Consider the following 288,358-nt stretch of genomic DNA (forward strand, 5'->3'; position numbering starts at 1 on the left):
AGGGCTAACTTGTCTTTTCCTTCAAAGAAATAGAATTATATACTAAACCCAGGTAAGTCCACTTTAAAGCAGTAGCCTGTTACGCTTGCTTAACTTGAGGCTTCCTGGAATGTTAAATGTTAACCTTGCCCTTTCCCAGGTAAATGCACTTTAAAACAGACCTCATCCATGGCCAACTGAGAAAGAACGGGAGAAAGGGGTAGTGTTGTGTCAGGGATAAAAAGGCTAGTGGAGTTTCCTCTCTCTGCACTTGCTTATCAGACCGATGTCAGTGGCACATCCTTTTGTAGAAGTAAAACTTTTTTTTTTTTTTGCCTTGATGACTGACTCCTGAGTCTTATTTCTAACATACCACCTGATTGTTGACAAACTTGCCAAAAAATATGTTGGAGAAAAGATACCCTTTTTTGCAAAAATGAAGTGGATATAAATGCTGACAAGGAACATGCTCTTGAAATACTTCCCCTAATAAAGTATGTATTTGTCAGGTTCTGTCTTTATTAGGAGAAATGGAGTAGGGATTTGGAAATTATGTTCACTTTTTGCAAACAATATATCCCAAACAAGTAGGCCAGAAAGTGTTTGGAATGCTTCAAGTCAACTGGGTGTAAAACTTTTTCCTAGCATGGTGGAGTGGTGCATGCCTATAGTCCTAGCACTTGGGAGGCAGAGGCAGTAAGAACACAAGCTGAAGGCCAGCTTGGGCAAGTTTGAGACAAGCATGGGATACAGAGTGAGATCCTGTCAACAAAAACAAACAAACAAACAAACAAAAAGCCTAGAGCAGTTAATAAACAAATACATTCTGAGGCTGGTGGATGAAGATACCATTAGGTGGGACTGCATAAAAGTCCGTTTGTCTTTAAAATGAGAACACTGGGTAGGGGTGGAGCTGGGCATGTGTAAGGACATGGGTTCATTCCCCAGTACCACAAAAGTGAATTATGAATGAACAAATGAATGAATGAATAAAATGAGAATGTTAACTTCCTGCTTCTACATGTGGAGAATTCTCTGCAGTTAGATTTGAAAAACTGGAAGCAACAAAAACAATGTGAACATTAGATAGACTACATAACCACAAATAAGGGGTAGGTGTTCTTTTTAATATAACATAACAGTTAGAAGCTTGGTATGGTAGTTCATACCTATAATCCCAACACTCGGGAGGCTTAGGCAGAATTCTGTCAGTTCAAGGTTAGCCTCCAGAATCAAACCCTTCTGAGTTTGATTTTGATGCTTGCTTTTCCTCTTCAATTGTGGCTTTTCTTGCCTTTTAGCATATCTTGTAATAATGCATTGGATAACAGGACGTGAAGTAAATAGATCTTATTTGTGAGGTTTTCTATTAATCTGGCTAGGAGTTTGGCAGTGTTTAATGTTTCCTATAGCTTTTGGTGCCAGAGGCTCAAATTGATCTAGTGACCTTGTTTCTGTCTTCCAGGTTATCCTTGGCCTTCCCCAATTGTGCTTTCTTAGCTAGAGCTGTAGCCTGTGCCTCCTCCAGTGGCCACTTACTGTTGTATTGGAGCACTGTAAAGTGTGAGAAGGCAGGAGGACTGCACAATTTTATGACCAAATCTATCTTTTAGATGACTTGTCTCCATGGAGTGTGACCTTCACAAGTATTTTTTAGTCATTCCCTTCCTTTCAGGGGATACTGGTTCCCCAAAACACCAATATATTTTCTCATTTCCTCTGTCCTAAGATACATACGAACATATGAAAGAATACTGAAGTAAAATAAAACCAAATATGAACATTTTTTATACTTCTTTTGGTCCTTAGACTATACTGCTGTGAACAGTAGGAATACTGTGATAAAAATTATTGAGTTATTTGTATATGTGGACTTATATATTTTTTGTATATTTAATTTTGGTGTTTGCTGATTTTTCATTCTTTTTATTGTTTTTGATTTGTAAACTGTTCATATTGAGTTAAAAGCTGTAAAAAAACATAGAGATCTTTCTTCCACCTCTACCCACTCCCTTGTTCCCATCCATATATTATAAAAACAACCCAATATCTTACCTTTTTTTCTTGTAGAAATATGTTACACTTAGCTTTTTGAGAGGCTGAGATCAGCTAGGCAAATAGTTCCCAAGACCCCATCTCTAAAATAGCCAAAGGAAAACAGACTGGAGGTGTGGCTCAAGTGGCAGAGCATCTGTTTTGCAAGCGCAAAGCACTGAGTTTAAGCCCCAGTCCCCGCAACATAATAAAACAATAAACCGGTATGTTTTGAAAAATCACACTATGACATTTCATAGAGATTTCCTTATTCTAGTTTTATTGTTGCATGGTATACATGATACAGATATTCCACTAGTTTTTCAACCATTCTTTTATGGATAGGCATATCAGTGATTGCTTTTTGTGGCACTGGAATTTGAACTCGGTACCTCATGCTTGCTAGGCAGGTGCTCTACCACTTGAACTATTCTGCCAGTGTCAGTGATTTTTAATACTATACTGTCATAAATTATATCTCAATGAATAACCTTGTACAGAGATTAGTTCACATTAAGATCAGAATCCCTCTTTTCCCCTTGTCTATATTTTCTTTGTATACTTTTGGTTATTCTTTATTTTTAGCCACTCAGACTGTGTTTTAGGTATGTCTCATATTAATCATAGATAATGGTCTTGTGTGTGCGTGTGTGCGTGTGTGCGCGTGTGCGTGCGTGTGTGCGCGTGTGCGTGCGCGTGTGCGTGTGTGAGGCAACATGAACAGTGTTTTCTTTTAATAAGTGACATAAGGCATTTGTACTAATTGATATGACAGATATGTTTGGTCTCTGTCACATTATTCTTGTGCATTGTATATAGTCTGTAATATTTACTATGCATACCGTGTTTCTTTCTGTTTTCTTTGCTCTTTTAAAATATTGAACAAAATTTTTATGAAGATTTACACTTTTGTTTTAGTGGTTTTCTTTATGCAAATGTCAGACTCTTGCTTTCCTTAAGCTTTTACCATTTAATTCATCAATTAAAAAATTTTTTTAGATCCTACATGTAACAATTTTAGATTTAGGAATAATGAAATGTAAGAACCAATAACAAAATATAGCTTCAGTAACTCTGTAAATGCCTCTATGAAGAGAGTAGGTATACTTCCAAGTGTAGGTCCAACATAAAAAATTTGTGTCGTATTCTCTCATCAGCCAGGTCATGTTAGAAAGCATAAACCAAGCTATAGTTGTTAATCTCACCTTCTCATGAGAGCACATCCCACTGTGCTCCTTTACCAAGGAGTCATCAACTGGGATGGTAAGAGATTCAGATTTTTCAAGAATGTCTCTGTGTACTTATCTTGAAGCTTCCTTGTTATAAATCTGAAATGCTTCACGAATGTCGTGTTTGCATGAATAATCTCCCAGTTGTTTCTGGATTGTATCTATTAATGCTTTCAGTTCCTGCATGCCTGGATTTTTTTTTTTTTTTTTTTTGGTACCGGGGCTTAAACTCAGGGCCTATACCTTGAGACACTCCACCAGCCCTTTTTTGTGATAGGTTTTTTCGAGATAGGGTCTCGTTTACTACTTGCCCAGGCTGGCTTCGAACTGTGATGCTCTTGATTTCTGCTTCCTGAGTTGCTAGGATTACAGGAATGAGCCACCGGTTGCCTGGCTTCTGGATCTTCTTTAGCAAGACGGTTTTCCAGTTCTGGTGCAGGATCTCCTTGATTTCGGACATGGTTCTGAATTGATGAGAGTGCTTCTGGTGAGCACTGGGCAGCGTTGCTCTCCATGTATTTTAAAACAGATTCATCTGTATCAAGGGTGGTGAACTGGTGGCCAAACACATTAACTGCAGCACCAATAAATAAGTCAATAGGAGGGCTAGAGGCTGGCTTAAGTGCTAGGTAGGCCTTGAGTTCAAATGTCAGTACCGCAAAAATGAAAAAAGTTACCAGTGCCATAGGAGATGGGGTTATCCACTGTAAAGAGAGTTAACAACTTTAATATTGCCAAGAAGTATACTCGCCACCCATGATACCAGAATTTTAAACAGGAGGCTCTGAGATACTAATCATATCAGTGTTTAGCAAATAAACATAAATTGGTGGTCTTTGTCTTCTGGAATAGGAACTGCGTGCAGCCAGATAATGAAGCTATTTCTTTTCATTAATCAGCATTTTAATAATATCTTTTTTGGAGCTTTTAGAATGAGAGCAAAGCATTTCTGAGCAGAATCTTTCAACCAGTCCATTGCAACCAGTGGCTCATTCCTGTAATCCTAGCAACTCAGGAAGCAGAAATCAAGAGCATTACAGTTCGAAGCCCGCCTGGGCAAGTAGTAAACGAGACCCTATCTCGAAAAAAACCTATCACAAAAAAGGGCTGGTGGAGTGGCTCAAGGTGTAGGCCCTGAGTTTAAGCCCTGGTACCAAAAAAAAAAAAAAAAAAAAATCCAAGCATGCAGGAACTGCTTTGAACCATGATCCTCCTGATCTCTGCCTCCCGATTAACTAGAATTGAAGACATGAGCCACCAGTGCCCAGAGTAGATGACATTTTAAGAAACTCAGTATTTGTTTGTACCAGTTATTAAAAAAACAATTTTGAAACACCTAAAAGCCATCCATAGGACTGAATGTGATGACCCGTGTCCTGTAATCTGGGCTACCTGAGAGGCATAGATAGAAGGATTGTGATCTGAGGCTGGCCCCCAAGCAAAGAAAAGGAAGGAAGGAAGGAAGAAAGGAAGGAAGGAAGGGAAAAGAAGAGGAGGAAGAGAGAGAGGGAGAGAGGAAGAGAGAGAGGAAGAGAAAGAAAGGAGAGAAAGAAGAAAAAGAAAGAGGAAGAAGAAAGAGAAAGATGAGGAAAGAAAGAGAAAAGAGAAGAGAAAAGAAAGAAAACAAGCATGAAGAGGCTGAGGGGTGGGGTGGGTGGTAGAGCCAAAGTAGGCTGGGAGTGGGAAGATGGCAGCAACTACAGAAGAACTCAAGCCCAAAAAAGTGGAAAGCAGAAAGGTTGCAAGTGCTGAGTGAAAGCATGTCTGCTGTAGTGGATGAAGATGTCCTTTTAAGTAGTCTCTGAAACCAAATGACCAAATCTTGACTGAAGATAAGCACAGTAGCTGTCTGATGAAATTGTCACGAAATTCTATGTTCAGTGTCATGCTAGAGTCTCCTCCCAGAATTCAATGAAGGTGGCTAGGCGGATGATTCCTCATACAAAGCAGCAGTGATGTTTGGATGCACTGGGATGGCTGAATCTGGGTGGATGCTGAGGGGAGTGCTGCTGCTCACGTGGAGGCTCACACCTGTGTGCAGAATGAGCGGCCAGCAGGAAGTTCGCGCTGCATCATCACTGGGGGCAACAGCTTCCTTATAGCTGATCTTGCTGCTGCCAATTGTTACAAAAAGGAAAAACAGCTTTTTTTTTTTTTTTTTGCAGTACTGTGGTTTGAATTCAGGGCCTTTCGCTTGCTAGGTAGGTGCTCCACTACTGGAGCCACTCTGCCAGCTCAAGAAAAATATTTTGATCTGGAAAAAAACTGAATGCTGGTAGAAAAAGTGAGTTTGCTATATAGCTGGTGTTCTCTTAACGTTTCCCCAGCATGTTAAAAGTGGCTCACTGTTCTCCTGAAAACTACAGAATTTGCACTTTGAATCTGCACCAGTTCTCCAAGGAGGAGAGCTATGCCTTATGTTGACGTACTTTTTGAAAACAAGGAAAGGTGCCACTTTTGCTAGAGAGGAAGGCTTTGATGAGACTAAAGACATTAACTAGACAACCAGAAAGACAATCTGTTCCAAAGGTGAATTTGAAGAGGCAGCAATTCCTTTTACCCAAGGGACGATGACACGATAATGGCTACAGAAAAATGAAGTCACTGCTTTTGCTGCCTCAGATCAAGACCAGAAAAAAAAAATTATTGACACCAGTGAGTTGGAGATGCATTTGCTGGAGCTTTTCTGTCTGAGCTGGTCTCTGACACACCTCCGAGTGAATGCAACTGTGCTGGGCACTATGCAGCCAGTGTTATATCAGGTGGACTGGTGGCTCCTTTCCCAAGAAGCAAGGCTTGCAGGATTAGAGCAGCAGAAACCCCAGGCCTGAGAATCCCACAATAAAGAAGAAAATCACCTGCTGTCTTTTCCTATACTGTAGTAAGATTGTTCTTAATTTAGAGGATACAGAAATGCTCATAGAATTTTTACACTCTCCACAACTGAAAAAATGCTTATTGGCTGTTTGTTAGTGCTTCTGAAATGTCAGCTGAACAGGAATATGACATTTCAATGGAAAGTTTTACTTGATTTTTCAGTTATTGTGTAAATTTACTTTTTTTTTTTTTTGGCGGCACTGGGGTGAGTTACTGTGTAAATTCATGTGTAGTTAGTGTACTGATCACTACTTTTCTGCTTTGAATGCAGATACATTTTTAATACAATAGACTTTTTAAGGAAATGAATCCTGCTGAGCAAGGGCCTGTAATCTTAACTACGTGGGAGGTTGAGATTAGGAGGATCGTGGTTCAAGGTCAGTCAGGGCAAATAGTTCCAGTGATCCCATCTCTAAAATAACCAGAAGAAAACAGACAGGAGGCATGGCTCAAGTGGTAGAGCACCTGCCTAGCAAGTGTGAGGCCTGAGTTCAACCCCCAGTACCCCCCTAACTATATTCTCAAAAAGAGGAACAACTCTGGGTTTTGAGTTTTTTGGATTTTGGAATATTTGGGACATAATATAGTATTTAGGGGATGGGACGTGATGTTCACTTACGTTTCCTATACACTTTATACACATGGTCAGGGCTGGGGGCATGGCTTCATGTGGTAGGTAGCACGCCTAGCAAGCCTAAGGCCCTGAACTCAAACCAGTAACATACACAGAAGAAAAAATACATATGCATATATATGTATATGAAACTACTTATATGGCCTGATGGTAATTTTACACCCTATTTTTAGTGCACCTGTGTTTTGAATGTGATTGGCTATGTGGTCAGATGTGGAATTCCTTCACTTGTGGGTGATCAAAATGTTTTGAATTTTGGAACATTTGGGATTTTGGAATAGGGTTTTTTTTTTTTTTTTTTTTTTTAGCAGTACTGGGGTTTGAATTCAGGGCCTCATTGCTTGCTATGCAGGTGTTTTACCACTTAGGACCCCAGCCACTTTTTTTTTTTTTCAGACAGGGCCTTGTGTTTTTGCCTTCCTATCTATGGCCTCTCAAGTATCTGGGACCCTGTCATATACTGCCTTGGGGAGCTGAGGACACTTGTGGGCACGTGCCAAGTCCTCCCTGCAACAGATGACCAGGACACTGTGGGGGAGCACCTCTCACACAGTCACTGTTAAGAGTGGCTTCTCGGGCTGGAGGAGTTGCTCAAGTGGTAAAATGCCTGCCTAACAAGTGCAAGGCCCTGAGTTCAAACCCTAGGTACTGAAAAAAAAAAAAAAAAAAAAAACCAACCTAAAAAAAAAGAGTGGCTTCTCTCTTCTATCAGCTATATAGAGATTCCACATGTGATCTATCTTAAGTCTACAGTCATTCACAATAATCAGGTGGTGAGCAGGGTTCTAATCCCTTTTTTACTTTGAGCTTATTTAAAACACTTTAAAAATTATTTTAAAAAAGAACTTAAAAAATAACAAAAGCCATCATCTCAACAAATTTTTCTTTGGTAGGACTGGGGTTTGAACTCAGGGTTTCACATTTACAAAGCAAGCGCTCTACCACTTGAGCCACATCTATAGCCCATTTTGCTCTAGTTTTTAGAGACAGTGTCTCTGGAACCTCAGTCTTCCTGATCTCTGCTTCCCAAGTAGCTAGGATTATAGGCATGAGCCACTGGCACCTGCCTATGACTCTGACTTGCCTTTCCCCAGCTCCTGGCAACCACCTTTCTTTTCTGTCTCTATGACTCTGACTACTCAAGGTAACTCATACAAGTTACAGTACTTGAATGAGTATCAAATTGCTAATACTGGCCACCACCACAAAGGCATTCTTCTGGGTCTACCTTGTCACTGTACTTCTGCTGACCTGGGGTAAACCTCACTGTAAAGCAAAGTCTCTGATCTCTGGATGACCATTTCTTTGAGGGACTCACCTACCATTAAGCTGAAAGTTCAGAATGGACCAGGCCTCAGGAGAAAATGTGTCATGATGGTCTGGGTTGACTGGGAACAAATTACTTGTGTTGGATGTTTGCTATGTACACTCAGATATACTAAAAAACAAGAAAATTTATTCTGAAATCACTCTGGATCATTCATCAAACTGAAAAACACTCAGAACTTTTAGAGTGGCCTTGGCAATTCTATGGCAACTCCTGCTTCAGGGCAGGATTGCTCAATCTGGGGATCACTGACATTTGAGGTGAGTTTTTTTGGGGGGTGCTATACATTTGTAGGAAGTGTAACAGCATCCTTGGCCTATATCCACTAGATGTTAGTAGTACCCTGGCATCCAAGTTGTCACAACCAAAAATGTCTTCAGATAGTCGGATATTCTCTAGCAGACAAAAACCGCTCTCAGTTGAGGATCATTACTTCAGGAGGATGGAGAAAAGGCAGTGCTGGGAGTGGTGAGGCACATCAGTATTCCCAGTAATTAGGAGGGTGGACCAGTTTGAGGCCAGACTGAGATACAAAGCCTAACCCCATCTCAAAAAAAGTATTATTAAATACAATCCATAGAACAGAATCAGAGGGCAGGCTGTGGTGGCTCATGCTTGGAACCCCAGCTATGTGGGAGGTGGAGATAGGAAGATCATGGTTCAAGTCCAGCTCAGGCAAAAAGTCAGTGAGACCCTGTCTCAAAAATAAGCTGAATATGGTGGTGCACACCTGAAATCTCAACTACTCAGGAGGCGAAAATAGCAGGATTGCAGATGGAGGCCAGTCTTGTGAACAAAATGAAACTCTATCTGAAAAATATCTTAAAGCAAAAAGAGCTGGGAAAATGGCTCAAGCAGAAGAGCACTTCCCTAGCAAGTGCAAGGCCCAGAGCTCAAGCCCCAGAGCTCAAGCCCCAGTACCACAAATAAATAAAATTAAAGATACAGAAAACAAAGATTGAAAGGTAATATGAAAAATACCATGTGTATTATGAAGTAATATACTAATACTCAGTTCTATTTAGTATAAATGCTATTCTAAATTAATACTTATGCACTTGCATTTATAAACAGATCTGGCCTGGTAATATTCTAGTCTTTTACTATATGATAAAACATGATGGTAAAAAGTCATTTTGATCTAAGATTTGTAAGAAAAAAATATGAAGGAACACAGCAGATTAACTCCAAATTTGAAACTTACATTCAAACCATCTTACTTGAAATTGTCAGAAGTCTACTGACTTTGAACAGCAGAAGCACCTTTACTCTGGATGTGGTGTGCGAGTATGTCGTTCCTGAGACAGGGTCCCATTACATTGCTCAGGCCAGCCTCTATCTCTTGGGCTTAAGCTATTGCCTCCTACCTCAACCTCCCAAGAGCTGGGGCTGCAGATGCAGGCCACCCTATCTGCCTTTAATAGTCTTTTAATTAGTCCTCAGGAGTGCAATAAGTTAATGACAGTAGTTTGGAGAGAAAAACAGGAGAAAAAAATTTATAAACAGTAGCTTTTTTATGACCATCTTTTAACTTCTAATGACATCTAAATGTGTTTCTGGAATGAACAAATTAAAGGTATACCTCATATGGTGATTTGAATAATCAATAACTTTCTCAGTCTTAGCAACTGAAATCACAATATTTATTCATTTATCTACTTATGTGGTGCTGGAGACCGAACCCAAGGCCTTATGCATGCCAATAAGTGAGTGCTCTACCACTGCACCACATCCCCAGTCCTAATGACAGAATTTTCTTGTTTATATACACATTTGCTCTCATTTAGACAAACTGAACCATACTTCTCTGTTATGCAGATCATTTCTTGAGTGCCTGCTGTCTGATGCCAGGTGTTTGATCTAATTTGTCAGTATTATTCAGCTTGTCACTGTACTTAGTTGTCAACAGTAGTTCAAACAACACCTTAAAACAGAGGTCAAAATTAGGTCAATATTCTGATTCAAAATGGCTATAAAACATACTAAAGGTCATGGTACATAAAATACTACTCAAACAACTTCCATGTTTAAAATGCCTTTTCAATATACACATGCATTAGTAGCTCTGACATTGGACTGGTTGCTACTCCTGATCTTTTTGCCTCATATGCACTTATGGAATTCATGAGAACCCACTGATACAAGACCTTTTAAAATTAAAAACCTATATAAGTGATTCATTACACAGGGAGACAGAAAAAGTTGGTATACATTCTCTTTTTCAAGTAATGTTATGTACAGTTTTATTGCCAGTATATGCACAACAGTAAGCATAGAGCTATAAATACACAATGTAATTAACAGTAGAAAACAAAACTGTTATAGGTAAGGGGGAGAGGACAAAGAAAATGTATTTTCTTGCTGCTAGAACAAAGGAAAGGAAAGCCTATGACAAATCATCCATTCAGTTCTCCTCTTAAATTCTTTACATACATTTCTACATTTTTTTCAATTAAACAAAGATAGTATAGGTAACTCTGAAACAGCAGCAAATTACTGCCTTAACAGCCATTTTCCCTTTCCAGTCAAATTCACTTTATGTTAAGATTAAAAAAGAAAAAAAAGGTCATGATGAGAAATCATTGTATCCTGGTTCCAAATGATCTAACTTGGTCTTTTACCTGGACTGGTGATGTTTGAAAGTTGGCTGCATGAGAAAAGAATAGGTTTAGCAAAAGGTGTTTAAAAACTTGTTAAAAGGTAACACAAAATCACCCTTTAAGCAGTTTTCCAAAAGACACTACAGGCAGCAGCTCAGTTAAAAGGATTAGCCCTGAAGAGGTAGAGAATTTGAGCCCATTATTACAAGACAGCCTTGGTACCATCTTCTCTCTCATCAGGATCAATGTTTTCAAGTAAGACAATTTCATGGTCAAAGGAAACCAGGTTCCACCATTTTTATGAAAAGGTGCTGGTCAACTTCCATGTCTCAGTAATTAGTTTGTTATTAAATGAGAAACAGAAGACAGTCAAGGACACACGTGCACTTGATTTTTTTTGTCTGTTTCCATTATCAAGTTTATTCATAAGTGAATTTGATACTAATAAATACAAAAAAAGCATCATTCACAATAAAATAAACCAAAAAATCCTGCAATGAAACCTTCCATTTTAATAAGTACCAAGAAAAAATAAACACAAAAAAACAGGCAGGTTGATTTGGTGCAGCTTTCTTAAGGGATCACAGAAGGGACATGGTTTTAAATAAAGATGGCAAGATCAGTAACCAACAAACTATCAGTTTTACAGAACTGGCTGATTCTGTAACATTCTCTTTGAGAATCACCCCAAAGTTGTTGCAACTAATGACATATATCACCATCACACCACAGAGTTTGGCTGAAGTTTAAAGTAGTCCTGCTGTGTCTCACATCATTTTCAGTATTTCTAGCTAGGACATGATACGGAACAAAACTCAAAGTAGCAATAAAAATATTATTCTGCAATAAAGGCAAAAAAAAGCTTTAGACTGTTAAAACTTTTAAAGCTTTAAGCATTCCTGTTTAACCAGTATTTAAAAAAAATTTATACAATCGTAACACTGGCAAAGGTTAATAATGGGAAGACGAAGAAGTACAAACAAGTGAAGTGATGAATTAGATTAAAAATTACTTTGTATTGATCAATTGATGTTAATACTGCTTCTTGAATTTGGAATAACTATCATAAAAGTTACATGCACACTGAGGACAGCTCTCTGTTACAGAAAATACAAAATGAAACAAAACAAAAAACTAAAGCTGGGAAACAATGGTTAACTTCAAAGATACATTTGAGAATTTCTTGTCATTGATGAGGGTTGTCTATCCTTTCCTTGAGACCTGGTTCACTTCGCTGAGCATCACTAACTTTGTCCAGTTATGTCAGCAGTGGGATCAGCTCCTCCAGAACCTGTCTGTGCACGTTTGATATAAAGATTCAGTAGCTTCATCTGTGGATCAAGCCAAGCATATATCATGTCATCATCTAAAGTATGATGAGATACTCACTAAAAAATTACACATACACATGTGAACTTTCAAAGACAGACATTAGGCTGGCGGTTATTATTATGCTACACTATTGTTGACAAAAATGTTGCAGTGATAATATAAGAAACATTAAAATAAACTTAGAAGTCACTGTTAAAATAAAAATAATCAATATTTGAGAACTACATTCAACATGACATACTAACTGCTTTACATAATCTTTTTTGTTTTTGTTTTTGGTGGTACTGGACTTTGAACTCAGGGCCTTAGGCTTGTTAGACAGGCACTTGGCCACATGAGCCACACCCCAGCCCTAAATTATCTCTTTATTTATTTTTTTTATGTTTCATTTTATTTTCATTTATTTACATGTGCATACACTGTTTGGGTCATTTCTCTACCCTGCCCCCCTCTTCCACCCTTTCCCTACTCCCCCATTTCTTTTTTTTTTTTTTTTTAATTTATTTTTTTTTTTTCATTTTTCTTTTATTATTCATATGTGCATACAAGGCTTGGTTTATTTCTCCCCCCTGCCCCCACCCCCTCCCTTACCACCCACTCCACCCCCTCCCGCTCCCCCCCTCAATACCCAGCAGAAACTATTTTGCCCTTATCTCTAATTTTGTTGTAGAGAGAGTATAAGCAATAATAGGAAGGAACAAGGGGTTTTGCTGGTTGAGATAAAGATAGCTATACAGGGCATTGACTCACATTGATTTCCTGTGCGTGGGTGTTACCTTCTAGGTTAATTCTTTTTGATCTAACCTTTTCTCTAGTACCTGGTCCCCTTTACCTATTGGCCTCAATTGCTTTAAGGTATCTGCTTTAGTTTCTCTGCATTAAGGGCAACAAATGCTAGCTAGTTTTTTAGGTGTCTTACCTATCCTCACCCCTCCCTTGTGTGCTCTCGCTTTTATCATGTGCTCATAGTCCAATCCCCTTGTTGTGTCTGCCCTTGATCTAATGTCCACATATGAGGGAGAACATACGATTTTTGGTTTTTTGAGCCAGGCTAACCTCACTCAGAATGATGTTCTCCAATTCCATCCATTTACCAGCGAATGATAACATTTCGTTCTTCTTCATGGCTGCATAAAATTCCATTGTGTATAGATAGCACATTTTCTTAATCCATTCGTCAGTGGTGGGGCATCTTGGCTGTTTCCATAACTTGGCTATTGTGAATAGTGCCGCAATAAACATGGATGTGCAGGTGCCTCTGGAGTAACAGTCTTTTGGGTATATCCCCAAGAGTGGTATTGCTGGATCAAATGGTAGATCGATGTCCAGCTTTTTAAGTAGCCTCCAAATTTTTTTCCAGAGTGGTTGTACTAGTCTATATTCCCACCAACAGTGTAAGAGGGTTCCTTTTTCCCCGCATCCTCCCCAACACCTGTTGTTGGTGGTGTTGCTGATGATGGCTATTCTAACAGGGGTGAGGTGGAATCTTAGTGTGGTTTTAATTTGCATTTCCTTTATTGCTAGAGATGGTGAGCATTTTTTCATGTGTTTTCTGGCCATTTGAATTTCTTCTTTTGAGAAAGTTCTGTTTAGTTCACATGCCCATTTCTTTATTGGTTCATTAGTTTTGGGAGAATTTAGTTTTTTGAGTTCCCTGTATATTCTGGTTATCAGTCCTTTGTCTGATGTATAATTGGCAAATATTTTCTCCCACTCTGTGGGTGTTCTCTTCAGTTTAGAGATCATTTCTTTTGATGAACAGAAGCTTTTTAGTTTTATGAGGTCCCATTTATCTATGCTATCTCTTAGTTGCTGTGCTGCTGGGGTTTCATTGAGAAAGTTCTTACCTATACCTACTAACTCCAGAGTATTTCCTACTCTTTCTTGTATCAACTTAAGAGTTTGGGGTCTGATATTAAGATCCTTGATCCATTTTGAGTTAATCTTGGTATAGGGTGATATACATGGATCTAGTTTCAGTTTTTTGCAGACTGCTAACCAGTTTTCCCAGCAGTTTTTGTTGAAGAAGCTGCTATTTCTCCATCGTATATTTTTAGCTCCTTTGTCAAAAATAAGTTGCTCATAGTTGTGTGGCTTCATATCTGGATCCTCTATTCTGTTCCACTGGTCTTCATGTCTGTTTTTGTGCCAGTACCATGCTGTTTTTATTGTTATTGCTTTGTAATATAGTTTGAAGTCAGGTATTGTAATACCTCCTGCATTGTTCTTTTGACTGAGTATTGCCTTGGCTATTCGTGGCCTCTTGTTTTTCCATATAAATTTAACAGTAGATTTTTCAATCTCTTTGATGAATGTCATTGGAATTTTGATGGGAATTGCATTAAACACCTACTCCCCCATTTCTTTATTTTCATGTGACACAATTGACAGAGTGGTTGGGTCACTGCCTAAGGTCACAGGGGTGGGTGAGAAGACCCAGGACAGGAACAGGAACTCAGGTGCTTGGTTCCAGGATCCAAGATCATAGGCCACTATGCCACTAACATCCTAACCAGAACATCTTCTGGTTTTCTGTCATTTTGTAGGCTTGACCTGTATGAGATCACGTTTTATAAAGTTTGTAATCAATGCATGCATATTCAATTCTAAATTCTACCTTTTCCATCTACTGTTATTTGAAAATGTTTTCTACCTACCTACTCTCTTCACATGTAACATTACTGACTACCTAGTATCCAGATAAAGTGCTGAATTCTAATTGTTCAAAGTTTGCTTTTTTAATGTTAACTCTTTAATTTTAAAATTTGCTTGCAGTGTTAGGGATTGAACCCAGGGCTTGGTGCATGTTAGGCATGCACTCTCCACTAAATTACATCTACAGCCCAATGATAATCCTTTCATCCAAGAGTTTTTAACTTGGTGCCTATGGGATTCAGGGGATCACTGAACTCTCTGAAACTATATGCACAATTATTTTTTTCCTTGGGATGAAATTCTACCTAAATCTCTAAATGGTTTGTTCTTAAAAGGGGTAAGCATCATTGCCTTAATCTATAACTTATAGAAGTACTTAATATGAAATGTGTACCTCAGCTAATTCACCTTAACATGTATTTTTTTTTAATCTTATCTTGTTCCTTTTTAAAAAATAAATTTGACCACAGTAATGACAATTGTTATGATTTTGGCAAAATCCTTTTTTTTTTTTTTGGCAGTACTGGGGTTTGAACTCAGGGCCTCATGCTTGCTAGGAAGGTGCCCTACTGCTTGAGCCAGTCTGCCAGCCCCGAGACTTGGTATCTTAAAATAAAAATTTCTAAGACTTAAAAAAAAAATAATAAAGTGCAGTCTGGCAGACTGACTTAAGCAGTAGGGCACGTTCCTAACAAGCATGAGGCTCTGAGTTTGAACTCCAGTACTGCTAAGACCCCCCCCCCCCAAAACCTAAAACAAACAAAAAAGTACCAAGTCAAAGTTATATAATAATCTGGGTTATCATAATAGAAAGGAGAACAAATATTTGGTTATCATAGTTCCACATTTTGGGAGATATAATTATGATATATAACCACACACTTTTTTTTTTTTTGATACTAGGGTTTGAACTCAGGGTCTTGTGCTTGCTAGGCTATTGTATTACTTATTTATTGGTGGTACTGGGGTTTGAACTCAGGGCCTCATTCTTGGTAGACAAGAATTCTACCACTTGAGCCATGCCTCTGTGCTGTGTTGGTTATCTTTGAAATAGGGTCTTGCTTTATGCCAGGCTAGCATGGACTGTGATCCTTCTATTTGTGCTTCTGTGCATGGCTGGAATGACATGCACGCACTACTCCACCCAGCCACTGGTAGAGATGGGGGTCTGGAGAACTTTTTGCCTAGGGTGGCCTTGAATCATGACTCTCTTAAACCCTACTTCCCAAGTACCCAGAATTACAGGCTTAGCCACTGTGCCTTGCCTTTTTGGTTTTTTTTTGTACTGGGACTTGAACTCAGGGCCTTGCACTTGCTAGGCAGGTGCTCTACCACTTGAGCCATGCCTCTAACCCCAGAACTAAGTTTTAAAGTACCATGACTACTATCTCTATAACCATGCAGCATTACTTACTTTACTGCCAGTGAGTTGACTGAGATGGGGTTTTAGTTCATCACCAATTACTGCATGAACAGCTACCAGACAGAAGACACAAGCTTTTCGAACGCTGCTCTCTGAATTATCATAACCCTAGGGAGAAAAACACAGATATAAAAAGTCATAAATGAAATACTGTAGATGTACAAAGATATGAATGATTCATTCTCTTTAGGAGGGGTACTAATGTGTACACTATGAAATATTGACCAGTCATTAAAATTATATTGTAGAATATCACTTATTAGATGGAAAAAGTTCGCAATATATGATTAAGTTAAAGTATGTTACAAAATGTAATACTACCGTTGCTAAAATAGCTATATGCATGGGTTTATGTGGCTAGACAAAAACATGACATCTATCGACTATAAATTACTACACTGTGAATGTATTTAATTCAACTAAATTGTGTACTTACAAGTTGTTAAGTAGTAGCTTTTATGCTACATATACTATACTACAGTACCCGCCCCTGTGCGCACACCAAGTCAGCTCCCAATGTATCACAGTTTATTTCTCTCAGCTTTGCTGCTTACCTGTATTAGGCCTGGCATAATCTCTGGCAAAAGCAGGTTAAGGGTTTCCTTGGATACTCTCTCTATCACTTTTGTTTGCATTTTGATTGCAGCCAGATTAATTGGGTAGTCTGCAGTCTGTATGATAGGGCAAAGCACTTTGATGCACTGCTCTGGACTAATTGAAGTGGCCAGCACTGACGCAGCTTCCTCAGCAGACCTGACCACCTACAACAAGCAGGAAAGTAAGCCAGGAAGACTGTAAAATTGCACATTCTGTCTCAGAAGCATGAAGCATTTAATATGATATTTGGGATTTCTTTTGAAAATACTGCAGTAAATAGATAACAAAAGTGAGGGTAAAGATAAAACACATTTGCAAATGTCAGGTACCACTGAAGCCAGAAGATGAACTATGGACCTTTAACTACATATTATGAATACTGAATAAATGTTTGCTGGATGAATAACTTAGAGTAAGAACATACTAACAAAGAGCCCTTGTTTTAAGTGCCTATAAATTTCTTATTTCCTTTGATTAGCTTGGTGCAAAATATTACTGTATACATGATTATTAGAAATCTGTCAGAAAAGTGCAAGAACTCTGAGGAATTTGAATTTTGGTTTTGTTTTTATCTTGCTGTAAACTGTTAAAATTAGGGTAAATAGGAACAAGAGAAGGCAACACAACAGCAATATATTAGATATATCTCTAAACTTTTTCACCAAAAAAGTCACTCACTGAGCACCTAGGATTGCATCCAAAAAGCATGAAAAAAGTCTTTAGCAAAATTAGGGAATGATATCCCAGTTAACCCCAAAATATGGGCAGGTAGGGCCAAACCAACTCTAGTAGCAAACCAACTCTGTAGTTCTCAGTGGTTTAGAGAAGTATGAAAGAAAGCCAAAAGTTAATTTTTAAGAACTTGGAGCCAGAGAATCACATAGTGCTCGCCCCTAAAAATAATTAAAAAGCAGGGAGCTCTCATTGCATGGTAGACAGAAGTAGTGCAGGGCCAGATAACTGGGGTGGCCTGAGTCCACAGGACTCTCAAGCATAATTCCACAAGATCTCTGTGGAAAGAATTCCTTTTGTCCTTCCACAGAGCATCATGGCAGTGCTGTGACAGAAGTAACTACATAGAAAAGCCATTCTCTTTTCTTTTGTGTTTACTATTGGCTAAAGTAGTTTTTAGATTTTTACTTTTTTGAGACATGTTGTCCAGTGCCAGTGATCCAGTTCAGGGCCTCTTCCATCTGATGCAGGTGCTCTTCCACTGAGCTACACCCCTAGCTCCTAAAGTAGTTTTTTTTTTTTTGGTGGTACTGGGGTTTGAACTCAGCCCCTTTCTTTGTTGTTGGGTATTTTTTGAGATAAGGTCTCACGAACTATTTGCCTGGGCTGGCTTTGAACTGCGAACCTCCAGACTCTGCCTGAGCAGCTAGGATTATAGGCATGGGCCACCGGTGCCCGGTCTAAAAGCTTTTAAATCAAACTGTGGTCTAGTTGTGCTGGAGTGTGGAGGCTCAATTCACCTGGAATGCAATGTGAATGGAGTCCATGCATTAGGCTATTAGTACCTCAACTGCAGGAGGGCTTGTACCACCTTAATATGAAATAAAATAAAGATCTCACTACTGTGTTATCCAAACTTAACCTGCCATTCCCCTCTCCTTTCACAATGACTTTCTTTCCTTGGCATTGAAAAGAAATGGCTGCCTATTAGAATGTGTACCCTCTAAAGATGGTCTTAAAAGCAAACGCTGTAGGGTGCTGGTGGCTCACGCCTATAATTGTAGCTACTTGGGAGGATAGAGGTTTGAAGCCAGCCTGAGGAAATAGTTTGTGTTGGAAATACCCAACACAAAACTGGGCTGGCAGAATGGCTCAAGTGGCAGAGCACTTGCCTAGCAAGTGTAAGACTCTGAGTTCAAAACCCAGTACTGCAAATACAGACAAAAAACTGCCGTTGGTGATTCTTTGGTAGTGCCTTATAATTTCAATCAGTAGAAGGTGCTTAGAAAGGTACAGTATAAAATACACTAAAAATCAGAAACCAGGGCTCATTTCAGCTGCAACACCTTTAGAATGTCAATTTTATATTTTGTAAAAAATAGGGATATTACAGGTGTATTTTGGGTCAGAATGTGGATAACCACAAATACCAGATACTATTTTTTATTCTTTCAGAGAAATGCTATTGATATAGTAAAAATGGTATATAAGTGCAGATAGATTTAAAAGTTATAATCCACTCTCCTAAAACATTCACCAACTAAAACCTGAGGGTTTCAATTTCTCCACATCCTCCTCAACATTTCTTATTGCTTATCTTCCTTGTAAGTATTAATTGGCATCTCATGGGTTAGCTGCATTATCCTACTGACTAATGAGATATGTGACCCTAGTCAGGTTGGTGACCCATGCCTAAAATTCCAGGGAGGTGGAGGTGGAGGCAGAAGGATCATGAGTTTGAGGCCAGTCTGGGCAAAGGCAGCATTAAGATTCTGTCTCAAAACAACAACAAAAAAAACCCCAAAAGGGCTGGGGACACAGCTCAAGTGGCAGAGCACTCTGTGCCTAGCATGCACAAAGCCCTGGGTCCAATTCCTAGCATCCATGACCCACCATTCCTCCCCAAAAAAGATACGTATTCTGTAAAAATTTCTCCAGTGAATTGTTGGTATGGAGTTTGAACTCAGGGCCTCACCCTTGCTTGGCAGGCACTCAACCACTTGAGCCACTCCACCACTCCCTCATGGTATTTTATGAAGTACAAAAGTTTTTAATTTTGATAAAGCCCAATTTATGTTTTTTTCAGTGGTTGCTTCTGCTTTTGGAATTATATTAAAAAACTAGGACTGAGCTGGGCACCAGTGGCTCACACCTAGCTATCTGGGAGGCTTAGACTGGGAGGATACAGGTTTGAGGCCAGCTTGGGCAAACAGTTCTAGAGACCACATCTCCAAAATAACTAGAGCAAAATGGACTGGAAGTGTGACTCAAGCAGTAGTGTGCCTGGTTTGCAAGTGCAAAGTCCTGAGTTCAAATCCCAGTTCTACCAAAAAAAAATGCTGCATAAATCCAATGTAACAAAAATTTACACCTCTGCTTTCTCAGAGTTTTATAGTTTTAGCTTTTTACAATTGGGTTTGATCCATTTTGCCTTTTTTTTTTTTTTGTGGTACTGGGATTTGAACTCAGGGTCTACACCTTGAGCCACTCCACCAGCCTTTTTTTGTGAAAATTTTTTTTTTGAGACAGAGTCTTGAGAACTATTTGCCAGGGCTGGGTTTGAACTGTGATCCTCCTGATCTCTGCCTCCTGAGTAGCTAGGATTACAGGTGTGAGTCACTGTATAAATGGCACCTGGCCATTTTAGATTTTTTGACTGTTTCGGTTCTTCCAAGGATACCTAATGCCATCAGGCAAGTGTTTTCTCTTAGAAATGTAGTTCCTGTTTGAAGTTTTCTAATTATTTCTGAGACCACGGTAAAAAGCCTATTGGTAATCTAATCAGTGTTACCAATGGGAAGTAACATGACTATAAATTGAGAAAAATGATTTACGGAGCTCTTCTATGAAAGCTGTTTTCACTACTTTATTGAATAAGCTTGTAATGTATATATGATATAGATATACATATATAAACTTAAATATATATGTGTATATATGTATAGTTTTTGTAATTTATCACTGAAAAGTAACAATGATCTTACTTTCATTTGTTACATTAAAAAAAATAGTTCTTACTGCCAAATAGAAAGTAAGATTGGTGAACTCTAACTAGAAAACTAAAAACAAAATGAAATTAGATTGGTATGGTTTGAATATGAAATGTCTTCCACAGTGTCATGTTGTAGCTTTGGTCCCAGTTGGTGACACTATTTTGGTAGGTTGTGGAAACTTTAGGAGATGGGGCCAACCTGCAAGAAAGAGGTCAATGGAGGTGGATCCTTGGGGTATCTTCTTCCTGGTCCCTTTCTGAATCTGCTTCCTGCCTATCACAATGTGAACAGTTTTTTTCTGCCACATACCCTTGCTACCATGATCTTTTGCCCAAGGCCACGGGGGCAAATGTCCATGAACTGAATCTTTGGAACCATAAACCAAAATAAATTTCCCCCTTTAAGATGTTTTTCTCAGGTATTTTTGTCACAGTGAAGAAAAGCTAACTAATTCATACATAAAACATTTTAGGTCAAAGTTACAGCATCACCATGGCTCATGTAAAATTATTAGTAAGTGTACTTTACACAATGTTTCCATGGTTCATATAATGAAATAATGAGAATAATATAGTAGTATAACTGTCAGGAAACTTACCTCCTTATGAGGGTCTTTATGTGCTTCCAGTGTTTTCATCACAGTCAGTTCTGCATAGTTTTTAAACCTTGCTGGTTGATGCCTTAGGATTTCTTTTAAAACCTTTAATGCCAAAGCCCTGATTGTAGGCTAAAAAGAAATATTTAAATGTTTTAGTATTTTGGGTGGTACATAATTTTTAACATTTTCAATTTCTTTATTGGGAGGAGGGAAACATAATGCAGTTGCATTAAGTATGTAGTATATTATATAATTTTAACATTTTAGCTTGAAAACTTTTACATTTAAAATTTGCAACAAATCAAGAAACATTTTGACTATAAGAGGAAGTTTTAGTCCTAAATAACTAATTTAAATATGCAAAAAACCCCTGACCTTTCTTATAAGAATCAGCATACAACCTTTCATTTTTACTGTTGTCAAGTGTTCAAAATTGTTGAGCGACTTGGTTTGGAAGAAAAAGTACTTTATTATGAAAATTTCATGCAGAGAACTGCAGCACAGTAGATTCTTCTTCCCAGTATCCAAATACGTGTAGTACCTGATTGATAGGCAATCTAAGAAGACAGGCAGGGGCTAAAAGTAAAGATCAGTAACGAAGTGCTTGTCTAGCACCTGGGAGTCCTGGGTTTAATTTCAAGAACCACAAAGTAAATAAATGACTAAACAAACAAAATAAGTAAAATGAAACAGGCAGGACTATGGTTTACATATTCTGCCGTTTACCTCTTTATCCCCAAGGGTCTCAAGCAATAAAAGCAATATTGTTTTGAAGTGTTCATCCCAAACACTGAAAGATTCTTCCTGTGTCAGTTTCATGAGTTCATAGAGGGCGATTTTTCTTTCTTCTACACGTTCATTATGGTTAGACAGCTCCTTCAACAACTCTGCAACTAGGTCAGAATGGTCTAGGGAAAGATCTGTCAAAGGGACATAATATTTAATTTTATAATTTTACAGATCGAGTCTCACAGTATGGGGAAGACAACTTTATAACATTATGAAATAGACAAACTGATTTTGGTTGTAGAAAAGATAAAACATGAATTTATTTTCAGTTTGTTCATCCTTACAATTCCAATTTGATTTAAAATTTTTCTATAATAAAAATACACAAAAGAGAGAACAGTATAATGAACCCCCAGATATCCATCACCCTGATCTAAAACTATCAAGACTTTACCACTGTTATCTCATCTCATGCCCTCCCTTTTTTATGATATATCTTTAGCAAGTCCCAAGTCTGTTTTCCCTCTGTTCATATTCATGCACACACTGCTGTGGTGTCATGCCAGGAGCCTCAGAGTTTGCCTATTATACTTTTAGTGATGGTAATAACAACCACTGAATCCCACTACTGCCAAATTGCCATCAACCTTTTAATCAATTATTTTAAGAGTTAAAAAATGTTGATTATCTAATCATACCATTTTTTACATGTACTAGAATTCTTCTGTAGAGAATAACTTTATCAATTAGAGCTATCTGATTACCATGAAATACAGTTGATAAAAAGGCAGAATAAATGCCTAATGTATTTCTCTAAGTTTCAGAGTCAAGAGTTGAGCCCAGTGGTTACCAAGGAGAGCTTCCCACTTGCAAAGCAGGTACTCCTACCCACTTGAGCCACACCTCCAGTCCATTTTGCTATACTTATTTTGGAGATGGGTGTCTCTCAAAGTATTTGCCTGGATTGGTCTTGAGCTTCTATCCTCCTGATCTCAGCCTCCAAGTAGCTAGGATTATAGGTGTGAGCCACCAGCGCCTGGCTTGTTTTTGCTTTCTTTTTAAATACTTATTTTTGAGACAGGGTCATGCTATGTAGCCAAGAGTGGCCTAGAACTCTTGATCCTCCTGCTTCAGCCTCTCAAGTGCTGGGATTAATTACAAGTGTTAAAGGACACGTATTGCTTATTTCTCAACAATTCATAAGAATAGTTCTTTGAATCATTTTTGCAGGAATAGTAGTTACATGTAAAAGGTCATAATAAATCATTAAAAAATACCATGGTTCCTTCTAAATTCTTTGGATAGTCAAGGCCTTTAGAAAATAAGGCAGGGTGACCTAAGCTTGTGCCTAACTCATTTCCTTACTAACTCTAGTGGGAATAAAAGAACCACAGAGCATATTGCAGACAAATGTTAAAACAACATTACTGACTAAAGACTTTGTGTGTCCAGAGGCACCTGCACACCCATGTTTATTGTGGCACTATTCACAATAGCCAAGTTATGGAAACAGTCAAGATGCCCCACCACTGACGAATGGATTAAGAAAATGTGGTATCTATACACAATGGAATTTTATGCAGCCATGAAGAAGAACGAAATGTTATCATTCTCTGGTAAATGGATGGAATTGGAGAACATCATTCTGAGTGAGGTTAGCCTGGCCCAAAAGACCAAAAATCGTATGTTCCCCCAACAAGGGGGGATTGGACTTTGAGCACATGATAAAAGCGAGAGCACACAAAGGAGGGGTGAGGATAGGTAAGACACCTAAAAAATTAGCTAGCATTTGTTGCCCTTAAAGCAGAGAAACTAAAGCAGATACCTTAAAAGCAACTGAGGCCAATAGGAAAAGGGACCAGGATCTAGAGAAAAGGTGAGATCAAAAAGAATTAACCTAGAAGGCAACACACACGTACAGGAAATTAATGTGAGTCAACTCCCTGTATAGCTATCCTTATCTTAACCAGCAAAAACCCTTGTTCCTTCCTATTATTGCTTATACTCTCTCTTCAACAAAATTAGAGATAAGGACAAAATAGTTTATGCTGGGTATTGAGGGGGTAAGGGGGAGAGGGAGGGGGTGGGGGCAGGGGGGGAGAAATGACCCAAGCCTTGTATGCACATATGAATAATAAAACAATAAAAAAAAAAGTTTTCTTAAACAGGAAAAAAAAAAAAAAAGACTTTGTGTGTGTGTGTGTGTATACACATATATTCCCTAGATCTTGACCACCAAGAGGTTTGAGGAGTACTGCTGTTCCACTAGCAGTGAGTACAGTTAGTATCCAGACCTTAGCTCTTAAAAAAATATTTTTTCATTAAAAGGAACAATGGGTTCTTGGAGAATTGATTGACTCCAGGTATGAAGCAAGGAAAACACATTTTGTTATGCAAGAATACTAGAATGGAGATACCTCAAAAGGACACCAAAGCCAGCTTGAATGGGATCCTTGCTGATCACATCAAAATAATGATAGATACAAATTATAACCCAGCGAACAACACAGAAAAACATGAATGCACATAATAATCATTATATACAAGTTTTTTATATTTTTTATTGTACAAACTTTTTGGTGGGACTGGGGTTTGAACTCATAGCTTCATGCTTGTAAAATAGGTGCTCTACTGTCTCTAGTCCATTTTGCTTTGATTATTTTGGAGATGGGGTCTTGCAAACTATTTGCCCATTTTTTCTTTTTTTTTTTGTTAATGAATTAAAAAAACATAGGCCAGGTGTAGTGGTATAGGCAAAAATTGGAGGATTGTGATGTGAGGCCAACCCAATAAAAAAAAAGTTAGCGAGATCCTTTATCAAAAAATAAGCTGGGCCAGACACTGGTGGCCCACACCTATAATCCTAGCTACCTGGGAGGGCTTTGGTTTGTGGCCAGCTCGGGCAAATAATTCAAGAGACTCCATCTCCAAAATAAGCATACCAAAATGGACTGGAGGTGTGACTAAGCAGTAGAGCACCTGCTTTACAAGCCCTGAAGCCCTGAGTTCAATCCCATCTCCTCACCACCCCAAAAAAAGAACAAATACCAAAAAAACAAGCTGGGTATGGTGTTGAATAGCTGTAATTCCAGTTATATGGGAATGGAGGAAGGAAGATCACAGTCTGAGGCTGATCCCAAACAAAAGTGTGAGATCCTATCTGAAAAATAACTAAAGTAGAAAAGGCATGGTTCAAGTGGCAAGTGCATGGTCCTGAGTTCAAAACCCAGTACTGCCAAAAAAAAAAAAAAAAAGGAGACTGGAATCTGCAAGGTGATAGTTCAAGGCAGGAGACTGAGATTAGAAGAATCACAGTTCAAGGTAAAAGTTTGCTAGGCCCTATTTGAAGAGAAAAAAGCTGGGTGTGGTGGAGCATGCCTATGTATGATAGTGTGAATCTTAATATAGAAGGCTTCAGATCCAGGCTGGCCTAAGCAAAAAAGGGAGACCCTAGCTCCAAAATAACCAGAGCAAAAAGGACTGGACATGTGTAGCTCAAGGGATACAACACCTGCCTTGTAAGCGTGAAGTTCAAACCCTAGTACTGCCAAAAAAAAAAAAAAAAATAAGTTTAATGAGGTACAGGATATTTACACTGCTTTAAAATATCTCCTGATAAAACACTTCTTAATTATAAAGAGAAAAATTTCACAGTGAAGAAGCCTGGTAAGCACATTATAATCAAGTGATCAAAGCTATCATTATTGGTCATGGGGCAAAGTGAAATTATGTGTTACTTGATAGCATGTAATGAAAAGAATGCACAATTGCTTCTATGATACTGATGCAAAGAATGTATAAGCTGACCCTTTCATGAGAAAACATCAGACAAATCAAATTGAAGGTAAAGCTACAAAATAATGGGTCTCTGACCTTCAAATGTGCATGGTCATAAGAGCCAAGGAAAGACTGAACACTGAAAGAGAATAAAGAGATATGATGACTGAATGCAAACTTTTTTCTCTACTGGGGATCAAATGCAGGGCCTTATGCATACTAGCAAGCCCTCTACCACTGAGCTGTACCTCCACAATGTATGATTTTGAAATTTAGCTATAAGGTACTATTGGGGCAGACAGCTGTGCCTATGTTCCAGGAGCAGCTTGCAGCAGCCAGGATATACACAAAGGACCTTATCCTCCAAATACTGAGGATCTGTGTTCTGGTCACTACTGCTTCTCATCACAGAGGTGCAAAGAGGTGGGCGGCTGCTATTTTATCTACCCCCACTGTTGCAAGCTCCTACTGAAATAACTGAAGTAACTTCCAAGGAGTTTAAAGGACTAACACCCCTTTCCTTCTTTTTTTCTCTTTTTACCTTTTTTAGGAGACAGACACTAAAGACAAGAACATTAAAAAACAAATGAATATACAGGGAAAATTAGAAAGTGACCAGGGAGAGGTACATGCTCAGAAAAGATCTGTGAAGACCTTAGCTTTATAACTGAGGCTGATTCTTGGCACAGAGACAGCCTACAGCAATCAATAAAACCCAAAACAATTAAAAAACAAAACAAGAAAGGACTGGGGAGGGCCCAAGTGGTAGAGTTTTTGTCTAGCAAGCAAAATGCCCTGAGTTAAAGTCCCAGTACCATAAAAAAACACACCAAACCAAGCCAGCAATTCTAGGGTAGGGGAAGAAACTGATTTACAGAATTACCACATTATTAGATACAAATGTCATTTTTGACATAAAAAACGTCACACAAAATACAAATAAGCAGAAAGTATGGCACACTAAAGAAACACATCAACAGAAACTGCCACTGACAAAAACCTGATGGCAGATCGCTTAGACAAAGACTTTGAAACACTGAACTGAGTGAGGGGGAAGCCTATGGAATGTGAGAAAACCACTGCCAGTTATTCATCAAGTGGAATTAATATATAATATGTAATATAGAATCAAAAGAAACAACAAAGGAACAAATAATCCAGTTAATCAATGGTCAATGAACTGAACTGACACTTCAAAAGAAAAAGTACAAATGGCCAATAATACATGAAAAAATGCTCAACTTCCTTAGCCATCAGGGAAATGCAAATCAAAACTAACATTGAGATTCCACCTCAGCCCAATCAGAAGGACTTTCAACAGGGGCTGAGGACGTGACTCAGCAAGTACAAGGCCCTAAGTTCAAATCTCAGTACTGCCAAAAAGCCAAACTAAGCCAAAAAAAACAAAAACCAAAAAAACAAATGTGAAGAAGGGGAGGAGCAAAACTTTTTTTCACTGCTAGTGGGCACGTAATTAGTCCAGCCACTATGGAAGTCAGTATGGAGGCTCCTTAAAAAATTAAAACTAGAACTCCTATTATGATTCAACTATACTACTTCTAGATATATATCCCAAAGAATCAAAGTCAGCTTACTAGAGAGATATCTGTACGGCCGTGTTTATTTTGGCACTATTCACAATAACTAAATTACAGAATCAGCTTAGGGTGCTCATTGATGATAAAACCTAGTGCTCACTCGATGGATAAAGAAAATATAGAAATATACACAATAGAGTTTTACTCAGCCAGTAAGAATAATAATATTATGTTGTTTAATGGAAAATGGATAGAACTGGAGATCAAGACGTTAAAGTGAAATAATTCAGTGTTACAAAGACAAGTATCACGTTTTCTCTCATTTGTTGAAGGTAGGGGAAACAAAGCAAAAAAAAAATCAAAGTCAGCCTTTTATTCTATATCTGAAGGTACTCAGGACATGATATTATAAGTTTTTATTCAAAAGTGGAAAAAGTTCCATGGTCATGGGCTTGGGGAGTGGCTCAAGCACTAAGAGTGCCCGTCTAGCAAAAATTCCATGGCCTGTGGCTTATTTTTCAAAAAATTTAGATGTTGTCACATCCATGGACATGCTCCTTGGATTCATATTTCAAGAATGAGGGCTGGGATGTAGCTCAGTGGTACAGTGCTTGCCTAGCACGTGCAAGGCCCTGGGTTCGATCCCAGCACCAAAAAAGAAAAGACAAAAAAAAAAAAGAATGAAACCTATTTCTCTCAAATTCTTACAGTAAATGCAGAAATAGCCAGATTCATCAAACACCAAAGAATTTTATTCCTGTGAGTCACTGAAAGATTTAAAGTCAACTTTCTCCCTCCAAAAGGTACTTGTAAAAGAATCACCAAGCTACTCCTGGTGTCTTCTAGCATTGAGCTTGGCAACCTGCTAACTGAATTGTCAGTGTTACCTCTTAGCTAAGTCAGAGAAATGGCTTTAGTTTTCCTTATGGCAGGGTGGGGGGGGAATAATTCACTCTCAGCTCAGAAAGTCATAGAAGACACCTTTCAAGATTAAAAGGGACCAAAGTTGTACATGGGGAAAAAGAGGCAGGATAGATAGATGAGGTGACAAGGAAATTAAAAACAAAGATTTAAAAAAATCCCAACTCAGGAATTAAAGCGGAACCAGGAAGTAAAATAAAGCTGAAGAGTCAGAGCAGCAGGCCCGTCACTCTGCCTTCTACTTTTAGATGTTAAGTTACAAGAACAGGGAGACTGTAAAGGGCCTACTTGTATCTTCTTTCTCCTTTTAGATGTTGGGAAACAACTCACTTTGAGTTGTTAGAGGGACAGAAAATTAAAGAGCATATATGGCAAATGGAAGTACTGGGATTCACATCTACTGTCCCCTTGTTTTGTTTAAAGCCCAGACCACATCTCTATGTTTTTGAATAATAAAGAAGATTGGTTTTAGCCATGTCTTGTATAATATGTCCACACTACACCCATTGTCTCAATGCCTGAAAACTCTGCAAAATGATTAGAGGTCAGTTGGGAATTCAACATGAAATCCCCCAGACTATTATCAGGGGGCAAGAATCGCCATTTTGAGTTTTCACTTCCATCTCCTGTGTGGTAAGCAGACATTTCTCTTCTTTCCTATTTCTCTCTACACAATCCTGTTTTGCTAAAATAAATGTGCACTAAACTTCCAAAGCAAGCAAGCAAGCAAGCAAACAATCCCTGCTCCAAACCTAAGGTTATCTGAAAACCAGCAAGAGAGACTGACTTGTCACTAAAGGATGTTCAATAAGATTATCAAATTTCTAGTGGTTCATGCCTATAATCTTAGCTACTCAGAATTTTTTTTGGGGGGTGGTACTGAAGGATGGACTGAAGGAGGTCCCAAAAGGAAGGAGACACCTCTCCTTCCCAGGAAACTTCTCTCTGCACCTGAGCAACATCTTTGCCCTCAGGCAATACTAAAAAAGTTATAAAACCCAATCCCCAACCTGACCCACGGGACTACGGGGACCATGGGTTTCCGGGTCCCCCTGCATTTCCCACCATGCAGTCGTTCTCGTCTCTTCTCTACAAATAAAAGCTTTGTGACCTCTGTTGCTGCAGTCCACCTGTGCTTTCATTCTCAGAGCGGGCTCAAGAACCCTGAGCACCTGAAATTCCTGTTCATGTCATCTGTGCATCATATTTGGCAACGCACGAAGGGACAAGCTGTCACCTGAGGTTGGTATAGGTTGTGCCAAACTGGGAAAGGCTGCCTAGGAATGTGACCATGACCGTCCAGCACTCTGATGTAGTATGTTCTCCAGGACAGCTCCCCCCTCCCCAATGGCCTAGTTACAGTGGACCTCTCAGGCTGACCTTTCTCTCTCTGTCTCTCTCTCTCTCTCTCTCTCTCTTGTTGAGGGTTTCTCCCTTGGGAACCTGAAGAAAAGCTCTGAGTCCATTACAGGTGTAAGGCAGGCAACCTGAGAGAACTCAGATGCCGGCCGTGGGCTTATACCAGACTGCCAATGCTACATGGGCAGAGCTACACTTCAGTGCACCGAGGCCTTTTTTCCTCTCCTTAAACTCTGACTCTTTTTCAAGATCTGACCCACTTAAGAGGAGGTCAGAAAACAGCCAGTGGAATGGAAAGTTTGTCTTCAAGCTATAAAAGGTGCCTGGCTGGGGCACTCCCTGGTGTCACCCAAGGCTGGAGATGCAAGTTCCTGACCTGCCCTGAGGCTCCAAAGGCAGCTAAGTCTAAGACCCCCAACAGCAATGTCTGTGGCAAACAATCAGATCTCTTACGCTTCCTTCATGGTTTCTATGGCCCAAGAGTGGAGGTCACCCCTTGCTTCCAGTGCTCCAGTACTGCCCTTGAGCAGGATTGACCTGGACAGCAGGGATGACCAATAATCCCTCAGGTGTTGAGCCTGGAAATTCTCTTTTCCCCCAACCCTCAGCCTCTCCTTCCCCTTTCAGGATGAGTGTCTCCCTCCCCCCTTTTGCTCTAAACAGCAGTGAGCATCTCTCTTCAGGAAGTTTGGGAAAAATCCCTGCAGGCACCAGAAAGTGCTTGTCTCTAATTTAGGCTTAACTGTCTTTGTCAAGTATCAGGTCAACTGGTTAAACAGGTTCTTCTCCTGCCCTTAGGGAAAGGAAAAAACAAAAAACAAAAAAAACCCCAAAATCAAGGTATTCTCCATTTTTGCCCCTTACTGGAGCAAAAGTCTTCAGATGCTCCCTCTCTTTTCACAGAAAATATATGCCTCATTGGAGATATAGGGAGATAAAAGTCTACTTCATCAGGGGTCCCCATCCACGTCTCTGCAGGGGTCCTGCCTCTGGCCATGCAAGCCCTCTTGGTTACTTTGGTAGTTATTTTTAAATTACAAGGTTTCAGGTGGTAGAGGAGAACCAGGTACTGGGTCGCAGGGCAAACAGGCAAGTCAAAATAGGTAAGAAGTTGATCAAAGGTCATTTGGTGAGGGGGGGAGCTACACCCGAAATACCTGGAAATCCTCCACGACCTTAGCCACAGGTGGCAGTGGCAGGAGCAAGGGAGAGCGGGACATCCTCTCCCACTAGAGTTTCTCCTCACCTAGGGACGCCTAGATAAAAGGAGAAACCTCTGTTAAGGTGACCAATTTTCCCTTGTTTCCCCCTTTTTAGATGGGGAATCAAGCCTCAAGGATCCAGGAAGGATCCTCCCTTGCCTGCTTATTAAAACACTGGACAGATCTTAATCCAGAAAGTCTTCAGCAAAAGCAACTCAAATTTTACTGTACCCAGGCTTGGCCACAGTATCCTTTGGGAGATGAGGAAAGATGGCCAGAAGGAGGGAGCATTAATTATAATACCATTCTTCAATTAGATATGCTCTGTAAAAAGGAGGGAAAGTGGACCAAAGTTCCGTATGTTCAACTATTCTTTTTCCTAAGAGACCACCTAGAATGGCTGAACAAATGCAGGCTAGATACCCAGAACATGGTAACCCTTTGCAAAAAGCCCCCAAACTCCCTTTAACCAAAAAAACCCATCTGATCTTCCATCAGCTCCCCCTCTTCCCCCTTTCCCAGCTACCTCACACAATAGACAGTCATCTCACAGGACTCTACCCCTTCTAGTTAATTCCTGGAGGGGATAGGGCTCACGTTTCTTTTAGAGTGAGTGAACTTGAAGAAATAAAAAAGGATTTAGGAAATTACACAGAAAACCCAGATCAGTACATCTAAGCATTTAGAGAAGTCAGCCAAAACTTTGAACTGAGCTGAAAAGATGTAATGCTACTGTTAGCTCAGACCCTCACTTCTCTGGAGAAACAGTGGGTTCTAGATCAGGCAGTCAAAGCTGGAGACAATTATCACTTAGATAAATGTGACTCAACAGGCCTGTCTCAGACTGCGCCCTCACAGGAGGAGGAGGGGGTGGGAGAAGAAAGACAAAGACACTGGATACCTAAAAGGGAACCTTGAGTCCCAATTCCAACAGGAGATCAGGCAGTGCCTAGGTATGACCCTAAGTGGGACCCAGGAAATGACAAGGAGCTGTGATGATTTCATTCATTGCATTCTTGAGGGTCTAAGGAGAGCCAAGGTAAAACTTCTTAATTACTCCCAAGTCATGGCTGTATAGCAAGGACCCTTAGAAACGCCAGTAGCTTTCCTTCAGAAACTTAAGGATGCTTTATAAAAGCATACCAACATTGTACTGGAGTCACAGGAAGAGGAAATCATTCTAAAAGATAAATTTCTAACACAGTCAGCACCAGATATTCGTAAAAAGTTTCAAAAACTGGTAGCTGAGGGGAGCAGAGATCTAGACCAATTGGTCCGTGTAGCCATGTCTGTATACTATAACAGGGACTTAGAAAAAGAAAAGAAGGACCTGGAGAAGGAAAAGAGAAAGGATAAACAGCAGGAGGCTCTGATCGCAGTGCTCAGAGAAACTTCCCCAGGGCAAAGTCCAAACCAGAGGACATGCTTTCAATGTGGACAGACAGGCCATTTTAGGAGGTAGTGCCCCCAGAGAAAGCTACGTCTGGGACCCTGTCCCATTTGTTGGGGAAAACACTGGAAGGCACACTGTCCTTGGTTCCCTTGGGAACCACTGTAAACGCAGAGGAGCCCCGAGTTCAGCAAAAGGTCAGCCTCATTATCGATACTGGACCCAGCATCTTAGTTATTCTTTTCTCTCCTGGACCCAGGTCCTCCAAGAAAATTACTGTTCAGGGCATATCAGGCCAGCCTCTACAGCATTATTTCACTCAGCCTTTAGCCTGCTCCTGGGGAGATTTCCATTTCTGTCACTCCTTTTTAATTGTCCCAGAAACCCCTACTCCTCTGCTAGGGCAAGACCTTCTACCTAAATTGGGGGTACAGCTCCTTTTGCCCCAGGAGAGTACTTTCGCTTGCCCCTAATAGAGGAACAAGTAGACCCCATGTTGTGGACAGATGGACATATCATGGGATGGGCACAAACAACTGCCCCAGTCCTAATTCATCTCAAGGACCCCTCCTGGTTTCCCCATAAAAAACAGTATCCTTTAAAGCCAGAAGTTAAGGAGGGGCTAATTCCCATAATCAAAGACTTAAAGAGACAGGGACTGCTAATAGAATGCTCCAGCCCATATAATACTCCTATTCTCGGTGTCAGGAAGGGACCTAACAAATGGAGGCTAGTCCAGGATCTCCGCCTGATCAATGAAGCAGTAGTGCCTCTCTATCCTGTAGTTCCAAATCCCTATATGCTTTTAGCCCAAATACCTCCAGGTACTGCTTATTACTCTGTCCTGGACTTAAAGGATGTCTTCTTTTGCATTCCCTTACAACCTAAAAGTCTAACCCAAGACTTGGCAGAGTGGCAGTATTCACAAGCTACTCTGCTACAATATGTAGATGACCTCCTGCTCTGTGGACCAACTGAGCCTGTAATTTCATGAGCCACTGAACTCTTACTAAACTTCCTAGAAGTTTAGTTTCTTTAGTTTTCTCTAAAGAAAAAACCCAATTGTGTCAGTCTAGGGTTACATATTTAGGTCTTGTCCTGGAGAAAGAAATGAGGGCTCTAGGAGAAAATAGAATCCGTCCAATCCTGATGTTTCCTCTACCTAAAACTCTAAAGCAATTGAGGGCCTTTTTGGGGGGTCACAGGATACTATAGAATTTGGATCCTGGGATATGCAGACCTATCCAGACCATTATATCAAATCCTTAAGGAAGCACAGAAGGATACCCAGCCCTTTACTGAATGGGATGACAAGTCAGAAAATGCATTCCACAGGTTAAAAAAGGCCCTTATAACAGCTCCAGCCCTGGGTCTCCCAGTTCAGGACAAGTTTCAATTATGTGTCTATGAAAAGGGAGGACTGGCCCTGGGAGTGGTGACTCAGCTCCAGGGCATCACTCCCCAGCCAGTAGGCTACTTAAGCAAAAAATCAGATCAGGTAGCCAAGGGATGGCCAGGATGCCTTAGAGCAGTGGCTACAGTAAGCCTTCTAATGCCCGAAGCTCAAAAACTTATCCTAAACCGCCCCCTAATGGTTTATACTCCACATGACCTAGGGGGAGTTTTAAACTCAAAAGGAGAACTTTGGCTATCTGACAGCCATCTACTTAAATACCAGGCCCAGCTTCTGGGAGGGACAGAAATAACTTTAAGGACCTGTCAGAGCCTAAATCCTGCATCCCTTCTACCAGAGGCATAGGGAAATCCTGAACACTCATGTGAGGAGGTACTTATGGAAAATTATGCTGCCCAACCTGACTTAACTGACAGGACCTTAAAAAAACCCAGATCTAGAATTATACACTGATGGCAGTTCCTTTGTCAAGAATGGTGTCAGACATGCAGGGTTTGCAGTTGTGACAGAATTTGGCATCCTCAAATCAGGTCATCTTCCTCCTAATGCAAGTGCTCAATTGGCAGAATTAGTGGCCCTAACAGAAGCCCTAAGACTGTCAAAAGAACAGAGAGTAAACATCTATACAGATTCTAAGTATGCCTTCCTGATCCTGCATGCTCATGCAGCCATCTGGAAGGAAAGGGGAATGCTAACTACAACAGGAACAGCTTCCCATAGAGATAAAAGAGAGGTTACTTTAATAGTTTTAGGGACAAGAGCATTAGTTACAGCCCTAGCTGGAATTAGCTATGGGGTAATTGGTTTTTTTTTGCCAATTATGTAACTGCAAAAAACCTAACCAAAGTAGTAGAGGACACCTTAGACCAGGCAGGCCTTGCCATTAAGGACATGCGAAGGTCGTTGTCGTCCCTTGCCTGTATGGTCATGGACCACCGCCTGGTCCTAGATTTTCTTTTGGCTAAACAAGGAGGGGTATGTGCCATGGCCAATACTTCCTGTTGCATATATATAAACACTTCAGGTATTGTAGAGGAATGTGCAGACTACATTCTCCAACAGGCTAAGAGGCTCTGGGAGCACTCTCTTGAAACTCAGGTTTCTACTCAGGTATGGGAACAAGTAAAATCCTGGCTCCCCTCCAGGACTTGGTTCCTAACCTTTCTTGGATCTACAGTTGCTATTATTCTCTTGCTTGTCTTGAGCCTGGCATTTTGAACTTACATGTCTCAAGTTTGTTTCTTCTTGCCTAGAATCCATCAAACTACAAATGCCTCTGATGGAGATGAAAATGATCTACTACTATGGTCCCGACAACCCCTCTTGTGGTCAGCCCTGATGTTGCAGGCCCCTTCAGCACCCCCGTGAGCAGGAAGCAGTTACTGAATAGACTTCATCCCTATCCCTAACAGCAGTTAGGGCGACCATGCAGAGGGGGGGATAAGGACGGACTGCAAGAGGTCCCAAAAGGTGGTTAAGTGGTCAAGGAGACACCTCTCCTTCCCAGGAAACTTCTGTCTGCAACTGAGAGACATCTCTGCCCTCAGGCAATACTCAAAAAGGCTATACAACAAAATCCCCAACCTGACCCACAGGACCACTGGTTTCCGGGTTCCCCTGCATTCCCCACTATGCAGTCTTTCTCTTCTCTTCTCTACAAATAAAATCTTTCTGACCTCTGTTGCTGGAGTCTGCCTGTGCTTTCATTCTCAGAGCGGGCTCAAGAACCCTGAGCACCTGAAATTCCTGCACGTGTCATCAGTGCATCAGTACTGGGGTTTGAACTCAGGGCTTTGCACTTACAAAGCAGGCACTCTACCGCTTGAGCCGCACCTCCAGTCCAATCTTAGCTACTTGGGAGGCTGAGGTCAGGAGGATAGAGGTCCAAGGCTAGTCGAGACCAATTGTTCTCTAGTGCCCATATCCAAAATAACCAGAGCAAAATGGAATGGAAGCATGGCTCAAGCAGTAGAGCAACTGCTCTGTAAGCTTGAAGCCGTGAGTTCAAACCCCAGTCATACCCCCCACCCACCACCAAAATTATCAAATTTCTCATGAGAAATTTTGGAGACCAGAAGAGAATGGGCAAAAGTAGAGGCAGGAGGACTAAAACTTTGAGGCCAGCCTGTTATGAGACCCTATCTCAAAAAAGCAAGGGTTGGGGATGTAATGTTAAACACTTGCCTAGCATGTGCAAAGCCCTGGGATTTGATATCCAGCACTACAAAAAACAAAACCCAATGAAGGACAAATTGCAAGGAAACTAGTAACTTGAAACTGTATGAACAAATAGGAATCTCAATAAAGGTAAATATATAGGCAACTATAAAAGGCAGTATTATTGTAACAATGGTTTGTAACTATATTTTGTTTTATATTTAACTTAAGAGACTAATGATATAAAAGACTTAGTAGTTTATGTTTTGGGGCACAATTGTATAATGATGTAATTTTGTAATATTGACAACTGGAAAAGGGTCAGGTCAGAGCTGGAAAAGAGCAAAATTTTTACATGTTATCAAAAATAATCTAGTATACATTCAAATGAGAGAATAAAAATTTAAGATGTGAAATGAAAACGCCAAGGTAACCACAGAGAAAGAAGCTATAGGATGCACAGAAGGAAATGAGAAAGGAATTTAAGATTTTGCTATGAAAATCAACTAAATACAAAAGAATGTAGAAAACGAGTGATAAGATATAAGGTATGCAAAAAACAAATAGTAAAATGGCAAGAAAGTCCTTCCTTATCAGTAATTCCTTTAAATGGAAATAAACTGTTCTATCAAAAGACATTCTACTAAGAATGGATAAAAATGCATGATTCAACTCTATACTCTGAACAGAAGACTCACATTAGATCCAAAGACATAAAGAGGTTGAATGTAAAATGATAAAGAAAATCCATGAAAATAATAATAATAAAAAAAGAGAAGGGTAGCAAAACAGACTTTAAATTTTAAAAAAAGTTACAAAGAAGGACATTATATATTAACAAAACATTCCAGTGGGGTGTGATGGCACACGCACTTAGCTATTTAGGAGGCAGAGACAGGAGGATCTCCAATTTGAGACCAGCCCAGGCAAAAAGGTAGTAAGACTATATTTCAAAAACAAAATAAAAAAATGAAATAAAAACTGATAGAATTAATAGGGGAAATGGAGAGTTTTACAGTAATAGTTGAACTTTCATAGGATTCTTTTCTCAATAATGGACAGAACAATCAGATGGAAGATAATTAAATAATATAGGAATATAATTCCTTGAACTTATCCTTAGATTTTTCATTGTTTGAAAATATAAATATAATTGACTTTTGTACATTTATTTCATATCCAGTGTCTTGCTGTACTTCTTCATAAGTACTAATAATTTTATGGGAATTTAGGATTTTATACATATAGAATTACATCATTTTCAAGTAAAGACAGTTTATTTCTTCCTTTCCAAAGAGCAAACAAAATGACAAAACCAACAAAGATCTCAAAACCAACAATCTAACCTTACAACTTGAAGAACTAGAAAAAGAACAAACTAAACCTGAAGTTACTAGAATGAAGGAAATAATAAACATTAGAGATAAACAAAAGACAGAAAAACAAAAGAAAAAAATCAATGAAACCAAAAGCTGGTTCTCTGAAAATACCAACAACAGATGAACTAAGAATTAAAGAGAGAAGACTTTCAAATTTCTGAAATCAGAAATAAAAGTAGGGACATCGCTGCTGATTCTACAGAAATCAAAAGGATTTCTGTAAGAGAACACTATGGAACTACCGTATGCTAGCAGATTGGATAACCTAGATGAAACGGACAAATTCCTAGAAACATAAAACATACTCAGTCTAAATCACAAAGAAAATCAGAATAAACTTATTTAAGTCATAAAGAGATAAAATCAGTAATCAAAATCTGCTGACAAGGGCAAATCCTAAACCTAAGGGCTTCACTGCTGAATTCTACCAAATATTTAAAGAAGAATTAATCAAATCCTTCTCAAATTTTTCCAAAAATCTGAAGAGAAGAGAACATTTTTATACTCATTCTATGAGGCCAGCATTTATCCTGATAAGCAAGTCAGACAAAGCCACTTTATAGGGAAAGGAAACTGCAGACCAATATCCTTTATGAATTATCCTTGTAAAAAGCTTCAGCAAGCCAGGCACAGGGGCTTACGCCTATAATCCTAGCTCCTTGGGAAGCGGAGATAGGGGATCATGGGTTGAGAAAGTGGAGATGGGGGATCACGGGTTGAGGCCAGCCTGAGACTCCCCCATCTCATTAAAAGCTGAGCTTGGTAGTACGCACATGGGCTAACATAGTACTCAATGTGCAGCAAATTCATATTTTGCTTTTTTGGAACTTTGTGGAATTTTCCCCAAAATATTTTAAATCAGTGGTTGACTGAATCTACAAACATGGAAATGGTAAATATGGAATGGTAAAGATGACTGTATTTTAAAATAAATGGAAACACATTTCATATTTGTGGATTCAAAGACAGTATTGCTAAAATGTCAGTATCATCCAAAGTAATCTATAGATTCAATGCAATCACTACAGAATCCCAATGACATTTAGGCAGAAACAGAAAAATCTATCCTAAAATTCATGTGCAACTGCAAGTGATCCTGATAGCCCAAACAATCTTGAAAAAGAACAAAGCTACAAGAGTCAAACATTCTGATTTCAAAACTTTCTATAAAGCTACAATAATCAGAACAGTGTATTATTGGCATAAATACAGACAGACAGACCAAGAGGATACATGAGAGAGCACAAAAACAAATGCTTGCATATATGGTCAAAGGATTTATGACAATGGTGCCAAGGCCATCAAATAAGCAAAGGACAGTCTTTCCAACAAATGATGTAGGTAAAACTGGACATCCACGTGGAAAAGTATAAGGTCGAACATCATACCTCACACCATACATAAAGAATTTACTCAAAATGGATCAAAGACCTAAATTTAAGACAAAAAACTTAAAAATCTTAGAAAAAAAACAGGGTAAAGACTTTACAACATTGGATTTAGCAATGGTTTCTGGGATATGACACCAAATGCATAGGTGATAAAGAAAAATAAGTAAAATTGGACTTCATAGAAATTTTGTGTATAAAGAGACAACCCCAACAGAGTAAAAAGGCAACCCATAGAATGGGGGAAAATAAACAAATCATATATCTGATAAAGAATTATTCATCAAGAATATATAGACAACTCCTACAATTCAACAAAAACAAACAACCCAATTCCAAAAATGGGTAGAAGACTTGAACAGATTTTTCTCCAAAGAGGATAAGCAAAAGTGTATGAAAAGATGCTCAATATTGCTAATCATTAGGAAACACAATTAAAAAGTACAATAAGATAACACCTTATACTCATTAGAATGGTGCTATTAAAACAACAACAAAGGACTTGGGGCATGGCTCAAGTGGTACAACACCTGCCCAGCAAGATTAAGGTTAAAACCCCAGTAGTACTCCCCCTACGCCCCACAAAAAACAAAACCTCAAGTATTGGCAAGGACATGGAGAAACTGGAGTCCTGTATACTACTGGTAGGAATGTAAAATGGTATACTTTTTGTGGAAAACAGTATAGTGGTATCTTAAAAAGTTAAAAAATAGAATTATCATATGATCCAGGGATTCTATTTTTGGGTATATACCTGAAAGAACTAAAAACAAGCTGGGCACACTGATACATGCCTGTAATTCCAGCGCTCATGAGATGGAGGCAGGAGAATTGTGAGTTCAAGGCCAGCCTGGGCTACATAGTGGACAGTCTCAAAAACGTAAAACAGATTATTTGAACACCTATATACACAGCAGAATTATTCACAATAGCCAACATGTGGAAGTGACCCAAGCATCCATGAAAGGAGTAAAATGTGGTAAACATACAATGGAGTAGTATTTACTCTAAAAGAAGAAGGAAATTCTGACATATGTATAACACAAATAAATCTTGAGGACATCCTACCAAATGAAATGAGTTAGTCCCAAAAAGAGTACCACTGTATGAGTGCATTTATATGAGGTGACTGGAGTAGTCAAAATCATAAAGACAGACGGTAAACATGCTGCTGTCAGGGGCTAAAGACAGAAAGGAATGGGAAGTTATTATCATTTTTTGTGGTATTGGGGTTTGAACTCAGGGCTTGAATGTTGCAAGGCAGGTGCTCTACCACTTGATGCCCCCACAAGCCCTGTTTTTTGCTGGGTATTTTCAAGACAGGATCTTGGGAACTATTTCCCCAGGCTGGTTTCGAGCCATGATCCTCTTATCTCTGCCTCCCAATGCCAGTCAGGATTACAGGTGAGAGCTACCAGTGCCGTGGGTAGTTATTACTTAATGGGTGTAGAGTTTAAGTATTACCCTGGGTGCCAGTGGCTCACACCTGTAACTCTAGCTACTTGTGAGGCTGAGATCAATCGGGAGGATCATGGTTTGAGGTAATCTAGTTTGTGAGACACTATTTCCAAAATAATGAAAGAAAAATGGACTGGCTCAAGTGGTAGAGTGTATGCTTTGCAAGCTTGAAGCCCTGAGTTCAAACTCCAGTCCCATCAAAAAAAAAAAAAAAGAAAGGAATTTCAGTTTTGCAAGTTATGGAGATGGATGGTTGTACAAGAATATGAATGTTCAGTACCGCTAATCTATATACTTAAAATGGCTAAGAAAGTAATTTTATGTTATGTGTATTTTAACACAATCAAAAAAATGGGAAAAATTTATTATTGGGACAAGTGGTAAAACTCTAGTGGGGTTTAAGTAGTAAGTGGTTATTAATGAAAATGATCATTTTCATAATGATGAAAATTTCCTGATTTTGATGAGCATGTAAAAAGTATATAATATGTAAAAGTCTGTCTCTGCAGAAAATGGATCCTTATTAATTAGGATGATGAAGCATTAGGTTAGCAAATTACTTTCAAATGATTCAGGAAAAGTTCTTTGTACTGAATGCAAACTTTCAAGCTTTTATAATTATTTTAAATTAAAAAATGTATATATATGTAGATATATATACATATACATTTATAGTCACTTGAGTCACTGCCAGTTTGTAACTCTTGTGCATAAATAGATCAAACATACCATAATTCATAATTCTGGCAATGTTATAGATTCTTATGTAATTTAGATTTAGTTTGGTAACTTGTCTTATCTTTGGCTTTATGGTATTTGTGATATATTAAGTCTCTTAACACAACAGGTTAGTTAAAACATAAGCATTTAGCCTCATATGTAATCTGAAAAATACAAATGAAGATAATCTTTCATTCATCAAAAAAAATAAAAATTGAGGGTTGGAGATGTATAGAACTTGCCCAGCACTTCAAAACAAAACAATATTAAAAAATCCCCCCCAAAACCAAGATCTCTAACTTCTTAATCTCTCTAAAGAATCTGAGAATTAGGATGACCTATTTTGAACCCATTACAATCAGAAAAATGAAAAACATATAAACACTTTGTATTGGTAAGGAAATCAGCACTACTTAAATTGGCCAAGTGTTTTGAGGTATCATTGGGTAGTAATTCCTAAGCTTTAAATAGCCTTTTTTTTATACCCCTCTCCCCCCAGCAGTGGTTTAAAGCACTAAACCACCACTTGAGTCAAACCCCCACCTCCCATATCCCTTAATTGAGCAATTACATCTCTATAAATCTCTTAAGAGTGAATTACTTATACATATGCATAAAAGTTTATGCAGAAATATATTTGCTGATAGCAGTATTATGGGAAAAAAGAAAAACCAGTCTGGTGTGATGGCTTGCATGGATAATTCCAGCTATGTGGAAAGTGTAGGTAGGTAGATTTTGGTCCCAGGCAAAAAAGAAAGTGAGACCCTATCTAAAGAAAAAAAAAAAGAATCAGCAAAAAATGCAAGTGGTCTGGTTCAAGTGGCAGAGTGCTTGCTTAGCAAGGACAAGGTGTGTGTTCAAACCTCAGTCCCACCACAAAACAAAACAAAACAAAAAAACACACATACACACAAAAACCCCAACCAAATCCAGAATTATAAAACAAATGAAAGGGAAATTTTCAAGTTTATTTACATTTAATTATATATTTTTGAAATTTTTTTAAAGAAACAGATCATGGTAGGGAGCAGACAGCTTATGCTTACAAACCTAGCTACTCAGGAGGCAGAGATCAGGAGAATTGTAGTTCAAAGCCATCCTGGGTAAATAGTTCTAAAGATCCTATCTCAAAAATACCCAACACAAAAAAAGGTTGGTGGGGTGGCTTAAGTGATAGAGCGCCTGCCTAGCAAGCTTGAGGCTGAGTTCAAACCCTAGTACAGACAAAAAAAAAAAAAAAAAATAAATAAAGGTTCATGTAGTTCCTAGAAGAAAAAATATAATTTCTTACCATTAGGAACAAAATAGTTGTAGTGGGCTGTACTTTATCATCACTTTTCATGTATCTTATCTGGCCTTACTGCATACTGTGATGAGAAGGGCAGATAGTACAATCACCACTATTATGTTTTAGAGGTGACAATTAGGGAGAACAACCATCTTACTGGGCTAAGCAGCTTAGTAATGGTTAGAACTAAGTTCACTGCACCTGACCTCATGTGAAGAATAGCTAATGAAAGCTTTTCCTATAACTGGTCTTTGAATGTATCTTACTAATAAAGGGTTATTTTCCCAATAATATTTGAATTATTTTCTCAATAATAAATAATAAAGTATATTTCCTGAAAAGGTTTTGCCATTTAGTATAAAAATTAGTGACTGAATAAGATGTGTCTAGAGATAAACTAAATTTACAAGCTACAACTGGGTTGTGTTATTTCTGGGAGGATACTACAGTTTTCTTGATTTTGAGGATGAACTCAAAATGACCACCTTTCTTCTCATTCTGGGTAAGAAAACTACCAAACCACTCAAAATATGCTCATACAAGATGACAGAAGACATTCCAAGGACCTTACATTTCAGGGAGTTACATTAACAGAGCAAAAACATTCTGTTTGCTTTGTTGATTACCAGTCCTCCAAAAGATAGGTACTAGTAGCATGACCCAGAACATACCATCAGGAAACTGGTCAGCATCATCATCAAACATGGCTTCCTTAAGGGCCGACTTGTTGAAGGGACTGATGTTATCTGAATAGTTGTATGGATTATAGTCTCGAGATCTTGGAGAGGAGTGAGGAGGCATTGAATGCAGCAGTGACGCTTTATTATCCAGAGCTGTTTGGCTTGAGTCAGTCGCATCACCTCCTGCTCTTAGGTCTGATATCCCAGGACCACCACATGTCTATTGATGGAAAGGGGAAAACACAAGAAATAACTCATTTAAATACTGCCTTAATATTCTAAAAAGATGCTTCCCTACTGTTTAAAAGGCTATTTAAGAAATTTCATGGTTGGTGGAGTGGCTCAAGTGATGGAGTGCTTGATTAGCAAGTGCCAGGCCCTAAGTTCAAGTCCCAGTACTGAAAAAATATTTTAAAAATTAATATTCAACATAGTTAAAATTTATATTAGAAATGAAAACGCTTATAGTAAGGAGGTAAAGAAGGTAAAGCTATATGGTACTGGCACAAAAACAGACATGAAGACCAGTGGAACAGAATAGAGGACTCAGATATGAAGCCACTCAACTATAAGCAACTTATCTTTGACAAAGGAGCTAAAAATATACGATGGAGAAATAGCAGCCTCTTCAACAAAAACTGCTGGGAAAACTGGTTAGCAGTCTGCAAAAAACTGAAACTAGATCCATGTATATCACCCTATACCAAGATTAACTCAAAATCGATCAAGGATCTTAATATCAGACCCCAAACTCTTAAGTTGATACAGGAAAGAGTAGGAAATACTCTGGAGTTAGTAGGTATAGGTAAGAACTTTCTCAATGAAACCCCAGCAGCACAGCAACTAAGAGATAGCATAGATAAATGGGACCTCATAAAACTAAAAAGCTTCTGTTCATCAAAAGAAATGGTCTCTAAACTTAAGAGAACACCCACAGAGTGGGAGAAAATATTTGCCAGCTATATATCAGACAAAGGACTGATAACCAGAATATATAGGGAACTTAAAAAACTAAATTCTCCCAAAACTAATGAACCAATAAGGAAATGGGCAAGTGAACTAAACAGAACTTTCTCAAAAGAAGAAATTCAAATGGCCAGAAAACACATGAAAAAATGCTCACCATCTCTAGCAATAAAGGAAATGCAAATTAAAATCACACTAAGATTCCACCTCACCCCTGTTAGAATAGCCATCATCAGCAACACCACCAACAACAAGTGTTGGCGAGGACGCGGGGAAAAAGGAACCCTCTTACACTGTTGGTGGGAATGTAGACTAGTATAACCACTCTGGAAAAAAATTTGGAGGCTACTTAAAAAGCTAGACATGGATATACCATTTGATGCAGTAATACCACTCTTGGGGATATACCCAAAAGACTTTGACACAGGTTACTCCAGAGGCACCTGCACACCCATGTTTATTGCGGCACTATTCACAATAGCCAAGTTATGGAAACAGCCAAGATGCCCCAGCACTGACGAATGGATTAAGAAAATGTGGTATCTATACACAATGGAATTCTATGCAGCCATGAAGAATGAAATGTTATCATTCGCTGGTAAATGGATGGAATTGGAGAACATCATTCTGAGTGAGGTTAGCCTGGCCCAAAAGACCAAAAATCGTATGTTCTCCCTCATATGTGGACATTAGATCAAGGGCAAACACAACAAGGGGACTGGACTATGAGCACATGATAAAAGCGAGAGCACACAAGGAAGGGGTGAGGATAGGTAAGACACCTAAAAATCTAGCTAGCATTTGTTGCCCTTAACGCAGAGAAACTAAAGCAGATACCTTAAAGCAACTGAGACCAATAGGAAAAGGGGAACAGGTACTAGCAAAAGGTTAGATCAAAAAGAATTAACCTAGAAGGTAACACCCACACACAGGAAATCAATGTGAGTCAATGCCCTGTATAGCTATCCTTATCTCAACCAGCAAAAACCCTTGTTCCTTCCTATTATTGCTTATACTCTCTCTTCAACAAAATTAGAGATAAGGGCAAAATAGTTTCTGCTGGGTATTGGGGGGGGGGAGAGGGAGTGGGCGGAGTGGGTGGTAAGGGAGGGGGTGGGGGCAGGGGGGAGAAATGAACCAAGCCTTGTATGCACATATGAATAATAAAAGAAAAATGAAAAAAAAAAAAAGAAGGTAAAGCCATGAGGACAAATAAGAAACTATAAAAGAATGCTGCTTCCAAAGGTGTTAGTTTTCTTATGAATGGCTCAATCAGATAAAATATAGGCAGTATGATAACAATAGCTTCTCCATGCCAGGTAGAGATACAAAAGAGGCTGGGCACTGGTGGCTCACACATGTAATCCTAGCCAACTCAGGAGGCAGAGATCAGGAGGATTGAGATTTGAACTCATCCCCAAGCAAATAGTTCTCAAGACCCTATCTTGAAAAAGTCCATCACAAATAAGGGCTGGTAGAGTGGCTAAAGCAGTAAGGATACCTGCCTAGCAAGCAAGTATGAGGTCCTGAGTTCAAACTCCACTGCTGCCAAGAATTTTCATTAGCAACACAGAAGTAAAAACTTCCAGGTTCTATTATTAAGGCAGTAAATTATACAATGATAATGTCAACGAAGTTTAAGAAAGTCAATTTTTAAAAAAAAAGGACTTAAAAAAAAAAAAACCCGGAAAGGTTCAAAAGGCCTGAATAACTTTTGGAAGGATGCCAATAGAGTTGGGGCACATTAACATACTTGCTGAAATATCAGTACTAACACTGAATCATGAATACTATTATCAAAACGGTTACCACCACAAGTATGTGCAACTATGTGCTAAGTCATTTGCTAAGCATTTTAAATATTTTCCAAACATTTAATGTACACCTATTACATGCCAGGCATTGTTCTCAGCATTAGATTATTGAACAAAAGAGAATATGCTGTCTGTACTCATGGAGTTTACATTCCAGTGGAGGGTCAGAGATAATAATGAATGAGTAGAGTATCTGGTAGGTGATTAGTTTGTGGGGAAAAAAAAAAAAGAGTAAGTAGTACAGAATTAAAAGCTCATGAGGATTGGGGTGTGTGTGCAGAAGGGGGCTCACAGATTTAGAGTAAGCAGGTTCACTGAGAAGCCTGTAGAGTGAAGACTACAGAGATATGAAGGAATTAGCCATAGAACTATCTGGAAAGGAGTACCCAATACAATGACCCTGAAAAGCAGGAGCAAGCCCAGCAAATTCAAGGAACAGCAAAGAGGCCAGTGTGGCAGGAAGAGGAAAAACAAGGAGATGAAACCACAGGGGAACAGGAAAAGAGTCTATTGTTAAACTTTGGCTTTTACTAAGAGACAGGGACCTTGTATAAAGGTGTAAGTAGAGGAATTAAGAAGACACTATGGGAGGCCAAGGGCAGAATTAAAGAGGCCAATCATATGACTATTTTAATAATCTAGGTAAGGGACATGGTGGATGATGATGGCTTGAACCAGACAGGCAGTGGTGAGAAGTGTTTAGAATTCTGGATATATTCTGGAAGTAGAGCCAACAGATTTCCAGACAGGCTGGGTATGGAGGGTGAGAAAGAGAGCAATCAAGGAGACTTAGGGACAACTCTTCTGTCCAGGATGTTGCTGATTGTTGTCATAAGCAAACACAGGGAAGAGCAGTTACAGGGGAGAAGCTCAGGAGCTGACATAAACTGAAGTATGACGTGGATGATGTATCCCACTCATAACAACTGCACCCTTATCTGCAGTTCTGCAAACACTGAAAAATGGCAGAGTAGCTTGGTGTAATAAAAGTCTAACTTGACAGAGAAAAGTCAAAGCAAACCAAAGTAAAAACCAACTACTTTTGTATACTAGCAGAGACAGGAAATTAAACAATATGGGGGGGCACACGCAGAGGTGGCCCAAATAATACATACACATGTAAGTATATGTAAAAATGATAAAATAAAATTAAAAAAAACAATAATATTCATGTCAGAAAGTTAGTTCGTAATATTCTGAATCGGAGCCATGTAAACTGATAATGAAAATCACTATCATTACAATTAATAGAGGGAAAAAAACCTAAGTTCTTTACAGGATTCATGTCACCTGGCAGTGAACCTCAGTGATACAGCACTTGCCTAGTATTCTCAAGGCCCTGGGTCCCATCCCTAGCACCACGAGGAAAAAAAAGACTCAACTCGTGCTGTGGCCCATGTCCTACTCCTCTTTTTTTTCATAATGCTCTAATTACACTGGCTTTCTTCCAGGTTCTCAACTATAAAAAATGGTTCCAATATACCTTGATATTTGTTAATTCGTTCATGGAATTCTCTCCTACATTTTATGTTGCTTTATTTAAGTCTCAGTGCAAACATCACTTCATGAGAGAGGTCTTCCTTCCCCTACCACATAGTCTAAAACAGATTCATCTTCCCTTAAGGCACATTCTGCTAGGCCTTTTATTTGTTTTTGTGGGTGTTGGGGCTTGTGTTAGGCAAGTGCTCTATCACTGTATTACAGTACTGCTCCCTTCCCAGGCACATTCTAAGCTAAAACTCCACAGTGTTCATCTGTACATGAAAATCCAAAAGGAACTTGAGGGCAATGACTTCGTCTTATAAATCTAAAATCTAAAAAGTGGCTGACATGTGTCTGATACTTAGTGTTTACAGAGTGACTGACTTGTAGAAAATTTCATGTGAAAATATGAGAAGGCATAGTAAAAATAAAAATCAAAACCTTAACGGAAACTCAAGCAGTCAGCAATTTAAGAACATTCAAACATGCACAACATAAGAACATTCAAATACTCACTGAGTCACCATCGTCTTTTCTAGGGTCCCTTTTCAGTGGCTCACTCATGTCTTCTTGACTGCGGAAGCTAAAACTCTGGATCGCCTCAGTCACACCTCTAAGAGAGCTGTAAATGTCATCGGAGTTCATGTTTTCTGTGTCGTAGTCAAATGCACTGTGAAAAACGTAAGAACAGTTTTTATTCATGTATAGTTTAAAAATGCGGTACATCTGAGGAAATGACATAGGGCATTTATAAACTGGATTAGAAAATGTATATTCCCCAAAATAAAACATGGGAGCTATAAATGGTTAATGTTCACATTCCCTTGTCCTCCACCAAGAATTACTTACAATGAATCTAGAATGCACAACTTTTTTTTATTATTATATTATTGTTGTACTGGGGGTACACTGTGATATTTAGAAAAGTTCTTACAATATATCATAGTTGAATTCACCCTCTCCATCATTCTCCTTTATCCCTCCTCCTCCCCATTCCTGGAATAGTTTCTAACAGGTCTCATTTGCACAAATGAGTACATAGTATTTCCACCATATTCACCCTTCTATACCTTTTTCCATATATCCACCACGCCTCCCACTGGTACCAACCCCCAGACAGGACCTTTTTGACCTTTGAGTCCATTTTTAAAAAAAGACACTTTTGTTTAAAATAGCTATACAGGAAGCTTCCCTGTGACATTTCCATATATATATGTATTATAATCTGAGTTGGTCCATCCCTTCTATTTTTCTCCTTTCTACCTTAGTCCTCTTATTAGAATGCATAGTTCTTAACAACCAGTTTATCTTTCTACCTTCAAAAATGTTCTGATTAACCAGGAGTCAGTAAACTATGGGAGGTGTGAAAGCTAAGAATGTTTGTTTACATTTTTAAATGGGTGAAAAAAATCAAAGGAGTATTTTATGACACATGAAAATTATATGAAATTCAAGTTTCAGTGTATATAGTAGGATTTCATTGGAACACACACACATATGCTTAGTTATTTAGGGATTCCCTGTGACTGTTTTCACACTATAGTATGAAAACAGTAGAGTTAAGTAATGGCCACAAAGACCATATGACTCAAATATTTTTCACTCACTTTTACAGAAAGTTTGATAATCCTTGGGATTAACTCAATGATGGCACTCCTTGAAAAGAAATATTTAAACAAGTTTATATGAAGGAGGAGAATTTGTAACACTGATCATAAATGTTAATGAAATTAATTCTATAATCAAATTCTAAAATCAAAGAAGGCTGGAATTTATATACCCAAATTGTCACATATGTATAAACAGACAGGTTAGACAATGAGTTTTGAATGTATTATTCTTTCTTAGACACTCATGTGGCATCCTGTAATTTCAATGAATAATCTGATGAAGCAAGCTGTGGTGTATGACTAATAACAAAAATCAAATAATAACTATTAATAAATCAAGAACTTAATACGAAATACAGCCCATGCTTAAAATGTCCAAGTGTGTGAAAATTATATCTCTCATATTTTGTATTAAGGACCAATCTCTCTGTCACATTTTTCCTCAGAAGTATGAATAACACCATTATATATTCATTATATATTTAATCCTGTCCTAGTCTTACCTATCTTTTATATATGTATATATATATATATATATATATATATATATATTTTTTTTTTTTTTTTTTTTTTTTTTTTTGTGGCTCTGGGGTTTAAACTCAGGGCTTCCAGTTTGCAAAGCAGGTGCTCTACTGTGTAAGCCACACCTTCAGACCTCCTCTCTATTTTTATGTTTTGCCTCTAAGCTTAATTTTTACCCCCACTTCACTAAGTGTTTGGTTAATAGCAGATCTAAATATTCGATCATAATTGACCTCACCATTTATACTGAGTAGTGTAATAGAACTGAAAGATAAAATTTATAATTATTGAATTTACATAACATCTCAGATATATAACTATGCTATTTAAGAAAAAAACAAAAGCTGTGTCAGTAGGTTTCTTGTCTCTTCATTTAAAGTGTTAGCCCTTTTTTTTCCCTTGGTATTGGGACTTGAACTCAGGGCCTATACCTTGAGCCACTCCATCAGCCTTTTTTTGTGTTGGGTTTTTTTTGAGATAGGGTCTCATGAACTATCTGCCTGGGGGCTGGCTTTGAACCTCCATCCTGCTGATCTCTGCCTCCTGAGTAGCTAGAGTATAGGCGTGAGCCACCGGGTAAGCTACATGTTAGCCTCTGAATATACTAAAAATTGTTTGAATTTGCTAAGTTCTTTTTCTAAGACTTCTCAAGTCAAGTGGAAATCGACTTATATTAACATCTGCTTTTCAAAGCATGAAACATGATAAAATACTGTATTTTTATTACCTCGGAGATAAAGTATTCTGTGATGTATTGGTAGGAGAAGTAAGAGGACTGGACCAGTTGGCTGGTGATCTTGGTGTTGGTCTTGTCAAAGGACTCCCCATGGAACTCTGTTGGAAGGAGTCAAACAAATATTAACACATGACAGGCAAGTTCAACCAAAAGGCTCTTAGGGAAGCTATGTAGTTATGAGATAGAACCATATGAGAGAGCCAATATTTATAAGCCAATATTTCAAATATTCATATACTTATGACTGGTTTCTGGGGGAGAGTATTTCTCCCCCTTCAGAAATCTAACCATTTGGTCTTTTTCTTTTCTCTTTACATCTGTGTCCTTCTCTCAAATATTATTAACACCCTTTCCCTCAAAGATTCAATAGGATCCTAAACTAAACATTTTAAATTACCTTCTTGTTCATAACCAATTACCTTCCTCCAACCATTACTAATAATCAAATTTTATTCCTCTTGAGTCTGCTTTACAAATGATTGTCACAAAGACATTAAGAGAGTAAAATTTGGTCAAATTATTAATTTGTCTATCTCTTAAGATATAATGAATCAACTCTTCTTTTTATTCATTTTTTTTTTATTGAACTCAGGGCCTTGCTCATGCTTTCTCTTTTTAAAAAGGTAAGTGATTTGGCTTACAAGAAATTATTTTTAGATTATTTTTTAAAAAACCCTCAGATTATACCCTAAGCCTGCCACAAAGTACATTTCCACTCTTTTTTCTGTTATTAAAGGTCTCTCTCTTTTTAAAACTTTAGTGCAGGGTTGAAGGTGTGGCTCAAGTGGTAGAGTACCTGCCTAGCAAGTTTGAGGCCCTAAGTTCAAACCCCACTAGCACAAAACAAAAAAACTTTAGCCTAATTCTTTAGGCATATTATGTAAATTACAGATAGATCTATGTATCTTACTGCAATGCTTCATTTTACTCAGACCTTAACTTCTTCACAACAAAATCCTGTATATCCATGTGCACAAGGACTGACAAGTCTTTATTCACTAAGCACTACCCTCTTAGAACTTTGTTAACCCTGGAATAAGTCACTGTTGCTAATGCTCAAATAAGGACCGCTTCATCTGAAGGGCATGTCCTAATATTCTAATGGCTTTCAAAGCTGGTACACTCATCTACATTTTGCTCACATGTGGCTTTTCTTATTCATGCCTTGGATACTGTTCATCACTACCCTTATGAACACAAATCATAATACAAACATTAAAGTCCTGAAGGACTCTATTCTTTTCAGGACAGTATTTAATTCTGCTCAGGAAATGCTGCTAAATTCAGATGCACAATCACATAGACTAGAATCAAGTTTACATTATGTAAAATAAAGCAATTACTGTTAAACTATCATTATCATACAATAGCCAAAAAAGCAAGTGAGGAATACCTGGGTTCCATTGCCAGTGTTTCGAAGGTGATTATGAAGAAGTTTGGTAGCACCATCTTGAAAAGTTTTTGGTAAAGCTCCTAGTAACATTGTAAACTCTGGGGTATTAAGTTCAAATAAAGAAATCAGCACTGACTGTGCTGCCTAAAAAACAAAGACATACAGAAAGTAGATGAACATGATTTGGTTACTCAAAGGTGGCAATTTTGTTGTTTCACATTTCTGTTTAATAGCCTTAAGGCATGGCCACTTTCCCATGGAGAAGGAAGATGTTCTTACTTGCTTGCTTTCACACTTGTTTGTTTAGAAGAATAAGAAAATAAATATGACCAACCACTTGTTTTTTGAAATATGAAAAATGAAACAAGCAATGGCAAAAGCTAACCAGACATTTTTCAGGGTTTTCCTGTCAATGTATACTACTAATTCTGTTTTCCTAACAAATGATTACAAGGAGAAAGGCTGGCTATACAAAGCCCATCCAGAACAATTTAATACTTTAATTTCGACATTCTCAATATGTGATTCTTAAAATTAACTAGCAATATCTAGTCTTCTCTCAAGCAGCTGACCTAACAAGTAAACAATATAAAGCTAGAATAATTCTAATATTTTGTGGAAATGGGAACAAAATAAAGCTTATTCAGACCAATTAAGAAAACTTACAATTTTTTCTTCCTCTAAAGTAACCTGAATTATTAAATCCAAACAGTGAATTACAAATATATAACAACTTAATTTAGAGGAGAAAGACAAATGGTGCATGACCACATGACTTGTATCCAAATGGGCACACCTTGCTCTGGACCTTTCCTGACTTCATTCCATGAAAACCTAAGTGTTGTATGTTTATAGCACCTGAATATACAACACCTGGAAGATAATGTAGCTCTCTTTAAGCAGAAATAGCCTATTATGTACTATTAGGGGAGAAATATATAAAATCATAACATGAACTCATTTTATTAAAAACAACAAAGCATACATTGTGAGAGGGTATGTTAATTGTGAATTTTAAAAACAAAAACTTATGATCCTGTATCTTTTTAGAATCACAACATTCAAGGGACCAAGTTAACTTAAGCAAATCAACTAATGATTGCTGAAACAGAACTGGTGAAGTGGCTAAAGGACTAGAGCATCAGCTTGTCAAGTGTGAGGCCCCGAGTTCAAACTCCAATACTGTAAACAAACAAACATAAAACCCAGAAATCAATAGCAACAATATCCCATACTTCATCTAAAGTTTATTTTGACTTAGAGATTAAGCTTTTGTCACCCTCCCCACCCATGGACAAAAAACCATTTATCAATGAATATATCATTTCCTCATGGCTTTGATATCCTTATCATGAATTAATCTCCCATATAAACCTTTATTTCTGCATGTATACTGTATGATTTAAATTACTAAAGCTTTAAAATATTTTGATCAAGTGCTTTGTTTCTATGTGAAGGACTGGAGGACAGACTGCAGGAGGTCCCAAAAGGGTGATAAGTGGTCAAGGAGACACTTCTCCTCTCTAGGAAATGCCTGTTTGCATTTGAAAGACATCTCCACCCTCAGGCAATGCAAACTAGGCTATAAAACCCACTCCCCACCCTGACCCAAGGGATCACTGGTTTCTGGGTCCCCCTGCATTCTCCAATAAGCAGTCTTTCTCTTCTCTTTTCTCCAACTAAATTCTCTGCAAATAAAATCTTTCCGACCTCTGCTGTTGGAGTCTGCCTGTGCTTTCATTCTCAGAGCAAGCTCAAGAACCCTGAGCATCTGAAATTCCTGCGCATGTCATCTGTGCATCATATTTGGCGACCATGAAGGGACCAGCCTTCACCTGAGGTCGGTATAGGTTGTGCCAAACTGGGAAAGACTGCCTAGGAATGTGACCATGAGCGTCCGGCACTCCAGTGGAGTCTGTTTTCCAGGAGAGACCCCCCCACCACGGCCTAGCTATGGTGGAACTCTCAGGTCGACCTTCTCTCTCTCTGTCTTGTTAAGGAGGGTTTCTTCCTTGGGAAACTGAGGAAAAGGTCCGAGCCCACTACAGCTATACTGTAGGCAATCTGAGGAAACTCAGAGGCCGGGCAGGGGTTTGTACTGCACTGCCAATGCTACGTGGGCAGAACTTGACTTCAGCGCACCAAGGCTTTTTCTTTTTTCCTCTCCTTAAATGCTAACACTCTCTTTCAAGATCTGACCAGCTTAAGGGGAGGTCCAAGAACAGCTGGTGGAAAGGAAAGTTTGTCTTCAAGTCACAAAAGGTGTTCTGGCTGGGGCACTCCCCGGTGTCACCCAAAGGCTGGAGATGCAACTTCCTGACCCGCCCTGAGGTCCCAAAGGTGGTTAAGTCTTGGACCTCTCCAGCCATGTCCGCAGCAAACAGACAATCAGATCTCTCCTACAGGCATCAGAAAGTGCTAATCTCCAATTTAGGCTTAACTGTCTTTGTCAAGCATCAGATTAACTGGTTAAACAGGTTTAACTGGTTAAACAGGTTCCGCAGCCTGCCCTCAGGGAAAAAAAAAAAACAGTTAAAAGGCAAAAACCTCAGGTCTCTGTTTTTTGCCTCTTACCAGAGCAAAAGCTTCCAGATACTCTCTCTCCTTTCATAGAAAACATATATGCCTCACAGGATATATAGGGGAACAAAAGTCTACTTCATCAAGAATCCCCATCCATGCCTCTAAAGGGGTCCTCCTTCTGGCCATGCAAGCCCTCTTGGTTACTTTGACAGAGTTACTTTTTAATTACAAGCATTCAGCTGATAGAGGAGAACTAGGCCTACCTGGGTCGCAGGGCAAACAGACAAGTCAAAATAGATGAGAGATTGGTCAAAGATCATCTCAGGGGGGTGGGTGCAACTGAGATATCTATCTGTAAATCCTCCACGACTCTACTCACGAGTGGCAATGGAAGGAGCAAGGGAGAGCGGGACATCCTCTCCCACTAGAGTTTCTCCTTTTCTGGGGATGCTTAGATAAAAGGAGAAACCTCTGTTAAGGTGACCAATTTTCCCTTGTTTCCCTTTTAAGATGGGAAATCAAGCCTCAAGGATCCAGGAAGGATCCCCCCTTGCCTGCTTATTAAAACATTAGAAAGATCTTGATCCAGAAAGTCTTCAACAAAAGCGACTCAAGTTTTACTGCACCCAGGCTTGCCCACAGTATCCTCTGGGAGACGAGGAAAGAAGGAGGGAGCATTAATTATAATACCACTCTTTAATTTGATATGTTCTGTAAAAAGGAGGGAAAGTGGACCAAAGTTCCGTACGTTCAATTGTTCTTTTTCCTAAGAGACCACTCAGAATGGCTAAACAAATGCAGGCTAGATACCCAGACCATGGTAACCCTTTGCAAAAAGCCCCCAAACTCCTTTGAGCAAAAAAAAACCCATCTAATGCTCCATCAGCTCCCCCTCTTCCCCCTTACCCAGCTACCTCACACACTAGACGCTGTCCCACAGGACTCTACCCCTTCCAGTTAATTCCTAGAGGGGACAGAGTTCATGTTCCTTTTAGAGTGAGTGAATTTAAAGAAATAAAAAAAGGATTTAGGAAATTACACAGAAAATCCAGATCAGTACAACCAGGCATTTAGAGAAGTCAGCCAAAACTTTGAACTGAGCTGGAAAGATATAATGCTATTGCTATCTCAGACCCTCACTTCTCTGGAGAAACAGTGGGTGCTAGATCAGGCAGTCACAGCTGGAGACAATTATCACTTAGATAAAAGCAGGCCCTACAGGCCTGTCTCATACTGGACCCTCACAGAAGGAGGAGGGGGAGGGAGAAGAAAGACAAAGACATTGGATACCTAGAAGGGAGCCTCGATTCCCAATTCCAACAGGAGATCAGGCAATGCCTAGGTATGACCCTAAGTGGGACCCTGAAAATGACAAGGATGAATGGAGCCATAACCATTTCATCCACTGCATTCTTAAAGGACTAAGAAGAGCCAAGGTAAAACCTCTTAATTATTCCCAAGTCACAGCTGTACAGCAAGGACCCTTAGAAACTCCAGTAAATTTCCTACAGAGACTTAAGGATGCTTTACAAAAGCATACCAACATTATACCAGAGTCACAGGAAGAGGAAATCATCCTAAAAGATAAATTTCTAACATAGTCAGCACCAGATATCCGTAAAAAGCTTCAAAAATTGGTGGCTGAAGGGAGCAGAGATCTGGACCAATTGGTCCGTGTAGCCACATAACAGGGACTTAGAAAAAGAAAGGAAGGACCTGGAAAGGGAAAAAAGAAAGGATAAGTGGCAGGAGGCTCTGATCTCAGCGCTCAGAGAGGCTCCTCCTGGACAAAGTCCAAACCCAAGGACATGCTTTCAATGTGGACAGGCCGGCCATTTTAGGAGGGAGTGCCCCGGAGAAAGCTACCTTCGGGACCCTGTCCCATTTGTTGGGGAAAACATTGGAAGGCACACTGTCCCCGGTTCTCAGGGGAACCGAGGTCAGAGCCTCCCACCCAATGACGGGTCCTGGGACCTCCCATACAGGCTTCTGTAACCACTGTAAAAGCAGAAGAGCCCCAAATTAAGCACAAGGTCAGTCTCCTTATCAATACTGGACCCAGCATCTCAGCTATTCCTTTCTCTCCCGGACCCAGGTCCTCCAAGAAAATTACTGTTCGAAGCATATCAGGCCAGCCTCTAGAACGTTATTTCACTCAGCCTTTAGCCTGCTCCTGGGGAGATTTCCATTTCTGTCACTCCTTTTTAATTGTCCCAGAAACCCCTACTCCTCTGCTAGGGCAAAACCTTCTACCCAAATTGGGGGTTACAGCTACTTTTACCCCCAGGAGAGTACTTTTGCTTGCCCCTAATAGAGGAACAAGTAGACCCTACAGTGTGGATGGATGGACACACTGTGGGATGGGCACAAACAGCTGCCCCAGTCCTAATTCATCTCGAGGACCCCTCCTGGTTTCCCCATCAAAAACAGTATCCTTTAAAGCCAGAAGTTAAGGAGGGGCTAATTCCCATAATCAAAGACTTAAAGAGACAGGGACTGCTAATAGAATGCTCCAGCCCATATAATACTCCTATTCTCGGTATCAGGAAGGGACCTAACAAATGGAGGCTAGTCCAGGATCTCCGCCTGATCAATGAAGCAGTAGTGCCTCTCTATCCTGTAGTTTCAAATCCCTATATGCTTTTAGCCCAAATACCTCCAGGTACTACTTACTACTCTGTCCTGGATTTAAAAGATGCCTTCTTTTTCATTCCCTTACACCCTAAAAGTCAACCTATCTTTGCCTTTGAGGACCCCACAAGAAAGTCTGGGCAGGTCACCTGGGGACTGTCCTCCCCCAGGGATTCAGAGACAGCCCCCACCTCTTTGGGTTAGCTCTAACCCAAGACTTGGCAGAATGGCAATACCCACAAGCTACCCTGCTACAATATGTAGATGACCTCCTGCTCTATGGACCAAATGAGCCTGTCATTTCACGAGCCACTGAGTCCTTACTAAACTTCTTAGCAGATAGAGGTTATAAGATCTCTAAAGAAAAAGCCCAGTTGTGTCAGTCTAGGGTTACATATTTAGGTCTTGTCCTGGAGAAAGAAATGAGATCTCAAGGAGAAGACAGAATCCATCCAATCCTGACGTTTCCTCTACCTAAAACTCTAAAACAATTGAGGGCCTTTTTGGGGGTCACAGGATACTGTAGAATTTGGATCCTGGGATACACAGACCTAGCCAGGCCTTTATACTACCCAGCCCTTTATTGAATGTGACGACAAGTCAGAAAACCCATTCCACAGGTTAAAAAAGGCTCTTAAGACAGCTCCTGCCCTGGGTCTCCCAATATAAGACAAGTTTCAATTATATGTCTATGAAAAGGGAGGACTGGCCTTGGGGGTGGTGACTCAGCTCTGGGGCATCACTCCCCAGCCAGTAGGCTACTTAAAAAAGAGTTAGATCAGGTAGCCAAGGGATGGCCAGGATGCCTCAGAGCAATGCTACAGTAAGCCTTCTAGTGCTTGAAGCTCAGAAACTTATCCTAAACCTCCCCCTAATGGTTTATACCCCAAATGACCTGGGGGAATTTTAAACTCAAAAGGAGAACTTTGGCTATCTGACAGCTGTCTACTTAAATATCAGGCCAGCTTTTGGGAGGGACAGAAATAACTTTAAGGACCTGTCAGAGCCTAAATCCTGCATCCCTTCTACCAGAGGCAGAGGGAAATCCTGAGCACTTGTTTGAGGAGGTACTTATGGAAAATTATGCTGCCCAACCTGACTTAACTGATCAGCCCTTAAAAACCCAGATCTAGAATTATACACTGATGGCAGTTCCTTTGTCAAGAATGGTGTCAGACATACAGAGCTTACAGTTGTGACAGAATTTGGCATCCTCAAATCAGGTCCTCTTCCTCCTAATACAAGTGCTCAACTGGCAGAATTATTGGCCCTAACAGAAGCCCTAAGACTGTCAAGAAAACAGAGAGTCAACATCTATACAGATTCTAAGTACGCCTTCCTGATCCTGCAGGCTCATGCAGCCATTTGGAAGAAAAGAGAAATGCTAACTACAATAGGAGCAGCTTCCCATAGAAATAAGAGAGGTTACTCTAATAGTTTTAGGGATAACAGCATTAGTTGCAGCCCTTGCTGGAATCAGCTATGGGGTAATTGCCAATCATGTAACTGCAAAAAACCTAACCAAAGTGGTAGAGGACACCTCAGACCAGGTAGGCCTTGCCATTAAGGACATGCAAAGGTCTTTGTCGTCTCTTGCCTGTATGGTAATGGACCACTGCCTGGCCCTAGATTTTCTTTTGGCCAAGTAAGGGGGGGTATGTGCCATTGCCAATACCTCCTGTTGCACATATATAAACACTTCAGGCATTGTAGAGGAACGTGCAGATTACATTCTCCAACAGACTAAATGGCTCCAGGAGCAATCTCTTGAAACTCAGATTTCTACACAGGTATGGGAACAAATAAAATCCTGGCTCCCCTCCAGGACTTGGTTCCTACCCTTTCTGGGGCCTATAGTTGCCCTTGTCCTCTTGCTTGTGTTTGGGCCTTGCATTTTAAACTTACTTGTCAAGTTTGTTTCTTCTTGCCTAGAATCCATCAAACTACAAATGCCTCTGGTGGAGATAAAAACAACCTACTACCGCGGTCCCCTTGACAATCCCTCTTGTGGTCAGCCCTGACGCTGTGGGCCCCTTCATTGCCCCCTGTCAGCAGGAAGCAGTTACTAAACAGACTTCGTCGTCCCAATCCCTAACAGCAGTTAGGGCTACCATTGAGAGGGGGAATGAAGGACTGAAGGACAGACTGCAGGAGGTCCCAAAAGGGCCATAAGTGGTCAAGGAGACACTTCTCCTCCCTAGGAAATTCCTGTTTGCATTTGAAAGGCATCTCCACCCTCAGGCAATGCAAACTAGGCTATAAAACCCACTCCCCACCCTGACCCAAGGGATCACTGGTTTCTGGGTCCCCCTGCATTCTCCAATATGCAGTCTTTCTCTTCTCTTTTCTCCAACTAAATTCTCTGCAAATAAAATCTTTCCGACCTCTGCTGTTGGAGTCTGCCTGTGCTTTCATTCTCAGAGCAAGCTCAAGAACCCTGAGCATCTGAAATTCCTGTGCGTGTCATCCATGCATCATATGGTCTTTTAAGTTTTCTGTCACATTTGTTTATTACATGCATTTTATTTATTTATGTTATTTTATTGTGGTACTAGGGCTTGAACTAAGGGCCTATACCCTCAGCCACTTACATCAGCCCTTTTTTGTGATGTTTTTTTTCGAGATGTGGTCTTGAAAACTATTTGCCTGGGCTGGCTTCAAACCTCAATCCTCCTGATCTCTGCCTTCTCAGTAGAAAGGATTACAGGCATAAGTCACTGGTGCCCAGCTACTACATGCATTTATGTTCAAAATAATATTTCATGTCTTTAAATGAAAGTAGTATATACATATGAATTAAAAAATCCAAAGATTTTTATAGAAAAGGTTTTGTATTTCTCAGTTCCCCTGTTTAGCTCTCTAGAGTTACTCTACATAATGCTTGTTTCTCACTGATGGTTAGGCACCTACTGGTTTACACACAATTCATTTATCAGCTTGAGACATTTTCCTACTACAGAATGTGAGAACTTAGGTTCTTTTAAATATCAATGCTGCCCTTTTGAAGGGGGACTGCAGGAGATCCACGTATTCCCAAAAGTTGTTGGTTAGCCAGGGGTAAAAGGCCCCTTCTCCTTTCCAAGAAACATCTGTTTGCACCAAGGAGACATTGATTTCTTATTTGACATCTGTCTGTCAAAATCTCCGCCCTTGAGCAATAAAGAAAGCTTTAAAACCCAATTTCCAACATGACCCAGGGGACCACTGGTTTCTGGGTCCCACTGCATGACCCCATACAGCCTTTCCTTTCTCTTCTCTGCAAATAAAACACTTCTGACCTTTGCTGCTCCAGTCTGCCTTTGATTTCCATCTAAGAGCAGATCAAGGGCCCTCACTGCCTGAAAGTTATTGCATATCATCTGAGTATCATTTTCATCCTATTCTCCTTTATACAAAACATCAGCAGTCCATTTTTGTCACATAACCCAGTATTTAAAAACATTAATCAGATCATAACACTCTTTTACTTAAAAACGTGACTGATTTTACACTGTTTTTCTCTATCCAGCAAAAAGTTTGCCAATTTTCTAAAGAACCAGCTATTGATGTCATTGGTTTTCTCTGGAGTTTCCTATTTTCTATTTTATCAACTTTTGTTTTAATTCTAACTTTCCCTCTATATGCTTTAGGTTTGCTTTGCTCCTCCATTTCCACTGTCTTAAGGTGGTGGATTAGATTATTGGCTTAAGATCTTTCTTCTTTTTATTCATTTGTTTTTATGGTGGCACTGGGGTTTGAACTCAGAACGTAATGCTTGCTAGGGAGATGCTCTACCATTTCAGTTACACCTTCAGCCCTTTTTGTTCTAGTTATTTTGGAGATAGGGTTTCCATTTTTTTCCCATGCCAGCCTGGACCACAATCCTCCATTTTAGGGTTCCTGCAATAACTAGTATGAAAAGTACACACTGTTATGATCAGCTTTTTTCCTATTGAGATGGGGTTTCATTGACTTTTTTTGCCTGTGCTAGCCTCAAACTGATCCTCTCATCTCAGCTCCTAAGTAGCTAGGATTATAGGAATGAGCAACTAGTGCCAGGCTTCTTTTTATTATAAGCATCATATAGCTGTAAAGTTACCTCCACCTACTGCTTTAGCTGCATCTCTTAAATTTTTGCCAAATCATGTGTTCATTCTGATTCATCTCAATGCATTTTTTTTTGGTGGGGCTATGGTTTGAACTCTGGGCTTTGTGCTTGCAAAGCAGATTACAGGAGTGAGCCACCAGCTTCTGGCTCTAATTCTTCTTTGATCACTACTGGTTATTCAGAGTGAGTGGTTTAATTTCATATATTTGTGAGTTGAAGAGAAATATATGTGAGTTCATATATTTGAGATGTTGAAGAGAAGGTCCAGGAAAATACCTGTGCAAGCAGGCTTAGGGAAAAACGTGTCTAAATCAGAGAAGAAAAGAAGGGATCTAGGAAGGAGCTTTCCAGAATATAATAAATAACCTATGTTTTGAGCATATGGAAAGTATTAGTCATAGGCATATGGCAGAGATACTGAATATATTAACATGTACTTTAAAACATTTTCAAAAGCTCAGGAAAATAAAAATGAGAAATTATTAACTCCATGACAAATGAAGCTTCTACAAGAACAGAGGCAGTACCAAACTGCTTGATATAGGAATACCTGTAGAGCCAAATGTAAATATTTTCTGTTAATTCCCAATAACTGATTAATAAGTATTTAAAGATTATGGGGAAGGACATAGGAAAATGTGGGGAATGGGATGGGAAAACTAAGGCCTCACCAACATAAACATAATACTTATATTTATCAATAGATCAGTAAATAATAGCTAAAAAATGATAAGTCAAGAAATAATAGTATCCCTTATTTGGGGCTATATTGGTCAGTGTAACAGAAACAATTTGGGTTTTTTTTTTTTCCAGTACTGGAGTCTCAATTTAGGGCCTCACATTTGCTAGGCAGATACTCTACCACTTGAGCCATTCCACCAGCCCTAGAATATTTTGAATGGTTATAAAATTAGAGGTTGGGAGGATAGTGGCAAGGGTAGCTATTTTTGATTCTAGGTTTGAAAATTAGAGTATTAATTGGATAAAATTTAAAATAAATTAAAAAGGACAAATGAAAGCTCTTCATAACTCACTGCTAACTGGTTGCTTCCTTTATTGGTAATCCAAAACTACTGACTTGCCGTTAATTTATCTTTTAAATCTCATATTAAAACATACCTTCCGAACATCAGAGCTCTTGGGTTCTGTAGTCCAAGTAATGACCCGAGACACTGCCAGACGAGTCTCACTGGAATTTATAAAATCTCCTGGATCCATCTGTTTGGCCAGAGTTTCTATGTATTTAAGGATTGCAACTTTTACCTGCAGTGGTAAGCACAATGAAAGAAGACAATAAGATGGTTATGATGAGACCCTGGAGAATGTTTAAGAAATAATCATGATTTTTTTTTGGCAAGTAGAAAATGAACAATATTAACAAAAAAAGGAAGTATATATTTACCTACCTGACATACAACTATGCAATAAGGTGATGACTTTTGTTTTCACATGTATAAGAACTTTTAGGTTCCAGGTATTTCATTCCTCAAATATGAACAACTGCTGAGGATTTTCTCAACAAGGTTACAAACTTCTTGAATCTGCCTTCAGAGTGTACAGCTGACTCTTGGCTAGCCTTACAGGGAGCCAATCTTAATCAACTTAGTTTCATTTTTTGGGAAAATAAACCAAAGTATGTGAAAATAAGGTATAGTAAGTTAAGCCTGTAATCATGGTGGGCAATAGAAAGTGTATTTTTTTTTTTTTTCTCAAACATTGGGTAAAACTCACAGCATGAGATTAGGTTCTTTGATAAGTCATTAACTGTTAGAACTGCTTCTAAAATAAGTGTCAACTGGGCTGGTGGAGTGGCTGAAGTGACAACACCTGACTAGCAAGTGTGTGGCCTTGAGTTTACGTCCCAGTACTGCCAAAAAAAATCAACTAAAATAAATGCCACAAAAATGTTTATATGAGTACCACTAGAGGAAAGACAACACTTATTTGGATAAAGTTACCACATATGGGTATAAAAAGTCTAATTATTTTCCTAATTACTCTTGATGTATGGGTGCATGGAAGGCAGCTGTGTGGTAGAATGCAGGTTTCAAAACCAGCAGGAGATGGAGGTATTTCCAAAGCACACGTGTTTCTTTCTAGACTTAGTCATTTTTATCCTTTAGTAAGTCACTATTAAGTTATATCCCTTCTTTCTGCCATGCTAGGGCAGATAAAAAGGTTAAGAATCACCTTGTTTGGTCACACATTCTAACATTCTAGTTTCTAGACAGTGGTTCTCTCAAGCTTTACTTACGTACTTTATTTTTGGAAAGTTTTTTTTTTTTTTTCAGTGGTGGGGATTGAACCCAGAGCTTTGCATATGCGAGGCAAGCATTCTGCCACTGAGCTACATCCCCAGCCAATCAATCCTTTAAGTTGACAAGAACTGTACACATATAGGGTATACAATATGTTTTGAAATATGTATAAATTGTAGAATGGCTAATTGACATATGCATTACTGAACATATTTATTTATTTACTTATGGTAAGCACACTTAAAACCTACACTCTTTTAAGATTTTTTTTTTTTTTTGGTGGTACTGGGGATCAAACCCAGGGCCTTGTACATGCTAGGTAAACACTAAACCACTGAGCTACATACATCCCCAGCCCTAGAAGATTTTTATTGTACATTTAAAGTGTACAATATGATGTTGTTTTGATATATATATATATATGTATATATATTGAAATGGTTACTATAGTTAAGCAATGAACAAATCCATCATCTCACAGGTCTAACCCTTTTCTGTGTACATGTGTGTGGCAAGAACACTTAAAACTGACTGCTGAATACAACAGTATTAACAGTAGTCGTCATGTTGTACATTAGATCTTTTATATGTGCAACTTTGTATTCCTTGGCCTACATCTCCCCATCTCCCTGTAACCCATTAACAATTCCCAGGCACTATAGATATACACCATATTGTTATTACATATAGTCAGTAGGCTGGACCTGTGCACATCAGAAATGGTACCTGAAACACTGCAGAGTCTTTGGATTCAGCAGATGCTATATACATATTAAGTGCTGATTTGCTGACTTAAAAAAAGGAAGGTTTAAACTGGAACTTGAAAAAACATTGCCAAAGACTAATGTAATTAGTTTTTCTATGCTCTTCCTTTTCTCATTCATTGTACTGTCATTTCTATCATTTAGGCCAGGTAAGGTCTCTGGGAATGGCATGTCAAACTGACATGTAGGAAGTGAAATATTAAAATAAGGTTCTAACTCTTCTATGTTTTTTCCTTTCTGTTCCTAGTAACGATAAGAAAACTGGAGGCATCAAATTTCATAGTGAATGAATTTTAAGAAGTATTTTAAATTTTATACAGGCAACAAAGTAAAAATAGATCAACAGGATTACATCAAATTAAAATTATCATGTTGTAACACGTTTCAGCATGAATGTATGTATCATATATTGAGAGTAAGGAGACAACCTATAGAATGGAAGAATATATTTGTAAACCATATAAACAACAAAAAACAAATAACCTGCCAGGTGCAGGTGGCTCATGCCTATAATCCTAGCTACTTAGGAGGCAGAGAACAGGAGGATCGAAGTTCGAAGCCAGCCTGGGCAAACAGTTCATGAGATTCATAAGACCCTATCTCGAAAAAAAAAAAAAAAATCACAAAAAAGGGCTGGTGGAGTGGTTCAAGTGGTAGAGCACCTGCCTACCAAGTGTGAGAAAAAAAAAGGAAATCAAATAACCTTTTTAAAAACTGATTAAAGGACATGAACAGACATTTCTCAAGGGAAGACATATAAATGGCCAACAAGTATAATGAAAAAATGTTCCAACACTATTAATCATAATGAAAATGCAAATTAAAACAACAATAAAATATCACTTCATCCCTGTTAGAAATGTCTATTACACACGAAATGAAATTTAAGTAACGATATGAAGAATTTGTACATTGAATGTACATCACTATAGCCATTATGGACAACAGTATGGAGGTTCCTTAAAAAATTAAAATAAAATTCTGTATGACCCACCAATTCCACCATTGAGTGTATATCCAAAAGATATGAAATCTGTATGCTGAAGATTTAACTGCATTCCCATGTTCATGTCAACATTATTATAACAGACAAGATATGGAATCACATTAGTAATTGAAAGGATAAAGAAAATGTGATATACACACAATGGAATTCTACTGAGCCTTAAAAAAAAGAAAATTCTGTCATTTGTGACAATATATATAGATGACCCCGGGGGCACAATATGTCAGTGAAATAAGCTAGGTAAAGTCAAATACTGCACCATCTCTCTTACATGTGGAGTTTGACAGACTCGAACTCATAGAAAAACAGAGAGTAAGCTGGGTGTGGTGGTGCACACTTGCAATTCCAGCATTTGGGAGGCAGACACAAGAGAATTGTGACTTTTAGGCCATCCTGGGCTACATTCCAGGAAACCTGTTGTAAGGAAAGATGAGAGAGAGGGACGGAAGAAAGGAGGGAGAGAGGAAAGAAAGAATTAAAGAAAGAAGGAAGGAAAGAGGAGAAAAGAAAAGAAAGAAAAAAGAAAATGAAAGAAAGAAAAACTAGTGGTTATCAGAGGCAGGTTAATTGAGGAGATACTGCTTAAGGACACAAAATCTCTGTGTAGACATAAAAAAACTTCAAGAGACCTATTGTACATCAAAGTGTCTACACTTATATATACACTTTGCATATTTGAAAATTACTAACAGTGAATATTAAGTGTTTTCAGCATAAAATATAAACATGTGAGAATTAAAATGTTAAATAGCTTGACTTTGCCATTCCTCAATGTATACACATATCAAAACAGCATGTTGTATACCCTATATAGTTTTTACCTGTTAAATAAAAAACCAGAATTATAAATTTATAGAAATTTATTGTAAACATGAGTTATGAGCCATCAGAAATCTGTAGTACACAAGGAAAGAGACACCTGGTTAGTTTTGCAGTAGCAGGTCCAACTAAATTATAGGAGTACATAATATTCTGAGTTCTTGAAGTCATGTTACCTTCTATCAGTATAAACAGCTGAAAGGTGGTTATGCTAAACCAATAAATAAACTCTCTCTCTCTCTCTCTCTGAGACAGGGTCTCACTATGTAGCCCAAGCTGGCCTGGAACTCATGATCCTCCTGCCTGCTTCCCAAGTGCTGGGATTATAGGAATGCACCACTATGTCCAACCAGCAGTGTATGTTTTTAATGTGCCAGCAACAATATTTGAGGGTATTTATTTGCACTCTGTGAAACTCAACTAGCGCAGTGTGTTGGTAATTTAGAGAATCATAAAAAATTTTCTTTCTTTTGGGTTGGTACTAAGCTTTGAACTCATGGCTTTGTGCTTACTAAGCAAGCACTCAACCACTTGAGTCATGCCCCATGAAAAGGGTCTCACATTTATGACCAGGCCAGCCTGGACAATGATTCTCTGTTTTATGCATTTCTGCATAGCCAGGATAACAGGCATTATTATGCCTATTATCTTTTATTGGTTGAGACGGAGGTCTTGCTAACTTTTTGCCAGGGCTGGCCTCAAACCATGATCCTCTCAATCTCTGCCTCCCTAGTAGCTAGGATTACAGAAACATTCAGCTATTTTTCATTCTTTCTTTTTTATTAAGCCAGTGTTTCATTATGTGGCCAAAGCTGGGCACAAAATCATGATCCTCCTACCTCAGCTTCCCAAGGGCTGTGATTACAGGTGTGCACCAGCATACCTAGCTTGAGTCATGGAAAGTTTTAAAAGGGTTTCACAGGATAGATGTGTTTACTATACTATGCACAATATCCACAGCATCATTTGAACATTTATATTTTGGTAGGGGATTTTACAAGATTATAGGCAAGCATCACCCTACCTGGCTTCTTTTTGACATTTAAACATGTGACAATCTATGAAAGATGTAAAATTTTATATAAATATCAATTTTTTTTAAAACTCAGGGCCTTAGCAAACACCCTGCCACTTGATCCATGCCCCCAGCTCTTTTTCCATTTGTTTTCAAATAGGGTCTTGCTTTTATCACAAGCTGGCCTGAGCTACAATTTTCCTCTTATTTACACTTTCAATGTAGCTGGGATGACAGAGCACGCTCCTGTGACTAGCTTTTTATTGGCTGAGATGGCGTCTCATGGGCATTCTGCCAAGGCTGGCCTCAATCTTCCATCATCACGATCTTCACTCTCCGGAGTAGCTAGGAAGGATTATAGATGTGAGCCACCGCATCTGGCTCAAACATGAATTTTTATCTGAAAGATCAATACTTTTTTTAAAAGATGATTTTTTTGGTACTTATATTCAAGTTATTTGTGTTTTTCTGTAACCCGTTATTATGCTTAATCCTATTATCCACCTGAAAGCTTTTACTTTTGCAAGAGGAATGGCTCCAATATAACTTAACATTGCTGTCCTAAAACATCAGTTATCAGTTAAAGAGTTGATGTGTGATTTTTCCCTATGGTGTTGCTATTGTATCTACATGTTTTACATATGAAAAAAATTAGGCTTTTAGAGAAATAGTCTGTGATTCCAGTACAATGTTTTCCAACAGAGTGAAGTAACTTTAATCTGTCTGTTCACATCACTATTCCCCTTGGTTGTCTTTCTCTTTAGGTCTTTGGCAGCATTATTTTCTCTGTCAAGTCACTTCTTGCTCTTGAATCTGAAGCTGGTTCAGACTTTCATTTGCATTGGCCCATGAAACATCTCTACACACACTTTCAACAGTAGTTGAATATCCACTGGAGGTACTTACATCATATCCTTTATCGCAATTTAGTTTATCATGTTATCAGATAATAATGATAAAAAATGTTAAGTTTATATTCCAGGAATGCCTAGCACAATGACTGGACATAAAAATATATTTATCAGTGATATAAAGTAAATTATTTTTCTGCAGATCATGTTTCCTTTTTTTTTTTTTCCTTTTTGGTGGTACTAGGGTTTGAACTTCGGGTTTCACACTTACTAGGCAGGTGCTCTACCACTTGAGCCACCCCCCCCCTCCCCCGCAGATCAATTTTCAAAATAAACACAAGTGGAACCCCTTTCACAAAGTAGCTCTGAGAAAACGTTATTTTGAGTGTAAGCCAACACTGGTAAGGAACATAATTCATAACTGTGATGGAGGCACAATCACATTCAGGAACTTTAGAGAAAAAATCAATCATAAACAGTAAATGCTTGTGGAAATACATTACGTGCAGAATAGAGCAGAAAATATAAGATTTATCTAAGCACATATGCTTGTTATTTCCCTGACTTTAATCTCATTTGATATAGCTCATGAAAAACATTTTGTAGTTAAGAATTCAGGGACTCTTCTTTAAATTAAGTTTTTTTTTCCTGTTAAATTTATTTATTTTAAGTCACAAATTAGAATTCACTGAGTTTTCAGATAACTGGAAAATGTGTGTAAATAAAAATTGAGAAAGTTAATCCTGATTACAAACATGTCAGAAGTATCAGATTACAGAAAAAGCTACTATTTCAGCTATGGAGAATTGAGAATGGAATTGAGATTAAACTTAAAAATTTTGTTTACTAAAATAAGTACTTAGGCAAAAACTGGTATTTTGCCCAAAATACCTAATAAAACTCTTCACATTACAGCTAAGAAAAAAAGTGTTGGGAAATCACAAACATAAAATTAGGTAAGACTTTATAAAGCGAGTCTGCATTACCAGCTCAGGGTTAGATGGCCATATTGTGATGACTTCTACATGTGTATCCCCAGAAAGCTTCTCCAAAGGATAATGGGGCATTTGAGTAATATCTGAAGTCAGATATGTGCATGCATGAGAGGCTTACAAAGATTAGTAGTAGAATATGGATGCATACAAACATTATCTGAAACACTCCAGAGAGAGTTAAGAAAAGAAATAATGCAGCTTAAAACAAAACATAAAAAACCTTGGAGCTCCAAAAAGAGTGAAGCTGGTCCCGAAGTGCTGGCTTGACTGTCTGAAAGTTTATAAAAACAAAACCCACTGATTGAACAGTTTCTCATGTGACAGAAATACAAAAATTGTCATAACTTTATTAATAAAATACTTCCATTTCTTACATTGTCTTTTAAGACTTCAAATTTTTACCTTCAAACTTGGTGTTTGGGTCTGATCAACTGTAAATCTCATTAGAATATTAAATTGAAGATCATTTGGAAAAGATTCTCTGAAATAAGAACAAAGCAAAACAAAATAAATAAAATTTAGTTGGCAAGTATGCATTTAACAAACTTCTCAGCAAAACACTAGGCTTAATATGAAAACATATTCAAAAAGCATGCATGAAATAATATTCATGTGATGTTGTCTAGTCTATGTGCTATGGTATACAATAAAAGCACTCTCAGAAGAATACAAACATTTGAATTTATATCCAGAAGCAGTATTTAGTAAATAATAGTCTCTCTAGCCTCAACTGTACATTTAATCAGAAAAATGTACTCAGTCAAAAGTTCAGTATTCTCAGACATGTTTCCTAAAATCTGAATTCCAGACTCACAAGTCAACTTAGTAAATGGACATTTGAAATAAGTCACTTCAATAATCTGCTCAAGAAAGTAGAAATATATTAAAGATTCAGTCTTCTGCAAAGAGGTTGTTGAAAAAATAAAAACATTCTTTTAAAACTTAGGATTAAATTAATTTTCAACCCTACATTGCAGATATATCTTCAGTTGATCTTAGCCAAAAAGGCCAAGGTGTGTTTTTTTAAAAATTATTATTTTTTGATATGGGGGTCTCACTATGCTGCCCAAATGGCCTCAATACTCCCAACTAGTTGGGACTACAGGCACATGATACTGTGCCTGTTTTATTTTGGGGACAGGGATCTATGTAGCCCAGGCTAGCCTTGAACTCACATTCCTCCTGCCTCTGTGCTAGGATTACAGGTATTTGCTATCACCTGTGACCTCTACATATACTTTAAGATAAAATGCCATCTTGAATTATCTAATTTTTTTTGGCAATATTAGAATCTGAACTCAAGCTCTCACACTTGCTATCAGGCTCTCCATTACATATCATCTACCTACTTAATGAAAATTTTACAAAATAACAAGTTTGATCAAAGGATCAATGCTGCATTGTATATATATGACATAAATGGGAAAAATTAACAGTTTTGCAATGGGGTCCATGCTGTCTAAGCTATCTGAAAGAGCCAGGCATGGTGGTTCATACTTGTAACCCTAGCTACTCAGAAGTGGAGGCAGGAGGATCCCAAGTTTGAGGCAGCCTGGGCAAAAGGTAGTGGTGAGACCTTGTCTCAAAAAAAAAAAAAGGAAAAGGCCTTGGAGGCTTAGGTCAAGTGGTAAAGAGCTTGTCTAGCATATGTAAGACCCTGGGTTCAGTCCCCAGTATGGCCAAAACAAACAAACAAACAAAACCTGAAAGGACTCAGAAATCTGAACTTTTAATATAAGGACTAAATATTCCTTATTATTATCTGGTAAATGTGAAATATGTCCAGAAAGCATTACCTTGTAACATCAAGGGCTTTCTGAACTTTTGCCTGAACAGAACCAAGCAAATCAGCACCCATTTTTTTTAGCAGTTGTGTCAGCAGTACAAACAACCAATCTTGAAGGTCATCTTTGTGGACTTGTATGAAATCTACTAGAGTCTCCAAAAACATGCTGAACACCTATAGTTGATAAAGGGGAGAGGTGGGAAGAAAAAGGAGGAAATGTTGACCTATATGCTCAATTCAAAACTGAAATAGAAGGGAAAACAGGAATCAGAGGCACAGCGATTGGCAGCCAAGCGGAAAAAAAAAAATCTCTCTTGCTTTTTACTGGACTCTGTGATACAAGAGTACATTTCAGCCGTTATCCAACTTCTGCAGAAGTTTGACAATTAGCTATTCCATGCAGTATCACTTGTAAAGAAACTTTGGCCATAATGGCTGGCACACCTAATATAATTAAAGATGTCACAGCTTAAAGTAGTTAGGCTGACATACATTATATAAGAAATGTAGGAAAGGAACTAGAGTGGCACTGAGTAAATTAGAGGATGACTATACTAATAGCTACCTTAAAGTAAAAACTTATCTGACATAATGGGCTAATTAGAGAATTCTCAGATGTCTCAAATTGATGATACTTAGCACAAACATTTTGGTATGAGATCTATTATTTATTAATACTGCCTCAAAAGTACTTTTAAATGAGCAGTGATAGCTAAAACTATACCTAAAATAAAATAATCCAGGATAAAAGCATACATTTAAATTTTACTAATCTAAAACAGGTCCTAGATGGCAAGTGATTACTCTCCATTAACACCAGTACAGGTGGAGTTTACCTGGTGCTAACATTAATCTGCCAATTAAAAAAATTTCATAAGGTGAAAAACTTTTTTAAGCGGACAGAAGCTAACATTTATAAATGATATTATCTCATTAAAATATTTGTGAGACCTGACCTATGACAAGACTGTATCTCTTCACAAGAAATCTAACACTATACTGGAAAATTTATATCTAGGTAAAGAGGAAAAAAACATTTAAGAGTCTCAGCCATGCTGTATTGAGGAAAATCATAACCAGAGTAGATGATTAAAAATATCTTAAAAGTACTAGGCAATCTCAAAATAACTATGTGAATGTGAGTATTAAGAGTTTGACTTTCAACATTACATTTCTTTAATTTCTTTCATATAGTTTACATAAACTCTATTTTTAGGATTTCCTATTAGAGTTATAACTAAGCTTTAACATTTGAATCTGAATTAAAGATTAAAAAAATACAACTTAGCTATTTGCTTAAGATGCTCTATATTTGTAAAAGCAGAAACTATGGCTTCAAATTTTCTAGTACTGTCTCAGTCCCCAGGCAGTTCTGCTTCAACATTGTTCATACAATGAAGATTTTGGTTAACTGCCATTCCACCTCTCACTCACATACCCCCTCAAAATTCGGCTTCTCTTGGGTTTCAAACTAGGCTGAATGCTTCACTTAGACTGTCTCGGGCTCTTTTCTCAGGGCCCAGAATATTAAGAAACTACTTTAGACTTAGTGTATGCCAAATCTGGCACTCACTCTTATGGCTGCCTGGAAGATCTGTTCTGGGATATCTGGTATTAGTGTGTACCTGCTTGGAGAGTCATCTGTTACATATTCAGGAGGTGCTGTGAGGTGGTTGGTAGCTTGAAATCAAGCCATATTAGAAGAATTTCCACTTTAGAAATTGGCAAGCACTTCAAACAGGGGCTCTTGCTCCTTTCCTCCAAATCTGTTTTGCCAGCACATAACTCTTTTTTTATTCTTTGAATCACATTTGGTCTTGTTTCAACTCTTCCCCAGTCTTCTGAGAATTCCAACTTTACTTTCCCATACGAAAACTCATTTTGAAAATCCTAAGCCATTAGAATGCCTAAGTCTCCCATTTTACGGACTAGAAAATGAAGTGACTTATCTGTTAGGTCGATGGCTTGCTCAGGATTAGCAAGGATCAACTATGTTCTATATAATCTATTACTAGATGGCTTTATTGTCATTCACAAAAAATTTCACTGCCTTTTTCCTTAGTTTGATTTCTTCTATACTCTACATTCTAATAATCCAATTATGATCCAATTCTTTTTAAGACTAATCTTTCTATTCTGTATCTTTTTTCCCAAGAGTCAAACGTTTTTATTGAACATGTTGCAAAGTTTAGTCAAAAAGATCAAAGCCCATGTCATCACAGATTCCTCTGATTCTTCGTTCTTGGCTTCCACTTTCTTCTCCTCAGTTGGGACAGCAGCCGTGGAGGGAGTAGGACCTCCTGCTGAGGCAGCACCAGCTGCTGGAGCAGGACCCCAGCCCCTACATTACAGATGAGACTCCCGATGTTGACAATGGCCAAGGCCTCTGTAAACAGGCCAGGCTAGAACAATTAAACGTTCACACCAGAGACCTTAATGATCTTATCCTCCATGATGGTGACCTCATTGTGCAGCATGAGGGCAGAGTAGATGTAAGTAAGCTCAGAGACTGAGGCCATGGTGCAGACTGTCAGGCACAGTGCTAGTCACCAGATGAAGTGAGGGCCTCACCCCAATGTGGCCTTAGCCTCCTTGGAAGAACCGAGTACCTTGGCGACAGCTGAGGAAAGAGGCTCTATTCTGTATCTTGCTCTCTTGAATTATGGTTTGCTCTTTTTGACTCCTTTATCTAAACCCTTTGTTTACTTTCAACTTCCATTCTATTGCTTCCACCACTTAGCTTCTAATTGTGATGCATAACAGCTTTTTATTAAGTTCCATATATCTGGTCATTCTGCAGCTTGACACTGCTTTCCTTTTATTTCCCTTCTTGTTGCCAGGAATTCTCCTTTTGTTATCTGTGTGTCTTTATTCTGATTCTTTCTTCATCACAAGTGTGACCTGCTAGACTGGGATTCTCTGCTTTATCCTGATAGGCCCCAGAATCTCTAGAGTAGCTTTCTTTGGCCTTCCCAAAGTCTGTTTATCACACCATTGCTGTAGGTACCTAGCACTTCTGACTTCAGATCTGGATTACTGAAATAGCCTAACTTTTCTCTTTATATTTACAAATAACCAAGGCCATCAGTTATCAAATCATTTCTGCAACAGGTCAGATAGTAAATACTTAAGACTTTACAATCAGTGTGGTCTTGCAACTATTCAGCCCTGTTGTCATTGCAGCACAGTGATAGATAATACATACACAAGCTAGGCTGTGTTCCAATATAACTTTATTTACAGAAAATAGGCCATAAGGCAGATTTACCCTGCAGGCTGTGTTTGTTTGTGCATGCTTCTTTCTTATTATCGGGATTGGGATAACCATCTTTGCAATAAAAACAAAATCCTTTGATGTTCTCTCATTATCTATAGGTTTAAACCCCTTGTGAGGTTGTACCATTCCAAACTGATCTTAGATTATCTGGTAATATAGACAATTTCTCCCTCTTCATCTATATCTCAAAACCCACAATTGCTTACTATTTATCCCTCCTGTGCCCCCCACTCCACATTTATTTACATACAGTATATTATTCTCTACAAAGTGTACCAAGAAGGTTTTTGGACTACTTTAGATAAAAGCTACTCATCTTTCCTACACTGTATTATCATTCTACCTGGAACATATACTATTTGGGAATAAAGAATAAAGATAGTCTGTCTGTCTGTCTCTCTCTCTCTCTCTACACACACACACACACTCTCTCTCTTTTTTTCAGACAGGGTCTCGCTATGTAGCCCAGGGTGGCCTTGAGGCTCAAAATTTTCCTGACTCAACCTCCCTAGTGTTGGGATTATAGGCAGGTGCTAAATTCAAAACCATGTATTTCTACAATCTTGTATCACCAATTAGAACCACATTCTAAATTATTTATAGGCTGAGGAGCCAGTAAAAAGTTGTTCAATGAACATAAGGGTGTTCTACAAGTAAAATTTACCTTATAATTAGTTGTCAATCCTTTTCTCTACCAGAATGAAGACTTTCCCTTCATTCTAGCCAAGATTAACTCCTTTTTCTTTCCTATAAACTCCCTGGCATCTCCCACTTCTTTTTCTGGACTCATTAAGGTCAGTCTTGGGAGGCCCTTTCTCCTATTGCTGACCCAGTCAAAGCTTAAATTTCTGTTAAGATCTTAAATGCTTTCCTTCCAGAAGACTTCAGTGAGTTTCCAAAGTAGAAATTTCTTTTGGTTAGAGATAATGAGAATAGCTGAATAAAAATGTAGATGTGCAATTTATAGCACTCTACACATAGAACTGTACTATTACTTTTGCTTTTTTGCTGTGCTAGAATTTGAACTCAGGGCCTCATACTTGCTAGGTACGTGGCTCTACTACTTGAACCACTCCACCAGCCTACTATTATTTTTTAAAAATACTTATATCCTATCAATGGTACTTACTAAATGATCCTATATGCACATACATGTGTGTGTGTATGTATGTATGTACATATATTTATATATATGAAATTATACACAAAATTTTTTATTGATGGCATAAGGGGTTCCTCTGAGATACTAATATTCTAGGAATGAAAATTTTATTTCACAAGATAAAGCTGAGAATCTGCTCTGGTATGCTTTTACTGAATGACAATGACAGAATTTTAGAAAGTGCATGTGGGGAATTAGGAGCTAATTTTTTTTTCCCGGCACTGGGGTTTGAACTCACTCTTGCAAGGCTTGGGAATTATCTTTAACTGTCAATGGAATCAATGTATAATTTCATTATAGCTCACAAGTATAATTTGTTGAGAAAGAATTAAATATATAAAGTATTACAATTGAGGCAGCCTTTTCTTATACTCTCTTTCTTAGGTGTGCCAGTCATCAAATATAGAAAAGAACATAATCAAATTAGATTAATTAGTAGATTAAAAAGCACATCTCCAAACAGAATGGCAGTTTTCATAACTGCAAATAGCATCTCGTGGATTACGAAGGGTCCAACACTGCATGAACTCTTCAGGAAAGAAAACAGAGAAAAAGGGTTAATGTCACAGTCATGCAGCAAAGTTAGGTTTCTAACAAATATTGAACCAACTTACTCTCTATTGAGAGTTCCAACACAGGGGACAGCATGCAAAAAGAAAAAAAGAAAAAAAAAGAAAAACACACAAATTAGTCGCCATCAATGCAAAGTTCCTGTATGAAAGAAAAACACTTAGAAAATAAAAGTGACAAACGTTCAAAGTTTTATGATAAAATCAAAAATGATCTTAAAACAAGAGTTAAATGAATAGCATGGAAGAAGAACATGATTTTCCTAAGTTTCTCTTTTAACTCTTTGCCAAAGAAATTAAAAAGAAAAGGAAACAAAAGCTTTTTCTTTTATATATTCTATCCTTGAGGCTCAACTTCTGGAAAGAATCCAAGAATAACAGGAGTTCACTCCCATTTTTGAACAGTGTCAACGTTTGGTTCCCAACCACAGTATCAAGAATTTTCTCCCTACTTTCCCCTTACCCCGAAATAATACTTTCACAATTAATTAAATGACTATTTAATTAAATGACTAATTAAATAATCTTGGGACAATTACTATTGTACGGATGCTGGCTTCAAACTTAGCTTCTCTATCTCTCTGTTTCCTAAGCAGTTGGGATTACAAGTGTGACCCTCCATGGCCAGCCCAGCTCACTTATTTTCATACTGTACAGTTGGTCCTCTGTATCCACAGATTCAACATACATTGTTTCAACTAATTGTGAACTGAAAACATTCAGAAAAAGGCTGATCTGTACTGAACATGCACAGATTTTCTTCTTATTACCTTTCTTAAACAATATAGTACAACAACTATTTGTATTAGGTATTATAAGTAATCTAGAGATGATTTAAGGTGTTCAGGAGGATGTGTATTGGTTATATGCAAATATTACACTGTTTTATATTAGGGATTTTACTATGGGCAGATTTTGGCATCTGCAGGGGGTCCTGAAATCAAGCCCTCATGGATTCTGGAAGACAATTATACATAAAGTAAAAAAGTTAGTTTATCAAATTATAGACATCAGATAATTTCAACTTGCAAACTAGCACATTCTTTCTTTCCCAGGAAAAAGCCTGCATCTACTTTGATTATATTCAAAAAGTTCTTTTCCAGGCCTTCCTTTCTGGGATGTCTGCAATGCATATTACAGGATGTCTGGTATTTTGGTTGCACACAGACCCTTTGCCCAAAAAACATCACAAAAACATTCTGGGGGCTGGAGCAGGTTCTCCTAGCTGAAAGGATATGGGCTTGCTGCTCATAACCTTGTTCTCTAAGTGCTCTGTTTATGCTGGGCACAAAGGTGGTTTCAACTATGTAGGAAAAAATGAGACCAATCTTTACTTATCAAAGAAGTCAGATATTATCCAGAACCTGTTAACATAGAGATTGAAAAAAAGGGAGGGGAGCTACTATCTACTTTAGTAATATCATGATATAATGCAAAAACACAAACCAAACCCTGACATTTTAAACTCAACATAATGTGGTCACATGTCTAATTTATTCCCAATGAATTACATTACTGGCAGAGCCACTGATGGATAGTCACCAAACAAAATTAGAAATCTTCCTAAAAATCTCCCCATCACATTTTTCCTAAGCTGACTAAAAAATCTCAAACCCTAAACAACAAAAAACAAAACAAAACAGATGGGTCAATAAAAATTTTATGTTATTGTAAGACCCTAAGAAGGAAAATTAAGAGTCACCTTCTTGATTCAAATCTAAGAAGTATAGCTCGTTCTCTACATCTATTAGGGGAGGCCAAACATTTGTATTCTGTTCAGTTCAGTTCCTTTACCATGTCAAACTCAGCTTTCCTATTTGAAATTTAAAAAGTATTTCTTGTTATCACTGCACAGATCCTGGCATCCCAACTAAATTGCACTGATGTCCTAAAAAGAGTAAAAAATTGTGACCTTAAGAAATAATTCAGCCTCAGTCTTATACTTTTTGGTAGTGACAAATTATATCATTTCTTGAAAGTATATTTTTCAGGGTTGTATATACTATTAAGATGTTATTTAGTTAAAAAAAATCTTCACCCAGAAAACTGTCTCATTCTTTGGCTGACATTGCCATTTAAAATGATTAAAGGTTAATTTGCTTAGAACCTATAGGAATTTTTGCATTAAAATGAGTCCTACATCTGTAATTAGTACAGGAACTATAATGCAAAATAGTAAAATGATCTAGAATTTCAGTTTGAAATTATAAACTTAAAAAAGTTTAGTGGGATTGGGGGATGTAGTTCAAATGATACAGCACCTACCTAGCAAGTGCCAGGTCCTGAGTTCAAACTCCAGTACCACCAAAAAAAATTTTTTTTAGCATATGAATTATTTACTAAATGTAGTTGTTTTTTTAAAAATCTTTTAATGGAACTGTTTATCCTCAGATAAAATACATACACCTCTGATGGAGGAGAATCTTTGAAAAATACTGTTGTAAAGTCTAAGCAATTTACTTAAGTAAGTATATACCCCAAATAAGATTTAACTCTTTAAGCTGGATTTCAATTATGTATAAAGTGAGCTTTTAATACTTATAAAAATAGTTTCATAAGTAGTGAAAATATCAAAAATAGAAAAATGAGGAAATGATGTGTACAAAATAAGTGAAGAAATTAAAAACACAATTGAATCAATTAATATCTTTCTTATACTTTTATTGGCACATCTCCCTTTCACTGAGGTTAGAAATTCTTCTGCAGATATTTGGTATCCTAAAGGAAAATACATTCTAAGGTTTTTCCACTGTAAAACACATTGCTGGAAACAGAAGAACTAAACAGAGATTTATAACAGCATTATTCATCAAGGTAAACCAAAATTTCACAGAGCACCTGCTAATTATGCATAAGTACTTAAAAACATATATATTTGGATGAAAAATAAAAGCTGAACAAAGTTCTAAAAATTTTTTGTTTCTTTTTTGGTGGGGCTGCAGTTTGTACTTAGGGCTTCTACCACTTGAACCACACCTCCAGTCCATTTTGATCTAATTATTTTGGAGATGCAGTCTTGAGAACTATTTGCTCAGGCTGGCCTGGAACTGTGATTCAACAGATCTCAGCCTCCCAAGTAGCTAGGATTACAGATGTGAACCACTGGTGCCCGGCAAGTTCTAAAATTCCTATCTATTATTTCAAGGTATGAAAGAGTTCTTCTTTTACTATGGTTAGAGGTATATTTTGTGCTTTTGTGTTTTTTAATGTAAGTCTATCCTACAAAATTGTTCTTTCAAGATAAGAATATAATTAATGCTGTAGTAATCAAAGAAGAAAACTGAATGAAATGTTAGTAACTTTTTCAACTTACCCCAATTATATCCTTTATAATATAGTCAGAGTCAGTGTACTTTGTATTGCTAAGAATATTTCACAATTTTACCCTTCAGTTTTCATTGTCAGTCTCTCTTTAGAGAAGATTGAACAGTTACCAAACAGCAATTAGTAAATTAAGTATGATATCAAACAATTTAAAATTATATTTGAAAATATCACTATTGTTTTAGGGAAGTAATAAAGCAAAAATGGCTTATACTTTTCTACTATTATTTTACATCTTTTTTGGATACCCTATAGCAGTAAATAATATTAAATATTAAAACATACCTTGCCATGAGGGTCAGCAAACATTCTGGTGAAAATTTCACACAATCTTTTCAGTTCAACTCGACTGCCAAAAATAATAAAATGACAGAAAAGTTATTATCTTGCTATAGGATAACTTACATAAAAATAACCTTATCTAAAATTAAATTTATTAACAATAACAAAAAGTTTAAAGAAATCAACCCCTAAAACTGGGAAATTTTTGGGATTTACCATTTAGGGCTGAACAGAAAGTTATTGAACACAGTAATAATTCCGTTATAACCCATACTATTTTAAAGGTTGGAAGTGAATATCATAATCATGTCCTCTAAAGTCAGGAAGACCAAGGGTGTCCACTCTCTTCACTTTTATTCAACATAGTCTTGGAATTTCTAGCCAGAGCATTAAGATCAGAAGAAGAGATAGAAGGAATTCAAGTGGGAAAGGAAGATATGAAGCTATCTCTATTTGTAGATGACATGATCATATACCTAAAAGACCTGGAAAACGCCACCAAAAAACTCCTAGACATCATGAACACCTTCAGTAAAGTAAGCAGGATACAAAGTAAAGTAGCAGGATACAAAAATCAGTTTACAAAAATCAGTAGCCTTTGTATATACTAACAATGAACAAACTGAGAAAGAATATAAGAAAACAATTCTATTTACAATAGCCTAAAAAAAAAAAAAAACCTAGGAATAATCTTAACAAAGGAAGTGAAAGACCTCTACGGTGAAAACTTTAAACCACTGAAGAAAGAAATCTCAGATGACTTTAGAAGATGGAAAGATCTCCCATGCTCATGGATTGGCAGAATCAATACTGTGAAAATGGCTATATTACCAAAAGCAATTTACATATTCAATACAATCCCCATCAAAATTCCAATGACATTCATCACAGAGATTGAAAAATCAACCCTAACATTCATTTGGAAACACAAAATACCAAGAATAACCAAGGCAATACTCAGCAAAAAAAAAGCAGCACTTGAGGTATCAAAGTATCTGACTTCAAACTATACTACAAAGCCGTAGCAAGAAAAACAGCATGGTACTGGCACAAAAACAGATGTGAACATCAATGGAAAAGAAAATCCAGCTATGAATTCATGCAGCTATGCCCACTTGATTTTTACAAAGAGATCAAAAACATATGATAGAAAAAAAGCCAGCCAACAAATGTTGCTGAGAAAACTAGATGACTGCATGTAGAAAACTAAAACTAGATTCATGTCTTTCACCCTGTACAAATATCAACTGAAAGTGGATTAAGGACCTTAATACAAGACCTGAAACTTATAAACTAGAGCAGAAAAAAGTAGGGAATACAGTGGAATTTATAGGAATGGGCAATAAGTTCCTAAATAGTACTCCAAAGGTTCTGCAACTAAGAGAAGGATTGACAAATAGGACTACATGAAATTAAAAAGGTTCTGTGCAGCAAAAGAAATGGTCACCACATTGAAGAGGCAGCCCACAGAATGGGAGAAAATCTTTGCCAGCTGTATATCTAACAAGAGATTTCAGAATATATAGGAAGCTCAAAAAACTAAACTCCCCCAAAAATCAATGACTAAAAGAAGAAATGAGAACACGAACTGAACAGAGCCTTTTCAAAGGACAAAGTTCAAATGGCCAAAAAAAAAAAAAACCACAAGAAATTCTCAATATCCAAGGCCATAAAGGAAATGCAAATCAAAACCACACTAAGATTCCACCTCACCTGTCAGAATGGCTACCATCAAGAACACAAACAACAAATGTTGGTGAGGATGTGGGAAAAAAGGAATCCTCATACACTGCTGGTGGATATGAAATTAGTACAATCACTATGGAAAACAGTATGGAGGCTACTCAGAAAACTAAAAATAGAACTGCCATGTGATCCAGCAGTATCATTCCTAGGGATATACCAGAAGGAATGTAAGTCAGGTTATAATAAAGGCACCTGAGCACCAATGTTTATTGCAGTATTATTCATAATAGCTAAGCTATGGAAACAGCCAGAAAGAACCAAAACTGATGAATGGATTATGAAAATGTGGTATTTATATATAATGGAATTTTTTTCAGCTACAAAGAAGAATGGAATTTTGTTGTTTGTAGGTAAATGGATGGGACTGGAGAACTATCTTAAGTGAAGTTAGCCAGACTCAGAAAGCCGAAGGCTGCATGTTTTCCCTCATATGTGAAATATAGGCTCAAAACAAATACAACCAATATTATATATACACACAAATATATACAGAACATGTATTCAAAAATGGAACTGACAGAAGAAACTAAGGAAGGAGGAAAAGGAGGAAAGACAGCAAATATGAAATGCATCACATCTCTGTAGGAATGCACAGCAAATAATAATGAAATGCATCACATCTGTGTATGAATGTTCAGCGAAACACATTGAAAACAAGGGCAAGGAAGTGCAGTTGAGGGGGGATTACATGACTTAAGCACAATGCATGAACAGGTACAATAACAAGGCAAAAATCCCACTGAAAAATGAACAGACACCTAAACAATGAAGATAAGAATGAAAAACAGGTTATGCTAATGGGAGGGCAGTAATAGGAGAGGGAGGGTAAAAGAAGGAAAGAAAGTGAATGTGGTTGATGTACTTTCTATACAAGAATGAATATAGTATATTTAAATTTGTTGTAATCACCATAAGAAAGGGACTAAGGCTGAAAGAAGAAAAATGGAGGGGATGAACAAATTTGGGATATAATACATATACACATGGAAATGTCATAATGAAACTCTTTGTATAGCTATCTTAAACAAACAAAAATGTCTTTTTTTTCAAAATGAAGGTCAGGAAGGTAAAAAAAGGTCCTGTCTGGGTTCTGGTACCAGTGAGAGGTGGGAGGATATAAGGAAAAGGTGAAGGAGGACAAATATAGTAGAAATATTATGTACTCATGTATGAAAATGGAATAATGAGACCTGTGGATCTGTTTTAAGAAAGTGGGGAGGGCCAAGAGCTGGTGGCTTATGCTTGTAATCCTAGCTACTAGGAGGCAGAGATCAGGAGGATTATGGTTCAAAGCCAGCCCAAGCAAAGAGTTCATGACACCCTGTCTTGAAAAAACTCATCACAAAAAAGGGCTGGTGGAGTGGCTCAATGTATAATAGGTCATGAGTTCAAATCCCAGTACTGGAAAAAAAAAAAGATAGAGGGGACGGAAAATAAAGGAGAATGATGGAGGGGGTGAATCTAACTAAGATATATTGTAAGCTCTTTTGTAAATGTACCCCCAGTACAATAATATGCCAATTAAAAAAATTAATCCCAACCAAAAAAAAAAAGGGGTATAATATATATTTCACTAATAAATAAATATATATATATATATATATAAATATATATATATTTCACTAATGTAGCAAAGAGAGAAAATTACACAAGTGGCATTCTTAGTATACAAATCCCATTCTTTTAAATATTAGGATGTTTTCTTAAAATTCACCATTTCAAGGCTAAAAACTTTTCTAAATTCTTCCCTATTCCCTTTCTCATTTAAAATGATATACTGAACCTAATAATCTTAGTGGCTCTAGGAACAATATCATAATGATTTACTGTTAACTATAGGTGTCAACTATAAAGGATTAAAACATTACATAGAAAAGGACAATAAGGACACAAAGGAAAAGAAAGCTAAAGCCATCAGAAAAGGGAAGAAAACCCCAAATCCTACAGTCAAAATGAACTTTTGTCCTTCGAATTCCATTACATGAACACCTAGAATATGTACCATAAACATCCGTTCTTTTTGTTGATACCAGTCAGTTTTATTACTACACACACACACACACACACACACACACACACACACACACACACACACACACGTGCGCGCACACATACACAGTTTTCTATGTGTGTGTGGTGCTGGGGATCAAACCCCGGGCCTTGTAAATGTTAGGCAAGCATTCCACCAGAGTTATACCTCCAGCCTTTATTTATTTTAATTTCTAAAATTAACATCTTTCATGAAGAAGAAGGTTTGTTTTAAACTGTGTCCTTAAATACAGGAAGAAAATTAAGACAATTTTAGTAAATTATAATACAGATATCTGGTCCTAAGGGACTCTTACATAACCTCAGAATTCAGGATAACACTGTTTCTATATAAGTCTCTAAGTGTTACAGAACCAAACTAAAGTCAAAAATAATTATTTTAAGACAACACATCTCACCTTAGAGTTCTCTGATTTTTTAATAAGTTCTGCAGACCCAAGAGGCCTTCCTTCCTTTCTGACCAATTAGAACTAGCACATCTATTGAGAACTTCTGCCACATCTTCTGTCTGCCTCATATATGTAGGGATACTACCATTTCGAGAACTGTAAGAGCGTTCGGAACAAGCACTAGAAGCATCACTATTGGCATCATCATCTGAGTGCATTCCATATGATTCATATCTTCTTCGAGCAGGTTTTTTCTGTTACACACAAAAAATTTCATCAGTAGTAGTTAAAAATTGTATTGATATTTCATAAAGTCTACTGATCACAAAAGAAATTATTTTTCTTATTAGCAAACCCAAATACTTAAAAGGATTTGTTTTAAAATCAGTGTAGAACATGCTGCTAATCATTGTAATGACAACATGTCAATATTTAGGTTTTTTTTGCTCAGGAAACATGTTTTAAAAGTTAGTAGAAGGTGAAGTATTATTTAAATATGGGAAGTGGAAGAAGTAGAGTAAGATTATATGGAAGTTCGGATGCACAAAGAAGGAAGCGCTCAGTATGTATTTTTTTCCTTTTCATTGGAAATTGAGAACTACTAAAATGTAATTTAATACAAACTTTACAAGAAATATGAGTTGGTAATAAAAAAATTGTCTTTTTAAAGGAGAACTACAATGAATCAGGAAAATGTCTGCTTTTCCAGACGTAAAGTATCTCATTCTTTCCTGCCTCTTTAATCTCCTTCTTTCCTATTCTTTTACCTCCACTACCACTTCTCTTGCCATTCTTCCTTCCCTTGAATCCAACCCTCATGTCTCCTAAAGAAGTAAAATACAAGCAAAAGATGTAAGAAACTGTTATTACTATTATTTTTAGAAGGTAAGATCCTTAAGGACTTTCCTCCGTTTCTTCATTACTATTATTTTTAGAAGGTAAGATCCTTAAGGACTTTCCTCCATTTCTTCAGTACATATAAAATGGCTCTTTCAATAAATATCAGAAACCATATTCAGATTCCTTTAATTTCTTTATACCTAAGGTTTATACTTTAATGTATGTAACTGTCAACTATATCTTGCATATTAAAAGTGACAAGAGGTAGCGTAAATAGCTCACATGAGACTTCCTTGGAAGAATTGGAAACAAATCTCTATAATCTGATGTTTGGATTTTGGCTGGTGTGCGTGAAGGTACTTCTATAAAACACTGTAAGCACAACAATTTAAAATAGTTCCAAGTATCTATAAGTACTCTGCAGACCAAAATCTAAAAGAAATGTGATCTGATCTGAACTTCAACAGTCCAAATAGTTTTATAATGATGTTTCTGTTACTTACTGCTCTCATTTTTAATTTAGAGTGTTAATACTGTGATGTTTCCTGTGTTGGGCTCCAAATTAGTTTTATTACAGACATAAGTGTAAATGACCTCATCTCATTTGTGAAAAAGTTGGACTGAAAAAAACAGCACCTAAGACACTCTAGTTAAGATAATCACAGTTATAGAAAAGCAGATGTATGTCTAAGAATTTTATTACTTCCATTTTAATTTTTTATAGAAGACCATCATCTGTTAAACTGATGAAGCAAAGAAAAGTTATGGTATCATAAAATGTCAAAAAACAGCAATGTCTATACCTTAGTCCGTATGTCTCCTAAGAGCTGAGAGCAGTAAATTTTTAAAGAGAGAAATTGAAAATAATGAAGAACAACACAGTGAAGTAGGCATTAACAATGCCCATGATTAGAAACATTAAGTTTTTTTTAACATATATACAAAAGAACTGCCTATCATGTTTAATCTTATTAATATCCTTTATTTAGTTCAATTCAAAGAAAAATACCTAAGCTAGAAAAATATTCCTGTAACCAGTTTTCCCAAAGAAACTCAAATACTCTTATCTGTATCCTTTTACCATTACCAAATTTAATTTTATTTCCCCAGGTCAAGATTAGGTTTAACTGTCGGAAGCTTTTTTCCTAAAAATTGATAATTGTAACTGAAATATCTGTGCTATGCAACTAACAGAAGTAGAATATTATTGGGAATTCACTTTTAATCCTTCATAGTTAAATATTCCTATGTAATTCAAACATCATCTTAGTATAATAGCTCAAGAAAAAACCCATCTAATTCATAAAACTTACAGAAGTAGAATTTAATTGGTAAATAATTCAATAAAAAACTAGGGAACATGATTTAAAAAATACACTGATGAACTTAAAACATCTAACTAATTAAGTATCATCCTAAAAAGAAGTTATCAGTATATCCCAGGAAAGCCAGGAGGATCATGGTTTGAGGCCTGCCTACATGACTGTGCGCTCTTGTCATCCCAGCTTGGAGGGAAGTGCAAATAGAATCGTAGTAAAGGCTGGACGGGGCATAAAAGCAAGACCCTATATGAAAAATATAAAAAGGGCTGGGAGCATGGCTTAAGTGGAAGAGCACCTGCCTAGCAAGCACAAGGCCAGAAACCCTCAGTATCACCAAAAAAAAAAGCATTATAATAACACTGGTTAAGATGTAATTTAAATTTTTTTTAGTAGCATAATATATTTTCTAAATTTCAAAACAAGCTGGGTGCTACTGGTTCACGCCTATAATCCTACCTACTTGGGAGGCAGAGATCAGGAGAAGAGAGATTTAAAGCCAGCCTGGGCAAATAGTTCTCAAGACGCCATTTCAAAAATACCCAACACAAAAAAGGGCTGATGGAATGGCTCAAGTGAGAGAGTGCCTGCCTAGCTAGTGAGGTCAAGTTTAAGCCCCAGTACTGCTGCCCCCCAACCAAAAAAAAAAAAAAAAAAAGACAAGGGATGGGGTTGTAGCTCAGTAGCATTTATTCAGAATGCAGGAGTCCTGGTTTCCATCCCAGCAGTGGAAAAAACCAAAACCAAAAACAGTGAACTAAAAACAAAGCTGAGGCCTTTTATAAATTCTGGGTAAGAAATTGAATAAATCTGTATTAGGCCCTGGGTTCAATCCCCAATAACCCTCTCCTCCAAATGAGCAAATGGTTCTTAAACAGGATAAATATTGTAAATTCATAATCTGAGTCACTCTTTTTTTTTCTTTTAATGCTGAGAAATTCAGGGCCTTGGGCATGCTAGGCAAGTGTTCTATAGCCCCAGCCTTAATCTGTAATTTGAAAGAAGAAGTGTCATACTGAATTGATTTGGGAAATTAGCTAAACAAATTATACACATCATTTCAAAAGAGTCATCCTTCATAATTTTCAGTGAGAACAGTGAAAATGTTGTCTACATATCTATGTTGTATACCACTCTTCTGATAAACTACCACGAATCTTTAAAATAGGTTTTTAAACCTCATTGTTTCATGTGTCAGGCATAAAGAACTTGGAAGATATCTTCGTTATAATTTGCCTGAGGCTGTACTTTCAGCTCAGAAAATACAAGTAATTAAAAGACTAAACAAAAGCAGCCCCTCAACTAAAACAACTCCTACACACTCAAGGTTAAGATAGCCTTGAAATACATGCCTGTAAGTGACATATTTCTATAGCAATCTATCTCCTCTTACATTCAGTATAGTACAGAGCAATAAAAATAATACTATATTAAAGATATCAATAATAGTTACGTTCCCAGCACCCCACCAGAGTTACTACTATTCCTGGCTTAACATCCTGAATAATTAGTAAGAATCAGTAATTATACTGCTGTGCTTTTTACATTGCTCACATCTGTCTTAGATTTAATCTAGAATTTTCCCATTCTTTCTCCTATGCAGGTGAAGGCTTACTCATGAACTGTTGTCGTAATTGGAATATTTATAATGACAGAGAAATGGAAAAGAGTACCAAAGCATCAGCTACAGCCTCCTCCACATCGGAGCCTGTGTTCAGGACTCGCATGGCACTGACAGAGGATGACAGCCGGCTTGACTGACTGATCCCATAACCTGGACCTAATACATTAAAAGAAGGAAAACAGCTTTGAGATGGTCATAAATGTTAATAGTATCAGGCTGGGAAACTTTAATACCCTAAGGGAAAGGGGAAAAAAAAAAAAACCAATGGCAAAGCATTTTAAAAGCAGTATCATATTTTCTGGGCACACTGAATTTTTTTTGTCAACTAAAAGGGTAAAGGCAATTAAAATTATTGACAATGTGTAGAAAATAAATTTAAAGAATAGCAACTTATTTATGACTACCAGGTACAAGAAAGAGTGGCTGGAAGACTAAGGGCTTTGACATTGATAGCCCTATAGTTAATCCAGCTCTGTCAGTTCAGGCAAGTCTCTACATGTGGGTGAACCACCAACTAATCCAGAATAACGATCAATCCTCAACCAATAATGGTTAGGGAGATCAATGAAGTCACCAGCAATTCACCAGAAAGAAAAGCTCAATGATAGTATCTCCTTCAAGATAAGTTGATTTTATTCCGTAACTAAGATAGATCATTCAGTAACTATTAAGTGGCTACCTTGTGCCCGGCACAAAGACAAACCAAAAAGATGAATTCTCCCTCTCAACTGCTTTGTACACCATCATTTACAATTAAAACACTTCATCCACCATTTTGGTTTTTTTTTTTAAACACACATATAATGATGAAGAACATAACTGAAAACATGAAACAATTCTATATTTAAAAATGACATAACAGGTTACACAAAACAGAAAAGTCCTTCTGCTAGTGAGAAAAATGCTCAGTAAGGGTGCTGAAGGGGAAAAAGTTACTTGGGAGGGGGGAAAACAAGTGATTATTCTCCAGTAAATTAAAAAAAAAAAAACAAATCAATTTATAAAAGTGAGTATTATTCAATGAAAACTGAAAAGGACAAAATCTGAAATGAATGCATAGATCATAGTGAAAATGTACTCATCCTTCACCTGAGGCCCCATACACATCGGGGGCGTAGAGGGCACCAGTAGATCTGGAATGGTGTCTGGAAGCTGGAATAACAGGACCATACAAACCTCATCTATTACCACAGAAACAAGGAATAGTGGCAGCACTAATGTCAGGCAAGGAGAGTTAGTTAACATTGACGTTACTCTTAATAGTTAATGATCAGAATACTGCCAAATATGGCAATTAAACATTAGCATTTCAAAATTGTCCCTGACACACAAATACAAATTACACCTAAGTGGACATACGAGGCCTATAAGAGACAAAAAAGGCAAATATTCAAATGGAAGAAAATGTCAAAAAATACAAGCATGAAAACAAAAAAAAACAAACACTGTAGTTAAAAAAAAACCACTATGGTAACTAGTAATTAATAATAATCTTATCTCCTTTAATCTTGACACCCAAAGAGAGGTAAATATTATTATTGAATTTTATAGGTTTAATTGTTTGCCTCTCTTATTCATATGTTGAAATCCTAATCCCCAAGAAGAAGGCACTAGGTGGTGGGTGGGCAAAGCTCTCATGTACTTTTTATAAAGGAGACTCCAGAGAGCTAGGTGTAGCTCCTTCTATCACGTAAGGACATAGCCACAGCCATCTGAATATGCTGGTACCTTGATCTTGGACTTACTAGCCTCCAGAACTATGAGAAACAAATTTGTCATTTGTAAGTATTTGTTACAACAGCCCGAACAGACTGAGACAGATGGGGAAATTAGGGCACAAAGAAGTAATTATACAATCAAAGCCTCAAAATCTGTGTTCGTTCAGGGCTCTGCTCTTAAAAAGCACAGACCACTGTTGTATTGTTCAAAAGATAACATACCTTATTTGTGTTAACATACATTTTTCACAATGATATGGAGAATAAAGTTGTTCATTTAGTAGATTACTTAAAAATCAAAGCACATCTAAATATCAAAAAGGAGTATCAAGACAGGTTCCAATGGCTCATGCCTGCAATCCTAGCTACTTTGGGAGGTTGAGATCAGGAGAATCAAAGTTCAGTTCAAGGTCTCCTCAGACAAAGAGTTTGTGAGACCCCCATCTCCAAAATAATCAGAGCAAAATGGATGAAGTACGGCTCAAGCGGTAGAGCACATGCTTTGCAAGCACAAAGCCCTGAGTTCAAACCCCAGCCCCGCCAACCCCCCCAAAACTCCTCTCAAAAAACCCCCCATAATTTAACAAAAAAGCTAAAAATTTGTGACGTGTCCTTATATTGTTCTAGAATCAAAATACATATTTTGCATTATAGATCTTAAAATTTTTGATTTCTATAACAACACAAAGTCAATATTAATATTTGTCCATCATATAAAAATAAACTGCCAGGAAAACGCGTTTTAATATTTAGTGAAATATACTACTTTCACTTTAAAAGTTAGTCTTCTTCAGATGTATTAATCAGAGCCCTTAAAATTTCCTTTGCTACAGGATAATCATAATGAAAAAAAAATGATAAAAAAGATCCAAGGAAAGAGGATTAAACAGAGAGAATGCTGCACAAAATGGTTAATAAGTACTGAAAGGTGACTAAGTTAAGTCAGTAAACTATTTACCTAACAGAAATCATTTATAAAATAGTGAGAAAGATGAGTGAATTTGCAAGTGCCTAGTATCTGAGCTAAATGTCTCAGAGAACCAAAAATTAACCACTTGAAGTTCTATACTAAGTCTATCTGAGGAAGAATTACAACAGACAACTAGAATAACTGTATACTACTTAAGAGTCCCAAACTTTTTTTTTTTGTGATACTAGGGTTTGAACTAAGGGCTTCACGCTTGCAGATCCTCTACCAATTGAGCTATTCCACAAGCCCTTTTGCAAACTACCAACCTAAGCTGGCCACGAATCACAACCCTCCTGATCTCTTTCTCCCAAGTAGCTAGGATTATAGGTGTAAACCACCTGCACCCAGTTCATGCCAAATTCTTGAAGAGCAATTCTCTGAGTATTACAGTAAGCTATATGTTTCAAAGAAAAAAATGTGAAATGGCCACAGGATTGTGCATAGAAGCAAAGTACAAGTTAAAATTCTGAATGGTCATAGAGAAATTCTAGATTCTCAATGTAAAAACTTATGCCTCTCGACTTATCCTAAAAACACTAAAGGTTTAAAAATATATCTAATATTTTTATAATTGAGGTAAGTATACTATTATAATCAAAGTTACAATATAATCTCAATGATCAGGAACAATCAGGTTCATAGCAGTGATAAAACATGAGCTCCTATATGGAAAAGATTGTCAAACTATAAAATACTATAAAAATATTAATCCCTCCCACTGATATTGTAGTTTGTAGAAATTTTTTCTAGAAACCTACATTACTACATTAAGTACTCTAAGTTGAAAAGATAAATTATAGTTTATCAAACTAAACAGCACATATTTCAGACTGAGTACTTTTTTCTTTTCATTGCTGGGGTTTGTACTCAGGGCCTCCATCTTGAGCCTTGAGCCACTCCACAAGCCTTTTTTGTGTTTTTTTTTTTAAAGATAGGGTCTTGTGAACTATATTTGCCTGGGCTGGCTTTGAACTACAATCCTCTTGATCTGCCTCCTGAGTTGCCAGAATTATAGGCGTGAGACACCAGCACCTGGCCAGAGTGAGTAATATCTTTAAATTCTCTACAATGATTTAAATCTTGAATTCAATATTCTTTTGTTTTGTTTGTTGAGACATGGTCTTACCATGTAGTCCAGGTTGGCCTTGAATTTGTAATCCTCCTGCCTTAGCTGTCTGAGGGCAGGGATCAAATTAAGTGTTCTAAAGTTTGCATCTGGCTGGGCACTGTGGCTCTTGCCTGTAATCCTAGCTACTCAGGAGGCAGAAATCAGGAGGACTGTGGTTCGAAGCCAGCCTGAGGAAATAGTTCCGAGACCCTATCTCGAAAAACCCATCACAAAAAAGGGTTGGTGGAGTGGGTTCAAGGTGAAATCCCTGAGTTCAAGCTCCAGTAGTTCAAAAAAGTTTGTACCTATGTGACATTACTTGATTATGAAAGCAATTTGTTTACATGATGACTGACTTTGCTCTTTCAAGACACTTAAATAAGGTCAAAAGCATTTCCCAAACATATAATTTCATAGTCAACAATGAATGCTGGCTTCCAGGTATACAGAGGTTCTCAGATGGCGATATTGCAAGAGGGAAGCAGTGTACCTCACAGCTGTCCAAAAACTCACCGAGGGGCTGAAAAGACCGGACTGGACTTGTGTCCCTGCTGCTTTCCCGACTAGCTTCCCGGCTGCATCCTTGACTCACGCTTGGCCGAGGAATGCGACTACTTCGGGCTGGCAAAACACACAGCAAGGAAGAAAACAGAAGACAAAGTACAGGGTTTTTAAAATTTTGGTTTTATTTGTTCTTTCTTAAAAACTGACTGTTAACTTAGGCTGAAAAATTATTATGTCAGTACTGGGAATTTAAGTCAGGACATGAGCCTGCTAGGCAATGGCACTCCAACATGAACCACGCCTGAGTCCTTTAGTCTTAGGGTTGCTTTTCAGGTAAGTTCTGGCTAAACTTCTGTGCTGGCTGACCTTGAACCTCAATCAAGCGTGTGGCACCACTCTCGCCCAGCTGGGGAGAGAAATGACTCTAGATAAAGAGTCATTTAAAACCAAAAATACAAGTAAGTTTCTTGAATATGGTTTGTTACTTTCTAGGAGGTTAGAGGCGTAAAAGAATGCTTTAGTAAAAGAAAAAGGCCAAAAGTAAAAAAGATTTAAAATATTGTTCAACATATACAGTAAAACTCAAATTTTTTCTTTGTTAAGTGAACTACAGACTTCTTTCACTTTTGGTGTCTTAGGTCAAAATCTTTTTAATAGAAAGAAAAATCTATACATGTCAAATATTAACCAAAGAACAATTCCTGTTCTTTGGTTTTAAAGTTCTAAACAAAGAAGAAAAATGAGCCATGCTTTCAAGTCCCACTCCTGAGAAAACAGAAAGACAGGCTAGAGGTAAGGATCAGTGGTAGAGTGTTTGCTGGGTAAGCATGCTGCCCTGATTTTAAAGCAGTACAGCTTTAAAAAAAAAAAAAGACCATGTTGTGCTTAGTAGCTAGCGCCTGTGCAATCCTAGCTACTTGGGAGGTGAACAAGAGGACTGAAGTTTGAGGCCAACCTAGGCAAGAAAAGTTAGTGGGCATATTAGCTCCTGACTGGCATCTATTCTTTTATAAACTACAAAAGAAATAGAGCTAGCAATTCTTGGAAAAGTTATATAGGAAAGTCACATTCCAAATGCAAAATGAACCAAAATGTAGGATAACTCTAGGTACAGGTAGGTCTATAAGAAAAAAGAATTCATTTCAGTATAATAGGCACATTCTTTCACAAAGTCTTGAACACCCACACACTTTAGGAAGAAATGAGGCCATAACCCACTATGCATCTTTTTTATCATTTTAAAATTTACATGCATGTGTACACATTGTTTGGGCCACCTCACCCCCACTATGTGTCTTTGAAGCAAACCATATTTATTTATTCATAACACAATAAATATTATTTATAGCTTTTTTTCTTTTGGGACAGGGTCTCACCATGTAGCCCAGGCTGGTCTGAAACTTTCAATCCTTCTCCCTCTACCTCTCAAGTTCTAAGATTACAAACATGCACCAATATACCATATATATTTTTAAATTTTAAAAGTACATTAAGACTTGCTTGTGAATGCACAGTGGAATGTATGTGTAAAATGTAATAATGTAAAAATAAAGTCGATAGCTCTAAGAGAGCAGAAGGTGAAAGAAAGGTATGGGAAATGAGATACTGGCTGAAGTTGACAAAACAAAAAGAAATGGCATTTTCATTGGTAATCTACAAAAGACTTTAAAAACAATGAAAAACAGATGATGAAAAAGAACCTGTAATAATTAGAGGATTTTTGCTCTGAGAATGACAGATCAAGTAGCAAGTATCCTAAGGGCAAAATTAGTACTACTATTGATAAAGAAGAAAGGGAGGGAAAAAATAGGTAGGTATATAGAGATGGAAAGACAGATTCTGGATCCATGAAGGCAATGTTAATCAGTCAACTTACTGGCTGCACAACCTCTAAATTTTTCTCCTATAAGAACCAATAAAGGCTGGAGGTGTAGCTCAACTGGTAGAGTACCTGCCTAGCAAGTTCAAAGCCCTGAGTTAAAAAACAAAAAACAAAAAACTGATAAATTTCCTTTTACTGCTTTTTATTTTTTTTCCATTTTCATTAAAAAAAAATTTTTTTTGGCAGTACTGAGAATTTGAACTCAGGGCTTTGCACTAACAAGGCAGGCTCTTTACAGCTTGAGACATGCCTCCAGTCCTTCATTTTACTATTCAAGGTAGCTTCAATTGCAGTTTCCTTAGCTAAAAGTCAAAGTATCCTAGTCAATACAAAATAAATAGAGAGTTGGACTGGAGGCATGGCTCAAGTGGTAGAGATCCTGCATTTGCAAGCACAAGACCCTGTCTTTGTTTAAACCCCAAGTATCCCAAACAAACAAACAAACAAAAAGAAAGAAAATAGAAGCTTATTATCTGACCTACAATTCGATTGTCAAATATATGCAGCTAACATACATGCACATAAATACTTGATAATATGTTGCATGTTTCTCAATAATCTTGAACTTTAAAATAATAGCTGTATTTTCAAAGCTCCTATAAATTGTACTTTTAAGATGTAACTCATAACCTGTATTTCAGTAACTTCTTCAATTCTCCTTGATTTTTTAAAGCTGTTTTCCTCAGACTTCTAAGAGCCTACTGTATTCTAGAGTCTTCAATGCTACAAAAGCCTGAAACACTAGAGAAATAAGTGTCAATTCTCCTAAAGAAAATCTTACCTACGGAAAGCCGAGATGGACTAGCCTCTCTGCTGCAGCCCTGGCTCCGTGGTATCTTGCTTCTTTTTTGTGCTGAGGCTGAATTGACCAGGACTCTTTGAGCACCCGAGCTCACAGTAGAGAGGGCTGTCGTGGTCAGAACTCTTCCTGGAGACCCAGATCGGCTGCCAGCTAAACACCAAACACATATAAAAATACTAAGATGTGAACCCCTAGAGAACTTGCTGAAAAGATAAAAATTCAAGAAACAGTGATAATATGGCAGGTTAAAGAAAATGCAGTGAGAAAGATTTATACATAATTACAACCTGGGGGGAAAAAGGTATCACCTATACTAGCACTGAATGGTAAGTGTTTTGGGGGATATACCATACTATGTTTGATAATGATAACAGTATTATGACTTTTAGAATACAAATTGTAAGAAAGGTTTCCAAAGCAACCATGTGTCTGATAGTACATTTGGTTAAGATGATCTGTGTGAAAAAGCTATAAATTTAAAGGAGAATATAACGCCTTAATTTTCTCACTGCTATTATTTTCATTAATAATAATGATAATTTGCTTACGTTAGAATAGTTTCCCTGAGAGGCTTGTGAATGTGTACAGCAAAGTCATCTACTTAAATACTATATACATTTTTAAATTTTACAAAATTAAAATTTAAATGTTGAGAAAACTCGGTCAGCTAAAGAAGAAATTTATATTCAAATCACAAAGGTCTCTTGGGTGGCCACATTCTGGGATATAGAAGAGAGATTCCATCTGAATAAATAAATTCTTGGCATGGTGGGGCACACCTGTAATTCCTGCACTCAGAAGGCAGAGGCAAGAGGATTTCAAATGTAAGGTCAGCCTACATAATAGACCCTGTCTGTAAATACCTACCTACTTATCTACCTATATACATACAGAACAGTGTGCTTTTTTTTTTTTTAAATCCATGCCCCAATCTCTAACTCCCCTTCTATCCTCTAGAATATATCTCTGACTTCTCTGACATTTGGCTCTTAGTCCTATTCCATATGGTTTTCTATGTATGTTGATGGGTAGGTATGTATTTATAGACAGAGTCTTTTATGTAGGCTGACCTTGAACTCGAGATGCTCTTGCCTCTGCCTCCAGAGTGCTGGGAATATAGAGGTGTCATACCACACCTGGTTCATTCATTCATTCATAATGTTTTTTGGGGTGGTAGTACTGGGGATCAAATCCAGAGCCTCATGCATGCCAGGCAAACATTTAACCACTGAGCTATATTCCCAATCCTCATTCATGATTTTTAAGACAGGCCTCACTGTGTAGGTCAGGCTGGCCTTCAATCTGCATTACCCCAGCCTCTGCCTCCCAGTGCTGGGATTATAGCTATGAATTACTATGCCTGGGATTTATTTATTCAGAGGGAGGTTTTATGTAGCCCAGGATGACTTTGAACTCTTGTTCCTCTTGTCTCTGCCTCCTGAATGCTGGAAATACAGGTGTGTGCCACCACACTAGAAAGAAACATTGTTTTAAAGTAGAAGTATAGAGGTTAACTTTTAAGGAGATGAATTCCCATGTTAATCAAAACATTTTATATCTATGTTCAATAGGAAAATGGACTAGATAATTCCAAGATATAATCTAACCCTAGATTCTAAATGGCAACATTACAGAATTTGCATTTAAATAAATCTCATGAGCCAATCTTTTCCTTTCCTCAGGCACCACCTTCCATGCAGTAGAAGAGTCACTGCTCATGATGTACAATCTTACCCAATAAGAGTTTATTTCCACTGAACAGATTAAAGACTCAAATGTCAGTGGGGACAAGAACAAGATATTGAAAAAAAGAACAGGTTCTTCTTTCTTTGCTTGCCTTTTTTTTGTGGTACTGGAGTTTGAACTTAGGGCCCTGTGCTTGCCAGGCAGGCACTCTACCACTTGAGCCACACCACCAGCCCAGTTCTCCTAAGTATAGAGCAGGGGGAGTGGTCAAGCAGATGGTAATCAAGAGGAGACTGTCTGCCCTTTGCTAAGGGGGAGGTGACCTTTGAGTTCTAACCAGCCTCTGTCTTGAGGTAATACTGACTAGGTTTGTGATATTTTTAAACTGAGAGCTTTGAAATTTCCTGAGGTTTATCACGTTGTGTAGGCTAAACAGTACATGAATAGAGCAGGCTAGATGTGGTCTATGGGCTGTTGATCTGTGATCCCATGTTATTAGTTCTTGGCATAGCTTGCTTAGTACAATTTATACTCCTGCTTAATTCTTAAACTGTATCAGCACATAAAATTGAACTTATCTTTCATCATGGATAGCAAAATTGTACACAAACAGTGTTTCCAGTAAAACTAACAATTTACTATTTGAGCAGAAGGAATTCTAAATTATTGTAGGGAAATTACTCAATTGTATTTTAAAATGACTGCTCAGTAAAACGTTTCATGATAGTTCAGGTGAAGAATCTTCAAATCCAGTTTCTTTCAGTTATAGCCTTCAGGATAGTGGAGGTACCTATTTTTTCCATGCAGGATCTAAACTAAACATACACACTAAAACATCCAAACACCCAACATGCCACAAACTCACAATGCAAGATAGGTAAATGGAATATTTTATGGGAATAAGAGTAACAATATAAAAAGTATAAAGAGAATGAACTAAGCACATACAATATGGTATTCTGTTAAACCAATGTAAATTTGTGGAGGAAGAGTGTTGATAGGAGACTGGAGTATTCCTTGAAATGTGGATCTATTCAGCAGACAGGAAATGTGCAGTTTAGAAGCAGAGTAACTACTTTTTCTACTCTAGATTTAAATTTATTAGAATTATGCAAGCTCACTCTCTAGATATTTAAATTCATTCATGCCCCTCTTAGGAAATAAAATTGGCAGTGTTCAGTTCACTTTAATCTCTCCCTTCCTCTTTTCCAGTACCTCTGGTCACCACACCAAGACTAATAATTCCAGTGTCTACAACTCATTTGGAATGATTTATACTTAGAAGAACATAGTAAGGCTTTTTCTCCAGCAAAGAGCCACCAAGGTTAATTATTTCCTTTAGGAAAACTACAGAGTTGATGAAAAGGGGCATAATGCACCCAGGAAATTGCACGTTAACAGAAAATGCCCTAATTGTAAAACTTGAAACCAGATACCTATTTTCTCTTGTGCTGCCTTTTTTATACTTTTTATGGAATTTCAAAGCATTACTACTGCTCATTTTCTTTGAATGTTTACATATGTTGGGCCAATTCAGATAAATTAAAAAATTCGGTTTTGGCAATATAATAAAGACAAGGCCAAAGGCGGTGGGAACTCAATTGCTAAGTTTTATCCCAACATGATTACAAAATGATGGAATATTATGTAAGAATTTCTGCTGAATAGAACCCATATTTGGTAATGGAAATAGGTGATCATACAGTAGATGCACACATAAAGTCTATAGATTCTTACCACCAATGGTATTAGCAGATTGTGATCCTGAACAAGTGTAAAGGCAGAATTAGGGTAAGGGTTATAATCCAAGAATAGGGAAGGAGCAGTTTTAAAATGAATGGCAGATGGAAATAAGAAAGCTTTAGTCAGTTCTCAGGAAAAAAAGAAGATACAATGCAAAAAAAAAAAAAAAAAAGGCAAACTTTAAAAATCCCAAAAGCACAGATGATATCTGTAACAAAAGCAGTACACTCAATAGTTTTCATAGCTGATAAACAGAAATCAGACACTCATGTACAAAGCAGATGAAATGAAGTCACAAGAGTAAATGTAAATTCTTCAGCTTTTCTATTTAAATTATTTAATTTAAATAATTAAGTGTTTAAGTTTTTTTAACATTTAATTTAAAACTAGATGTAGGAACAACTGTAACATCTTAGAGCTGAAGAAAAATCAGATGAAAAACCACAAGTTTCATCTTTTTTAAGATTCACAGAAAAGCAAAAACAAGAGGTGGGAATAAGGAAAACAAAGTTTCTGACAGGCTGTACAATCTTCTGTACACAACCAGTCACTACCAACGACAAAAAAAAAGGGACACAATTCTTTCATAAATATATATCTAAAGTCTCTCCATTAGGTCTGCTTTCATTTATTTTGGTTAGCCACCAGAACACACCTGCTTTGATCCAAAAGATTTTTTTTTTCTAAATGATGATACAAAAACATGGAAAGACCATGCAAACCCTAATGAATTACATTTTACAACAAAGTGAAGATGGAGATCACCATAATATTTCTGTGCAGATATGTTAGAAAGAAACTTGCATACAAATTACGTATCTTTTTAACAAAATAATTTGGAATAGGACATATAGTCATTCAAATAAGTAAGCAAGCAAACAAACAAAAACTCTCCAAAATGATTAAAATCTAAGTGATTTTATAGTGGGAAAGTCTTCTAATCTTAAAGTCCTACTAGGTCTAAAAAAACAGTGACTGGTTTTTTTAGGGGAGAATTTTGACTATTGTGGATTGGGTTTCAAAGTGAAAATCAAATGCAAAAAGTATTACTCTATTTTCTAGTGAAGTGATCTGAAGTTAAAACCTATGTAAAAAGGATGTCCCTTAAGTAACATATTTAAAAAAACAAAAACAAATACAAACAAAAAAACCCTCTTTTGCCCTGAGTTCAGCCTTAGTATTAAAAGATAACTAATGTCTCACAATTAAGTGGACAGTTTCAGGTTATCTTAATGTTTCTTTATGCTTTAAACATTCTAACTTCACTATTACTTATTTCTCTGTTTCCTGAAGGCAATGAGAATAGCAAGGCATAGAAAAAAAAAAAGCAGTATAAAATTCAGTTGGCATCTGATTAAGAATAATAACAAGGACAATTTTAGCAGTTAACATACATAGTGCTTATTCTGGGCCATGTACTATCTTAAGAGCATTAAATATACTACATCATTTAGTCCTCATGACAATTCTACATGTAGATGCTATTATCCTCTTCATTTTATAGGCAAGTATACAGAAGTGTAGTAACTTTAATCTAGGAAAGCCAGGATTCTAACCTGGGCAGTATGACTCCAAAGACCATAATCTAAACTAGCATTTCTTAGATTTTACTATGACACAAATTTATCTTCTTAAAGTTCAGATTCAGTTGATCTGTGATGTTAATTTCTAATTAGAACCCAAGTGATGCTGATGCTAATCTGTGTAGCACATATGGAGGAGTGATGCTCCCAACTACTGTGCTACACTGCTGAAAACCTAATGTACTTTAAAAATCATTCTAAAATCCACAAAATTGGGGAAAAAGGTGTTATCCACTCTTGATTTGCTTGAGAGAAAAGCCCTTGCCTACAGGACATCTGTCATTCTTCCTATTTGTAAGCAATCTTCAATTTGAAAATGCATTTTACTGAGTATTTCTGCTTATCTTTAGGATTCTTAGTGAGTGCTCCCAACATTACACTTCCTGGACTCTGGGAAGAAGAGAATCTGAGGGAAGACTTGGGTAATCAGCATCCTATTCTCTCCAAGCCTTGCTCTTTCCGCTTGATTCTACGATCCAGGACTCAGGTTAAAATAAACAGATAGGACATCCATATCCTAACAAATGATCTAAATAACGGTGCAAGACAATTAAATCCATTTCTTTCTAAAAGTATAGTCAAGTATACAGAATAATTCCCACAATTATTTCCTAAGGAAAATTTCCTGATTTTTTTAGAGATAAATGCTAATAAAAATTTCTTGGTAAGGAAGGAATGGCAACAAATTGTTTTCAATTAATAATGCCATAAATATATGTGTTACTAGTCTGGTACATATGGATCATTCATTGTACCTAGACATAAAGTAGTGCTTTTTAATAATTCTTCTTACGAAGAACTCAACTTTCAACGAAATACCAAAAACATAAATCTTAAATTTAATAACAAATAAACCAAAATTGTCATTTCAGTTTATTTTTCCTCACTATAAATCAGCATATACTTGTTAAAAATGGTAGCCAAAAATAAGATTTTCTAATAGATTATGGGGAGAGTAAGATATCACTTATCTGCTTTGAAAAGCATTAAGCCAGATGCAACCCGATTTTGATGTTAATATATGGCAATTATTTTTGCCTCTAAAAGGCACAGTTCCACATTTGCAAGTTTCTGAATATAATGTGAAAATCTTAATGCTTAGGATTAAGCATGTGCTATTTAAAATATCTTCATGCAAAAGTTTGTAAAGCAGATGAAGTTTTTCTTTCTAAGTGGCAGATATCAATGATGCAGCCCTAATAACACAAAGACAAGACAACACCCACTCAAAAAATTCCAAAACATGCACGACAACTGACCCAAAACATTGAAAAAAAAAAAAATACCTTCATTTTTGTCAGGTGATGATGAACCTAAAGTACAGAACAAGAACTCAGTATGTGGCTTGCCTTTTTTCAGATTTGCTTTGTCTACCCACTGGTCAACTTCCTAATACGGTACTAAACACGCAACACGCTTATCCTAACAAGATTGACAATCAATGGAGGACTGGTAAGCAGTACGTACGCTGGGACTGAGACACCATTTTTGTTCGGCTTCTTCCTCTAGAATCTGTCTTGGCATTTCCCATACCAGCAAGTGGTGCTGAAAGCTTTGCTCTCATACGGCCTGAGGAGTAAGATAATCACATAATTAAAAAACATTTGTCTATAACAACATTCATTATTAAGGGGGAAATCTAACTATTTTTAAGTATTGTTAAATTCTATAATAAAACCATCACAGGTTATATTTTTCTTAAAATTTAATTCATAGTTTTGCTTTATTTTTCCCTTTTCTTTTCTAAGAGATGGGATTTTGCCTTGGCTGGTCTCAAACTCCTTGGGTCATGCAATCCTCCCACTTAAGCTTCTGAGTAGTCGGGACTACAGGCATGTCCCAGCAGGCCCAGCCAGGATTGTTTTTTATGTGTTGTACTATAAGCTAACATTCCATCAAGGGTAAGAATAATGTAAAACCACAAGATTTTCATTCTTACTTTGACATTATTAGTCTAGTAGTTATAATTAAGATAATTACTATATTCTTTTTTTTTTTCTTTTTTCTTTTTTGTGGTACTGGGGTCTGAACTTTGGGCTTTGTACTTGCTAGGGGAGCGCTCTACAACTTGAATCACAACCCCAGCCCTTTTTGCTTTAGTTATTTTTTTTTCTATAAGAGTCTCAAGTTTATGCCCTGGTTGGCCGGGACCACAATTCTCTTATTTAGACTTCTTGCTGTAGCTGGGATGGCAGGCACACTTTACCACACCAGGCTTTTACTGCTTTCTTTTCCTAAGCAATTAATTTCATTTAGAAAATGACTTGAGGAAATACGTATCCCATGAGTTGGCACTTTTCTCAATGTATTTTTCTCCCTCCTGGCTGCATTCCTTTCTGCTCTACTACTTCCTCATCTCCCTCTATAAAACTAGGCTACAAGTATCCTCATCCCACTGCTAGAGCTCTTGAACCCAAGGAAATAAGTGCATCCAAGGGTTAAGTAAGCTGTCATTATTAGTAAAAACAAGTGATGATAAAATACATTACTATCAGGTACTTTGGTATTCTCAATCAATGTACAACCAATACCAAACATAGTCAAAAAGAAGAACTCAATCTTTTTAAATTAAAAGGCACAATTTGTAGGGAATACACAAAATTCTGGCTAATTCAATATGGGCATATTAACTAGGAAAAATATACTTAAGAGTAGGTATAAATTTAAAAACTAAGGAATGAGTGAGGGAAGAAAAGAGAGTGGAAAGAAGTAGGAATTAAACAGAGGTAAAACAAGAAGCATAACTGGCAGAATCTTAGTTTTCTATTCACTTCAAGGTCCCCAATGAGTCCATAGTTTAGGCCTCTGAGGATTTTAAAGTCTATTTTGAAGAGTAAGATATAATGTGTTCATGATTAAGAAGTAAAACAAAGAGACCAAATTATCAGTTTTGAAATGGAGAATTTATCCACATTCTACACAACAAAGAAGTTAGGATATGTTAAGTATGTTGTTAGAGTGACAGTAAACTTTATTAGGAAAGGAATACACTTTCTTTTTTTGTTTTTGTTTTTTTGTTGGGACTAGGGTTTGAACTCAGGGTTTCACACTTGCAAAGCAGGCACTGAACTGCTTGAGCCACACCTCCAATTATGTTAAGTATTTTGATACTAACATTTTAAATTACAAAGTGACAAGGAAGATGCCATTATTTCCTATAGGGTCAGAAATCATACTTTAAAACAATTTTAAATATGAGACCATAAAAGGTTAAACTGATTTGGTTTTATACATAAGAAAATGTCACCAATGTAAAACTTAAGAGGAAACCGATGTATTTCAAACCAAAGGCTTTAATAAAACAGCTTTAAGGCAGGCTAAATATACAAAGTGAATTCTTTTCCTTTGTACAAACTCAAATGGAATAAACAATTCCTTTTAAATGGAATCAGTGACCAATTTCTAAGTCACTGATTCAAAAATAAAAGACAATTTGAACAAAAAGCATTTAAATTCCAATGATAAAACAAGGATGCATGCTCCTACAAAGTAGAAATAAATTGGCTTTAACTAAAAAAGAAAAGCATCAAATATCATTAATGGAAAATATGAAATTATGTATTAATTTTATACTAGATATTACTAAACATGTCAAGCAATTATGATTTTCCAGCAAGAGATGATTCCACAATACAAGGCAAAAAACTTCAGGATGAAGAATTAAAAAAAAAAAAAGCCACACATAAAACTAACATAATCAGAGAATGTAGAAGCTACTATAACTAGCAAATTATAAAGATTTGCAAATAAATTAGCCTGTTTTAGTTTTAATATTTAATTCCAACCAATGAAAATAGTAATGTAGGGATTCTGTATTACTAACAAATGTGTATTTCTTACCATCTTCAGATGCTGTTCCTAAATAAGAGAAATAAAAGAATATTTCAACAAATTCTGCCAATGCAGCTACCTCAACCACCACCCAAGACTAAAATGAAAAGGTGAAAACAAAACATAACTTTTAGTCTGAAAGACTTAACCTGGAAAAGTTTTGGAAAAATATAATTTGAGATAATCTTATTTGCAGTACACATAAAAAAGCTGAAACCAGAGAACTGAAAATGGCAGAATTCTATAATGAACACTTCTTTTATATCTCATTCCTAATTTTGAAATGGTAAAAGAAGCTGTAGAAATTAATTACAAGAAAGATGCAACTCTTACTACTTCTATACTATAGACTTTGCTAGAGTAGGAATATTTTCTGGGCATCTTCAAAAGGTAACCCATAAAAGAACTAGAGAAAACTAACAAGTAGGGAAATCAAATCCATGACTGAGGCCTCATTTGCCCATATTTTCAGAAAACACATACAAAACCAAAGATCTACCAATCCAATTAATCAGCTATTTACTCAACATTTATGTGTACTCCCAAGATGTCAGTGAAGTCTACCAAAAATGACCATGTACAAGCATCATAACTCACTACTGCTAAGGAGCAATACTAGACAAACCTGGTATGTACTTTCGTTCAATACTTTTTATGAAATACTTTGATCAGACAATAGGTAGAGAGACAAATATAACCAACAGTCACAAACCCAACCCAAGATTAAATAAATATTCCATTTCACTGAAATATAAGCTATCTTAGATCAACTTTTAGAGTTTATTAACAGAAAAATATGTAACATCTTGAATTTTTCTAGATTTCATAAATGATTTAGATTTCAATACTGTACATTTTACAAGTTTTGAAACGAAGTGCAACCATCTAGCTAACACGATGGGATCTGATAAGAGTGAAAAGAAGCAGGGATAATGTGCTGTCTAGAAAAAATAGGATACAGATTTGTTACTGAACTACAAACTGTAATCATTTGCATATTGGAATTAAAAAGGTAAAACTTAAGTTCAGTTTTGATTACATGTTAAGTTTAAAAAGACAGCATTGGTAACTTGTATTTTGTTTTCATAAACAATCATTTGATCCTGTGAAATATGTCATTTGTCTTTCTCCACATCAGTTAGTAAACTAATGTGTTAAATTAAATGAATGATGAGATTCTTTTCCATTCTTCTGAATCCAATATTGTAAGAAGACAAGAAACTGACAGCATTCAGAGACCTATTTCCTATTTATTTATTTTTGTAGTACTGGGGCTTGAACTCAGGGCCTTCACTTTGAGCTACTCCACCAGTCCTTTTTTGTGATGGGATTTTTTCCGAGATAGGGTCTTGCAAACTATTTGCCATGCCTGGCTTTGAACTGCGATCCTCCTGATCTCTGCCTCCTAAGTATCTAGGATTACAGGCATGAGCTACCAGTGCCTCGCTCAGAGACATATTTCTAAGGGCTCATGTAAAAATTTTAAGATAACTGATATAAGTTACAACATACAGTATAGTACTATTTGAATAGATTTGGAAATCCCAAACTGGATATATACAACCCACAATTAAACCACAGAATGATGTAGCCATATTCACATTAAGATTCTTGGCAAAAAAAAAAAGATTATTGATAAATAACTAGTATATTTTAGAGATAAGTAAGTAGCATATTCTGGAGAAGAATGAACAAGAACCCAAGAGCCATAAATGTGTGGTAGAATTATAAAAGGACATTCTTACCATCCATCTTGTCAGAAGTATCCTCTTTGATGAAAGAGCAAACAAAGAACAGAGGAAAACTTAGTATATTAGAAAACATGGTTTTATAATCCCTATAAAACTTTCTTAAAAGACAAAAGTCATTGCACAGGTATATGGTTTACTGCCTTGTTTCTTAGCCACCCCACCTTTTCTTTGAACTTTTTAGCCTCTATAACCTATATCTGTATAAACTTAACAACTCACTTTCTCTATTTCACTACTTGATAGAGCAAATTACACAACAATGTAGTCATGGATTCTGGTACTACTAAAGACCTGATATTTAGTGCCTGTTCAGAAGAGTTAAGATGATGCTCTTACAAAGGTTATGCTTGTGGGGCTGGCCTCTGGGGACTTTAGTTTTGAATGCTCTCTATGTTAAGGATAAGATTAAGCGAGGGTGGAGGCACTAGATTCTACTACGCCAGTTTGCCTGAATTGCTTTTACAAACTGTGATTTGTGGTAAACACCTACGTTCTTTCTGGGAGTGTGGAGTTTAGTAATTGTGGCTGGTTTCAAGAGCAGAGTGCCTATGTGACTATCCCTCAACTCTTCTGTCTGCCCTGGACTGTAAGGCTATAGTGAGCTTCCCTAGGCAGAAACACTGCAACATTTCACTGCTAGAGAAAGAAGCAGCCTCCTAAACCATCTCTGGTAGAGAGAAAGTACCTAGACACCTCTAGACTGCTAAATCTTTTTCCTTGCTGATACTGTTGCATATCCTTTTGCTCTAATAAATCTCAACCAAGAGAACAGCTGCCTCTGAGTTTAGCAAGTCCCCAAATGTGTGGGTGGTTATGGAAAGTCTAAGAATGTTCCTCTTCTTGTGCCTCATCAATGGCTGTTCTAAACCTCAAGTTACTTCCTGGCACATGATTGTGAACTCTGAATCCTCAGGCAGAAGATCACAACCTCTGTAATACCTGCCCCCTATAAATATTATATCCAAATCTCCCATCTGCTTCATTTCCTTTCCTTCTACCTCAGTGAAACTGCTGACCTTTCCACATCCACAGCAACCTTCCCAGCCGTGCTTTCTATACCCCATGCCTTCCACAGGAACTTCACCGTGATGTATTTCCTCTCATCCTTGCACTTCTTTCTCTCTACTCACTTACCACTTTAGTATACAAACACATTTACCTCCACCAATCTAAAGAAAATACTAAATTGCCTGGCCCTTGAACTACAGATAATTCCTACAGTGCTCTTTCACTCCTTTTCTTAACCATCAAGTATTGGAGTAATTTATACAGATCCAACTTCTTCCATCAACTGAAATTTGACTTCTGTCCATGATCTCACCAAGAACACTTGTTTTCTTTTCCATTCAAGCAATTCCAAAAACCCAGTTGTTGAGAATATTCATAATATGCATACATATATCAAAATTTCCTTAACATAAATTCATACCACATGAAGCTTCCTCTTCATAAAGTTAAAGGGTAAATTTCAAAACACTTGTGGTATCATTGCTGACAAAGTACTGAAGGAAAACAAAAACCAAAAACCAGTGGCAACTGTTTTAAGGAATGTATGTTCAATATTGGTAAAACGCTCTCCTATTTCTATACTACTTTATTCCAACTATCTCCTAATACCTCCAGTTTGAGGTCTCACTGACTTCAAACTCAAAATGTATAAAACTCAACAAACTTTTAGGTGCTCACCTCTCAGCAACCTATAAACGGACTGAGATACTCTTGAGTAGAAAAGCATGTATCTCTGGATCCCTGGTACCTACAGGATGCCTATCAAAAGCCAAGTGATCAGCAAGTGTATGCTAGAAAACTCCTAAATCATATATGCTCAGTCATCATAAACAATGCTCCGAATAGAAGGAAGCAGAGTGCACTAGTCACAAATGTATTACAAAGTTACATAAGGGGTGAGGTATGAGGTGGGGTTGAGGTAGAAAGGGGGCAGGAAGCGTATGGCTCCCAAGTGTGAACCTGGGTTAGATGAAGAAAAGTGAAAAGGAAGACACCTTTCCCTATATCTTTCATAATGAAACAAACATGTAATTAAACTTTGCTTAGCACTCTACCACCTCAGCCATGCCCCCAGTCCTAAATACAGTATTTTCCTTCTGGTAGTAAAAATAATAGCTATTCATTGCAATGTAGTTATTTTTATGACTCAAGATGAATAGGTGGTTATCATCTTACTTCAAAAAAGCTGAGAGATAATTTACACTTAAAATTCACCGTTGTATAATATACAACTCAGTGTTTTTAATATATTCACAAGGCTATGTAATCTTTACTATTAATTTCAGACCTTTTGTTTTTGGAGGTACCGGAGTTTGAACTCAGGGCCTATACCTTGTGCCATTCCACCATGCCCTTTTTGTGATGTTTTTTTTGTGAGACAGGGTCTCAAAAACTATTTGCCTGACTGGCTTTGACCGCAATCTTACTGATTTCTGCCTCCTGAGTAGTTAGGATTACGGCCTGAACCACTGGTGCCTGGCTTCTAGAACATTTTTATCACTTCCAAAAGAAATCCTGTACCCCTTAGCAACCATTCCCTCTAGTTTTTTTACTTCTAGTTCCTGGCAACAATTACTATACTTTGTAATTCTGTGGATTTGCCTGTACTAATCATTTCATGTAACTGGAATCAAAATACGTGGCTGTTGCTGTCTGACTTCATAAATACGCATATGTATGTGAAAGTTTTTTTAACATAAATTCTGACTACATCATACCACACCAAGCTTTTTCTTCATGAAGTTAAAGGGTAAATTTCAAAACACAATACTCATGATATCTTTACTGACAAAGTATTCAATAATTTAGGGAAAACAAAGATAAAATATAGTGGCAACTGTTTTACCAAGTGTATGGAGTTTAATACTACATCTTGTGCATGCATTTTTGTGGCTCAGTAATAATCCATTTCCCTGTGTGGACAAATCCCACTTTGCTTGTCATTTACCAGCTGATGGACAAGTAAGCTGTTGCTACTATTTTGGCTATTATGAATAATGTTGCTATCAACATTCACATACAAATTTTTTAAGAACAAATGCTTTTGTATCTCATAGCTAGAGTAGAATTGATAGATCATATGGTAATATGTTTAACTTTTTGAGAAACTGCCAACCTATTTCCAAAAAGCATGTTTCATTCCACATTCCCACTAGCAGCATGTGCAGATTCTCCACAACCTTGTCAGAGGTTGATACTGTCTATCTTTTTGATTTGTAGGCATCACAATGGGTGTGAAGTGATATATCATTATGCTTTTGAGTTGTACTTCCCTAAATGACTAATGATGTTGATTATCTTTCTATGTACTTACTAGCAATCTACATGTATCTTTACTGGAGAAAAGTCAAGTTGAATCATTTGTCCATTTTTAAAATGAAGTTATCTTTTTTACTAGTGAGTTCTAAGAGTTATGTGTGTGTGTGTGTGTATGCATTATATTTCATGGGATCCAAGTTTCTGATTAGAATCATATATATATATATATATGATTTGCAAATATTTTCTCTTATTTACATGCTATTTTTTCACGTTTTTGAAAGTATTGTTTAAAGCATGAAGGTTGAAGTCTAATCTATCTCTTCTTTGACTGAGTGGTGTCAGAGCTAAGAGAATATTGCCTAATCCCGGGTTAAAGACTGATGCCAATCTATCCTTCTGAGTGTTATAGTAGTATTCTTATATTTAGGCTTTTGATCCATGCTGAGTTTAGGTAGGAGTCCAGATTAATTCTTTTGTATCCAGGTGTTTCAATATCATTTGTTTAAAAGACAACGGACATTGAATCATCTTTGCCCTCTTGCTGACAATCAACTAACCATAAATGTACAGGTTTATTTGTAGATTCTTAATTTTATTCCAGTCTTTTAAGTCTATTCTTAGACCAGTACCACAAAGTCTTGGTCACTGTAGCTTTGAAGTTTTGAAATTGCAAATGTGAGTCCCCCAACTTTGTGGGTTTTTGAAGATTACTGCAGTTACTCTGGGTCCTCTGAATTTCCATATGAATTTTGGGTTCAGCTTGTCAACTTCTGTAAAAAGGTACCTGTACAGGAATCCTATTTGTGTATCAATATGCCATCTTAATAACTTTTAAAATCTATAAGCCTATAATGTCTATTTATTTATGTCTTCTTTAATTTCTTTTAACAATGTAATGTAGTTTTCAGTATACAAACCTTACATGTATTTTGTTATATTTATTCCTAGGTATTTTCTTCCTTTTTCGGGGGGTGGTACTGGGTTTAAACTCAGGGACTTACACTGGCTAGAAAGACACTCCACCACTTGAGCCACACCTCTAATTATTGTTATTTCTTTGTGTTGTGGTACTGGGCTTTGAACTAAGGACCTTACTCTTCCAAGGCACTTGAGCCCTTTTTCTGATGTTATTTTAATTGTTTTCTTAATTTCATTTGCTCATTGCTGTTTTTAGAAATACAACTGATCTTTATATACTGGTCTTATATCTTGTAACCTTACTGAAGTGGTTAATTATTAGCTATAATTTTTTTTTTCATGGGTGCCTTAGGATTTTTTATACAGGTCATGTTTTCTGCAAACAGATAATTTTTCCAATCTGGATACCTTCTATTTCGTCTTCTATACCTTCTTTCTTACATAATTGCCCTGGCTAAAATAGGAAGGATGAAAGTGGACAACCTTGACTTGTTATCGATCGAGGGAAAAGCATTCAGTTTATCACTATTAAATATGGTGTTAATTGTGGATTTTTCAAACATGCTCTTTATCAGGTTGAGAAAGTTCCTTTGGTTTGTTGATTTTTTTTTTTAAATCACAAAAGAGTGCTGGATTTCATCTAATGATTTTTCTGCAGCTACTGAGATGATCATGTGTTTTTTTTTCTTTATTCCATTAATATGGTGCATTATGTTGATTTTCAGAATACTGAAATAACATGGTATTCCTGGCAACACAGTTCTTCTAAACAAAAGCATTTTCTGAAAATCAAACAACTGTTACCATCTTTGGATATAGCCCTACTGTGAAAGGGTATATTTCATTTCGCAAAGTAATGAAATTACCAAACAATGTTTGATGGTCTATATTATTCTACCTTTGTTGAAAACATGACTTTTTAATCTGCATAGTATATATAAACATACATTATAACTGAATTATTCTGTCTTTGCTACTACACACAAAAGGTGATTCTAAAAACATGTTATAATGAATATTGCTTTTCCTCTGTTTTTGGTGGTACTGGGGTTTGAACTCAGGGCCTAGTGCTTGCTAGGCAGGTGCTCTACAACTTAAGTCATACCTCAAGACTTTTTTTTTGTGGTGCTGGGGCTTGAACTCAGGGCCTACACCTTGAGCCACTCCACCAGCCCTATTTTTATGATGGGTTTTTTCGAGATAGAGTCTCACAAGTTATTTGCCTGGGCTGGCTTCGAACTACAGTCCTCCTGATCCCTGCCTCGTGAGTAGCTAGGATTATAGGCATGAGCCACTGGTGCCTAGCTTGAGACTGTTCTTGCTTTACTTGCTTTTCAGGTAGGGTTTCATGCTTTTGTGTGGGTCAGCCTTAGACTGCAATCCTCCTACCTGTGGCTTCCATGCAGGTGGGACCAGAGACATGAACCACCATGATCAGTTTACTGATTGAGATGCAGTCTTACTGACTTTTTGAAGGGGCTGTCCTGGAACCATGATCCTCCTGATTCCACCTCTTGAGTAGCTGGGATTATAGATATGAGCCACGGCAGCCAGACTTTGTTTTTGTTTCTTGATATAATTATCTAAATACTGGATTACTGAGTCAAAAACTCTTAACCCTTAAAAGGTTTCATAAGTGTTACTAACTTGTCACTCAGAAAAAAGTGTCCCATCATTACATTACGTCACATCAGCATTGTTTAACAAGGCCCTATTTACCACATTCTTATCAATACTAAGCACTAACCTAAACAAATTTACAGGTCTTTCAGTATCTATCTGTTTGATTACAGCTCAGGTTCAACATTTGTTCTGGTGTTTATTGGTGATACATGTAGATTTTTTTCTATAAAAATAATCCTATCTGTTTCTCATAGATTTGAAAACTTTACAAATTTAGATATTTTTTTTAATAGCATTTGGCAAAAGTTTCTCCCTTTTAGTTTTCAGCTACTTCATTTCACATTTTCACATTAAATTCAAGAGACTTTTCTCTCATGGCTTGCTTTTATGTTTAGAAATTCTTTCTGCAACCACAGATTAGGTGAATACTTACTATGTTTTTGTCAAGTTGCTTTATGTTTTTGTTCAAGATTTTGGTCATCTGGAATATATTTTTACATGGTGTGTAACAAAGTTATAACAATCTTACACTAAATTGTGAAATATGTGCCTAAACACTGTGTACTGAATGCATCTGTGCCAATTTTATCACATACTACATTCATGCCTAAAATCTCTGCTTTTTTGCTTTTTATTGTGTTCCACTGGTACTATCCAAGTGGAAGAAAAATGAAGCATGAAACAGAGGTAACCAATATGGATAACCAACCTCAAACTTAAATTGATGGACATGAACCCACGAAGAAAAAAATAAACTCTAAATAGCTTTTGTAGTATATGTTTAACCTTTAATGAGACAGACATAGAAGATCTTTGCAGTTCTCCCATATGCCCCCAATGGGTTTAAATTCTTGGTAAGTGAACAGAAATAGGAGAGAGGACACAGAGAAGCTGGTTACAAAGCCAATGCCCTTCTCAAATTCCTTTAGTAGTGGCTGGTTGGATGCGGCAGAAATGCAGTGCTAGAAAATTCTATGTGCAAGCATGGAATCACTGTTTCACTGATCAAGACGCTGACAAGGAGGACAAGGAGAAAGGTGGAAAAGAGGCAGCTCAGATACCTCACAAATACGCCCCCCGTACAGAATGTCATATGGATTATCCTTAAAAAGCAAGAATGAAATAGAAATGAATGCAACATATCATTTTGTTTCCACTGAGATCAGGGAGAGAATGTTGTACCATTTCTTACTTCCCACAATTAGGTATCTTACCTAGTGACGCATAGGAACCTGGATTCAGGGCACCTGCACCTAACCGTCCACTCCGCACAGACTGTCCAGCAGCATGATGCGCCTTGGCACCAGCAGCAGCATTCACATCAATGTCACTTCGTGAACGCTGCAGGCTTCCTGGAAGGGAACTGGTTTTGCTGCTGCCCACGGACACTAACAGAAGATGAAGCAAGGTAACCTGTTATTTAATTCACTGCAGACAACACGGAAATTACACAAACTTGAAATCATGAGCTAATTTCATAATGACATATATGGTCAATAAGGAAGCAGTAGCCAAGTGAATAACATCCCAAGGTTATTTTAAAGTCAGAATGACTCAGTTTCAATCCTGACACAACTAATTTCTTAGGAAATTTCAGTAATTTTTTAACCTCATTTTCCATTCTATTAAAATGAAAAAAAAAATGACCCACTTTGGCTGTAAAATTCATAGCACTGCTAGATGAAGAGAGTTATGACTAATTTAAGAAAATGAAGCACTTATAATACAAATACCTGACAGTAGTATTGTTTTCTACTATCAGAAAAATGCAAGAAAAACTAGTCCAGGGGCAAGGCTAGTCAGAAATCAATGAAGGTTTGCCACTTACAGGCAATGTACAAGATTAAGTTCTAAAATTTAGGCTTTCAGTTTTAAGAAGGAGGACTTTTAGTGAACTATGAATCATGACTCATTAGTAGATTACAAAATCAGCTGAGTGGGCCAAGACCACCATTCTGAAGAAATAAATAGAACAGAAAACAGACTTCACACATACAAGGGTAAATACTGCTACATGGAACTTTAGCTTGCATTATACTCACATATACATAGTTATGGTATATGTGTGTAGCACTGGGTTATGAAAATTATTTTTTATTGAGGATCACATCAAAGTAATTTAAAGGCTACTGCTTATACATAAGATAAGCTATGGCTCTTATTAAAAAAAGCATTACCTCTTCCAGCCACAGTTGATGGATTTGCTGTAGACCATTTGGAAGAAAAAGGGCGACTGCAAAGTAAAAAGAAATGCTTTTAAGAAGACCTAATTTACCATTCCTTTAATAAACAACTAATGAATTACCAGTTTTGAAAAGTTGAGAAAGTTCAAATCTAAACTTTCCTTTTAAAAATTAGAACACCAACGTATGTCATAAATATCAATGGTGTCTCAATTAGCTGTAAAGCAAAAACAAAATAATCAGCATGAACAAAGATGATAAGATCTACAGAGTTCAGATGTGGTCCATAGCACGTGTCATGGTGTGTACCACAAAGGAATCCATATTTATTAACACTATCAACCACTTGTACTAAGCTATTTTACTCAGGAGAAAGTGGCAGTGTGACTATTACTAGCATAGAGGCAGCTCAGCATCACCAAAGCCTAAGCCACAACAGCTGTGCACATCATAATTCACAGTTACCATGTAAGCACCTTACTCCCCCAAGTGGTACTACTGTATGTTATCGTGTGGGACATCAAAACAAGGACAGAGCTGCTGCTGAGAATAATACGTATGATTACAGAATGTTAGTAAAACATCTCTAATTATTTCAAAGAACCCACCATCTCCTTTAACATTTTTTGATTATCTTTAATTACAATGGTATTCTACAGCTTTTGGAAAAATAAAACATCTAAGTATATAATGGGAATCCAAAAAGAATGTCTTAATGGTGGGGGGAAAGAGAAGCAAAAATTCCAAATAGGTTAATGTCAGACTATAGAAAAATCTTTAAAAAATATATATCTATATATCTATATAGGGTCTTGCAATATATATAGCCCAGCCTCCTGATTGCTGAGTTTACAGTGCCACCACACCCAGCCTAGAAAAATATTCTTTAAATTACTCTATTGTGTGTGTGTATGTGTGTGTATGTGTGTTTTCTCAGTGCTAGGGATCAAACCCAGGGACTTGCACATGCCAGACAAGTACTCTGCCATGGGAACTTCATCCCCATCCCAAGTTATATTGTATCAAATGGCAAATTACCTAGTGGTTATTAAGCTCAACATTATATTTGTACCTATTCTCTAAAATCTTTATCCTCTTAGATTAATACAGACTAAGGTTCACAAAATTCAAAGATGTTTATGGTTAAAGAAGTTACTCTAGAGTCAGACGAGATACCTTCTTTAGATCCTTGATACTCAAAGTATGATCCATGGACAAATAGCACTGACATGGAAAAATTTGCACACAGTGGAAACGTTTGTCCTCACATTACAACTGCTGAATTAGATTCTGAATTTTAACACATTCTTCAGGTGATTCACATGCACTTTAAAGTCTGACCATAGTAAATAAAAAGAGAATAAAAAAGAAGCTGGCACAGTGGATCATGCCTGTAATCCTAGTTACATGGGAGGTGGAAGAGAATCATAGTTCAAGGCCAGCCTGAGCAAACAGTGAGACTCCTATCTCAACCAGACACATCATTATTCCTACAGTAATTATTTTTTCAAATCAGCTATCTGCTTTTATTCTGAAAACACATAAGAAACTGAACTTTAGTGCAGTATTCACACAACTCTTTTGAGTACCTCTTTAGAGTTTATGCTCTAGGTACCTCACCCTATTCTCAGTCTTCCATCAGAGTTGCCAAGGGAACCAACAATCTTTGTAAAAGGTCAAGTCCCAAACACAAAAATATTACAGAGAGGTAAATTGACATTGTATGAGTTGCTCTTCCTTAGAGAAATCTGTAGATTCTTGGCATAGGGTAAGAGTCCATGAAGATGAACAGAGGGGCACTGTTAGGAAGCAGAGAAGGCATGTGAAATTTTAGCTATCTAGAGAGATAGATAAGAAGGTCAGCACTGCCAAAGCAGCAAGGAGCTGAAGTAGCCAAAATGTTGGTAAGAGTAGAGTTACAGAAAAGTAAGATACTAAATCATTTTGTCTCCTTGAGCATTTATGGAATTCTTTTTTTCTTTTTTTGGTAGGAGAGGGTTTGAACTCAGGGCCTCCCACATACTGGCAGGCACCCTACTACTGAGTCTTCCCCTCACCTCCAGAATTTTTAAGGGTAGGTAGGAAAGAATTTTTTTTTTTTTAAATTCTGAAGATGATTTCTGAATCTCTGATTACAACTCCCCCATTGTACTGTTCTGAAAGTGGGCTACTTACTATATGAATTATTTTAAGATATAAAAAAATGCATTAAAGGGCTGGTGGAGTGGCTCGTGTTTGAGCACCTGCTGAGTAAGCATGAGGCCCTGAGTTCAAATCCCAGTTCTGCAAAACAAAGCATATAAATTAGCATTTCTCAGACTGTCACAGACATGAACATATAGAAACAAAGTATGAATCATTAAATTCTTAAAATTAAACCCAAAGAGAAGATAAAATAGCATGTAGCCCAACCTATTCTAAAGAATGTAAGTATATAGCTCAGCATTTTTTCAAAACTTTAGTAAAAGCAACCATCTTAAAGGAGTTGAAGACAGAAATAGAGCACAGTCATTATTTCTTGAATAGTCTTACTTGAGACTTTCTTGTGAGCTAGATGAGGACCTGTCTGATTGTGGAAGAGAAGCTACACTGCCAGAACTCTTTAAGTAAGTTTGAAGACTTTTCTGATAAGACGGCTCAAGGGAATTATATAATGTTTCAGCTTCACCAGGAAAGTGGTTTCGAAGACCCATATATGTCCTATAAAAGAAAGAAAAGCACATGAAGTAAGAGCTTTACATGATTAGAACTTAATAGTAAAGGATGAAGATAAACTCATAAGCTTTTAATACATTTGTTAAGTGTCAGGGAAATGCTTTTTAAATTAAGTAAGTTCCAGAAAAAGCAGACCTCAGTTCAAAACCTGGCTGTGCCACTTATGGTTTATGTGGAATTGAGTAAACTCCCAAATCTCCAGACTTTATCTGTCATCTATGCAGATATACCCTCTCTGCAGGATCACCGTAAGGATGAAAAAGTAACATGTGCCAGTACCTCTCACAATATCAGATAATAATACATGCTCAATAAATGGTAGCTCCTTTTCACAATGTAAGTGAATAACAGAAGAAGAATACTGGCAATTATACCAATGACAATTTAATGGAGAAAATCAATCACAATTTTGCTGAAGAGCTAGTCAAGTATAATACTTGGGACACTTCTCATTCTCTCAATGCAATTCCTATCCAAAAAGATCAAAGTATGTTTAAACTATCACAAAAATATACTATAGACTTACTTTCTTGCCTCTACTCTGGCCTCAGCATCAGCATCATGAATTCCCTTCTTAATAGTTTCAACCAAGACGGCTGCATGCCTGTAAAATAAATGTATCTTTAGATTCAAGTATACAGCTGTGCATTTCACCACAAATGGTACTTCCTCCTATATGTTACTCATCCCTCACAAAGTGGCAGGAAAGTCAGAAAGACTAATTTTGTGTAAATAACTAACAGTGCAGGATTTTCTATTTCTTTTCTTTCTTTATTTTGAGATGGGGTCTTATTATTTAGCCCAGGCTGACCAAGTAGCTGGGATTACAGATATGAACCATCATACCCAGCTCAAAGACTAAAGGATATTCTAATAATCTGCCCCAAATATTTCATTCACATATGGTTTCCTTCTGATAATTCAATCACTATAGATCTTAAAATAATTATTTTATAGAATTCAGACAATATGTACAATTTTAAATGAACTGGAAAAAAGTTGTATGGTTCCCACTAACTCTACCATTATAAAAAATGATTTGCTACAAGTACAATCTGTTATGATGTGATCAAACTGAATAGTAGCTGCCATGAAACAACTTAAAGAAAACGTGAATTATTTGATGTCTATGTTAAACAACAAATGCTATTTTTTAAAAATGAGGTGTTTTCACTGAAATAGAAAGTCGGCAATGCTCAATGTAAATGCAGGTTACTGGTGAAGCTTTAAACTTGAAAGTAATAAGAAAAACAGCCATGCAAACTGCCAGTAACCAAGTGGCTCTGCCCACATTTTCCTTTCTTTCATCTTAATTAGGTAGTGTCCAGTGTATTACTTCACCAATGATACTGGGACAGCTGATGTAGAGAAACTTTCCAACAGATCTGTCTGTCTTACCCCTCCCTTTTTGAGGAACTGGGGACTGAACTCAGGGCCATGCACTTACCACTTGAGACATGTCCCCAGTCTTTGCTTTTAGTTGTTTTTTCAGATAGGAGTTTGCTAGCAGGGGCTAGTTTGAACTGAGATCCTGCTATCTTCCAAGTAGGTGGGATTACAGGCATGGGCCACAATTTTTGCACAATTCAACTTGGAGCATCTTACATAACTCACTCTACTTAAGGAATCCTCATCCACCTCACCCCACAAAGAAGAAAATCACACTATTCATGGCTGAATACTTAAGAGGAGCATAGGACCACAACTTTAAGGAAGACCAGGGTGAAAAATCTGTAGTAAATTGAGAAACAATGCAAAACCAATATCCCCAGCTTCTAAAGAACTAGTGACAGCGGGGAAGGAAGGGAGACTGGAGAGAAGGAGGAAGAGGCAGTGCATACCTTTCCAATGAATGGGTCTGCCACTCTTGTAACAATAAATCTAAAAATTCAAAGGAACGCCTGAAAAATAAATGTTACATTACAACTAAAGGTTGTATAGAGCAACACGTTAATGCTTTCTTTTATAATTTTGTACTTTGCCCCCTGAATTAAAGCGCAAGGCATGTTTTTAGCTATCTTAACTGTGGAATATCTTATTGATGGGTCCATCTATTTCTGTGCTCAATAGTTCAAAAAGGTTTTAAGAGTTTTGCATAATTTTAACTTTAAAATGGTTGTTAAATAAAACATTTAACAAATTTTGTTAATTGAAAAAGTATTTATTAGTTATCTACCATTTACTAGACATTGAGGATATATAATGATGACCAAGAAAAACATGAAAATCTCAATCTTTCATTTGTACATTTAGTTTCCTTAAATATGATCGTATATGATTCTTTTATAAACACTTTCTCTAAGCCCTCCAGTTCTCAACTTCAGGTGTTTCTCTCTTGAGTTCTTCGTCCTTGGCTGTCTCAGCTCTGTCTTGTTTTCCTTCCTTAATTAACACTTTTAATGCACCTATCCTTAAACAGGTGTCCAGTTGGTTGGTATCAATCTTAGCCTATTACTCTTTCATAGTCTTTTACTTGGGGAACATCATCTGTACGCAACTCTATCTGAAGTAATTCTCACATAGAGTATCTCACACAGAGTACTTTATCTTCAGGACTGGGTTTGTCTCAGTTATTAAGTCCATGTTTTAGCCAGCTTATGAACATTTCCCCATAAGCAATGAATGTCAAGTCAAACACTACATACTAAAGAATAAATTATTTTTTACCTTCTCAAATCTACTCTTTTAGAACATGTCATATAGACTAAGAAATGAAAAACAAAACAAAACAGGGAGGTTAAATGTCAAAGCTGGGACGTCAATCTTGGCATTCTAACTCTGGAGCACATAGTCTAACATACTTAATAGCATCCCCCTCATCCACATGAGTTATCAAGTCCTACTTTCATACATGAAATGCATTTTGAATTTATTAAATAAAAATCTCCTTCAATCATCAATACAGCTATACTTTAGACCTTATCTTTCTCAATTTTTTGTGGGGGGCAGTGGGAGGTAACTGGGCTTTGAATTTAGGGTCTTGTTGCTTATAAAATAAGTGCAATAGATTCTCCTAATTTTCAAAGCAATTTATATGATTTCCTCATTTCCTGTTCTGTCACATTTTTATTTTGCCAATTACCATTTTCCTCCATACAAAACAGATTAGTACCCTTTTCTGTAAAGGGTCAAGGAGTAAATATTTTAGGCTTTGTGGACCACGTTTGGTTTCTGTGTCATGTTCTTTTTCCTCACTCAACCTCCTTTTAAAAACCACCATTTAAAATGTAAAAACCAATCTTAGCTTAGGCTATTGGCCAGATTTGACCGATGAGCTATTGTTTGCTGAGGGGAGACTAACCAACTGCTGCCAGAACTTTAAACTTAAAGGAAATAATGTCTCATTCAGCTTCTATCTAATATTCAGAGTATTTAATTAAATATATTTATCAAATTTTTAAAGAAACAAGCAAGAGCCTCTCCCCACCCCCTGCAGAGGAACTTCTGTTTGAATTCAGGGCCTTGAGTTTATAGCAGATGATCTTCCACTTATACCACTCCACCAGTCCAAGCCCAGCTTTTTGGTTGAGATGGGGACTTGATATTTTTTTTTGTCTGGGCTGGCCCTAAATCGAAATTCTCCCAAGTACCTAGGATTGTGGATGTGAGCCACCATTCTGGCCCCTGCAAGAGTTCTCTTAAGCATCAAATGCACAAGTATTCTTTTTCCTCTTTCTTTTTTTTGTGGTGGTGGGTATTGAACCTAGGTCCTTGAGCCTGCTAAGCAAGAGCTTTACTTCTGAGCTACATCCCAAGCACTTTTTGTTTTTTTGGGTTTTTTTTCTTTTTTGGTGGTACTGGGGTTTGAACTCAGGGTCTCGTGCTTGCTAGGCAGGTGCTCTACCACTTGAGCCACTCTACCAGTCCCTTTCTTCTCTATATTATTGATAATGATATTACATTTTGAAGAAATCATAAAATGAAAGAGAAGCATTGACTGACAGACTTGACTTGGCTATTTACTTTAAATACCAGGTTTCTAAACAATAGCATTCTCTAAACACTAGGTTAAGTTCCAATAATGTGCATACCATTTAATCCTCACATTCTATGGGGTAGCATCATTAGCCCTACTAACCTACCCAGACAGTTAGGTTCAGAGCAGTTAAATAACTGCCCAGGGTAGGATAATCAGGAGCAGTTTTTTAGCCCAGTCCTAACTCTAGACTCTGAAAAACAAGGCAACCAGCGGTCCAGATAAACAAAAGCTTAATATAACCGAGAAATGTGTGTGGTCATAACAATTGCTTCATTCCTTTTTCCTCACATGAGATATGAAAAAATTTTTACTATGTTGTTTTTTTGAGAGGCAATTTTAAGACGTTAACAATCAATATCTGCATCAAACTTAAGAATTAAACATTCTGCTAAAATTATACCATTTTTTTTTCACAACTTACCTCCTCACAGGTACTGATTTTGATGTGCAATTGCTTGTTATTAAAGGTATAAGCCTGGGTACATGAGTATGCTGAAAAAGACATTTTAGAACAGGATGAAAAATACTGTGTACTTCTTGTTGTCCTTTCTTCTGTGTGCCTTACATTCTAGTACTTAGTAATGTTCCAAATGAACAAAAACCATGAGTCAGATATTAAAAGAAATTAAGAAGTTTTCCCAAATTAAATAGTAATGATGATACAGTTTCAAAAGGACAGCTGTGGATATAGTAATATATAACAAAGACAAATTAATTGTGTAACTGTAAAGAACTATTAGGACAGTAGTTTATGGGAAAAGGAGCACTAAGAAGAACTAGGAATAAGTTCACCATATTTTCTGAACTACCTGGGCTACTGCTGGTAAGAAATAATTTTATGTCATCAGAATATATTCAGAGTAAATCTATATTCTTAACTATTGAGAATGTACTCTGAAATGCTGATTTTAACAGAACTTTCATTCTGGCTGAGTTATACCTCACTAGAATTCAAGTAGAAATTTAATAATATTCTGACTTCTACTAATAACTCTTATGCTCTTGTTTTTAGGGAAGCAAATTCTATAAAAATTTCATATATATATATATATATATATAGATATATAGATATATAAACAAAACAGCAAGCTCAGCAGACATATTTGGTGTCTTAAATCTCCTATTTTCCTTCTGAACTAAGGTACATGAGTTAACCAGGAAGCAAGCTCTGAGATAAGAGCTTGGTGTACAGAGTATTTATTATATACTTGGGATCAATGCCTATGGCAGGCGGGAATAGGAAACAAAAATAGGCAAAGGAGGAAACTAAACTGTTATGGGACTCAAGATATATTTGCCCAAAGCTATCTGAGAACTCTGGAACTAAAATGGTCCTTTCTCAGCTACTCAGGAGGATCACAGTTCCAGGCTAGCCACAGGTGGGGCTGGAGGGTGAGAGGACACTCCATCTCAACCAACAGAGCTGGGTGTGGTGCCTGTCATCCCAACTACAGGGAGACTTAAACAGGATTTCTGTGGTCCAGGCTGCCCCAGCAAAAACAGGAGGTTCTATTTTAAAACTAATTAAACAAAAAGGGCTTGGGGGCATGGCTCAAGAGGAATTGTGAGTTCAAAGCCCCAGTAACATATCCCCCCCTCACCCCACCCCCCAAAAAGGTGGGGGTGGGCGGGGTTGAGAGTCTATACTAACCAAGAATAGATACTGGGCTGAAGTATGGCTCAAGCAGTAGAGCTCCTTCTAGTAAGCTCAAGGCTTTGAGTTCAAATCCCAGTATCACAAAAAAAGAAAAAAGAATAGACGCAGTTAAAAAAACTACTTGTTAAATGTAATGTAACTATTGATGGGAAAGATAATTAAGATAAAATGTATGTTTTGGGGGGAAGGAGGGACAGGATCTCTCCATGTAGCCAAGCTATCCTTAAATTTGTGATCCTCCTGCCTCAATCTCCAGTATTGGGATTATAGGTGTGTGTCACTATGCCTGGCAAAGTGTACGCTTTTTAAAGACAGGGATGGAGTAAACAAATGTTTTATTTTTTTTTAAATTTAGTTTGTTTTATTCAAATGCCAAAACATAAGTTCCAAGATACAAATAGTAGTATACCTAGTTGTGTTTGATTTAAAACTATCAATTATGCTTTCAACTTCCAAAACCAAATGTAACTTGTGACTAAAATGTCTTGCAATCTATTTTTGCAGGATAACCCTTAATAAATTAGAAACTATTCCAATTTTCACAAAAAGGAAAATGATGCTACAAAAGAAAGATAATGAACAAAGTTATAATCCGAAAGACTTCATGAGAAGAATTTCAACCATTATTAGAGAGAGTATGGCTGTTTTCTTTCCTCACTGTAGCCATCAATCTTTTTAAAAAAATTATTATTATTAGCATATTATAGATGTACATGGAGTTTACTGGACATTTATATCATAGTATTTATAATATATCTTAACTAGATTCACCCCCCTCCATATTTCTGCTTTATTCTTGATATTGACGAAGAATAAGAAACGATTACAAAATGAAACAAAAGAAAAAGGAACAAACAAGGATAATGAACAGAAAAAAAGAAAAAATGGTTTTTCAAGACAAATCTTGACTATTAAAGCACACATAGCATATTTGTTTAGAATTTATGGTTTCTATTTGTGTGGCAATTAAGTTTATGTACATGCAGAATAGAAATTTGGAAAAGTATATACTACAATGATTAATTATAGAAGAATAGCACTAAAGGAGAGAGTGTTTTGAATTGTTCTTTTGGGCATTTTCAAGACATGCATTATGAGACATACTAAGAATATTCAAGCATGTTTGCTTTGTAATTGTTTGTATTATGTACATGTTCTATAATGACAGTGTGCTGCTAAACTATCACAAAAAAAAATCATTCAAAGGTGATTTCCCTCCCTGGGGTTTAAAACAAATACTAATGACTTATTTAAGAACTCTACAGGGTGAGCACTTGGAAAAGAGACCTACCCGAATGATGAATCTGATTGCTGCACATCCAGAAGTTGCCATGACTTTTGCACTATTGGGGACAAGATTAAAAAGTGTAGGTACAATGGCTTCAGCGCCATGATCAAACTTGTTTCCCAAAACTGTTGAAAGATGGCTACAAACAAAGAGAAACAGTATTTTAATAGTTTATTAAATAAACTAGATTGTTTTAAAAAAAGTCTAGATTGTTTTAAAATACTCTTTTACTAAATTGATTTTGGGGATTTTTATTCTAATTGGTTCTAGTAACAGAAAATCAAAAGAAAGAAAGGGAAGTCCAAATACTATATATTTCCTTCTTTTCCCCATCTATTAACTGGCTTGTCCAAAGACAAAGGTTGACATTTTCTTATTTCTTTCTAATGGCTAGATTTCCTAGCTCTGCTTTGTGCCTCCACCCTTTCTCAAGGTCAAGGCCTCCAGGTTTAAACTGCACTGATCATATTGCTCAATTTATTTGTATCTTTCAAGAATTCCAGGCCTGCCCTCTACAGCTATTTTATAAATTTTGCCCAGTTATCTAGTCCCTTCCAAGAATATTTTACAAGCTTACATTTGGCGAATTTTTTGTTTCGATTTGTTTGTTTTGCTAGAGATATCTGATCATTTGGTATACTGGTACAGTGAACTGTATGTATCTAGCAACCTTACTAATTTTCCATTAATTTAAGTAAGTCATCTGTAGATCCCATGTAGTTTTCTGCATGGATAATTATGTCATTTGTTAATAATGGCACTTTTTTTTTCCTTTTCTTGCAATCATGGTAGTTTTTATTTCCATCACTCTCCCCCACACACATTTTTGCTGTTCTGATTTTAGACTATCTAATACAATATTAAATACAAAGACAGATAATAGGCACCTTTATGTTCCCTATCTTCAAAGGGATGCTTAAAAATATCATATACGGTTAACAGTATTTAGGTCAGGAGTAGAAGAAAATGGGATTTCAATGTTCTACCATCTTTGTATTATAGAGGGCCACAAACATAGATTTTGATGAATTTAAGATGCATATTACAATTCCAGGGTGATTTACATCCAGGCTGAATATTGGAAATGGAGTAATAACCAAATAAGTAATGAGAAAAGTAAATACAGAGTCTCCAGACCCATTTTCTTCTTATACAGGTAGAGTTAGAGTTGATCAAAAATCCATGTGTAAGGCTTTCGATATAAAAACAAATTTTAAATTTGACATAAAGAGCTATAGAAAACTTTTTTTTCTGTTAGGAATCAAACCCAATGTCTCACGCATGCTAGGTAAGCACTGTAATACTGAGCCATACCCCAGTCCTAGGAAGATTTCTTTTCTTCTTATGTTTTCCAAATCATATAAATTGAATGCTTATGTACAATAAAAATTATTTTGGGGTCATATATATGCTTTTTTGGGTTATCCTGCTACTGCTTTACTAACAGAGCACTGAGTCAATGAGTACTAAATTCATTCATTAAAAAAAAGACACTCAGCACAAAAGGAAATGTTGGGTTTGGGGACCTAACGGACAGATGAGTGAGTCAGTGTCCCATCCCCCATGGAGAGCACTATGAGCCCTGCACCCTGAGGAGAAGATACATGGTCTCGTAAATCTGCCATGGGGCTAATAGACAGGACACTCTCAAGGCTGATCTCCTCCCCCTCAATAGAAGAGAGCCCATGTGCGCAAATCCTCAACCAGTGGAAAGACCCCATCTAATCCTCACCCTAACCCAGAGTTAAAGTGTCCATAAAAAGCCCCAGCCTTCACCTCAGCAGGGAGCCACCAGTTTCCAGGCTCTAGCTGTAGCCTTTTCTTTTTCTAATAAATCTACCTGTGTGGACTATCCGTGTTTTGTGAGCTTATTCCTAAGCCCAGCGCAGACAAGAACCCCTAGAGCAGCACAACAGAACAGAAAATACTTACGCCACAGTAATGCAAGCTTCTCGGACCACCTGGGATCTGAGGTCCTTGGCAGATAGTTTAAGTGCTCCATCCAACAAGCGTAAATGTTGGAAAAAGCAATCATACTGTGCAGCCCCAGCAACAAGCAGTGATCGAATTTTCTTAAGCTAAAATAAAGAGAATTTTCACTACTGGCATAAAAAGTGGCAGTGCAAAGGAGGGAGGGAGGGAGGGAGGAAGGAGAAACTAAGAAAGAAATTAAAAATAAAGAATCCAGAGCTACACTATTCAAAATCAAATATATATTTCATTATGTTTACACAACTACATTAACATTTTACTCATTTTTTCGACATTTTAGTAGCATTAAATGTAATACATACAAACAAAAAGTTTTATGGGAAAAAGAACATTTCAGATTTAATTATATGTAGAAGAGATACATATAATGTATATGTAGATTAATAAATTTTAAAATTGGTCTTTTAAACTATGGTAAAATTTAATATAAAATTTACCATTTTAAAGTATATAAGTCAGTGACATTAAGTACATTTTCAATGTCGTGCAACCATCACCACTATCTACTAAGGAAATCTCTGTCTCTTTTTGTGTCTCTCTGTGGTGATACTGCAAATGAAACCATCATGCATGTTAGATACATCACCAGCCCAGGAACTAACCATCAAGCTATTATCATGTCCATATGTTAACATTTTCACACTTTGCAAATCAAATGGCTCTCAAATACATACCTTTAGCACTGTATTTTAGTAGCTGAGTAACAAATCTTTTCCAAATAAACACCACAAACAAGCAAACTTACATCAATCAAAAGAGATACACATGCACATCTACGCTCACACATATTCAGAAATGAAAAATTTATTTATCATGACCATTATTATATCTAATCTCACATTTAACTCAGATGTTTTATAAATTTAAAAAATATCTTTAACTCAGATGGATTAAAGTTGTAATTGTAAAAAGCTATTATGGATATTAGAAAAAACTTTTAAAAGTCAGATAATATTATCTTGGAGGGTACAAGGAATAAAAATTATTATAAATACACCAGAAACTCCAGAAACCATCCAAGCTAGATTAACTAAAGACAAAATAAAAATTACAACAAGGTAAGAAAAAATTGCCTGCAACACATGAGACAAAATACAACAAATGACCATAATGAAAAGACAACTCGATACCAAACTAGGAAAAATAAGTATATGAAAATGTGTCAAACCTTATTAGTAATGCAAAATCCAAATTACAAACAAGACATATTATTTTCCCCCATCAGAGGGGCAAGAAGTTTAAAAAATCTATTAAGCACCCAGTGCCAGAAAGAAAATAGATGCTCTCAAAGAATGCATATAAGGGCTGGCGAAGTGGCTCAAGTGTTGGAGTGCCAGTAACCGCCTCCTCCCCAAAAAAACACATATAAGATTATGAATAACTGAAAATGTTGTTCACACTATTTTGGTAGCATCTACTCTTTACCCAACACATTAAAATTCCAACCTACAGAACACCATTGTTACCAATGTGTATAGGGGTTGGGACATTATTGTAACATTGTTAAAATGGCAAAAAAAAAAAAAACCCACAAAATCCTCAAATGGGAAATAATGTCATAAACTACACATATATACATACATTAATCTAAAGAATAAATGTGCATACCGATCTACAGTTGATAAATATCTGAGCAAACACTACATGCCTGACATCTATACTAGGTGTACTGAATGAGCATGATTTGTTACGTGAAAAAAAGCAAGTTACTACAGAACATATCTAACTTGATCTAATTTGTTTTATACATGTGGGGGTACCGTTATTCTTACCTTGTCACAAATACTTGAATATATATACACAGAAAAGAATATACTCTTCAAAAATAATAAAAAGATCATCTGTTATTTCTAGATGGGTACTTTCAAAGTAAAACAGAAGACCTTCAAGCACAAAGTTTATGTTTTATACTGACACTTAATCTGTCATGTTTTTCTCCACAGAACATCTGTGACAAAGATTTTTCTATATTAGGCTCATTTCAGAACTGAAAAAGAATGAACCACATTAAAACAAATTTTGAACAACATTTTATGTATCAAAAACGTCCTCAGAGCTAGGCACTGGTAGCTCACACCTGTAATCCTAGCTACTGGGGAGACTGAGAAGCACGATTCAAGGACAGCCTGGCCAAAAAGTTCATGAGACCCAATCTCAACAGAAAAAAAAGCTGGGTGTGTGGTGCATACCTGACATTTCAGCAACAATAGGAAATATTAATAGGAGGACTGAAGTCCAGGGTGGATTGGGTAAAAAATGAGACTCTATCTCTAAAATAACCAGAGCAAAAAGGGCTGAAGGTGTGGCTCAAGTGGTAGGTAGCAAGCATAAAACTTGGAGTTCAACCCCTAGTACTACCCCTCCTTAAAAAAAAAAAATTCTTAGGGCTGGCTGCGATGGCTTATACCTATAATCCCAGCTACCTGGGAGACAGAGATCTAGAGGACAGATGTTCAAGACCAGCCAGATCAAAACACTAGGGAGAACCCCCATCTCAACAAACAAGAGAGGAGTGGTGGGACATATCTGTAATCTCAGCTATGTTGGTGCCAGATGTGTTTAGGAGAATCACTGTCCTGAGGTTGGCTATGGGATAAAAATGGTACCCTATCTGAAAAAATAAAAAGGGCCGGGGGGGACTGCTCATATGGTAAAAGATATGCTAACTTAACATGTAAAAGATGAAAAATGATCATCTGTTCACAGTATCGTAAAAGTACTATTTGTTAAAAGTCCCTACTTGACTCAATTCATCAAAATGGAGATCTTCATGATCATTCAGATCAGAAGCTTTGAGAGCAGAATGAGTCTTCAGATGGAACCCCTTCTTGGCTTCTTGAGGACTCTGATTTACTCAGTACATGTAATTTAGTCATGTAAAATCAACAATTCACAAAATTTAAATATTCTTAACTCAATGATACCCAAGCTTTTTTTTTTTTAAATCATGGGTAATAAATATTCATCACATCAATGAGAAAACAAAAAGCCACATAAATGGACACACTCCTGTGAAATCAATACTATGAAAACACCGAGCCTATGGGAGAAGTGAACTGCAATACTGGCAAATCTTCCTCAACTTGGGGATGGAACCTATGTAGCTCCATAGAGGCTAAGGCCCCAGAGCTCGCACTTCGATCAGAGAGGCTACCAAATGGGTGAGACAGGTACCACGTGATAGGCAAAAACAAAATAAAAACTGAACCTAAACCAGAAAATGCCTATTATCTCAATGTGTTTTCCAGGAAGAAATGTTACAAGTAGTACTATGACTGGCTTTCCATGTTTTTGAAGAGGAACACTGGGAAGAATGAAAGAAGGATAACAATATAAAAAAACCAAAGACTTACCGCATTGGCGCGCTGATCCCAGTCATGTTTGTCATCTGACAAAATTTCCCTGATTTTATTCAATGTTTCTTCAAGTTCTCGACTAGAATAGATCTTCAAGAAAAGATTCAAAATTTTAACAATATATTCCGCCATGAACAATATCAAAATTATGTCACAATGTTTAAAATAATCTTTTTAGGTTATAAGGCAATAGTTCCCATTCCAGCACCATTTTTTAATGGAAAATATGCTGTAGACAATAATAAAATGCTTTCATTTATCCTTTTTCCTTGTTACCCCTTTTTATTTGTCCCCTTGTGTACAACCTCAAATATACTGTTAAAATCCTCTGTAATTTAAAACCATTATTCTTTCATTTATTTAACAGATAATCATATAACAGGGATATACTATTCTAGGCACTAGGGAGACTATGGTGAGCAAAAATAGAGATAAAATATTATGTCTTTGTCTTACGACTTTAAAATCTACAGTCAGGGACACTTAAAAATTAGTAGTAAGAAACTATAAATAGTAAGTACCACAAAGGAGAATGAAAAGGCCATGAAAACATACATATAATAGAGGATTACCTAGCCTGGAAAGTTAAGCTTGAGTTGAGAGTAACAAATAAGTAAGACTTCATTAGGCAAGATGCAAAGAGATTTGCACAGCATGCGCAAAGGGGACTAGGAAAGCCAGTGAGCCAGGCCTAAGTTACTCTGTGCATAGTATCCTTACACCACAGTCCAGGTTCAGAGGTGGGCATGTGACCTAACTCTGCTTAATCAGAGTGAACACCACATTACAGGATCAACTGGAAAAGAAGGAGAGGGCAGTGAAGATGTGAGGCTGGAACACCTGTAGCCATGTTGCTGATCATGAGGGAAGACAATGTAGTGGAATGAGAAATGAGAGATGGAGAGAAGGAAAGTCCTGGTGATAACATGTGAGTCCTCCTCATCCTGCTGAGGCAGGAGGATCATGAATTCAAGGATAGCCCAGAATACACAGCAAGACTTTGCTTTATAAAAGCAAATGAAACAAACAAAAAAACCGAAAGAGAGGGAGGAGAGAGTATAAAAGCATGAAAATATGAAGAGAACCATATAATATTCTTCTAGACAAGGATTCCTGGAAGTTTCTGAGGTAGCTCTTTTTCTCCATCTTCCCTTTTACAATACTACTCAGCTACCATAGCTCCCTCTACCACTCTTAATCTTATTATAAGGTATTGCCCTGCTCTGGAATACAACGAATGAATAAAAGTAACCGTCAAAAGAGCATGGAAAATATGGTCAGGAGGACAATGCTTCAATTACTGGAAACAAAAATAATAACAATAGTGACATAAAAATCCAATGTGCGACTATGAAGTACATAGGTAAGGTGAAGGTGGAGAGGAAGTCAAGAAACTAATGGGTCATCCAAATGGAAACTAAGTCATCGAGAATGTGTTAAAGTAGGATAATGACAATAGTTAACATTTGCTTACTATGCTGCATTGCCATATGCAATCCTCCCTGAGCACATACTAGTAATTCCCAATTTAAGACAAAGAAACTGAAATACAGAGGATAATTTGTCCAAGGTTACACAGCAAGTATGGGAGATCTGGCATTCAAACCTAGGCATAGAGGAGTGTTGTCCATATCAGTACATGGAAATAATAAGGAGGCTGATCAAAGAGCATGACCCTCTAATAAGCAAGTGCAGGAATAATGGTCACCAAATGACAATGAGGAAAGCAAGCACAATTAACGTACATCAATTACTAAGGCCACGTGAGTTAAGAGTAATAAACAGTCTCTCTAAGAGCTTTCAAGGGGGGAAAATAATCAAATTTTAATTAAGGAAAGGACATTGAAGGACCCCCTAAAAAGGGACTTGGGGAGCTTCTGCTTATGTACCAGATATTCCAAAGGGCACAATGGGAGGTATAGAACATTGGTGGCATCGGTGGCCAAGGGCTAGTTAGTTGTAAGGATGCAATGGGTAACTGCAAAAGAGCCTTTTCTCCTCCATAAAGCTGAGTCACCCTTGGATTCAGTGACCCGTGATTATGCCATTCTGACAAGAACACACTTACTGAACAATGAAAAATGTTCAAATCTAACCAAGTCTTACCAATTGTTCCTACAACACTTATCCTTCTCTTATATGAAAGGTCTGTAAAAGACAAAAGGAGAGGGACTCTTTTTCCTGTTACCTAAAAAGTAAGTATCTTAAAATAAGAAAAAATATATTTCAATAAAGGGACAAAATAAACTCAATAAAGGGACAAAATGAACAGAAATGTTTTTAAGGCTTTCTCACAACTTTTTAAGCCCTTAAGTACCTTAAGGACAACTTTTCCTTTCGAGAACTAAGACAACCATACATGCAGTAAGGGAGTTTGTAAGTAAAGTGATTTGAAATATTTTCAAAGAACAGTGAGCATTCACATCCATTATACTGCAAAAAATACTGTGAGTGACATCAAGTGTTGGCAAGAATATGAACAAATGAGACTTATCACAACTTTCTCATAGGAGTTTTAACTGGTACAATCCTACAGAGTAAAATGTAATGAAGTTAAAAGATTATAACCATGCAATGCTACGGCTATGTTTACATCCTATGGAAACTCCTAAAAATATATGCACAAAAATCTTCATTGTAGCAACTGAAATGAATGAACTGTGGTTTGTTCATATGATAGGATAAACATCTATTGATCCAAATGAATAAAACAAAATTACAAATTTTACAACGCACAAAATATTTTTTAAAATTTTGAGCAAAAAGTTGGGTTGTAGAGATGTATACAATGTACCATTTATTTGTATTTTTAAGACATGGAAATAATATTCTTATTGTGAATATGTCTACTCCAACAACTTCAATTATTTCTATGTGAATGATTTTCAAATTTCTGTTGTCAACCAGCCTCCAACATTCTCTGTGCTCAAAATTTATTAATTCAAGAATATGAGGCTGGCAGAGTGGCTTAAATGGTATAGTGCCTGCCTAGCAAGCATGAGGCCCTGGGCTCAAACCCCAGTAACCCCACCTCCCAAAAAAAGAATGTGATCTTTAAGTTGGACACTGCCATTTAGTCACTTCATGTGACTAAGTAATATTGATTCAATTTTATTTCCTTTGTAATCATTTGAAAGTCTAACTATGCCAACAAATAATAGTTTAGTGATAAGTCAAATATATCTCTTATATAGTCATTGAAGGAAAAAAAGAATTTTTTTTAAAGGGAACAAAACAAATGTTATTAACTCAAGCACAGGTAACATTCATGGTAAGTGCCACTTTACTGGTATCCTTACCTGAATAGAAGGAACATCTGTAAAAGCTTTTATAAAGTCATCTTCATCAACTGCTCCAGCCCCTCCTTCTTTAGAAGCACCTGGTAATTAAAAGGAAATTAATTTTCTACAGTTTATTTTTTAACTATTTTAGTCTTAAAGACAATGTGAAATTTTATCCTTTTGGTATTAACAAAAGCATAATTTTGAGGGATATTCCACAGCATAAGAAAACATTAAAAACAAAAACAAACAAACAAAAAAACCCCTCGAACTTTCACACAAGTCAAGGTACATGGCAGAAGTTCAATAACTCTCCTTTCAAGGTTCTAGGCTAGGCTGATGGTAAAATTCAAGCTATAACAAACTTCCCCAACTTCACAGGCCCTAGTTAATGCATTAGCAAGGAAACAAATACAAGTCAAAGGATAAACATTTAAAAAGCTGAGCAGCAATTTAAAATGACACTAAATTTCAATAAATGATGATAAATAAGTGATGTAGAGGATTCACGTATGCTGCTATGGTGAGAAACACATATGTGAAGGAAATGAGGATTCTGAAGTTCATTTAAATTATACTAACAAATCTTTCCTTGTTGCACATAGAAAATAAAAAGGTAAACTTAGGTAGCAGCTATTTCAAAGCCTGTACTTAAGCTATTGTCTTTCACATCTCTTGATTGAGATGCTGGGCCTATTATTCACCAAACCATTCTTTTTCTGTTGATTCTAATGTCAATACAGAGTGTTAAGAGAGAGTCTGGAAGCTGAAGGCAGAAGGGACCTGCTCCTTCCTGACAGCTTCCTGTTCTTCTCAGTAAAACTCCAGTAACTAACAGACCACTCATCTCAAGGCAACACCTATTTCCAGTCTGCAGCTTTTCTAAATTTCATTGAATCAGCTCACTGCATTCATCCAACATCAAAACACCAGTAAGCCGATTGCTTAGAACTCTGAATCCCAGGCCTGTAGGGCCCCTCTTCTAAACTCTAAGTTTTAATAATTTTAACTACCTCATTTTGTTTCTCCAATCCTGGGGGGTAGTAGCTGCTTCATGTAATTGCTACCTCCATATTATAGTGCTCTGGTATGCTATCTCCTAGCTGAATCCTTAATGATGGCAGCACTGATTTTTTACGCTACTTCACAATATTTATTTAAGTAAGAATTCAACAAATGATATGGACTTCAACCACACAAGTACACATGCCAGTGGATGTTTCGGTTCATAGAAGCTATATAGACAAAAGGCAACAAATATTAAATGCAGTCCTATGGCCATCTCAGATGTGACAATTTGGTCTCTAACCTGGACATGTGCATTACCAAATTTGGTAGGAGCCTGTATGATCTGAATAGTGGCTCCAATCTACCTCATTCTTACCTTTGAGAATCACTCTGTATTAAGGAAACCTGCTGCTAATGGGAGTATACAGATATATGAAGAAAATGTTAAGTGTGTGGGATAATGTATATGCTAACTTGCCCAATTTAATGATTCCATAATGCACATGTATTTCACAACATGTTGGACAAGGCAAATCTATTCAATCTTTATTTATCAATGAAAAAAACCCCCAAATAATATAAAGTTAAATTTAAAGGTGGCTGGAAATAACATCAAATATTTATATCTACTTATATAGAAATAATATTTATATTGTATATTATATAATAATTGTACATAGATATTGACTTTTATATCCAGCCACTGAAGGTGGCTCAAAAATAGACCCACAAATGTGTAAAGAAAAGAGGTTAATTCACAATTTGGAGACTGGAAGTCCAAACTACATGGTACCAGCTCTGGTGAGAGCTTTGTAACAAATGACATCATGGTAATAGCTCACAAAGCAGACATAACATAGCGAGACAGGAAGCCAGAAAGATTCAGGGGTCAGTCTTACTCTTTCAGTAATAACCCTCTCATAAGAACTAACCACAGATCATGAGAATTACTTAATCCCTTCCAAGGGCAATGCTCCAAAAGACCTAAACACCTCACACTAAGTTCCACTTCCTAAGAGCTTTATACCACCTCTCTATATCACCATATTGGGGACCAAGATTTCAATACATGGACTCCTGGGGGAGAGACTGAAAACATATCCAAACTATAGCAACAAAAAATTAATTTAGATTAATGGGGAAAGTAGGACCTATCCAGTTTTGGGGAAGAGGGGGGTTTTGTTTTATCTTTTTCCAGTACTAGTGTTTAAACTCAGGGTCTTGCACTTGCCCCAACTTCATGAACCCTATCCAGTTTTTTTTTTTTTAAATATTTCTCTATCAAGTATTAAAACTTACAGAAGACACTGTGATTCATGAAAATTCAGACACCTAGATTCAAAGCAAATGTGTTCCCAATAAATACTCCAAAACCCACAGAGACCAAAAAGAACAAAAAATAAAATCACCCACAGCCCAGGCTTAAAATCAAACCAGGTGACAAAACACTTTAATCTTCAATGTAAAGTAAATGGGGTAAATAAAAACATGTAAGACCAGTGCTATCAACTCCACAACCCTTACTAGAAAGAAGACTTCAGAGAAAATTGTACCCAACTGGAAGATTCCGCTAGACATCAACTAAGGCTCCCTAGAAGCAGAGTTAAGCTGCACTTAGGAGGGCATGCAGCCCTTTGAAAACCTAGTGGATAAAGGAAAGGAAGAAACAAAAGATAGGGGTTACACCGAAACAAAATGATACCCCTGATTCACAAGCAGGAAGCCTCCCACATACCATTTAGTAAAGAAGCTGTTTCTATAAACCAACAGAAGAGAGTGATTTTAAGCTAAGAAACTGAGCAAACTGGCCCCACAGAATCACTTTTTTGTTTGTTTAGAAAATTCAACACATCACCAGAAACAGAATAATCTAACATCTATGCTAGGCAATAGTATGAAGGAAATAAAGAAGAATGAAAAAGCTTTCTACTGGTAAAGTAACTGTTTCAACAAAAAAATTTTAAAAAACCCCAACCACTAAGGGAAAGAACTGAAACACCCTACTCCAACATAAATTCAATATACTTGAACAGCAACTACAGGTATTAAAAAAACCCCAAAAATCAGAAGGATCAAAATGTCAAGAACTAAGATTACATATGGAAGATACAAACAGACAGCTAGCTAAAATCAGGAAAGAAAATTTTGTAAAAAGACAAAACTAGGAAATAAACACTCAATCGCCAACTATTCAAGAAGAGGATAAATGTATCTTGGTTTGAATACGAAAAGCTATCAAAATATTCTTAGGACATTTGAGGAAACATGAATATAGAAATGAAATGAAGTGTTTAAAGGGAGGTGAGCATATGGGTTAAGAATAAATTTATATAAAATAAGAGGCCTATAGGAACAAGTTAAATAATATCAAAAAGAAGTGAAAACTCCACAACATGGGACAATCTAGAAAGATAACTGGTTTAACATTAATTTTTTTTGTATGACTGGGGTTTGAACTCAGGACCTCACACTTGCTATGTAGGTGCTCTATCACCTTGAGCCATGCCTCCAGCCCAACTAACTATCTTACACTATTCAAAATATCAATGTCTTGGAGACAAAAATTGGTAAAAGGATTGTTTCACAGATAATATCATAGAATTTTCTTATAATAATGGTATTATAGTTATAATATAATAAAGCATATCTTTTAAATCTTAGGAGGTGCATATTAAATAATTAGAATTGAAATGTCATTATACTTGCAATTTATTTTCCAATGGTTACTTTTTTCAAAAATGCATGTTAAAAATGTATCTATATGGAGAGAATTCAAATAAATAAGGGAAATGGCTGACTATAAACACAAGTGATGAATATTTACTGTGTATAAAAATGAAATAAACTTAAGCAGGCATATTGCCACTTGATACAAAATAAACTACAGACATACTAAGCAAGTTAAATGTAAAATAATTAATGTTTAAAAATAAACAAGACCATTTTCACACATCAAAATGCAGAAATTAATGAGAATATTATAATCAATACTGGAGAAGGTAAAATAATGTCTTCATTTAAATTAAAAAACACACAGCCCTGGCATGGTGGCTCATGCCTATAATCCCAGCTACTCAGGACTACTTAGTGGTAGTGACTTTATAAGAAGAAGAGAGACCTGGTATCTTGCCATGTGATACCTTCTGCCATTCTGCCATATCATGATGCAGCAGGTAGACCCTCACCAGATGCCAGCACTGTGATACTGGACTTGTCAACTTCCAGAATGCTAAGAGAGAAATCTCTACTCTCTATAAATTACCCAGGCTAATGTATTCTGTTATAGCAGCAGAAAACAGACTATGACAACTGCAGAGCTCTTTTTTTTTTTTTTTTTGCAGTACTGGGGTTTGAACTCAGGGTCTACTCCTTCAGCTATTCCACCAGTCCTTTGAGAGATAGAGTCTCTCAAACTATTTGCCTGGGCTGGCTTCGAACCATGTTTCTCCTCATCTCTGCCTCATGAGTAGCTAGGATTACAGGTGTGAGCCACTGTCGCCCGGCTATGGTAGAGCTATTAAAAGGATGTAAAAGCTTTCATTCTTGATTCTGAAGGATGTTCCATAGAAAAAAACTAAACAGCATGTTACAAAGTATTTGCTATAATTATTTGTTTTGTTTTTTTGGTGGTACTGGGGTTTGAATTCAGTGTTTTATGCCTGCTAGGCAGGTGCTCTACTGTTTGAACCACACCTCCAACTCTTTTTTTTCCTCTGGTTATTTTGGAGACATGGTCTCACTTTTTGCCCAGGCCAGTCTGGACCGAGATCCTCCTATTTTAGGCTTCCCAATGTCACTGGTATGAGAGGAGCATTGTACCACATCCAGCTTTTTCCCATTGAGATAGGGTCTTGCCAAGTTTTTTGCCCAGGATGGCCTGGAACTGCAATTCTCCTGACCTCAACCTCCTATATGGCTTGGGATGACAGGCACATACCACTGTGCCCAGCTACTGGTTGAGATGGGGTCTCTTGAATTTGCCAAGGTTGGCCTTGAATCACAATCCTTCTGATCTCAGCTTCCCAAGCAGCTAGGATAACAGGTGTGAGCCACTGGCACCCAGCTTGCTAAAATGTTTAATGTGGGAAAAAATAAAATCTAATTTCAGTGCTACTTAGAGTAATACTACATAAAAGGACTCAGATCAAACTTAACATTGGTTATCTAAGGTTGATGAGATTAGTGGAGCAAGATTTTACTAAAGTTTTTTAAAACTCTAATGTTTACCAATTAGCATGACTATCTGTCAATTTTTTCTTTTTTTTTTTTTTTAGTAAGAAACACATATAGCTTGTCATGGTGGCACATACCCATACTGCCAGCACTTAGGAAGCTAAGGCAGGAGGATGGCAAGTTCCAGGGCCAGCCTGCGCTACACAGTGAGACCTGTCAGAAAACCAAAGACCAGAGAGGCCTGGAATATGAAAAACAATCAAGCAACAAACCATGATAAACTGAAAACCCACATAAATTGATTTTTAAAAAGACAAATTAATGAAAAAATAGTTTAAATTCCCAATGTTCCCATTACAGAAATATATTTGTCAATTCAACTGTATTGGAATATAAGTGATAAATATGTATCGGTTTGCAGTTATTATCACAAACTTCTACTTTACCTGGATCAAATATACTGAGTCTTAATTAATGGGAAACTTCTCACATGTGAGATCTTTATTAAAGATCTGTCAATCTTTTCAAAGGCAAAACTTGAATCAATTTGTTTCCATATGAAGCTTTTACCATTTTCTAATACCTGCGTCTTAGCCAAAAAGTTCACTTAGCAAATGAAGTATGGGAGGACCAAATTGTAACAATAATTAACACTCTTACTGGTGTAAGGAAGTACACGCTGTAGTTATATTTACAAGTTTAAAACCTTGAGTTGAACTTTTGTTGGTACTGGGGTTTCAACTTATTGTCTTGCACTTGATAGGTAGGTGCTCCCAACATGTTTTTGCTTTAGATAGGGTCGGGCACATTTTGTCCAGTCTATCCTTAAACCAAACTCCTCCTATCTATGGCTCTCTAGTAGCTGGGGTTATAGTTGTACACCACCACACCTGGCTAGTTTGTTGAGATGGGGGGGGGGGTCTCATGAACTTTTTTTTTTGCCAGGGGCTGGATTCCAAACTCAATCCTCCTGATCTTCATCTACTGAAAACCTGGGATTTCAGGGGGAATGGCATATTTTTTATATTCCTGCCTGCACAAGTTGAAGCCTTGCAGATTGTAAGATCTATAAACAACTGTAGATAAGTACAATAACTTCCCTGTGGAGAGAATGGGACTTCTGTTTGTATTCAACTTCAATACAATTCTTTATATTGAGAAATTCTCTTTTCTTAAGCATTCTGAATGTTTCAAAAAAGAAACTAAATCTTGCACAAAGAAATTTCTTTGCTTAAGTTTTATATAGGAGACAAAACAAAACTGAGGTCAAAGAAAGTAACTAAAGTAGAAAACATGTATTCTTCTGTATAGTAAGAAATTAGGCAATTTATTAGTTATAATAATTTATTAAATTACATTTACTTTAAAATCAAAGTTAAGATAGACAGCCATCAGGGCAATGAGCTGGTTCACCACAATTTAAGACTGAATAGTGACTGGCCAATCTCTAATTTCCAAATTTCAGTAACAGGGTTCTACTATGTAGGATAAAAACATTAAGTATTACTTAGGAAATGGTGCAGAGATGATCCAAGAGACAGCCTTTGACAGTGGGTCAGCACTAGGTTCTCATGTCATCCCTATAAACAGCTGTCTGATCTTGTATAACCATTCAACTGTCTGAAAAGCTAAAATTCTCTGAATTTAGGATCTTTTCCTGTCAGTAAGAGAGGGGGAGAGGAAGAAAACAAAACCAAAACACACAAACAGAAATGTTATTTGGTTTCCAAATAAAGCCCAAGATAAGAATCCAAGTCCAAAATTTGGATTCCAGGATTAAACAATAAAAGCTTGAGATAAAATATATATAATTCCTGTTAACTTTGTTTTTAAAGAAAAGGCAATTTTATTGTTTGCATGGATGGAAATGTGGGATTGATCAGTATGATGTGCAAATACAAAATTTAAGGCTGGGCATAGTGGTTAGGATAACACCTGTTATCGTAACTACCTGGGAGGCAGCCATGGAGAGGATAGTGGTTGAAGGGCAGCCTGGGCAAAACATTTAGTGAGACAACCATCTCAACCAACAAAAGATGGGCACTGTGGAGTACATCTAGCTTTCCAGCTCATGGGAGGTGGTAGAGTTCCTGCCTGGGAAGTGCAAGGCCATGAGTTCAAACCCCAGTACCACAAAAAAAGAAAGAAAGAAAATATTTAGATATTCTTCATAAAATCGCAGGCCAGACATAAAGTGAAGCAAATATAAAATATCCTAAAGATGACTAAGCATACTGAATTTGAAATTGTGAATTGTGGTAATTAGCTAATAAAAACTGAAAGGTAAAACCATTTCAAGGTAGCCTGTGACATTAAATGGGAACAGAGAAAAAAAAAATCCACTTGAATGAATGAGTAAGCAAGCAAGAAAGACCAAGAGAACTTTTGAGAATTGATCTGATCAATGATATAGCTCAATGATTATACACGAACCTCAAGGACAGACTGCTAATCTCAAAATCTAATACTAATTATAAAAAATTACATCATTATCATCTACTTTATTTCTTGTCTTTAAAAAACTAATAGAAGCCACAATAAATAGTATGGGAATATAAATATTATACTCCAAACATAAACCTTAATGAGGTAATTTAGACAAGAAAATATTTAACAGCCTTTATATATATTACAATTTAAAAATTAAAGATTTCCTCATTCTATTCTGCTGGGAATCATACTAGCCTAGCTAAGCTTTAAAATGATAAAATGTCAATCATTATTACCATAAATTATAGTCTCACAGGCACAGATGTAGAAAATTCCTATCTACCAACAGAGATGAGCATGAGGGCAGTGCAGCAAAAGGGTTTGTATTCTGCCCACTTAGTAGACAGGTGGACCCTACCTACAAGTTATTTAATTTTTCGAATTTGCAGTTTGCTCATCAGTAAAATCAGGACAATAAAGTGACTAACCCTTAAATGAGAATACATAAGAACACTTAACAATTTTTTTAAATTATTAGCTAAAATACAATGGAGACACAAGTTTGTTGTTGTTGTTTTGAGACAGTCTCCAATGTAGGCCAGGCAAGCCTGAAATTCTCAGTCCTCCTGCCTCAGTCTCCTGAGTGCTGAGATCACAGTCATGCACCATAATTTATAGCTGTGATGCAAGTATTTTAAATAATCATGTACCTTAAGCAATTGTATTCTAAAACATTAAGCCAAAAGAAAGTAAAATATTTTCATTTAAGTTCCTATTAAAAATGTTATTTAGAAAATGTATTAAAGAGAATTCAGCTAGTAAAGTACAACAGCAACACACTGACACTCACATAATAGGGTTTTACAGCAATGACACACTGGTATGAACCTAACCACAACCTTTTTTTTTTTTTTTTAAATTCTCCTAGGTGTAAAGGCCACAGAGCAAAATGCCTAGAATGGGTTGGCACACTAATGCTTAAGTACAAAACAAACTAATGCACACTAAGGAGAAATCACAGGTCATATCCTTAATTACATAAAAATACTTAGAATAAAAGTACCATACAAATCCTTAATTTATTGTTTTCAGAGAGGGTCTCCCTATGTAGCCCAAACTGGCCTGAAACTCAATCCTCCTACCTTCGCCTCCTAAAGTTCTAGGGTTACAGGTGTACATCAACACACCCAGCCTCATATCTTAAATCAAATCTCTGAAAAGTAAGTAAGATTCCAAAACTTCAAAAGCAGACTCAGTCAGGATACCAAAGAAACTCACTTTATTGTTAACTTGGCAATCTTACATGAATAGAAGCGGTGAGTGATTTATGCCACTTTATAATCCATCAACTTCCACATTCCTTTAATTAAGAACTAATAATACTTTATACATATATATTATATACATACATATAATAACATCTTCCCACACCCCACACTCACGTAGAAGTAGCAAATAAAATGCTGAGACTGAATTACCATCATTCTACTATAAACTATTAAAGAGACTGTACAGTCTAGAAAACAGAATAGTCATAAAGAGAGTCAGAGCAATCTCCCAGTATTTGAAAGTATAATGTTAACCAACTTCAAGGAGCTCAGATTTTAATGCAATATAAAAAAGAATGAATTTATCTAGAATTGAGTTTGTGATCTTTCTTTGCCAAATTGAAAGAATCCTAAAAATCCCTGTGCCTTCTAATCCAGTGAACTTGAAAAACTTATTGCAAAGAGCTGGGTGTGGCAGTACACACCTGCAATTCCAGTACTCGAGAGGGTAAGGTAGCAGACCTTAGGTTTGAGGCCAGCCTGGGCTACATAGTGCGTTCAAGACCAGCTAAAGCCTGTACTACATAGCAAAGCTCTGTCTCAAACAACCAACGGCTGGATATACAGTTCATTGGTAGAGCACTTGCCTAATACAAAGCCCTTGGTTTGATCACCAGCACTGTAAAAACAACAACAACAACAAAAGGACATGATTGTAGATATGCCAAAAAATATACATAAGAGATTATAATAGCAAGAAAAAATGAATGCAACCTATTATTCAGCCATGAATACTTTTTGTCTATAATTTAAGACAATGAGAAAGTGATTAGGGTAAAATATTAGGAAGGAGAAAAAAGTATACAACACAATACAATGAATAGTGCCAATTTTGTCCTTCTCCTAAGAAAATATTTGTATGTGTAAAGATAACTCAAAAAGTAATTATAAAAGTATTCAGAAGAAAGTGCACCATAATTTATCGGTTGATTATCTCTCCATGCAGTAGGACTGCAGGTAGTTTGAGTTCCAAATTTTAATCCAAAGCACATTAATCAGATATGGAATAATTATCTATCAGGATTATTATGAAAGAACTATCTGATGACACCCAAAGTCCTTTCCAATTCAAAGATTCTGCAACTCTAAGAAACTTCCTGCAACTAAGTTAAAAATCAACAACTCTCTGCCAAGACCAGAAAACCTAAAGTTAAGTTTTCAAAGAAAGACTGACAGCCAAGAATGGCATTAATTTTAGAAACATCAATGTCCTCTGGCAAGTATCTCTTTCCTTAGAAAAACGGACAGTGGACCTAAATGAGCTGTGGCAAACAAAAGAAACATGAATGAGCCTATAATTGCCAAAGAAGAAGAGGTGGAGGAGGAAGAATAAGAGAGGAAGGAACTGAAATTTCTCCTTTATCAAAAAAGTCACTGTCTAGATGGATGATATAACCCGTACATGTACTTAAAAGCTATAATTATGAAAACTACTTAACAGTTTCATACCTGGTAGGACTATACACTACCAACTACAGACTGGAGGGCATTAAGTACATCCTTTCAAAATTTGATTGTATTAATTTTCAAAGAAAATCATAATTCTGATGGTATCAGAATTAAGTGCTGTATGATAAGTAAACTACCATCTCAATTTTTATCTCTGACAGTAAACCATGGGAAAAATGGAACTAATTACAAGCCACTTGCTCACATTCACAAAAATGTTAAATATTATCACGACATACTTCATATACTAATTTATTTTAAATGAAGTAAGAGTTTTGTGAAATTATTACATAGGTTAGAACTCTACAACTCAAAATCAAGGAAAAAAATCTGCTTATGACTGTAAACAGTCAAAGGAAGAAACCAGATTGACATGTTCTTCTTACTAGAGATAAGAATGTGTAATAGAAAATGTCATAGCTAACATTCGAAGAGAACATAATCCTATATTTGCAAAACAGAAAAAATTAAAAATTTAAAGTGTAAGTTACTCAAAATATCTAGGGAAACAGGTAAATCAATTTTATTTCACAATTTATATATATATATATATAATGTGTGTGTATTTTATATGTATATATATGTATAATCACCATCTTGTGATAATACATAAGAGGTAAAGTTAAAATGAAACACTTATGGTAATGTTTCATATAATATAATAATATGGTAGTGTTTCATATAATATTCCCTATATTTGGAATATTATATGACTTAGAAAAAAATGTTTGATTGTATTGAAAGATCAAGGGAACACAACTCTTTACAGAACCTGGTCAAAATATACAGTGTTCATTTTCCTTTCCTTTTTTGCTGTTAATCAAAGTATTATTGACAAAACAAGATAAAACAAAAATCCTCATGACCATGATTTTCCCACCAGATATTGTTAACAAGGAAAGCCTAAGTAAAACACAAATTTATTTTTTAAAAAAGAGATTAGTGTCCTTAACATGAAATATGGATCTTTATTTTTATAGATTCATTCTATCAGAAAGATCCAGCAGAGGCTAACAGCTGACACATATTCATGGCTTTCTAATTAGTATATGAAAAAATACCACTAAAAATTTAAAGCATTATGCTAGAAATTGTACTAATAGGCCCAAAGAACATACTATGTGCTATACAAGTATGTAAAACTTGCATTATCCTATTTTTTAAATAATCATCTAATCCAGAAACCATTTTTGAGGCAATTTTACTTGACCACCACCCATTTCCTATTGTGACAAATGATTCAGTACCCAGTATTTTCAACCATTTTTTAAATGTTGGGATATTTGAGACTTACTACACCTAGATGAACATGTGTATATATTTCATAATTCAGCATTTTATAGCTGTAACAGAGTACCCAAATATTAACAGAATTCTCTTTCTCCTTTAAACATATGCACATGCACACACACAGTCCTTTGAATCTTTCCTTTTAAAATTGGCATTTAAAAAATAAGTATGCTCAAGAAAACACTAATTCATATATGTTCTCATAGGAAATAACAATATACAATATTTTAAACATCTGAAAAAGGTAGCACATGATGTGTGTTGCAACAGACTCTCCGGACCTGCAATCATGCTGCAGTCATGAATAAACATGCCCCTATAAAGTTCTAAGTTTGAGTGCCACATCAAGGGCATGGAGCAGGTACATCAGCTGTGAAATGGATTTACATTACCTCCAACCTTAGGGCCGCCTGCTGAAGCAGGCTTCCTTGCACTGTTGACAGGATTTCCGGGTGTTTTAGGTGCAGGAACCTTGAAGGCTGAAGCAGCTGACGATGGCCTATTTCCATCCACTGATTCCTCATCATCAAAGCTTTTATCTGCACAAAGCATCAGAAAAAATACTTAAGGAAGCTAAATTTTGCTCCATTTTCCATTAAGAACCAAAACCAAGTAAAGTCATATTATAAAATCATTATTTTGATAGGCTATATAATACAAAATAAAAGTCCTCTGAATAAGCATTTATATACTGTTTTAAAACTATATAAGATAACCCTCTGTAATTTAAAATCAAATGCAATATTACCATGTTTCCTATATTAGGTCAAAATATATTAACCCTAATAACAACAAAAAGCATCTTTCATTTTTTGCTACTCCTAAGGATTTTCTGCCAGCTCCTCCCATAGTGAATCTTCCAGCATGCCCTGCCTTATTCCTTATACCCAGATTCTGCAACTTACAATCACAGATCCGTTTGCAAATCAGTCGCCTCATTCCTCTGAAAGCTCTTAATTTCCCTCACCCTAATATGCACCCAATAGTTCACATGGCCAAACACAGTAAATTTAATACTAATCAAAGATTCTATCAAAAACAGATAGAAACAACCACAGAACCACCACTGAGGTTTGTGCCGGCATTTTTCTTTCTCTTCCCTGCCCTAGGTGCTGTAACAGCCAATCAGCTACAAGGTGACATCATCTTATGGCAGCTACTGCCAGTGAAAGGTAAAAATTCTCCATGCATCTAAAAATTCTCTATGCACCTACAATCTATTTTATACCAAAATTTTAAAGGCATTTAATACTAAATTTTATAAATCTAAATTTGTTTTCTATTACTTAATTGACATGAGAATGTATATAAATAGAAAATGAGGTTTTAGGCAATATTCATTCTGCTAGGGTGCTTATTGCATCAGTAAAGCATGGAATATAACAGTGCTCATTACTGCACACAATTAACTCTATACTCTCACAATGTGCTGCTTACTTAAGACACAGAAGTGAACAATTTGTTCTCATAAATGCTTCTGTAACATTCTACAAGGCTCCTTATATACAAATGAAACACCTCCCAACCTCCTCCCTCTAGCTCCCCACCCTATCCCCCCCAAAAAATCACAATATATATGCAGTTTACTCTTCTGAGAAAACAGTTCTCTCTAGGACCCTGCACAAACCAACCACGGCAAACAAGATGGGTGAGGCAGAGAAGCAGCCTTACCTCAGGTTTCAGATCAATATGCCAGAATCTTTCCTTAATCTGTTCTCCTTACCTATACAAATACCCAATCACCCATAACAAAACCATTCATATGAAAGGATACTTCCCATCAGTACCACTGTTAAATATATCTTAAAGAAAACATTCCAGGTCTTAAGACTTTTATTTATTGGGGAGAGAGGGAATAAAGAAAGACACCCTTATATACAGTCACATTCCATTTCAGCAAGTGTTTTTCTTAAAGACAACTTCTGTGGAAAAAAGGATCTTGGTTAAAAAAAATTTTTTAAGTATAAGATAAAATAGAAAATAAAAATGAAATGGCAAATATAAAACCAAATATACCAATCAGAGAGTCAGTTAGGTTATCTTAAAACCTATGTTTTACATAGATTGCTCGGTTAAGAACACTAATACAATTCAAAATAAACATTTTTTTATGACCATTATGTTAAAAAATGCAAGTAGGAGAAACAGCAGACAGAAAAATCTACAGAAAGTCAGGCACTAAAACACGGAAGGGCCAGAAGTTCCCATGGAAACAGTGTTCTGTTCCTATACACACAAGAAATGAAGAGAGTAAATGTTCCCACCATTAAAAAGAAATTAACTCTTAACATTCTCAAACTACTGTGAAATTGATTTTTAACTATTTATCAAAACAAAGCATATAAATCCTAAGTATGCAGATTAATGAATTTTCACAAAATGAACATGCCAGTTTATCTATATACTTATCAATAAATGGATTACATACATCCTGTAGCACAAAACCCCTAAAAGTCACAATTTCTTGAGAAAATCAACTACCTTTAAATTCTAGTACCATAGTTGGTTTTGTCCTCCCACCTTCTTTTGGTGGGACTGGGATTTGAACTCAGGGCCTCATGCTTGCTAGGCAAGTGCTCTACCATTTGAGGTGTGCCCCCAGCATCTTGATTTTGCCCATTTTTTAACATTCCAGTAGAATGGATATTAATAAATTGTGGTACCTTCTATTATTGATAGACATTGCGTGTTGCCAGTTTGAGGTTATTATAAAATAGTGCTCCTAAGAAGTAAGCAAACAACATTAAAAGATCCTAAGGATTTTAGCATTACTGGGGAAGTAGTAAGCATACTAAAGGTTTGAGCATCCTTAATCTGAAAATCTTAAATGTTCCAAAATACAACATTTTTTGACTGACAATATGATGCTCAGTGTCTTATTTTGGAGCATTTTGAATTTTGTATTTGGGGATTAGTACTGTTCAACCCCAAAGTAAACAAGTAAAGTTATGTAAATATTGCAAAACCAAACAAAATCCAGAATCTGAAACTCTTCCAGACCCAAACATTTCAGATAGTCAAATGTACTTTATTTTAAGTTATAATAAACCAGATGCATATGGTAATACCTAGGGCAGTATTCCTCAAAATGTGGTCCTTGGAGTAGCAGCTGAGTATCAAAAGAAATTTGTTAAAGATGCAAATTCTTGGGACTCAGCACAAATCCACTGAATCAGAAATTCTGGAGATTCAGCCTAGTAATCTACCAACTAAGTAGACATACTAATTTTATGATGCATGATCAAGTTCAAGGACCACTCTTCTATAGCAGGAGTTGGTGGACTTTTTACATAAATGACCATTCAGCAAAATTTTAAGTTTTGAAACTCATACACATAAGGTCTTTCCATGTAACAACTCAATGATGACACTGCTGCACCAAAGCATTAACACATGATCTGTAAACGAATTGGTGTTTCAATAAAATTTTATGTACAAAAACAGCAGAAGCAACTAACTGGATTTGGTAAGCGATAATTTGCCAATCTTTGCACTAGAGTGACCCCTAAAAAAAGAGAGAATACACACACAAAAAAAGAAGAAAAATGAAAATATTTGATTAATTGAAAGGAAATCAGGAGAGGAGAAAAGAGGGAAAATGAGACAAAAGCTAAAATATATAGATAAACTAGGGTAGGTGGTGCACAACTGTGAACCTAGCACAAGAACCTGAGGTAGGATAATCATGAGTTTAAGGCCAACCTGAACTATATGAGACCCTTCCTTAAAACAAAACAACCTCACACAAATAGATAAATAGAATGTAAAAATAAAGTGGCAAATATAAAACCAAATATACCAATAAGTGCCTTTAATGTAAATGAACTAAATAGTCCAAATAAAAGACTGAATTTTTTTTAAATAGACTGCTTAAATGAGAAGTGGCTTACATATAAAATCACAAAAAGGTTAAAAGTAAAATTAGAAAGATAAAATATGGCAAATACCAAACAAAAGAAAGCTAGGATGGCTATATTAATTTCAAACAAAAATGTAGCTTAAAGAGATAAGAGATTTAGGGGTTAATCCAAAGAGAGGAAATCAGCACTCTAAATACTTTTACACCTAGTAACACAGCTTCAAATATAAAAAGCAAATTCAAAAACCTTTTTAAAAGGATAAGCAAATCTATAAGAGAAAACAAATTTTTATCTACTTCCAATGAGGATATATATTCTTTTACCATTAATTAAAGGGGGTCAAAAGACTAACTAATCATCATAAGCCCTAAAATTAAAATTTCGTTGCATAATTTATAGAGAGGTTATGAATATTCTGGGCTTTAATTTTTTCCTTAATAACTATAAAATAGCAGAACAAATCTCAATTATTTTCTACCAGCTTTAACTTTCTAAATAATAGATTGAGTTTTATAAGGCAAGTTTTTGAAAGCTGCTTTTTTTTTTTTCATTTTTCTTTTATTATTCATATGTGCATACAAGGCTTGGTTCATTTCTCCCCCCTGCCCCCACCCCCTCCCTTACCACCCAGTCTGCCCCCTCCCTCTCCCCCCCACTCAATACCCAGCAGAAACTATTTTGCCCTTATCTCTAATTTTGTTGTAGAGAGAGTATAAGCAATAATAGGAAGGAACAAGGGGTTTTGCTGGTTGAGATAAGGATAGCTATACAGGGCATTGACTCACATTGATTTCCTGTGCGTGGGTGTTACCTTCTAGGTTAATTCTTTTTGATCTAACCTTTTCTCTAGTACCTGTTCCCCTTTTCCTATTGGCCTCAGTAAGCTGCTTCTTTTTTGAGAGATAGTCTCACTATGCAGCCCAGGCAGACCTCAAACTCAGAACTCTTCAGCCTCACTCTGAATGCTGGATTATATGAGTACAAAATCATGCTTCCCCTGGAAACTTCAGGACAGGAACTCTTATCTTGTTCATGCTGTAAACCCATTATCTAAGAACAATCCCGAGATAATTATCACAGCTTCTTACTTTTCTCCCTGCTTCTTACTTCTGTCCCTTGGAGTTTATTCTCAACAGAGTATGTCCTGAGTTGAACAAAGTCATGTGACATCACTGCTCAAAATTCTCTTATGACTCCATAAAAAAAAAGCCTACCAGGACTCTTAAGTTCTTAGTTATCAAGCAGGTTTCTCCAACCTCATCTCCTCCTTGTTCCTCTCTTTTTCTCCTATGTAACCCTACTAGTTTCCTTGCTGAGTCACATCAGGACCTTTGCACTTGTTCCTTCTACCTAGAATGCTCTCTCAAAATCTCTGCTCCCATATCCACACTGTTCACTCACCATCCTCATGTCTTCATTCATCTCTCAACTTTCTCAATAAAGCTTTCTCTGGATTGGATACCAAGATTGCAAACTTCTAACACCCTGATACACTAATCTAGCCCTGCGCCCTTGCTTTATTTTCTTCCTCTAGCATTTACCATCTATATATTTCAATAGTTTTGTTTATTTAGATAGATGATCTATGAGAGTGGTGACCTTTCTCTATTTTGTCCACTGCTGTATCTTCAACATGTGGAGCAATGCACAGAATAGCATATTTCACAGAAAGGAGATGTTCAGTGTCCAGTAAAAGCACTAATAAGTTACTTGAAGCAAGACTTCAAAGGCAAACAAATATATATGTTGGGTAAAATACATAATGTTTTTAAAAACAAATTTTTTTGGCAGCGCTGGCTTTTGGTAAGAGGCAATTTTTTTTCTTTTTGGTGGAACTGGGGTTTGAACTCAGGGCCTCACACTTGCTAGGCAGGTGCTCTTACCCCTTGAGTCATTCCACCAGCCCAGCACTGGTGTTTGAACTGAGTGCTTGCAAGGTAGGCACTCCACCACTAGAACGAAGCCTCCAGTCCACACCCCCCACTTTTTCTTTTTTTTTTTTTTTGGTGGTACTGGGGGGTTGCACTCAGGGCCTTACACTTACTAGGCAGGTACTCTTAACACTTGAGCCACTCCACCAGCCCTTAAAAATTCTTAAAAATAATGAATATTTTATGAGATAGTAAGAAATATAAGAATAAAAGGAGTACATTAAAAGTTATATTCTGAAGACTTTGTGGGGCAAAAGAAGCATTAATGTAAACCCATATTAGAGGTAGAGTCAAAGTTGGTATACCTAATGATTATACCCTGAATGTTAAAATGAAAAAATAAACAAGCTCTTATTTTCCTGGAGTCCATTCTTTTCAAAAGACAGCAAAAGGGAAGTGACTCAAATGGAGCACTTCATGAAAGTCAACATTTGGGCAGTCTAGATGCTAGAACCCTTAGTCTGAGGGTTCAGACTCATAGAACAGCCAAGCAACAACCAAAGCAAATGGAAAATCCCATGAAAGATGGTCCCTGAACTCACGTTATTACCACAAACAATTTTCTAAAGGTCATCAAGCACAAGAGGAAACAAGACATTACAAACAAGGACAAATAGAAAGAAATGGGTATTAGGAACAGACCTACTTAAAATCCTGGGTTTCTATTATGAAACAGACTATGCTTGCTTACTAGGTAAACCTGAAAATAATTTTGGGAGTCAGAAAATTTTAAACTGATAGATCTTTAAAATGATCAAACAGAACTACAAGTGAAAATATAGTAAATGAAATTTAAATTCAGTGGGCAGGCCTAACACCAGATTAGATATAGCACAAGGAATCATTAGTAAACAAGAAGATAAATCAGAAAACATTACACAGTGTGTGTTATATAACATATATATAAAACATATGTTATATATTATATATTAGGTACTTTAATATTTACTGAATAAACAAGAAGGGTCAAACGCAAAAAGCAACTATAAATTATGACTGTTGATAGCACCGCTCTCATTTCAATGTTTCAAAAAGACAGTATTATGATCAAGTACAAAAGCTAAACAAGATAAGTATATCAAACAGTACTAGAGGGCCAAAAACTAAAGTGAGCAAGCTACATCATCTATATGATGGAGACAGAAAGGGTGAAGAAGAGATGGGAAGTAGGACAAATCAAGAGATAACAGAAGAGGAGGAAGACACAGAAATGGAAGAGGTAGAAGAGAGAGAAGAGATGGACAAAGAGGAGGACATGGAGGAAAAGACTGAGAAGAGGAGATTAAGGGGAAGAGAAGGTATAATCTAGTTTCACAAATTTTGAATTGATTTATTTTTTTCTTTTTTAGGGGGTTTGGGGTGGGACTGGGGTTTGGACTCAGGTCTTCATGCTTGCTAGGCACGCACTCTTACCATTTGAGCCCAAGTTAACTCTTTTTTGTAATTGCTAAATTAAAAGAAGCTCTTTCTAAATTTTTATTACATTTAGATGCATTCGTAAATAAGATGTACCACTACTTTGTGCCTTATTATCTAAATAAGAGTAGAAGAAAGGACGGGGAGTGAGACAAAGTATATAGCAATACAGTTTTATTTCTCAAAATAAGTCTGAAGTTAACTGTGACAAAATATTAGCATCTGTCAAATCTGGTAGATATATAAGTTTGTATTTTCCATATTTATTTATTTTTTTTTGTGGTACTGGGCTTGAACCTAAGTTCAAAGCTTTGTGCTAGACAGGCAAATAAATGCTCTACCACTTGAGCCATGTCTCCGACCCTTTTTGCTTTGGTTATTTTGATTCTTTCCCACCTGTGTTGGGGTCCAATACTGAGGCCTTGTATCAGCTCTGGTTATTTTGGAGATAGGGTCTCACCTTTTGCTCAGGTTGGCCTGGACTTCAATTTTCCTATTTTATATTTCCCTCCATAGCAGGGGTGACAGGAAGGCATCACAGCACCCAGCTTTTTTTTGCATTTAGACGGGGTCTAGCAAACTTTTTCGCCTGAACTGGCCTGGAACCATGATCCTCCCCATCTCAGCCTCCCTATCACAGCTTGGGGTGACAGTCATGAGCCACCAGCACCTGGCTTCTTTGGCATTTTAAAAATATTTTGTAAGTAAATCATTATAAAGATTTTTTTTTAAGAAAACAATAAACACCTTGATGGCATCACTAAAAAAGTTATTTTTAAGTAGTGGTTCGGCCAAACTTTAAGAGGAATAGTTTAGTTTTGTGGATAATAGGTCTGGAGAAGAGTTGACACAGGGACTTGTAAAGCCTTAAATACCAGGCTCAAGATTTAGCAAAATAAAAAACTGAATTGTTCTACTGTTGTTGGGGGTGGGGAGGGAGAGGGAAAAGAGGAAGAGACACAAACAGAGGAGGAAGACGAAGTAGGGAGGAAAACAGAAGAGGAAATGGGGAAGGAAAGAGGGAGAAGGGGAGGGACAAGGAGAAAGAGAGGAGAAAAAAGACCAAGTAACAAAGATCAAGGTCTACCTTTAGTCACACCTTCAAGTAACATTTGGAAATCATCCTCAGCAAGCACTGAGATGTTGTAACCCCATACTCCAGTATCTCTATGCCTAAAGTCAAAAAGCTGTGAAAACTCAGCTTTACTTTTGTCTTTTTAACTCATTTGGTGGAAAATTCTGACCTAACCTGAACTCAGTTTATGGCAAAATATAATGTAAATGACATGAGGCTACTTACTGCCTTTATTCCATTCAGCATGAATTTGTACAGGTTTAACTGCAAAAATGTTAAGGTATTTGATTATAGGGTAAGAGTTGTTACATAATATATGGAATATGAGCATATTATTTTTCTTTTAAAGCCTGACGATTTTCCAAAACACTACTGGTCCCCAAGGTTTAAGATAAGGATCTGTGAATCTTTAATCAAGTATTCCCCCACCACCCCACTTTTTTTTTTCCTTTTCTCATGAAGAAAGGCCATATATTTAAATGACTTTTTGAATCTTCTACTTTACTTTTTGGGGTATATACATGCCAACACCTAAAACTTTTACTTCTAAGACATATATAAAAGATGAGAAACTGGTCTATCATACATGGCAAAATAAAAGAACAAGGCAAAACTTTACACCAAATCTCAGAATTCATTTTGTATGGATTTTCTTCAGTGAATACAACTCATTCAATAAAAACCCTTAATACTATGGATTTTCACCCACAAAATATACTCTGCTTCATTTTAACTGGTTTCTTATAACAAAGTTCCTCCTTTTACTTATAGCAGTATCCTTCCTTATTCTAATAAAAACAGTGCATAATAGATTTCTCATGGATTGCTAAACTATTTCAGTCTTACATATCCAGCAATGAACCACAATCATATCTAACAGTTAAATTACCAACTGAGATTAGGAAACAATAATCCCTATAAATTATTGTACCATTGTTGTCTCAGAAAACTCAAAAACAAAATTTAACTGTTCATATTCCCCCACACGACTCTTGTACAACAGGATGCACCCATTGGCTTTTCTCTGATCTCATAGGTCCCTTTAGCTCGGTTTCTTATGGCTATTCCTCCTTTACCCAACAATTAACTATTGAACATCCTTCTTTTCAGACTATCCCTTTTTTAACAATTTCATTCATTCTCCATGGTAAGTACTATCTATATGCTCACAAATCTCCGATGTTCACTTCTAGCCTACACCATTTCTGTCCTCCAGATCTAGATATCTAACATGTGCCTTCTAGAGATCATCCCCTAGAGAAAGGATAAAGCATCTCTAATTTAATATCTCTAGCAATCTTTAGTTTAGATGGGGTCAGCAACACCCTCTCCAAACCTTATCTCCCTAAGTCTTCTCCCATCCCAACATAACATCATTATTTAGTTCAGTTGCTCAAGCTCATAATGTAGTCCTATAAGTTCTCCTCTGCCCCATATAGATCATCTACCAACAGTTACTCCAAGTTATATCTTAAATCCATCTACTTGTCTTACCTCTGCTGTCACTTCCAATCTAAGACCAGAACAGTATCATCTCTGTCCACAACAAATCTCCTTGATACTTTCTTGAGCTCCTTCCAAGCCACAAAACATACAACGTGATCTTCTAATAAAAGTAATTTGGATTAATGGCTGTCGAAACCATAAATGAAAAGCTGATGGGATGCTTTATAAAGGATGAATTAGGTTAATAACAACTAAATCTACTGTTCATTACTAGTATCACAAAGACAATTACACATTGTATGTCTTCAGACAGAAATCCACAATGTCACACAAAATACCACCTATGAAAAATCTATATTAACAAAACAAACCACCAAAACAGACCTCATTTTGATCAAGCCATTAGAAGAATTTTCAAATTTCAGAAAACACATGGGACAGAGAAACATTAAAAAGCAAAAATACAATAGCATCATGATGATACAATCCACAAATTGTAGCATGTGGAAATCCTTTACCTAACAGATGTTTTGTCTTCAATAAATAAAAATGCCAAGAGAAAAAGAGGTAATTGCTATGGATTAATAGATATGTATCAATCAAAAGCAATGGCAAATCTTACTTGATTCCTAATGCAACTACAAAGATAGTTATGAAACAACTAAGGAAATCTGAGCAGTGAAAAATTGAAACTAGGTGTGAAGTTTTTTACATGTGATAAAAACATTGTGATTATCTTTTTAAAAGGTATTATTATGTATGTGTATGAACACATGTACACATATACAAACATAACTCAGTCAAGCAGGATAGTGAGACCAAGGAAAAATGAAGTAGGAATGGATAAATATTGTTATGTACTGATAACTTCTACAAACTGGATGATGGGTAGTAATGGGATATGTTTGAAATTCCTTGCTAAAAATTATAATAATTTGAATTACTTCACTCCTTGCTTAAAATCCTACAATGGAACCCCAAGGATATAAGCAACATTGGCAGAGCAAAGAAATGAGGTGGGGCACAGAAAGTGGGATTTTTTTGTTGTTGTTGCTGTTTTTGTTTTATTTCTTTGCTGTACTGGGGATGAACCCTAGGCATCTACCACTTGAGCTATGCCTCCAATCCTTGGAGTATATGAAATAAGCACCTAAAAGATGGTAACAAATTCCTAAAAGATGTAAATAAAAACAATGGAAGGCTATTAAGGAATAATACCACAGCCAAGTTGCAACTCAAAATTCTAAGAAGCTGACTTCAGCAGCAGAGAACTGATCTTACCTTGCAGAACAACAGAGGAATGACTGTTTCTGAGCCAGAAAGTACAGAAATGAATACAAGGAACAACTAACAAATCTATGAAATGATTTTATCAAATTCTTTCCCATCCCCAATTTAGGGAGCTCAATACATGTTAAGTATGCATGTCCATGCACAAGGAAAAAGAAAGTTCTTGGAAACACTCAAATTTCTGTTTGCCAAAGTTAAAGTTTAATGGAAGATCTGGATGACAAAGTGCAAGACACATTCCAAAATACAGAATAGAAGAAAAAGATGAAAAACGTGAGAAAAGAGAAAGCATGAAGAACACAGTGAACCAATCTAATAGGTCCAACATCTGATTAATACCAATTCTGTGAGGAATGACTAAAGATAATAAAGGTGACAAACATAACAAAAAAAAAATGGGAGAAAACTTCCCAGAGCATAAGAAAATTATAACCCTTCAGAAATAAAATAATCAAGTAGTAAAAATTTTAACTGTCTTCCATTTAAAATAAAAGAAAATTTTTAGAAACCAAGAACTCTGTGCTTTTTAATATTCACATAAAAATGCTGCGTTCTAATCAACACAATAATCTTAATCAGCTATTTTCTTTACAAAAAACAGTTTATTCCATACAAAGTTTATTAAAAGCCAAGAAATCTGGTAAGATCTCTTAAAATGTCTAGACAGATATAATTGACTAGTTAAAAATATATTTGAAGATTTTTACCCTTCATTTTAAAAGGGGTCCTTTATATATTCAAGACCTTGAATAGTTTAATGAAGAGACAATCACAACTTAAACATTATCTCATATTAAAATTAAACAATACATGTCATGATAACCATTATAATAAGCCAAGCAATAAAAATGAGGTAGTAAGATTTAGAAACTTTTATAAAAGCTAGTCACTACAGTTATTTAAGTCCTTAAAACAGCTACAGGCTGATCATTAACAGCTGTTAAGAGCATTTACTGTATCATTCTATAACTACAAAGAAAAGATGTGAACATTTCTTGAAGAACAATTCTTTGGCAAAATCAGGTTTGAGTATATGATACTACTGGTGCCCAATACTTTTCATCCAATGGGTAAATGAGACTGTCTCAAAAAGGCTTCTATTCACTTAAAGATATCACACAGGTGACAAGATGCCTTAATACTGACCTAAACCACAGGATGGTTGGCCAAGGCCTTCAATGGGTACAACAGGGCACTAATACAATGCTGCTTTATTTTAGTCACTGGCTAAAACAGTGATCTACTTACTGCCCATATTGCTGCTAATGCCCTATCATTTTTTTTAAGACCTAGATAGAATGGAAAATTGAAATTAGTACAGTAAAAGGGAGCTTCTGCCCAACTGCTTCAACTGGGACTTCAGTCTTGTCTGGCTTTGAATCCTCCCTGAAGCAATTTCTTCTTGGATCTTGAACCTGCCAACTCCTGAACTGTTAGGTGCACCATCAACTTTCCTCAATCTCAGTAATATCCAATCTTTTGTCCCATGTAATTTACTTTTTCTCCATATAGACTTGTTTTAATTTTTCCTTCCACTGGTCCTAAAAGAAAAGTTTTATCTTACGTCAGTTAAGTCAAAAAGTAATTTTTCTGACTTAAATTACATAATCCTAATGTGTCATAAGGAAAATTCAAAAATACAGAAAAAGAAAGATCTATTCAGCATTAATTTCTTACTATTGTTTCATGCCCCCCAAACCAAGTTTTATACCAATTTAGAGTGGTCCCAGAAACTTTTGTGGGATCCTCTGGCTTCTTGGACCACAAAAGGTTGAGATCTAGAAAGTCATCATTATACCATCAGTTGCATATATTTTTTAAAGGTTCATTTTTTGAATAATAGACTGTTGAGATGTTAAAAATTTAGAAACAGTCTATTTACAACAAAACCTTATTTATTGTCAGCCATTCTGCAGCAACAACAAAAGGACAAATTCTTCTCTCCAGCTTCTGGGGCGGATTGCAGGACTCAGCATCACATAATAATCCTACAGATTTTTAACTCTATCTGGTTTGATTGTCCAGAGCTACTCAGCAATCAATTATTTAACTGTTTGGTTTTATACTCTTGGGTAGGTATGAAGACAACTAAATTGAAAAGTATCAAAGTCACCAACAACTCTTCATGTGACCTTATATTCACAAATCTGAGTTTTCTAATAAAACTGCTAATGAATTATTTCCTATAACCATGAAATTTAACTTACAGAACATATTCAATAAATAATAAATTAATAATTAGAATACCTATAGGTAATAAAAAGTCAAACTACCAAAAAAATGGGCTAAAGATGCCAAATGATAATCCACAGAAAAAGGAAATTTGAATAACCAAACATATGAAGATGACTAACCTTATCAGAATGCAAAGATTTTGAAATATTTCACCCACTTAATTTGCAAAATTTAAAAAGATTAATAATAACAAGAACTGAAAGGAATGTAGGACTACCAGTGGAATGTAAATGGTTAAAGCTTCTTGTGGAGCAAACTAGTTAGAGCTAACACAATTTAAAATAAAAACTCTAATCCAGAAATACCACTTCCAGAGTAGCTTAAGAACTATATTTATGTGCTCACATATATATGGTTTGAATTAAGGTATTTATTTCAGAACCATTTAAAAAAATTATACATGACAAATAATCTAAACTTTCCATTAAAGATGAATGGTTATGATATATCCTTACTAAGCAACAGTTTAAACAAATGAGGTAGAGTAACACATAAGGGCACTGAAATAAATCTTCATGCCATTTTGAGTTGACAGAGTGAATGGTAAAAATAAATTCAGAATGGTATCAATTTAATAAACAATTTTTAAAAACATTTATTTGGGGGCTGGGTATGCAACTCAGTGGCAGAACTCTTGCCTAGCATGCATGAGGGTTCTGGGTTTGATCCCCAATCCCCCAACCAAAAAACAAAAACAAAAAAATATTTATTTTACTGCTTAATATGTATATTAAGGTACAGAAAAAGGCATGAAATGATACTCCATGTTAATCAAAATATCCACCTGTTCTTAAGACTTCGGGCTGGGGCATGTTACTAAGAAATTTTTGCTGTATCTTCATTATTTGAATTTTGAAAGCAATGATGTTTACATACTAAGTTTATAATTAAAATTAAAAGATGAGCAACATAGGTTAGTAATGATATAATCCACTTGCTATATATGTTCACATGATTCTGGTGTGATACATGTATATTGAATGTTAGAGAAACTAACATGCAAAGGAGTATATATCAAACTGTTAAGAACTATAAATCCCTAGGGCTGGTGGAGCGGCTCAAGTGGTAGAGCACCTGCCTAGCAAGCATGACAACCCTGAGTTCAAACTCCAGTACAATAACAACACAAAAAGAACTATAAATCCCAAGTAGCCTATTACTACATATGTGTCTTTGTTATTTCAATTTTGTTATTTTTACAAAGGCATATTATTTTAATTTGATAAAAGTATTTCTATTTTTAAAAAGAGAATTAGTTGGAAGGATACCCTCTAATCCTTAAAAAAGCATTATTTTGATTTTTTTTTTCAAAAAAAATCAACACACTTCTAAACTGAGTACATTTATTATTTCAAAAAACAAAAACTAAGTAAATGTATGTTGATGCCCAATGAACCATAAATGTTTAAGAAAGGAAATAAAATCTGGACAGGTACAGATGCAACATTTAGAGTTGCCTGCAAATTAGTGATGTTTTTTCAAGGAAAGAAACTTGGCAATGCCCTTAAGCACATGAGAATTAATTTGATGTCGTTTACCTTAAAAATTAATAAATTACATTTTTATTTATTTGTATAAGGTCACATAAAAGTAAAGTAGATTCTTGGAATAAATCAAACAATGTATAAAACCAAATTTATTACATTTCCAGCTTGATGTATATTGCAGTTTAAATGACTATTTCTCAATACCATCATTTTCATGAATTTCCACCCTATTCCACACAGCCCCAAGGGGATAAACTCCTGAGAGAGAAGAGGTCATGATATAGTCATGAAAACTGTTAGGAGTTCAAACCTTCAAATATGAACAAGTCTTCTTTAAAAACCTAGTTAAAAAAACAAACAAACATGGAAAACGTTTGAAAAACCACATATTCCCCATTGTATGCATCTCTGATATTGTTATGATTGTAAAATATATCTCTAAAAGCATCTTAACAAAAGTTTTGATGATGGGGAGAAAGGTTCAAGTACCAAGTTATGAAAAACAATACAAAATGCACACTTGAGGCTCTAGATTTGGTCTAGTTCACTTTCTATGCTTGGACTGGGGACATATTCAGCAAGCCTCAATTTCACAGTCTGTGAAATGGAAATACCAAAATGCTCTGTATAGTTCAGAGTTATTTGTACCTTAGGAGTTAATGTACGTTAACTATATGAAAGTGCTCTTGAAAACTGTGAAGCACTTTAGAAATATGTTTTTAAAATTATTCTTACCAGCATAACACTGACAAAAGCAATTTTAATCAAATTATTTCTTATACAGAATTCTTAAAAGGCTAAATATTTTCTAGATTTCTGTTTACTAGAGACATGGACAAATCTCAAACATATTAATTAGTGTCCATGGCAAGCCATTTTACTTCTTTAAATATATAACTACCACAGAATTCAACTTGTATCAAATGTAACAGTAAAGATGTCAAGCTAGCTACTTAAACACATCTGCCAAAATCTGTCATTTCTCCAAAGGCCATGTTCCTCCTTCAAAGCTTCTACATACATTCCCCATTTCTTCCTATATCCATTTATACCCAACACCAAAGATGAAGGCTTGCATGGGTTGCAAGGTAAATTTTCACCTTATGTTTGCCAGATCCCATACAGACACATCAAATAGAAAAAGATACCAAATGACAAGCAACATGCATGCATAAATGTACAAGCAACTGTACATGCAGCCAAACACATAAGTGTCCTTCATTCTTTAGGGAGAAATCTATTTCTTACACACCAAATGATCGTCATCTTAAAACAAAGTGTCTAATAGTAAAAGAAGAAAAATAAATCATACTCACCATCTCCCATAGCCATTCAGATGGTCCAGGGAGCTCTCTCAAACCAAGAGGTCAAATATCACAGCAAATGAGTGCAGCTCAGTGCCTGCGCCACTGGGCTCGGCCTGCAGCCTGCAGACACCAAAGCACTCTGTGACCCAGGCCGTGCTGCAGCTCTGCACCGCAATAGCCAACAGCTGCTACTCCACTTCAAAATAAAAGTCTGGGGTCTTTGCTGAAAACCCTTGTTTATTTAGGAGAGTCTAGCAGGACTTGCTCAAGATTATTCTCCTACTGCACATATACTGTTCAATACAGGTTGTGATGTTTCTCCTTGAACTGACTGCCTGAAATTTAATCTAAGAAAAGCTCTGGGAGCCAATAAATGCCATCCCACTGGGGGACTTTTAATGCAATCATCAAAACACAAGGCATGTGTTCAGCAATCATTTTCTCTTTCCCTAAAGATATCCATGTACTCAGTAGCAATCACATGATCTGATGGATTAAGTGATTTGCGCCTTTTAAAAAAAGGTTTTCATCCCTTTGTCATTACCTTTTCAAATTTACAACAGAAGACTGCTAGAAGTGCACAAACAGGAATAGCCCAGTTTCCATGATTAACTGTTCTCATTATGCAGGAAGCATTTCTGGCTGCCGTAAACAAATCACGTCAAAGACAGCCCATCAAAGGCTGCTCTGTGTGTGGACAGCAGGGCAACACGGAACAAAGCTAGCTTCTGGTAGAGATAGAACCTAGCCAGTGCGCAGCTGCAGGGACACAGAGCACCCTCTAGCCAAGCTGCACATTATCAGCTCTAAGAAGGCCCAGTCTTTAAATCAACCTAAGAAAAGAGCTGATTCACTTTCTACCAACGGGTGGGTATGTTATAAAGAAATACAAAACTAGACTGGAAGTTACCTTATTGATTCATGTAAGCTAAATATTGTGGTAATTTCAATGCCTACATTTCATGCCTAATTTTATTGCCAGCCTCTAAGAGCAATTAATTCTTTTCCTTGCAATTGTTTCAAACAGAAAGCTGGAAAATTCTTTCCTATGATTATAGGCCAAACTGTGTTAGGTCCTCTACACACACTAGACTAATCAGAATTACACAGAGTGCTTTTCACAGTGAAAAGCACAGTCACCAACACTGTTAGTGTTTACATTTTGGTGAGTGTAGGAGACTGCCTAGAAAACTCCATGACGACAACAGACCCTGCCATAATAACAGGGTCCTCTAGCTTTCAGTCTTTTCCTTCCTACTGGGCTAGTGTTGCCTTCTTTCAGCTACGGTACGATTAATTTTAATTTGTTTCCTTCTAATAGTAGAGCTAATTCTACTGTGCTTACAGACTCTGCCTAACTTACTTTTGTAACATGAGAAAATCACGCTTGAAAAACTCAAGACAACAGCAGCAGCACATTTTTCACTACTCCTAAATTAAATGATATGTTTAATCTCTGATAATATAATTTACTTAGTATTCTTGAGGGTGCTGAACTAGTGCTTTAGAAAAATCAAGTCAAAGAATTCAGTCAGATTTAACCCAAGAGTATACACCTGACAATTATGACAAAAATCAGAGATAAAAATATGATATATAAAAATTTTATGTCAAGAAATGTATAAGGGGAGAAGAGGTAGAATAAAGAGAAAAAATAAACAGACTTTCTCTGAATAATAAATGTAAATAAAATAGTATTAAACCATATCATTCTCACTCTCCATATCCCTCTGTAGCTAAAACTCTCTGTGGGCTTCCTATTCCTAGAAGTCCATCCAAAGCCCTTCATAGCCTAACAAGACCCTCAGGTCATGGTTTCTGCTCACTTTTTCAACTACATCATATGTCAAAGCCACCCTTAAACTCACTGAACATTAAGAAGCCCTGGCCTGCGTCTGTTCTTCAAATATACCAAGCTCTGTTCTACCTCTGGGCTTTTATGGTCACTAGTTTCTCTGCCCAGTGTTTTCCTACTGTTTCTCCATTGATTGGATCAGTCTCACTCAGCAGTTCAAATATGTCAGTGACATCACTGAATTAATCATAATCTCAGTACCCCATTTTCTTCACTTAGTTACAGTTCAGATGACTGACCTGAGCTGTAATGACTCTAAAAAAGTTATATCACCTTAATAACAAATCCTGTTTTTTTTGTCTATATTTTTTAATGACTTTTTCACTAAAACACTCTTAAATCATTATACTGTATGACACGTGATGCTGCCTTATGGTTTCAGGCAAAAAAAATGAACAATTTTATTTAGCATAATAGACTCTGGTCACAGAATATCAATGTGGAACAAATTTGAAATGTATGCCATGTTTGAATGAACCCAAAATACTTGGCTTTGTATAAGTACACCAAACAAGAGGGAGCGAAAAGGTAGTGTCTTCAATGGCTCTTCATTCTGTTGTAAGCAGGAACTACTTTCACAGTTTCAGGCTGACCTTTTCGTTCCCCCTAAAATGATTTCCTGGTCTATAACTTTATTTATAGTTTTAGTTTTGAGTGTATTAAAAAAAAAAAAACTGAATCAAGAAAGGAGTGAAAATTTTGTGTGGGGGGAAATGTTTGGAAATAAAAAAAGGAGTTAACTTTCATTACATTACTGTGTGAACAAACTATTTGTCTTCCAATTGTCAATTATAAAACTTTGTCTTCACTGTCCAAATGATACATGTTTACCTGGGTTAGAATGAAACACACCATTATTTTTCTCATTAATGTCACTGAAAATAACGTATGCACTTAATGGCCTCCCATTTAGCACAGGAATTTTAACAATAAGTAAACTGATTGAACAAGGACTAGTTTAATCTCCTCTATGACTCACTATTACCATGCTGCATATCCACCTGTTTACTTGTTTATGGTCCATCTCCCTCAAGGAAGGAAAAACTTTAACTTCAAGGGAAGAAACTTTATCTTTTTACTGTTATGACCTGATCTAATTTACATTTTAAGAAGCTCACTCTGACTTCTAGGTAACAAAAGGATTTCTGGAGGCAAACATGGAATAGAAGTCTACTGCAGTAGTTCATATAAAAGCTAAAGGAGACTTGGAGTAAGGTGTTACCACTGGAGATGGGAAAAAAATAAGCAAATATGAGCAATGGTGTTATATCAGAGGTAGAAATGACTGAAGTCAAATCAGGACTCTAGCTTCGTGATGCAGTTGACTGAAATGGGTTTCATTTCAGGATACGATAAGCCTGAAATCTGAAACGCCTATTAGATGTCCAAGTAGAAATGTCATTGAAGCCACAAGCTATCAAGACTAAAGCATAAAGGAGAGATGAATGATAGCTAGAACTACACATTTGGGAGTCATCAACAAGCAGTTATTTAAAGCCTTTGGGATGGACTGGATCAGTACAGGAGAGAGGGGGGATTAAAAATAGGGGAGAGAAGGCCTGGGGCCTGAGACTTGACAACATGACAAATGGGCTTCCTTCTTTTAGTTTCCTCCTTTGTTAACTAATTCATTAAGATATTTTTCAATGACACATAATATAGTCATTCTTCTGTAACCACAGGGCTTGGTTCCAGGAATCCCCTCATAGACATTAAAATCTGAGGGTGCTCTGATCCCTTATATAAAATGGCATAATGTTTGGATATGACCTGTGCATACCCTCCCATATACTTTAAATCACCTCTAGATTAATACCTAAATAATGTTAAGCACCATGTAAATAATTCTCACACTGCATTGTTTAGGTAATAATGGCAAGAAAAAAAATCTGTACACAATGAGTACAGAGGCAACCCTTGCAGGCCTAGCTAAACTTTTCATATGCAGTTGGCTGAATCTGTGAATGTAAAATCTGAAGACGTGGGATCCATGCATATGGATGGCCAAGCATAGCATATTATCAAAAATATCTTGGGCCGAGCACCAGTGGCTCAGGCCTATAATCCTAGCTACTTAGGAGGCAGAGATCAGGAGGATTGCAGTTCGAAACCACCCCATGTAAATAGCTCACAAGACCCTATCTTGAAAAAACCTATCACAAAAAAGGGCTGGAGGAGTGGCTCAAGGTGTAGGCCCTGAGTTCAAACCCCAGTACTGCAAAAAAGAAAAAAAAAATTATTTTATATATATATATATAAAATATATATATATATATATACACATATACAAAAAATTATTATATATATATATATATATATATATATATATATATATATATATATATACACACACATATATAAAATCTTGGGAAGCTAGAAATATGGCACACACCTGTCACCCCAGTGATGACGGGAAGCATAAACAGCAGGATAGCATCCAAGCTGGCTTGGGCAAAAAGCGAGACTCTGTGTTCAAAATAACCAGGGCAGTAAGGGCTAGAAGCAAGGCTCAAGCAGTGGGCAAAGCCCTGAGTTCAGACCCCAACAATGAAAAAAAAAAAAAATCCTTGGGGCTGGGGTGCAGTGCAGTGGCACACACATGTAATCCCTGCTACCTGGGGAGCTGAGTTAGGAGGATCACTGTTGGAGACCAACCCTGGGCAAAATGCCAGCAAAACCTTATCTCAAAGAACAAGCCATCAATGGTGACACACACACACCTGTAATCCTAGCTATCAGGGAGGCGAAGGTAAGAGAACTGTGGTCTGAGGCCAGCCTCAGGTAAAAGTACAAGACCCTATGTGAACAATAATTAAAGCAAAAAGGGATAGGGGTATAACTCAAGTGACAGGGTATTTGCATAGTAAGTTGCAAAGGTCCTGAGTTCAAAACTCTAGTAGTGCAAAAAAAAAAAAAAAAAAGCTTAACATTGTGCTGTCCTCCAGTATGGATATCACAGACTTTAACTTTCAGATTTTACCATACTTGCAATATCTTGATCATAATCTACAATACAGTGTCTGGGTTCCCTCCAACAAATATAAATGACCTCAAACCTCTCTGATAATGGAGAGATAAACAAGAGAAAAAGAAAAACAGGAAACAAAAAGCTTTCATTCTGAATGCAATAGGAATAACTTCATTAAATGTAAGAATAACAGTGCTTTCAAGGTAAGTCATATCCAAAGAAAGAATCCTTTAATTTTATAATGTGTAGTATACATTTTGCCTACAGTCTGGAATATGCAAACAAGAATGTTATAGAAACCAAGACTCAGTTTAAAACATTTTAACAGCTCTCCCTCTTCCTGATGCTTGGTTATTTCTATAGACATGAGCAGAGGTAACTGCTAGAAAAATTAGAGCAAGGTACTTAAATACTTTCTATTCAGAGAAGTGAGAAATAACTGGCAGTCAGAGTGCCAGGTAAGTTTAGATTAAGGTAGACACAATTTTGTAACACCAAATTCTCATTCTACCTGACTTTCTGAAACACAACAAAGCTAAGCTTTGGTTTGACATACAGAAAAAAGCTTAAATCATATTTTAAACTAGTTTTCCTATTGCTTGACTATAAACTCATACACCATTTTTTTTCCTCTAACATCATTTACATAACCAAACTAAACACATACTTGCTAATATGAAGCTACTTTCCTCCATGGAAAAATCATTTATATTATCTCTGGAAACAGGATATATTCTTCATATGGCTAATTAATATTTAAAGACAGTCTAGGTAAATGCTACCCAATTTATCAACATTACAAAAAAAGAGGAACCACAAAATCAAATAAATGCCAATTTATTTGTGAATGTGAATGCTAGCTCAAAACCTCCTTGAATCCAACTTGGTCTCATTCTACATAAGAAGTCAAAGATGATTATTCGAGTGAAATTACTGTGTGTTTCTTCACCAGTATCATCACTGAGAGTCTACACACAGGTGTAATAAGAGTCCATCAACCCCACAATTTCTACTAAAAACAACTAAGTAAAATAATTACAACTAAGTAAAATAAAAACACATTTTATGCGTTTATAGAATGAGGAGGGCAAGAGGGACACCACACCTTTGACCCAGAAGACAAAAGAAAAATATAAGGCAAAGGAAGGGTATCATTTTACACTACAGACCCATTATTAAATTTTCACTTACTTCAAAAAGAGTCTGAAGATAGGCAATGCTTAGCAGGATGCAAAATTCTGTTATTATACCCTAGCTAAGTTTTCAAGTTAGAAAATTAACTCTTCCGAATTAATGATGTAATACTTGGCTTGCAAACACATTTTAGTGTCTAAAATTTGTTAAATAATCTTAGAAATGTTTGAGAGCTGGAATAACTTAATTTTTCTTACCTTTGCAGACACTCAAAATCATGTTGCCCGAATTTTGTACTTCATCAAATTTGGCAAATATCATTTCTAATCTGGAAATAAAGAATAAATGGTTTATCTTTACATTGAAATGAACAGAAACAATTTCCTTCACATCTTGTTTAGAAAAATCAATTCTAGGGGGCTGACAGAATGGCTCAAACAGTAAAGCACTTGCCTAGCAATTGTGAGGCCCGGAGTTCAAACCCCAATACAGCCAAAAAAGAAAAAAGAAAAAACCTAGGGATTGGAGACAGCTCAGTGGTAGAGCATATGGTCATCAAGATCAAGATCAAGATAAAGGTCCTGAGTTCAATCTCCAGTACCCACCCACACAGAGAAAAGATGAAGAAAAAACAATTCTAGGGATTCAGTTAGTTTTCTATACAATTCTCTTCTGTAATAAATTTGTTTACTGAAAGAAGACACAGAACCCATCTCTCTAGTTGAGAAAAAAAAAAAAAAAAGTCAAATCCAGGCTGAATTCTACATACTTGCAGATACGTTGGTAAAAAAGACAACATTCATACCAAACAGTTTTACCATAAAATTATTAATCCAAACCCAGAAAAATTTTCTAGTTCTGACCTTATTATAAATCCACTCAGTTACCAAGACATCCTTCCCCCACCCCCCAATACTGGGGATTAAAGCAAGGGCCTTGTTTGCACATGCTAGGCAAGCAAAGTACTCTACCACTCGAGCTATACCCTCAGCCCACCAAGACATCTTTTAAAAGCACATAAAAGTCACGCTATGGAAATTTAAGGCAAACACAAAAACAATGAAATGTGAAATACTACAAAATAAAGTAATGCTAACCTGACTAGTAATCTGATTAAACTGATACTTTCCCTATTAACCTGACTATTTTCAAACACCAATTCCACTGGCACTACTAATTTGATATTCAGAATAATTACTCTTTCTACCCTTCTGCTATCACTTTTTTTTTTAAAGTGAAAAACACTTTATTACAAAAGTAATATATACTCATTATAGAAAGAAATTAGGAAACATAAATAGAAACAAACACAACACACACTCCCACTATCCAGAGAATTTATTTTATTGTGTCACTTATATTCATATATAAATTTTCTTTAGAATGAAATGGGATCATGCTAACAGTGCTTTTTGTAGTTTGCTTTTTTTTTTTTTACTTTCCAATGTACCATGTTATGATTTATTTTTAAATTCATGTCTTAAGAGAATTGGGGAAGGGAGGAGGAACAATGTCATAATGTCTTCAATTGCCAAGTATTTTTCTCTGACTTACTCTATGTTTCTATCACAATTTTATTTCCTAAAACCTTATTTAAGCCTTGATCTTCCTTATAATCTGAGGATACAGACACTTTTCAAAATGTCATTAACTAATTTCAGTAAAAACTAAAAAATATTTTAGTTGAAAACCACTTAGGGATTCCTAACAATGGCATTTCCAAGCATTACCCTCACCTCCAACCCCCAATAATTGAACAAATATAAATGTTTACATATCTGAAAGCACTTCAGTAGGACATAGGTAGCTTCATCCTACAAAGTAAGTTCTTCCAGAGGGTTAACAGACACTAGGCATGTAGCCAAAGGTTAAGACCTGGACATGAAAATACCCAGAAAGAAAGAACCACTGTAGGGATTTGATGACATCTGTTTCCTAGTTGTCCTTATAGAACTGTTGATATGAGTAAGTACCTGCATTATTAATGCGTTGGGGAAGGATTCTATGTTTAATACCTCATAACATTTTTCAAGAAACACAATTAACTGACAAGCCTAAGCATTATAGAAAAATTGTCTAGAATCAAATGCAAGAGGGTAATTGTCATTTAATTAAGTTTTGAACATTTAGCCTTCTTTGTTAAATCACTGTCTAAGATTAAGAAGGGAAAAATCATAGATATAAAATCATTCACTCAAACTTGGAAAAAACATTTGGAAAGTAATGGGGTTAGTCTGAAAGTTCTAACAAATCAGTTAAGAATGTTGTAACTTTTAAAATCTGTAAAATGTATTTTGGTTAGTTTGTAAGCTCTACTGGTTTAAATAAAGTACATTTAATGTAAAAAAAAAACCACTTGGAATGATACAGAAGACGACACTGGAATTGGAAACTGGCACCTCAGAATGAAGTTCAGGCAGGGCAGAACAGGAAAGACAAGATTTAAGAGGACTGTTTGAGAAAAAAGCAGAAAAAGACTTTAAGAAGCATAGTACTGGGTTGGGCTGTGTGGTTCAATGATAAGAGGACTTGTCCAGCATGCATGAAATGGGGTTCAATCCCTAGCACTGAAAGAAAAAAAGAAAAGCATGAGATTAACACTAGCTATAAGAAATTAGGAAAAGGAAAATGGGAGTAGGAAATGTACAGAAAGCTGAGTGAGAGTTGGTCATGGCGGCACACAATTGTAATCCCAGCACTGGTGACACTGAAGCAGGAGGATCACGAATTTAAAGCCCATGTCTCAAAAACAGAGAACTGAGAGAGAAAAGGGGGCTAAGCAAAGAACTGAGGCAGGGCAGATAAAACATGAATCAAGAAACAGAGATGTAGGCAGCATTGCTTGAAAGAGGAGTCCTATAAATATAACACGAATCTGTAGGGGAGGGGTGCAGAAGAGAGGAAGTAAAACAGGTCAGATTGGAAGGTATCACTCAAAGGTGTTTTGGGATTAGGGTGAGCTGGGAAAGGCACACTGCTTACTTCATACCCTTTATCTTGCTGCCAGATCTCACTTTACTCTATGGACTCTCTCTATGAGTGTCCTACTCTCTCCTCAGTCTTCCCTTTCCTTCTAATCCTTCTTTTTCAACATCTTTTCATATGAAACTATCAGGTGAATTGTTTGGTATTTATTAAAAATATTTTACTCCCCTGTTCAAAATTTTATAAAAGGTAAATTCATACTTTATCTTTTAAAGTAAATAAGCAAAGAAAAAGAACAGTATAATTTTCTATGTAGCTTTCAGTGGACACTCCCATCCCCTATCACTAAACTCTACAACCTATTTTTAGAAAAACAAACTTATTCATAACAGATCATTACACATATAATCTTGTGAAAAAGGAAGAAAAACAGAAAACAAGACTCTAACATCTTTTGACTCGGGGGAAAAAATTAGCAGGTTTAATGTACAGAAAATATTACAAAGGCAGAACTGTCCAAAAGAATACAAAAACAATTTAGGAGCCCAATAAAAGCTCTAGGAAAGTTCTGACTCATAGAGAAGAACAAATTAGAAAAGTAACTCTAAGCAAAATCCATTTGTACATTTAGAAGAATAATAAGTCACAAGTGTAATATGAAAGATACGACTCCATCCCCAGCATCACAAAAAAATTAAGTGCACAATTCAATGTTTTTTCGTATATCCGCAGACTTATGCAACTATCACAGTTTTACATTTTCATCACCTCAAAAACAACCACGGTCAGTCCCTATTAACAGTCACTTCCAATTTCTCCTCTTTTCCCTGGTCTAGGCAACCACTAATCTACTTCCTGTCTCTATGGACCATATCTGGCCAATGAGTTGCCATTTCTGGTCATTTATTCAACTGTAATCATACAAAATACAGTCTTTTTCTGACTGGACTCTATCACTAATAATGTTTTTAAAGTTCACACACGTTGTAGTTATCCCTATTTATGATCAAATAATATTTCCATTGTTTGGATCTTAACATTTTGTTTATTCATTTATCAGTTGATAGGACATATATGGATATGAGGTGTTTCTACTTTTTGACTACTATGAATAATGCTGTTATGAACACTGTGTACTGTATTTTGTGAAGACATGTTTTCATATCTCTTGTACATGTATGCAGCTAGGTGTGGAACTACTAAGCTGTGATGATTCTACATTTAACATTTTGAGGAATTAAAAACTGTTTTCCAAAATTGTTGAACCATTTTATAACCCACTGACTGTTTTATCCTTTTTTATTTTAGCTATCCTGGGGGTGAGAAGGGTGAAGTGATAATTTTGATCAGTATTTCCATTTTCTGGATAATTAATGATATTGAGCATTCTCTTATGTACTAATGGTCCTCTGTCTATCTTCTAGAAGAAATCTACTCAAATCCTTTGTCCATTAAAAAAACTCTCACGATAGTTGATTTGCAATTTATTATCATTATATGGGCTTCCTTACACATTCTGTTGTTTATTTATTTACTGGTGGGACTGGTGTTTGAACTCAGGGCTTCTCACTGGCAAAGCAGGCTCTCTACTGCTTGAGCCACTATTTTTCCTCTGATTATTTTGGAGATGGGGTCTTGAAAACTATTTGTCTGAGCTGGTCTAACCATGATTCCCCCATTCACAACCTCCTAAGTAGCTAAGATTATAGGTATGATCCACTGATGCCCAGTTCTTATACTTTCTTGGTGTCTCCTGACATAAATTTTAAGTTGTGCTAAAATCAAATTTATCTAATTATTTCTTTTGTTTCATATGCTTTTGGAAATAGCTTTTAAAAATTCTCGTATTTTCTAAGAGTTTTATCATTTTAGTTCCTATTTTCAGTCTACAATTCATTTTTAGTTAATTTAGGGAAATGGTATGTAGAAGAGATATAACTTTGAGTGTTTGAGTGTGGATGCTCAGTTTTTATAGCCCCATTTGCTGGTTAGACTATTCTGACCATATTGGATGCTCTTGACATCTTTGATGAAAATCAACAGACCATAAACGTAAGATTTTATTTATGGAGTCTCAGTTCAGTTTCACTGATCTATGTCTAGTATTATGCTAGTACCATACTGTCAAAAATATCTTTTTAAAAAATATCTGACAGAGAAAAAATTTTTAATTATCATTTTAAAACTACTTCATAGCTTTATGAAGCATACTTCAATGGCTTTGAAATAAATATAAGAGTAAACAAAAACACTTTAAATACAGAGGACTGTATCCAACAGGAAATTTGAAAACCACAAAGGAAACAATATTTGAAAGACAAAAATATCCCTTCAGAAAATTAAAGTTAGAAAGAGACCACTATAACAAAAAGAGTATCTTGTTTCAAATGGACTTAATAGTCAGTATAAAGTTAACTCTTGAGAATATATGCTATAGAAAACACTGTAACAGTGGTACTACTGTCTGGAAAAAAGGGATAAACCAAAATCAATCCATGTTTTACCTTCTGTTTAAGAAGTGTTTGATATATGTCCGGTACTTAGAGCATTCAAAATACTATCTCTAAAACAATAAGGCCAAATGCCAAAAGAACAGAAAATACTCTTCATGCTTGAAAAAGTAAAACTTCACTAGACACTTGAAACAGAAAAGTTCACACATTCATAGTTGTTCCCCATTCCCTACTACCTACTAGCAAAGCATTACCAGAAAAAACAACACAACCATAGCACAGAGGAAAGAACAACAGACAGGAAGCTTCCTGACTGCTGTAACTGTTCTAGGTCTCATAGTCTTTATTCTATCAAGTCACTTGGAGGGTGAGGAAAGGATGACACAAACAAGAAAGGTTTAGGGTCAATAAGTCCTTGGATTGTCTCACTAAGAATATTAAAGTAAAAAAAAAAAGAATATTAAAGTAATAGCTAAGATAAAATGCTGATGAGGGTAATTCTGATGGAGGAAAAAAAAACCAAATGAGGCATTTCCTCTAGCAACTAAAATTACTAATAAAATAAGTTCTAAGAATAAAGGAAAATTATAGGTCAACACCGCTTTGAGAACAGATGGAAAAGTCCTAAGCACTTATGTAGAAACTTAATTTATAGCAAAGGAAGTATAGAAGAAAGATGTTTCCGTAAGTGGTGCTGAATCAAGTAGATATCCATATGGTAAAAATATATATCCAAATTCCATGTCATACATATTGTTTACAGAAAAACTGCAGGTGAAAAACTTTATGAGAATTACACAGAAAATGTCTTCATGATCTTAAGAGAGAAAGATATCTTAAACAGGGCAAAGAAATCTCCACTAATAAAGGAAATGACCTGGAGAGGGGTGAATTCAAGCATGATATATTTGAAACATTGTACCTTTGTAAATGCTACAATGTACCCATACCCAGCACAACAACAACACCAAAAAATAAAGTAAACGACCAAGAACTATACTAAAATTAGGAATTTACACATCCATCAAAAGACATCAAGTAAAAAAAAAAAAAAAAGTAGGTCACAGAGTGGAAGATATTTTGAAACATACATAAACTTGACAATGATTTATTCCCAGGACATACAAAGATGTCCCACAAATCAAACTCCTAAAAACACAGACCTGAAAAAGTACTTTACAAAAGAGCAGATTCAAATAGCTGGTAAGTAAGAAATAATGCACTTTTTTTTCTTTTTCTTTTTGGGTGGGTACTGAGGTTTGAACTCAGGGCTTCATGCTTGCAAAGCAGGCACTCTACCACTTGAGCAACACTACCAGTCCATTTTGCTCTGGTCATTCTGGAGATGAGGTCTCCAGAACTATTTGCCCAGGCTGGCTTAGAACTGAGATCCTCCCAGATCTCAGTCTCCCAAGTATTTAGGATTATAGGCTTGAGCCACCAGTGCCCAGTTTGCGCTCCTTAATTAGTAATCAGAAAATGTAAATTATACCCATAATGAAACTACAACGCACCCCCCCCCCGAAATCTAACATTAATAAGACTAACAATACAAAATAGTGGTGAAAATGCTGAATAATGGACACTTACAGTGCTAGCGAGACTACAAATGAATACAACCTGGACCTTGGGAAAAAGATGTTAAGAGCAGCCATTAGAGGAATTTACATGAAAATACAAGCTTATCCATCTCACCACCCCACTCAAAACTCCTTTTAGTTTTGACTCTGCATATTGAAAAAGATCATTTGGATGTATTTTTATATTTACACATTGCCTTTTTCCACAAAAGCCCTCCAGAGAGAGATTTTCAGTGGAACTAGTTTTTTGTTTTTGGTTTTTTTGGTTTTTTTATTAATGAAGAGGTTAGATATTGTTTCTTACTTTGCTGCAGAGCTCTTGCTTCTCTGTATAAAAAACAGCACCAGCAAATGCAGTCTACTATAAAATTAAGATAGTACTGTTCTTCATCTGACCCTGTACAGAAACACTTGCCTCCACTTCCAGTTATTGAATGGGAAGATCATTGGGGATTTTGACCCAAATCCAGGGATGGATAAGCAAGTTACAATATCCTAGTCTAAAAATCCTTAAGGTGTTGCAAAAAAAGATGCATATTGTGTTTATCTGCAATCATTAGGAAGTGGAGGGTATTTTATTCAGTAACAGTGTTGAAAGTAATTCCTTTTCCATAGGTACTGCTAAATGTTATTTTATGTCTCCTATTGTAAGAAAAACAATCTTTTCTATCAAAGTATATGTCACCCTCTTAGATTACTTAAAATTTCTCGGGTCACCATCTTAGGTGACTTGCATTGTTTAAAGGGTTCCTGTTTCTTCTTCCAAATTCTTTTTTTTTTTCATTTTCTACAGTATAGTTGGATAAATGTGTCTTCTTTTTTTTTTTCATTTTTCTTTTATTATTCATATGTGCATACAAGGCTTGGTTCATTTCTCCCCCCTGCCCCCACCCCCTCCCTTACCACCCACTCCACCCCCTCCCCCTCCCCTCAATACCCAGCAGAAACTATTTTGCCCTTATTTCTAATTTTGTTGTAGAGAGAGTATAAGCAATAATAGGAAGGAACAAGGGGTTTTGCTGGTTGAGATAAGGATAGCTATACAGGGAGTTGACTCACATTGATTTCCTGTGAGTGTGTGTTACCTTCTAAGTTAATTCTTTTTTGATCTCTTAGATCTCTTAGATCTCTTAGTAATCTCTTAGATTACTTAAAATTTCTCGGGTCACCATTTTAGGTGACTTGCATTGTTTAAAGGGTTCCTGTTTCTTCTTCCAAATTCTTGTACAGCCCCACTGCTGGCGAAAATTGCCCGCCAAACTGCATGCCCTAGCCTATCCCCCTAAGCCTTTTAGCCAATCAAGAAAGACTGTGTGTGACCCTTTAAACCTGGACAAATCCCAGATAAGGGGCAGGTACAACTGCATCAGGGATATAAGGAGGAGCCACTGTCAGCCATTTTGTGCTCATATGTCCGCTCAGCTAGAGTAAGTGATTGCACCCTTTTGATTAAAAGAAATTGCCTTGTCAAGATTTTCTGTCTCTCATGTGTCTGTTTTTGAAACCAGAAGGTCTTTAATTCCAACACTATCCACCACCAATTTCAGACAACTAAGCTGGAGTAAGCTACTTCATACTATTTTATTTAGGTGTGCCATTTTCACTCCTCAAAAGATTTTATGTTATTTCTCCTAGATTTCTTCACTCATTAGCTCATCCAGCTCTGAGAGGTTACTTGATGTCATCTTTATCCTCCAACCATCTTCGTAACAAGATTTGTTGTCAATCCCTGGATTTTCTACAAGTGCCTCATTAATTTCGGGTACTTCTACTACTAGAGGAGAATAGGGTTCACTGGCAGGTTTCTCACTTTCCAAAGCACCAAATTTTTCTTGTATTTTCAATTTTATCCCAACTTGAGGCAGACTGCAAGACACATCTCCCAATGCTTCCTGTGCAAAATTGCTGATTCCCACAGTCCCAACACCACTTTCTGTTATTACCCATTCACATTTCTCTGTGAATTTACGGCTAGCACAGAGCAGGTCGTGCATAGCGTCCTGAAGTGAAGGCACCTGCACTCAGCGGCCAGGGCGCAGCTGGTGGCAGGGCTGTGCAACTGTGCGCAAGCCAGGTAGTGGACTCGGTCGGATTAGCAGGACAGAGGCTGGGAGTGGAACTACTTCTTATAATTTATTTTTTTAGAATGTTTACATTTAGTTCTTAAAAAAAAAATGGGCACAACACATTCTGGAAAATTGCCAATATCAACTAAATGTGAACATAATCCTGACCCATCAATTCCATTCTTACATATATTCAAAAAGAATGAATTCCTGTGTACATCAGCAGAACACATATACGAGATTATTAGCAGTCTTGGTCACAAAAACTACAAGTTGAAAACAAGGCAAATATCCGTCAACTGTATGGCTCCATAAAGTATGGTCTACTCATATGGTGGAAAATTATACTGTAAGCTATGAGAATGAACAACTACAGCTGGATCCAACAACTCAAGTAAATCATAAGATAAAACAGTAGACCCTTGGAATCTGCAGGGACACGGCTTCAAAGAGACTGCTGTTGAGGAAAAACTAAGTGCTCAGGAAGCACAGAATGCAGTACTGTACAGCGGATGTTGGATTCATTTTTCTCATAAAACAGGCCAACTTCCTCCAAAGACATGCCACCATTCAGCAAATCTAAAATTTTCACTTCTTTTTTTTTTTTGGTGGTTCTGGGGTTTGAACTCAAGGCTTTGAGATTGCAAAGTAGGCACTCTACAGTTTGATCCTCACTTCCAATCCATTTTGTTCTGGTTATTTTAGAGACAGGGGTCTCAGGAACTATTTGCCCAGCTTTGCCTTGAACTGCAATCCTCCCAATCTCAGCCTCCCAAGTAGCCAGGATCATGGATGTGAGCCATCAGTGCCCACTTTATCACTTAAATTAAGCACATTACATTCCCTTTTGGCTTGAGAAGATTACCCTAACTTTTATCTTGCTTCTCATTTGCTTTTAAGGAGGCAGATTTTCACAAAATTAAGGGCTGTGAAATAGCAGATCACACAATTATTTACACATAACTCACATAACATAGGGCTAAATATGAGCTTCTCTGCAATCAACTGAGCTATATAATATGCATGTGGGAATTAAAATTTTTTTTGCTTTTAAGGACAGGGGCAGGGATCAAGTGGTAGAGTGCCTGCCTAGCAAATTCAAGGTGCTGAGTTCAAACTCCATTATAGCAAAAATAATGTTTCTGAAATTTCTTTTGATTTTTCTGTTGGGGGAAGGGGATCACACTTGGTCAAAACCACATATAGTAAATGCATGAATAAGGTAGGTGTTCAGTATGTTGAAAAAAAAAGTTAACTGAAAGAACCCAGACACATAATAATAAATAATCTATGACTCTATGTATTTAAAATTCAAATTCAAAAACAGGGACTGGAGGTGTGGCTCAAGCAGTAAAATGCCTGCTTTGCAGGTGTGGAGCCCTGGGTTCAAACCACAGACCAAAAAAAAAGTGAAACTGGGGCCCGAAGAGGAGAGATGATGGCAACAATGCAACCAAGGTACAATATAAGCTTAATCGGAATTGTCACTATGGATCTCTCCCTGTATAATGAATATATCCTAATGAAAAAAAAAATTCAAAAGCAGGCAAAACCAAACTATGGTGTTATAAGTTAGGACTGTAGTTACATTGGGGAAAGAGAAAAGTAAAGATTGTAAAAAATTTGAGGGTCTAGGAATACAGCTGAGTAGTAGAGCCTTGACTAGCATGCACAAGGCCCAGTACAATCCCCCACACTGACAGCAAAAAAAAAAAAAAAAAAAAAAAAAGGCACTAAGGCTTTGAGAAAACTTTTAGGATGTTGCCATGTTTGACTTCTTCACTTGTACAGTGAATACATGAGTGTTTACTTTGTTGTAATTTACAGAGCTGCACAGGAATGATTCATGTACTTTTCTTTTTTTTTTTTTTTTGACTTTTTTTTTACTTATTTATTTTCATTTTGTTGAAATTTCAATTTGTCTAGCCTTTTCCCCCCTATATATTTATATGCTATTTACATTCTTACATTATTTTATTATTGTTATACTGGGGACACAATGTGACATTTACAAAAGTTCTTACAATATATCATAGTGATTCATGTACTTTTCTATATGAAGGTCATATTAGAATAAAAATTTTAGCTGGGCACGGGTGGCTCACTCCTGTAATCCTAGCCACTTGGGAGGCAGAGGTCAGGAGGATCAGTTTAAAGCCAGCCCCGGGCAAATACTTTGCAGGGACCCTATCTCAAAAAACCCCATCACAAAAAAGAGCTAGAGGAGTGGCTCAAGTGGTAAGAGCACCTGCCTAGCAGGTGCGAGACCCTAAGTTCAAACCCCAATGCCACAAAAAAAAGAATAAAAATGTTAAATACTTTTAAAAAAGGTAATTTCTTACTTCTATTTCTGGTTCTATATGTAAGAAGCTTGAAGCTGCCACTCTGCCTAATAATAAGTTAAACATGCAAAAGTCAACAATCCATAAGAGGAGCAAGGTCACTTGGGTATATAGCTAGGAGCAGAACTGCTGGACCATGTGATAATTCTACAATTAGCATTTTGAGGAATTGCAAAGTGTTCTCCCAAAATTGGCTGAACCAGTTTTACATTCTCATGATGATTTCAAATTGGAGGCAGACAAAAAAAAAAAAAAAAACAGAGAAGCAGAAACCCATCAGCAGAAACAAGCAGTGCCAGGACAGGAAATCCTGAACTGTAAATGATGAAATACTGGAGGCTCAAAAGGAGAATCCTGGGACTTAAAACTATTTAAGCAAAGCCTAACCTGGTGGGGTTTTATCGGTCTAAATGACCTGAAGGAACAGAAACAGCTAACTCCAGCTGTTCTACCTTTCCTTGTGGAGGAACAAAAACACTCAGCCCTAGTCCCCTATATCTTCCCATGTGAGAGAAGGGAAAATAGCTAAGCCCACTCCAGCCATACTGTCCCCTTTGAGTGTCTGGAAGAGGGGATAAGAAATATCTGTGAGTTTCACAGTCCAGATGCACAAGATCACTAAACTACCAAGACTTGCTCAAAAGACTATGTAACACTTTCCTTCTCTCTAGACCTTACAAACAAATTGCTAAAAGCTGTTTAGAGCAGTTCCTTTTACTTAGTATATCATGTCCAGCCATCAAAACAATAAGGCATACCAAAAGGAAAAATAACAAAACAAATAGTGATTGCAAAAGAATGTTTTATCTTTTTTTTTTTTTTTTGGCTGCAGTGACTTTAGGACAAATTAAACGTCTAAACTCGGAGGGGGGGGCGGGGGGGAACCTCTGTTTGAGGGTTGGAGGTATGACTCAAGACCCTGAGTTCAATCCCCAGTACTGCCAAGAAAAAAAGTTTGAAGAAACAGAACACCTATCAGAACCAGACTCAAATATAGCAGGTATGTTAGAATTATCAGACAGAAATTTTTTTGAACTATGACCAATATGCAAAAAACAGGTAAGCAGAGATGAAAATTCTAAGAAAGAACCAAAAAACAAAACAAAACCTAGAGCAAAACATAGTAACAGAAATAAAGAATGGCTTTGGATGGGTTTATTTGCATAAGAGCAAGGAATTTCTGAGCTTGAGGATATCTCAATAACAATTTTCAACACTGAAAACAAAAAGACACTCTAAAAAAAATTTAATAATAATAAATTGAAAAAAGAGTGGAGCAAAAAATATTGACCAAAAAACCCCAGAGCCTAGTATTCTGTACCCAGTGAAATTATCCCTCAAAAGTGAAGCAGAACTTAAACAGATTAAGGAAATTTGTTGCCACAGACCTGTCTTGCAAGAAATGTTAAAAAGGATTTCTTTAAATAGAAGGAAAATAATATAGATCAGAAACTCAGACCCACATAAAGAAACTGAACAGTGGAAAAGAAATAAGATAACATAAAAATTTTCATTTTTCTATTTTTAATTGATTTAACAGAAAATAGGTTTTTTTTTTTAAATAACAGCAACAGTGAGTTCAAGCATGTATACTAGTGTGTGTGTATGTGTGCATGCATACTTAAGTAAATATGTGAAATGGATGGCACCAATGACACAAAGAAAAGGAGGGAGAAATTAGAAAGGTTTTTTTTTCCCCCCCATAAAACACTGCCAGGTAGGCAGTAATTCTTTTATTTATTTATTTATTTTAATTTATTTTCTCCCCCCTGCCCCCACCCCCTCCCTTACCACCCACTCCGTCCCCTCCCTATCCCCCCCCCTTCAATACCCAGCAGAAACTACTTTGCCCTTATTTCTAATTTTGTGGTAGAGAGTATAAGCAATAATAGGAAGGGACAAGGGTTTTTGCTGGTTGAGATAAGGATAGCTATACAGGGCATTGACTCACATTGATTTCCTCTGTGTGGGTGTTACCTTATAGGTTAATTCTTTTTGGTCTAACCTTTTCTCTAGTTCCTGTTACCCTTTTCATATTGGCCTCAGTTGCTTTTAAGGTATCTGCTTTAGTTTCTCTGCGTTAAGGGCAACAAATGCTAGCTTTTTTAGGTGTCTTACCTACCCTCACCCCTCCCTTGTGTGCTCTCGCTTTTATCATGTGCTCAAAGTCCAATCCCCTTGTTGTGTTTGCCCTTGATATAATGTCCACATATGAGGGAGAACATACGATTTTTGGTCTTTTGGGCCAGGCTAACTTCACTCAGAATGATGTTCTCCAATTCCATCCATTTACCAGTGAATGATAACTTTTCGTTCTTCTTCATGGCTGCATAGAATTCCATTGTGTATAGATACCACATTTTCTTAATCCATTCGTCAGTGCTGGGGCATCTTGGCTGTTTCCATAACTTGGCTATTGTGAATAATGCCGCAATAAACATGGGTGTGCAGGTGCCTCTGGAGTAACCTGTGTCACAGTCTTTTGGGTATATCCCCAAGAGTGGTATTGCTGGATCAAATGGTATATCCATGTCTAGCTTTTTAAGTAGCCTCCAAATTTTTTTCCAGAGTGGTTGTACTAGTCTACATTCCCACCAACAGCGTAAGAGGGTTCCTTTTTCCCCGCATCCTCGCCAACACCTGTTGTTGGTGGTGTTGCTGATGATGGCTATTCTAACAGGGGTGAGGTGGAATCTTAGCGTGGTTTTAATTTGCATTTCCTTTATTGCTAGAGATGGTGAGCATTTTTTCATGTGTTTTCTGGCCATTTGAATGTCTTCTTTTGAGAAAGTTCTGTTTAGTTCACTTGCCCATTTCTTTATTGGTTCATTAGTTTTGGGAGAATTTAGTTTTTTAAGTTCCCTATATATTCTGGTTATCAGTCTTTTTCTGATGTGTAGCTGGCAAATATTTTCTCCCACTCTGTGGGTGTTCTCTTCAGTTTAGAGACCATTTCTTTTGATGAACAGAAGCTTTTTAGCTTTATGAGGTCCCATTTATCTATTCTATCTCTTAGTTGCTGTGCTGCTGGGGTTTCATTGAGAAAGTTCTTACCTATACCTACTAACTCCAGAGTATTTCCTACTCTTTCCTGTATCAACTTAAGAGTTTGTGGTCTGATATTAAGATCCTCGATCCATTTTGAGTTAATCTTGGTATAGGGTGATATACATGGATCTAGTTTCAGTTTCTTGCAGACTGCTAACCAGTTTTCCCAGCAGTTTTTGTTGAAGAGGCTGCTATTTCTCCATCTTATATTTTTAGCTCCTTTGTCAAAGACAAGTTGGTTATAGTTGTGTGGCTTCATATCTGGGTCCTCTATTCTGTTCCACTGGTCTTCATGTCTGTTTTTGTGCCAGTACCATGCTGTTTTTATTGTTATTGCTTTGTATTATAGTTTGAAGTCAGGTATTGTGATACCTCCTGCATTGTTCTTTTGACTGAGTATTGCCTTGGCTATTCGTGGCCTCTTGTGTTTCCACATAAATTTAACAGTAGATTTTTCAATCTCTTTAATGAATGTCATTGGAATTTTGATGGGAATTGCATTAAACATGTAGATTACTCTTGGGAGTATCAACATTTTTACAATGTTGATTCTACCAATCCATGAGCATGGGAGATCTCTCCACTTTCTATAGCCTTCCTCAATCTCTTTCTTCAGAAGTGTATAGTTTTCCTTGTAGAGGTCTTTCACATCTTTTGTTAGGTTTACACCTAGGTATTTGATTTTGTTTGAGGCTATTGTAAATGGAATTGTTTTCATACATTCTTTTTCCGTTTGCTCATTGTTAGTGTACAGAAATGCTAATGATTTTTCTATGTTGATTTTATATCCTGCTACCTTGCTATAGCTATTGATGATGTCTAGAAACTTCTGAATAGAGTTTTTTGGGTCTTTAAGGTATAGGATCATGTCGTCTGCAAATAGAGATATTTTGACAGTTTCTTTACCTATTTGTATTCCTTTTATTCCTTCTTCTTGCCTAATTGCTCTGGCTAGGAATTCCAGTACTATGTTGAATAGGAGTGGAGAAAGTGGGCATCCTTGTCTGGTTCCTGATTTTAGAGGGAATGGTTTCAGTTTTTCTCCGTTAAGTATAATGCTGGCTGTAGGTTTGTCATATATAGCTTTTATAATGTTGAGGAACTTTCCTTCTATTCCTAGTTTTCTTAGAGCTTTTATCATGAAATGATGTTGGATCTTATCAAAGGCTTTTTCTGCATCTATTGAGGTGATCAAGTGGTTTTTGTCTTTGCTTCGTTAATGTGGTTTATTACGTTTATGATTTTCATATGTTGAACCACCCCTGCATCCCTGGGATGAAACCTACTTGGTCGTGGTGAATAATCTTTTTGATGTGTTGTTGAATTCGGTTTGCCATTATTTTGTTGAGGATTTTTGTGTCAATGTTCATTAAGGAGATTGGCCTATAGTTCTCCTTTTTGGAGGTGTCTTTGCCTGTTTTTGGGATAAGTGTAATACTGGCTTCATAAAATGTGTTTGGCAGTTTTCCTTCCCTTTCTATTTCGTGGAGCAGTTTAAGGAGGGTTGGTATCAGTTCTTCTTTAAAGGTCTGATAGAATTCAGCAGAGAATCCATCAGGTCCTGGACTTTTCTTTTTGGGGAGACTCTTGATTGCTGCTTCAATTTCATTTTGTGTTATAGGTCTATTCAGGTGATTAATTTCCTCTTGGTTCAGTTTTGGATGATCATATGTATCTAGAAATCTGTCCATTTCTTTAAGATTTTCAAATTTATTTGAATATAGGTTCTCAAAGTAGTCTCTGATGATTTCCTGGACTTCCATGGTGTTTGTTGTTATCTCCCCTTTTGCATTCCTAATTCTACTAATTTGGGTTTTTTCTCTCCTCATTTTAGTCAGGTTTGCCAGGGGTCTATCGATCTTGTTTATTTTTTCAAAGAACCAACTTTTTGTTTCATTAATTCTTTGTATGGTTTTTTTGGTTTCTATTTCGTTGACTTCAGCTCTTATTTTTATTATTTCTCTCCTATTTGTTTTGGGATTTGCTTGTTCTTGTTTTTCTAGGAGTTTGAGATGTATCATTAGGTCATTGATTTGGGATCTTTCAATCTTTTTAATATATGCACTCATGGCTATAAACTTTCCTCTCAGGACTGCCTTAGCTGTGTCCCATAGGTTCCGGTAGGTTGTGTTTTCATTTTCATTGACTTCCAGGATCTTTTTAATTTCCTTTTATTTCATTGATGATCCATTCTTCATTAAGTAATGAGTTACTTAGTTTCCAGCTGTTTGCATGTTTTTTGTCTTTACTTTTGTTGTTGAGTTCTACTTTTACTGCATTGTGATCAGATAGTATGCACGGTATTATTTCTATTTTCTTATATTTGCTGAGGCTTGCTTTGTGCCCTAGGATATGATCTATTTTGGAGAAGGTTCCATGGGCTGCTGAGAAGAAGGTATATTGTGTAGAGGTTGGATGAAATGTTCTGTAGACATCTACTAGGTCCACTTGATCTATTGCATATTTTAGATCTTGGATTTCTTTACTGATTTTTTTGTTTGGATGACCTATCTATTGATGATAATGGGGTGTTAAAGTCTTCCACAACCACTGTGTTGGAGTTTATATATGCTTTTAGGTCAGAAAGTTTTTTTATATAAAGTACTTGTCCTATCCTTGACGTGGCATAATATTATCTGAAAGTAGATTTGAGTTAGTTGCAAATGCATATTGCAAATGCTAAGAAATCTCTAAAAAAAACCTAACAGTATACAACTGATGTGCTAAGGAGAGAAAATGTAATCATATTAAGTGCTCAACTTTATAGACAGAAATGACAGCGAAAGACAGAAAACTAAATTCAAAATAAGCAGAAGAAATAAAAAATTAGAGAAGTCAATAGTATTAAAAACAAGAAATCAACAGAGAAATTTCAACAAAATCAAAAGGTGGTTCTTTGAAAAGCTCACTAGAATTGATAAGATTCTAGCAAGACTAAGAAAAAAAAGAAGATACCAATTACTAATACCAGAAACAAAAGAGAAGACATCACTACAGATCCCACAGACATGATAATTTTAAATGATCCTATCAACAGATGCAAAAAAGCACTTGGAACAAGGCAAGAATGTCCCCTTGTGCCACTCCTTTTTAACATCATATGGAAGGTCCTAATTAATGTAATGAGACAAGAAAAGGAAATAAAAGGTATACAGACTGAGAAGAAATAAGTGTTTGCAGATTAACATGATCATCTGTAGGGGAAATGCAAATTAACCAACAATAACAACAGAAATCTCCTGGAACTAATAAGTCAACTATGTAGCAAGGTTGCAGGATACAAAGACGCATGAAAATGAACAACAACTTCCTTCTGATACAGGCATCCCTTTGGTATGTCCAGGGAACTGGTTCCTGGAAACTAAAATCTTCAGATGCTCAAATTTGCATAGAACCTACACAAATCCTCCCTCTTATATGCACTAAATCATCTCTATACTGTTTATTGTATCAAATACAGTCTAAGTACTAGGTAAACAATTGCTAAATTGTATAGTTCAGAGAATAACAAGGAAAAAAATCTGTATATGATGGGTACAGACACACATTTTTCCCAAAATATTTTCAATCCATATTTGGTTGAATCTGTGGATACAGAGGGCAGGGAGACTATAAGCAATGAACATGTGGAATTAGAAATTTAAAAAAATAAGTCAGGCATGGTGGGCATGTTCATAATCCCAACACTCAGGAGACTGAGGACGGAGGATCCTGACTTTGAGGCCAGCCTGAGAGGGAGAGAATATGAATGAATAAGGAGGGAGAGGGAAGAAAATTTTTTAAATACCATACCCTTCAAAATGAATACTTAGATATAAATTTAACAAAATATGTTTAAGAACTACATGATAAAAATTACAAAACTCTGATCAAGGAAACCAAATGAGAATAAAAGAGATATACTCTATATTCATGGCTTAGAAGATTCAATGTTGTCAATATATCACTTCTTCTCAAGTGAGATCCCAATCAACATCCCAGCAAGTTCTTTTCTAGACACAAACAAACTGATTCTTAAATTAAACTGGAGAGGCAAAAGGGCCAGAATAGCCAACTGTAGGAGAGAAACAAATTTGGGAGTCTTAAACACTACGTGACAACAAGACTTACTATAAAGCTATTGGCATGTGGTATTGATAAAAGAAGAAACAACTGGATTAATGTAGAAGAAAAGAGCCCAGAAACAGACTCACATAAACACAGTCAATGATCTTTGAAAAGGGGACAAAACCAGTATGATGAAGAGATGATAATCTCTACAATAAATGGTGCTAGGACAATTAGCACAAATAAAAACAAACAAAAAAAATCAATCTAGATACAGTTGTTATATTCTTCACGAAAAATTAACTCAAATTGGCCCATAGAAGTCAATGTAAACACAAAGCTATAAAACTCATAGAAGATAACATAAAGAGAAAATCTAGTTGATCTTGGGTTTAGTGATGGCTTTTTTTTTTTTTTTTTTCTTTTTGCAGTACTGGGGTTTGAACTCAGGGCCTCACACTTACAAGCCAGGCACTCTACCACTTGAGCCACTCCACTTGTTCTGGTAATGGCTTTTTACATAGGACATCCATGATAGAAGTAATTGATAAGTTGGACTTCATTAAAATTTAAAATTTCTACTCTGAACTGAGCAATGGTGGCTCACACCCATAATCCTAGCTACTCAGAAGGCAGAGATCAGGAAGATCGTGGTTCAAAGCCACAAAAAAAAGGGCTAGTGGAGTGGCTCAAGATGTAGGCCCTAAATTCAAGCCCCAGTACCATAAATAAATAAATTAATTAATTAATTAAATTTCTACTCTGTGAATGACACTGACAAGAGAAATGACAAACCATACATAGGCTGAGACAAAATGCTTGTAAAATATATATATGATAAATACTGCTATTCAAAATATATGAAGAACTTACAACTCAACACTAAGAACAATGAACAACTCAATTTTTAAAAGATCCAAAAGATCTAAACATGGAAAAAAGATCTAAACAGACATTTTACCAAAGAAGAAATAGATAGGGCTAGGGGTGTAGCTCAGTGGTAGAGTGCTTGCCCACCACGCACTAGGACCTGGGTTTAATCAAGAGCATTTCAAGGAAAAAAAAAAAAAAAGATACACAGATAACAAGCATATAAAAGTTGCTCCCTATATAAGTCATTAAGGAAATGCAAATTAAAAAAACAGTAAAATTTCACTATAAATCTATTAGAATAGCCAGAATCTAAATAACGAACAATACCACATGCTGGCAAAGAAATGGAGCAACTGGAACTAGAACACTCCTTCCTTGCAGTTGGGAATGCAAAATGCATTAGTTAGCTTTCCACTGCTGTGACAAATACCTAAGGGAGGACCACTTAAAAGGAAGTAAGATTTATTCTGGCTCACAGTTTTAGAAATATCAGTCCATGATTGGCCCAGCTGCCTTGGGGCCTATGGTAAGGAAGAATATTAGGGCAACAGAAAATGCTGCTCACTTCCTGGTGGCCAAGAAGCAGAGCAATAGAGGGATAGAGCAAAGGACAGGAAACAAGACATACCTGTCAAGGGCACACTCGCCATGATCCATTTCCTCCAACTGGGCCGACATCCTACAGTTTCCACCACCAGCCCCCAACAGTTCATTCCATTATGAATTCATGAATGGAACACTGATGAGGTCAAAGCCATAATGATCCAATCACTTCTCAAAAGCACATCAGCTGGCCACCAAGCCTTTAGGATATTGTCTTTGGGACACATTTTAGAAAGAAACCTCAACACAAAAATAACCATACCCTACCATACAACATAGTACTCATACTCCTTGATATTTATACAAAGAAGATTAAAACTTTGACCCACTGGACTGAGGATGAAGCTCAGTGGTAGAACAGTTGCTAGCATGTACAAGGTCCTGGGTTTGATCCACAAAACAAACCAAAATGGGGGAAAAAAAAAGTTAGGTCCACACAAAAATCTGACCCTAATGTTTACAGCACTTTTATTCACAAAATATGGATGTAAACAACATGTCCCTAAGCAAATGAGTGGACAAATAAGCTGAGGTACATCCACACAATGGAATAATATTCAGAATTACAAAGAACTATACTATGAAGCCATGGAAAGACAAGGAGACTAAAAGAAGCCAATCTGAAAGGGCTACACACTGCATGACTCTATAACATTCTGAAAAGTCAAAAAAAAGGACAGTAAAAACATCAGGGATGAAACTGGTGATTTTGAAGCAGTGAACTATTCTGTATGAAAGTATAACAGAGGATGCATGTCATTATACATCTGTCCAAATTCATAACATGTACAGCCTAATTATGCTGCATATTATATGCTGTGCAAATTATGGGCTTTGGGTAAAAACAGGTATAAACGTATGTTCATCAGTTATAACCAATTTACCACTCTGGTGGAGGATATTGATAGCAAAAGATGTTATGTGTATGTGGAGACAAGGACATATAAGAAATCTCTATACTTTCAATTTTGATGGGAACCTAACACTACTCCAAAAATAGTCTATTTAAGAAAAATAAAATAGTAATTTCAATATAAACTTAAAAATATGTAGGGGGAGATAGAAGGGGTATACATGATCAAAGTACACTATATAGAAATAAAAAGTAATGTATACCTACATATATTTACATACAAATACATGAATACTTCTTCCTTCATATATATATAAAATGATGTAGAATTTACTCAAATGAAATTCTTGTTAGCCACAGAAGTAGAAAGTCAACAGCCAAAATTTTAAAGCGTATTTATTGGACTTTATCATAAATTAATTGGTATTAGGTAAAACCTACACAGTAAGAGACAACCAGCTATGAGACTAATGTTAATAGAAGACACCACCACCAATGAACTAGTCTTGTTCTTCCTGACGCCTCAAAAATCTAGATCCAACCACAAATTCACAGGAAAAAAATCACCAAAATCCAGAATATGGAAAACGTTACAGGATAAAACTACTGGCTTATTTGACAAATAAAGTATAAGGGGAAAAAAGATGTTGGGATACATAGGATTTAAAAAAAACAAGCCAAGCCAGGGACCAGTGGTTCATTCCTGTAATCCTAGCTACTTGGGATGCTGAGATAGGGAAGATCACAGTTTAAGGCTAGTCTTGTCAAATAGTTCATGAGACCCCTATCTCCAAAATAACCGGAGATATGGCTGAAGTGGTAGAGTGCCTACTTTGCAAGCCCTGAAACCCTGAATCCAAACCCCAGCTCTACCCAAAATAAAAGATAAAACAGGTATGGTGGTATTCAACTGTCACAAGTTACATGTCAGGTTAGCTACATAGTAACACCCTGTTTCAAAACAAAGTAAAAAAGAACAACAACAAAAATTCAAAGTTTATGATAGCTATGAAACAAGTAGAAATTTTAACTCTGACTAGATATTCAAAATTACAAAATTATCTGAAAAAGAAGTTAAGGTATGATGATGCATTGTGATTGTGAATGAAAATTTTTTTCTTTTAGAAGTATATTAAATATTTTTATATAAAGTATTATGACAACTTAGATTTGCCTCAAAATAACAGGGAATGAAGGTAAGTAGACCAGAGCACAACTGACACGAAACTGGCCATTAGCTGATAACTGTTAAACCTGGGTAATGGATATATGAAGGTTTTTTTATGTTGTTCTTAGTATTTGTTTGAAATATTAAATACCATAATACAAAGCTGAAAGTAAAAAATTTGTATTAGTGAATCTCCTTAAAATAGACAATAAAATAGAGCAGAATTTCATTTCAAAAAAAAGCATTTAGCTGAAATACCTTCAATAATAACATAAATTCTCAAAAGTAATGTCTATTACCCCAGAAGTTTTTTGAACAGGATCTGACACCTCACTTCTCAGATATTCCTGAGAAGTGTGATGAAGTTTTTCTTTTACCCAGGAACTTGTACAATACATTCAATGATAGGTACTACAAAAATCTTTTAATAAATGCATTAATTCTTTTGTTATATTCTTATTCAAACATCTTCTACATAATGACTTCTACCACTTAAGTGAGGCATTGTGGCCCACACCTGTCACACTAGCTACTTGGAAAGACTGAGATAGTAAGGACTGCTGTTCAAGGCCAGTCTGGCAACAAAAAGTTCATGAGACCCCAAATCAATGAGAAAAAGCTGGGCATGATGGCATCCACATGCATCCCAGCTATTGCAGTAAGAGGATTGCAGTCCAAGCAGGCCCAGCAAAAAGTAAGACCCTGTCTCCAAAATAACCATAGCAAACATGGCTTAAAGGCATGGCTCAAGCAGTAGAGTGCCTTGCTTCGTAAGTGTGCAGCCCTGAATTGCAAACTCCAGTACCGCCAACACACTCACACAAAAGGACAGTTACCTAGTGATGGTATGCAATCATATCTTAAATGAAAATTTAACATATAAAGGGCTGGAGGCATGACTCAAGTGGCAGAATGCCTGCCTAGCAAGTGCAAGACCCTGAGATCAAACTACAAAAAAAAAAAAAAAAAAAAAAAACAAGATTCTAAAATAAATGATTATGTAATAAACAATGACCAAAAACTAAGGTATTAGTAACTTTAAAAATAGTGCTTATATATCCTTTTGAGTTTTAAATCTGTAAATTTTTACATACTTTTAGGATAAACAAATGAAGTTAGAAGTTTTAAAACTTGTAGTAAAAAAAAAATGAATTCAGCAAGACTTACCTGGCAGAGGGAATTCCTTTCCTATAAAGATCCATTCTCAGTTTCTCTCCCACATGTCTATAGATCTCAACTATAGCCAATATTGCAGCATTTCTCACCTTCAAAGAATTCATAAATTTTAAAGAAAATTATATGAAAAAAAAAAACACTTCACCTCAAGGTAACATTACACAAGCAAACCAAAGATGTAAGCTGGCTTTAAGGTCCCAAACCCCTACAGAAATTATGATATGTCATTAACAGAAAATGAAAACAATCTGCTAAGAAACCCCCTGGAAAAACCTAAAAAAAAAAAAAGGTTTTATAAAGTCAGGCACTGGTGGCTCATGACTGTAATCCTAGTGACTGAGGAGGCAGAGATCATGAGGATCTATCTCAGTTTGAAGCTAGACTGTGCAATTAGTTCACCAGACCCTATCTTGAAAACACTTAACACAAAAACGGATGGCAGAGTGGCTCAAGTGGTAGAGCGCCTGCCTAGCAAGTGTGAGCGCTGGTGGTATAGTGGAGAGCATAGCTGCCTTTCTAGCAAATGTGAAGCCCTGAGTTCAAACAACAGTACATATCCCCTCACCAAAACAAAAATGTTTTATAGAAATCTAAGAAACTTGTGAATACAAGGTATTAATTTGGCTCTCGAAAATTCTTTAATTGTTACTTGGGAGACCGAGATTGGGTAGGATCATGGTTTGAGGCCAAAAAGGGCAAACAAATTTGCACGGCTCCATCTCAACCACGCCTGTCATCCCAGTTATGTGGGAGGCTGAGATTAGGAGGATCAAAGTTCCAGACCAGCTGGGGCAAAAAAAGTTCCCAAGACCCAATCTCAACAGAAAAAGCTAGGTGTGGTGGTGCATGATGTCATGCCAGCTGCAGCAGGAAGCTAAAATAGGAGGATCATGGTCCAGACCTACAGAGCCAAAACACAAGACACTATCTCAAAACTAACCAGAGCAAAAAGGGCTGGAGGCATGGCTCAAGCAGTAGAGTGCCTGCCTCATAAGTGGGAAGCCCTTAGTTCAAACCCCAGTACTGCAAAAGCAAAACAAAACACAACACAACTATTTGTAATAAAATTATGTGAACAGCTGACAACTGTATTAATAGAAACTGTTATTGCTAACTTATTTTCCTGGAATAAAACTACCTTTCAAGAATGTAGCCTGGGCCAGGCACTGGGTGGCTCATGCCTACAATCCCTGCTACTCAGGAGGCAGAGATCAGGATGATGGAGGTTAGAAAAGCCATGGACAAATAGTTGCAAGACCCTATCTTGAAAATATCCAACACAAAAAAAGGGCTGGCAGAGTGGCTCAAGTGGTAAGAGTGCCTGCCTAGCAAGCAGAAGTCCCTGAATTCAAGCCCTGGTGCCACAAACAACAACAACAAAAAAGGGTATGACCTGGACTTCAACAGATATTTTTACACTCGATATTCAAGAGGCATTATTCATAATATCAAAAAGGAAGAAACAACCCAAAAGCCCTTCGATAGATGAATGGAAAAAATTTGATATATGTGTGTATATTATTGAAATATTATTCAGACTTAAACAGAAATTCTGATCTATTAAAACATGGATTAACCTTAAGGACATTATACTAAATGAAATAAATCAAATACAAAAGGACAAATATTGCATGATTCTACTTCCCTGAGGTACCTAGAGTAGTCAAATTCATACAGAAAGTAGAACTGTAGTTGCCAGCAACTGGTGGGAAAGAGGAATGGGAAGTTGTTGTCCAGTGGGCACAGTTTCAGTTTGGGAGGATAGAAAAGTTCTGCAGATTATGGTGGTAATGGTTGCAAAATAATGTGAATGTGTATGTACATTTAAAAATGGTTGCAGTTATAAATTCTATCTTGTGTATATTTACAGAATTAAAAGTTGTCTCCTTCCTTCCTTCCTCCCTCCTCTCTTCCCTCCCTCATTTCCTTCCATCCACCCATCTGGCTGCACTGGAGTTTGAACTCAGGGCCTCGAGCCTGCTAGGCAAGTGCTTTACTGCTTGAGCCATAACCCCATACCTTTCTGCTTTGGTTATTTTTGAAATAGGGTGCCAAGTTTTTTGCCTGAACTGGCCTTAAATTGTGATCCTCTCAATTTTCACCTTTAAGTAGCCAAAAGAACAGTTATAAGCCAACATGCCCAGCCAGGTTCCTTCATAATCTTGAATATGATTGCATAAACAATTTTCACAGTACTTATAAACCTGTTTAATAGGGAGGATGTGTGTCAGTGATTCATCAGTTGTTGGAAACTTCTTTACCTGAGCTGTCTACACTATAGGCATAATACACTGATGTGTTTTGGGATTTATCCCTCCTGGTGAACTTAAATCTTAGCTGTAATATTTTTGGCAGAGTTTGGGCATTTGGAATGACCCTGAGTAAGGGTTTTCCTTCTTTCAGGTACTAATGGCGCCTTAAAAAGTTTATAGAAAGTTATACTGTCTCTTCAGTTCCTTCCCTGTGCTCCTACCCCTTTTTTTGTTGTTATTTGCTTTTTTTTTTCCCTAAAGTTTAGACTTTTTTGTGGAACTGGTATTTGAACTCAGGGCCTCATGCTTGCTGAGCAGGTGCCCTACCACTTGAACCACTCCTACAGGCCCCATCCCTTTGTTTTGACATGGCTGTCCTTGGATTCCTGGCCTCAAATGATCCTCCCAATGCACCCAGCTTTCAGTTGCTCTTTCACAGTGAATTGTGCAAAGGAACTAGAGCTGTCTTTGAAATTCCTTTCTTTGTATCATATTCTCTTTCTACTTTTAATTGTGTAAATATACACAAGATAGAATTTACAACTGCAACCATTTTTTTTATCTCTTTTATTCATATGTGCATACAATGTTTGGGTCATTTCTCCCCCCTTCCCCCACCTCCTCCCTCACCCCCCCACCCCGGCCCTTCCCTCTCCCCCTCTACCCCCTTGCTACCCGGCAGAAACTATTTTGCCCTTATCTCTAATTTTGTTGAAGAAAGAGTATAAGCAATAATAGGAAGGAACAAGGGTTTTTGCTAGTTGAGATAAGGATAGCTACACAGGGAGTTGACTCACATTAATTTCCTGTGCATGTATGTTACCTTCTAGGTTAATTCTTCTTGAACTAACCTTTTCTCTAGTTCCTGGTCCCCTTCTTATTTTGCAACCATTATCACCATCTGTAGAACTTTCATCTTCCCAAACTGAAACTGTACCCACTGGACAACAACTTCCCATTCCTCTCCCCCACTAGTTGTTGGCAACCACAATTCTACTTTCTGTATGAATCTGACTACTCAAAGTACCTCAGGGAAGTAGAATCATGCAATATTTGTCCTCACAATCAACACACAGGTAGACTATATAAGGGAACCTGGGATCTTTGCTACTCCATCTCTCACATTCAAGAACTAGAACAAGACATTAAGTACCATCTATCTGTAATACTAACCAAAGTGACAAACTTAGTCTCTGATATGAATGCAATGTGCTTTTAAAAAGTAACTGTGGTGTATTTAAAAACAAAACAAAACCAGGCACGGTGGCACACACATATATCCCAGCTACTTGGGAGGCTGTGGCAGGAGGATCACTCCAGCCCAGGGGCTCAGGCCAGCCATTGCTGTGAAATCCTGTCTCAAAACCAAAAACAAACAAACAAACAAAAAAAAGAGGTAAAATCTTGATTTCAGTAACACCCCTCCACCCTTTCTCTCCTTTTTTGAAAATGGGATAAGAGTATAGAAAAGAAAGGGTAGCCAAGAAAAAAAAAAAAAATTCAGTCACTCCGTCACTGCTTGATGTAAATAAATTTTTACCTGATTGTTGGAATCTCCAAAAAGGACACACAAATGTGGTACCAGTTTACTGACGAGTAGTGATTGAGTCCCAAAACTAAATATAATTTAAGAAAATAAAAGAGAAACTGGTTTCAATTAAGTGGTAAACAAAATATTCATATCAATTTTGACAATTATGGTAGAAAGGATAGGCACACATCATTAAAAAACATGAAGGATATAAGAAACAAGCAAAAAATAATTCTAAACAAATGAAATTTGCAATCTTGAATGATTATTACTAATACTGATAACTGTCAACACATGACCCAACAGAGCAGAACTCTCAACGAAGGGCACTCTTAAACCTCACAACCTACAAATCACTTAAATGAGAACATTCACTTTTGAAACAGTGATTTTTTTAGACTCTAGGTCTAATCCAATGAAGTAAGTAAATTAAGAGATCTTTTTTGTGCTCATTGATATTTTGATAGGGTCACAGGTTGAAAGTAAATGACAGGAGATTCAAACCACAAAGACTGTGCAGACTAAATGCACTTACAAGCTCTAAGTGGCAGAAAGGACCATAGAGCAGCAAAAGAAAATAAATAAAAGTACAGTTAAGAGGAAGTAATGCCACAGGAAAAGATGAATGCTACTACACAACACCTATTACACTTCATGGAACCTAAAAAACAGTCCAGAATAAGAAAAGTCCAGTTTATTTCTTTACCTAGAGTCATAGCCCTGTGACATTTATGCTATCAGAACTCTATGCACTGTGACCAGACTTTCTGTCTAGTGACCTGGCTGAATCCTACTTGGTGTGGGAATTTGCAACCACCCACGGTGCTCCAGGAAGCATAGCGTTAACTGGCCAAAGGGTGTTGGGAGGACATGGCTACAATATGTGAAAGACCCCTGAGTTCAAAACAATGCCAAATTGGATCTAGAACAAAAATCGATCCTAAGTTGTTAGCATATCTGTTCTATGACAATCAGTTTTGAGTTACTATTAGCATACTAAAGAAAAAAAGAGAAACACTTTTTACCACTGGTAATTTAAAACTTAACAACATGAAAGATATCCAAACAATTGACAATGAAAATATCAATACTTTCTGTGCTGGAGATCAATTAATAACAACTTAAGATTTATTTCCAAAGCTTTCCTTGACCTTGTGCAATGGGATTTTTGTTCTGAGAAATGAAAAGCATAATACTGTTTTCAATAAAAACAAAACTTACGTATTTAAGGTTTCAATGAGACACAGACACACGCCTTCTCGAGATCGAAAATTCTTATGCTTAAAACCAGAAGCCAATTGTTCCCAAACGTACTATTTGAAAGAAAAGTAAACATATATAACAAAAACTTATGTAAATTAAATATTTTAATTCTTTCTAGCCTTATAACCAAGTTCATTGGTAACTTCATTTTTTTCTTCAGACTGTTTACTTCCCTATATAGGCCAACTACCTCTTATCCAAATTGCTTGGGACTAGAAGCACTTCAGATTTTGGAATATTTACATTTACATAGTAAGATATCATGAGGATGGGGCTTATCCCTAAACACAGAACCCACTTATACTTCATATTATACTTCATATATAACCCTAAAGGTTATTCCATTTATTTTTTAAAATTTGTTTTGGCAGTACTCATGTCTGAGGCTCAGGGCCAAGAGCTCTACACTTGAGTCAAACCCCCAGCATTTTTTACTTTAGTTAGTTTTTAGTTGAGTCCCATTTTTTTTTTGCACTGGACAGCCTGGGACCACAATCCTCCTATGCCTCCGACATGGCTAGGATTACAGACATGCTTTACCATACCCAATTTGTTTGCTGAGCTGGGTCTTGCTAACTTTTTGCCCAGGCTGCAGCAAATCATGATCTTCCCAATCTCCACCTCCTTAGTAGCCTGAAAGTTATCTTATACAATATATATTTTTAGTACATTTGAATTTTGTCTGTAGCCTGTCGCATGAGGTCAGGTGTGGAATTTTCCACTTGTGTGGTTATGTCAATGCTCAAACAGCTTTGGGTTCTGGAAGCTGGTCATGGTGGCATGCACACAAAATCTCACCACTCAGGAGGCTAAGGCAGATTGATTAAGAGTTCTAGGCTAGCCTGGGCTACATAAAAAACCTGATCTAAAACAACAACAAAAAAAAGTCCTGGTATTTCATGCCTGTGGCAACTTCAGAGGTCCAGACAGGAGACTTACAATTCAAAGCCAACCTGGTCAAAGATGGTGCAAAACCTTATCTGAAAAACAAACTAGAATCAGGCAGGACAGCACACCCCTATAATCTAGGCACTTTAGAGTGGAGCTCAGGAGTTTGAAGCCAGTCAGGGAAAAAGGTTCATGAGACCCCATTTCAAAAACAAACAAACAAAAAAAAGTTGGGCATGGTGATGGACATCTGTCATCCCAGCCACTCAGGAAGTATAAATAGGAGGATCACAGTCCAGTCTGGCCTGGGCACAAACATGAGACACTATTAAAAAAAATAACTAAAAGAGAAAGGGCTGGGGGTAAGGCTCAAGTGGTAGAATGTCTATTTAGTTCATACTCCAGAACCCCCCCAGAAAAAAAATTCTTCAATAGGATTAGATTCAGCAACATCTCTGGAACTCCATTCTATAAAAATACTTACATTTATGTCCAAAGATAGAAGTACAAAGATGTGTTACAGTACTCTTTGTAATAACAAAAACCCAAGAACAATTTAAAATGTAAATTAATAAGGAATATCAACCAAAGTATTAACAGAGATTTTGTTCTAAGGTACAAAATATCTGGGAATGCAGTTTACTTTTACAATTCAGTACTCCTCGCATTTTTTACTAAACATATGTGACATTATAATTTCAAACTGCATTTTAAGTATATGAGATTGCTATGCACAGACATGTTCTGGTTTGGTTTTTTTTTTCTACTTATACTACTTTCTCAATCTCTGTTTACACATCAATTTATTTTTACTCTCCTTTCAAAATACCTCCATGCTGTGGCTTGTGCCCCCAGGATTCATGTGTTAGAGGCCTCATCCTCAGTGTAATGTGGGTTTAAGGTGGTAGGACCTTTTAAGAGGCAGGGCCTAGTGAGATATCAAGACTGGCCACTCCCTATTGCTCTAGGCTCTGTCTCACCATGTGATCAACTCAGATGCAGGCAAGGGTTCCTCCCCTTATGGTGCCATCTACCATACTGTGTTGCGTCTAGGCGGGCCCATGCCAGAGATGGTGCTCTGCTGTTTGGACTTTCCATCTCCAAAACTATAAGCTAAATAGATCATTCACTACAAGTATCCAGTCCCATATATTTTGTTAAAAGTAACAAAAAATGAACTGATACATTCTATCAGGGCAAATGATTTCTACTGTATTCACAAAACACAGGTTTCTGTCATAGAATATATGCCTTATAAAACTAGTAACCACCTATTAAAAGAATTTCTTAATGTCTCTGTAAGAGTTGCAGAAATTAATAAAACATTGAGTTTTCAAAATAAGATTTCTCAACTCAACATTTTATAATTTGCAAGCAAGGAAAACCAGAAAATTGTAAAAAGTATTAATACAGTCAGTATATTGTCAAATCACTTAAATCTATGATTCCAGGGGGGTTTTTTTAACATACAGAATAGAAAATAATAAAAGAAAAAAAATTAAATATTGACACTGCACCTTAGATTTTAACTTCTTTAAAACATTAGCAACAATATCTAAAAATTCCAGTATTCATGCCGCCTGAAGCCTTACTAACTTGCTATGATTACAATCTATCTTTACTGATAGTTCACCATCAATTAGAAAAGTTTAAATTTTAAAATGTAGGCCTACCATAGGTGATGCTACTTCATCCATTAACTTCAATGTCAGAGTCTGAGCTTCTTCTCGAACTTTGTCTTTGGCATCTCCCATTCTGTCTATTAAAGCTACAATAACTAAATGGGCGGGGAGGGGAAAGAACAGTAAATATATGTAACTCAGCTCCATTACAAACTATATTATACAAAACTACAAACAACATTGTTTCCATAAATGAAGAGTTATGAGAAGAAACTGTATTACGTTCCTTATTCATAAGTCCAGTAAAAAATAACTGAGAAGCAAATTTAAACATAGTATATGCAACATGAAATCCACCTAGGGTAGTGTTCAAGAAACAGCCAAAAAAATAATATTCTTCTTAAAAATATGTATAAATGGTCAAGCTCTACAGACAAGCCAGGGAATGTTTATTTCCAATAGTCAAAACGGGAAACCTCTGGTAGTGGGAGGAAGAGGCGCCATCAGAAAATGCAGGGAGGGAAAGTTTAAAGAACTGGCCATTTTAGTTTCTTAACTCAGGCATAGCCAGGTGTGTTGGGTTTTGTATGGATGACCTATTCCACAACTGACAAAGAGAAACAAAAAACATAGGCCCCTGGGATGGGACTGAGGGTTTTTTCTATCATGTCCTAGACTTTGGCACCATTCCTTGAAAAGTGGCAGGAAAGGCAGGTAAAGTCCATTCTTGGACAGTTTTCATGATCAAGATTGTTGTAACTAAAATTAGAAATAAGGGCAAAATAGTTTCTGCTGGGTATTGAGTGGGGGGGAGAGGGAGGGGGCAGACTGGGTGGTAAGGGAGGGGGTGGGGGCAGGGGGGAGAAATGAACCAAGCCTTGTATGCACATATGAATAATAAAAGAAAAATGAAAAAAAAAAAAAAAAGATTGTTGTAACTATAAATCAACAATGCACCACAAAAAAAATCACATCCTATATGGGGAAGAAGGTAGAGTTCAGCGGGAACAGGTTCTAAAGTCACTTCACAGGCAAAAATCTCAGTTAAAAATATCCTTCTGTGTTGCTTCAAATTTCCTCTATCATTTGGTATAGTGGTACCAGGCATGTGAGCTTGAATATATTATTTAACAGCTTTTTGTCTATTTCCTCACATATAAATCGTGGGTGGCAGTACTCACCCCAGAGAATTATTGAAAATTAAAAAGTAATACAGGTAAACAGTTGAGAAAGTGAAGGGCACAGAGCAAGCTCTATCATATGTCACCTACTATCACTATTATCATCTTCCATTTTTTTTTAATTTTTATTTTATTCATATGTGCATACAATGTTTGGGTCATTTCTCCCCTTTCCCCCATCCCTTCCCTTACCCCCTCCTCCCCCCCACCCCCTCACTACCCGGCAGAAACTATTTTGCCCTTATTTCTAATTTTGTTGAAGAGAGAGTATAAGTAATAATAGGAAGGACCAAGGGTTTTTGCTAGTTGAGATAAGGATAGCTATAAAGAGAGTTGACTCGCATTGATTTCCTGTGCGTGTGTGTTACCATCTAAGTTAAGTCTTCTTGAACTAACCTTTTCTCTAGTTCCTGGTCCCCTTCTCCTATTGGCCTCAGTTGCTTTAAAGTATCTGCTTTAGTTTCTCTGCGTTGAGGGCAACAAATGCTATCTAGTTTTTTAGGTGTCTTACCTATCCTCATACCTCCCTTGTGTGCTTATCATCTTCCAGGTTCACATGCAAAGAAATTTTTTGTTTCTCTGGCATTACAGTTAAATGGCCTTCCTTTCTCTTGAAGCAATGGAAGCCTAGGTCTATTTTTAACAAGGAAAGTAGAAAGAAATAAAATCAAGAAAAGTGATATTTGTCTTGTTAGTAATAGATAGCTTAGGTGAAAAAATGATTGTGCAAGAAAACAAAGCCCTGAAGCTGTGTGTAGTGGTCCAAACTGTAATTCCAGCTCTCAGGAGGCTGAGGCAAGAGGGTCACAAGTTTGAGGCCAACCTGGGCTACAAAGCAAAACCCTGTCTCAAAGAAACAAAAATGTCACAGTCCTCACCATAAAAATCAAAGCCTCATTAAGAGGCAATGAAGATTGGGTAGGGCTGGGGATAGGCTCAGTGGTACAGCCTTTGCCAAATACATGCAAGCCCTGCATTCAGTCCACAGCATCCTGGGGAAGAGGAGGGAAGAGGGAAGAAGAAGAAGAGAGAGGCAGGGAGGGAGGTAGGGAGGGAATCAAACACTGGAAGCTTCAGTCAGAGAGAACAATATAAACTTTTCTCATCCAGCTTGGATATATTATTAACAGTAGAGGAATTATCCAATACTTGTAAAAATGGCTATAGGCCCACTAGGTCTCCAGAATAGCACAAGATAAAAGTAAACACCAAGTGTTAGATATTCTGTAGCAAGCACTGAATTATCTTACTTACTCCTCACAACAATCCTTCTGAATAGAGTAGGTCACTTAACAGAGAAGACCCAAAGGGATGGAGTAACTTGCCCAAATCACACAAATGGCAGGTAGTGAAACCAGAATTTAAATAACCTACACAAGGTTGACTTATAAACTGAGGGGTGTGTATTTGTGTGTGTGTGTGTGTACCATGTAAAAACAGTGGAAAAAAGATACTTCTTTTCCTAAGAGGTAGAATTTAATTTCAAAAAGAAAATTCAAATATTGGCCCAAATAGGGGATCATTTCAATATTTAAAAGTCATTTTATAAAATATAAACAAACATCTCACACTACATAAATTTAATATTATAGCCATTAAACTAAATTCTTGTTTTTGCATTGAAATCCCTTTTTGAGCTGGGTGTAATGATGCATACCTATAATCCCAGTCTGGGGCTCAGAGCAAGACTGTCTCAGTAAATAAACAAACAAATAAATAAACGAATGAATGACTGGACAGATAAATCCCTGTTAAACAGAATGAGATTAGACTCTTAGTCCTTAATTATACACAACTGAGTAAACTTCAAAGTCCCCAAACTTCAGTTTCCTTGCCTATACTAAGGAGGGACACCAGACCCATGAGGCACATGACTAGGGAGAGGACGGGAAGGAGACTTTCTAAGCATTTAGAAGTGTTGGCAACCACCCCTAAAGATCCACATACAATATAACGATCACTGAGTCATCATTAAATATGATGAACAGATGACATTCTTAGTTTTCACTATGTAGGCTCTCAAGAATTTGTTAAACGAATGAATCAATCTATCAGATCAAATTGGGGAAGTGAAACACAGAAGGCTGAAGTGTAGGTGTTAGTGTATTTTATTCTCCTAGCATTGGACAAGATATAAAACCATTTTCCAAGATGCAAACCTGATGATAGAGTATCCTGACTATTCTAATAGTCCTTCTAACATACCATTTTGGGTAAAATCTATGCTTAAAATTTGTAAAATAAGTAGGAGGGGGAGGATATAAGGAAAGAATGTAGGAGGACAAATATGGTGGAGATATTATGTACTAATGTATGAAAATGGAAAAATGAGACCTGTTCCAGAAGTTGGGGGGAGGGAGATAAAGGAGAATGATGGAGAGGGTGAATTCAACTATGATAAGTGTAAGAACTTTTGTAAATGTCACAATGTACCCCCTGTACAATAATAAAAAAAAACTTTAAAAGATGCTATGAAATGTCAACAAAATTGCAAAATAAAGCCAGACACAGTGGCTTGTACCTGTATCTCAGCTACTTGGGAGGTGAAGATGAGGATAATCATGGATCAAGGTCAGCCCAGGCAAAAAGTTATGAAGCCCATCTTAACAAATAAGCCAAGTATGGTAGTTCATTTCTGTAATCCCTGCTCTATGGGAGGCTATAGGTCCAAGACCAACCCTGGGCAAAAATGTAAGACTTTACCTCAAAAATAACCTATACCAAAATGGGCTCAGAGCAAAGCACCTGCCTAGCAAAGGCAAAGCCCTGAGTTCAAAAAATAAGATATGTAATCCTTTATTAAATTCAGTTACCATAAAAACCAGGAGTAATGATCAGTGTTAAATGTAAATTATATAGTTTTTGATTTGGAAAATTTTATTTTTTCTATAATATATGTAGTCACAAAAGAAAATTAAAATGCTTGATATTAATATGTGAGTAGATGGATTTCATATTTAAGAATTATGTAATAGAGCCCATACTCATTTTTGGAATGGTATCTAAAACTGAACATGACTCTCAATTTTCCTAAAACATTTCTTCACTTCTAATATAAAAGGGCATTTTTTAAAACTATCTATGATACTTAATAGTCTAAGTGCATCAAAACAAAACTTTATTGCTCAAATTCATGTTGCAGAAGCCCATTAGGACGTAATTTAATTCAATTCCTTCCTTTTACAGAGAGACTCCTAACATGATTTAGCTAAGGTCTGTGACAGTGCTAAAACAAGAAGGCTAACTTTGGGATTAAGTCCAGGGCTTTACCTCTTTGACAGCACACAGATACAATGCCTATCTTGAGGAAGTGTTACATTCTCCAAATCAAAAAGAATGACAAGATAAGTTCTGTATGTGTAAAAGTACATAGGCTCAGTAAGTGAGTAAAAAGTAGGCATTCAGTAAGTGGTAGAAAGTTATGATAAAAATTTTCTAATAGCTAGGCATCTGTAATCCTATGTACTTAGGAGGTTGAGATCACGAGGACAGTTACAAAGCTGGAGGATCTGCTCAACTGGTAGAGCACCTGCTTTGCAGACGTGAGGCCCTGAGTCTCACCAAAGGAAAAAAATTTTTTTTCCTATTACCTGACACAAATTATCCTACTTTTTCTGTACATTTACTGTTAGTCAATATTGTTTTCACTTTGAGGGACCTTCATTGTCCTTAATAAACTCAGAGATGCCACATCATACGTCAATTTCTCAAAGTCAGAAATAGGAATGCTTATGCAAAAATTCAACTTTAAACATTGATTCCAAGTACTTTAAGAAAATGCATAAGCAAATAAAATATGGTTTTAGAGCTTAGGTTTTAACATCTACTACAGGATTTTAAGCAAAAGACTGACAGGAAAAATCTTCTCTTCAAAGATTTTAATACAGAGGACGAATGAGAACTAAGTAATGATTAATAATAATAAATAATAAAAATAATAAAGATGGAGAAAACTACTAGATGCTTCTGCAGAAAATGAAAGAACTGACAGAATTTGGTGGTGTATCAACCATGAATAAAAAAGATGACCAAACATACGTGCAAACAAGTGTGACAATACATTGACATTATGAGACATTAACTTAATCCACAAAAGAAAATCATTAACATTCAAGGTTATTGTCTGTATGTTGCTATGTAATAGAATAACAAACTCACTCACAAAGTATTCCAAAAGGCCTATGAAAGTCACTCAGTTTTACAAAACAAGCCACAGCAAACTATGTAATCCTAACTGTTATCCAAAGATGATACTAGTATGTTGACCGTACAGCAAACATACTTGAAGTGCGTGCTACTCAGGGTACGGCCAGCAGCTCAGGACCAGTCTACAAACTGATAAAGAAAGTGGTATTTATGAAATGTTTCTGAAGCAATCTAACCAAAGTAATTTTGTTTGCTGAATCTAATAATAAAAATATTGAGATGCAGGCAGTATTTTGCTCAGTGGTAGAGTACGTGCTTAGTATGTAAAAGGCTCTGGGTTCAACTTCCTACACCAAAATCAAAACTGAACCAAACAAAAGTAGGGTTTTGTTTTTTTCATTTCATTTTGCTACAATTTATTTTGATTATATCTTATAAAATGTTGGTCCGAACAGACCAGCAGTGGAAGAACTGGTCCTTCCCATTTCATGTAAATTATAGTACAAATGTTGTTTTACAAAACAGTAAAGATACAGAAAAAAACTGAAAATGTGAAGGAAACATCTATTAGAAGTACTTAGCAAGTTTTGTTTTGTTGCTTTCTTAGTTTTTTACCTCAAAAGAACTATTTATTCAAATAGGTTTAAAATCTTTGGGTAAATTAATACACTACGTAGCCAATCTCTAGGTTATACATAACTACATTTTAAAATTTATAGAGAACTAATTCTGTTCAACCAAAACTAGGGAGAAAAAAGCTGCTGCTATATCAAACTCAACAATGATTTTTAAATAAGTGAGGTTAACTTACCCATTGCTACATAGGATTTAAATCGTGTTGATAATCTGTCCACAAAGGCACTTAAAATTTCCAATCCTAATAATGATACCTACAGACAGAAAGAAATGCAAATGAGTACAAATTACTGATGCGTATTTTAATATCAGCTTTTTTTTTTTTTTTTTTTTTAGTGGTACTGGGGTATGAACTCAGGGCCTCATGCTTGCTAGGCAGGTGCTCTACCATTTGTGCTACTTCACCAGCCCATTTTTTTGCTTTAGTTATTTTTTGGGTAGGGGCTGGCATCAGACTATGATTCTCCTACCTATACCTCCCCATAGCTGGGATCACAGGCTCACACTACCATGCCTGGCTTATTGGTATAGATGGGGTCTCACTAACTTTTTGCCTGGGCTGGCATAGAACCACCATCTTCCCTTCTTGATCTCTACCTCCAAGTAGCTAGGATTACAGGGCACCACCCCGCCCTTCCCTCAGCATGTAACTTTTAACATGGTTGTATCAGCAAGTTTTTAAAAAATGAGACTGATGTATTCAGGATTACACAGGAGGCTGAGGTACCCTATTCTCAATAATAATACTTTGTAAATTTATCGGAAGATAGTAACAAAGCATATTTGGCAAAAAGTTCATAAATGGTAAATTAGGTGAAGGTTACACAGGCGTTCACTGACTATACTTGCAACCAACTTGCCTTTAACTTTAAAATGTTTCCTAAGTGAAACAATTAAAAATTCAAGAGTACTCTTAATTACAAAGGAATTGAGCTTCTGTCTAGAACAACTGGAAAAACATCATTCTACTCCCTAGAAAAAGCCAATAATCTAAAAAATCATAATTGTTCTTGAATGTATTAGAAAGCTGAGGTTGTAGAATAACCAGCAAGGGGGGAAATGAAGCTACAATACAAATAGGTAAGAAAATTTAGCTGTATTTAACAAACTGTTAATAACTGAGCATAGGCTAGTATGAAAATGCACAATCTCTAGTGGCCACAGACACAAGCAGAGTTTGTACCCACTTGCAGACTCAAGTTTGCACCCACTGGTGCAAGCTTAATCCACAAACATCCATAGTCATGATTAAGACTGAAGGCTGGGCAAGACTGGGCAAGAGACTGACTCGGTGGTACAGGTATAGGGGGGAGGGAGCAGATGACCTGGCAGGAAAGGTACACATTTTTCCAGTACCCTGTTGTATGGAAAAGAAAAGTCTGAAATACCGAGGGAAGGTGATCCAACACTGTTACCCCTAGGGCATGGGTAAAACCCACTGCTGTAGAGGAAAGGAAAAAGATTACACAGCTCTCTACCTTAATGAAGAAACAGAAAACCATCCTCCACCCAAATAATTAAAGGTCTGCAGGTTTGGGGGTTGGGGGAGTGTTCTTTGATGAATCTTCAAGGACTCAATGATGAAGACCAAGACTCAAGAACAAAGAACCCCTAAGACTCAATCTAGACCAGAAAATCAATAGAATAACTCCACTCCTCACAACCAGGCTAGTAAGCACAGTATAAGAAACAACAGGCTTCTTTCCACCACACAGGAAAGAGCAGGAACATGGCAGGGTAAAGGAGAAGGTGGATGGGAGGAGAGGCTTCTATGAAGCATAGGGAAAACAGGGAAGGCCTAAAGTGTAGGGTGGAGCAGAACACCTTCCATCAAACTGATCCAGTGATAGAGGAACCTAGAGCAAATATGAACTACAAGTAACTATAGTAACCGCAATATGCAAACCTAACTCAACCAGACTAGACTGATTATACAGTTCTATACTACAAGCTTAGCAGAAAAACCATGCCATTTCCAAACAAAAGTACCATTTAACTTAGTCTCAAATTTCTTGAACACTCTCCAGCTTTCAAATAAAAATTATGAGATACACAATTTGTGTGTGGGGGGTGGGGGAGCACCACAATGATACAATAGATCCTAATGTCAAGACCAAAGCCATCGACAGAACAAAATACAAAGATATACCATAGGTCTGAACCATCAAAGAATTTAAAATAACAGGAATTCCTGTGTTAAGCTGTAGTGAAAAGAGCAGGCAACACGCGTGAATGAATGAGGAATTTTAACACAGAGCTGGAAATCCTGAGTCAAATGCAAATGATAAAACATAAAATGTGCTTTATTAAAAAAGTGGCAAAAAGGATTAAGAATGCCTCTGATGGGCTCATCAATAGGTTTGCCAGAGAGAAGAAAAGAATTATTAGTGAATATGTAGAGAGGTTCATAGAAATTACCTAAATTAAAACATAAAAAGGGAAGAAGAGGGAGAGGATTCATAGTATTTAAAGAACAATGGAGTAATATCAAGCTGTCTAGCATATATGCCATAGGAATGCCAGAGGAAAAGAAAGATCAAGGCAAAAAACATTTAGAGAGAAAATGGCTAAGAATTTGATAAAAATAATGAAAAGAATCAAAAAACCTGAAAGTCTCAGAGGACTGCAAAAAGGGAAATTCCAAGAACTACCAAGACTCATGATATTCAAAGTGTTAAAATCAAAAGAAAAGAAAATCTTAAAATCAATGAAAAGAAAAAGAAAGAAAAGACAAGCACAGAAAACTTCTGCCAAAAAAAGTAAATCAGGAAACACTGAGTGACATCTTCACAGCACTGAAAGAAATCCTATCCACTCATACTTCTGTACCTAGTATAAATGCCCTTCAACAGTAATGGAGAAATAAAGACTTTTCAAATGAACAAAATCTGATAGAATTCATTACAGAAGATCTGCATTATAAAAAATGTTGAGAGCCGGGCCCTGGTGACACAGAGCTATAATCCTACTACTCAGGAAGCAAAGATCAGGAGGATCATGGTTCAAAGCCAGCCCAGGCAAATAGTTCATGAGAACCTATCTTGAAAATACCCTTTGGAAAAAAAAAAAAAAAAGAGGCTTGTGGAGTGGCTCAGGGTGTAGGTTCAAACTTCAGTACCAAAAAAGAAAAAAGAAATGTTAAGTGAAAATCTTTAGGCAAAAAGTACACAACAGCAGACTAAGATCAACACAAAGAAATAAGTATATTTTTGGGAAATATAGGTGAAATTAAAGTAAATATTTAAAAACTTAAAATATGTTTAATCACAAAAAATAATTGACACTCTAAAGCAGATACTAGAACTAATGAGTTTAGGAAAGTCATGTTATTAAAAAATCAACTGCAGGCTTGTGGAGTGGCTCAAGTGGTAGAGCACCTTCCTAGCAAGCATGAGGCCCTGAGTTCAAACCACAGTACCACAAAAAAACAAAACAAAACAAAAAATCAATTCAGTGGTGGCTCACAGTTTGGAAGGCAGAGACAGGATGATCTCAAGTGAAATCAGCCTAGGCTACATAGGGAGACCCTGTCTCAAAATACAAAATAAGATAAAAAATAAATGTGTTTCTATCTACTAGCATTCAACAACTAAGGACTGAAATGTATTAACATAGTACCATTGACAAACTAACAAAACTCACAAAATACTTACATATGGATACAACAATTCAAAATCTACATGCTAAAATTACAAAATGCTAATGAAGATAACAAAAAGCTATAAATGGATAGATATACTAAGTTCATCGGTCAGAGAACCCAATATTATAAAGATTTCAAACTGACAAAACCCACAAAATACTTACATATGGACTACAACAATTCATGCTAAAATTCATGCTAACATTACAAAATGCTAATGAAGGTAACAAAAAGCTATACATGGATAGATATACCAAGTTCATCGGTCAGAGGACCCAATATTATAAAGATTTCAAGCTCCAGAATTTATTTTTAGAGAGTAAATATAATGCCAATCAAACTCCCATCAGGACTGGTTGTAGAAACTGACAAGCTGATCTTGAAATATATATGAAAAGGTAAATGAATTAGATTACCTATACCAAAATTGAGTAACAAAAAACTAATCAAATTACCTAATTTCAAGACTTAATATAAAACTATAGTAATATGACAGTAGGTAGGTATTAATAAAAAGACTGACACGTAACTCGACAGAACAGAAAAGAGAGTGAAAAATAGACCAGAACATCTATGTTTTCTGTTCTGTGCAAAGGCAATTCAATGAAGGAAAAAGACTTTCAACAAATGATATTATAATTAGACATCCACATGCAAAAAGAACAAATCTTACCCCGTATATCACATTATTTAAAAAATTAAGAAAAATGGATCAGAGATATAAATGTAAAACCTAAAAACTACATTAAAAGTTATTAAAAATGAGAAGTGTTTTACAGTGTTGGGAATCGTAAAAGTGGTCCTTTTTATTTTTTTGCAGTGCTGGGGAATTGAACCCAAGATCTTGCCCACTGCTAGGCAACTGCTCTACCACCAAGCTACATCCCCAGCCCTTTGAAAATGAAATAAAACAAACCACTTTAAATTTATATCCAGTTAGTAGTATAACCACACAAAGACTATTCTTAGTTACCTAAAAATGCAGTTATTTGACTTTATACCTCCACTGGGATAAAGGCAAAACTGCCAAAAAGAAACTGTGAACTGTTTTCTAGAAATATTATTGTTGACAGAGATACAGACAGAAGAGTAAGAAGTAAAAACTGTAGTCCTGAATCCATTATCTTTTTGTGTGTGTGTGTGTGTGTGATACTTGGGTTTGAACTCAAGGCTTGTGCTTATAAGGCGGGTGCTCTATTGCTTGAGCCACACCTCCAGCCCCTCTTTCTTTAAAATTAAAATAAAATCTAACTCTGCCCGTCAAAGAAAATCTAGAAACTATGACCAAACCAGTAATGAGTACCACTAACACCATATCATCGTCTCTAGATACCATATCCTACTAAAAGGAGCCAGAGTTTAAATACAATATCTTGTAAGATCACATAGCAAAGATGACATTACTAAGGGCATGCCAAGATAGGACAGTTTGAATATCAAAAGGGATATTAACTGCATTGTCTTAAAACACATTAGTCATATTTAAATACACAAGTTCATGATACGAAAATCAAAACAATTTGGTTAACATAGAGGGATACTAGAAAACCGTATTATTTTCACAATTAGTATTTTTTTTAAAAGGGAAGAATCATATTAACATACCTGCCATTCTATGCAGATCTGCCATTCTTTACAATGAGGTGGTCAAGAATTAGAGTCAGAATCAGAGATATGATGATACACCATTGGGTAACCAAACAATTTTAAGTGAGGGAAGTTTGTCTTTTAAAGTATTCCAGCTAATAAATGAAGGAATGACAGAATAGAACATCACCATTTTACAAACCCTAATGAATTAACAGATCTGTACATTAAACATCAGTGGCTGTTAACATCACAAAAAAAGACTTAAGACTTTATGTGTTTCCTAAGAGGAGAAAATGAATTAAATGAGACTTAACAAATATGTTAACTCTGGTAGCAGAGTTATAATAATCTCCCAAAGGTGCTTACATCCTAACCTCCAGAATCTGTGAATGTTTTATCCTATGTGATAAAAGGGACTTTGCAGCGTGATTAACGATCTTGAGAGGGAAAATTTACCCTGAATATTCCCAGGCCCAATGTACCACAAGAATCATCCTTTGTTCTTTGGTGGTTTTTTTTGTTTTTGTTTTTGTTTTTTTCAGTGAGAACACTTGAGACCTACTTTCTTAGCAAATTTCAAGTGTATAATAAATTACTAACTGTGGTTACCACAGCATAGATTAAATATCCAGAATTTAGTTATAACTGAAAACATGCACCCTTTGACTAACATCTCTCCATTTCTCCTGGTTACTACCATTCTATTTTCTGTTACTATTGAGTTCGACTTTTGTCTTTTAGATTCCATGTGATAAGATCATGCGATTTGTCTTTGTGTGTCACTTAGTAAGATGTCTTCCAAGTTGATCCATGTTGCCACAAGTAACAGTTTTTTGTTTGTTTTTTGGACAGTACTGGGGGGTTTGAACTCAAGGTCTCACAATGCTAGGCAGGCACTCTACCACTTGAGCCATTCTGCTAGCCCTTTTTTGTGTTGAATATTTTCAAAAGATAGGGTCTCATAAACTATTTGCCCAGGCTGGCCTTGAACCATGATCCTCCTGATCTCTGCCTCCAAGTAGCTAGAATTACAGGCATTATCATCCTTTTTTTAAAGGATGAATAATGTCCCTGTGTGTGTACATATCACATTTTCTTTATGCACTCATCTGTTTGATAAACATGTAAGTTGTGTCCACATCTTGGCTACTATAAATAATGCTTCAATGAACGTGAGAGTACAAATCTCTTTAATAGTGATTTTATTTCCTTTAAGTATACATAGCCTTAGAACTGGGATTGCTGGATCATATGGTAGGTCTATTTTAATTTTTCTGAGAAATCTCAGTACTGTTTCCTATAATGGCTGTACTAACATATTCATATCAACAGTATACAAAGGTTCCTTTTTCTCTATATTCTCACCTACACTTATTGATGAGACATCTGACTTCTGGACAAGAAGACACTGTTAACAGGTTTGATGTGGTATTGCATAATGGTTTTTATTTGCATTTCCCTGATGATTAATGATGTTGAACATTTTTGCATATACCTGTTGGCCATTTATACATCTTCTTTTGGCAAATATCTTTTCAAATCTTTTACCAATTTTTGAATTGGGGGGGTGGTTTGACTTGTTTTTACTATTCAGTTACATGAGATCCTCATATATTTGAGATATTAACTTCTTGACAAATACATGCTTTGCAATTACTTTGTCCCAGAGTAGATTGTTTTTGCTTTGTTTCCTTTGTTGTGCAGAAACATTTTAGTGTAATGTAGTCCCACTTGCTTTTTTGACTTTTGTTACCTGTGCTTTTGGTGTTAAATCCAGAAAAATCTTTGCTAATACCAGTGTCAGAGAAATTTCCCCTTATGTTTTCTTCTAAGAGTTTTTACAGTTTCAGGACTTATATTTAAGTTTTATTTTTACTTTTTGTGTATGGTGTAAGATAAATGTCCAATTCCATTTTTTTGTATATGTACATCCAGTTTTCCCAATACTATTAATTGAAAAGGCTATCTTTTCCCTATTGTATTCTTGGCATCTTTACTAAAAAGTAGTTGACCACACATATGTGGGTTTATTTCAAGGGTCCTTATAAGAGGGAGTCTTCATAAGGACAAGACTTTATCAGAGTCAGAAGAGAGGTAATGATATAAGCAGAGGTTAGAGAGAATTTTTTTTTCCCAGTACTGGGGTTTAAACTCAGGGCCTACACCTTGAGCCACTCCACCAATCCTGTTTTGTGAAGGGTTTTTTTCAAGATAGGGTCTCGCAAACTATCTGCCCAGGCTGGCTTCAAACTGCTGTCCTCCTGATCTCTGCCTCCTGAGTAGCTAGGATTACAGGTGTGAGCCACTAGTGCCTGGCCAGAAAGTAAGTTTTTAAGATGCTACATTGTTGGGTTTAAAGATGAAAAAAGATGTCATGAGCTGAGGAGTGCAGGCTGCCTCTAGAAGTTAGAAAACTCTCTCCTAAAGTCTCCCCTAGTATCTCTAGAAAGAATACAATCCTGATTTTACCCAGTGAAAACCATTTCAGACTTCTAATCTCAAGAACTACTAGCTAAGTGTATGGTTATGTTACAGCAGCAACAGAAAACTCATATTAACAAATCACAATGTATAGATCTTATTTGGATCTTGATTTTGCTTAAAATAATTAAAAACTGGAATTCTGAACCCTGGATATATGCTATCAGGGAATTACTGTTTTAGTAACTGTGAAAATGACATTGAGGTTATACTATGGGGGAAGGGGAGTTGTTTGTTTATTTTTTGAGATAGGGTCTTGATCTGTAGCCCAGGCTGGCCACCAACTTGTGACCTTCCTACCTCAGGACCTCAAGTACAGGGACTACAAGCATGCACCACCATACCCAACTTATGGTGGTTTATTTTTAAAGAGCACTTATCTTTGAGATCCTGACTAGACTAGAAAGTCTTATGGATAGAACAAAATGACATCTATGATTTGTGTCAAAGTGAGAGAGTAGGACTGGCAATGGGCTATATGAGTATTATGGTTGAATTTATTTTTCTGTATACTTTTAAATATTTTTCAAAACCCTTCATTTAAAAAAAAATTTTATCGTTTTTTACATTTACTCACATGAGTATACATTGTTGAGGAACTCAAATGCCTCTGCTTACAATCCTTAAAACATGAAAGGTAGGACATTTCTCCTTAAAGGAAAGAATAATGTACTTTCTAACAGGCAGGAAAACAAAATCTCTAACAGCAATTTGGGGACTAAGGCCAAGATTCAATTTTAGGGTGTTTTTAAATCATAAAACTCAAATTTTAAAAAATTAATAAAAGCTGGTGTCATGGCTCACACCTGTAATTCTAGCACTCTGGAGGCTGAGGCAGAAAAGATAGCAATTCAAGGACAGCCTGGGCTAACAGAGCCAGACCGTCTCAAAAATAAATAAAAAATGTTAATGAAATGCTATTAATCCTGAGAAGTCTCAGAACCCTGGGATCATTTCTCCATTCCCCTCCACCTCTACCCCAACCTTTCTCACCCTCTTCACCTATACATTACAAGTATTTGAACACATTTGAGTAATCTGATGTCAACAAACTCACATACAAGTTGACACCCTAGCTACAGTTTCAATTCAATAAAATGTATAATCTTCTAACTAGTTTAGATCAGAAATACTGTCAATCAACAATAGAGCTAAGGAACTGCATGAGATAGTAATGACTACAGCACATTTAAGAATCACAACTAAGAACTTTCCTTGTAAAGTCTGAAAACCAGACAAGTTTTTTGACACCTGGGAAGCACATGAGCTTAATCAATGATTTTCCACAACAGACAGAGCAGAAAAAAAGGTATGTGTTGTTCCTAACAAGTAAACTCCTACAATGCTCCCTCCATCAGTAAGAAATAATATAGGCTACTAGCATTTTTTTTTCACAAAATTAACTTGGAGTATCTGAGAAAATTAGTAGGGCTAGGGTTGTAGCTCAGTTCTTAGCATGTGCTAGGTCCTGGGTTCAGTCTCCATCACTAAAAACAAAACAAAACAAAACAAAATTGTAAATTCTAAGAAAATTAGTGGAAGAATGTTATAGAGTAACTGACTAAGCAAGTGGGCAAATATGAACAGATTCTATGTATAAAATTCAACTATCTACAAATGTTAGAAACTTTAAGCAAAATATCAAAATTTTCCTTTCTTTTTTTGAGCCAGGGTCTCACCATGTAGCCTAGGCTAGCCTCGAATTCATGTTCCTACTGCCTCAGCGTTCTAAGTGCTGGGATTATAGGCATGAACCAGAATCCGCACCTTCAAGTGACTTAAAATTAAAGATAGTGATTAACTCTCAGTAGAATGAGATAGACAAGAAATAAGACCAAATGATTTCCACTTCTAGAATGGAACAATGGTTCTCATAGAGCGTAGGAATAATGGATGCACAATCTACCTACAGATGCAGTCCACAGATAGATGACCATTCTTGGTAGCCCTGCTGGCAGGTATTCAAGTAGATCAATGTTTGAAATCATGTGAGCCTAGAATGTAACCACCATCCCTTATTTTGTATGGTTTTAGTATTTTAGTTTTCCAGGAATGAAACAGATAAGTCAAGGAATAAATATGTTTTCATTTCCTGATCCAACAAATTCTGAACGCCCAGCAGGGGTGTAAATTGCTGGAAGATGAGTGTATACAGTAATGGGAGAAGAGATTTTAATTCCTTCACTTTTTCAGTGAAGTAGGAAGCAAAGTCTTAGTTAACTGATAGTGGAAGAAGAGATAATGATAAGTCTGAGGGGAAAGGAAAAAAATGTAAAATAGTTGTTTAAGTGAAAACGTAAATGAACTAAAAGATACAGTATGATTGTCAGGAGCATTAAGAGACAAATTAAAGTCTAGGAGTTAAAAAAAAAAAAAAACAGTTAAAGAGGTTTTGTGTTTTTCTCCATCCATCTTCAGTTGCTCTGGTGCAAGTATGTGGTAGGCAATGTTGAGTTAACCTGTATTGCATTTTATCAAATAAAGGCATAAAGCAAGAATTAGAAGACAGATGAGAATTAAGAATGAACATAAGCCAGGCACCAGTGGTTTCATACCTCTAATCCTAGCTACTCAGGAGGCAGATGTCAGGAGGACAGCAGTTAGAAGCCAGCACAAACAGCTCGTGAGACCCTATTTTGAAAGCATCAACACAAAAAAGGGCTGGCAGAGTGGCTCAAGTGCTGGAATGCCTGCCTAGCAAGTATAAAACTCCAGTACTGAAAGGGAAAAAAAAAGAATATAAGGGTATGATTAATGATTGACTATGATATTTAGCTCAGTCAAAAGGGAATGTAGGACAATTAAAAGCCTAATGAAGCTAGGCATGGTGGAGCATGCCTGTAATCACTTGAGAGACTGAGGTTTGAAAATCACAAATTCACGTCCAGTCTAGGCTTTATACAATGAATGTCAGGATTGGGACGGGTAGTCAAACTCTAATTTGATACACTAAAGAAATGAGGTTCAGAATTTAGAACCACAGAATATCACAATCATCAACAGTAATGTCTTTCAAAGTCTCAATCACCAATAACCACACATCTGTAGTGGTCTGAATTGGTAGTGATAGCATTACAGCAATTACATTTACTGCTGCTGTCATGGTGTCTTCTTTGTTATTCAGGCTGGCATACTTACATTGGAAATACAGGCAGCCTTCCATATCCAAGGGTTCTGCATCCACAGATTCAACTAACCTCAGATGGAAAATATTCAAAAAAAAAAAAAAAATACTGGCTCTCTGATAAACATATACACACTTTTTTCCTTGTCATTCCCTAAACAATATAGTATAACTATTATATGCATTGTATTTGCATTGTATTAGGCATGATAAGTAATCTAGAAATTACTTAAAGTACACGGGAGATTGCATATAGTTTATACCGAAATACTACACCATTTTATAAGGGACTTGAACCTCTGTGGATTTTAACATCCAAGGGAGGAAGGGTGTGGAACCAATTCCCCTGGTTGATACTAAAGGAAGACTATATATGCTATCTCATTATAAACTATGTGTAATTTTCCTATATAGTACACTTAGGACATTAGAGGGATTCCTAAAAATTATGTGTATTGAGTACATCGTAAACGGAGCATTAACAGGAAAATGAAACCAGGTATGGTAGTGCACACTTGCAATACCAGCAGGGAGGCTGAGGCAGGAGGATCGTGAGTTAGAGGCCAGCCTGGGCTACATAGCAAGACCCTGTCTTGACAACAACAAAAAGAGGACACTGAATCTTACAAGACTGAAAATCACTGACTTAGACAAATTCTCATGCATATGCACAACATGACAATATAAAGGACAGTGTTAAAAAATAACCTGGACGCTTATTCAACATAGCAAATACGAGGCACAGGCAAGATCCATATACATTAATGAATAGGCAAGCCTCACTCTTTACTAACTAAAAATTGGTAAATTTTAAGAATGTGATAACTTATAGGAAACGTAACTGAGATGACACTGGGAAGTATTATCCTTAAGAATGCCAAATGGGCTATGATTTTTTGGACTCCCAGAAGATGTGTAATACTAGCACATTATTTAGCCAAGCACTACACAGTTATAAATGCTATTTATTGTTTTCTCCATTTTCAGAGTCAATTTGGTTGTACGCAGAATATAAATGCTACTAATCCTCATAATGTACAAAACTGAAAATAGAGCTAACAAGTAGGAAGAAACCAAAGAAACTTACAAGGAAAAGAAAGGGCTGGTAGAGTGCCTGCTTAGCAAGTGTGAGGTCCTGAATTCAAACCCCAGTACTGCCCAAAAAAAAGGAGAAGGAAAAGGAAAGGAGTACAGATATCCCCATCTCCGGAGATTCAAGTACTCCTCTACGAATTTACCAGGGCTAGCTATGACCTAAGGCAAGATATTTATGTCAGCTTTTCTACAAAAGGAAGAAAATAATAGTATAGATTTCCTATGGTCATCTTAAAGATGAAATGATATAATGCAAATAAAGCACTTAAGACAGTGCCTAAGACTCCCCAAGCACTCTTTAAATGGTGATTATCATATTTAAAAGCATTTTGAGGGAAACTGTATCATATTGCTTAAAATTTTGAAGACTCCTGAAATTGCAAGACTGCCCTTAACAAAAGTCAAATGCTAAAGCATATATATTATATATATTCCTGTTCCCAAACTTAACCTCCAGTTAAAACTTCTCCACAGACTTAAGACCCAAGCTGTCTAACATCTCAACTTTGATGTTAAACAACTTTCTCAAACCTAACATAATCAAAACCTTCCTTCACCCAGTTTGTTTTGTTCTTAAGTCTTCTCCATTCTGGAATACAACCCCAGCTATCCTATTGCTTAAGCAAGGCAATTCATTATCCCTAATTTCTCTTGTTTCTCTCAACACTCATACCCAATCCAAAGAAGTCCTATTGGACCTCCCATCAATCATATCCTAGATTTCTACTTCTCAGCACTATCACTGCTACCAAACCAGTCCTTGCCACCATTACCATCTTGCATCTTCAGTTGTTCCTTTACAATCTACCCTCCACTAAGGACCGCCCCTGCCCATATAAACCCCTCTTCCATAGAATAAAATTCTATATAACTGTTCTTTCTGTAAACACCCCACTCATTTAAACTCTAGCCATGCTACCCTTCTTCAAACTAGGTCCTCTGAATTAACTGCAACCTTTGTCTGAATCAGTTCTCATTTCTACATTTCAGTGTCTGCACATAACATCACCTTACTTTATCGACTGACCAAACTGCAGTCTTTTCTTATCCTCATTCTTTTGCATCACACTGACTTACAGCATGTTAGCCAATATCATATAATTTGTATATCCATCTACCTTCTTCTAATGGAACAGGATTTCATTCTCCCATCTTCTATAAACTACCCGATTAAATAGATCTTCAATGAATAACTTTAAAATTCCAGCATGTGAATCCCGCTGAACATTTCCTAGTCCCTTCCCTGTTTTTCCTCCAGACCACTAAACAACATTTAACATACTACGTCTTTTTTTTTTTGAAGTACTGGGGTTTGAACTCAGGGCTAATGCTTGCTAGGCAGAAACTCTACCACTTGAGCAACTGCACCAGCCCCTTTTTTATATTGGATATTTTCAAGATAGGGTCTCACAAACTATTTGCCCAAGCTAGCTTTGAATCATGATCCTCCTCATCTCTGCCTCTTGAGTAGCTAGGATTACAGGTGTGACAACAGCGCCCAGTTCATGCTACAGATTTTATTTATTTATCCTGCTTATTTCTTTCTCCACTACAATGTAAGTCCACAAAGGCAAGATGTCTGCCCTTTTTTCACTTTTGCATTCGCAGTGCCTAGAACAGTAAGGATATGCACAGGCTAGGTGATCAATAATGAATGAGCCTTGCTTGTCTTGTTTGTTTGTTTTTTTTGAGATCTCTAGCTATGTAGCCCAGGCTGGCCTCAAATTCATAATTCTTAGCCTCCTGCTTTAATGTCGGAGTGCTGGGATAACAGGTGTGTACCATCACGCCAGTTGCCTTGCTTGTCTTGTTCACAGCTGCTCAAACAATACCCAGCATACAGGTAACACTCCAATGTGCTGAAGCAATGGTTATCAAGACATTCAAATTCTAAAGTACTACCAAATCAAAGAAAAACTGCATTTTGGTCAGTACAATTTAAGTAAAATTCTAATTGCATGTTCAAAAATTCCTATGATAAGGATCAGGTATTATGCACACAACTATAATCCTAGCTACTTGGGCAGGATCACAGTCCAAGGCTAACCCCCTCAGGGACAAAAACATGAGACCCTATTTGAAACATACCTAAAGCAAAAAAGGGCTAGGTGTGGCTCTAGTGGTAGAATACCTGCCTAGCAAGTATGAAGCCCTCAGTTCAAACTCCAGTACTGCTCCAAAATAAAACAAAACAAAACCTATGAGTTTTAAAAATAAGTGAAAGATGTTGTATTGTATCTTCACTTTAAAAATGCTACCTTCCTCTGACAGATTAGTTTATAAAACCCAAATAACAGGCTAATTAGAATGTCCTTTCCTAACAATTTCAGAAAAGTTTTCATACTATAGAATTTAGTTAAAAGGATAACTTTCAGTGATTCAGAAAGGAGAAAGAATTGAGGGATCAATACCCTTGAATAGATAAGAGGACATGGTATCTAACACTGGTGAAAGGATTGGCATAAGGAACACAAGTAATTTATCCATCATAACAGGAACCAATTAGACTATGTGGGCAGAGATACCAGGAAATACTTAGTGTAAGCCTGTAGCAGTTCTATTCTGATTGCTGAAACTGTCTAGGGCTACAGTTATCTAGCGAAGAGCATGGAAAAAAATGTGTAATAAAAAGATGCAAACCTTGGGCAGACCCCTGAACGATTCTAACTATTAAGAACCACACAACAGAAAAACAGCACTGAGTGGAGACAGAGCTCTGAAGTGTGATGCAAATTTTGCGATATTGTGGTATCACAGAAACCAGGTATGTTTCAAGAGATGGACTGCTCAACTGGCACTAGCTGTTGATGCATTTGAGGAGTGAAATGGCCCAAAGCCAATACACTAGAGTCAGTATGAAGAAGGTGCCATTATCAACCTTCACTTGGGAAGGTGAACAAGCATTACCAAAGAGCTGACTTTATATACAACAGCCTATGCTGCAACATAAAATCAACTATCTTGAGTGTGTATATGCCTTTCATAGAGTAAGTAAATTGAGCTTGTTTCTTCCAAAGAAAATAATAGTTCCTAAATAGTAAATGATGTTAGTAAACATTAAATTTTTCCTAAACTTAAAAAAAGTAAGAATGAAGAGAGAATATGTAGTGGAGCATTAAGATGGTGAATTCTCAAATGTTTATCTTGAGCATCAAAATGGTGAATTCTCAAATGTTTATCTTTGTAAAAGCCTAACCTTTCCAAACTCATGAGTTTCACCATAATTATACATCATAATTCTAGAGTTTGACTTTCTCTTCTATGTAGATAAAAGTTCGAGTACAGCCTGTTCGCAGGATGTAAGGATACATCACTAAGAAAAATCACTTCATCCAAGGAAGGGTCCGGCCAGCATTTTAAAGCAACACTGCCACCAGAAGACTAGAAGGAAAAATAACTGCTAACAACCATAGAAAAGGCTAATTGCAGAATATTTACCTAGTCTCTCTACGTGGCTCCATTACAACCTGCCTAATGACTTTAGATACTCAACACTCAATCCTTCTTGTACCTCAACCTTTTTTTGTTTTTGTTTTTGTCCCCCAGCATTAACTAAACCTGGTAGCACACGGTTTCAAATCCAAGTCAGTCCCCAACAGCGATGAAACAAAATGACAAAGAATGTTCAACTGTTTTTTTGTCAGTAAAGGAAAAGCAAATAATGTCACGGGATCACCATCTTTCATTATATTTAACAGTAAACGCAATCGAGCGTTAAAGACGACCTAGAGACCAGTCACAAACTTCCAAGCAAAAAACTGAGGAAAGAAAAAAAGAAAGAAAGAAAGAAAGAAACAGGGGAGACTCGTATAAAAATCATTAAGAGGAGACTGGCTGACATTTCTTTTCAACTTAAAAATTTCATATCCCCTCCTACGTTTTACATATCTAAGTACAAATGTTACACAGTCTTGGAGCCCTTTACTGTAAGTACGTAAAAGTTATCACTGTGTCCTAGGGGCTGGTGTCTCCGCAACATGTCGCTGAATCGCTGCGTGTCACTGTCTCACAAGTGGGAAAACTTAGTGGTGGTGGCAAGTGAGTACTGGCTCGCGCGAAAACACCGGCTCGCAGCGGGCGCGCCGTGGGGCCCCGGGCTCCCGCTTGGCTGGGCGGCGCGGCACCGGGCACTCCGGACGCTGTCCGGCCGGGTTTAAAGGGCCGGCGGCCGAGGAGGAGGAGGAGGACCGCCGTCCCGCCCCGCCCCGCCGCGCCGCTTACCCGGTAGTTGCTCGAGCCCACCCAGCCGATGAGCGCGTCCACAGTCTTGTCCAGGCGGCCGGGGTCCTCCTCCAGGTCTGGGATGGCGCCCGGGGCGCCAAGGTAGAGCAGGAGCTCCTGACCGGCCTGCAACCGGCTGCCTACATCCTTCTGCAACACCTGGGCGCTGAAGTACTCCGCGCTGCGGGGCTCCATGGCTGCGCCCTCCCGCTGCCCGCCCGCCTGCCAGCCCGAGAGGAGCCAACTTTCTCCAAGCGCCGCCCAGCCGCCACTACGGGTCCCCACAGGGGCGGGAGGGACGTGCTCGTCCGCCGGAGGTGCCTCTCTCGGGGTGCGGCAAGCTGCGGGGATGGCGCCGAGCAGCCCCCAACCTAGTCAAACTCGGCGCCCCCCAGCTCCAGCCCGCTTCACAGGCCGCGGCCGCCGGCGACGTCAGCGCGCGCGTGACGTCAGCGCGACGCCGCCGAGCGCCCGCCCATCCGGTTCGAGCCTGGAGGCGGCGGCGAACACACCAGCGACCGCGGAGCTCCTGGGGCGAGGAGAACCGGGTCCCGGGGCTCAGCGGGAACAGGCACCCTGCCCTCTCTGTAAAATCCCGGGCGTGTCCACGTTTCCCTCCGCTCACGTCAGTAACGGACAGAGGTTCTGGTGTTTGAACTCTTCACTCTCCCTGCCATTTTTTCTAGTACGTTTTTCAGAGTACGTTTTAATGTTCTTCCTCATCAACAACCTCCACTTCCAGCCGCCCGCACAATCGCTGGGTAATTCTTTCTGTTTAATTTTTATGGAAATTTTAAGTGTACATTTCGGGGTTTTAGCATATTTATTTATTCGCGAAGTCACCATCTTAAGACATTAGCACTTTTCCATCACCCCGGGAAGTTCCCAGACAACTTCCCAGTCAGTAACCACCAATGTGATTTCTTGCTTTTTTTTTTTTTTGGTGGGGTTGGGGGGGCGGTGAACCCAGGGCTGTCCTCCCTCTTGAGCCACATCTCCCCAGTTCACTTTGCTCTGATTAGTTTGGAGTTGGAGTCTAGAGAACTTTTTTGCGCAGGCTGGCTTCGAACTGCGTGCGAACCTCCAGATCTCAACCTCCCAAGTAGCTAGAATTACAGGCGGGAGCCACCAGTGCCGGCTCCATTGTGATTTCTAACAAAATAGCATAGTTCTCCATGTTCTTAACTTAAGTAACCACACAGTCTATGGTCCGTTTTTCTTTATTTTTAATCTCAGCTATATCCCCAGCCGTCCTCAGTCTTTATTTACCCTTTGAGCCTGACTTTCTCATAGCAAAATGTTTTGAGATTTCACTCAATGCTGTGGTTGTCTTAAACGTCACTTCGTTTTTATTGCTGAATAGTATTCCATTGTACTTTGATACACACACATACTCCCAGTGGTAGGCATTTGGGTTTTTCCAGTTTTTGGTAAGCATAAGTAAAGCTGCTATAACGATTAATGTACAGTTGTTATATGGATAAATCTTTTCTCTTGTGTGAATACCAAGGGCTGGAATTACTACATCATATAAAAATGTGTATTAACTTTAGATGTCAAAATGTCTACCAAAGTGGCTCGACCATATTAATTCCTACTACCAGTGTTTGATAATTCCAGTGCTTGGTAAGTCCAGTGTTTGGTATGATTCAGGTTATGTTAGCATAGGCAAGTAGGAGGACATGAGCAGGAATGAAGAATGCCCTGGGTTACAAAATTTCATTCTAACACCAGAATGGTCCACACCCTGAGCCAGTGGTCAAGATAGTGGTCCCAAATCAAGGTCTGGCATGTGACTTGAGAGCAAAATGACTACTATGTGACATTCTATTACCAGGAAGGACAAAAAGGATCAAATCTGCAGGCTTATGCCTTCCCACACCAAAGCAGCCATCCAACCATTTGGGGAGGGAGAGACAACAAGTGAAGGACTTCAGTTTTGTGCCACCTAGTAACCCCACCCTATTAAATAAAACCTCAGGCCTCAACAACTTCCATGCAATCAATCCTTGCCCAAACTGCCTGCCTCACGCCAGAGGTATTCTACTTTTGCTATTTGAGGTGTACTCTACTATCCTGCTCTTCATAGACTGTTTTGTTTTGTTTTTGGCAATTTCATGCTAGTTTTTGTTTCCATTTTTTTTTTATCATTTTTACATTTACTCACGTGTATACATTGTTTGGGCCACCTCCTCTCCACCCACCCCCCACCTCTTTCCGGTAGCTAAGTATTTTAATCCAATTACACAAGTGAATGAAACAATAGTACATGTAATTTAGGTGAGTAGTGGTTCTTGCCTTTAAAAGACAGTAATTCCGTCATATTACAACCTCAATTGTCAATGTGGTCTTCATTTTTAATGCTTTCAAATAAGAAGCAGCCAGAGGTTCTACTCTCTGCTGTTGGTGACAATGTCCTTTGAGAATTCTTGAAATCTGTTTGCCATGGAAACATGATACACATAAAACAGAGACACCTTCCATGTACGGAGGAACTACTCTGGATTTATGTGAGAGCCAAAGCTGACAGGAGTCCACGCTAGGAAGGAGCCTGGTGCTGGGGCTTTGGGGAGGAGAGGGCTGCCACTTCCTGAATGTGCCCCATGTTCATGGTTCTTCTGCCACACCTGAGGCAGCATCCCAAGAACTGAGGAACATCTGGAAAACGCATACACCCAATAACAGTTACTCATTGTATCCATTCTACCGGAGGTGGAGTGGTCTACAATCCAAATACACATTGTACTTTTTGCCAGTTATTCCCAACCACATTTAAACAGTTATGTAGTATCTGGTTCCTCATATTCACAGAAAGGTCCTGGAGCATTTGTGTTTTCCCTAGGATAATTCCTGGCAAATAATGGGTACTGAGCCAACATAAGTTGAATGAATGAATGAATTCAGTGAATATTTACATTTGAAATATTCATAACTAATGATGAGCTCTCCAAATTCAAAGAAACCCAACTGTTTTCTGTTTGTTCTGAAGCCTTTTTCTGCATTTCTGTGTTTAGAATTATATTGTGTTGCAAAGTTTCTTTCATCTGAACTGGGTGGTAATTCCCCTGCAATTGCACCTCAGTCACATGAACTGTTAGGGTTAATTTTATGTATGAACATGACTGGGCTAAGGGATGCCCAGCTAGCTAGCAAAACACTGTTTGTAGTTATAACTGTGAAAATGTTTCTGGAAGAGATTATCGTTTGATTTAGTGAGCTGAGTAAAACAGATGGCCCTCCTCCATAAGTGGACATCATCCAATCCATTCAGGGTCAGAATTGAACAAAATGGTAGGAAGGTAAAATTGTTCTTTGCTTGAGATCAGATCACCATCTTTTGCCCCCAGACATTGATGCTTCTGGTTCTTGAACTTTTGAACTCAGCCTGAGACTTAGCCCAATTCCTGAGCTTTCACATTAGGACTGAATCACACCACCAGCGTCTTTAGTTCTCCATCTTGCAAACAGCAGATTGTGAGGCACTTTGGCTTCTTTCACTACATGAGCTAGTTCCAATAGTAAATCTCTTATAACTATCTGTAGATTCTCTCCTGTTTCTCTGAAGAACCCTGACCAGTATGCTATGGTAACTATTCTTTGGGTATCTAAAGATTCTGTTCTTAAAAGGATATAGAAGAATATAAAAAAAAGGAAGCTGCCCCAAGAAATACACACTCTAACTGCTGGTGACCAGGTATAGTAAGTGATAGAGAAAAAAAAATAACAAAATTCAGGAGTACTGGATTCTAGGTTCACTTCTACCTGTCCTGACCAAAAATGACTGCTGCTGTTTACCTTCAGTTGTCTCCATTCACCTTTGTGAATCTACGTTCTTGGGGATCACACTAGGTGATCTTTCAAGTCACACAACAACTAAATCATCTTCAGGTTATAAGATAATATGACTGCATTTGAGTAAATCTAAAAGCAACTAAAAGATTCTTAGTAACTGTTGGGTACTATTACATACATAAATTCTTAGTAACTGCTGGGTACTATTATATAATATCTTCTCTGTTATGGTTTGAAAATGAAATGTCCTCCACAGACTCGTGCTGAACACTTGGTCCCCAGCTGATGGTGCTAATCTGGAAACTTTAGGAGGTAGGCCTAGCTGGAGGAAGCAGGTCCCTAGGAGTGTGTCCCTGGGGGGTGTGTCTTGTCCCTGGTCAATCTCTCTCTTTGCTCCCTGTTAAGAGGTGAATAATCTCCTCTTCCACATACTCCTACCACCATAATATGATCTTCAGCCTCTCCTCAGGCCTATGGAGCCAGCTAACCACTACTGAAACCTCTGAAATCATGAGCCAAATTCAGTAGTTCTTCCCTTTAAGTTGTTTTCTCAGGTATTGGTCACAGTAATTATAAGACTAATATTTGTTAGTGAAATAATATTTGTTACTTGTTACTTCACTAACAAATATCTTCAGAGCACCTGTAATGTGTTAGATACTGTCCAAGTGCTATACATACAAAGTTCATTTCCATTTGGCCCTGCCCACAACACACTCACATAGAGATAAGAAAATCATTTCCAGAAATATCTAGACTCCTGGAAGCCTAGACAACAGATTCCTTGTATAATGTCACAAAGTATGGATGTAGGAGAGTTATAAACTAGGGAAAGTTCCTGGAGGTGATTACATTCAAATTTAATTTTGAGGTTAATTAGGAATTAACTAACAAAAAGAGGGATTTCCTATAGAATTGTTTATTGATAAGATTATTGAGTTCAACATTAGTTATTATCATTATGTACAATCTTAAAAAACCCACATCTTTGTATCATTATTGTCAGTCCTAAGTTTAACACTGTTTAGAGCAGAAAGTTCCCAACTTTCATGTTTCACAGCACTTAGTATCTCAGTTTTTCATAGCACTCCTGGACAAAATGAATTTTTTTTATTTCATTCTTTTTTCTTTTTCTTTTTTTTTTTTTTTGAGACAGGGTCTTGATTTGTAGCCCAGACAGACCTCCAACTCACCATCTCCCTACCTCAGCCTCCCCAGTTGCTTGCTCTTTTATTGTTTGGGAGGTTTTGTTTTAGTTTTTTGTTTGTTTGTTTTGGTGGTACTAGGGATTGAACTCAGGGTCTCACACTTGCTAGGCAGGCACTCTACCACTTGAGTCACTCCACCAGCTCTTTGTGTGTGTGTGTGTGTGTGTGTGTGTGTGTGTGTGTGTTGTACTAGGGTTTGAACTCAGGTATTCACACTTACTAGGCAGGTACTCTACCAGCCCTTTTTTGTTTTGGGTATTTTTGAGATAGGGTCTCAAAAACTATTTGCCCAGGGTTGGTTTCGAACCCTGATCCTCCTGATTTGTGCCTCCCAAGTAACTAGGATTTCAGGTGTGAGCCACTGGTCTTTATTTCATTCTTTTTTTTTTTTTTTCATTTTTCTTTTATTATTCATATGTGCATACAAGGCTTGGTTTATTTCTCCCCCCTGCCCCCACCCCCTCCCTTACCACCCACTCCACCCCCTCCCGCTCCCCCCCTCAATACCCAGCAGAAACTATTTTGCCCTTATCTCTAATTTTGTTGTAGAGAGAGTATAAGCAATAATAGGAAGGAACAAGGGGTTTTGCTGGTTGAGATAAGGATAGCTATACAGGGCATTGACTCACATTGATTTCCTGTGCATGGGTGTTACCTTCTAGGTTAATTCTTTTTAATCTATCCTTTTCTCTAGTTCCTGGTCCCCTTTTCCTATTGGTCTCAGTTGCTTTAAGGTATCTGCTTTAGTTTCTCTGCATTAAGGGCAACAAATGCTAGCTAGTTTTTTAGGTGTCTTACCTATCCTCACCCCTCCCTTGTGTGCTCTCGCTTTTATCATGTGCTCATAGTCCAATCCCCTTGTTGTGTTTGTATTTCATTCTTAAACACACTCATGAGTAGAATGTCTGTGTTGGCTGGTGGTCAATGTTCAACTTCTCAAACCTTGAAATGAGACACATACCATCATTTTCATCCTTTTGCACATTGATTCTTGGGCAGTACTTACGTTTGTAACAAAGCAATCATAGAAAACACAGTCTTGCAAGGACAGGACATTAATAAAAGGAATGCACCACAATCCAGCATTGAAACTGTGATCTTTTTGGAGCCACTCCATGTTTATCCTTAAAATTTAAAATACCCTGGGGTATACTTGATGATCTTACTGTAGCACCCTGGGGTGCTTGGTCATATAGTTTAGAAGCCAAGTTATCAGAGAGACAAAGAGAAAAGAAAACACATATAGTTGCTTATTCTGATAGAACTGGGCTGAGAAAGGTTCATACAGTCATGTGTTAGGTCTTTAATCCCATCAGAGACTTGATATAGAAGAGATAATATCCCCCATTTAAAAATGAGAAACTGAGGCTCAAGGATTAAGTCCTCAGCCTCATTCATGATTTCAGATCCATGATGCAAACCCAGGATATCTGGCTTCTACAATATCTTCCTAACAGATAATCTTAAAGGGAAGAAAATTGGAAAACAATTTTGAATACTGCAATAATAACACTCCTTGTATACACATATTATATTTTTGAATGTTTATATTATATTTCCACTTAGGACCTTCCTTTTGCAGAATTGCTGTTTAAGGAGATGAAGGAATTTGGTAGGAATTTTGGGAAAGAAAATGGCCTAGGAAAGATCTGCATTCTTTCATGATCAGTCATTAAAATGTATCTGGGAGTATGTGTCTATTTTTAACTGGCAACAAGACTGAAATAGATTACTTAAATACAGGAGACTGACTTCCTGACCTCTGTGTTCATTATTTGTGATAATAGTGGAAACATTGAGTAGACTTTGTTCTGACACTGGAGTTTATTTTCCATACAAAGGTTAGAAAACAAATGAGCATGCTGCTAGTTTAAAGCCATACTTCAACAAATGTCCATAATTGTCCAAGAAAGCCACTGTGTTACGTAGTATGTGGGGTTGGGAACAAATGGGAGTGGCTTACAAAGACATATCACAGTCTCTCCTCAAAGGTTAAAAGGAATTTGTACATGAAGGTTCATAGCAGCTATTTGTGATTCCAGCCCAAATGGAAGGAATACAAATGTCCACAAACTGAAAATTGGTAACTATGTTACAATCATACAGTGGAATTCTACAAAATAATAAAAACCAAGGGATTCAGTAGGATGAACCTAACAAACATTTTGGGCACAGGAAGTCAGACACAAAAATTCAGGTTGTGTATTTAAGGTAAGAATGTGGTATATTTACTATATACAACTTATACCTAATGGGTTTTTTTTATTTACTGGGTATAAGGAAATAAAAGATTGAGAACAGGTACTAAAAGGAAAAATGGGATAAAACAGTTATGGGGTGCTGTAGTGCCACTCAATAGAAACATTTGTGAACATGTATATATACATATATATACATATATGTAAATTTTTCTAATAGCCACATTTTATTTTTATTTTATTTTTTCTTTTTGGTGAAACTGGGACTTGAATTCAGGGCTTCACACTTGCAAAGCAGGTGCTCTACATCTGTAATTCCAGCACTCAGGAGGATTGTGAGTTCCAGGTCAGCCTAGAGCTACATAGTAACATCTCAAAAAGAAAGGAAGAAGGGAGGGAGGGAAAAAAGGAAGGAAGGAAGGAAAAAAAAGGAAGGAAGGAAGGAAAAAAAGGAAGGAAGGAAGGAAGGAAAGAAAAAGAAAAGTTTGACTGGAGGTGTCACTCAGTGGGAAATGCCTAGCACATGCAAGGTTCTGTGTTTGATCCCCAACATCACAAAAAGAGGGGCAAGTTGGAGTTAAAATGGGGATCAAGTTCAAAATGCACTGGGTTTGTGAAGTTTCTATCATCTTAACTATCAGATCTGTACTAACAAATGATTTCAATTCTCCTAACTTCTCACTATGTCCTGGGGTGCAGCAGGACTTATTTAAGTAACCCTTCAATTGGGAAATAACTTGGGTCTCCTACCATTTTGAAGCATTTTAGCTAAACCCTTATAAAGGATAATTCAAATCCAGTAGGAACTTACATTCTCATCCTGTCCTAGTTGCCTGTGACTGAATGTTTTGTTTTAAATGGCATGTTCCCATTTCATTTAGCAGAATTTTCTGATAAGAAAAAACAGTGGAAAGTTCATGTTGCAGCTTTGGTTTCTGTGTGACTCTGTATTAGTCATCTGTTGCTGAGTAATGGATTACCTCAGTTTCACTGGTTTGAACTACAGTACCTATTCATCATTTGACAGATTTGGGTGGGTCAGGAACTTGAGGAGCTTACCTGGGTGGTTGTGACTAGTTCTCTCATGAGGTTATGATCAAGATGTCAGCCAGAGCTGCAGTCACCTGAAGTTTGACTAGAGCAGGAGGATCTGCTTTTAGTGTGGCTCCTTCACCTTGTTGTCAGTTCCTTGTTCCTCACCTTATGGGTCTCCTCAGGCTGTTATGTTATCTTCATGATAGGGCAGTTGACTTACTCCAAAGTGAGAAATTCAGGAAGTACCAAGGAGGTACTAATAAGCTGAAGTCCACCTAAAATGTACAGAATATATTTACTTATAATACAAATTTCTACTATTACGTAGCTGTAAGTGAGCCTAAAGGTTAGAATCTGTTTTTTAAGAAGAGTGACTAATAATTGTTTAAAACTATTATATTAGCTTTCCAAATAACTGTTTGCTTGTTTGTTTGTTTTTTTCTGGTACTTACATTTGAACTCAGGACCATGAATTTGCTGGGCAGGTTCTATGATACTTGAGCCATACCCAGAGCTTAAACCATTATATTACAAGTGACATTTAACCCAATTTTTGAAGCTTTTAAGAAAATTGTGATCACGTTATTTCAGTTATATAACCTGAGTATAGTATTACAATAGAATGTACAGATCCATTAAAAATTGCATAAAGCTTTCAGATTGGTTTTAGTTGCCTTAGGAAATTGAAGAGAAATAAAAGAAATGGAAGTAGGAGGGAGAGAAGAAGGAAGTGAGGAAGGGAGGGAGGAAAAAAGGGAGCAAGAAGGAAGGAAGGGAGGTTGGATGGTTGCTGACACTTAAAATGGTAAATATTTCCAAATCTGTTAGGTCAAAAAATAGGCTGCCAATCTGAAAAATGTGGTCTTACAAAAATGACACAGTTAATAAACACATTTGAATGTGTTTTTGTTGCTGTTATGCTGGGGGTACATTGTGACATTTACAAAAGTTCTCACAATATATCATAGAGGAATTCACGCCCCTCCATCATTCTCCTTTATCTCCCTCCCCCCATTCCTGGAGAAGTTTATTTTTTTTAAGTGGTAAGTTGATGGTTCTGTTTTTTTTTCTTTTTATTTATCATTTTTACATTTACTCACTTGTGTATAAATTGTTTGGGGCACCCCCCCACACTCCCCAGATTAGTTTAGTAGTTTAGACAGGTCTCGTTTTGTCCATTTACATACATGTGTACACAGTATTTGTACCATATTGACTCTCCTAAACCCTTTCCCTACATTCTCCCCTCTCCCAGTGTTACCAATCCTCCTAGGCAGGAGTACAGAGCTATGTATAGTTTGAAGTCAGGTATTGTCATACCTCCAACTTTGCTCTTTTTGCTCAGAATTGTCTTGGCTATTTGAGGTCTTTTGTGCTTCCAAATGAGTTCTAAGGTTGATTTTTTTCAATCTCTATGATGAACATCATTGGAATTTTGATGTGGATTTCACTAAACATATAGATTGCTTTTGGTAATATACCCATTTTCACAATATTGATTCTGCCAATCCATGATCATGGGAAATCGTTCCATCTTCTTCAATTTCTTCTTTAATTTCTTTCTTTAGTGGTTTATAGTGTTCATTGTAGAGGTCTTTCACGTCCTTTGTTAAGTTTATTCCTAGGTATTTTTTATGGACATGAAATTGTTTCATTATATTCTTTCCCAGTCTCTTCATTGTTAGTATATAGAAAGGCTACTGATTTTTGTGTATTGATTTTGTATCCTGCTACTTTGCTGAAGGTGTTTATGATGTCCAGGAGTTTTTTGGTGGAGTTCTTTGTATCTTTTAGGTTATAAGATCATGTTATCTGCAAATAGGGATAGTTTGAGTCCTTCCTTTCTTATTTGTATTCCTTTTATTGCTTCTTCCTGTCTTATTGCACTGGCTAGGAATCTAGGACTACGTTGAGTAAGAGTAGAGAGAGCGACACCCTTGTCTCATTCCTGACTTTAGGGAAAATGTTTTCAGTTTTTCTCCATTTAGTATGATGTTGGCTATAGGCTTGTCATATATAGCCTTTACTATTTTGAGGTACATTCATTCTATTTCTAGTTTCTTCAGAGTTTTTATCATGAAAAGATGTCAGATTTTTTCAACTGCTTTTTCTATATCTATTTAGATCATATTTTTTAAAGTCATTTTTCTTATATTTGGATGAATGCATGTTATTATTGATGAGGCAATTATTTATTATATTTGCAGTGGTGAAGTCTATGAAGATATATATTGGTAAAAATAACTGGTATAAACATTTCAAAACAGATAGCAAAGGATTTTAGTACACAGCACTTTCTGGAAACAAATGTATGGGAAAGAGTATAGAGAGATGAAGGCAAATGTATGACAGACAGAATTGCAGAAGTAATAACCCTATCAAGCCTCCTGCCCCAAGAATACTTTGTTGTAAAGAATTTGTTTTTATACTTTGTTAGAAGAATTGTAGAGATGTAAATGTTTCTTTAAAAAATCAGTAGGTTGGCCTGCTTCATAGTCAAGACTGAATCAGAGGCCATCCATGCAGGCAACTCACTCTCTATTCTCTTCTGTCTTTTTCCATGAGTATACTACTGCCTTGTCTTGATTTATAAGCAAAACCTACCCATATATAATTTTGTAATTCATCTAGAAATAATACAGAGAAGATTGTCGCTATTTTTGGTGAAGATAATAAATTTTGTTCAGTTCATTTCAATCTAAATAAAATGTGATTGTTCTTTTCAGTCAAATTTGTAATGAACATAACGATTTTGAAAGTTTTCTTTACCATACGTATGTGTACTGATTTAGCCAAGAGTCACTGATGGTCAAAATTTTCTAACTCAATATAGAATTGTTAATTTTATTTATGAATTAAAGAAAATTTAGAAAATTTATTCCTCAAAAAGTAGACTAGATTAAATGTATGAATTCTTTATATGTCTACTTTGTAGATAAAAATGGCTCACAAGTTTTGAGACAGTGGTTCTACTGGTAGAGCACCTGTCTAGCAAACTAGAGGACCCTAGAACAGCCCCAAAAAAGCTAAAAAATGGGTCCCAAGGTTGTCATAATTTGCATTTGAAAAGCTCAACTGTCAAATGACAGTTATAAAGTAAAAGTAATATTGTCACTGTCCATGTCAAGACTGCTAGAGTAAAAACAGTTTCTGAGAGGAGATTTCATGGTGCAACTATGAGGTTTTTGAGATTCTTGGTTCATTTATGTTGGATGACATTTAAAAGACTGACATTAAGCTATAAGTCATCAGTCATGGAAAAAAGTCTCTTGACAAGTAACTTAAGATAATAAGGGAGCTGCAATGATCAGAAAGTCATTCACTCTGCCAATAAACTAAAAGCAATTTGATTCTGTGGGGTACTATAGTAGCTATAGATTTTGTCTGCCCAACATCTTTGGGCCTCCTCTTCTGAATGGTGGGGTAACAGGGTCAACTGTCCTGGTTTGCCTTTGACTGTCACAGTTCTATGTAAGGGGAAACCCTCAGACCAGGAAAAAAGGATGAGTTGGTTACTTTAGGAGTGTGAGATATAAAGAGGTGAGAAGCTAACAAGCAAATTGCTCCTCTCTTCCTTGACCATAGGTGGAATATGAGATCAAGTTCTTATTAATCATTGCTTCCTGTCTGCCTGGTCGCAGGTGTTTGACTGAGAGATGGGTCTGAGTAAAACTAGTTTATAGTAGCACTTTTATCCTAAAAGTAATAAGAAAAATGAGATCTCTACAGTTTATACAACTGACCATGACCACCGTGATTGTTACGTTGTGGGAAAATCTTGTTCTATAAACGAGAGAGCCAAAGCCCTGATCATTTGACCCCTGGAAACAGTCACAAATGAAACTAGCTATGAACCTGGACTTCCAATTTACTAAGCTATATATTTCCTTCTTTGTTTAAGCTGATTTGAGGTTCTGTTGCTTGCAACCATAAGAAGCGTGATTGCTACCGCTTATCAACATGAAGATACATTTTTTAAAAACTTTAGCAACAGTAACCTAATAATGTTGTTCTGACCTACCTCTTGTTAGTATTTGGGCATCTCTACTTACTGATTATCCTATATGGCCCTTAAAGTAGTTTAAAAGTATGTCCATACACTTAAGTGTCTAAATTCTAGAGTTACTGTGACACAAGCAGCAAAAAGAAATGGCCTGATATGAGCTGTCAGGTCATACTTGTGTACTTCTGTACAAACTAAGCAAAGTCTTACAATGAAAATGGGAAACCTGTAATATTTATTTTTATGTATAAATTGACTGGGTCACAGACTGCCCAGATATTGAATAAGTAGATTTATTAGGGCAGATTGCCCTCTTCAAAGTGGGAGGGCCTCATTGAATCCACAGAGAGCCTGAAGAGAGCAAAAGGCTAAGCAAAAGGGAATTTGCTCTCTGCCTGAGGTCTTCTCTTGCCTTCAAATTTGGACTGGAGTTTACATCATTGGCTCTGCTTTTTGTTAGGCCTTTGTACTTGGAACTTACACCATCAGCTCTCAGGCCTTTCTCAAAGTTCATGTTAAAGCCTTTAACCCCTATGTGATGGAATTAGGATATGAGGTGTTTAGAAGGTGCTTATGTTTGCATGAAGTTATGATGGTGAGGACCTCTTGACAGGATTAGTGCCCTTATAAAAGAAAAATTCTGAGATGTCCTAAATGTCGTTACAAAGGCAAAAGGATGGAGGTGGGGAGGGATAAGGGAGAGTAATCAGTTAACTGCTATGGGCTGTAAACAACAAAAGATGGACGGTTGTACAGTCCTGAATATATGTTGAAGCCTTGACTCAAATCCTAGACAGTGGACCACCAAGTGCCCCTGTGTCCATCTTAGACATGAACTTTCTGGGCTATTAACTCCAACTAATCCAGCAGCATCAAGTACTTGATTGACCTCCTGTCCCAAAACTTTCCTCACTTTGTCTTACTCCACCCCTCTTATCTATAGCCAGTATTGGTTCAGTGTAAACAATATATTGTTTTACTTCCCCAATTTTTTGTTATTAAAAATGCTCTTGGGTGCTTGCTTCTTCAACACATGCACTAAAATTGGAATGATACAGAGATCAGCATGGCCCCTGAGCAAGGATGACATGCAAATTTGTGAAGCATTCCAGATTTTTTTAAGTATGATATATTTGATATATTGTAAGAACTTTTGTAAATTCCACAATGTACCCCCACAATAATAAAAAGAAAAAACAGTAAAAAAAAAAAAAAAAAAAAGCTCTTGGCTCTTAGGTCCAGCAAACATTTTTCCAGCTGCAATCTAGTCTGAATGCTGATAGTTGTGGAAATTGTCCCAGGATTTGGTCATTTTCAGGCTAACATTTGTAGTGGCTCAGTAAACCCCATTATTTCAGAGAATTTTTGGTCTTAAGAATTTTTGTTTGATGGCTTTTATAAGAAGAGACCATGGGGCTGGGGGAGTGGATTACATGTTAAAGTGCCTGTCTAGCAAGCTGGAGGCCCTGAGTTCAAACCCCAATACCACAAAACCAGCTAGCTAGTTATCAACTAGATAGATAGATGATAGATAGATAGATAGGTAGATAAAATTTCCACTTAACTTAAAAGAGAGAGAAAGCGCGCCAGGTGCCAGTTTTTCATGCCTGTAATCCAAGCTACTCAGGAGGCAGAGATCAGGAGGATTACAGTTTGAAGCCAGCCTGAGCAAATAGTTGGCAAGACCCTATCTCAAAAATACCCAACACAAAATTGGACTGGTAGAGTAGCTCAAGTAGAATAGTGCTTGTCTAGCATGTGGGAGGCCCTGAGTTCAAACCCCAGTACTGCCAGAGAGAGAAGAGACCAGAGAGTGTTCTCCTACCCCCTTCACTCTTTGTGAGAGGTCACAGTAAGAAAGTTGCTGTTTACAGAAAAAGACCTTCATCATAACTTGACCATGCTGGTACTCTAATCTTGAACCTCCCAACCTCCATAACTGAGAAAAACCTATTGTTTAAGCCTGTGGTATTTTTTTATAGCAGCACAACTAAGACACCTTTCACCTATTCTGCATTTTGCAACCAGTAAAATTTTCCATTCAAGATCTGATCCTAGCTGGAGGCATGGCTCAAGTGGTAGAACTCTTACTTAGCTTGTGTGAGGCCCTGAGTTCAAACCCCAGTACTGAAAAAAAAAAGCTGATATTACCTCTTTACTCAAAAATCTGTTGCTACCTGGGGAGTGGCTTAAGTGGTAGAGCACCTGCCTAGCAATAGTGAAGCCCTGAGTTCAAGCCCTAGTACCACCAAAAAAAAAAACCCAAACAAAGAAAGACCTGTGGCCAAAAGGCAGGTTATCAAACTATGGCCTAGCTTCTATGGGCTCTCCATCACTCATCTGCTTTTCATCCCTAATTACAGAGAAATAACTGATGTTTTTTGAAGAACTCAAAGCCTTCTTACTTCCTTAGAATACAGTGTGTCCCACTGGCCTTAGGAATTGCTCTGCACCATTCTAAAAGTTTTCAGGTCTTAGTAGCCCATTTTTCTTTAATACCAAAGTCTTTAAAAAAATAAAAAGGAAAGAGTAGAAGAAATTGAATGCACATTGGAAGAGGAAACTAGCCAGCAATTTTACTAAGTGCACAGAGCAACTTAGATTTGGGTCAATGTAACGTGAGTGGGTGAATGGCTACTCAGACAGCTGTGACACAGAGCAGTTTAGATGAACTCATTTCAGACTCCTTGTTTCATTATTAAGGTTTACAGAGAAGACTCAGATATGGTCAGTAACTTGGCTTCTGCCATCATAAATTGCTATTGGAATAATAATAAAGAGAGGAGAATACTTTAGGAATTTAATGTATAGCTTCTGGTTCGTTGTCTCTTCCTTGGTTTTGTTCATTCGGATTTTTTTGTTTGTGTTTTTGTTTTGTGTTTTTGAGACAGGATCTTGTCATGTAACCCAAGTCCTTGAACTCAAGATCCTCCTGTCTCTCCCTCCTGATTTCTGCGATTACACACAAGCCACCACACCCAGTTTGTTTTATGTTTTTACATGACTAACTTCTTCGATATTTTGATTGTATGCTATTTTGTAAAAGCACCTCATAAAGATATGACATACTTTTAGCTTCTTTGGTATAATCAGTTATCAGATGGATGTAGTCAAGGTTAGCTCAAGTATTCATATTCCATGCTTTGGGGAGAAGGAAACTCAGGGCCTTGGCCAACTCCGCTGTGTTTTCCCTGTGGAGCTATGGTCTCTTGGTCCTTGGGCTACCTCCACTAAATTTTTGTTCTCCATTCAGCAGTTTGATCTCTACCCTGTCTGCAGTCCATTCCTTAGTTTTCATACCAAAAACGGCTCCTATTTACCTGAGGTTTTGAGTAGGTGGCAAGCCATGAGGAAAGGTTAGGGAGGTCAAGCCACATAAGCATCTAACAGTAAACATCACACTCTTGTTTGCAGTAGTCTTTTGGCTGCACCCCTCATTCCTATGCTCACTCCTCTCTCCTTGGTGCTCGCCCTCTTGAAACAGAAAAAACAAATTATTTCCATTTCCTTTTGGAGAGCAGAGAAACCTACCCAGGCCCCTACTTCCCAAAGCAGCCCTAAGCCTTCATCTAGGACTTTTATTCCTTTTTTTTTTTTTTTAGATATCTTTTAATTCTCTGTCATTTTAAGAATAAAGTTTTTATTGTTGTGTATAATACAATGCAAAGCAACAGGACAGAGATTAGCAAGCATAAAGAAAAAAAAAAACAGACTAAATATCAAGGATCAAACAGAGCATCTTGCTCAGAAAGAAGCCTTCAAAGACTGTTAAGAAGTCTTTGCCCGGTGCAGTTGTGCACCTGTTCCTTTCCCCACAGTCTAACTAGCCTACCCTGGGAGCATTCCTTAATAAATCACTTTCACTTGAAACTTTGACTCAGAGTCTGCTTCTGTGAGAACCCAATATAAGATATTTCATTTTGTTGGATAGACAACCTGGGAATTCATTCTTTCATATATATACATTGAACACATTTTATATGTGTTGGGTCTATCAAAATACCCTTATGATTATGTGTTTGGTGTAGTCAATAACCTCGTCAAAAGTACAAAATAATTAGTTAGATAAGACATGGTAAATCCTAGCACAATATGAAGCTACATGTTCCTTATTCATGCAAAAATGTTGAATATCGTCTGGGTACATGTAATAGAATCTCAAAGATATGGGGAAGGAGTGCTCACAACTCCATGATTAGGAAGTGGGTCTTATATGTTGGGTATTAGATGGCAGACAAGATTTCCAAACAAAAAATTGGAAGTGGGAGGCATGTGAACTTGGGAAGAAACTGCAGGTAGTTGAGCATGTGGTATTGAGAAAATAAAGGAAACCATAGTGATAAATGGGTTCTTTAGGGATCTCCTTTCTCTTGAAAGATGGAATCCCTGCCATATAACTTCATCCTTATCCTCCACTCTCATAGCCCACGGGCATATGATAGGATTCAATCCAATGGGTCATTTTGTTTTTGAAAAATGGGTACAAATATTAGGATTCAGGTATGCAAAAAACATTACATTTTAGCATTTTTTATATAATTACTCTTGTAAACTTCCGTTCTACTGGGGTGATGGAAATTGAATCTTGGTCAAATTGTGTGTTCATCTACTCACTTCTTTTCTCTCAAGTTGTATCTAAATTCCAGGGAATTTAGCAGGACCTCTGATCCTAGCCATCATCTGGACATCACATACCTAGGGCAGATGGCTACTGAATTACCCTCATTCCTATAATCAAAATGCCTTTAGGTCCCACTGTCTTTGCTGTTCCTATGCCACACTGGAGCATAGAATAAAATAAAGTAAATATAGGATAAAATAAAGAACATAGATATCACTGCTAATCCTCTATGATAACTATGATTGACCTTTTATTCTTTTGTTGGATTGGCTGAAGTTTTTATTATTAACTGCTGTTTCTGATAATGACTGGTATCCTAGTATAGAATTGGTGTGAGGCAAGTGAGAAGTATAGAGCCCAAAGCCCAGGAGGCCCTCACATCCGGGGCTTGGGAGAACACTTATAGGACCCCATGTTCTATCCAAAGTGGGCAAAATGTGGGTCTCCTCTTTAAACCATGAGCACTTCCTTTCTTATCTCATTTTTAGTTATAAGACAGGAGATGGCACTTACATCATTCAGTTTCTTCCTCAATATTTCTATATCCTGAGGCCTTTCCCTAGCTTTTGAAACCAGCAGGAAGAGGTATTCTGTTTTCTTTTTCCTGTCTTTATGGCATGAAATGGAGGGTAGAAGTGGGGAGAAGCCATAGAAAGAAACAGGGTGGGAAATAGAAGGAGGCAGGTGGCGTGCCTATAGCACCAAGTCCTCAGCCTCAGATCCTGTAAGTGCTCTTCTCCAGAGCCCTGAACATGAGGACTCCCAAGCCTTGTACCCTATATACCCTGCTTGCCTTGCCCTAATTGCAAAGAAATACCATTGCCAAAACAGCAGTTAATAAGAAAAATCTTTAGCCTTTCTAACAGACAAAAGAATACAAGAGCTGGAGGCTCATGCCTGTAATCCTAGCTGCTCAGGGGGCAGAGATCAGGAGGATTAAGGTTTGAAGCCAGCCCAGGCAACTAGTTCATGAGACCCTATCTTGAAAATATCCAACAACAACAACAAAAAAAGGCAGATAGAGTGGCTCAAGTAGTAGAGTGCCTGTCTAGCAAATGTGAATCCTTGAGTTCAAACCCCAGTTTTGCAAAAAAAAAAAAAGGAGAAAGCGCGAATAAAAAGAAGAAAGGACAACAACAGTGGTTATCTTTTCTAACAATTTCTTTTTTTACTGAAGTCCTAAACTCATTTAACAATTTCTTACAATAAGCATGTAATAATTTTCTAATAAAAATTATTGTGGAGCTGGTAGAGTGGCTCAAGTACTAGAGTGCCTATGTAGCAAGCATGAGGCATGAGGTCCTGAGTTTCACCCCAGTACCAAAAAATAACCAATTACTGTGATAAAATATTGACAAGTAGGGAAACTAGGTGAAGTGCATGTGAGAATTCTTTGTATTATTTTTGTATTTTTCTGCAAATTTGAAATGATTTCAAGTTTAAAAAGTTTTCCGCTAATGAAAAATCAAAACCTTGATAATTTTTTTTTTTTACTGGTACTGGAGTTTGAACTCAGAGCCTTTTGTTTGCTATGCAGGTACTCTGCCACTTGAGCCATACCCCCAGCCCTCTCTGCTTTTAATTATTTTTGTAATAGGGTCTCATATTTCTGCCCAGGCCCACCTGACCATAATTATATTTATTCTTCTCTGCTCATAGCTGTGACAATAATCTTGTGTCACCACACCCAGCTTTAATAGTTAAGATGGCTTCTTGCTGACTTTTTGCTCAAGCTGGCCTCAAATCTTGATCCTCCAGATCTCCACCTCCCAAGCAGCTTAGATTACAGATGTGAACCACTGCACCTGACCTAAAACTTTTAAAAAAATATAAAATTTCTGTGGTCACAAATATGTTGGAGACTAGTCAGAAATATTTATAAGCCTCATAGTTCAACATAGTTTCACAAACTTTCTGCAAATATAGGTTACCTGGTGGGTGTTCACATATGTGTCCACTAACTTAGCAAACTTTATTAAAAGATTCATTTTTTTACACCCTTTCCCATTTTGTTATTTTTTAAATGAATATTACAATGACATATAGTTTGAGCTGAAGATCAGGTTCTATATTTAGTAGGTTTTTTTTTTTTTTTTTGGTCTTACTTTCCAGTGTTATATCTGCTAATATGGATGAGTTTGTTATTTGTTCCAGATCACTGGGACTGGCAGTATGTTTTGAGTACCACCATCTACTACTCCTTGGTATTATAATTAAACTCCTAGATGTTATGAGTCCTGAGATTACTAAGCAATTTCTTATTAACACTGTTTCCAGCACACTGTGAAGTCAATGATGAACTTATAACCCAAACTAAAAAGGTAAGTATTTCAACTTGGAGACAAACTATGCTCTTTGGTTATATTTTGCTCTGAATTTCTTTTTGTTTAGGTATAATGTTTACATGTGGTTTATAAATACACCCCACCTTAAGCAATCCATTTATGTCTGTGATGGGTACAGAAAATTACCCATTGCTAAGAAAGGGTTGAACTCTCAGAAACTTAACATCTCAATGTGATCTTGAAAGATTATATCCTTCATTTTAAAAATTGTAATATGTTTGCTGTGTGAAAGCTAGTGAAGATTGTAAATATATCACTGAGGTGTGCCACTTGGGCAAGCCCTTGAAAACTGGCATTATGAATGACATAGCAATATTTGCAGGCTGTCCTTCATTTAATAGATTGCTGTGAGCACTTCTCCCCTCAACAAGGAAAGATGCTTCAGGGGAGAAACTCAGAATATCTGCTGCCCTTTATCTCTCCTCCCTTATTTGTTTGTTTGTTTGTTTGTTTATTTTGGCAGTACTGGGGCTTGAACTCAGTGCCTTCACCTTGAGCCACTCTGCCAGCCTTTTTCTGATGGCTGTTTTCCAGATGGAGTCTCGCAAACTATTTGCCTAGGCTGACTCCTGATCTCTGCCTCCCGAATAGCTAGGATTACAAATGTGAGCCACACCTGGCCCTTCCTCCCTTTTAAATGGACCTTTTTTCCTCCGGCTTTATTGAAGTATAATTGACAAATACAAATTATATATATTTATACACAAATGTTTGATATTTGTATACATTGTAAAACAATGACCACAATCAAATTGACTCATCTATCAGGTTACATAATTGGGTTTTTTTGTTTTATTGGGGTGTGTGTATGTGTGATAAGAACATTTAGGATCTACTTTCCTAGGGAATTTCAGTTATACAGTAGGGTATTATTAAGTATAGTCATACTGTACAATTAATCTCCAAAACTTATTCATCTTGTCTTACTGAACCTTGCAAATGACAGGATTTCCTTCTTTTTACATGCTGAATAAATAATCATATTTACACATAATATAAATGTATATTATATGTAATCTACATTTAGGTTCACAGCAATATATATAATATTACATTGTGGCATGTGTCACTTTTTTTTATTCAGGCATCAATCAATGGACTCTGAAGTCATCAACCAATGGGCTCTGATATAGATAGCCACTATATCTTGACTATTGTGAAGCCAATATACAATGCTGCAATGAGTACAAGAATGCAGGTTCTCTTCAAGATGTTGATGCTAATTCTTTTGGATATACATCCAGAAGTGGCATTGCTGGATCATATATAGTTCCATTTTTATTTATTTATTTATTTTTGTTTATTTAGTTAGTTTTTTTGGTGGTACTGGGACTTGAACTCAGGGCCTCACATTTGCTAGGTAGGTGCTCTACCACTTGAGCCACTCCACCAATCCTTTTTCGTGTTGAATATTTTCAAGATAGAGTCTCATGAACTATTTGCCTGGCCTGGCCTGGCCTGGCCTGATCTCTACCTCTTGAGTAGCTAGAAGCACAGACATGAGCCACTGGCATCCAGCTTGTTTTTAATGTTTTGAGGAACTGCCATACTGGTTTTCATAATGGTTGCCCTAATTTACATTACCATTAATGTAAATTAATAAATTAATGGTCCAGAATGGCCTTAGACCATGATCTTTTTACCTCCGCCACCTAAGTAGCTGGGAATGTAGGCATATGCTCCCAAGAATTCCCCTTTCTACACATTCTCATCAAGACTTAATTTGCACATTTCAATAATAGCCATCCTAAGATGTCAGATAATCGTTCCTTGTAGTTTTGATTTGCATTTCCCTATTGATGTTGAGATATCTTTTCATATATTTATTAGCTATTTATATGTCTTCTACTGAGAAATGTCTATTCTGAACCTCTTTACCCACTTAAAAAATATTTTTAAAGGGGTTTCACTATTGTTGCCCAGGCTGGCCTCAAACCCCTGAGCTCAAGTGATCCTCCCACATCAGTTTCCTGGGTAGCTGAGAATGCAGGTATGCACCAATGTGACTGCCTTCTTTACCCATTATTTATGTATTTATTTATTTTCACATTACAAATAGGATTTTGTCACTATTAAAAACCTGAATTTTCAACAGATTCTTGGATTGGTTCATATCCATCAGCTTCACCTATAGCTTTTCCAGAACATTATTGAATGAAAATCAAATAAGCTGTGTCTGAAAAAAATGCAACATGTAAGGGAGCATGAAGAAAAGTTGTTGTTTGTTTGTTTTTTCTTTTAGGTAAGATGTCTATAGAAATTTTATTTAGCAAAGCAGAAAACAAAGCACATCCTGATAAGCTGGAGATGTGGGCACATGAGAAATGCTCAGAAAAGATTTTTAAGAATTAAATTGTATAGCATGGATTTTAGGCAAAAGTGATACACTGAAGCTGTGAGTGCCTTAGTATCTTAGTCACCCCCATACCTATTGTTTCTCCCACTGGCATAAATACAACCTATGAAATTGAACCAAGGATTTATGGATCCACATGACCTCTCTTATCAAGCTTCTCAATGTTACTATATAGAGAAAACCTAGAAATGGAGATAGAGCTTTATATTCTCACAGATTCTGAGCATTGACTTTGATATGAACATAAGAGTATTCAACTACTCTGGCTGTATCCCTAGCCTCCAAAGGAAATAGGAGACCCTACTATTCCATTCAACTATAATTAATACATTGAAGAAGTTGGCACCCTCATAATACAATCACTAGCTGGGGTTCAAGCCTTCAACAAATGAGTTTTTTTATTTTTTTCTTTTTTTGAGATACTTTATACTCAAACCATAATACTCTACTCCTGGCTCCTAAATGGCTCGTATCCAATTCATAATGTAAAATACATTCAGTTCACCACTAAGAGTCCCAAAAGTCTCAACAGATGCAGCATTTCTCAATGCTGAAACTTTTTGCTGCAAAAAAACCTCAAGGCAAATTCATAGCTGTGAGCCCATGAAAATCAAAAAGAAAATTACATACTTCCAATATGGTGGGTACACATTCCATTTCCAAAAGAAAACAATAGAAAAATAACAAGGGGGAACGAGATCAAAGCCCAGCAGGGAAAACATTAAATCCTATAGCTCCATGTCCAATATCTGGGGTACAGGTAGCATAATGTGAGCTCCAAAGGGCTTAGCAGCTCTGCTGCTGTGTCCTTGGCTAGCTGCAGCCCACATGGCCTCTCTCCTAGGCTGGCTGGACTCATTGCATGTGACTTTCCTCTATGGACATCCACATTCCTGGCATCTCCAACTTCCTGGGGAAGCCATTGCAGCTTAGATTTCACCTTCACAGCTTCACACGTAACCCTCTCAGGACTACCTGTAGGGATTCTGACCTTGTCACACATTGCCTGGTTTGTCAGACCTTCTTTGAAATCTGAGTGGAAGTTTCCATGACCCCACAACTCTTGCATTCTGCATGCCTGCAAAGCCAGAATCACATGAACCACATCAGTGTCTGCTGCCAGCTCCAGTGGTAGCCAGCCCCCTAGAACCATGTCTGCAGTGACTCTTTGTTATGGAAGGATAGTCTAAGAAGACCCTGGTTGAAAAGATCTCGGGTTCTTATGTTACGGGAAAAATAGCATTGATAAATAACCCATTTCTTTTATCTGGCAGGAGAATTCAAGTACAATGCAAAGATTACAGTAAAAGTAATAGTAAAGTTTATTAGGAAAGGAATACACTTTCAACAGACTGAAAGTGGGTTGCCTCTAGAGTGATAACAAGTCCAGTTTAAAGTTGGAATATTTATTGAAGAAGTTTTAGCTTTGGGTCCTTTTGGTCCCTGGGATGATTTCCTGGGTTTGGGTCAATGTTTTGTTAATTGAGAGAGATTACCTGTGTAAACTACCAGTCCCTGTTCTAATTAATAGAAAGTTTTTGTTTGAAATTTCTAAAAAGAAAAATGAAAAAAAAAAAAATTTCTAACCTTTGCTCTATCCAGCTTTTAGTTCTGAGTCTTTGTTTTGTTAAATTTACCTGTGTAAACTCCCAGTGCCAGGCCAGCTGAAGTTTAAATGTGAATTTCTCTTGGGTAGAGAGAGGATTAAGCTTTAAGTTAGTGACTGACTTTAAGGCATCCTGTGATTACCCCTAGGCTCTGACTACTTGATCTTAATGGAGATTAGTGGAGTTGGGAAGTTGAATTTCAATGATTTTTCCTTTCTTCCTCTGTGGCCACAGCTTATGTCTAGCTGCTACCTATCACTTGTGTCTCTCAAATAGAGAACTGGCCAAATGTCATGCCCATATCTTTGTTCAAAGGACAATTTATAAGTTGTAAGGGCAAATAGTAGGAAAAATCTGGTGGTCTTTGCAAGAGAGGCTAGGGTGACTGACAGGTTTGATTGACAAGGTAAGATAGGGTGTTCTGTGCATGCTTTTATGCAAATTACCAAGTCTTTAATAGTATGTATGAGATACAACCAATATTCATAAGATCTTAAGTAGAGTGCTTTACCTGAGAGATCAAATTGAGGTCAGATTCCCCTTTACTGGACATGAGCCATTTTTGATCTGAACTAACCAAGAGACTCTTGCCTTTTCAAGAACTCACATCTGCAAAGAAATTTACAACTGAAAAGAAATTTACAACTGAGGGGATGTCCTGAGGTTGGAAAGGAGGAATTCAGCATGGGATGACCTTTTGCTAAGGAGGGTAGGGTCCTATGGCAGATTTCTTTCCCTGTTACTAGCCTGCCTCATTTTAAGTGCCTGGGCTGTTGAATTTGGGGGAAAACACTTCCCTAACAAAGTGTGAGCAAGAAGCACCAATGCTGTCTTCTCAAAGCGAACTCTTCCAAATGAGGTAAACCCCTTACCTTGAGATGGGTGGGGTTTGGCCAATTACTGAGACTTCAAGGCATCTTTCCTCTAGTCCTGAAGCAAAGTAATTATCTTCTCTCACTGTAAATCAGGGCAGTACCCAAATCATGATCTGAATGTTGTGCTGCCTTGCTCTTTCCTCTGCAGATTAATTAGCATATCATCTTTAAATTAGCTTCCCAGAGAGTCTCTGGGAGATTGAGAGTGTTGGAATTGATAACCCTCCAGTGCCAAAAACAGACACACAAGAGACAGACAATCTTGACAGGGCAATTTCTCTTGATAAGAGGGTGCAAGCATGTGCTCACTCCTGCTAAGCAAACACGCAAGCACAAAATGGCCGACAGTTGCTCCTCCTTATATCCCTGATGCAGTTGTACCTGCCCCTCACCTGGGATTTGTCCAGGTCAAAGGTTCACAGTCTTTCCTGATTGTCTAAAAGGCTTGGGGGATGGGTTAGGGCATGCAGTTGGGCGGGCAATGGAGTTGTACAGGAATCCGGGAGAAGAAGAAAGGACCCTTTAAACATGCAAGTCACCTAAGATGGTGACATGAGGAATTTTTAAGTAATCTAAGAGGGTAACAAATACTTTGATAGACAAGATCATTTTTCTTATAATTTCCCCCTCTTTTAATTTAAATTCTTTTCTTCAAACTCATTTAGGAGCTGTTGGTTCTCATGTTCCTGGGTTTCTAATAGAAACAAGTTATTTTGGTAGGGCGGGGGTGAATGTTTGGTGAGGGCTGTTTCAATTAACTGCTGTATTAGTCCTTGGACACAAGGAATTATGCAGCATCCTGCTAAAATTAAAACTATAGCCACTACGATCAAGGAGGTTAAGATTGAGGTCATCCAGCCCTTCCATCTCCCAACACAATTTCCATTAAGTCAGTGAAGGGATCATTTATATCTGAGTTTTCAGCTAGCTTGTTAGATAGGGAAGTTAATCCCTGTTGGGCCTGTTAGGAATGGGAATCCTATTCCCCCGAGAGACAGAGAGCCAGGCGTGAATGCAATCAACAAAGCAGAGTTTATTGGGCTGGCTAGCCAGGGTCGAGCTCCCAGACGGACACGCAGGACCGGTTAGGAAAACACGACCCTGAGCCTCTTTAGGGGAAATCTTATATAGACCACTACCTGCCGTTACAGCAAAAGCCCGCGCAGCACTTAACCAATGATTTTGTAACACAGAGTAAAAGGTCAGCAGTTGTGCGCGTATTTTCGTTATCAACATTGAGCAAGCAGGCAGGGCACATCTTGCACGTACATCCCGTCACCTTTTGCAACCTTCTCACATTCCTCACATTCTATATCCCTGAGCCGAGCCCTGCTGCCCTGCTTATCTTATCTACACGGGGCATCTGGTACCGGTTTCTCCAACAGGGGGGTGGGGTCCGTTGAGACATCTCATTCCTTCTTATCCCTTTCATTCCCCCCTTTTCTTATGGCCTAAATTGAGGAATCATTCTCAAGGGGATGAAGAGCCTGATATTGTTGGCAGAGGACCAGAAGTTGGATAGTATTAATTCGACCTTTGACAAAAGTCATAAGTCAGTTTAGAATCCAGGGTCCTATGGTAACAAGTAATAGGAAGATTATTATTGGCCCTGCCAGTGCAGATAAAAGGGTAGCTAACCATGGGGACTGGTTAAACCAAGACTCGAACCAGCTTTCCCCAGCCTCTTTTTCTCGTTTTCTTTGTTCCAGGCTCTTTCGAAGTTTAGACATGGAGTCACGAACAACTCCGGTATGGTCAGCGTAAAAACAACATTCTTCCCCTAGAGCAACACATAGTCCCCCCTTTTGGAGGAACAACAAGTCCAGACCTCGTCGGTTTTGAAGTACTACCTCAGACAGGGAAGTGAGGGATTTTTCTAGGTGGCTAATGGAGGTTTCTATTCTCTCTATATCTTCGTCTATGGCTGCGCACAGCGAAGACATCCCTTTCTGCTGGGTGGCCAAAGAAGCTATGCCGGTTCCTGCTCCCGCTAACCCTAGGCTGAGTAGGGTAGCAATAGTTACTGTAGAAATAGGTTCTCTCTTTTTCCTTTTTTCAACTATTTTTGTATTCCAGTATGAATATAGACTCTCTTCCGAATGATAGAGGATGCGGGGCAGCACAGCCACTATAACACAGAATTCTTTAGAGCTGTTAAACACCTTAGTTGATAGGCATGGGGTGAGTCCGGACCGCGAGCATAGCCACCACCCATTGTCCTTTGGAATTACCCATTTAATAGCATTTTCCCAGGTAGAACTGGCGTTAATAACAGTACATAAGTCTCGTCTATTCTTTGGCACTTTTCCTAAGCAGGTTCCTTGGCCGCTTACCTTTTGTATGGTCAGACCTCTCTTACGATCTCCCCAGGAACACTGAGTGGGGTTTTCCTCAGATGAGGTATTGTGAGTGGTGTTTAGCCCTATTGCCTCATAGAATGGGGGCCTCACATCATAACATAACCAACAGGAGTTAGTCATGTTAGGGTTGGTGTGGTTTAACATCAGGAAGGCAGCGCCCACTAGGTCCCAGAGGGGGTCTTTAGATCCGGTCATGAGACTGGGCCTCACCAGGGGAGGGCTGGTTCCTGATGGTCTTGGAGTTGTAACATTAGCCCGGGCTATGGTTGAGGGAAGGTGGTGAGTTGCGGAAGGTCGGGGAGGTGGCTTTACATAGGGTGGCCTAAGTACCTTATTAGGGCCTACTGCTGTGGACGGTGGCCCCGTGGGCTCAGTTTTCAATCTGACTACTATGGTCGAGCCAGAGTGTCCACCATATTTATAAAATACAATTCCCCATGCCCTTCCTTGTATCCATCCTGGGGTGTCCTCTTTGCCAGCTTCAGTGAAAGTGACCTTGATTCTATCTAGATCTGCGGGCCGGCACTCGCGGGTGATATGCGGAAGGCGCAGGCCCCCTCCCCCCCATCTGCTTCCCCATGGTACCCCATTTACAAAGGCAAATTTGAGCAGGTCTGGTTTTGATACTCCCCATTTCCATTCACCATCGTTAGATGTGACGCATGCCCATGACTTACAGAAAGAGTATTGTATCCCCCCAGTCTTTGCTCTTTTGGTGGCCCGGGCAAGCATAAAAACCATAGCGTCGAGCTGAGTCCGGGGCGGTGGCCCCGTAGGCAGGATTGATGTCTCTGAAGCAGAATTGTAGTTCCGGCCACCAAGTTCCCAATGGGGCAGTGTGAGTAGTCTCGTTGAGGGTGGTATGTGTCTCCCCATCGGTGAGTATCCAGGTTTGTTTATAAGGCTGGTGAGGGTTGGTTTCAGCAAGGCTCCTGCTCCGGGCAATGAGTAGGATCAGGAAGATCATCCAACTCATTCGTGACGGCTCCTGAAGACTCTGCATGTTTTTGGGGCCGCAAGAGCTTTAGCTTTAATGGGTTGTCTGGGTGCCGCCGTACGGTCCACTCTTTAGCCCCTTTTTGTTTTTGATGATTGGCTCAACGCACGTGGGAGTAATGGATCCAAGGTCCGATGCTGTCAACCTTGAGGGCGGTAGGGGTAGTAAACAGTACAATATAAGGCCCTTTCCATCTAGGCTCTAGGGTTTTGGACTGATGCCTTTTAACCCATACCATATCCCCCGGGACTATGCCATGTTCCGTGTTCGGGGTCCTCTCAGCAGTATGGTACGCTTGAATTAGGGGCCATATTTGTTGTTGTACTTTAGCTAAAGCCTGTAGCATAATCAGATAATTTGGGGCCAGATCATCTAGTCTCGGGCCTAAGGTCCTTTGAATGATGGGGGGTGGAGCCCCATACAGGATCTCAAAGGGAGTTAGCCCATGGACATACGGGGAGTTCCAGACTCGGAAGATGGCCAAGGGAAGGAGTGTCACCCAATCACCGCCAGTCTCCAGGGCCAATTTGGCTAAAGTCTCCTTTAGTGTCCTATTCATCCTTTCTACTTACCCTGAGCTCTGGGGGTTGTATTCACAATGTAACTTCCAATTGGCCCCCATAGCCTGGGCTAGTCCCTGCAGGACTTTACTAACGAAAGCTGGACCATTATCTGACCCAATTGCCTTGGGCACCCCATATCTGGGTATGATTTCCTCTAGCAAGGCCTTTGCCACTACCTGACTCGTCTCCTTCTTTGTAGGAAAAGCCTCCACCCAGCCCGAAAAGGTATCTATGAATACCAGCAAATATTTGTACCCAAACTTTCCTGGTTTTACCTCAGTAAAATCCACTTCCCAACTTCTTCCCGGAGCCCTCCCCCGTTCCTGAGTACCTGTACGGTGCCCCTCCCTTCGTCCTGGTTTCATGACTGTGCAGCTGGCACAATCTTCCACAATTTGGTGGACTGCCACAGTCTGGTTCGGAAATCAGAGCTGCGCGGATGTCAGCAGGTCTAGCAATTTTCTCCGCCCCAAATGGGTGGACTTACGTAAGTTAATCAACAGGAATCGTCCGAGTTTTTCGGGCAGAATTAACTTGCCTTCCAAGTCGCTTCTCCATCCGTTTTCCCCTTCTCTAATGGGGGAGTGGGCTCTCATCCAGGTGAAATCCTCCGTGGAGTATTCTGGTGGGGGGGGGGGCGGGTAGCGAAGGGAGCTCTGGGACAGGCACGTCTACAGCCGCGACCATGGAAGGACTCACCATTGCTGCTCTCTTTGCTTCTTGATCTGCTCTGTTGTTACCAACAGCTTCCGGCATCTTGGCAGACTGGTGGCCTGGGACATACATCACTGCCACTGCCTTCGGTTTTTCCACTGCCATTAGTAGACACTGGACCTTGGCCAGGTTCTTTAGATTTTTCCCTTTTGCTGTGTGGAATCCCCTTTCGCGATAGATGGCCCTGTGGACATGGATGGTACCGAAAGCATAGCAACTATCGGTGTAGATATTGACTCGCTTTCCTTTTGCCCTCTCCAGGGCCTCTGCCAAGGCAATTAATTCCGCTTTTTGGGCTGAGGTTCCGGGTGGGAGAGCGCTGCTCCATACCGTATTTCCTTCTTGGTCGACTACAGCTGCCCCTGCCCTTCGGACTCCATCTTGGACAAAGCTGCTTCCATACATGTACCAGTTTAATTTGTAGCTGGACAGGGGGTTATCCTTTAGGTCAGCCCATACCTGTGTAACTTCGGAGAGGAATTCTTTGCAGTCATGGACAGGTGTCTGTAGTTCCGTTAGGCAACAGGGTGGCAGGGTTCAGGGTTACAGGATCTGTGAATGTGATTCGAGGGGAATCCAACAAGAGCCCCTGGTAGTGGGTGAGCCTGGCATTTGTCATCCATTTCCCGGGGGGTCGTTTAAGGATTCCCTCCACCAGGTGAGGGGCCGTTACCCAAAGGGCCTGTCCAAAAGTTAATTTATCGGCTTCTCTCACTAGCATGGCGATGGCCGCTATGATGCGGAGGCAGGGGGGCCATCCCGCTGCTACTGCGTCTAATTTCTTGGAAAGGTATGCCACAGGTCTCTTCCAGGGGCCTAGTTGTTGGGTCAGACTCCTTTGGCTACCCCCTTTTTTTCATCTACAAATAGAGTGAATGGTCTTGTAGGATCTGGCAAGGCTAAGACAGGGGCCTGTAAAAGAGTGTCCTTTAGCTGGTCAAAGGCCTGTTGTTCTCTTTCCCCCCATCTCCAATCCAGAGCCTCTTTGGTGGCCTCATATAAGGGTCTGGCTATCTCTGCAAATCCCGGAATCCAGAGTCTACAGAATCCTGCGGAGCCCAGGAACTCTCTCACTCCCCTAGTGGATGTGGGGGATGGGATAGCCAAAATAGTCTGTTTCATGGCATCAGTCAGCCATCTCGCCCCGTCTGCGATCCGATAACCCAGATATGTCACTGACCTTTTACACATGTGGGTTTTCTTGGCACTCGCCCGATATCCCAGCTCACCTAATTCCGTTAGCAGGTGTTCAGTAGCCTCGTTGCATTCCTCTTGGGTTTCTGCCGCTAACAGTAAATCATCAACATACTGTAATAGAGTGACTCGCGGGTGGCTCCGGCGAAAGGGTTCCAGGTCCTGGCTCAGGGCCTCGTTAAACAGGGTGGGAGAATTTTTAAATCCTTGCGGCAGTCTGGTCCAAGTAAGCTGTCCAGATTGGCCCCCATCCTCGTGCCACTCGAAAGCAAATAGCGGCTGGCTAATTTCTGACAATGGAATGCTGAAGAAAGCATCTTTCAAATCAAGGGTTGTATACCACACTTGCGAGGGGGGTAGGTGGCTGAGCAAGGTATAGGGATTCGGAACGGTGGGATGAATGTCCTCCGTCCGCTCGTTTACCTTTCGCAGGTCTTGCACAGGCCTATAGTCCTTGCTTCCTGGCTTTTGGACTGGGAGCAGAGGTGTATTCCAGGCAGACCGACAAGGCCGCAGTACTCCTTCCTTTAATAGCCTGCGGATATGAGGGGCTATGCCTCTTCGAGCCTCCTCGGGCATAGGATACTGTTTCACCCGAATGGGAAGAGTGGAAGCCTTCAATTGTATAACTACGGGAGGGAGGTGTTTGGCGAGCCCAATTCCCACAGTCTCTGCCCAGGCCATGGGAAATCTTTTTACCCATTGGGCCATGTCCCCTCCTGGCTCCTGTTGACTCTCAAACAGACGATGTTTGTCAACCAATGATAGGGACAGGACATGTATCGGGCTCCCCTCTCGACCAGTCACAATTAGTCCATCTGGCTCAAAATGGATATGGGCCCCTATTTTGGTGAGTAGGTCCCGTCCGAGCAGGGGAGCGGGGCTCTCAGGAACGACCAGGAAGGAGTGTGTGACCTGGTGTTTTCCTAAGTTTACCCTTCTTTTGGTAGTCCATGTACATAACTGTGTACCGGTGGCCCCCTGAACGACACTTGTTCGTTCCTTGTTCAAAGGTCCATGTGCCTTGTTTAAGACCGAATACTGGGTGCCGGTATCCACCATGAACCCCATCGACTTCCCCTCCACATGTACTGTTACCCAAGACTCGGGGAGGGGGTCCGAGCCCCGTCTCCTTCAGTCTTCTTCTCCGGCTAGGAGGACTCTGGCCTGCTCTACTGCTCGTTCCCTTTCCCTTTTATCCCCGGTCTCCTTCCAAACCCTCTTCTTCCCTTTAACTTAGGGCATTCTCTCTTCCAATGCCCAGTTTCCTTACAGTAAAAACAGTGTTCCTTATCCGGGGTCCTGGCATGGCCCCCTCCCCAGGGTTGGTCCCGGACACCCGCTAGGAAGATATGGGCCATTTCTCTTTGTTGCTTTCGGTTTTCCTTAGCCTGGAACTCCCTGTCCTCCCTTCTCAATTTCTCCTGGGCCTCCCTGTCTTCCTTTCTCCGCCTTTCCTCCCTTTCTTCTGGAGTTTCCCTAGCGGTAAAGACCTTCTCTGCTATTTGTAGCATTTCCCTAATGGTCATTTCCCCTAAGTTTTCCTGTTTATTGAGTTTTCTCCTAATGTCTGGAGCTGCCTGATTAATGAATGAGAGCACCACAGCAGACCGGTGGAGCTCCTCCTCAGGGTCAATAGGGGTGTACTGACGGTATGCCTCGTAGAGGCGCTCTAAGAAACCGGCCGGGCTTTCGTTTTCCCCTTGGACGACTGCTTTTACTTTTGCAAAGTTGGTGGGCTTTCTAGCGGCCGCTCGGAGACCGGCCATAAGAGTCTGGCGGTAGATTCGGAGACGCTCCCTACCTTCTGTGGTCCCGAAATCCCAATCAGGGCGGCGTAGGGGGAAGGCCTCATCTATGGCCGGTTGGAGAGTTGTGGGTCTCCCATTATCCCCCAAGACGTTTTTTCTTGCTTCGTTGAGGATGCGCTCTCGTTCCTCCTTCGTAAAAAGAGTATTGAGCAGCTGATGACAGTCATCCCAAGTGGGATGGTGTGTATGCATGATGGACTCCAAGAGATCTATGAGACACTTGGGGTCTTCCAAAAAGGGCGGGTTCTGCGTCCTCCAGTTATATAGATCACTGGAGGAGAATGGCCAGTACTGAAACTGTTGCCCCCCTCCCGGTCCCCCTTGGCCTACCATCTGGACTGGAAGTGTAGGGACAGTTTCCTCCCCCTGTGTTGATGAGGAGGGCCCGTCTTCCCCCTCTCTTTCCCGAATCCCTCAGGGGCGAAGTTTTCGACCCATTCCTCCTCCTGCTGCCAGTCCTGTTGAAGAGGATGAGGAAATTTTCTCCTCCGGGGCACTGGCTTGGCCAGGGGGAGTCACGTATGGAGGCGGCCGATCTTCCTCTGCCCCTGTGAGGGATGGGTAAAGGGGGGAACTCTCTGGTAAGACCGGAGATGGTAAGGGAGGTGCCCTATTCTGAGGACCGGTCAGGGTGGGAAGAGGAAGTTTCTCCTCCTCCTTTATGACCAAGGTGGGCGTGACTGGGGTTTTAGCCCCGGGAGCCGAACTGGAGGGGTGAGTCAGAAAAGCTGTTAACCAAGGGTGGGGGTTCCTCGCCAGATCCTCCCAAACCATAATGTAAGGGACTTGGTCTGGATGGCCTCGATTGCCTGGCCGAAAAATGACTGCTTTAACCTTCGTGATCTTGTCTAGGGAGAGGGAACCTTGAATGGGCCACCCGACTCTGAAGGTGGGCCACTCTGCAGAACAAAAGGTGTTGAACTTACCTTTCTTGATGACCAGACCCGCATTTAAGGCCCTTTCTTTAACTTCTGAAAAGTGAGAAAGGATCAAAGACTTTGGGGTTGTTTGTCCCTGTCCCATTGTGGAAGGAGAATCAAACACCAAGAGAGATAGAACAAAAAGGGTAAAGGCAACAATAATTCCACACACACACACAACACTCTCCAGCACTTGCTCGGACCGGTCCTTCTCTCACACTGGTGCGCACCCCATTCAACCTCCTCACCGTCCAACTTGGATATCAGGCCGAAAGGCGTCCACTTGACGGGTGGTTGGTCGACTAGCTCAATTAGTTCTTCACCTGGCACCAGGATTCCTAAAACGCTCGAGCCCGAATGAGAGGAGAACCTCTCCCTGCAGGACCCTGCGGTCCTCCTAATGAAATTCTCAGAATAGAACTCCCTGGGGATTGGCTGAATCCCCGCCGCGGCCCAAATGGAACACTCAAGTTCCTCCAAATGAGGGTCTTGGATCCCCTCCCAACACCTAGGACTTGGGATCGCCCCTGCTTTCTCGCAGGCAAGTTCTGTCTCTCGAGAAAATGGAATCTCGGTGGGACCTCCAAATGTTAGGAACAGGAATCCTATTCCCCCGAGAGACAGAGAGCCAGGCGTGAATGCAATCAACAAAGCAGAGTTTATTGGGCTGGCTAGCCAGGGTCGAGCTCCCAGACGGACATGCAGGACCTGTTAGGAAAACACGACCCTGAGCCTCTTTAGGGGAAATCTTATATAGACCACTACCTGCTGTTACAGCAAAAGCCCGCGCAGCACTTAACCAATGATTTTGTAACACAGAGTAAAAGGTCAGCAGTTGCGCGCGTATTTTCGTTATCAACATTGAGCAAGCAGGCAGAGCACATCTTGCACGTACATCCCGTCACCTTTCGCAACCTTCTCACATTCCTCACATTCTATATCCCCGAGCCGAGCCCTGCTGCCCTGCTTATCTTATCTACACGGGGCATCTGGTACCGGTTTCTCCAACAGGGGGGTGGGGTCCGTTGAGACATCTCATTCCTTCTTATCCCTTTCAGGGCCATAGTAATAATTCCATCAGGGGCTGTATTATTTGGTATGCAAACTTCTCCCTTTTTCTAGATGTTGTGGCATGGATTGGGGATCTAAATGCTAGGATGAAAGGGATTGCCAACTGCACCAAAGCACAGGTTCCTGCCCAGTTACCTGGGAGAGTCTCAAGTAAAAGGCCTCTGCAGTACTACCAGACATTGGCTCTGCCCACTGAGAGTGTGAACTGGTTTGTGAGGCTGTTGAAGGACCAGCTTTCACTGCATCCTGTCAGGTTTCCCACATTTGTTAATCGTCCCCCCCGTCTAGTGAGATATGGGGTATAATTGATGTCTAGGGTGGGTGGCCTAATAGACCTCAGGGACTGACCCATAGAACCTCTGACCTCTGGGAACAGTAGTGATAGCATCCAGCCTTGGCATCCTAAAACAGAGCCAACATGCAGTACATTCCATCTGGGTCTGAGGACCATCCTGATGAAAACAGGACTACAGGACTACAGGACTCTGTCTCCAACAGAGGGCATATTCCATCTCCTCTTGAGTGACTGAGCTTTTGTCATTAACATGCTCAATTAATAATTGACAGACCCAGTCCTTGTCAGACCCAATTTTTTTGTGTATGTGTGGCACCGGGGTTTAAATACAGGGCCTCACACTTGCTAGGCAGGTGCTCTTACTGCTTGAGCCATTCTGCCAGCCCCAGACCCCAATTTTGACCCATTAAATTCTGCATTACTTTTTCTAGCCCACTTCTCCAAATTTTTCCAAATTCTTCCCACAAACCAATTCCAAAGGCTTCTGAACCACATAATCGGGAGTAGTCACAACTCTGAGTCCACTCTTGGTGCCAATTTTCTGTTTGTCACTTCCATTGCTGTGACAAAATACCTGAGGAAAAACTTTCAAGGAGGAAGGGTTTATATTGGCTCATAGTTTTAGAAGCTATAGTCCATGGTTGGCTGGCTCCATTACTTTGGGCTTAAGATGAGGCAGTGAGGAGGCTAGCAACAAAAAATAACTCACCATGGGACTTCCTTCTCTTAAGCAAACAGTTATCCTCATGCTAGACTTTTTTTACTTCTCCCCAGTACCACCCTGAGCCATCTCTAGGGCAATAAATCCCATTTAAATTGTAAATACCCTGGCAGTCTTAAATATCTTTGCAAGATAGTATCCAAAGGGGAGCCTCTGTGTCAGGGTTTACCTGGTTAAAAAAAAAGTCTGCCCCCAATGTGATGTCTCAGGCAAAGTCCTCTACTTAAGATCTTATGAATATTATATCTCATAGATACACTTAAAGCCCTGGAAAGTCACATATGCACATGCATAGAATATCCCATATTATGTGATAAGGCCGTGTTAATGAAACCTGTAGCCACTCTAGCTCTTCCCTAAGGACTGCCCAAATTTTTCCCACCTTACAACTTATGAATTAGTCTTCAAACAGAGAGATCAATGCTTTTGTACCACCCCACCACTTTTCTTTTGTGGGCTTTCTCTTACTCTTTCTTTTCTTTCAATAAAGTTTTACAACTGTTTTTATAATTTGTCTCTGTCCAATTCTCTGTTGAGGTGACATAAGAACTTGGGATATTAAGACTAAAGTCTTCTTAGGCCACTCAGGCTGATTACAGCAGAATATGGCAGAAGGTCATGGCAGAGCAAAGCTGCTCATCTCATGGCAACCAGAAGTAGAGGGACAGGGGACAAAATGTACCTTTCAAATCCATTCTTCCAGTGGCCCACTTCCTCCAATGAGGCCCCACCTCCTAATAGCTCAATCAGTTATGAAATGATCAACAGATTAACTCATTGAGGAAGTTAGCACCCTCATCACCCAATCTCCTCTTAATAGTATCACCAACTGGGGACCAACCCTTCAACACATGCACTTTGATTGAGGGGTGGGAGATATTTCCAATTCAAACCATAACAAAGACCAATGTGAGATTGGTCAAACCTAAAAAAGAACAAAATTTTTTTCCTATAAGATGGGTTTTTAAATAATAAACAGAATAAGAAATCATTGGGTAATTTCCCCCATATGTGCCAAGAACTGACTCCTGCTCTGAATAAAAAACTTTGTCCAACTAAAGAGCTAATATCTTCAAAAATACATCTTATGATAGTTTATTTTCTATGTCCAACAGTGTCATTTGATATTAATTTTGCTAATCATTCTGTTTGCTTTGAAAGCCTTATGTTTGTCATTAGCCTTATTGGGTGGATTTCTAAGGTTTTTTTTTTTTTTTTTTTTTTTACCAATAATGTAGTTTGCTTCTGTTCATGTTTCCCAATATGCAACTTAGAATAGTATTTTTCTACTTTTGGTCTTGTCTATATTTGTAATGTCATACATTTAGTTATATTGGAAATCATTATTTTTGCACCAACTCAAGGGAAAATGCAATAGATTTTTACTAGAAATTTCATTCTTCTTTGAGCTCTCATTTTTTTTCTTTTTCTTTTTTGTGGTATTGGGGTTTGAACTCAAGGCCTCATGCTTGCTAGGCAGGCACTCTACCACTTGAGCCACTCTGCCAGCCCTTCATTCTTTCTTCTTTGAAAAGAAACAGAATTCATACCAGTAATTGACAATTCCAAACTGACCATGTGCTGTGGATTGGGACAAATGGATTACCATCCCCCCAAAAGTGTTCAGATAATCATAGCCATTTTTTAATCAACTTATATATATAAATGTTTATTTTATATTTGTGGTGGAGCTCTATGACAACCGTTCAGGAGATCCTTTTATAAATCTACTATTATAAGTCTAACTCCCCTTGACACTCGTGAAGTAGTTTTCTCATCTCCTAAAAGGGGCAGAGGAAGAGATAAAATTTGAGGATTGTTATTTACTGCTGTACCCAAAAAAGTCACATTATACTTTGAACTTCATTCTCAGAAAAATTAATTTCATCTTATTATAACAAATGCAACTTTTAATACTTGCAGATTACTTCAAGAAAACTCTGTTTTAAAAATTGTGCCAAAATAGTCTGGCAGTTCCTCAAAAAAAGTTAAGCATAGTTACTGTGTTTCTCAGCAAGTCTACTTCTAGGTATATATCCAAGAGAAATATAACTAGACAAAAACTTGTACACAAATTTCACAGCCACATTATTCATAATAACCAAAGATGAAGACAACTCAAAAGTCCACTAGTTAATGAGTGGATGGACAAAATATGATATTGAAGATCACCCCAAAGCAGGTTATAAGGACATGAGAAGTTGCTAGTTAAGCCATAAAATGGGTCCATAAAAGGCCCCATGCAGAGATACTGCCCATTCTTGCCTTTCTCTGTCTCCTTCTGTAAACAGACATCCCACTGTAGATCACCTGCTGCCCATTCCTGCCTTTCTTTATTCCTTCTGTAAACAGACTTCCCCACACAGGTCCCCCCACTGCTCCCACCTAAACACCCCTGATCCCTAGCCCCCAGTGTGACCCCACCTATTAGCAACCAGCACATTCACAGTAACCCAATTCTCTGCACTGCCCTATTAGAATCCTGTAATTTCACTGCTCAGGGCCCAGAATTTTGAGTGTGAACTCATCTGGGACCACTGGCGTCAAATAAAATCCAAGTTCTCCTACTTCTCTGAGTGTTACTTAGTTTCTCATTGGACAATATTTCCACAATATTTCTGGAGGCCCTAGTGAGATTCCAACTGTTCTGGTCCCTTGAGCCACCTGCCAGTGGCTGGACTGCACCAGAATAGGGAGGAACTCGGGACTGAATGAGGTGGTGCACCACCTGATGGTATTCTGGGTCCTCCTTCACCCCAGAGTTCCAACCCTCTGAGTAGTCCTGCCCTGAATGGACTCCAAGGAGCAGTGGACCAACTCACCTGGCAATTTCATCCAGACTCTGTAAGCCCTGGGGGGAAAGTCAGCCTTCAGTCAGGCCCAGTCCCACTGTGTGGAATGGGAGTCTGATCAAGTCCTGGGAATCTCCAAGAGGGATTCCACAGGTCAGAGACTTCCCCAAAAGGGGAGAAGGAAAAACTGTAATAATTTCTGGTGTGAATGTGTGTGTGAATGAGCAGCTTGATTTGTCTTCACTTCAGGCTTGAGTTTGTGGTTATGACTGAAAAGCTATGGAGTCTGAGTGGGTCTGTCCTGAGGTTCCATGGTGATTCTCATATGGCTTAGGACAGCATTGGGGCAACCTGATTCAGAGTCACAAGGCTGACCCTGCCATTGATGCTAAGAGGTACCTAAGTTCCTTTGGGACACGGCCAGGCAGACATCTGATTGATCTTTTCTTTTGAGGGGACACCCACCCTTGTTTGTCTTTGCACCACCAGCACAGGGGGAATACATAGGGTGGATATAGAGAACACCTCTAACTGCAATGGGCAGAAGTTCCTCAAAGCCCACAGGGATTCTCAGGAGAATATGGGATCAAAATGTCTCCCAGGAAGCTGTGCACACTGTATGAGTTGGAGTGGCCCACTTTTGGGGTCAACTGGCCCCCTGAAGGTACCCTAGAATTGCCCACTGTCAGGGCTGTTTATCAGGTTGTAATAGGAACCCCCAGACTCCTAGATCAGTTCCTCTATGTGAACTCCTGGCTTCAGGTGGCTCAGACCATGCCACCTTGGGTCTGATTCTGTGCCAACAAAAAGGGACAGAGCAGAGTTTTTGTGGCCCAGGGAATGAACCCCAAAGACCAGAAGCTGACCAAGCCTGTTCTGCAAGATGATCCTGAATATGAACCACCTGTGTCCCCACCATACATTCCCAGCATGCTGCCACCATCAGAGCAGCCAGTGCACACCACCTTCAATGAGTACCCCTCAGTCTCATCAGCAGCCTCCCAGTCCTAACGATGTCTCATACCCATCCCTGGCCTGGAGTACGAGTCCACAGCCCCTGAGCCACCACCTTTGTTTGTCCCAAGTGCTGGCCCCTCAGGCCAGGGACCTCCAAATGCTGTCCCATGAGACACAAGGGTCCCAGTGGATTGGTGCTGACAGCATGGTCCAGCCCAGACACTCTATTTTCTATTACCAGCCTTTTATTACAACTGGCCTCTTAAATTGGAGGAATGATATACCTCTGTATTCAGAAAACTCCCAGGCCACGCTCAACCTCCTAGAATCCATATTTCAGACCCATCAACCTACTTGGGATGACTGCTGACAGATCCTCCTGACATTTTTCAACACAGAAGAGTGATGGTAAATCCTGATGGAGGCTTGCTGCTTGCTCCACAGGCAGGCCCTAACAGGAACCCTAGACACAGAAGCTTGGGCAAGAGAGGTGGTCCCCAATGCTCAGCCTACCTGGGACTTCAATATAGCAGAAGGATGAGGAGTCTTTGCCCAATATCATGCCAGCCTCCTACATGGGCTCAGGCTGGAGCTAAGAAGACAACCAACATGTCCAAAACTGCAGCAGTTATCCAGAAACCAGAGGAATCACCAACTGATTTTTATGCCAGCCTCTGTGAGGCCTTCCAAGTGTACACCCCCTTCAATCCAGAAATGCTAGAAAACCAGTGGATAGTCAATACAGTATTTGTGGCCCAGTCATACATTGACATTTGCCAGAAACTTCAGAAACTTGAAGGCTTTGCTGGAATGAATACCATCCAGTCATTAGAAGTGGCAAATAAACTCTGTGTAAATGGGGAACGTGAGGAAAAATGAGAAGCTGATAAAAAGATGAAAGCCAAGGTGTCCTTATTGGCTTCTGCACTGAGAAAGCTGGACCCAACCAAGCAGTCAGCTCTGCCATAGAAGGGGAGACCCAGTGGAAGAACCCCACTCCAACAAGACACATTTGTCCATTGCAAGATTGGCCACTGGAAGAATGAATGCCCCCACCACAAGGGATCACATTGAAACCTAACAAAATTACTCCAGAAAAGAAGACAGGATGGCAACCCAAACCAGAGGCCCAGGACCTTATTGTCCTAGCAGGAATTGAGTCAGACTAGGGAAAACTGGGCTCCTTACTACTAGGCCCCTGAAAGACCATGGTCAAAATGAAAGTGGGAGGCCAACCAATAATTTTCATGGTGGACACAGGTGCTGACCATTCTGTGGTCACTAAACCTGTGGCCCCACTCACTGAGCACAGAGCCGTAATAGTCGGTGCTACCAGCACTCCTGAACTACCAGAACTGCCTGGCAGTTCTGCCGACCTTGGACATGCCAGTTAGGAGGGCACATGGTGACTCATGAATTCCTGTACCTACCAGAATGCCCAATTACCCTGTTGGGAAGGGATTTACTAACAAGGCTCAGAGCCCAAATCACCTTCACCCAGGGAGGGCCCATAGCCTTACAGTGAGAGAATCAAATGCCCTCATGAAGGCAGTGACTATGCCTACAGAAGGTGAATGGCAGTTCTACTGCCAGGAAAAGTGGGACCCGATGAGTCCACCTGCCTGCTGGAGGAGTTTCCTGATGTCTGGGCTGAAAAAGGACCCCCTGGCCTTTTTATGGGTGCTTGTAACCATGCACCCATAATGGTAGATCTCAAACCTGGGGCTCTCCCTGTTAGACAGAGGCAATATCCAGTGCCATGAGAAGCACACCTGGGAATTCAGGCCCACCTACAGTGGCTGAAGTATGCAGGGATATTGATTGAATGCCAATCGCCATGGAACACCCCCCTGTTACCCATCAAGAAGGCAGGAGGAAATGACTACTGGCCTGTCCAGGACATATGGGCAGTCAACAGTGCTGTTATCACAGTGCACCCAGTAGTTCCTAACCCCTACACTCTCCTGAGACTTCTACCACCACCAGCAAGCTGATTTACTTGTCTGGACCTAAAGGATGCTTTCTTCTGCCTCCGCCTGGCCCTGGTTAGTCAGCCTCTGTTCACCTTTGAATGGAAAGACCCCCATACTGGAAGAAAGACATGAGTGGCCTGGACCAGGGTGCCTCAGGGATTAAGAAATGCACCCACTTTGTTCAGGGAAGCCCTAGTGACAGATTTGTCAACTTTCTCTGAAGAAAGCCCAAGCTGCACCTTGCTCCAATACATAGATGATCTGCTCCTGGCAAGCCACAATCGAGAGAAATGCTGGGAGGGGATAAAGGCACTGCTAGCCAGACTCCCTAAGGCAGGCTACAAAATTTCCTGGAAAAAGGCCCAAGTTTTCCAGCAAGAGGTCTGATACCTCAGGTTTATCATTTCAGAAAGACAACATGCCCTAGGCCCAGAGAGGAAACAGGCCATCTGCTCCATTCCACAGTTGAAGACCAAAAGGAAGGTCCAAGGGTTCTTGGGAGTGGCAGGATTCTGTCACATCTGGATACCCAGGTATTCAAGCCTGACAAACCACTTTATGAGGCCACAGCAGGCTCCGGAAAGGACCCTCTAAACTAGGGACCAGACCAAGAAAGGGCCTTCTAGGAGATAAAGAGACTGTTAACCAGCATCCTTGTGGTAGGGCTACTGGATGTATCACAACCATTCAAGCTCTTCGTCTGTGAGAAAAATCACACAGCTCTGGGGTCCTCACCCAAATGGGGGTTCCATGGCAGCGGCTGGTGGCTTACCTGTCAAAGCCTCAGGGTGGCCTCCATGTCTTTGGGCCTTGGCTGCCATGGTAACCCTAATCAGGGAGGCTAACAAGCTCACCCTGAGACAGGACATTATTATTAAGGTTCCCCATGCAGTCACGACCCTAATGAATGGGCAGGGACATAAATGACTAGCCAGTTCCAGAATGGGCCGTTACCAAGGACTACTATGTGAGAATCCTCGAGTCAGATTTGAAACTGTCTGAACTTTAAATCCTACCACTTCCTGCCAACAGAAAGGGCCCCCAGATTATGACTGCGAAGAGGTAATGGACAAAGTGTACTCCAGCAGGCCAGTCCTAACGGATGCCCCCTTCTCCGATCCAGAGCTCAAACTCTTTACAGATGGAAGTAGCTTTGTCCAGGGAGGACAGCAAAAGGCTGGGTTCACAGTCAGTGCTGCTAACAACATCATGCAGGCTGAAGCCCTACCACAAGGATGGTCTGCACAATGAGCTGACCTTTGGGCACTGTCCAGGTGTTATGATATGCAAAGGGAAAGCAGGTAAACATGTACACTGATTCAAAGTATGCCTTCACCACCCTGCATGTGCATGGAACAATATATAAGGAAAAAGGACTGCTGACAGAAGGGGGAAAAGAGATAAAGAACAAAGAAGAAATCCTCCAACTGCTGGAAGCAATCTGGGAACCTTCTCAGGTGGCTATTATCCACTGCAGAGGCCACCAAAGGGGCACAGACTACATAAGCAGAGGAAACTGCCTGGCTGACCAGGCGGTAAAGAGAGCAGCAGAAGAACTAAGTTCCACTAGAGTGCCAGAGCAAACCACCAAACTTATGCTGGCTCAGGAGTTACCTCCCACCCTGAATTACACCAAGGAGGAAGAACAATGGGCAAAAGATGAAAAAGGGATAAAAGTAAAGGGGGGAACTGGTGGAAGTTTCCTGACCAGAGACTCTTTGTCCTAATGCTGTACCAGCCCCCCTGGTAAAATAGCAGCACAAGCTAACACACTTGGGGAAAACAGCCCTGGAAAAACTGCCAGACAAATAGTATTTCATTCCCAAGCTCCCCACCCTTTGCACTCAAATAAGTGCTAGGTGCATTACATGTGCACAAAACAATGCAAGCCAAGGACCTATGCCAAGCCCTGGGGTATAAGCAACCGGCACCATGCCTTTTGAGGACCCAAAAGTGGACTTCACAGAGCCTCAGGCTTGCTAGGCAGGTGCTCTTACCACCTGAGCCACTGACAGCTTAATTTTTTTTTTTTTTGTAGTACTAGGTTCTGACTAAGGGCCTCACACTTGATAGACAGGTGCTCTACCATTTGAGCCATTCCACCAGCTCTTTTTTATGTTGGTTATTTTCGAGATAGGGTCTCACTATTTCCCTGGCTGGCTTTGAACCTCAATCCTCCTTATCTCTGCTTCCTGAGTAGCTAGGATTACAGGCATGAGCCACAAGCACACAGCTGAAACTTAATTTTTAATTTAAAAATTTACATGGAAAATGTGCAAATGTCTGTATGCACACTATATTTTAATAAATTATTTTAATTACATATATAAATAATTTAAAAAATATTTCATTAAGCCTGATAGGAAAAAATAACAGTCCTCTATTCTTAATTTCCCCATTTTTTTTGGAGATACTGGGGTTTCAACTCAAGACCTTGCACTTGCTAGGCATGCACTCTACCATTTGAGCCACTTCCCCAATTTCCCCATTTTTGTTATATATTCCCTAGAAATAATCTCTTTAAGCATTTTAGCTGTTTTTTCTTCAATATTTACTACCACATTTCAAAGTGTCAGTTTATGAGACTATTTCTTGAATTTTCTAAAATAAAATTAATGAGAGATGTAGTCTGAAGATTCCCTTGAGTCCAGGAGTTTGTGACCAGCCTGAGCAACAGGATGTCTCAAGACCTGACTTAAAAAACAAATTTAAGAACTGGAGGAGTGGCTCAAGTAGTAGAGCACATGCCTTGTAAGCCCAGGCCAAGGACCTGACTTAAAACCCAAATAAATAAATAAACATTAACCATGATCTTCTCCAAATAGAAAATTTGGAAAATTTGAGGATTTATTTTTCCTACAATTCTATCTTCTTCTCCTTACCTTCATTTTCTTGCATCCCATTCTCCCAATATATTTAAATCACAATTTGTGGTTAGCTCAATATTCACATTTATTTTATTATGGACTATATAATTGTTTACTACTGAACTACATAGAAAATTGGTTATATGAGTTTTTTGTTTATGCAAACTATGAATATATAATTGCTCTGGTATTTTTTTTGGTGGTACTGGGGGCATGCACTCAAGCACTCTACCACTTGAACAATACCTACAATTTTTTTTTGTTTAATGCTTTATATACTTATCATTAATTCATTCTTGAAATTGTTGTCAAAACTATAAAAGTCTTCCCAGTAACTACACACACACACACACACACACACACACACACACACACACACCACAGAGAGTAATTCACTGGTGCAATCTTTATCCTTGAAAGCTCCTTCCCATGAGTCCTCTGTCCTGCCCTGGCCTAGGCTGGCTTCTTTCCAGATAGGCTACCCAGATGCCTTGTAAATTTATTTCACTACTTTTCTAGTCTCTGTGTCTGCATCCTATAGTGTTCTCTTTCTTATTTTATGCTCTTGTCCTATGAAGCACATCCTCCATTGGAAGACAAATATTTAAGATCTGGCATTTCTGAGTATATATTTATTCTACTCAGACTTGAGTGATTTGAGTATAGAATTCTATGTTGTAAACAATTTTCTCTTACATTTTGGAAGCATTGCTCAAAGGTCTTTTGGATTTCTAAGTTTTTGCTGAGAAGATTTAAGATGTTTAATTTATTTCTATTGTGAAATTATGAAATGAAGTGTCTTTATATGGTTCTCTATCATTTATTTTACTGGTGTTCACTAACCCCTGCAATCTAGAAATTCATGTCCTATAATTTGAAAATGTTCACTTTTATTTCTTTGAAAAGTTCTTACCTCTATTTGCTCAGTTTTCTCTTTTTGGAATTCATATTTGTTGGCTGTTGGACCTCATGGACTAGTTGTACTCATGGATTTTCATCTTTTTTCCTCGTCTCATATCTTTGATTTTTGTTCTACTTTCTAGGAGAAGTCCCTCATTTTACTTTCCAACATATTTTATTAAAAATATTTTGGGTTGTCATAGTTTTAATTTCCAAGAGCTTTTTCTAATTCTCTTATTGTACTTTTTTAAGTAACTGCTTCTTCTGTCACAAATATAATGTCTTCTTTTATAGCTCCAAAGATTCTTATAGATCTTTTCCTGTCCCCCACATATTCTATTTAACTTCTTTTTTCTCCATCTCTGTCTTTGATGATGTGTTTCCTTAAATGTTTAGTGAAAAAGAAGATTTAAAAAAGTTATTGGATGCTTTGTGAAGCTTCTATGTCTGAGTCAGATCACTAAGGACTTAAGTGTTTGGAGTTTCACAGGATGTCAATATCTGTACTAACAGATTAACTTTCCCAGAGTATAATCCTCTAGTATATTTCCTGAGATATGGTTATGGTTTGATTATGTTCCCCAAGAACATAGCTCTTGGTCCTCACATCCAGTACTCCAGAATGTGACCTTATTTAGAAATAGGGTCATTGTATTGAAGTTAAGTCATGATGGAATAGGGTGAGCTTTTAATCCAATATAATGGTTTTCTTATATAAGAAGAAGAGACAGTGGAAAAGACACACAGAGAGGAAATGACCATGGGACCTTTGAGACTGAGATTCTAGTGATGAAGCTACAAGCCAAGGATACCTTAGGCTACTAGAAGCTGCAACAGGTGAGTGAAGGATCTTAGAACTTTCAGTGTGAGCAATATTAGATTTTGGATTTCCAGCCTCCAGAACTGTGAGACAAGAGGTCTGTTGTTTTAAGCCACCCAGTTTGTGGTAATTGCTATAACAGATCTAGGGAAAAAACACAGATGGGTAAACCTGGTTTTCAATATTCTGGGAGCCAAGAAGATGGGCTGCTAAAGGTTTTCTACATTCAGTATCTAAACTTTAATTTAATCCCCCACTTCTCATTATGGCACACCATCCCTGCCCTCTATTCTGCCTCAGATCCTATTTGGTTCAATTTTTCTAGTGTTGAACAGTGAAAGAAGGATGGCTTTCCTGTGTCATAGGAGGCAATCTTATGTTCTTTACTGGTTTTCCTCCCCCTTGTGGTACCATTGTAAGCTGTAGGCTTATTCAAGGAGACCGAGGCACGGGAAAGTTTTTAAAGGCAAAATGGGAGCTGGATGCCAGTGGCTTACACCTTTAATCCTAGCTACTCAGGAGGCAGATACCAGTGGTATCTGAAGCGAGCCTGTGTAAATAGTTCTCAAGACCCTATCTCAAAAAAAAACCCATTACAAAGAAGGGCTGGTGAAATGGTTCAAGGTGTAGGCCCTGAGTTCAAACTCCAGTAACACAAAAATAAATAAATAAATAAATAAATAAATAAATAGGAAAAGTTATAGTAAACTATTTGGACACAAAGTTCCTTGGTATTGGAGATTCCAGGAAAGAGTTGGGGTCAACTCATTGGCGGAAGTGCCATTTCTAGGCAAGTGATCCATGGAGAGTATCTTGTCTAAATTGCTTTGGTCTTAAAGAATGTTAAAGCCCAGTGCTGGTGGTTCACGCCTGCAATCCTAGCTACTTAGGAGGCTGAGATCAGGAGAATCATGGTTAGGAGTCAGCCCAGGGAAACAGTACCTGAGACCCCATCTCCAAAATAACCAGAGCAAAATGGTCTGGAGGTGTGGCTCAGGGGCTAGAGTGCCTGCTTGCAAGTGCAAAGCCCTGAGTTCAAATCCCAGTTCTACTAAAAAAAGTTAAAGACAAACTTTGTTAAAAAAATCTGCATACATATATGCATATGTGCAAAGCATGTAAAGTATGAGGTGCTTATAGAATGAGAAGACATTTTTATGGCATTTAGAATGTCCTTGAAAAATTACTTATCTCAAATAAGCAGGCATGCTGGCCTCACCTTTTTTTTTTTTTTCCCCATCTGTGGTGCTGGAGTTTGAACTCAGGGCCTCACACTTGCTAGGCAGGAGTTCTACCACTTGAACCACACTCTATCAGCCCTTTTTTGTGTTGGATGCTTTTGAGATAGGGTCTCACTTTTTGCCAAGGGTGGCCTTACCTCGATCCTCTTCATCTCTGCTTACTGAGTAGAAAGGATTACATGCATGGGACACAGGTGCCCAGTTTAGGCAAGTTCTTAAAAGTTAAAAATGCACCTTCTGTATGATCCTGCTATTCCAGTCCTAGGTAGTTACCCTAGGGAAATGAGAATGTATATTCATACAAAGACTTGTATACAAATGTATGTAGAATCTTTGTTATTGCCCAAAATGGGAATAACACAAATGTCCATCAACAAATAATGGAACAGGTAGGCATGGTGGTACATTCCTGTAATCCCAGAACTCTGAATTTGAGGTCAGGCTAGGCTGCATAGCAAAGACCCTGCCTCAATACAAACAAAACCAAATAATGGAGTGTGGTATATTCATACTGTGAAATATTGCTCCACTAAAAAAGCCAGACATAGAAGATTATAGACTGTGTAATTTCATTTTTACAGAATTCTAGGATTCAAAGTGATGTATCCTGACCAGAAAGCAAATGAGTGTTTGCTTGAGAAAGGATGTGGGGTAGGGAGGAGTTGGAAAGTAAGATTACAAAGGGGCACAGGGAAACTTCTGGTGATGACAGATACATTCATTGTTTTGATTATAGTGGTGGTAGCATGTAGACACACACAAAGCTGTACACTCTAAATGTGTATAGTTTATCATATGTCAAGTGTACCTCAATAAAGTTGTTAAAAATTCAATTTAGTTACTTTGATAGATTTTTGGGATGGAACAGAGAAATAGATATGGTTCATTTACCATGATTAACTGAAAAATCCAAGCGTACAACTTTTTTAAAAATCCTATTCTTACTTCAAATGCCATTCTAGTTTTCCTTGTGTTTACTCTCTATCATTCACTAATATTTTCATTCCCTTATGCCCTATTTTGTTCTCCAACCCAACTGAATTCTGGGTTGAGTACTAGGGATGGGCCCCAATGTAACGAATGACCAAGGATGGTTGGAATGTTATTGCCTGAAGGCTAATTCCTCAATTGAATCAGGTACAGATCTGTCCCTGAATCAAGAGAATAGATTAAGCAATCTTTCAGGTTCTTCTTTCTGATAAATTCATTGAACAGTCATATTATAAAATGAAGTCATCTTAAAAATGAAGGAGGTGGGCAAATGAGATAGTTGGTCTTAGGCATTTATGCTTTCACATACACACCAACTCTCATCCCTCAACCAAAACATAGTGATGCCTGAAACAGACCTTGACTCCACAGGCTCCTGGGATGGGTGGAGTGAGCATAAATGATGGCACATGTCAGGTGTGCTCAGGACAGGTGTACACATGTCAGAGGCACACCACCACGATTGGTGGATGTAGATTGTAATTCTTTTCCACAGAATGGTTGAAATCAGGTTTTACTTCTTTTAATAAAAGAAGCCTCTGTTTTTAAATTTTTTTTAGCCAGTTACAATTTACTTATAACTCCTATAAGCAAATAATATTTTCAGCTGAAAATGTTTTTGTTTTCACAGTGAATGGGAAAGTCCCAAAGTGATCAGGAATTTTTCTGGAGTGTACTTCAGAAACAAAAACTCCCAGATCTCAAAAATCTTTAAGTAGAAGTCAACAGGCTCCAGGGCTGGAATAGTTCCTTACAAATGAAGTAAAGCAATTGTCAAAGGAATCAGGAAGAAAATGTTTTATTCTGTCATGTTCACATTTCCACGAATATTTAGTAGACATTTGTTGGACAGTTGTCATCTTGGGTGTAACTTGCATTTTTCCTTCTTTCTTTGGTACCAGGACACCTCTTTCTTATGAGGAGTCATTTCATGTGATTCTGGTGAGGATTTCAATATTCACAACCAAAACAAATATGGTCAAAGGTGTTACCAGAAAGCTGTTTCCCTGGCCTCAATGCCATTCAAAGAAAGCGGTGTTCTGTGGAAGAGAAAATAAGGTTTATTACTTATCAGATGAAGAGGACAGTGAGAATCAATGTCTCAAAGCTCTGTAATCCCACTTCTGAGAGAAAATATCTACTTTTCAAAGGGGAGTTCAGGGGCTCAGTTCGAGTACATGACAAAACACATGTCCCAGAGTGTTGCGGGAGGTTGCTAGCTGAGATACGGGACACTGAGGCAGTTTAGCAGGAAGCAACGTTTTATTGTGCCAGCACAGACCCAGAGGACTCGTGTCCAAAGACTGAGTCCTGAGAACAAAGGAGTCCCACCTTATATACCCTTGCAAGCAGGTTACAGAGGCAATAAAATTAAAAAACAAGGTTTAACCCATATACGGTTACATGCAATTCTATAGGCTACTTCAGCCTAGTGCTAAGTGTCCTTCTACCTCTAGTGCTATGTGACCTTCTTCACCTTTGAATCCTTTAAGTTTTCTCTCTCTGCTATGCCATCCCTTCTCCCCAGTTACTTTATCAGAATTCAGGCCTGTCTGTTTTCTCTGCTACATTAAGAGTAGGTGCTGGACTTGGTTCCACAGGCTTATGGGAGCCTCATCTCTGAAACTGTATGTTTACGCTTTCTGATAGTCAGAGAGAGAAGGGGGAGAAGACTGCCTGGTTAATTGAAAAGAGTGTTAACCTTGGTCTCAGCATGTAGAGAGACAGAAACAAAGGGGAAAAAAATAGTTTGAATAACAAGCATAGCAACCTGGCCAGCACCCAAGTTGGCTATACCAAAAGTTTTTTCCCTTTTGTAGTGTTGGTTACATTTTCCCCACTGTCAACTTGTTCCTTCCATTTCTATGGAAAAGGGGTGTTACAATCATTTAACTGCTTCCTGCCTTTAGCTAATTTGTAGGCCCAAATTAAGGAGTCAGTACTCCTCAGCAAAGCAGCTTTTAAGCACTGGTAACAAAGGTAACCACAACTCTTTTCCACTTGAGCTTGTTTATTGATTTCGTGCTGGGGATTGTACCCAAGGCCTTGTGTGTGCTAAGCATGCCTTTTACCATGAACTATACACCCAGGCCTATTTGAGCTAACTTGATTTTTTTTCCACTTGCAACCAAAAGAATTCTAGCTAATGCAATTACAATGATTTAATGACACCCTTTAAAATGTGATTTAAAAAAATAAATATAAAGGTCAGCTATCTTCTAACTAAAATGAAAACAAAAAAGAATTTGAAAACGTCTTGGGAGAGTGTAGTTTGCAACAGGAAAAATTTTTATTTTTTATTTTATTATTCATATGTGCATACAAGGCTTGGTTCATTTCTCCCCCCTGCCCCCACCCCCTCCCTTACCACCCACTCCGTCCCATCCCTCTCCCCCCCACCCCCTCAATACCCAGCAGAAACTATTTTGCCCTTATTTCTAATTTTGTTGTAGAGAGAGTATAAGCAATAATAGGAAGGAACAAGGGTTTTTGCTGGTTGAGATAAGGATGGCAATACAGGGCATTGACTCACATTGATTTCCTAAAACAGGAAAAATTTTTAAATAGTAAAATAAATCTCTTAGGTAATGAATAAGAAGTCATAAGGAAATCTAAAAAACATTCTTTTTAGAATTTTTAGAATTGGTCTCACATCAAAAAGGTCATTCTGCTGGTGACAAGTTCTTTTAGGTTTTTTTCTTTTGTTGTTGGTGTTGGTATCTCTTTGAACCCAGGGCCTTGTGACTAAATATGTGATCTTCCACCGAGTGACACCCCCAGTTCTAGTTTTTCTTCAGATGAGAATGTTTTGATTTCCCCTTCTTTCCTGAAGAATATTTTTACTGGATATAGAATTCTGGGTTCACAGCTCTTTTCTTTAACGTCAGAAATCTTGTACCATTTCCTTTTGGCTTATATAGTTTTGGATGAGGAATCTTGTCATTCAAATTCTTTTTTCTCTACAGGTTAAGTCATAATGATGCCAGCAGGGTGGAGTCTGTGATAAGAAGACTTCCAAATTCTTTGTCCCATTGAGAAGAATCCATGACAGGACATGTGGGTATAAATTGAATTTATTAAAAGTTAGGGAAGGGAAATACAAAAGGGAACATGGTGGGCACAGGTGGAATCTAAAGGCAGAGAGAGCGTGCTTCTTGTCTCCAGGTACTTTTAAAAACTTACCCTAATCTTTGGGAAGGGAGGAACCCGGCGATTCCCATCAATAATCAATGAGTGGGGCGGAGCATGGGTGGTTCCTGGCCAGGTGAGGGCAGTCCCTGAGTCAGAGCATGGTTAATCTGAGATGTAAGATTTTTCTATGAGTCCTGAACTTTCCCTAATTTTAGCCTGCCTCAATAATTCACTTCAGTTTCTTTCAAAGTTATTTTCTGTCTTTAGTTTTCAGAAATTTGATTATGTGCTGGATGTGTAGCTCAGTGAGTGAGGCCAAGCATGCATGAGGCCCTGGGTTCCATCCTCAGCATCGCAAAAGAAACCCCAAACAAAACAAAAAAAACCACCACCACCAACTGAACAAACTGTTAGAGGGGCACGGTGATATATGCCAATAATCAATCCCTCTAGCACTTGGGAGGCTGAGGAAGGAGGATGCTGAACCTCAAAAAAATCTTCTTCGTTCTTGATTAAAAAAAATCTGGCATATTTTGGTTAATGGTGATTTTCATGTGGCCAAGAAATATTTGAAAAATGTGGAGTGGGGTATGGATCAAGGGGTAGAATGCTTGCCTTGCAGGCACAAAGCCCTGAGTTCAAAACCTAGAACTGCCAAAAAAATTTTATAAAATGTGATGAATGTAGCAAGTCACACAAAAAAAAATCAATAAAATTTAAAAATAGGAATATAGGCAAAATTAGTTTGGGGGTTATATTTTGTTTTTTATTTTTTCAGTTATATGATTTATTTTCTCTATTCAAACACAATAATATGGTATCTGAGTTTTGTTTGTAAACACACTTATCCATTCCAGCAATGGCAAGGCAAATGTTGCTTTTTGAAATGGTCCCTCATGGATCCTTTGGCCATCCAATCCTAGTTCCCTCTTGCCCAGCTGTATCTTCCCTCTGTTGTGTGGCCACCTCGTTGAATCTCATTCCAGATTTTAACTTTTCCATGGCTTCCATGCATTTGTTATGTTTTTCACGCAAAACTTGTTTCACCTTTACTGCATTGCCACCTCCTTTGGGGGCCCTGAACCTTCTTGTCAGCATTGCCACACCCAGGGGCTGCACCCCTTTTCCAGAACCACTTTTTCCTTTGGTGAGCATTTTTGTGGCACTAGGATTCAAACTCTGGACCTCACACTTGCTAGGCAGGTGCTCTTACCACTTGAGCCACTCCACCAGCCCTTTTTAGTTATAGGTTTTTTTAAGATAGGGTCTCTGGAACTTTTTGCCCAGGATTGGCTTTGAACTGTGATCCTCCTGATCTCTGCCTCCTGAGTATTGGGAGCATCTTCTTACCTTGCTGCCAAATTCTCAACTGCTCTGGTAGTGGTAAAAAGCCCCTTCAGGCCCATGGGTGTGCCTAAAAGGGGCCTCAAGATCCACCCATTTTACCCCAGCTTGGGAAGCAGGCATCCTTTTGGTTTGTTTTTTCTTTTTGGAGACAGGGTCTCACTATATAGAGCAGGTTGGCACCAAACATCTGATCCTTTCACCTAAGGCCCCCAAGTGCTGTAATTACAAGTGTATGCTGCCATGCCTGGCTCATAGGCAAAAATTACTGTGGGCAACATTATTTTTTACCTAATGAGTTAAATTAGAAGTTAATGACTGAGGGTGTAACTCAAGTGGTGGAGCACCTGCCTACCAAACAAGGCCCTGAGTTCAAACCCTCATACTGAGGAAAAAACAAACAAAAAATACCAGCAAATCAAAGACATTTTTAAGATCAAAAAGGAAATTAAAATGAGAAAATGCATTGTAGAACATTTGAGATGCATACAAAGCAGTGGTTGAAAGAAAATGCAAAGTTCTGAATAGCTACATTAATAATAATTAAAAACAGGCAAGACAGGGCTGGGGGTAGCTTAGTGGTGAGCAAGGCCCTGGGTTCCATCCCCAGCACCGAAAAAAAAAAAAAAAGGCAAAACTGAGGGTAAAAGAATTAAAATTTCTTTCTTCTTTTTTTTTTTCAAACCCCAGTGATGGCACTGGGGTTTGAACATAAGGCCTTGCTAGGCAGGCTCTCTTACCACTTGAGCCACTCTGCCAGCCCAAGAATTAAAATTTCAAATCAAGAAAGCAGAAAAGGTAGCCAAACACTAGTAGGTTATGCCTATAATCCTCGATGCTTGAGAGCTGAGACTGGGAGGATCACCATTTGAGATCAGGGCTGGCAAAAAATGTTCTAGAGACCTCATTTCTAAAAATAACCAGATGAAATGGACTGAAAGTGTCACTGAAGAAGAGTACCTGGGTTGAAAGCTTGAGGCCCTGAGCTCAAACACCAGTACCCTCTCCCTCCAAAAATTAGAAACGGCAAAAGAAAATAAGCCTGTGAAGCAAAGATAAGTGATTTAGTAAGGACAAAAGTAGAAACTTCAAATTTTGGGAAAATGGTAGCTCTCACAAGTCTAAAACTTAAATCTTGAAAAATAAAACAAACAGTTGTCTAATTGGAGAAAAATCATAAAATCATAAATATACAAAATAAAAATTTGTATGAGAGAATTAAATACATACATGAGAGAAATTAAAAGATTCAGGGGAGCTGAGAGTGGTAACTTACACCTGTAATCCCAGGTGTTTGGGAGGCAGAGGTAGGATGATCACTGTCCAAGTCCTGCCTGGGCTACATAGGGAGACTTTATCTCAAACCAGGTATGGTGGCCATGCCTGTGATCTCAGTTATTAGGAAGGGAGGCAGAGACAGGAGGATCATGTTCCAGGCCAGGCCATTGTAGTCCAAACTGGCACAAGACTCTATCTGAAAAACAAACTAAAGCAAAAAGAGGTTGGAGACGTGGTAGAACAACTGCGTAGCAAGCATAAGGCCCCAAGTTCAATCCTCAATAGGAAAAAAAAAAAAGGAAAAGAAAAGATTCAGGAGAGACTACCTTGTAAGTCACTGTGGAAAACAAAATAGAATCAAATGAGAGATTCTGAATCAAATGAGAGATTGTCAAAACCAGCCTCAGAATGCATATTAAATATAAACAGACCATAGATAATGGGGGTTATTAAAGAACTACTTCCCCAAAAGCACACTGGCATACAGACTTTTAAAAAGAGCCAGACTTTTAAAAATAAAAAAAATTGGCTCTATCCTTTTGTGTTCTAAAGTATGGAGGGGAAAAAACATTTAAAGTTTTAATTAAATGAATGTAACCACAAAGATAATACCCCAAAATTAACCTCAAGTCAAGATCGCATATGAATATTTATATAAAAATCCCAGCTAGCACACTAACATATGAATTAAGGCATGTATTTACAGAATAGTACAATTTAGGGACTTGGTTCAAGTGGTAGAGCACTTACTTGCCTAGTAAACATGAGGCCCTGAGTTCATATGACAGTACAGGAAAAAAAAAAGATAATACAGCTTTATCAAGTGGCATTTATCCCAGGAATGCAAAGATTGTTCAATAATTCACCATTTTTTGATAGTAGCTATTTATAAATAGGAATAAGAAGATGAATTATTTAATAAATGATTTTGAAATAACAGGCTGTTTGTCTATTAAAAGAGAAAGGTTTCTACTTCTTACTTTCTATCAAAAACTAATTACAAATGCACTAGGAGGACAAATGTAAAAAGAAAAGGTAAAGTCATAAAAATATTAGAAGAGAATATGGGAGAATTTCCAAAATAATCTTGGACTAGAGAAGGGCTTCCTAAACATCACAGAACTATCAAGAAACCATAAAAGAATAGATTGACATATTCATCTACCTAAAATAAAAAAAGAATCAGGAGGATGACAAGTTATAAGCCTGAAAAATATTTATAACATTCCACAGAGTTAATTTTCCTAATGTATGACTTGAAATAATAGTTATATAAACTAATAGTTAAAACATAATACAAAATGGCAAAAGACATAGTATGGCTCTTAAACATGTAAATACGTGCATAATCTCATTCATTTAAGGTTGACATTTTTTCATGTCAGATTGGCAAACACAAAAGTTGGTTACAATGTGGTAACGTTGGTGAGGATTGGAGAAACAGACACTCCCACATATTTTCAGTGGTAGTGAAAATGGTTTATCTTCTGTGCAAAGCACTTTAAAAATATCTGTCAAAATACAAATGCATGTGTCTTTGGCCAAGCAATACTACTAATATGTTTTTATCCTACAAAAATATACATAATTTTGGTGGAGTGGCTCAAGTGGTACAGCGCCTGCTTTGCATGCATGAGTTCAAGCCCCAGTGCCACCAAAAAAAAAAATAAATATATACGTAATTTATATTTCATATATACATAGATTTTCACTATAACATTGCTACATTTGTTAATAGGTAAACATTGGAAACAACCTGTTTGTCCATAATTAGGACATCAATCACCTTAATTACAGTAGATACACACAAAAATGCTCAACAGCTTTTAAATAGAAATAACCCTGTGTATTTGTTAGGAGCCATCTCCAAGATACAGTATCAAATAAAAAGGCAAAGGGAAGAACAGAGATAATGTTGATACCATTTGTACAGAAAACCAAAATAACTCCACAAAAATGTAACTATTATATGTTTATGAATTATATGTTTTAAAAAAATCTATTTCAGTAAGTTTACCCAAGACCTTAACAATCTTTATTACCTCTTAGGAGTAAACTGGTGCCTGAAGGAAAGAGACTTGAAGGAATCTTTTTCCTCTATACCCTCATTTTGTGCCAAGTTCCATAGACACAGACCTTAGATGGGGACTCTTGAGTGTGTGCTCTAATAGGGAAGTGATGGAAGCAGAACAAAGCAGGGATCAGAACCTGAACAAGGATGTAATTTGTTCAGTCAGAATCCAGCTTTTGCCTGATACCCCAACAAGCTCTGGAGTGTGGACGATATCTTAGAGTTAGTCCTACTTTGGGATAAAGGGGCCAAGCTTTCTACCCTTATCGGTCAATTGGCTGTAAACTATCCTCAAAAGGGGGAGTAGCTTCTCAGGAGGGGTGGCTCCTATTGGCTAATTCTCTAGAAAAGGGGGCAATTCTGAGCAAGTAGCAATCTTCAGAGCAGCCAAGAGACCAGATTAGAAAGGAATATGGACCTGAGAGGTGTCTACCCTGACCTCATTACACCTTTTGAAATCAGTAGAGTATTTACCTCCATAAAAAACAAAAGTCAATTTTTAAAAAATCAGTATTAAAGAATGGTCTCTTTGTGGTTTACCTAGATTCTAAATTCAACATGTATGCCAAAATGTAAAATAGTAAAATTTAGCCTTGGAAATCCCTAGCAAGTCTCCAATTTGGAACCACACATTGGCCAAGTTTTCTGCCAGTATTGGAACATTATGTTTCTTTGAACCAGTACCACATGAAATAGGTGGCTTGCAGTTAGGTGACCTATTTAAAGAGTCCACAGCTTTAGACAATGGGCTCACAATCATTGATCAAGTCTCCATGATCCTGTATGGTAGCAAGATGGAGCAATCTGGATTTAGCCCCCAGGATCCTGATAGGATCTGAAAGAGGAGTAGTTTTAGCTCCTATCTCACACTCTCTCTAGAATGGACTGGTATGGGGATCAAGCACACCATCTGTTTCAACCCTTTATTTCTCCTTGTCAAATTATATCGTGTGAATATAGCATATATGATACAGAAAAATATACAAAAATTAAGCAAAGGGCGAAAAACATGATTAAGCAATCTTTTATTATGTTAGACCATTTTCTAAAAGAACCACCTAAGGATGATACTTGGGACCTAGATGCCTTACAACTCTGTAAAATTAGACATCAAGTAAGATTTCCCTCCCTCTCTGATAGAGAAAGTAAGTTAATGGCTATGGTTTTAACCAGTTTCACATCTAACGTAACAATCAGGTTTCCACATGCCTTTTCGCACTTTCACATATCCTCATTGAACTATTTTCTCTTTCTCCTTTTTTTTTTTACAGGTATAGTATTTTTTATTTTATGTAACCTACTTTCCTTTTTAAATTATCATATTATTGTTATACAGGAGGTATGTTGTGACATTTACAAAAGTTCTTACAATGTATCATAGTTGAATTCACCCCCTCCATCATTCTCCTTTGTTTCCCCTCCCCCCATTCTTGGAATAGTTTCAATAGGTCTCACTTTTCTATTTTTTCTTTCTTTCTTTATTTTTATTTTGTTATTCATATGTGCATACAAGGCTTGGGTCATTTCTCCCCCCACCCCCACCCCCTCCCTTACCACCCACTCCATCCCCACCCTCTCCTCCCCACCCCCTCAATACCCAGCAGAAACTATTTTGCCCTTATCTCTAATTTTGTTGAAGAGAGAATATAAGCAATAATAGGAAGGAACAAGTTTTTTTTGCTGGTTGAGATAAGGATAGCTATACAGGGAGTTGACTCACATTAATTTCTGTGCATCTGTGTTACCTTCTAGGTTAATTCTTTTTGATCTCACCTTTTCTCTAGTTCTTGGTCCCCTTTTCCTATTGGCCTCAGTTGCTTTTAAGGTATCTGCTTTAGTTTCTCTGCGTTAAGGGCAACAAATGCTAGCTAATTTTTTAGGTGTCTTACCTATCCTCACCCCTCCCTTGTGTGCTCTCGCTTTTATCATGTGCTCAAAGTCCAATCCCCTTGTTGTGTTTGCCTTTGATCTAATGTCCACATATGAGGGAGAACATACAATTTTTGGTCTTTTGGGCCAGGCTAACCTCACTCAGAATGATGTTCTCCAATTCCATCCATTTACCAGTGAATGATAACATTTTGTTCTTCTTCATGACTGCGTAAAATTCCATTGCGTATAGATACCACATTTTCTTAATCCATTCGTCAGTGCTGGGGCATCTTGGCTGTTTCCATAACTTGGCTATTGTGAATAGTGCCGCAATAAACATGGGTGTGCAGGTGCCTCTGGAGTAACCTGTGTCACAGTCTTTTGGGTATATCCCCAAGAGTGGTATTGCTGGATCAAATGGTAGATCAATGTTTAGATTTTTAAGTAGCCTCCAAATTTTTTTCCAGAGTGGTTGTACTAGTTTACATTCCTACCAGCAGTGTAAGACGGTAACTTTTTATCCACATCCTCGCCAACACCTGTTGTTGGTGGTGTTGCTAATGATGGCTATTCTAACAGGGGTGAGGTGGAATCTTAGTGTGGTTTTAATTTGCATTTCCTTTATTGCTAGAGATGGTGAGCATTTTTTCATGTGTTTTCTGGCCATTTGAATGTCTTCTTTTGAGAAAGTTCTGTTTAGTTCACTTGCCCATTTCTTTATTGGTTCATTAGTTTTGGGAGAATTTAGTTTTTTAAGTTCCCTATATATTCTGGTTATCAGTCCTTTGTCTGATGTGTAGCTGGCAAATATTTTCTCCCACTCTGTGGGTGTTCTCTTCAGTTTAGAGACCACTTCTTTTGATGAACAGAAGCTTTTTAGTTTTATGAGGTCCCATTTATCTATACTATCTCTTAGTTGCTATGCTGCTGGGTTTTGTTGAGAAAGTTCTTGCCTATACCTACTAACTCCAGAGTATTTCCTACTCTTTCCTGTATCAACTTTAGAGTTTGTGGTCTGATATTAAGATCCTTGATCCATTTTGAGTTAATCTTGGTATAGGGTGACATACATGGATCTAGTTCCAGTTTTTTGTAGACTGCTAACCAGTTATTTTTAGCTCCTTTGTCAAAGACAAGTTGGTTATGGTTGTTTGGCTTCACATCTGGGTCCTCTATTCTGTTCCACTGGTCTTCATGTCTGTTTTTGTGTCAGTACCATGCTGTTTTTATTGCTACTGCTTTGTAATATAGTTTGAACTCAGGTATTGTGATACCTCCAGCATTGTTCTTTTGACTGAGTATTGCCTTGGCTATTCGTGGCTTCCTGTGTTCCCATATAAATTTCACGGTAGATTTTTCGATCTCTTTAATGAATGTCATTGGAATTTTGATGGGAATTGCATTAAACATGTAGATTACTCTTGAGAGTATCGACATTTTTACTATGTTGATTCTACCAATCCATGAGCATGGGAGATCTCTCCACTTTCTATAGTCTTCCTCAATCTCTTTCTTCAGAAGTGTATAGTTTTCCTGGTAGAGGTCTCTCACATCTTTTGTTAGGTTTACACCTAGGTATTTGATTGTTTTTGAGGCTATTGTAAGTGGAATTGTTTTCATACATTCTTTTTCAGTTTGCTCATTGCTAGTGTATAGAAATGCTAATGATTTTTCTATGTTGATTTTATATCCTGCTACCTTGCTATAGCTATTGATGATGTCTAGAGCTTCTGAGTAGAGTTTTTTGGGGCTTTAAGGTATAGGATCATGTCATCTGCAAATAGAGATATTTTGACAGTTTCTTTACCTATTTGTATTCCTTTTATTCCTTCTTCTTGCCTAATTGCTCTGGCTAGGAATTCCAGTAGTATGTTGAATAGGAGTGGAGATAGTGGGCATCCTTGTCTGGTTCCTGAATTTAGAGGGAATGGTTTCAGTTTTTCTCCGTTAAGTATAATGCTGGCTGTAGGTTTGTCATATATAGCTTTTACAATGTTGAGGTACTTTCCTTCTATTCCTAGTTTTCTTTGAGCTTTTATCATGAAATGGTGTTGGATCTTATCAAAGGCTTTTTCTGCATCTATTGAGATGATCAAGTGGTTTTTGTCTTTGCTTCTGTTAATATGGTTTATTATGTTTATTGATTTTCATATGTTGAACCACCCCTGCATCCCTGGGATGAAGCCTGCTTGGTCGTGGTGAATAATCTTTTTGATGTGTTGCTGAATTCGGTTTGCCATTATTTTGTTGAGGATTTTTGCGTCAATGTTCATTAAGGAGATTGGCCTATAGTTCTCCTTTTTGAGGTGTCTTTGCCTGTTTTTGGGATAAGTGTAATACTGGCTTCATAAAATGTGTTTGACAGTTTTCCTTCCCTTTCTGTTTTGTGGAACAGTTTAAGTAGGGTTGGTATCAGTTCTTCTTTAAAGGTCTGATAGAATTCAGCAGAGAATCCATCAGGTCCTGGACTTTTCTTTTTGGGGAGACTCTTGATTGATGCTTCAATTTCATTTTGTGTTATAGATCTATTCAGGTGATTAATTTCCTCTTGGTTCAGTTTTGGATGATCATATGTATCTAGAAATCTGTCCATTTCTTTAAGATTTTCAAATTTATTTGAATATAGGTTCTCAAAGTAGTCTCTGATGATTTCCTGGACTTCCATGGTGTTTGTTGTTATCTCCCCTTTTGCATTCCTGATTCTACTAATTTGGGTTTTTTCTCTCCTCATTTAGTCAGGTTTGCCAGGGGTCTGTCGATCTTGTTTATTTTTTCAAAGAACCAACTTTTTGTTTCATTAATTCTTTGTATGGTTTTTTTGGTTTCTATTTTGTTGATTTCAGCTCTTATTTTTATTATTTCTCTCCTTCCATTTGTTTTGGGATTTGCTTGTTCTTGTTTTTCTAGGAGTTTGAGATGTATCATTAGGTCATTGATTTGGGATCTTTCAGTCTTTTTAATATATGTACTCATGGCTATAAACTTTCCTCTCAGGTCTGCTTTAGCTGTGTCCCATAGGTTCCGGTAGGTTGAGTTTTCATTTTCATTGACTTCCAGGAACTTTTTAATTTCCTCTTTTATTTCATTGATGATCCATTCTTCATTAAGTAATGAGTTATTTAGTTTCCAGCTGTTTGCATGTTTTTTGTCTTTACTTTTGTTGTTGAGTTCTACTTTTACTGCACTGTGATCAGATAGTATGCACGGTATAATTTCTATTTTCTTATATTTGCTGAGGCTTGCTTTGTGCCCTAGGATATGATCTATTTTGGAGAAGGTTCCATGGGCTGCTGAGAATGTATCTTGTGTAAAAGTTGGATGAAATGTTCTGTAGACATCAACTAGGTCCATTTGATCTATTGCATATTTTAGATCTTGGATTTCTTTTTGATTTTTTGTTTGGATGACCTATCTGTTGATGATAATGGGGTGTTAAAGTCTCCCACAACCACTGTGTTGGTGTTTATATATGCTTTTAGGTCTTTCAGGGTATGTTTGATGAAATTGGGTGCGTTGACATTGGGTGCATACAGGTTGATAACTATTATTTCCTTTTGGTCTATTTCCCCTTTTATTAGTATGGAATGTCCTTCTTTATCTCATTTGATCAATGTAGGTTTGAAGTCTACTTTGTCAGAGATAAGTATTGCTACTCCTGCCTGTTTTCGGGGGCCATTGGCTTGGTAAATCTTCTTCCAGCCTTTCATCCTAAGCCTATGCTTATTTCTGTTGGTGATATGGGTCTCCTGTAAGCCACAAATTGTTGGATCTTCCTTTTTAACCCATTTCATCAAGCGGTGCCTTTTGATGGGTGAATTAAGTCCGTTAACATTAAGCGTTAGTACTGATAGGTATGTGGTGATTCCTGTCATTTAGTTGTCTTAGTTGTTTAAAGGTTTGATTGTGTGTACCTAAGTTGAGGTTACTCTCTATTGTCTTGCTTTTTCTTTTCCTGTGGTTTGGTGCTGCCTGTCTTTTCATGGTTAAGTTGGGTTTCACTTTCTGTGTGCAGAATCCCTTGCAGAATCTTTTGTAGTGGTGGTTTTGTGGTCACATATTGTTTTAGTTTCTGCTTATCATGGAAGACTTTTATTGCTCCATCTATTTTGAAGGATAGTTTTGCTCTGTATAGTATCCTGGGGTTGAAGTTATTTTCATTCAGTGCCCAGAAGATGTCACCCCACGCTCTTCTTGCTTTTAATGTTTCTGTTGAGAAGTCTGCTGTGATGTTGATGGGTTTACCTTTTTATGTTATTTGTTTTTTCTCTCTTACAGCCTTCAGTATTCTTTCCTTAGTTTCTGAACTTGTTGTTTTAATGATGATATGTCGTGGGGTAGTTCTATTTTGATCTGGTCTGTTTGGTGTCCTGGAGGCCTCTTGCATCTGTATGGGAATATCTTTCTCTAGATTTGGGAAATTTTCCATTATTATTTTGTTGAGTATATTACACATTCCCTTCGCTTGCACCTCTTCTCCTTCTTCGATGCCCATGATTCTCAAGTTTGGTCTTTTGATGGAGTCGGTGAGTCTTGCATTTTCTTTTCACAGGTCTTGAGTTGTTTAATTAATAGTTCTTCGGTTTTTCCTTTAATTACCATTTCATCTTCAAGTTCTGGGATTCTGTCTTCTGTGTGTTCTATTCTGCTGTATTGGGCTTCTGTTTTGTTTTGCAGTTCTGTTTCATTCTTTTTTCTGAAGTTTTCCATATCCTGGGTTGTTTCCTCTTTAATGTTATCTATTTTTGTCCTGAGTTCATTTATCTGTTTATTCATTGTGTCTTTGTTTCACTTTGGTGTTTATACAGTGCTTCTATGGTTTCCTTTATTTCTTTTGCTTTTTCAAATTCTCTATTTTTGTTGTCTTGGAATTTATTGAGTGTCTCCTGTAATTTTGGTTGACCCTATCCAGTATCATCTCTATAAAATTCTCATTGAGTACCTGTAGTATGTCTTCTTTTAAATTATTCTTGTGGGCTTCATTGGGTCCTTTGGCTTAGTTTATCTTCATTTTGTTGGAGTCTGGATCTGAGTATCTGTTTTCTTCATTCCCCTATGGTTCCTGTACTAATTTTTTGCTGTAGGGAAACTGGTTTCCCTGTTTTTTCTGTCTTCCCGTCATTGTCTTTGGTGTTGTTACTGTCCCTGTACTGTGTGCAATTAAGTATTTTCTAGCTTGTAATAATAACAATGGTAATATTTAGAATGGAAGGGTGAGCTGAGATGGAAAGCAAGAAGTTAAAGAAAAGGGAAAAACAAATACACAGACAAGAAGGAGAAAGAACAAGGTATCAGACAAGAAAGTTTCAAAGTTATAAACAGGGAGCATTAGTGTACTAATTGACAGTAAGCTGAACAGACATTAGAGAATCAGAGGATTGAAAATCAAAAATAAAAAAAAATAAAGATAATAAAAATAAAAAATAAGTAAATGAAAGATATATCTACATATAAAAATGAATTAAAATAAAATGAAAAATAAAAAATTAAAAAAACAAAACCAAATAACCAAAAAACCAAAAAGCCTCCAAGTTCAAATGCAATGAAGTTTCAGTCTTAATAATTTGGGTGTCTGTCTCAGTCTCCAATCCTGGATATGGTGCCTCAGATGTTGTTCTGTAGTTGTCTCATCAAAGGGAATGCATAAAGTCGAACAAAACTACACACACACACACACACACACACACACACACACAAACCCCACCACGTGTCCCAAGTTCAAATGCAATACAGTTTCAGTAAGTTTTTCAACATGAAGGTAGAATTCGGTTGTTCTCTCATCAAAGGTAGGGAGAAAAAGAAAAAAAAAGAGTCTGGAGACAGTTCTGAGAATGGAATCTGTGGCTGTGGCTTGCCTGCCTGCTGCTGTCAGCCTGCTGTTGCTGGCGGTGTTATTTATGCAGATCTCTGGGGTGAGCTCAGCACTCACCTGGCCCGCAGGCTTTGTTTGCTCAGAGTTCTCCTGTGCGGGAGCCTCTGCTACAAGCTTTCCCCTTTCCAAGCACACTGGGAAAGGTGACACTGCACCCGCGTTCTCAGGCCTGCGTGTTTATTTACAGTTCATGTGGGAGGTGGGACTTCCCCCCTCTCCTATGGAGTTTTCCTCCCACCGCCACTTTCACAAGCTTTCCTGCTCCTGATTACTAGGCGGTGCTGCTGCTCCTGCCAGCCACCATATTTCTTTACAGTTCACATGAGAAGTGGGTCTTCCCTCCTCTCCTGTGGAGTTTTCCTCCCTCTGCCACTCTCACAAGCTTTCCCACTCCTGGTTGCTGGGCGTGTAACCCCAGCTCCCACCAGAGCCTCTCGGCTTGTTTATTTACAGTCCCGGGAAGGATTCCCTTCCCCCAATCTTCAGCACTCAGTGCGCCTCACCATCTTTTCCGTGTGTCTTTATTGTTCTTATTGCTTATTAGTCAGTTTCTTTTTTCCCCGGGTGGAAGTCAGTCTGTCCAGGGGGCTATGCTGCTCTGGCCCAGGCTTGTCTGTGGGAGTACCGCAGTACTGCAAAGCTCACCTGGTCCGTGTCTTCCCAAGCTGTCTGGGCGCGGGTGACTGGCGGCCCAGGGACCCTCCTGGTTTCTCCGTTTAACGTGAAGTGGAGATTCTCTGCGCCGGCTGGAGGTGTGGAGGGGTCAAAGTTATGCCTCTTTTCAGTGATTATGCCTGCAAAGTGTGTCTCCAGTGTCTCTCCAAGATTTCACTATAGGAGGCTCGCTTTCTGCTTCCTCCCTCTAGCCGCCATCTTGGAATCTCCCCCCTCCATTTTTTCTCTTTCTTCTGTTTCCTTTGTTATTGAGTCAACACTATATGAGAATCAAAGTTTTAACAATATAGGATAATATGCTTTTTCAGTGTGAGTTTAGTATAAATTTATATAATGAAATGTACATACAATGACAGGGAATCCCAGTAGAAAAAAAACTACCAGATTCATTATACAATATATCCTTTCTGGAAGGTAGGATTGCATATTTAAGTCTCAGTTTATGACTGTTGGCCTGGTTTCTGAAATACTTCAAATACTGATGTAGGTTGTGCTTTGAAAAATAATAACACCAGCAAAGAGAATTTTTTAAGCAAAAAATATTCATATGATTTTCTCAATCCATTCTCCCCCCAACCCTGCCAAATCCCCTTAGTAGACCTCTGGAACTAGGGTTGCCAAATTCAGTAAACATAAATACAGGATATCTAGTTAATTTTGAATTTTAGATCAACAATTTTTATCATAAGTATGTCCCAAGTATTATAAGTATTTATTTGATAATTCTATCTGGGGCATCTGAAATTCTAGATGGGAATGTAAGAAGCAGGTGGGGAAAGCAAGGTTGCCAGAGTACCTCAAATGCAAAGAGTCACAGGCAGAGTTTGGGCCTGTGCTGAAGCTGGAAAGTAGAATTCTGTTTCAACTACAAGCAGTGAATTGAGGGCCCTAGTGAAAACTGCTGTCTAATGAGAGCTGAGTCAACTGGAATAGGGCAATCTGCTGGAGTCAGGAAGGGGAGCCAGTAAGGAGAAGTCACAGAGTTACATTGAAGACTAATGTGCTAAAGTGGGCTTTATTGTTCAAGAACTCTGGAGAGTCCATCTGGATAAGTGAGTTCACTAGACATATTTAAAGATTCAAGTGGTAAATAATGCATAACACAGAATTTACCATTTTAACCTTTTTAAGTGTACAATGCAACAATATTAAGTAGATTCACAGTGTTGTGCAATCGTCACCACCATCTACTTCCAGAACACCTTTTATCTCCCCAAATAGAAACTCTCCCCACTAAGCAATAACTTTCCAGGCTCTCTCCCCTCAGTCCCTTGTAATCTCTATGATACTTTTTATCTCTATAACTTTGCCTATCTAGGTAATTCATTATAAGAGGAATTACAAAATAATTATTCTTTTATGTCTGACTTATCCTACTAAGTGTGTTTCAAAGGTACATCTTTGCAGACATTTAATTTTTAAAAAAAGTTCCGTGGTAACAATTACTTTTTACTCTATAAAAACCATTCCCTAACTAAATGGCTTAGAAAACTTTTTCCTTTCTTCAAATTTATTGCTCTTGAGTCTCTGGAAAGATTAGAAATTCCTATTGATTTGAACCAGGTTTCATTGATCTTGGCTGGGTTTCCTGTACTATCTGTAGTGGCCTTCTAGGCCAGCTGGAGCTGGCTTGTCTAGAATGGCCACTGCTGGGGAGAATTGTTTCTGCTCCAGGTGGTTGCTTGTTCTCTAGGAAGCTGGCCTGGGCTTGTTCACATGGTAGTAGAATGAGAAGAAGTGGGCAAAAGACATCTTCAAGCCTGGGCTTGAAACTATCAAAATGGCACTCTGCCTCATTCATTTTAGTCAAAGTAAATCATAAGGCCAGCCTGAATTCAAAGGATGGGAAATAGAATTCTCCATTGGAGGGAAGGAGCTGAAAAATTATGGCATATAATAGGGAAGAGAATAATTGTGGCCATTTTTTCAAATAGTCTACTGCAATTTATTAAGATAAAATTATTTTGAAAATTTGTAGTGTCCAAATTGATCTGCAGATTTGGTGCAATCTTAATAAAAATTATGCCTTTGCCCTTCCCCTTGGTCCCCCCCAGAAATAGACCATGAGGCTGGTTGTATAGCTCAGTAATAGAGCACTTACCTAGCATGCACAAGGCTGTGGGTTAAATTCCCCAGCACCATAAAACAACAAACTAGGACAAGCTGATTCTAAAACTCATGGAATTTCAAGGAACACAGATTAGGCAATCTTGAAAATGGACAAAGTTGGAGGACTCACACTTCTCAATTTCAAAATTTACTACAAAGGAACAGTAATCAAGACAGTATGGGAGTGTCATAAGGGTAAAAACATAGATCAGTGCAATAGAATTGAGATTCTAGAAATAAACCCATATATCTGATCAATTGAAAGGTACAAAGATGAACCAATAGGTGAAACAATGATGTTAAATTCATGCCAGGACAACTGGATATCCACATGCAAAAGAATGAAGCCAGAACCCTACCTCAGTCCATAAACAAAAAGCTAACCTAAATGGATCAAGAATCTAAATTTAAGAGCTAAAACTATAATACTCTTGGAAACAGTAGTAAATCTTCATGCAATGGATTCCTAGATATGGCATCAAAAGCACAAGCAACAAGAGAAAAAATAGATAAACTACACTTCATTAAAATTTGAAACTTCAATTCACCAAATGACACTGTCAAGAATGTTTAGATACAGGGGTTGGGGCATAGCTCAGTAGTAGAGCTTTGTATGCATGAGGTCCTGAGATTGATCCCTAGCACACTAAACAAAGAAAAGTGGAAAAAGTGAAAATAGCCAATCCTGAGTTGGGTGTGGTAGGCATATTTGTAATTTCAGCACTTAGGAGGCTGAGGCAGGAGGATTGCTAGTTTGAGGCCAGCCTGGGTTACATGGAGAGACCCTATTTCAGAGATAAATAAAATAAACTGGGCACCAGTGGCTCATGCCTATAATCCTAGCTACTTGGGAGGCTGAGATTGGGAGGACCTCACCTCAATGCCAGCCCCAGCAAGTAGTTTGGGAGACTCCCATCTCCAAAATAACCCGAGCAAAATGAACTAGAGGTGTGGCTCAAATGGTAGGGTACCTGCTTTGCAAGTGCAAAGCCCTGAGTTCAAACCTCAGTTCCATCAATCAATCAATAAACCAGCAAATAAATACATAAATTCATAAAATAAGATAAAACTAAATAGAATAAAATAGCAAATACAAGGTTGGGCATTCTTCATAAAGCTTCCTCCAAACATGGACTACAAAGCTGATAATTAATGCAATTGGCTTCTAGATTACAAGCATGAGACAAATCCCAGTTTCTGTAATTATCTATTGGAAGCAGTATTTCATAGTGTGACTTTTCATACTCACTTGGGGCAGTCAGAAGTTTGCAGTGTCTTCCTGGGGCTCTTCTGACTTATCAGTTCAGATGCCCAATACTTCCAGGACGGCCTTCCTTGGCCCATTCTTCCTCTTTTTCTATGCCCTCCTAGGTAACCTGGAAATCCTATAGTGGAAAGGGTAGTCTTCTTTCTCATGTACTTTAAACATGGCCAATGTCCCAAGGAATGAAACTCCCTGCTGTGGGGAACCTTAGATGCCAGCAGAAGCCGGTATGAGGTATTTTGGTCACAGATGCCTTCAAAAGCCTTTCAAGTATTGCTGTGGGTGGTCTTGCTCCTGTGAGGCAGCTCCTCAGAGTCTGGACCTTCTCCCAGAAACTGCAAAAAAGCCAATACAGGTCAGCCCGCCAGGCCCACAAATCTTCCCACCCAATCATCCCTACTCCATATCACTCCACACCAAGGGAGCTCACCTGTTCTCTCAAACTGGGAAGATTCTGTTCAGGTTTTCTCAGAGGCTAGAAACAATGTTGGCCTTTTCTGTTGGGGAAAGGGGGAGAGGATACTGACCTCACCGAGCCATTGTTTGTTCATAGCCATAGCTTCAGGGACTAACATTCTTAGGAATAGTAACCCTAAATCATTTTGTGTATGATTCCAGACCTTGGCTCCCTTTTGTGGTTCATAGGGTGTAAAACAGACATATTATGGAATTTTTTTATTTCCATTTTTGCAGTTGCAAAAGTTACTTAGGCACTGATAGAAAGTTGATTATAGCTAAATGAATTGAATATTTTTAATCAGATATTGTAAAGATTTAAGCTAATGTATCAAGAATTATACAGTGTGAATTGAGAAATCACACTGCTTGAAGAATGAAAAACATGGCTTGTTCAGCATACCAAAATAGTAACATTTATTCAGTGGTCAATGTTCCAGGTACTGCCGTGAACATTTTATGTAAAAAGAATGTAACTTTTTATTATGTAAAGTTTCAAGCTTAAGAAATAAAACAAAGAGCATAGAAGACCTCATCACCTGTTCTCAACCATTATCAACATGTTAACATTTGCCATGTTTGTTTTGTCTGTCCCTCATCATCATCATTTCCCCTTCTTCCATTTTTTTCTGTAGTATTTAAAGCAAGTATCAGATGTCTGTAAATATCTTAAATATATTCTAAATTTTCAAAATATATCAGTTATTTTAACCCAATAGATACTGTTATTATTCCCATTCCATGTGTGTATGAATGGAGACAATTGCATTAAGTGACCTATAGGCTGAGGATTCAAACCCTGGAGGCTGACTGCAGAGCCTGTGTGGCAGCCAACCTCCAAGATAGACTCCCATCCCTGCCACCTGGTGTTCACACTGGGTAGTGCCCTCATACCAGGTACCAGGGTTGAACAGTGATACCAATAGTGTATGGCAGAAGTATCAGGACATTTCTTCTGAGAGTAGGCTGCCATTTCTGTCTTGGGTCCCTTTCTCTTTCTTGGCCCACTTGCTCTGGAGGAAGCTAGTTACCATGTCCAGCAGCCCCATAGTGAGGAAGGAAGGCCCCCAGTCATAGTCAGTGTGGGGCTGAGGGAAGCCAACAATGATGTGAGAGAGCCTGAAAGCAGATTCAGCAGCCCTCCTTGAGTTTTGAGAAGACTGCTGCCAGAGCTAACCACTTGACCAGCCTCACAAAAACCCTAAGCCAGAACCAGCAGTCAAGCCATGCCCAGATTTCTGACTCACAAAAATCATTAGATAATAAATGTTTGCTGTTAGCCAGGTACCTGTGACTCACGCCTGTAATCCTAGCTACTCAGGAGGCAGAGTTCAAGTAGTTCACAAGACCTTATCTCAAAAAACCCATCACAAAAAAGGGCTATGGTTCAAGATGTAAGCCCTGACTTCAAGCCCCAGTACTGCAAAAAAAAAAAAAAAAAGTTTTCTGTTGAAGCTGCTATATTTTGGGGTAACTTGTTTGTAGCAATAGATAACTAATACAACCTGTATTCTCAATCACTGTACTGTTCTGCCCCCCAATACAAGTCTATAACAACTTTTGCTTTGCTACCCCTATGACACATGATACCAATGAAAATGTTGAGGCAATGCAATGAACTAAAAAGCTAGATGTAGGGGAGTTTCATATTACAAAGATGTTTCAATGGTGAATATGAAAACTCTTTAATAAAGGGACTAGTTAATTAAATGTCTCAGTTTATATCATTTCCATATTGGCACAAACTAATTTATCTAATACTTTTTAAAAAGTGACTGCAGAGGGAGGATTCCAAGATGGTGGCGAGAGGGAGGAAGCAGAAAGCATGCCTCCTAAAGTAAAATCTTGGAGAGATGCTGGAGATACACCTTATAGGAAAAACCAGGAAGAAGAGGCAAAACGTTGACTCCCCAACACTTCCAGCCTGCGCAGAGCATCTCCACTTCACATTAAATGGAGAAACCAGGAGGGTCCTATGCCACCGCCAGATGGCAGCACCAGACGGCTTGGGAAGACGCAGACCACAAGGTGAGCTAAGTGGCACACGGTTCTCCCACAGACAACCCTAGGCCAGATCAGCATAGCCCCCTGGACAGACCGACCCCCACCCAGGGAAAAAAGAAAAACTGAATAATAAGCAATAACAACAACAAAAAAAGACATGTAGCAAAGAGGGCAGGGCGCGCCGAGTGCTGATGAGGAGGGGAGGGGAAATCCCTCACAACAAGCCGGGCTGGAGAAGGCAGGAGTGGCAGCACACACTCAGCAACCAGAAGCAGGAAAGCTTGTAAAAGTGGCAGTGGGAGGAAAACTCCACAGGAGAGGGGGGAAGACCCACTTCCCACGTGAACTGTAAATAAACATGACGGCCAGAGAAAGCTGGTTCAGTATCACCTCCCCCAGTGTGCTTGGAAAGGGGAAAGCTTGTAGCAGTGGCGGTTGTGCCCAGAAGAACTCTAAGTAAACAAAAGCCTGAAGGTCTAGGTGAGTGTTAAGCTCGCTCCTGAGATCTGCATAAACAATGCTGCCAGCAACAGCAGGCTGACAGCAGCGGGCAGGAGAGCCACAGCCTCAGATAACCATTCACAGAACTGTGTCCAGACTCTTTTTTTTTTTTTCCCTACCTTTGATGAGACAACAACCGAACTACACTTGCATGCTGAAAAACTTACTGAAACTGTATTGCATTTGAACTTGGGACACTTTGTGGGGTTTTTTTCTTATCTTAATATCAGACCCCAAACTCTAAAGTTGATACAGGAAAGAGTAGGAAATACTCTGGAATTAGTAGATATAGGTAAGAACTTTCTCAATGGAACCCCAACAGCACAGCAACTAAGAGATAGCATAGATAAATGGGACTTCATAAAACTAAAAAGCTTCTGCTCAACAAAAGAAATGGTCTGTAAACTGAAGAGAACACCCACAGAGTGGGAGAAAATATTTGCCAGCTACACATCAGAAAAAGACTGATAACCAGAATATATAGGGAACTTAAAAAACTAAATTCTCCCAAAACTAATGAACCAATAAAGAAATGGGCAAGTGAACTAAATAGAACTTTCTCAAAAGAAGAAATTCAAATGGCCAAAAAACATGTGAAAAAATGCTCACCATCTCTAGCAATAAAGGAAATGCAAATTAAAACCACACTAAGATTCCACCTCACCCCTTTTAGAATAGCCGTCGTTAGCAACACCACCAACAACAGGTGTTGGCGAGGATGCGGGGAAAAAGGAACCCTCTTACACTGTTGGTGGGAATGTAAACTAGTACAACCACTCTGGAAAAAAATTTGGAGGCTACTTAAAAAGCTAAACATTGATCTACCATTTGATCCAGCAATACCACTCTTGGGGATATACCCAAAAGACTGTGACACAGGTTACTCCAGAGGCACCTGCACACCCATGTTTATTGCGGCACTATTCACAATAGCCAAGTTATAGAAACAGCCAAGATGCCCCACCACTGACGAATGGATCAAGAAAATGTGGTATTTATACACAATGGAATTTTATGCAGCCATGAAGAAGAATGAAATGTTATCATTCGCTTGTAAATGGATGGAATTGGAGAACATCATTCTGAGTGAGGTTAGCCTGGCCCAAAAGACCAAAAATCATATGTTCTCCCTCAAATGCGGACATCAGATCAAGGGCAAACACAACAAGGGGATTGTACTTTGATCACATGATAAAGTGAAAGCACACAAGGGAGGTATGAGGATCAGTAAGACACCTAAAAATCTAGATAGCATTTGTTGCCCTCAATGCAGAGAAACTAAAGCAGATACTTTAAAGCAACTGAGGCCAATAGGAGAAGGGGACCAGGAACTAGAGAAAAGGTTAGATCAAGAAAAATTAACCTAGAAGGGAACACACATGCACAGGAAATCAATGTGAGTCAACTCCCTGTATAGCCATCCTTATCTCAACTAGCAAAAACCTTTGGTCTTTCCTATTATTGCTTATACTCTCTCTTCAACAAAATTAGAGATAATGGCAAAATAGTTTCTGCTGGGTATCAAGGGGTGGGGGGGAGGGGAGAGGGTGGGGGGTGGGTTAGGGAGGGGGTGGGGGAAAGGGGGAGAATGACCCAAACATTTTATGCACATTTGAATAAAAAAAAAAGTAAATGATGAAAAAAAAGTGACTGCAGAGTAGTCTATATTAGTTATTAAACCATTGTCCTGTTAATTGGTAATTTGATTGTTTTCAGGTTTTTGTTTTTATTATAAATGTTTCATGCATAGCTTTATATGTTCCATTTTGGTAAACTTTTGTAAGTATAGCCTTATGGAATACCATCAGTGAATTTGATAGACCAAAGATTTATCTATTTAACATTGATAGTGACTGCCAAATTACACCAAAGTCTCACTAGTTTGCAATACTATCAATTCTATATATGTCCCTGTCTTCTTACACTTTTGTTAGCATTCTATGGCATTACATTTTTAAATTTTGCCAGTCTAAAGGTGAAAAAGAAACTAGGCATGGTGATGTATGCTTGTAATCCCAGCACTTGGAAGGAAGAGGCAG

The 288,358-nt window shown here is 37.7% G+C and overlaps 1 protein-coding gene, 1 non-coding gene and 2 pseudogenes across 44 annotated transcripts; 2 read left to right on the forward strand and 2 right to left on the reverse strand.

The window, feature by feature from the left end:
* The first annotated feature begins 5,002 nt into the window (after window positions 1-5,002).
* LOC141423472 (adenosine kinase pseudogene) lies at window positions 5,003-6,087 on the forward strand (annotated as a pseudogene).
* A 4,205-nt stretch (window positions 6,088-10,292) lies between these two features.
* On the reverse strand, window positions 10,293-216,949 carry Clasp2 (cytoplasmic linker associated protein 2). 43 transcript variants are annotated; one of them, XM_074074082.1, is made up of 43 exons: window positions 216,519-216,948; window positions 200,540-200,618; window positions 194,453-194,556; window positions 191,850-191,941; window positions 190,638-190,713; window positions 186,837-186,934; window positions 163,969-164,039; window positions 142,100-142,246; window positions 130,048-130,127; window positions 126,746-126,838; window positions 123,333-123,478; window positions 121,404-121,539; window positions 118,877-118,947; window positions 116,318-116,377; window positions 115,003-115,080; window positions 114,294-114,461; window positions 111,756-111,811; window positions 110,793-110,966; window positions 103,762-103,785; window positions 102,026-102,043; window positions 99,653-99,754; window positions 99,472-99,498; window positions 96,597-96,623; window positions 93,153-93,323; window positions 90,499-90,606; window positions 87,279-87,341; window positions 86,239-86,345; window positions 84,050-84,073; window positions 82,416-82,660; window positions 78,226-78,289; window positions 69,619-69,782; window positions 68,225-68,303; window positions 68,043-68,093; window positions 61,234-61,377; window positions 50,874-51,017; window positions 49,472-49,578; window positions 47,129-47,282; window positions 42,342-42,570; window positions 21,677-21,870; window positions 20,951-21,079; window positions 16,645-16,851; window positions 16,082-16,198; window positions 10,293-12,011 (listed from the first exon to the last, which is right to left on the reverse strand). In XM_074074082.1, exons 1-43 carry the CDS (start codon window positions 216,711-216,713, stop codon window positions 11,925-11,927), a joined length of 4,710 nt encoding a protein of 1,569 aa, XP_073930183.1. In that variant the 5' UTR covers window positions 216,714-216,948; the 3' UTR covers window positions 10,293-11,924. The 43 variants fall into 43 exon arrangements, with proteins under 43 accessions (XP_073930183.1, XP_073930186.1, XP_073930187.1 ...); XM_074074085.1 differs by lacking the exon at window positions 103,762-103,785; XM_074074086.1 differs by lacking the exon at window positions 96,597-96,623.
* LOC141423331 (large ribosomal subunit protein P1 pseudogene) lies at window positions 69,789-78,215 on the reverse strand (annotated as a pseudogene).
* Window positions 216,950-229,768: 12,819 nt separating the features above from the next.
* On the forward strand, window positions 229,769-229,872 carry LOC141423586 (U6 spliceosomal RNA). Its single transcript, XR_012448431.1, has one exon. It is a non-coding gene; the product is annotated as a U6 spliceosomal RNA (small nuclear RNA).
* Window positions 229,873-288,358: the final 58,486 nt, after the last annotated feature.

The sequence above is a fragment of the Castor canadensis genome, chromosome 5, assembly GCF_047511655.1.
Source record: "Castor canadensis chromosome 5, mCasCan1.hap1v2, whole genome shotgun sequence".
Lineage (NCBI taxonomy): Eukaryota > Metazoa > Chordata > Mammalia > Rodentia > Castoridae > Castor > Castor canadensis.

Excerpts from the sequence above, each read along its gene's own strand:
- Clasp2 (XM_074074082.1), bottom strand. The coding sequence starts at position 216,713 with ATGGAGCCCCGCAGCGCGGAGTACTTCAGCGCCCAGGTGTTGCAGAAG. Across the intron at positions 123,479-126,745 it reads GGGATCAGCGCGCCAATGCG|CTTAAGAAAATTCGATCACT; the intron begins GTAAGTCTTTGG and ends TCTTTATTTTAG. Across the intron at positions 61,378-68,042 it reads ACTCTTTTTGGAGCTCCAAG|GTAAAAGTTGCAATCCTTAA; the intron begins GTTTTTTATGTT and ends TTACCACTGCAG.